Source organism: Panthera pardus, unplaced genomic scaffold (genome assembly GCF_024362965.1).
Source record: "Panthera pardus isolate Hobbes unplaced genomic scaffold, ASM2436296v1 HiC_scaffold_4, whole genome shotgun sequence".
NCBI classification, from domain to species: domain Eukaryota; kingdom Metazoa; phylum Chordata; class Mammalia; order Carnivora; family Felidae; genus Panthera; species Panthera pardus.
This window is the reverse complement of record NW_026526969.1, coordinates 11635769-11860960: the sequence shown is the minus strand read 5'-3', so window position 1 is coordinate 11860960 and position 225192 is coordinate 11635769. Positions and strand designations below refer to the sequence as shown.

The 225192-nt window shown below is 48.8% G+C and overlaps 9 protein-coding genes and 2 long non-coding RNA genes across 24 annotated transcripts; 2 read left to right on the top strand and 9 right to left on the bottom strand.

Moving 5' to 3' along the window:
* Positions 1 to 17839: 17839 nt before the first annotated feature.
* RBAK (RB associated KRAB zinc finger) lies at positions 17840 to 47194 on the bottom strand. Of its 3 annotated transcripts, none has more exons than XM_019422536.2 (5): positions 46848 to 47194; positions 36674 to 36732; positions 25194 to 25320; positions 24811 to 24906; positions 17840 to 21621 (listed from the first exon to the last, which is right to left on the bottom strand). In XM_019422536.2, the coding sequence occupies exons 2-5, from the start codon at positions 36686 to 36688 to the stop codon at positions 19706 to 19708; spliced, it is 2154 nt and encodes a 717-aa protein (XP_019278081.2). In that variant the 5' UTR covers positions 36689 to 36732; positions 46848 to 47194; the 3' UTR covers positions 17840 to 19705. The 3 variants fall into 3 exon arrangements, with proteins under 3 accessions (XP_019278081.2, XP_019278079.2, XP_019278082.2); XM_019422534.2 differs by lacking the exon at positions 46848 to 47194 and adding an exon at positions 37901 to 38328; XM_019422537.2 differs by lacking the exons at positions 36674 to 36732; positions 46848 to 47194 and adding an exon at positions 37901 to 38328.
* A 120-nt stretch (positions 47195 to 47314) lies between these two features.
* LOC109251178 (speedy protein E4-like) lies at positions 47315 to 54258 on the top strand. Its single transcript, XM_053893985.1, has 7 exons — positions 47315 to 47461; positions 47948 to 48145; positions 48786 to 48844; positions 49348 to 49433; positions 51841 to 52009; positions 52172 to 52276; positions 53911 to 54258. Exons 1-6 carry the CDS (start codon positions 47353 to 47355, stop codon positions 52229 to 52231), a joined length of 681 nt encoding a protein of 226 aa, XP_053749960.1. The 5' UTR covers positions 47315 to 47352; the 3' UTR covers positions 52232 to 52276; positions 53911 to 54258.
* On the bottom strand, positions 53865 to 57469 carry LOC109251179 (uncharacterized). Its single transcript, XR_002073397.2, has 3 exons — positions 57345 to 57469; positions 54739 to 54840; positions 53865 to 53967 (listed from the first exon to the last, which is right to left on the bottom strand). It is a non-coding gene; the product is annotated as an uncharacterized LOC109251179 (long non-coding RNA).
* A 35-nt stretch (positions 57470 to 57504) lies between these two features.
* ZNF12 (zinc finger protein 12) lies at positions 57505 to 72956 on the top strand. Of its 2 annotated transcripts, XM_019422538.2 has the most exons (5): positions 57505 to 57932; positions 58871 to 58935; positions 64548 to 64674; positions 64925 to 65020; positions 68812 to 72956. In XM_019422538.2, exons 2-5 carry the CDS (start codon positions 58897 to 58899, stop codon positions 70659 to 70661), a joined length of 2112 nt encoding a protein of 703 aa, XP_019278083.1. In that variant the 5' UTR covers positions 57505 to 57932; positions 58871 to 58896; the 3' UTR covers positions 70662 to 72956. The 2 variants fall into 2 exon arrangements, with proteins under 2 accessions (XP_019278083.1, XP_053749952.1); XM_053893977.1 differs by lacking the exons at positions 57505 to 57932; positions 64548 to 64674; positions 64925 to 65020.
* LOC109251177 (zinc finger protein 81-like) lies at positions 70845 to 103465 on the bottom strand. Of its 4 annotated transcripts, none has more exons than XM_053893982.1 (7): positions 103403 to 103465; positions 102553 to 102730; positions 101622 to 101680; positions 89949 to 90090; positions 89565 to 89660; positions 86087 to 86453; positions 85655 to 85816 (listed from the first exon to the last, which is right to left on the bottom strand). In XM_053893982.1, the coding sequence occupies exons 3-7, from the start codon at positions 101658 to 101660 to the stop codon at positions 85657 to 85659; spliced, it is 804 nt and encodes a 267-aa protein (XP_053749957.1). In that variant the 5' UTR covers positions 101661 to 101680; positions 102553 to 102730; positions 103403 to 103465; the 3' UTR covers positions 85655 to 85656. The 4 variants fall into 4 exon arrangements, with proteins under 4 accessions (XP_053749959.1, XP_053749957.1, XP_053749958.1 ...); XM_053893983.1 differs by having other exon boundaries at positions 103380 to 103444; XM_053893981.1 differs by lacking the exon at positions 103403 to 103465 and adding an exon at positions 103099 to 103320.
* Positions 82284 to 85436, bottom strand: LOC109251172 (zinc finger protein 268-like). Its single transcript, XM_019422541.2, has one exon. The coding sequence runs from the start codon at positions 85423 to 85425 to the stop codon at positions 83521 to 83523; it is 1905 nt and encodes a 634-aa protein (XP_019278086.2). The 5' UTR covers positions 85426 to 85436; the 3' UTR covers positions 82284 to 83520.
* A 2547-nt stretch (positions 103466 to 106012) lies between the features above and the next one.
* Positions 106013 to 107666, bottom strand: LOC109251079 (uncharacterized). Its single transcript, XR_002073334.2, has 3 exons — positions 107594 to 107666; positions 107172 to 107295; positions 106013 to 106621 (listed from the first exon to the last, which is right to left on the bottom strand). It is a non-coding gene; the product is annotated as an uncharacterized LOC109251079 (long non-coding RNA).
* A 10978-nt stretch (positions 107667 to 118644) lies between these two features.
* ZNF316 (zinc finger protein 316) lies at positions 118645 to 136572 on the bottom strand. 2 transcript variants are annotated; one of them, XM_053893787.1, is made up of 6 exons: positions 136441 to 136572; positions 131928 to 132307; positions 131591 to 131715; positions 130644 to 130770; positions 129975 to 130088; positions 118645 to 122911 (listed from the first exon to the last, which is right to left on the bottom strand). In XM_053893787.1, the coding sequence occupies exons 2-6, from the start codon at positions 132277 to 132279 to the stop codon at positions 120585 to 120587; spliced, it is 3045 nt and encodes a 1014-aa protein (XP_053749762.1). In that variant the 5' UTR covers positions 132280 to 132307; positions 136441 to 136572; the 3' UTR covers positions 118645 to 120584. The 2 variants fall into 2 exon arrangements, with proteins under 2 accessions (XP_053749762.1, XP_053749763.1); XM_053893788.1 differs by lacking the exon at positions 136441 to 136572 and adding an exon at positions 132751 to 133198.
* Positions 136573 to 151788: 15216 nt separating this feature from the next.
* On the bottom strand, positions 151789 to 158832 carry ZNF853 (zinc finger protein 853). Of its 3 annotated transcripts, XM_053893953.1 has the most exons (4): positions 158423 to 158832; positions 157564 to 157681; positions 154570 to 155099; positions 151789 to 154416 (listed from the first exon to the last, which is right to left on the bottom strand). In XM_053893953.1, the coding sequence occupies exons 1-4, from the start codon at positions 158432 to 158434 to the stop codon at positions 153175 to 153177; spliced, it is 1902 nt and encodes a 633-aa protein (XP_053749928.1). In that variant the 5' UTR covers positions 158435 to 158832; the 3' UTR covers positions 151789 to 153174. The 3 variants fall into 3 exon arrangements, with proteins under 3 accessions (XP_053749928.1, XP_019278104.2, XP_019278103.2); XM_019422559.2 differs by having other exon boundaries at positions 151789 to 155099; positions 157564 to 157686; positions 158423 to 158537; XM_019422558.2 differs by having other exon boundaries at positions 151789 to 155099; positions 158423 to 158536.
* A 14399-nt stretch (positions 158833 to 173231) lies between these two features.
* Positions 173232 to 187726, bottom strand: INTS15 (integrator complex subunit 15). 2 transcript variants are annotated; one of them, XM_019422561.2, is made up of 6 exons: positions 187291 to 187726; positions 186526 to 186747; positions 184020 to 184185; positions 178832 to 179356; positions 177793 to 177832; positions 173232 to 173980 (listed from the first exon to the last, which is right to left on the bottom strand). In XM_019422561.2, exons 1-6 carry the CDS (start codon positions 187450 to 187452, stop codon positions 173779 to 173781), a joined length of 1317 nt encoding a protein of 438 aa, XP_019278106.1. In that variant the 5' UTR covers positions 187453 to 187726; the 3' UTR covers positions 173232 to 173778. The 2 variants fall into 2 exon arrangements, with proteins under 2 accessions (XP_019278106.1, XP_019278105.1); XM_019422560.2 differs by having other exon boundaries at positions 187261 to 187725.
* A 1440-nt stretch (positions 187727 to 189166) lies between these two features.
* On the bottom strand, positions 189167 to 203944 carry ZDHHC4 (zinc finger DHHC-type palmitoyltransferase 4). 4 transcript variants are annotated; one of them, XM_019422562.2, is made up of 8 exons: positions 203572 to 203944; positions 203280 to 203465; positions 202590 to 202713; positions 201731 to 201804; positions 201085 to 201263; positions 198716 to 198841; positions 196682 to 196926; positions 189167 to 189505 (listed from the first exon to the last, which is right to left on the bottom strand). In XM_019422562.2, the coding sequence occupies exons 3-8, from the start codon at positions 202704 to 202706 to the stop codon at positions 189215 to 189217; spliced, it is 1032 nt and encodes a 343-aa protein (XP_019278107.1). In that variant the 5' UTR covers positions 202707 to 202713; positions 203280 to 203465; positions 203572 to 203944; the 3' UTR covers positions 189167 to 189214. The 4 variants fall into 4 exon arrangements, with proteins under 4 accessions (XP_019278107.1, XP_019278108.1, XP_019278109.1 ...); XM_019422563.2 differs by having other exon boundaries at positions 196709 to 196926; XM_053893815.1 differs by lacking the exon at positions 189167 to 189505 and adding an exon at positions 192818 to 195116.
* Between the last annotated feature and the right edge of the window lie 21248 nt (positions 203945 to 225192).

Genomic DNA, 225192 nt, shown 5'->3' with positions numbered 1-225192 from the left:
CGCATTTCCCCAAAGTTTGCAATAAGAGGGGGCCAACGGGCTGGAGATCTTGGAATGGGGTGACTGGTGTGGATGCGGGTGGGCATCTTCACCACCACCACCACCACCACCACCAGAAAGTACCCCAAGGTGCTGAGCAACAAAAGCCAACGACACAGACGTCTTCTGTTCTCGTTGCCCGTTTACAGGGAAACTTACAGCATTGCAAAACGTACGGTTTTGTATCCCACGATTCCCATTTAACATTGACTTACACACGTTTTCCATTTACTACATAGTCTTCTTAACTATTTTAAGCACTAATTTTATTTTTTATTCATTTTTTAAATGTATATATTTTTTGAGAGAAAGAGAGAGAGAGCAGGGTAGGGGCAGAGAGAGAGGGCGAGAGAGAGAATCCCAAGCAGGCTCTGTGCTGTAGAGCCCAATGGGGGGCTTGATGTCACAAACTGTAAGATGATGACCTGAGTCGAAGTCAAGAGTTGGACACTGAACCAACTGAGCCACCTAGGTGCCCCTAATTTTATTTTTTTTTTCAATAATTTTTTTTTTATTCACCCTTGAGAGACCAAGCACAAGCAGAGGAGGGGCGGGGGGGGGGGGGGGCGGACACAGAATCTGAAACAGGCTCCAGGCTCTGAGCGGTCAGCACAGAGCCCGACGCGGGGCTCGAACTCACGGACCACAAGATCATGACCTGAGCCGAAGTCAGACGCTTAACCAACTGAGCCACCCAGGCGCCTTTATCAGTGTATTTTTAGTGTGTTTAACAAACACTTATGTCGTACTTACTGGCTACCAGACACTGTTCTACGGTGACACAGAAATACTGATCCGTTCAGTCCTCACAAAACCCTACGGTGCGGGTGCCACCGTCACCCACTAAGGCCTAGAGAGGTGGAGGGACGTGCCCGCGGCCACATCTCCGGGGCAGGGAGGCAGCACGCGGACGTGGGTAGCGTTTCCGGCTACTCTGCTCTGCGATCTCCGACCATCCTGCGCCACTTCCGAACGATGAACAGCGCCCTCGCTCCCCACCGCGCCACTGCGTAGATGCCGTCATTCGTTTAACAAGACCCTGCTGACGGGTACTCGGGTGGTTGCTCGTTGTTGGCCGGTACAACCAAAACTGAGATACATATCCTGGTCCACGTGGTATGTGGCTTGTGTGCAAGTAATTAGATCGGTGGGTTTGCGCATCTTAAACCGTCTCGGCTGTCGCGCTGGTTACTGACACGGTCTCTCCATCGTTAGGACGGCGCTGAGCGCCTCCGTCTGGAATACGCACAAGCACCCGCCCCTCCACATCTGCACGACATGCTGTCAGATCGTTCGTCACTGATCATGCAGAAATGCGTGGTCTCCCTATCATTTTAATTTGTTCTCCATGAGTGAAGCTGACCCTCTTTTCCCATTTGTAAATGACGTTTGAATTGTTGGCACTCTTCATTCATATTCTTTCCCATTTTTTTCCTATTTGCACTATTTTTGGCACTCATATTCCTATTTCCCATGTTTTTCCTATTTGCTCGTGGCTCTTAGGTTCTTATTGGCTTACAGTCAATAAGAAATCAACTTTGTAGGAGGAAATGTAAATCGTTTTCCTGGTTTGCTGTGTCTTCTGATATTGTTTGTGATGGGTTCTGCCGTAGAGAATTGTTTTATTTCAGTGTAGTCAGATTTATCAATATTTTCTTTTTTAGCTTCTAGGTGGCACATCATGCTTGAAACACTTAGAAGAGAAATTATTTCTCAACTATTGGTGGTTTCTTTTTTTTTTTTTTAACAATTAAGCGCTTAATCGATACACAATTTACCCTGTAAGATGTCGGGTAGGAATCCGATGTTATTTTTACCAGATGTTAGTCATCATTAAAAAAAAAACAACATTATATGGGGCACCTGGGGGGCTCAGTCGGTTCAGCATCTGACTCTTGGTTGGCTCAGGTAATGGTCTCTCGATTCGTGGGATCAAGCCATGCGTTGGGCTCCCTGATGCCAGTCTGGAGCCTGCTTGCAATTCTCTCTCTCTCTCCCTCTGTCTCTGCCTCTCCCCTGCTCACGCTCTCCCTCTCTCAAAATAAGTGAGTAAACTTAAAAAACAAGCATTATAATAGACATATGATAGACTTACAGAAAACCACACAGAATAATGGTACAATTGAATTTTCACAGAGTGAAAGAATATTGCCAGAATTCCAGAAATCCTCCCTACCCCTACCCCACTGCTGTCCTCTTTCTTCCCTAAGGGAAAATAATATATTTTTTAGCACCTTATATTAGTTTTGCTTCTTTTTCAACCCGAAAGCACATATTCTTTTGTGTCTGGTGTCAAAGAAAAACGTGCAGACATAGAATTAACCATCAGCGTGCCGTTACTTGTATACAGTGAAGATCAAACCATGCACTGAGTCCTAAACAAGTAAAAAAAAAAAAAAAAAGGAGGGGGAAGAAAGAGGATTTAATTTTAAAAAGAGGAAAAGGAAAAAGCGAACACTGCAGAGAGTCTGGGAACAGTGAACCTTATTTGAACATTTTCGGGGGGCACACTGATTAGCTATGAACTAGCAAGGAGGTCAGAACAATCTGTCCTTACACAGGCTGATGAGTGGTATTGGGAAAAACGATTTCAGTTGTTCAAAGATTCACCAGGAAACCCTGAGATTAGCTATGGAGAATAAGTGACAAACTATCTTTCTGTAACGTCTGATCTGTGATTTAAAAAAAAAACACCAACCTGGAATACACAGAAGCAGGAAAACAGGACCCGCAATGACTGATACAGATGACAGATTTAGCAGACGAGGACACTGGGAGGGTTATTACAACTGTATTCCGTATGTTCCAGAAGCTAGAAGAAAGATCAGTCATGCCATGGAGAGACACAGAGTATATAAAAAAGGGCAACAGCCAAACTTCTGAAGGAGAAAACAGGCACGTCCAAATGAAAACTGCACTGGGTGGGGTTAACAGTGTGAGACAACGCAGGAGAGATCAGTGAACTTGAAGACACTGCAGTGGAAACTGTCCAAAGTTAAATACAGAGAGGAGGTGGGAGGGAACGACTAAATAGAAATGAATCAGCAAGATGTGGGACAGAGTGAAGCCACGTAACAAGCGTGTACTTGGAATCTGAAGGAGAGGAGGGGGAAGAAAAATATTTAAGGAAACTCCCAAATTTAATGAAAACCAAATCCACACATCCAAGAATCTCCACATATTCTGAGCCCGAGGAACATGAAGCAAACAATGAGAGAGCTTAAAATCGGTGACAGAAAATATAGAAAAGTATAAATTAAAGAAATACATTCTCTACAGAAGAATAAATGTAGGAGTGATCACTGACTTATCAGCAAGCCTGAAGTCCCCATCTTTAAAGGACTAAAAGGAAAAAAAGAAAAAAAGTCTGTACCCAGTGAAAATATCTTTCAAGAAAGTAGGCTCGTAAAAATTTCTGGCTGTACAAAAACTGAAAGAATTCATCAAGCAGTGAATCTTCTACAATGCATGGCTATCGACATTGGCAGAAATATCTGTAGAGCAGAAACAGACTTCGTTTGACAAGTGTACAAAGCTTTTGAAAATCTACGGTAGAGTCTACGGTTATTAACTGCCTTATTTACCAGCCGGTGCTTTTTGAAAGCCATTTCAACCTATCATGTGTTATGAATCAGGAGTATCAACTGTGAGCTTCATTTGCTCTCCTGAACTTGGACTTTGAAAATATTCTCACCCGTAGTTGTTCCTTCATATCCATGGGGGCTAATTCTTCAATCACTTCAAACTTGGCATTGGCTTCTCAAATGAATGCACAACCTGAACGGTATTCGTAAGAGCTGTCAACTCTCTGAGAGATGAGGAAAACCACTCAAAGTCACTTGCCTTGTTTTGAAATTGACTGTTGATGTTGCTCTCCATGTCCTTGACCCTTCTTCTCACCAAAAGGCTAAACGTCTCAGACTATGTTTGTCTTCTCTGTACACTTTTTTTTTTCAGCTGTCTCTGTCATGATTTAATCAACCTGCCATTAGGTGGGTGGCTCTCCTTGCTTGACTAGAAACTTAGTTTAGTTGCAGCCTCATTTTTGTTTTTATTTTTGTGAAGACATTCTGATGCAATGAGATCATCTCTTTTAAGCTTTCTCATGTTTCTGGCTGTTGCCCTTCTATGAACTTTGTCTAGCCTGGTGAAGTCAAAGTTTATTGTACTCTCTAGCAGAGCTATGGTTTGCTGTGGCAAACACAATGCTTGGCCATCTAAATCAGTAACAAAACAGTCTTTACTCCACTGGATCTTAAAAGTACAGTACTTGAAGTTCACTTTTCTTCTTTTATAGATATGTGGATGTACATGGTTTCTGTTGCAGCTGATTTTCGTTGAACCTGCCTGACTCTGCCAATGCAGCCACATGGGGGTGAGTGGTCGTGGTCACGTTCCAGTAACGATTTATGGACGCTGAAATTTGAACTTGGCATAATTTTCACGTGCCACAAAATATTTTTCTTTTGGTTTTTCTCAACCATTTAAAAACGTAAAGCCATTCTTATGTCGGGGCGGTAAAAACCGTGTGGTGGGCTGGATTTGTCAAGTGGGCCGAAGTTTGCCAACTGTTGGTTTAAACAGAACATTAGAGTGCTAAGTTCTTCATTAGAAAAAGACCCCAAATCACACTCAGCTTCCACCTTAAGAAATTAGAAAAGGAATGATAGGTTAAAAATAAAGTAAGCACAAGAAAGGAAAAAATAAAGATCAGAGCAGAAGTCACCAAAATGGGAAAACTAAAACAATAGAGAAAATGAATAAAACCAAGATTTTATTTTTTGCTAAGAGCAGTTAAGATTGATAAACCTCAGGGACACTGGGTGGCTGAGTCAGTTAAGTGTCCAACTCTTGATTTCAACTCAGATCATGATCTCACGGCTTGTGGGGACTGAGCCCCACGTCAGGCTCTGTCAGTGTGGGATGGATAGGCCACACTTTTCGGTTTCTTTGCATCTCTCTCTCTTTTTATGTGAAACTGGAAATATTTTCTAATTTTGTAAATGTTTATTTATTTTTGAGATGGTGGTGCAGAGAGAGAAAGACACAGAATCCAAAACAGGCTTCAGGCTCTGAGCTGTCAGCACAGAGCCCAACACGGGGCTCGAACCCACAAACTGTGAAATCATGATGGGAGCCGAAGACAGACACTTAACTGCCTGAGCCACACAGGCGCCCCTAAAACTGGATATTTTAAATAACATAATGTGGCAGTAAGATCCCCTTCCCCCTCCTCAGAAGGTTTAGCTCAGTTGTTCTGTTTATTTGGTGATTTTCTTTTCCTAATTCTGTTAAGTCTGTATTCTTTGTTGTGAGAAGCCTCTGCTCAGTTATCCCAGTTTTCTGGTAATGGCTGGGCAGTCCCTTAAAACAGTAAGCCTTTGCCAAGTGGCCCCTCATGTGTTGGGGCCCCCTCACTGCCCTGGCAATCAAGAACTCTGCCCTAGCCCTTACTTCCTGTTTGCTCAGTCTCCAGACCAAGCACATGGGAGAGAGAAACGCTGTCCATGGTATTTCCTGGGCGTGTGCACAGCCTCCTCGTTAAGGGGCAGTGAGTCACAGCTTCTCATTCTCAAAATGTTCCTTTTAAGTTCTCGACCAGCCTCTTGTTTGCCTCAGCTGATATCATCTCCCCAGACAGCTATGATGTGATTGAAATGCCACTGTTTTTGACAAATGTCCTGGGGATTGGGCTTTACTCCCACAGTGAGCTCTTAATCAGCAAAAATAAAGACCGTTCTTGTAGATGGGGCATTTCTGGGGAGCTGCCATCTGCGGATTTTTGACAGTTCCCTGGGGATGGGGCTTCTGGGGAGCTTCAAGCCCACTCGGTCCCTCCAATGGCTGATAGCTAGGCTGCTGCTGTTTCTCACTGCTGTGTTTCTGAGGCTGTTGGTTTTCGAGGATTCAGCCATTTTTCTGGAAGGAACTCTCCCCAAATTGCTGCAAGCCTTTGGTCACTTTCCAAAGTTCTGGGAAAGTTTCTTGTGACAATTTTTTTTTTTTTGTAAATGCTTTGATGGAACAGAAGATATTCAGATGTCCTTATTCTTCCATAATGGAAGTGCTCGTCTCCTCAGATTTACTCCTGATTCAGTAATAAGGGGGGGGGGGGGATGCACATGCGGAATTTTGCTTTTGCAAAAATATTGGCCAAAAAGTTTCTGAATCCAGGGCTGACAAAGATGAGAGGAAATAGGCTTTTTCTCACACAGAGTTGGTGGGAGTGTAGCTTTTCTGGAAGGGAGACGTGGTACTTGTCCTTATCAATTGGAATTTCAGAAAAACCTGTTTTTCTGCTGGAACTTCTTGGGCCAGAGACCCCAGCAGGTTGGAGAGGGGCCACCAGCCTCCACCGCCTGAGGGCAGAAGGCCATTTGCTGAGAGGAAGAGGGTGAACAGAGGCAGAACAGAGGCACGTCGTGCCATGCAGGGCTGGCCATACAAAGCCTCAACATGCGCAGGAACAGGCAGAGAGGGAGCGAGAACGGGGGCCAAGCCTCCCTTCCCAGTGTGGTGGGGAGATGGCAGGAGAGCTTTCTGACTGCAAGAAGGGAAATGCAGGTGTCGGGGCATGTGGATAGAGAGTCTGCAGCATGATTCTTGTGCACCTTCGAGAGCCAGACCATAGGCGAGATGTAAACACCTTAAAGCAGTAGTTTGGTCCTGTGATCAACAGAGGCCAAACTATCGATGACAAAAGTTGGTTAGACCATGCCTCCTTTTTCACAGGCCCAAACTCCACACCCCAGACGAAAAGGGGCAGCCTAAGAGGATGGGAACGCCCCCTCTCGTGGGAGGTGCCCCTTCTGTTTGCATTTACAGCTGGGGAAGTGGGGCTCCAGATTTTGAGGGGGCACAGTCACATCTCAGCAGACTCTCCTGGGTGAGGACAGAAGCTGGGTATCTGTGCCTGTCGGGTATCTCTGGTTCTGGGATTTCACACACCGCCCCCACGCTGGACCTTACCCTGATTCTCTAGAGTAGCTCCATGCTCTGGCGGGGAGGGGGAACAAGGTCAGTCTGCTTTACTCCTGAGCTGTGAATATTCTCCAGCTGGAGGGGCCTCCTTGGGCTCCCAATTCCTCCCCATGCTTCCCAGAGCCCTATTTGGGTACAGTGGGAGGCACCAGCCACTCCCCCTCAGTCCCTAGCTCAGTCTATGTTCCCCCTAGAGGCTTTGAAATTCTCTACAGGGCAGACTGACCTGGGGGTATCACAGGGGTCTCCCTGACAGTCCTGTGTCTGAAACTCTGTCTCCATCTCTGTCTTGGGGCTGGCCCATGGTGTCAGTGAGAAGGGGGTCCCCTCCTTTCCCCAAGACTCCCATCTCAGCTCCTGCTTTTCCCAGACCCAAGGATCCTGGGGGCAGATCCTGAAGAGGAAGAGCCCTTTGAGAGCTCTCCCTGTGTGGCTTCAGGGACCCCTCGCCCTTCACTACCCGTCGAATTTGCAGACATGGGTCTGGATGTGAATGGGAGTTGCCAACAGAAGAACTGGTTGTTGCAGCAAGTAGCCTACTGCCGCACAGAATGTGCTAGCTGTTCCCAGCACCCCTGCATTCTGGCCCCCAAGCTTCCATCTTTGGGTCACAGGGAACCTGAGCCCGGAGCCCACTCCCATCCCAGGTCAGAATGGAAGCATTCAACACTGAAAACTATAGAGAGCTAATGAAAGAAATTGAAGACACACAAAAAAGGAAAAATATTCCATGCTCCTGGATATGAAGAAGAAATATTGTTAAAATGTCAATACTACCCAAAGCAATCTAGATATTCAAAATAACACCAGCATTCTTCACAGAGCTAGAACAAACAATCCTGAAATTTGTATGGAACCAGAAAGACCCTGAATAGCCAAAGCAATCTTGAAAAAGAAAACCAAAACAGGAGGCCTCGCAATCCCAGACTTCAAGCTGTATTACAAAGCTGTAACCATTAAGACAGTATGGTACTGGCACACACACAAAAAAGACACTCAGATCAATGGAACAGAATAGAGAACCCAGAAATGGACCCACAAATGTATGGCAAACTAATCTTTGACAAAGCAGGAAAGAATATCCAGTGGAATAAAGACAGTCTCTTCAGCAAGTGGTGCTGGGAAAACTGGACAGCGACATGCAGAAGAATGAACCTGGACCACTTTCTTAAACCAGACACAAAAATAAACTCAAAATGGATGAAAGACCTCAATGTAAGACAGGAAGCCATCAGAATCCTCGAGGAGAAAGCAGGCAAAAACCTCTTTGACCTTGGCTGCAGCAACTTCTTACTCAACACGTCTCCGGAAGCAAGGGAAACAAAAGCAAAAATAAACTATTAGTACCTCATCAAAATAAAAAGCTTCTGCACAGCAAAGGAAACAATCAGCAAAACTAAAAGGCAACCGACGGAATGGGAGAAGATATTTGCAAACGACACATCCGATAAAGGGTTAGTATCCAAAATCTATAAAGAACTTATCAAACTCAACACCCAAAAAACAATCCAGTGAAGAAATGGCCAAAAGACAAGAATAGACACTTCTCCAAAGAAGACATCCAGATGGCCAACCGACACGTGAAAAAATGCTCCACATCACTCATCATCAGGGAAATACAAATCAAGACCACAATGAGATACCACCTCACACCTGTCAGAATGGCTCACATTAACAACTCAGGCAACAACAGATGTTAGTGAGGATGCAGAGAAAGAGGATCTCTTTTGCACTGTTGGTGGGAATGCAAACTGGTACAGCCACTCTGGAAAACAGTATGGAGGGTCCTCAAAAAACTAAAAATAGAACTACCCTATGACTCAGCAATTACACTACCAGGTATTTATCCAAGGGACACAGGTATGCTGTTTTGAAGGGGCACATGCACCCCAGTGTTTACAGAAGCACTATAGACAATAGCCAAAGCATGGAAAGAGCCTAAATGTCCATCGATGGATGAATGGATAAAGAAAATGTGGTATATACATATATATATATATATATATATATATATATATATATATATATGCACATATATACATACACACACACACACACACACACACACACACACACACAATGGAGTATTACTCCAAAAAGAATGAAATTTGCCATCTGCAACTACGTGGATGGAACTAGAGGGTATTATTTTAAGTGAAATTAGTCAGAGAAAGACATCATATGACTTCACTCATAGGAGGACTTTAACATACAAACAGATGAACATAGGGAAGGGAGGCAAAAATAACATGAAAACAGGGAGAGAGAGAAAACATAATGGACTCTTGAACAGGAGAACAAACAGAGGGTTGCTGGAGAGGTGAGAGGGGGGATGGGCTAAACGGGTAAGGGGCATTAAGGAATCTACTCCTGAAATAATTGTTGCATTATATGCTAACTTGGATGTAAATTAAACAAACAAACAAACAAACAAACAAACAAACAAACAGAATGGAAGTGCTCAGAGCCCAGGACTCTAAGGAGTGATGAACCCAGGCCATGGGCAGCAGCCAGCCCAGAGACCCTGATACCATGGGAGGGCCTGGGTACCTCCTCCCCTCAGAGAAAACCATTTCTCCACTTCTGACCAAACCCCAAACCTGCTTCTCCTCTCTCTTGAGAACACATGTGTGCACACACAGGCACAGACACAGACACAGACACGGACAACTCTTGGCCAGCAACTTATGGCAGAGCTTTTCTACCTAATTAAGTCACCATTCCCACACTTCTGTCTTAGGAGGGTGATTCATTCTGCTAATACCTTAGGATCTTTTTGCCTGTGTTTTTGAGAGATATTGAACTGAAATTGTTCCTTTCTCAAAATTTACTTTTCAGGAGCACCTGGGTGGCTCAGTCGGTTAAGCATCTGACTTTGGCTCAAGTCATGATCTCCCGGTTGGTGACTTAGAGCCCTGCATCAGGCTTGCTGCTGTCTGCACAGAGCCTGTTTCGGATCCTCTGTGCCCTTCTCTCTCTGCCCCTCCCCTGCTCATGCTCTCTCTCTCACAAACAAATAAACATTAATTTTTTTTTTACTTTTCAGGTTTTGCAACCAGGCTATTCTGCTTTCCTAACACATTTTCTATTCTCTGGAGGAGTTTATGTAAGATTGTCATTAATATTTTTCTAAAGTGTTTAGAAGGATTTGCTAATGAGGTGAGCTGAGCCTATAGATTTTTTGATGGGAAGATTTTAAACCATAGATTCTATTTCTTGTGTCAGTTTCAGTAAGTTGTGTTTTCTAAAAAGTTGTCCATTTTATCCAGATTTTCAAACTCACTGGCACAGAGTGTTCTTATCTATGGGCTCTGTAATGATGTCTCACTCTTTTCCATCCTAATGGCTGAGGTGGGGAGAACAAAGATGGACTTCCAGGCAATGGAACAGCATGAGCAAAACCCTAGCACAGTGATTCAATCAGCAGCTGGACCCCCACCCCCGTCTGTTTGTGGAGATTTGAGGCATGTGCCCCAAGGATATAGGGGGACCCAGTACCAGGTCCTGCTGATACTGGATAGGCATTTGTGGGCAGAAGCGGCTGCCATTTCATTGGATGGTTCCATCTGGGGTCCCAGAGACAGCCTGAAGAGCAACCTGAGTTATGCTGTGGCCTGAAAACAAGGCCACGGCAACCATCCTGCAGGCTCCCTCTGCACCACTAGGGTGCCATCTCTTGCTGGCCGGTATCTCCATCAGGTATGCTCACTTGGATGCCTGGTGCTGTTGCTCCTCTACCAGCAGGACCCCAGCACTGCTTGAGAGCCCAGTTTATAATTACCACCTGGCCCACCCATCCAACCTTATGCCAAGCTTGCTCTGTCAGCACAGTCCTGACCTCTCTGGCCTCCAGCTCAGACCCCTGCCCCTTTTCTCGATGCCCCCACATCCACCTGGTTCTGTGATATGCTAAAAGCAGATGTCATTGTGGGCCAGCTCCTCTGGCTTGGATCAAGCAAGGACCTATCCAGACAATGGCTGGGACTCTCCATAGGCTGAAGCATAGCTGGCCATGCTCATGCTGCCATAGGGCCCAGACACACCCACGGGCACCATAACACAGAACCAAAGAGGAATGTGTCATCGCTTTAAACTCAAAACTTAGGGGCACCTGGGTGGCCCACTCAGTTAATCATCTGACTTCAGCTCATGTCATGATCTCATGGTTCGTGGGTTCAAGCCCCACATCGGGCTCTGTGCTGACCGCCCAGAGCCTGGAGCCTGCTTCAGATTCTGCCTCTCTCTCTCCTTCTCTCTCTCTCTCTCTCTCTCTCTCTCTCTCTCTCTGCCCCTCCCCTGCTTGCACTTCATCTCTGCCTCTCAAAAATGAATAGACATTATAAAAAAATTTAAACTCGAAACTTAAATCAACAAATAGTGCTTCTTCACCTCTGAACAGAAGTAGGAGTTCCCCACTAGGAATGACTCATTTCTTTTCACTGACCCTTCTCTGTGTGTGTTATCTTCAATTTCAACTTTATGAAATAGGACTCTGGTGTTTTTTAAACTGTCCAATGTGACTGCCACTTTGGGCAATATTGAAATGGGAGCTTGGGGCTGGAGCCTCAGGGAGGGGGTCCCTCCGGACAGCACCCAGTGGACTCAATCATGTACGTCTATTCTTGACAACAAAATGTTTTTGAGAACTAAATGCAAGCACGCTCTGTGGTACTCATCATGCAACACGTTGCTGCTGCAGGAGCTCATAAATTAGGTACAAGAAATAATTTTTATCTGGCCAGGCATTGGGGACCAGCCCTGAACGGAAAACAGCACAGCTGGCTGTAAGACAGAACTTTATTTCTAAATGGAGCTGGGGATGGGTCTGGTAAGGGTACATGTCTGTCCCCTGAAGTGCTCTGGTGTCCACCCCCGGCCTCAACAGCTGCTGATGAGCCTGGGAAGGGACAAAAAGTGGGTCTTGGGGGTGGGCTGTTTGAAGTGAGGGAGGCCCCAGGTCTCCTTTCCAGGCAGGCCTCCTTTAAGAAGCTGGCTGCGGATGGCCCTGAGCCGTGGAGGCTTCTCACAGAGCCGCAGGCCAGCCGCCTGGGTTTTGGGGCTGCAGCACCACGGCAGCCACCTCATAACCCAGGAGGACAGTCAGAGTGAGGAACTCGATTTGGGAACACCCTTGGCCCTCTGTCTCCTCCAGCTTGAGCACCTGTTGGGCTCCAGGAAGGGGCTTTCTGGTGCTGGCTGGAAAGGGTGTTGCTCCCCGGCCAGGGACCCTGCTCCTCTGTGCGGTGGCAGTTCCTAGGGAGGCACTTAGAACACGGGGTAGAAGGGCAGCTGTCCCTGTCCCACAGCAAGGGCCCTCCAGGCTGGGTCCCTTGTTCCTCCCTCCCTTCCCTGTCCACCCTTGGACCCTTAGGGCAGAACCAGCCCAAGCCCACCCCCTTTTTGTCCCCTGTTTTTATCTCGGCCCCTGTCTCTATGCTGTCCCACTTCCTCCTTATTCCTGCCCTTCATCTGTCGTTTAACTCCGTCTGTCCTTCAGGCACCCTCATTTTATGTGTCTTTCCCTTTCTTTGTGTCCCTCCGACTTCTCTTGATGTCTGCCCCCACCCTCTTCCCTTTCCTCCTCCACCCTCCCCACAAACTCCAACAAGAGGCGGTTACAACCTTGGAGCATGCTCTCCAGGCTGTCCTGGCTCAAGCATTGGCATCCGGGATGGGAGCGGCAGTGGCTCTGGGGACGGGGACGACAGGGAGCAGCAGCAGCAGCAGGACCAGCGGGAGCCACATGGCTTGGCAGGTAGGACTGGCGAGGCAGTGAGGGCTGGGTGGTCCGAGCCCCTGCCCTTTGTCCAGGCACCGCCTCCCACTCCGCCCACCCCCCCCTCTCCCCGACCCCCCTCAACCCCGAGTCCTGGCCCTCAAGCCCAAGCCTCAATCACGCCTGACCTGCCCGCGGACCTGCCGGACTTCCCGCCACCCTCGTGTCCGCCCGCAGCCGGGTCAGTGGCCTCTGGGAGCTGCCCCTGGAACTACCTACCCCTTCTCCAGCCGGAGCCACGCCCCCTGCCGACCACGCCCAGAACCACTCCCCAGTTTTGACCACGCCCCACTCATTGTTACACACACCCAACGATTCGCAGTGACCACGCCCCCAGGACACAACCACGTCCACACCCCTAGAATCAAGGCAAACTTCCACCCGTTGGCCACCCTCTGATCACAGCAGGCCACGCCCCAGGCCAGAGCCACGCCTCTACTTGTAGAGCAAGGACCCTGGAGTGTGGCGGCCCTCCTGTGTTCCGCTCACAAAGCCCTGTGCCTTCTAGGTCCTTGGCCTTCCAGTTTGTCAGCTTGGGAAGCCCTTCCCCCACTGTGGCCTGGAAGGTCTGTCCAGGCAGCACGCTGGGCACCCACGGGGACCACTTCCTGTGCCCACTGTCCCCATGGCATGACTTTATTTTGTCCCCGTTTTCAGTTGAATCAGGAGAGTAAATCTGGTTCCTGCTTCCTCACAATGCCTTATACTGGAGGATGACAAATCATTACCATTTGAGGGACAGCCTCTTTATAGAAACTTAGAAAATTTTATCTTCAGTATTCTTACATTTCACTTTAATGAAGTGTGGATATTTCCATATCTTTCCTGTTTGGAGCACCAGATGTTCTTTTGAGGTCACTTTGGTTTCTTCCCCCGCCTCCGAATATATGAAATTAAGTAGCCCTCGCCCCAGGTAGTTCCTTCTCTGCATCTGTAGTTTCCACCACTTCGGAGATTCCTGTGATCTTGCCCATGCCTCCACGTTTGTACCCCTTTCCTGGCACACATTATTCTTGCTGAGGTCTCCTGCACACGGTCCTTGACACACAGTATCTCCCAGCTCATTAACCACCGGCTCATCGGAACCACTGAATACTGTTCGTACTCAACATTTCACTTCTTTACTTACTCCTACTTCATGTTACCAATACCCTCTAGTTTCCTTGAAGATGTTTATTTAGCATAGGTGCGTCAGTTTGCCTTTTTCTTTTCTTTTTTTTCATGTTTATTTACTTAGGGCACACATGCGAGCGGAGAAGGAGCAGAGAGAGGCAGAGAGAGAGAATTCCAAGTAGGCTCTGCCCTGTCAGCACAGAGCCCGACACGGGGCTCAATCCCATGAACCGTGAGATCATAACCTGAGCCAAAAACAAGAGTTAGATGCTTAACCGACTGAGCCACCCAGGCGCCCCCAGTCTGCTTTTTAGTGGCTTAAGTCTCAGATGTCTCTCTGCCAGAGCTCCTTTTCTCCCGGGAGCCCCTGCAATCCTGCCTGCAGGAAAAGCCACTCACTTCCGCTTCCCAGAGGTTTCTGGAGAACCCATACTTCACGAAGCTGGCAAAGCTGGTGTTGGCTTTCCCGTGTGTCCACCCCACCCAGACAACCATGATACAAAAGGATTCCCCTTCCTTACTTTTAAACTAAACTACCTCAAATTTCTTCTGTTGTCATGCAAGCTTAGCTGGGGGGGGGGGGGGGGGGGCTCCTGCCAGGCTGGAGGGCTGTCCTGTGGTCCTGAGCTCAGCGCTTGCTTTCTTGTCCCACTGCCATCATGTCAGGTGATCGTGTAGAGAAAAGAACACGGTTTTGAAGCTGGGCTCAGCAGGTGCCCCTTCACTGTGTTCCTTCACAGAGAGACCACAACTGCCCTGTCGTCCCTTGGAGGACTGACATTATTTTCTCCCCATACTCTGCTCACAAGTCCACGATTCAACTAGTTCACCAATTTTGACAGGAGTTCAGGAGTTACAGCAGTTTGATTGCTTTCACGTGACAGGGAATTTACTTTTTTGTCATGATTACCACTGTGGCAACTGAGGGGGCAGGGGGTTACCTACTAGTTGAATTTCTTCATGGCCTCTGTAGCATTTAATTTGGGGAATACTGTAACACTGTTGTGCAATGGGTCACACGTTTGCCCTCACATTAAAGGGCCTACCTGGGTGGACAACAAAACTGGGCATGATTTGGGACGGAGTAAGGGGCGGTGGCTGGAGTTTAGCCCTCAGGTGTAAGTGAGCTCGCGTTAATGTCTCTGGCATATTTAAGAGACTTTAGGGAAAAAATCTGAAAAGTTAACTGACCCCAAGCTGAGCAGCAGTAAATGTGGGGATGGTGCGGGGCGGGGGGGGGGGGGCAACCCCCTGATGAAAGAGGCAGGCTCTGGCTGGCATGGGAGGGGGGTCACGGCCTTGCCTGACCACATGCCCAGTGGCTAAGCCCGACAGACTGGAGAGAACCGGCAGCTCCATGGGGGACCGCACCGCCGAGCCCCAACTTTCTGATGACCGCACGTTACGCAAGGCGTTCATCTGTTTACACTGCAAGCTTTGCCTGGTAGGTTAAATGGGAAATGAAATCACGTGCACATAGTCTGCTCCATCCAATGTCATGACTCATCCCCTCGGTGCCACTGAGCTCAACCAGCCCTCTTCCCTCCCCACACCAAGTCCTCATCCTTTTTATGATGCAAAATTGGGCTGTTTCTTTCACATGCACTCATTTGTGCTGTTAACAACAGAGTATCTGTAAAAAAAAAAATTTTTTTTTTTTTTAACATTCATCTTTGAGAGACAAAGAGAGACAGAGCGTGAGTGGGAGAGGGGTAGAGAGAGAGAGGGAGACACAGAATCCGAAGCAGGCTCCAGGCTCTGAGCTGTCAGCACCGAGCCCGACCCGGGGCTCGAACTCAGAATGCGAGATCATGACCTGAGCTGAAGTCGGACGCTTACCCGACAGCCACCCAGGCGCCCCAACAATGGAGTATCTTACATTTGCTGAAAGGAAACCTTCTAAATACGATTTCCCATCAAGTCAAACTCACCGTTTTATGTATTTACCTCCAAGCAAGATCACCTCTATGACAGTAATGCAGAAGACGCATCCCGAATTCAGAACGTGAAAAACAACTTGAGAAAATAGGAAATGTTTACACACATTAGTTCTTTATTGGAAGAGGCGGTTCGGACCCATTTATATATGCAAAAGGGAAGGATGACAAAATATGTGATGGCTCTGTCACCTCTTCAAATAGTTTACTTAAAATATACTTTATATTAAGCTTTAAGGTCACAGTGTAGGAAATCTCTGTAGTTGCCATTAAAACTACTCTAAGGAGTCTTTCCTGCTCAAAATTATGCAGGACTTCAAGATAATATACATGCAGAAAAATACACATATCTTAAGTGCACAGAACACTCAAGATATTGAGCACCCAGATTTAGAAACAGTATTACCAGCACCAGATAAATACCATTTTCAGCCTTGCCTGAGGCTAACGGATATCCTGATTTCTAACTGCATAGAAAGTTTTTCTGTTCTTATACTTTATGTAGGTGGGGTCATACAGTATGTTTGCTCCTGTGTCTGGATATGTGCGTTTTCCTGATTACTAATAACGTAACTGTTAATGATTATCCTCTGGATATTCTCTTAACTGATGTCCCCAATCTTTTTGCCCATTTTCTATTTTTTTCTTGTTGATTTGTAAACGCTCCTTTTAAATTTTTTTAAGTTTTATTTATTTTGAGAGAATGTGGGAAGGACAAAGAGAGAGAATCTCAAGCACTCCCCGCACTATCAGCATGGTGCCCTATGCAGGGCTCGAACTCACCAAACATGAGATCATTACCTGAGCCAAAATTGAGACAAGAATGCTCAACCAACTGAGCCACCCAGGAGTCCCCGTAAACGCTCTTTTTAAGTTACAGATCCACAGCTAGAAACTATGGCCTGCAGGCCAAATCCGGGCTGTTGCACGTGCTTTTGAACAAAGTATTATTGGGACACAGACACGTTCACAGAGGCTGTCCAGCCCACAAAGCCCCAAGTACTTATTATCTGGCCGCTTCCAAAAACATTCACCAACCCCTCCCGTATGCTCAAGTCTGCTGTCGTATGTTGTATATATAAGTTATAAGTATCTTTTCCCTCTGTTTCTTGCCTATTTGCTTTCTTAGTGGGGTCCTTTTGATAAACAGAAGTTTCAAAAAATTAATATATCCAAATTAACTGATTTTATTTTATAGTTCAGTGACTTTGGGATCTTCTTTCTAAAAAAAGTTTTTTTAATGTTTATTTTTGAGAGAGAGCACAAGTAGGAGAGGGGCAGAGAGAGAGGGGGAGACACAGAATCAGAAGCAGGCTCCAGGCTCTGAGCTGTCAGCACAGAGCCGGACGTGGGGCTCGAACTCACGAGCCGTGAGATCATGACCTGAGCCAAAGTCAGACGTTTAACCAACTGAGCCATCCAGGTATCCCCAGTGACTTTGGGATCGTAAGAAAAATTTTGCTTGCTATAAGGTTACATATAGTCTACTAAGTTTTCTTCTTAGAGCTTTATTATTTTACATTTCATATTTAGATCTGCAATCCACATTTCTATTTTCTATTAAGTTATTAAACGCAATGGCAACACATTTATTAGAAAGAACATCTCTCCTATTACACTGGATTATCATTTTCATCAAAAACCAAGTGACTGTATTATGTATAGGTGTTTCTGGAGCCTTTATTGTCCCAATGGTCAATTTGTTTATGTATGTGCCAATACCACACAATTATAATATAATCTCTATGGCTTTGTGACAGGTCTTCTTTGATATCAAGCAATGTAAGTTCTTCTGTTCCATCTATTCCAGAAGATATCCTTGACTATTACTGGCCTTCTGAATTTTCATTTGAATTTGAGAATTAGTTTAATTTTGATAAAAAAATTTACTAGGACTTTTAAGATTGCATTGAACTTATGAATTAATTTGGGGATAATTGACATCTTTTTAAGACTGTCCTGGAATCCATGAATCATATAAGTCCCTCTCAAGTTTTGTTTTGTTTTTTTTTCCTGGATACAGTTTTTGAAAATATGGTGTTGGGTAATTTTCCCTCTAGGCACTTGAGGATTTTTGATGCTATTGTTGAGTGGTATTGCTTTTAAGTTTCTCACTTTTTATGTTCACTGCTGGTATATTAAAACATTTTTTGCATTATGACCTTGTATGCACGGACCTTGCTAAACTTACTCATGTGTTTCCTCAGAATTTTCCATGTACAGAATTACATCATCTGCAAATAAAAGTGTTAATTCTTTCTAATCCTTATGCTCTCTGATTACTTTTATTCCCTTACTCTCCTGGCTAGGTCTTTCTGCAGAATACTGAATACAATTAGTGACAGGAAATAACCTTGTCTTTTTTTTTTTTTTTTGAATCTTGGGAGAAAACTTCGCATATTTCAGCACTAGGCATGCTGCCGTTTTGTAGTTTTAGACACTCTTCATCCAAGGAAGGAAGTTCCTCTCAAATCCATAGTTTGTGAAGCACATAAACGACTGTTGACTTTACCACCACATGACTTTTCTGCATCCTAGATTACTTCTTTCCATGTGATGTAGTCCAGGAATTAATTTTTGATTATTAAATGACCCCCTTTGTGTTCCTGGAGTAGTAAAACCCATTGATCGATGTTTTATCCTTTTGCCAACATCCATCTATTCTGTTGGCCCAGAACTGGGTCATGTGACCACTATAAACAAGTTACTGGCGGTCCGAATAGAGTTCTTGTGACTGGTTTACACGAATCAGGATTCACACTCTATGTCATGAGAAGAAACGGCGGATACCCAAACTCTCCCAGCAAGGAATGAGGGGAGAAAGGACACTGAGTTCATCAACTAAAGCTGTCTGACAGAAACCTGCATTTGTCCCAAAATACTGGGAATAAGCAGTGCAGACAAGAATGGCATAGTATTCAAATCAAATCAAAGTAGAGATGAAATTTCTGAATCACGTGGTATCGGCACATGGCTCGCTCAAACCCACGCAGGATGGCATGAGGCTTGTGTGTATCTTACAGACTACACAGTGCAAGGCCCTCTTTCACTGACACAGACTTAACTCCAAATCATCTATGCATAGTTTACGAAAATAGTACTTTAAACTTTTTTTGCTCAAACGTAGTTGAAAACGTTATAAAAACCACGGGCTTACAATTTATTGATGGGCATTCATGAAAAACCCATTTGTAAATACCTTCAAACAAATAGAAAATTATGTATTTAACTATCTGGTACTTATCAAATGTTTCACCAACAATATACAATCCCGTGTTAGTACATTTTGCCACCTTAATACTCAAATTAGAATACTGCCTTTTCCCAAATAATTCAAATCCAAGTTTGCATAGAATTACTGATAGAACACATTTTTAAAACATGATAGAAACTGCCATATATGTACTGTCCTCATTATAAACTCCTGATGATTTTATACAATGGTTTATTCAGAGCTGATAGCTTCTGGTATCTTCCCTATAAACATGTGAATTTACATCAGAAATATGGCTTTCAGTATAACAATTTCCAAGACAACAGATTTTCCCACATTCATTACTTAGACAGATCTCGCCTTGGTGTGATTCCCTGATATGTAAATACAATTTGAATTCCAAAATAAATATTAAATAGTTATCAAGTTTCACGCCTGTATAAATTATCTAGTGTCCAATGAGTTGTAGGGTCTTGCTCTGAAGGCTCTGTTTCTTCTTGCATCCTTAGGGACTCTTCTCTGTGAAAAACATTAGGTGAAGATGAATCCAGTGCCTGAAGCATTTTCCCCATTCAGAAGCACGAACTCTCAGACACCGATCTTGGACTCCTTGTTGGATCTCGATACACTCAGAGGGCTCTGACTTCACAGGAGATCCCCCACAGCCAGTACGCTCACACTCCCTCTCCTGTGAATTCTCTGATGGCTATTGAAGGCTGACCTGTGGTGGAATTTTTTCCCACACTCGTTACATTCGTAGGGCTTCTCTCCGGAATGAGTCCTGTAGTGCACGGTGAGGTAGGACTTCTGAGAAAAGACTTTTCCACATTCGTTACATTCGTAGGGCTTCTCTCCCGAATGGCTTCTATAGTGTACAGTGAGGTTCGACATCCGAGAGAAGACTTTCCCACATTTACTACATTCATAGGGCTTCTCTCCCGAGTGGATCCGATGGTGGATAGTGAGATAGGACTTCTGGGAGAAGAACTTCCCACATTCATAACACTCATAGGGCTTCTCGCCCGTGTGCACTCTTTGATGTCTAAAGAGGGAGGAGTTATGGGAGAAGGTTTTCCCACATTCGCTACAACCATAGGGTTTCTCTTCCGAATGACTTCTATAATGTATAGTGTAGTAGGACAACTCAGAGAACAATTTCCCACATATGTTACATTCATAGGATTTCTCCCCTTTCGGAAGTGACTGGTGCCCACTGAAGGCTGAACCGTCAAGGAAGATTTTCCCACATTCGCTACATTCATAGGGTTTCTCTCCTAAAGGAGCCGGAGGATGCTCGGTGAGATAGGAGAACTGAGAGAACTTTCCGCATTCACTACATTCGTGGGGTTTCTCATCTGTGTGCACCTTCCGATGTCTAATGAAGGCGGAATTTAAATTGAAGGTTTTGCCACACTCATTACATTCATAGGGTTTCTCTTCTAAATGACTTCTGTAATGGATGGTGAGGTACGACACCCGAGAGAAGAACTTGCCACACTCACTGCACTGATAGGGTTTCTCTCCTGTGTGTGTCCTCTGATGGGTAATGAGTGTAGATTTTCGGTAGTAGGATTTCCCACACTCGTTACATTTGTAAAGTTTCTCTCCAGTATGCGTTCTCTGGTGGTCACTGAGGGCAGACTTGCGGGAGAAGGATTTCCCACATTCATTACAGGGGTAGGGTCTCTCTCCTGAATGATTCCTCTGGTGCAAGGTCAGATGGGTCTTTTGGCAGAAGGTTTTCCCACACTCATTACATTCATAGGGCTTCTCGCCTGAATGAGTCCTCAGGTGTTGGGTGAGATGTAGCTTCTGACAGAAGGTTTTCCCACACTCATTGCATTTATAGGGCTTCTCCTCCAAGTGGGATCTCCGATGGACAGTGAGGGTTCCCTTTTGGCTGAAGGACTTCCCACATACATTACATTCATAAGGTTTCTCTCCCGTGTGGGCCCTCTGATGTATGATTAACTTTGACTTTTTACAGAAGGATTTCCCACACTCGCTGCACTCAAAGGGCTTCAATTCCATCTGCGATCTCTGGTAAACATTAAAATTTGACATCTGGATGAAGTCTGACCCGGAGTCATTCCATTCGTAGGGCTTCTCCCCCATATAAGCTCTCTTATGAGTAAGGAAAACAGCTTCGTTGTCTAAGGCTTCCATGCATTCACTGTATTCAAAGGGTTTCTCCAAAAGATTAACGTTCTGAAGAATACTTTCTGCGTTTTGAGAATAGCCTTCCCCATTTTGGTTACACTCATAGGGTTTGTCTCCGTGGTCCATCTTTCCACACTCGCTACATTCACTGGGTTTCTTTCTCGCATAGCTGCCGTCACTGATGATTAATTCTGAAGTCGATTCTAAATTCTTTCCACATGAGACACAAGTGTGAGATAGGACGCTTGAAGGAACAAGGCTTGTTTCCACATTATGTGTTGTATCAAACGCATCCTCTCTCTCCTCATTTGGGGTTTTGCTGTTGGCAGAAACAGCCTGCCTTGAAATGTCATCTCCATTTTCTGGGATTCTCTCTATCAGGTCGTCAACTTTCCAGACTTCTAAAAAGGAATAAAATTAAACAAACCTTGTGAATCTGAACACAACAGGTACAGAACGGGCTGACTCTGGCTGTATGGCCAATCTCTGCAATAAAATAGTCACAAGTGTACAATCGTCTGTTCCCCTTTGTTTGTCCTACAAGACAGACAGACACACACACAAATACGCACACATATGGGGATGGGGTAGACACAGGAAAGGGACAAGTGGGATAGGACTGACAACTATAGACAAAAGGGAGAATAAATTCACACCGAATAAAGTACCTTTATTACTTCACAAACTATGTTCAGAACTTTGGTAGAAAAGGTGAAATAAACCTTTCACCGACATTTGATGAGCAGAGGGCAATGTCACTGAAAGAGCACTAGATTAGGGCGGACGTGGGGGGAATCTGGAGCACATCGGTCAGGCGGCAGAAGAAGAGTAACTGATGTACGAACACTCAAAGAAAATAATCAAGTATGGTCTACGTTTGGAAGCAAGAGATCACCATTTACGTTAAACTGTAACATACTGCTTCACACTTAGATTACCATGGTGACGTTCTCACTAGCCCAGACCCTTCCAAAATTTTTGCCTTTCTACTCTGTACATAAATCCAAATAATCATTCTAAAAATTCCAATCTCCTCATCTTTAGAGACAGTCCCCCACCCTGTCCCCCAGTCCCTCTCCCCTGGGAGTCTCCGACTCCCCAGCCCTGGTTCACCTTCACCTGGAAGGAGAGTTCCTTCCAGGCACATAACTGCCTGAAAGAAATGCAAGATGGACCCGATGGCAAGAGACCCGGCCGCTCAGATCGGCTCTCTGAAGTGTTCTGACGGGCTTACGTAAGCCTAACTGCACTTATTTGCACAACAGAGCGTGGCGGCTAAGAGGACAGAGATGAGGCCACCTTGATTCAAATCCACCACTACTGGCTGGGACTGGAGCAAGGTATTTAACTGTGATGCGGCTTCACACAGCTGAAATATGCCCAGACCACCGGGCTGGGAAAGGACCAACTTAGTGCATGCAAATCGCTCAGAATAGTATATGAAACAAATGCCCATCAATTTCCTTTCAACTTGCTGACCTCAATTTCCTAAAACCAGTCATGTCCCTGACGTAACACCAAATGAATCCGGAGAACAAAGAGTTTCCATACACGCAGGTTTCATTTTGTACAAAACCTTGAATGTCAGATTTCTAAAGTGGCCCCCACAGTATTAACTTTTATTTCTGCGTATCTTACAAGTTTTTGGAGCCTCTGAGCTATTATCATTAGCGGCTCTCATCCACAATCAGTGCAATGGCCGACAGTTCTGTGCTCAGAAATCTACACCATCCCTGGCCCCAAAGCCCCAAAGACCAATAGGAAAAAACAGAGAATTTATCATTCACCAGTAAGATTTTGCAATTACCTGGATTCACAAATATACTCAAAGTAGCAATTTGCTAGTCTTCCAAAAATACCTCCTGCTCCAGGAAGCCAGGCTATGCCCACTTATTCCCAACCACCAGCCTGTGCTCATGCCCTTATTCATTCAATGTGGCTTTCAGCGCTGGCTACGCTCAAAACCTATCTATGCTTCAGGGGAAGCTCTAAAATATTTATTAAATCTTGGGGCACCTGGTGGCTCAGTCAGTTTAAGTGTCTGACTTCAGCTCAGGTCGTATCTCACAGTTTGTGGGTTCAAGCCCCACGTCGGGCTCTGCGTGGACAGCGTGGAGCCTGCGTGGGTTTCTCTTTCTCTCTCTCTCTCTCTGCCCCTCCCTCACCCACGCTTTCTCTCTCTCTCTCAAAATAAATAGTAAGTATAAAGTTGAACAAAGATCAAAATGGCTGCAGTAATGCTTCCATGAAGCTCAATTTTTTTTTTTTTTTTTTTAGATTTTATTTTTAAGTGATCTCTATACCCAGTGTGGGGCTCAAACCCACAACCCTGAGATCAAGAGTTGTGTGCTCCTCTGACTGAGCCAGCCAGGTGCCCTGAAGCTTGATTTTAATTTTTTTTTTAATTTTATTTTTTAAACATGTATTTATTTTTGAGACAGAGAGAGACAGAGCATGAATGGGGGAGGGTCAGAGAGAGAGGGAGACACAGAATCCGAAACAGGCTCCAGGCCCTGAGCGGTCAGCACACAGCCCGACGCGGGGCTCGAACTCATGGACCACGAGATCATGACCTAAGCTGAAGTCGGACGCTTAACCGACTGAGCCACCCAGATGCCCCATTAATTTTTTTTTTTTAATGGTTACTTGTTTTTGAAGGAAAGACAGAGAGTGAGCAGGGGAGGAGCAGAGAGAGAGAGGGGGAGACAGAATCCGAAGGAGGCTCCAGGCTCTGAGCTGTCAGCACAGAGCCTGACGTGGGACTTGAACTCACAAACCGTGAGATCACGACCTGAGCCGAAGTCGGATGCTCAACCGACTGAGCCACCCCCCGAAGCTCAGTTTTAAAGTAACCTTCTTCCTGTCTTCCTCTCCTTTCTTCTCAGCCCATTCAGGAACCCGTCACCCCCCCCGAAGACTAGCGATGCTGGCGGCATGTACAGTTCTGTCGAGACCCGCTAGATCCTGTATTTCCCTATAAAACCGCCAGTGCCCTGCTCCCGGCGGGCTTGGAGTTTCGAAGGCCACAGCGCGCTGCAGCCTCCTTTGGCCGGCAAAGCGACGCAACTACTGTTCCTCTTTACCCCGAACTCTGCGTCTGTGTTGTATTTTGGCTGCAAAGCACAGAGGTCCGTTTTCAACAATTTAGGGCCTGCATTCAGCACCACCAAACAGAGCACAGGTGCACCCTCGGCGGAGCAGCTCAGGGAGGGGACAGGTTTTGGTGGCTGAGTGCACGGAGGAGGGAGTGAAATGGGCAGAAAACCAGCCCAAGGCATTTCATAGCAAGGAAGGAAAAACAGAAAGAATGAACGTGAGAGTCTCAAGCTAATTTTTCTCCTAGACTTCTGAACGCCAGAAAACAAAGGAATTCTGTGCTACTGGGGGGAGGCTAAGTTACTAGGGGGGAGACGGAGGTAGGAGGAAGGCACCGGATCCTTGGCACAGGCTCACGCGGAGGTTCCCCACAAGTGCAAATCAAATGCAAAAGGAAAGCAGCCTGCACGGGCGCCTGGGCTCAGAGCTGCCTTCAGTGACTCCCAGGGGTCTGGGGCCACCATGTTTAAAACCGTAACATGCTCCTGACGTACCTGGACGACGCCGACACGGCAGGTCACCTTCCACTACCCACGGCTCCTCTCCCTGCTCCAGCTTGAGGATCACTTTCGGTTTGGTGCTGTCGTACCCTGTGAGTGAGGAATGGAGGCAGGCTGGGACCGGCTGCACACCTTTCAGGTCTCTGAGTCCAAGATGCTGCCTCGGAGGCTGCCTGATCGAGTGCCCGGTTTTGCACCTTAGCAAAATCCAGACGTTTCGATGGAGGATTAAACAGACAAATAGCCTCCCGGGAGCCCAAAGAGAGTTAAATGGTCCTATCATTTATTTCTTCAAACTTGAGGGAAGAAAATCACTAAATTGGCAGGCCCCCGCCCCCGCCCCCCAAAGCAGCAACCGGACAGCAGGCTCTCCTCACCCACGGAGACAAGGTGGCTGTAGTTCTCCAGCATCACGTCCCGGTAGGTGGTCTTCTCCTCCGGCTCCAGCTGCTGCCACTCCTCCTGGGTGAAGTCCACGGCCACGTCCCTGAATGACACTGGTCCCTGTAATGAGACGGTGATCGAAACCGGTAACACGGAGGAGATGTGTGGGCACAGGAGCTGACCAAGTTCGCCAGTAAAATGAACTATGAACACTGAAAATCTGACTTTATGTCACGGATTGTACAATAAAACAAACCATACTGGAAATATACTGTCTTTGGGTCCTTTTTATTAAGTGTTTATTTATTTTTGAGAGTGAGAGAGAGAGAGGGAGAGAGAGAGAGAGAGAACAAGCGGGGGAGGGACAGAGAAGGAGACACAGAACCCGAAGCAGGGTCCAGGCTCCGAGCTGTCAGCACAGAGCCTAACTTGGGGCTTGAATCCACGGACCGTGAGATCATGACCTGAGCCGAAGTCAGACGCTTAGCCGACTGAGCCACCCAGGTGCCCCTGTCTTTGGTTCCTTTAACTGCCCCCCTAAAAACCAAACCCCCAAACCAGAAAACCAACGGAGTTCCCATTCTGCCAGTGGGCTGAGTTTTGGGGGACGTGAGGTGAGTAAAGCTACTGCCAGGGCAACACCACACAAATGGACAAGCATCGGATTCCCTGGCCTTCTCTCCGGCCACCTTTCCTAGCGGGGCCTCCGGCCCCCTCTTCACAGGGTGCGCATAGGGCCCGTCCACGGTCTCCTCCTTCCTGCCTGACGCACCTCCTGCTTCAGCTCTTTCATCTTGGACTCTGACACTCACGGGGGCTACCTGGGGCCACCCGTGTGGCTAAGTGTTCTACTTCCTCCCTGTGTTGGTCCAAACAGCGCATCTCAAATACCCCTCTCTTGCAGCGACACGGTTGGTTGTGCTGACGAACGCCCGAGACGTCAAGGTGAGGTCTATCGCAGGGAGAGTGCCTTAACAAACCTTGAATGTTGGGGCACCTGGGTGGCTCAGTCGGTTAAGCGGCCGACTTCCGCTCAGGTCATGATCTCGTGGCCCGTGAGTTCGAGCCCCACGTGGGGCTCTGTGCTGACAGCTCAGAGCCTGGAGCCTGCTTCGGATTCTGTGTCTCCCTCTCTCTCTGCCCCTCCCCTGTTCATGCTCTGTCTCTCTGTCTCAAAAATAAATAAATGTTAAAAAAAAAATTAAGACGACAACAACAACAACAAACTTTGAATGTTATGCTGCCAGGCTTGGCGTCACAGGGGTGGTGGGGTACTGCACGGGGTTCAGGGGGAAAGATGCGGACGTGAAAAAGGACCAATGCCTGAAAACAGACAGCATCAGTACTGAACAGGTTGCCAGGGAAGAACAGGGCAAATAGACCAAGACCCTTCTCCAGGACCACTTTTCCTTTTTTAATGTTCATTTATTTATTTTGAGAGAAAACGCAAGCAGGGGAGGCACACAGAGAGAGGGAGAGAGAGAGAATTCCAAGCAGGCTCCACACAGCACAAGGCCCGACATGGGGCTCGAACTCACGAGCCGTGAGGTCATGAACTGAGCCAAGATCAAAAGTCAGACACTTAACCGACTGAGCCACTCGGGTGCCCCAAGGACAGCTTTCTGACGATAAGAGTTGATTCCAATTCAGGAGAGGACGCCGAAGGTACACAGTCACTTTCCAGCCTCGAAAAGAAAACGAAATCCTCTCAAAGTCCAGTTCAAAGCGATATAAAAACAGAGACTGTTACCTAGAGCAGGCGTCTCTGAGGAGACTCCGGAGATGTGGGGTCGAGAAGAGGAGAACTGAGAGCTGCGGAACACAGAGCTGCACGCAGGGCACACGCTGGGCACCGCAAGAGAGGAGGGCGGACTCTGATGGAGCCCTGGAGCATCCCCAGGCCCATCGGGAGGGCCCGGGGTTCCCTGTCGGCAGCGGAAGTGAAGGGAAATTAACCACAGCCCTACCTGAGCAGCCTGGGTGGCTCCCGGTTTTCAGTGCACGCAGCAGCCAGATGAGGGTCGGATGGTAAGAACGCTCTGGCCGCGGGCACTGCGGCCACACACACTTCAGAGCCTCTGTAATTAGGGTGGCCACACGCTCACCGTCCAAACCAAAAACTTCCGTGTGGGGTAAATGTTAAACCAGAAGGAATACAGGTGCAACAAGACGGTCTCGGGCAAACCAGGACATACGTGAGCTCCATCCGTGTTGGACACGGATGATTTTCCTGAGGGCAGTGTCTGTCAGCACAGAGCCTGATGCAGGGAAGGCGCGGCCTGGAGCCTGCTTCTGATTCTGTGTTTCTCTCTTTCTCTGCCTCTCTCTCTCTCTCTCTCTCTCTCTCAAAAATGAATAAACATTAAAAAGAAAATTCTTTTCTAAATAGCATTCCCAGGGGCGCCTGGGTGGCTCAGTTGGTTGGCTAAGTATCCAACTCTTGATCTTGGCTCGGGTCATGATGTCATAGTTCGTGAATTCAAGCCCCATGTCGGGCTCTGAGCTGACAGTGTGGAGCCTGCTTGGGATTCTCTCTCTGCCCCTCCAACTCTCTCTCTCAAAATTAACTAAACAAATAGAATTACCATAGGATCCAGCAATTCTTTTGAGTGTACGCTTGTTAAGAACTGAAAGCAGGGCCTTCAAAGAGCTACTTTTATGTTCACAGCAGCATTACGTACCGTCGCTAAAACACACAAGTAACCCAAGCGTCCACCGACAGGCGAAGAGATAAGCAAGATGTGGTCCATATGTACAACGGAGTCATCCTCAGCCTTAAAAAGAAAGGAAATCCTGGCACCTGCTCCAACATGGACGAACTCTGAGGACACTATGCTCGTTGAAAATAAACCAGTTACAAAACGACGAACAGTGTGCGAATCTACTTAAATGAGCAATCACACTCAGAGACAGAAAGGAGAATGGCTGAAGGGGCTGGGAGAGAAGGGGAGTTATTATCTGATGCGGAACAGAGTTTCAGTTTTGCAAGATGAGAAGTATTCTTGAGATGGTTGATGGTGATGGTTGCCTAACAATGTGAATGTACTTAATGCCAACCAACTGGGTATCTTAAAATGGTTAAAACAGTGAATGAATTTCATGTCGTGTGGAATTTACCACAATAAAAACACTGGAAGAAAAAAATGAAGTGATATCTACCTAAAACACGTATCGCTAATCCACTAACTTCTAGAGCTCCGCAGACTTCCCCTCCACAAGGGAAAGCGCAAAATGGGGTCATTAGGTGAATATATTCACGTTAGCTATTAGGAATTTTTCTCTCAAAAATTGAAATTAAAAAAATCAAGAATTCTCACCAATTGAGGAAAAGCGAGTAAGTAAAAGCTAAGCATCAAGGTGAGCTGGTCAGCAATAATGGAATCAATTTCATAAAGGAAACGACTTACAATTTTTCCACTGATTTATATTTTTTAACAAATTAAGCAGGATATTGCTTCCATAACATGAGAACATTCTCCTAAAAACAGCCATCACAAAATGCTTAGAGATTAAAGACCAAATTGTTGAATTTTTTTAAATCCCCAAGGAACAGGCTTAAATAACAAATGGGACACAAAATAAATAATCTAGGAAATCTCTCAGATAACTAGAAATTGAAATGATGAGATAAAGCTTGCGATATGAAAGCCAAATCTGACAGATTTGACATTTTCACAACGAACGAGAAAAAAAAAAAAAAAAAAAAAACTGAAAACGATACCTGAGCTGAAGAATCAAGTAAGCCTTCGCATCAAAAGGGGCCATCCAATTCGCAAACAGGACTACTGGGAGGAAAATACAGATCTAGAAATTTCCTGACAAAATACCCAAAGCGGAAAAATTAAGGAAAAAAAATCCTAAAAAGTTACAAGGGTGGAAAAAATACCCTTAGGTACCCCTGGGAACTGCCATTCTACTTCTCACCTGAGAAAAACCCACAGAGAACTGCCCACTGCTTGCGAAGGAAAAAGGATTTCGAACCCAGAACCATATATGAAGCCAAGCTATCACTGAGGCGTGCAGACATTATAAGGGTATTTGCAGCGAAGCAGGACAACTGATTTATCAAAGGGAACACTTTCCTTCAAACACTCGAGATACCCTTCCACCCCAGCCCGAACAGGGGGTACAGAAGCCCCAGCGGAGGAGGGAAGAAGGTTTCCAGAGTTGCTGCCAGGAGTAGTTCGGGTGACCGCGAACACTGAACTCGTATTTCAGAAGAGAAGCGCTCAGCAAATGTGCCCCACGGCCCTGCTACTTACAAAGTCTTCATCAACAAGGGGTTTATATCACTTACAAAGTGTGCATCAACAAGGGTTCAAACCACACTGATCCGGATGCCACGGCTGAGACTGCCCAAGACTGCAGAGTTGAGCTGACTGGCCACCCAGAGCAGGGCGTCCCAGCTGGTCCAGGCCGAGGGAGCCTGTGAACTGCCATGGAGAGTAAGAACCTTCTGGGTCCTCAGTCCACACGGCAAGGAGTACCAGGATCAGAAGACCGATCGATCAATAAATAGGATAGATAAAATTACACGGTATCTCTTACATCAACACAAACATCCACAACGAAACATCAGCAAACAGAATCCAACACCAGACTGAAACGGTAACATATAATATCTAAGCGGCACTTACTCCAAAAATACAGACCTGTTTAATCTTTGAAAAGCCACTGACATAACATGCCATTATAATACAGCTAAGAAAAGACTGATCTCCACAAAGATGCTGCAAACACCTGACAATATCTGAACTACATACGTGATTAAAAAATTCCTCACGAAAACAGAAATGGATACTTCACTAGCACGGACTTGCATACACGCACACACTCTTATACCCTGATACGCAAAGTACGTGTGATGCGTGCATACACGTACCCATCTCAATCACACACAAGCACATGTATGCTTTTTAAGTTTACACAGATGAGGACACGCACGCACATGTGTATTTATGGAGACTTCTCAGTTCTAAAATCGGGGTTTTACTTAATGGACAAACACTAGACTCATTCTCAGTGAGATCGGGAACGGGGCAAAGTGCTACCTCCGATTGGAGAAAAACAATCAGAGGCATAACAATCAACAGAGAAAAAGTGAAACTATTATTCGCAGGTGATACACTACACCTAGAAAACTCAGAGAGTCAAAAACAAAACCAACTCAATGAAAGGATTGTGTTAGATGACAGGATACAAAATCAACACACAGAAAGCAACAGCCCTCAGGGTGCCTGGCTGGCTCGATGGGAGGAGCTGGCGACTCTTGATCTTGGGGTTGTGAGTTTGAGCCCCAGGCTGGGTGTAAGGATTACTTAAATAAACTTAAAAAAGAAAAAAAAAGAAAGAAAAAAGAAAATCTCAAAAAAACAAAACAAAGCCAAAAACCCTCGTTACGTAAAAAGAAGCGTACAGTTTACAGAGCAACAGAAAAGATAAAACTGTTAATAAGAAATGTATAGTGTTATGCTAAGTGAAATAAGTCATACAGAGAAAGACAGATACCATATGGTTTCACTCTTATGTGGATCCTGAGAAACTTAACAGAAGACCATGGGGGAAAAAAAAAGTTAGAGAGGGAGGGAGGTGAACTATAAGAGATTCTTAAAAACTGAGAATAAACTGAAGGTTGGCGGGGGGTGGGGGAAAGGGGAAAGTGGGTGATGGGCATGGAGGAGGGCACCTGTTGGGATGAGCGCTGGGTGTTGTATGGAAACCAATTTGACAATAAATTTCATGTATTAAAAAAAAAATGTGTAAAATCTATAGCAGGAAAACTTTAAAAACAGTCCCGAAGGACACAGAGGTACACTTGAACAAATGGCATGACGCTTTGTTCCTGCACAGGTCAACTCAGTAACACAAAGATGCAAGTTACCCCCAATTACTTTACAGATGTGTGATCCCAACAAAAAGATCAAAAAACTTTTTTCGTGTGGGGCCTGGGTGGCTCGGTCGGTTGAGTGTCTAACTTCTACTGAGGTCATGATCTTGCGGCTCGTGTTTTCGAGCCCTGAATTGGGCTCTATGCTGTCAGCACAGAGCCCACTTCTGATCCTCTGTCTGCCTCACTCTGAACTTCCCCAACTTGCACTCTCTCAAAAATAAACAAACATTTAAAAAAAAAAAAAAAAAAGCTTTTGCCTGGAACTAGGCAAGCTGGCACTAAAGTTCATATGAGGGGAAGAAATCAAGAACAATTAGAAAAATCTCCAAAGAAAGCAGCAGTTTAGGGGGCCTAACCCTACCAGTTTTAAAACACAACCTTCATGGGGCGCCTGGCTGGCTCAGTCAGAAGAGCATGAGACTCTTGATCTTGGGGTTGTGAGTCCAAGCCCCACGTTACTTAAATAAATATTAAAAAAAAAAAAAAAAAAGACCCCAACCTTTATGAATGAAATGGTTTGGTTCAGCACGAGAATGGAGACGTGTCTGTGACGTAGAGCACCAAGTCTAAAAACAGACTTTACAATAATCCACGGAACTGACTGCAATAAACAGTGTTGGAGTAACGGTAGTCATTTGGGCATGGACAAAACAGCATCCGTATCTTACACCATAAAAGAAAAAAGTCCAACTGATCAGTGATCTAAATGTAAAATATTCAGCAACACAGAAAACAAACAAACACAAACTATGGGTGAATTTCCCCATAACCAGTGCGGGGAAAGGTTTCTAACTATGACTCAAGATATTGGGACTGCTTTCAGCCAAGATGAAGAAGGACTGGATTTACCCTCCCTCCTGAAAGGACACCAAAAAACAGAATATACAAAGCTGTGGTCTCCAAGACGCTGATCTTGAAGCAACGATCATGGACAGTAATCAGAGACAGGAAATAAACAAGGTGAGGCCTGTGGTTACTGCCTTGAGAGTTTCCAGCCCTGCAGCAGGGAGGGAGAACCCAAACAGAGGTGAGGACGGTTGACACACTGGGGAAACAGGTAGGAAAGTATAGCCCGTACAGAAAATCATCAATCAACCAAAGTGGGCCCAGAGCGGACACGGATGTTATAAGCGCCAGAGCACAACACAACAGTTTATAACGGGATTCCTTATGTTCAAAATATCTGAGTGGGAACAGGGAGGATATAAACAAAAACTCAGACTGAACTTCTGCACATAAAAGCTACAGTGTCTGAGATGAAAAGTACAGCGGACTAGATGAACACACTGCCGGAAAAAAAGATCAGCCAACTCAAAGCACAGCAACAGAAGCTTATATAAGATGAAGCACCCAGAGAGAACAGAGTTTGAAGAGAATGAAGAGTGTGAGTGAGCTGTGGGACAACTTCAAGTGGCGGAACATACAGGTAAGAGGAATCCATGCAGGGCGGATGGACGGGGAGACGGGGGGCATAGCTGAAGAAATACGATCAAAAATTTCTCACAGTTGCCGAAAATCATGAACACACAGATCCAAGAAGTTCAAGGAGATCCCCAAGCACAGAGACACGAAGAAAACAATACCAAGACCTCTCACAATCAAACTGCTCAAAACCAGAAACAAAGAGAAAAGTTTAGGGGTGCCTGGGTGACTCAGTCAGTCAAGCGTCTGACTCTTGATCTCAGCTCAGGTCATGATCTCCCAGTTCGTGAGTTCGAGCCCCGCCTCGGGCTCTGTGCTGACAGTGTAGAGCCTGCTTGGGATCCTGTTTCTGCCTCTCTCTCTGCCCCTTCCACCCCCTTCTCTGAAAATAAGTAAATAAAACTTAAAAACTTAAACGCAGCAAGAGGAAGAAAAATAAAAACCAGGTTATATAAAGAGAAGGAAGGTGAGGAGGACATCATATTTCTCTTGGAAACAACGTAAGCCAGAAGACAGCAGAGGAACCGGTTTGAAGCACAGGAGAAAAACCAGCATAGCTCCCTTGACATAAAAGCCAACGCAAAAATAAAGGCGTTTTCAGACATACAAGGCCTGAAGGAATTCATCGTCAACTAGAAGAAGAGGTGACGGAAGTCCTTCAGGCAGAAGGAAAATGACAGAAAATAAGAATCTGGATTTTTTCAGAAAAAATAGTAACTATGCTATTCTCCCTTATTCTTCAAAAGAGAGCTGTTTACATAACAATCACAATGTACTGCGGGGTTGATCCTGCCTGTAAAAGCAAAATGCAACAACAGTTTAAGGACCCAGAAGGGACAAATGGAAGGGACCATAAGCTTCCTGCATGCTAAGCAAAAGAGAACATCACTTCAAGAGAAAGCACCCACTGAAATAAAAACCGTGCTATAGCTAACAACCCCACAAAGGATGTGAAATGGAATCATAAAAAAAATTCAATTAGTCGAAAGGAAGGGAGACAAGGAAGAAAGAGGAGACAAAGCTGATGGGACAACTAGAAATCAGAGACAATGGACTACAACCTAGCCAGTTATGCCAATAATTGTATTAGGTGTAAATGGCCGAAGCAGCCCAATTAATAGAAACTGTCAGACTGGATTAAAAAAAAAAAAAAAAAAAAAGCAAGACCCCACTACGTGCTGTCTACAGGAAATGCACTTATTAAAAAAATGTTTATTTATTTATTTTGAGAGAGGGAGTATGTGTGCATGAGCGGTGGAGGGACGGGGGGGGGGGGGGGGGGGGAGAATCCCAAGCAGGTTCCACAATGTCATCACAGAGCCAGACAGGGGGCTCGAATTCAGAAACTGCAAGATCACGACCTGAGCCAAAATCAAGAGCAGACGCTTAACTGGAAATAAAAAACTGCTATAAAGGAAATTACTGGGAAAACTTGTTAAATCAGAAGGTGAACTATAGATTCGATAAAAATATTATATCAAAGTTACATTTCCTGAATTCAGTATCTTTGATCTCAGGAGGTACAATCTGAAAAGGGACATGACAGATGACATCCGCTCTCAAACGGTTCAGAAAAAAAATACATATATACACAGAGATAATAAAGCAAATGTGGGAACATGTCAAAATCTGGACTCTCTGGGCAAAAGGAACACGGGAGTTCTTTGTACGATCCTTGCAAGTGTTGTGCAATTTGAAGTTTTTTCAAAATAAAATGCTGAATAAAAACAAAAGCTATCAAATATATAGGGGATGTTTCAAAAGACTCAGAAACCAATCTGAAGAGATTCCTCTGGTCAAAGACAGATCCAACTAGACACCAAATAGAGTGACAACTTCAGTGTACTGAAAAACTTAAAACGCGTCTAAACCCGTGAGCTAATGATAACAAAACGAAACACGCAAACAAAATTCCTGTTGCACAGGAGCCTACTCAATATTGTGGAAATTATCTTTTCTGTGTGAACCACAGAACGATTTGAGAGATGCTTTCCTTTAGAAAAGTATTCTAGCTAGTAAATGAAGAAGAAATGGTAAAGCGGCATGTATCACCTTGTCTCCCCTGAAGAATTGGCAATGAACATCAGCCAATGGGAGGTTAACATCACACACAAAAAAGACAGGCTTAGAACACGGCCTCCAGGAGAAAGTAGACAAGGGTCATGAGGAACAAAGTCTTGCCAAAGGAACTGAACGTAAGTGGGTAAACTTCCCAAGCTAACTACCAATTTTACAAGACTTACTGGGAATTAAAAAAAAAGAAAAAAAGTGTGAAAGTTAAAATGACAGCAATGTGATACAGACCATGGGAAACTAAGGATAAACCCGATTTCTTCAAAACATAAATTACAAAGTAACACAAGAGACACACAGGGGGAGCTACTATTGAAAGATTTAAAAGACAGGGCGCCTGGGTGGCTCTGTCAGTTGAACGTCTGACTCCTGGTCTTGGCTCAGGTCACCATCTCGATCGTGGGATCTCGTGAAATCGAGTCCCACGTGGGGCTCTACAATTGACAGCATGGAGCCTGCTTGGGATTCTCTCTCTCCCCCCACCCCTCTCTCTGACCCTTCCCCACTCGAGATCTCTCTCTTTCTCTCTCTCTCAAAAAAAAATGGATAAACATGAAAAAAAAAAATTTAGGGGCACCTGGTGGCTCAGTCAGTTAAGCATCCGACTTCGGCTCAGGCCATGATCTCACAGTTCATGAGTCTGAGCCCCATGTTGGGCTCTGCTGACAGCTCAGAGGATTCTGAGGCATTGACACAGAGGATTCTGTGTCTCCCTCTCTCTGCCCCTCCCCGCTCACACTCGTGTCTCTCTCCCTGTCAAAAATAAATACACGTTTAAAAAAAAATTTAAAAGACTTATCGGCCAGCCACAACATGTGGACTCTTACGCGTATCCTGATTGAAAAGAACAAACCCAAAACATTCAGAAAACTGTGAACCTCTGAACACCAGATATTACATATTAAAAAAGAGAGATAATGTGGGCTATCTCCACCCCCTCTTTCAAAGACTCCTCATCAGCTCAAGGTATTTACAGAAATACTTCAAGTGACTTGTTTTAGAGGCCAAGAACCAAGAGACACCAGGAGAAAGTATCCGTTTGTAAGTAACAGGTCAACAGCAAACACATCGTGATGTGAGGTAAGGGCTGGAAAACGCCCAACGGATTTGACTGTAATGAGGTCAATGGTAATCTTTACCACCACATTCAGGAGAGCGGTGAGGACAAAACCCAAACGCTGAGGATTGAAACAGAAACAGACGTGAGGACATATTTACTAGAGAATACCTTCCTGTACCATTTACGGCACAACCCGAATAAACAGTAACAGAAGCATCTGAAGGATGAACAGGCCATTTCCTCAGGACTTCGCTTTTACCCCTGGATTAAACAGTAGCAGGGAAAATATGTCTGGCTGGATCACAGCATTTTGGTGCATGTCATTTCTCCCTGGGCAGGCCCTCAGCTCAGATAAGCTACAAGTATAAGCCACGTGTTGCAATGACATTAAAGGTTGTTACCGGGAAAGCTATCCCTGGTTATTTCAATTTTAACAAGAAAATTTTTTTCAAGTCTTGGGAAATCTTTAAAACCCACAAGTAACAAACTGGGTTCTTCTTACAGTCAATACAAATCACGTAATGGGCAGTACTCTTCCTTTTCTGTAACTGTCAGGAACATCAGTTACACTTGTAGCTATAGGGGCATGAGGACGGTCCAGTCAGTTAAGCCTCTTCCGCTCAGGTCATCATCTTCCCGATCTTGCCGTTCGTGGGTTCGAGCGCCATGTCGGGCTCTATGCTGACAACATGGAGCCTGGGGCCTACTTTGGATTCTCTCTCTCCTTCTCTCTCTGCCCTTCCCCTGCTCAAGCTCTGTCTCTCTGTCTCTCAAAAGTAAACATTAAAAAAAAAATTAAAAAAAATATTTGTAGCTCTACCCCCACAGCCCTGAAGTAGCCCACCATCTACACTCATAAACTCAACAAGGACTCTGGGTGCCGATCCAAATCCTAACAATTTTATTTTACACGATGATGTCTTTTATTTATTTCTACATTCCCACTGTAAAATCTGGAACCATATAAACCTCCTAAAATGCATTAAAAAAACAAGTAAGAGAACATATACAGACATAGGAAAGCTCACCTGGGACTCATTCATTTTCTACTGCTCTTGGAAATGCGTACAGACTGTTAACAGTGGACCTAGGGAAGGAGAAAGAAATAACAGAAGTCATGGGTAATCTGGCCTGCCCAGGCAGGAACATCCTGCGTAGTAACTGCCAAAGAAAAGCTCGTAAAACGACACCCTGTGAACACTTACAAGGAGCTAAAGACGTGATAAAGGTGAAACACAAAGCATACCTGTTACTCCCACATATCAGGAGATGTTTGGTTTTAAGTTTTTTAATGTTTGTTTATTTTTCAGAGACAGAGCGTGAGCAGGGGAGGGGCAGAGAGAGAGGGAAACACAGAATCCAAAGCAGGCTCCAGGCTCCGAGCTGTCAGCACAGACCCTGATGCAGGGCTGGAATCACAGACCATGAGATCAAGATCTGAGTTGAAGTTGGACCCTTAACCAATGGAGCCACCCAGGCACCCCACAGGAGATGTTCAGATGGGTTACCCTCGTTGGTTAATATAAATATTCACTCCTTTTTCAAATAGTTTGCCTTCATTAATGTTGCCAAAAAAAAAAAAAAAATCTCCCCTTACACCGTTTACAAATTTTCTTACTGTGTCTTCAAACTGTTTAAAATCAAAGTATCCAGAGGGACAGAGATTAGCTCTCCAAAACGGGACAGATGGGCATGATCAAGGCATGATTTTGTTTTTAAATTATCTAACTTAACTAGGTTATCACTGCACGTAAGAAGAAAACTTTAACAGAGTGGAAGCACATTGGCGCAGGAGTTGAGTCGCATCCACAATCCCACCCATAGACTCGGTCACCCTGCAAGAGCCACCTCCCTTCTCAGGCCCAACCTCCTCCTCTGTCACCCCAGCGGCCGCGGCGGCAGCAGCAGCAAACCCTCGCAGGCTTGTCCTGCACTACACTGGCGGATGCCACAGGGCAGAGCCCAGCGCGGTCGGCACACACTTAGAGCACACAGCACAGGTGCTCAGGGACGCTTAGAGACCCGCTTGGAAGCCGGAGAGGGCGGCACGGGGAGCAAGGGGTATCGGGACTGGAGAACGGAGCGGACACAGAACGTCCGCAGCCCACGCGGGGACCCCCTGCGCTCCCAGGAAACCTGGGCCCCGCGAGTCCCGGGGAGAGCCCATCCCTCCCTGGCCGCCGCTCGCGCCCTCGGTTTGCGGCGCGGCCCACAAGATGCACAACCGCCTGGAGACCCGAAAGCCCACGACCTACCTCGTCGGGACCTGCCGAGCTGCCCCGAGGCTCCCGAGGGCTCCGGAGCTGGCGCGGCGCCTCCCGGGGCCGCCGTTCCCGAGGAGCCGGATCTGGGCCTCCGGGACAAGTTCACTTCGGGCCGACGACCGTCCCGGGGCCCGAATCGGCCGCCTGGGACCTCGCCGTCCCGCGAGCCTCGGCCGAACCGCCGCGGGTGCAAACGGGCCGGGCCCGGGCCCCGCCGCCCTGCGCCGCCGGTGCCGCCGCCCGGCCCCTCCGGCCCAGCCCGCGGGCTCCGGGGCTCGCGCTTGGGGGGTCTCCGCTCGAGACTCCGCCGGGCCCGCACAGCTCTGCGCCCGCTGGGTGCCGGCCCGGACGGACGGCGCGCAGCCCCGCAGGCCCCGGGGTCCTTGCCCGCCTGAGGCCGAAGCCTGGGAAGCACGGCCAGCGGTGACCTGGGCACGGACAGGAAGCGAGAGCGGCGCGGCGGCACTGCGCGTGCGCGAACACGCACACAGGGCGAGACGCACATGCGCAGGACGACGCCGGCGGTGCGCCTGACGGGAGTCCGGCTCGGGAACGGGACCAATACCCGGACTCTGTTTCCCATAAGTCTAAGCGCCCACATGTTAGGGGACGTCTCGAATGTCTCCACCCTACCTGGTGCTTAAGAGGGCGCTGTGTGGAGGGGATTGACCGCCTGGACCTGGGACCCAATTTTCCATTTGTCTTCGCTTCTGTTAGGGATTAAGGGAAGGTGTAGCCTAGAGTAGCGGGCTGTGTTTACGTCCTGGATCCCTGGTCCTTTGCTTGCCCTGAGATCTTTCGTGTTGGCACTGAGATTCCCCACGAACAGGAGGGGACAAGGAAAGGGTGTACCATGTGCACGTCACTGAAATATTAGAAGTTTCACTGAAACGCTGGGATACAATTAATACCCAGCCATGACATAAAGTAATAGTATCTATGGGCACATGGTTTTTCCAAGAGGGAGAAGGAAATAGAAGATGTAGCTTTTCCAGATTGCACAACTAATGCGTAAAGACTGTAAAACAATCAGGAAATACACACAAACCGAAAAAAGAAGAAGAAGAAGAAGAAGAAGAAGAAGAAGAAGAAGAAGACGACAGATACCTGAGATCTTACCTGTCAAAGAGAATTAAGTTTATGTTAGGTTAAAACGTCATTTTTCAAAAATTGGATAAGGACGATGATTTATCATTATTATTATTTTTTTTTTTTTTTGGTGAAATTATATAACCATGTTCTTGGCCAGTTGTTTCTTAATGCTTTCATAGTTCATCCTAAATTCACCTGGTGATCTGGGTGCCCATCCGTGCTAGTTGTCTCTGTTCAAAGGATAAAGCAAACTATTCACATTTCTCCAACAACAAGGTAGTTACAGCTCAAAGCAAGGTGCCTAGAGCCCATGCTTAACGACCTCCCTGCCCCCTGTGGTGACAGAGAGGGACAATATCTTCCTAGAGGTTTACATTTCAAAGAAATGTCTCCCAGGTCCTTAAGAAAAACCTTCCTGGGTTGTAATGCTGGCAAGATAATTATTTAGCTTCTAAAGATACTTAGATACATATGCAATCGACAGAGGTAAGTATTTATATTTCAAGTTTTCTCAAGGCAATGCTCTTTTAAATGGTAGTAATAGGTACTGATGCATGCAAATGAGTGGTCACATAACCCATTCCTGATTTCTCTAGCTGAGCTGTTGCATCAAACTAATCCCGCACAAAATGCGTGCTTCTCCCAAAGCTTCTCTTGGCAGTGACTACTTCGCCAGGGACAGTCTTTCCCAGCTCTTGTTGCTATTAAATGTGGCCTGTGCCTGAATTCTCACGAACTGAATGCTGGAATTTGAGTGAGGTGACCACACCTCACCTGGGCCTGAGCCAGGAGAACCTCCAGACACATTTCTTCCATGTTCTTTTCCACTTTCACCAGGTAAAGGATGGAAGCTTCGCTGAGCTTCTTGGAGAAGACAGGCAGAGTGCCCATCTGCCTGGCCCAGCCTCCAGCTCTTGCCTCCCCTACACGCACTGACTGGCTCAGTCTTCAGCCGAAGACTGGGATGCCCTCCTGCCTCTCTCCACTCTGGTTCTCTGCCTGTGAACCCTGGCTGCCATGGGCGCCCCAACACGCAACTCTGTCCCTGCAACTCAGAGACCCACTGGGCTCCCCCACTCCCCCTCCCCTGTACCTTGGCCTGGACACTCTCTGGGTGGCGAACTGGACACTCTCAAGGCTCACCCCTCTCTCCAAATGGCTAAAACCTGTCATTTCATATATCATATATTTCCGCCTTCTAAAAATGTATGTAAGCTGGGAGGGCAAATCTGGACCCTATGTTTCCACCTGGGCCAGAAGCAGCAGAGCCCTGCCTTTCAATGTGGCTTCACTTATTAGTGTTGACAATATAAAGCTTTCTATTTTGGGGTGGAGCCACCTGGGTGGCTCAGTTGGTTAAATGTCCGACTCTTGATTTCGGCTCAGGTCATGATCTCACAGTTCATGGGATCAAGCCCCACGTGGGGCTCTGTGCTGACAGTGCGCAGCCTGCTTGGGATTCGCTCTCTCTCCCTCTCTCTCTGCCCTTCATACATTCTCTCTCTCAAAATAAATAAACATTAAAAAAAATAAAGCCTTCTCTTTCTGTATTTGTATAAAATACAAATATTTTCCCAATTCATCATCAATCTTCCTAACTTAATCTTTTACTTTCATTTTCTATCACACGGACATTATTTTTTTGTGTTCAAATCATTCAGGCTCTCCTCACACTTCTCATGTGTTGACATTGTACTTGAAGAAGCCTTTCCCACCCTTAATTTTCTAAGTTGTGGCCTGTGTTTGCTCCTGTTTGTTTTCTTTTCTCTGTAATGTGTCAATTTTATTAAGATACCAGCACCCATCTTCAAGATTTCCAAACCATTCTTGAAGTCTTTCACCCACTTTTTCCCGAAACTAACATATTCACCGTGACCAGGAAATGTGAGAGGCTAAGAAAAAAGTTCAAGTTTCTCATTTGTTTGAAAGAACTGGTTCTTCTCTGGAGCCTTGGGACATGCCTTGCTTTAATGGAATGGTCGCCAGAAGTGTCAGGACAGTAACTGTCAAATCTGAATTCCCTCTTATTCAAAATACGGGTTGGATCAGTTTACAGGGAAGCTGTAATGAAGTAAGACCAACCAGGTGGCTTTAACCACAGAAGTGCATTGTCTCCAGTTCTGGAGGCTGGGAGTCTGAGATCCAGGCGTGGACAGGGCTGGTTCCCTCTGAGGGCGGTGGGGGCGGGTGTGCTCCATCTTCTTTCCTTGGCTTGTAGGTGACCATCTTCTCTCCATGTGTCATCACATTGTCTTACCTCTACTTCAGTGTCTCTGCGTCCAAATTTCCCCTTTTTATAAGGACGCCACCCATACTGAATTAGTGCCCATCCTAATGGCCTCATTTTTTTAGACTTGATTTCCTCCGTAAAGACCTAACCACCAAATAAGATCACATTCTGAAGTACTAGGGGGTTAGGACCTCAACACATGAACAGGGTGGTGGGGATAGGGGCACACAATTCACCCACAGCATTCGTGTACCCGGTCACATCAAATTCACTACAAGTGCTTTCTCACTGCTTTGCTTATGCTGTGGGAAAGGCCCTTAAAGATCATCTTATCTACACCTTTTATTTTATAGATGAAGAAATGGGGGCTTGGAAGGAGGAAGGATTTGCCCAAGGGCACATACTAGTTTATAATAGAACCACTACTTTCCCATTCCCCATCCCCACCTCCATCTTTCGATAGGCACATCATACTAACTGGCTTATGTCCTCCAGATTGTCTGGGCAGATGGAGAAGAGAATGGGATGAATGGGATATAGGACTTGAATCAGAGCAGTCGAGGTGAAACCTGGGATCCTGCTTCAGTCTTTTGAGTTTCACATCCTTTGTTTCTCAAAGACAAAACTCAGGGGCGCCTGGGTGGCTCAGCTGGTTAAGCACCTGACTCTTGATTTCAGCTCAGGTCATGATCTCATGGTTTGTGAGTTCGAGCCCTGTGTTGGGCTCTGTGCTGACAGCATGAAGCCTGCTGGGTATTCTCTTTCTCCTCTCTCTCTGCCCCTCCCCCAATGTCTGTCTGTCTCTTTCTCTCTCAAATAAATTAATTTTTAAAAAGGACAAATCCCAGAACCCTGTCTTCTCAACTCAACAAAGAAAATGAGACAATCCTCCTGAAAATGCCTTATAAAGGATAATTCTTTATCTCAAAACAAGATTTGAAACCATAAATGGGCACATTGGTGTGTAGATAACATTTTATAGCACTTAAGAGAGGCAATGATATCAGACTACAACTAACATGATTTTAGGACCCACTGAGAGCGTGTCAGACATGGTGGAGGGGAGCATAAAAGTTAAAGACCAAGGGGCGCCTGGGTGGCTCAGTCAGTTGAGTGTCTGACTTTGGCTCAGGTTATGATCTCCCGGTTCATGGGTTCGAGCCCTGCATCAGGCTCTGTGCTGACAGTTCAGCTTCAGATCTGTGTCTCCCTCTCTCTCTCTCTGACCCTCTCCCACTTGCACTCTGTCTCTCTCTCAAAAAGAAATAAACATTAAAAATCTGTAAATAAATTTAACACAGTGTTTAAAACTTGACATGTAATTGTTAAAAAAAAAAAAAGTTAAAGACTTTAATGATTAGCTTCTGACACCAGATCTTAGAGGTCAGTATCAAGAATCTCATCCCATCTCCCCATCCCAGACACTCTGTGTCATCTTCCTAGGGGTTTCTCTAGGTCTTACAGGTCACAGGAGGGAAGTACAGAGACCATCACTCACTAGAGAATGACAGGCCAGGGTGAGCAGCCCCTGGCGAGACAGGACTTCCTAGTGGAGAGAGCAGTTTTTCACCAATACATGCACAGTCACTCAGGATGAACTCTGCTCATGGGTCTATGTATCCAAATCGGCACCCAGGCTGCTGGACAGGTTGTCACCAATAAACTGGCCAGAGGATTGAAGGCTGGTTCCAAAGGACCCCTCAGCCTTGGACTCAAGGCCTGGCCGTGGTCTTGGCATGTCAGGTATAGATCATAGCTTATTTCATGCAAGTGTGGCTTTGCTTTCTTTAGGACCCCCATTGCCCTGGGGCGCCTGGGTGGCTCAGTCAAACATCTGACTCTGGATATTGTGATCTCACTGTCACGGGATCAAGCCCCATGTTGGGCTCTGTGCTGAGCGTGGAGTCTGCTTGAGATTCTCTCTTTGTCTGCCCCTCCCCCACTCACTCTCTCTCTCAAAATAAATAAACTTAAAAAAAAAAAAAAAAAGGATCCCTATTACCCTGACCTGGGTGGCATGTCCCACAGAGAGATTTCCAAATCTGAATGTGCATCAGTAAATAAGTTAGAGGCGCCTGGATGGCTGAGTCAGTTAAGTGACTGACTCTTGATTTCAGCTCAGGTCATGATCTCAAGGTTCGTGAGTTTGAGCCCTGTACTGGGCTCCGTACTGATGGTGTGGAGCCTGCTTGGGATCCTGTTTCTTCCTCCCTCTCTGCCCCTCCCCAGCTTGCTCCTTCTCTCTCAAAATAAATAAATAAACTTTAAAAAGTAAAATAAAGGGGCGCCTGGTTGGCTCAGTCGGTTAAGCGTCCGACTTCGGCTCAGGTCACGATCTCGCGGTCCGTGAGTTTGAGCCCCGCGTCGGGCTCTGGGCTGATGGCTCAGAGCCTGGAGCCTGCTTCTGATTCTGTGTCTCCCTCCCTCTCTGACCCTCCCCCGTTCATGCTCTGTCTCTCTCTGTCTCAAAAATAAATAAACTTAAAAAAAAAAAAAAGTAAAATAAAAAACAATAAGTTAAAGTGGGCCCTACCCCAGTTCTGTTGAACTAGAACCAATGAGGCTGGATCCGGTATCTGTATCTCAGTTACTTTCCCCATGTGGTCCTCACGCCAGAAGGACTGCATTTGCAAAGCACTTCTGTTTCATCCTGCCAGTATTTCTGCAGTAGCTACAGCCACTGTTATATTAAACTGCCTCCACGGGGGGGAAGAGACAGAGAAGAAGTAACAGTTTGCTCTTCCCCGTCTGAGCTGTTTAGCCCATTTTTGGGCAATGTACCAACAATGTATCTTAGGATGGGCCCTGCCTAACTGTGGAACATCCAGACAAGGTGGTGGGGGAGAAAGGAGTATGCAAACTGTCTTGAAGAATCCCCTTCTTCAAAGTAATCCAGGCTTTCATGGCACAGAAGAGAAACTTGAATAGGGACAGAGTATCTGCCTTCTAGTATTGGGAAGCTAGCTTCATCAGGAGGAAGAGTGGCCTTCCATTTTGTTATGGAAGGACCCAACCAGCTATGATGGCTGAAAGCATCATGAATGAAATTTAAGTGCAAACTGGCTTCCTAGGAGTTGAACTTCTCCAGGGATGAGTCATGTGTCCTTCACACAGCAGTGCCTCTTCCATCAGTGGGGAGCTGTGGGAGGGCCCCAGGCCCAAGGATACTGTGCAGGAACCCCAAGGCTGTCTGCATGCTCTCTGAGACCTCGTCCGAGTCTGAAAGTTGACGATTGCAAACAAAGGAGACGCTCAGTCCCTGTGCCTTGGATCAACTACTTTCTAACGATCTCGGCCTTATTCAGGTAAAACCGACAAAAAGTGGAAAGATATTTAAAGCGTGCATCCAGGCGATTTGATATATGTATCCACCATGAAAGGATTCTTCCCATCCAGTTAATTAACATGTCGATCACCTCACATGCTCACCTTTTTTGGGGTTAGAACACTTAAGTTCTTAGCAAATTTCACTTATACAACACAGCGTTATCAACTGTGGTTCCCATGTTTTATTTGAGATCCTTAGACCTCATTCATCTTATCACTGAAAGTCCGCACCCTGGCAAACCTCTCTTTTACCTTCTGTTTCTATGAGTTTGACCTTTTTTTTTTTTTAAGATTCCACACATAAAGGATACCACGCAGTATTTCTCTTTCTCTGTCTAGCTTATTTCACTCAGCACAATGCCCTCGAGGTCCATCCGTGTTGTCACAAATGGCAGGATATCCCTCAGGTCTCCATGCATGTACCTTACACCTTCTTTAGCCATGCATCCGTTGACGGACACAGGTTATCTTGGCTGTTGTGAGTAATGCTGCAGTGAACACAGGAGGGCAGACATCTCTTTAATATCCTGCTTTCATTTTCTCTCGGTATATACCCAGAAGTGGGGTTGTGGGATCATATGGTAGTTCTGTGTTGAGAACCCTCCACGTTGTTTTCTGGGTGAACTGATTTGACTTCACTTATGCCTGGGTGGGGCTAATTAGAAATACGTAAGTGATGAAAATACAAAATAAAACTCTAGGCCCATCCTGAATAACAGATGTGCTTCTCATCGAAGTTCAAACAGCGGATGGAAAGCAGGACTCAGAGCCAAGATGTGGAAACGACCCAGGTGTCCATCAACAGATGGATGAACTAAATGTGGTATGTAAATACATATGTGTATCATATTGTTATTATATTATTATGAAAGGAACATGCAAAACCATGTAGACACACGATGGCTGTTACGCATCCTTAAGAGGAAGGGAACTGTGACATGCTAGAACATGGATGAGGCTTGAGGACATTTTGCTGAATGAAATAAGTCAGAAACGAATGGACAAACACTGCACGCTTCCATGATGGGGGGTACCTGGAAGCGGCCGTGTCCATAGAGACAGAAAGTAGGACGGTGGTTGCCAGGGGCTGGGGCGGGGTGGGGGAAGGTGGGGAGGTGGTCCTTCCCGGGTGCAGAGTTGCAGCTTCAGGCAAGATAAAAAAGTTCTGGAGACGGATGGTGCTGAGGGCAGCGCAATAGCGCAATAATGTATGTGTGCCTCATGCCACTGAATTATACCGTTAAAAATGGTTAAAATGATGAATTTTATGTTATGGTATTTTACCGAAGAAAGAAAGAAAGAAAGAAAGAAAGAAAGAAAGAAAGAAAGAAAGAAAGAAAGAAAGAAAGAAAGAAAGAAAGAAAGAAAGAAAGAAAGAAAGAAAGAAAAAGGAAGGAAGGAAGGAAGGAAAGAAAGAAAGGAAGGAAGAAAGAAAAGAAAGAAGAAAGAAAAAGAAAAAAAGAAAGAAAGAAAGAAAAGGAAGGAAGGAAGGAAGGAAGGAAGGAAGGAAGAAAGGAAAAGGAAGGAAAGGGAAGGGAAGGGACAGGAGGGAAGGAGAGGGGAGAGAGGGTAGGTGAGAGAGGGGATGGGAGGGGAGGGGAGGGGAGGGGAGGGGAGGGAAGGGAAGGGAAAGGAAAGGAAAGGAAAGGAAAGGAAAGGAAAGGAAAGGAAAGGAAAGGAAAGGAAAGGAAAGGAAAGGAAGAAAGGGCAAGTCTCAGATGCCCGGGTGAGAAGCAGAGGTAGGAGGTAGGTAGGAGGAAGGAGGTTCAGACGACGCTTCCTCTGATACCACAGGGACAACCAGTTGGCCATCCGCATTACTACATCCATACTTTCATGTGTCTCCCCACCTCAATAAAACACATTCTGTCCTGGCGATTTTTCCATTTAGTCTTCTTGTGTGTGTGCCATTTTCTTCTTAGGATACACAAATGGTAGTGAAATTTCTGGGTCAGGAGTGATACACATGCTCACAAACTTTATCTGCAGACCGGAGCTGATTAATGGCAACTGACGGGCAGGTTTGGAGCGACCCATAGACTTCAGAAACTGTAGACACCATTTGAAGCGTGTGTGAGCACGCTTCCAACAGTCTCCCCAAAAAGTCTCTCGGGCTTGGTAGAGCATGAGTGTCCCTCCAGCCCAGAATCGCATCAGTAAACATAGTGTCAGTAAACATCGAGCACAGGAGCTCTGTCAAATTCGGCATTTTGAACTAGCTTTTAACCCAACAAATCAATGTCCCTGGGACCTTCTTTACATACTGATTTCACTCTCACAAGGTCTTACCTTCCTGCTAAATTTCCTTGTTGGCTTCCTCCCTCTCCCGCCAGACTGCGCCTTGAAATAGGAGTAGAGGGGTGGAGAGAGTCTGACATGGTTCAAGTTTAGCGTGGAGGGAGCCTGGCATCTGCTGGAGAGTGGTCCAGACTCTGGAGGACAGTTCTGGAGGACGGTCCAAGGCTGGGTTGGCGGCAGGAGATATCCTTTACCCCGATCTCCAAAGTGGACACCTGTCTGGCAGTTACGCGTGTTTTCCTTCAAACTGGTTGCCAGGCTGGAATGACCGATGACATCAGAGGCTTCTGACCTTCCTGATTGGAAGGATCAAACTCCATACTGCTTAGCAGCGGAGGTGGACAACAGCATCTTCTCAGAGCTTTTCTTCACTTCCAGCTTTTCCCCAGCTTAGAGAAGTGATAACGGGCTTGTGTTCAGCCAGAATCCAGAAGAGGAGTTTGAGCAGGACACAATCTAAGTTTTCTGGAAGGGAAGAAAGAGTTTGGGAGAAATCATGGCCGGTTGTCAACCGTGTTCCCGGTCTGAGGACCAGAGCCTACAGTCCAGCTCCTCAGGGTACCCCCTGGAGGCAGTAAGGGGTGAAGAAAGGCCAGGACCATCAGGTGAGGAAGCAGGAGGAAGAAGGGACTTGAGAGTGTTGACTAGGAAGGAGGAAGGGGTACAGAAGTCAGAAAGGAGCATGTGAGTAGGGTTTGTGTGACAGGAGAGATTCAGAGAGCCAGGACCTAAGGACAAGGATATCCCCATGGAAGGAAAACCTGGGGGGCAAGGAAGGAGGGTCAGAAGATGAGATCCTCAAATGAGATAAAGGAGGAGAGGAAATTATTCCACTATTCCATTATTCCAATGGGAGAAATTAACTATAATGAGGAAGAGTTTCGAGGACAGGGGATGGAACAGTGGCAAAGATGAATGGGGGCAGGTGGATATCAACAAGGCAGAAAGATGGAAAGATGGTTTGGGAGAGGCCAATAGTCTCCGAGGTCGGAGAGAATGAGGGGAGGTTTGGGTTGCGGAGGGACTTGGGTGACCAATGGCTGAATCCCAAAGACAGAAGCTTTATATTGGAGCCTGGTTTGTTCACTCAGCCCCCCGGGTAGACCCCCATCCCCCGCCTCCCTCCCGTGGCTGGAAGAGGAGAAGGGAGGAGTCAGAGGAGGAGACAGCCCCAGGGGCTGAGGACGTCTGGGTCGTGGAGACGCTGTGTGGACTCAAGATGAAGTTGAAGAGACAGCGGTTGTCTTCAGTGCTGCCTGAGCACCATGAAGTTTTCAACAGGCTGCTGGGTAGGCAGAGCACCCTCCAATCCTATCCTTTCTTTTTTTTCCTTAAAAAACAAGAAACTTCCAATGCCTACACTTTTCCAATGGAAAAGAATTCTCTGCTAGCTGCTGAGCTCTGTCTCCATCCTTGGAGGACCCCATATTGATCCTCATCAGGGACACTTAAAAACGACAGAGGATTAGGTGACACTTGGAGAAAGCTCTGTCTTTGGGACAAGAAACCTTGGTTTTTGGTCATGCCCCTGGGACATCTCAGTTCTTAGTGGCCTTTTGAAACTAAATGCCATCATCTGTGTGAAGGGGGATGACAGGCCATCTTTGTACCCTGAGGGCACTGTCAAATGAGGAAATGATGGTGAATGACTCTACGGTCTCTATGGTCCCTGCTGCAGTACGTGATAATGACAGAGCACCACTGTTTACTTAAGATCCGAATCCTACCTCTCTCTTGGCCACCCCGCAAGGATACCACCATATTTTCTTGGCCAGGGAGTGGTCTCCTCTCACCTCTGCCCATCAGCCTCACCCTTGGCCACATCCTACAAGCTCCCCCAGGGGAAGCATCATTCTCCTCTTCACTCTGGAATGTTCCCACACTAACCCAGTCCTGGTTCCCAACCTAACACATGCCTTCTTCTCACAGAAGATCCTGTCGTTAAAAGATTCCTGGCCTGGGACAAAAACCTGAGGGTATCTGACAAGGTATCGTCTGTCACTCTCCACTAAGATGTACTCCCGCTCGCTCCAACGTCTGTCCCGGGGCAGGCGGATGCCTTCTGAACCCTCAGCTCTCCTTCTCTCTCCAACCTGATGCTGCCTACACTTCCCTCCAGGCGCCTCATGGTTTCTTGCAGATCCTCTGGGATCTGAACCCTTGTTGTGGCTCTCTGGCTGTTGTCACCTTAAGTCCCCTCTCCTCTCAGCTCCTGGGGGCTCCCCTTTGCTCCAGCTTATCAAAGACCCTCCTGAGGCTGGCTATCCTAAAGACAAGCCCCCAAAACAGCAGAGCGAGCCACCCTGGGAGCACCAGAAACTCTCCCCTTGACTTCCTGGGTTTGCAGCCAACCTTCTGAAACCAAATAAGTAGGTTCAGCCGACATGTGGGAGCATGAGCACCTGCTGAGGCCTTCCACGTCCTGCCCCCACTCTTCTCCCTCCCCTAGGACGTGACCCCTGTCTTATGGCTTTTTTCCTCTCCCCATCAGTATCTCCTGTCTATGGTCATAGCTTACTTCAGCCGTGTTGGCCTCTTCTCCTGGCAGTTCCAGCGAATCCACTTCTTCCTAGCACTGTGAGTATTTTGCCTCGGCCGTCAGTGCTACTCAACACCCTGTGACGATGGAGGGGAGAAGTGGGACTCTGGCCTTCATCTGTTGTTTTCAAGCTTATTTATTTACTTTGAGGGGGGAGAGCCAGAGAGGGAGGGAGAGAGAGAGAATCCCAAGCAGGCTCCACGCTGTGGGCACAGAGCCCATCGCGGGGCACAAACTCACAAACCACGAGATCGCGACCTGAGCCAAAATCAAGAGTCAGATGCTTAACTGACTGAGCCACCCAGGCGCCCCTCATCTATTTTTTTAAACCTGTTTGTAACTGATTATTTTTTTAATCTGTTTTTTTTTTTAAACTGTTTAGTCTGTGTATGAAAACGATAGGATTATAGCGTAGCGTTTTTTATACTTTTCTTTCTAAACACAAATAACCCTAACATCAGTTAAGAGACTGAAGAATAGAAAACATAAAGCCATCCGAAGGGGAGAGAAGGAAGGAAGTGTACTGCCCTGCCCCAAGCCAAGAGCGAAGCCCAAGTGACATCCATCATTGTCTTCCTCTCCGCATTCCCTGCACAAATGCTTCAGTTCAGGCCCTCAGCACTCAGCACAGACCTACCGTAAACACTCCTGCTGGTGTCTTACAAGGCTGTCCCCAAGCCAGCGGGTGTTATGTGCCTCAAGTCCTTCCAAAGCACCCTTCTCTTGCTTCATCTTCCAACTTCGCCGGCCAGTGGCGCTCTTGGGCAAGGCCAGAGCTCCCAGTTTGGATCCAACCCTCTCCACCCAACCTGCCAAGTACCTTTCCCTCTGTTTCTATATTGCGGTTTCTGTCTAGCTGATTTTACACATGCACCTGAAGAAAATGACCTGTCCTCAAGGTTGATTCCAACTCCCAAATCTTCAGATGCTCCCCTGACCTCTCTGACTTTTGTACCTGAGTAGCGCTTCTGTTAAAATCTTAGCCTCATAGGGCACTGAGGTGACTCAGTCAGTTGAGCATTTGGCTCAGGTCATGATCTCATGGTTCAGGAGTTTGAGCCCCACATCCGGCTCTGTGCTGTCCCCACAGAGCCTGCTTGGGATCCTCTGTACCCCCATCTCTCTGCCCTTGCCCCACTCACATTTTCTTTCTCTCTCTCTCTCAGAAATAAATGAACATTAAAAAAACATTTTCAGGGAGCTTGCGTGGCTCAGTTGGTTAAGCGTCCGACTTCGGGTCACGTCATGATCTCGTAGTATGTGAGTCCAAGACCCATGTCATGCTCTGTGCTGACAGCTCAGAGCCTGGAGCCTGCAGCCTCCTTCAGATTCCATGTTTCCCTCTCCCTCTGCCCCTCCCCCACTCATTCTCTCTCTCACTCCCCGCCCCCTGTCTGTCTCTCTCTCTCTCAAAAATACACATTAAAAAACATTTTCAAAAAATAATCCTAGTCTTATGGATATTTTGGACTATAGTTATTTAAAAAATATATTTAATGTTTATTTTTGAGAGAGAGAGAGAGAGAGAGAGAGAGAGAGAGAGAGAGAGAGCATGAGCAGGGGAGGGGCAGAGAGAGACAGAGGCAGAATCTGAAACAGGTTCCAGGCTCTGAGCTGTCAGCACAGAGCCTGACGCGGGGCTCTATCTCACAAGGTGAGCTGTGAGATCGTGACCTGAGCCAAAGTCTGATGCTTAACTGACTGAGCCACCCAGGTGCCCCTGGACTATAGTTATTTCTTATCCAGCCCCCACACCCCCTTCCCCAGTCCCATTAGACTAGACACCTGTTGAAGGCAGGTCTTGTCAAAATACCTCCACGCTCTCCTCTCCAAACACTCAACACAATCCCTTCCATTCTGCAAATGTTTAAGTTATTTTAAACCAATGAGGTAATCAGTATTGCACTTGACCATGAGAGAAAGCATTCATTCATTCACTCATTCATTCACTGAACAAAAACTCCCCAAGTGTATCTTATGTGCCAAGGACCATGAGGCGATGAGAAGAAGGATGGGGAGAATGCATGTTGAACTAATGCATCCACATGAACCAAGTCCTACATTAGTCATTTGGTAGGAAAGCCACTTTCTGCAGAAATAGAGTGGACTCAGCTCCTGGCCGCAGGAACTGTGTGTGTCCCCAGTCCACACAGGGAGACAGGTGTGTGCACAGACACGGTGAAGGGCAAGGGGCGGGCATGGGGTTGGGAACACAGGGCAGGACGTGCCCACCGGCTTCCCTGCTGAGTTCTGTCTTGTCATCACGGTGGGAGACGTCTCTGCCCAGCAGTGCCTTCCTGGTGACTGGGTGGCATCTGGAGACATTGGGTAGTGAGCAGCCTGTGTCCTTTCTGGGAAGCTGAGCGTGTGTGTGTGTGTGTGTGTGTGTGGTGGGGGGGTCCTGCCTGTCCTGCTCCTGACCAGCAACCTGACATCTCTCTCCAGCTACCTGGCCAATGATATGGAAGAAGATAACCAGGCCCCCAAACAGGCCATCTTTTCATTCCTGTACGGGAAGGACCGCTCCCAGCGTCCCTTGTTTCACAAACTGCGGTTTCAATTCATCCAATCCATGGGCTGGAAGACCAGGGTGTCCCGGGAAGAGTGTGAGGAGGTGGGTGGGCTGTGGCGACTTGGGGGGGTGGTGCCCAGTGGGAGACAGAGGGGAATACGGAGGGACACGGGATTCGGGATGAGAAAGAATGAAAGCCTGGACGGTGGCAGGGAGGGGCGCCTACCTGGAGGTTGTCTGCTCAGGGGGCCGTCTGTCTTCCAGATCCAGGCTTTTGATCCAGAGCTGTGGGTGTGGGGGCGAGATCGCACCCTCATGCCCTAGAGTTCCCGGGACCACGGAGGCCTGAGGTCATCGGCCTGAGAGAAGGTAGGTCTGTGCCCTCAAGGGGACAGGCAGAATGATTTATTGTCCACTTAGGAACTCGGAGGAGTCTAATTGCTGGACGCATGCTCATTGCCCCCCATCCCACACATCAGCCTTCCACACACTGTGAAGTGGGGGCGGCCACACAGCCAGACGCTGACTCACGTCCCAGCCACGAGCTGACAACCACACACCAGGCATGACCTCAGGGAGATATGTGGGTGCCAGACCTCAGGAAAACCAGTTTGTCACAGAGGCATGGACTTGGCTGAAATAACTGCATCCAAAGCAATTGGGCCTGGATGACAGTTTTGACGACATGTTGATTTTTTGTGTGAAATAGGAAAGTTTCTAATTTTTCCGTATATTGTGTTTTGACTTTCTCGTTTTAACTCATTTTTGGCCTTTAATCCCTGAGAGACTATTAACTCTAGGGATTTACTTACAACAAAATAAATGTCTGACAATACGATATTTGATGGAAACAGCCTACCTGTCCAGTAATAAAAGATAAATTATGACTAGCTATGTCTTCATCCAAATTTGCTTTCGAGCGAGTTGCTTATGGCCAGACCACATATGTGTTCTTCACCTCACCTGGCCCACTTCCAGAACAGTCTCTTATCTTGTTCAATCACACGTTTCCCCTCAGGTTTATGGTCAAGGAAGTTTGTCAGAACGAGTGAAGGTTAAGGAATACCAGTTTCAGCATGGCTTATTGTGATCGACACATAGTGACAGATTTGGGCAGAGGATTAAGTAAAGATGTGGTCCGAATTGTGCGAACTGGCTCTCTTAGTCTGTTCAGGCTCCTATAACAAAGTACCACAGACTTACGAACAGCAGACACTTCTTTCTCACAGTTGGGAGACTGGGAGGCTGAGAGCAAGATGCCAGACCGTTTTCTGGGCTGCAGACTGCCACCTTCTCGCTGTGTCCTCACCACCTTCTCGCTGCGTCTTCACACAGCGGAAAGGGAGAGCTAGCTCCCTGGGGTCTCTTTTATCAGGGCACTAGTCGCATTTATGAGGCCTCCACTCATGACCTAATCATCTCCCAAAGGTGCCACGTTCTAACACCATCACCTTTTGGGTTAGGATCCCAACATGTTAATTTGGCGGGGGAGGGTGGACACAGGCACTCGGGCCATATAGCACTGACCAAATTTAGGACTAACTGCTTTGGTTAAACATTAGGATTCAGGGTTCAAATGGGAGGTTAGGCATCTGGTCTCATGGTTCATGATGTTGTTGTGTTGGTGATGTTTGTAGTATGGTTATTAGTTCAGACCGTAAGAAGCACAAAAGGACCAAGGTGAGCATTGAGTCTAAAGCAACATTCTCTCCTGTTTGTATTACTCCCTGAGAAGAATCACCTAGAGTCCTGGCTACAGCGCATGTAGATAACTGGGCCTGACCTTCACCATAGTAAGACATTTTTGGAGGCAGGGTCCCCAAAGACCAAGGATCAAAATTGAAAATGAACTGAGGTTTAGAATGAAGGATTAAAGATAAAAATGGATTTATAAATCAGCCTAAACTCTGATTACAATTGACTGGGAATGTGAATAATCTTTTCTAACTGGAGACTTGCCTCCTTGCAATCAATCGGACATCCTCTTTTTCTCTCAATTTCAGAGCCCAGGGGAGATGCAGGTTTTCAGCAGGAAGTCCATCCGGATGCTAATGACAGGCCTGAGGAAGGAAGAGAGGAGTCTCTTGTACAGATAATCTGGAAGAACCTAGAACCTTCTAGAATGAGCTGAATAGAGTTATCACACTGTACTCCTAGGAGTTGGGGGCACGTCTAGGAGTCCATGGAAGGACAATGAGAAACCGGGGTTTTGTTCAGGGTCTGTCCCTTCCCAGGGCACCACCAAATATTTCAGATTGTTTTAATTCAAATCTCCTCTGAGGTAGAAGTTGGAGGGCCCGTTTTTTATGCACTGGGACACAGATTAGGAGGGAAGTACTTCAAAAATGTAAAATTAGAGCCAAAGGATTGTTTGTGATAGATAGCCTAACAATATGCCATAAATTTCATTGGTTTATTTTGAAAGTCTTGCCCTTAGAATGATTATATTTATTTTTATACTCTATGTTTATGTATTTATTTTAAATAGTTCTGAAATAGTCATACTTTTCAAAACATGCTGTTCCTACAAAGTTTGTGATGAGATTACAGGTGTTACATATATGTAAATATAATTTTCTTTACATTTTCAGGATAGGTTTTGTGTTATTATATTTATATAATATATCAATTATAAGCAGATGGATAGTTCTCTCAAGTTCTTGTAACTACATTTTTAATTGACATTTACTCTTCATTATTCAACTGTGAGAATTCAGTTGTAATTTTTTAACTTGCCTTGATGACATATTTGTATGTTATTTTAGATTATTAAGGAGGATACCACAGTGTGTATCTTGGGGAAACATAATAAAGATAAAAAGTCTTCTTACCTTCATGATGTTCATAGTCATCCCAAGTCTGCCCTACCTGTTTGCTGTCAAATGATAATGTTGCTTAATGGGGTTGTGATCACTCAACCACATTTCGTAACTCTGAAAAATAATTCTGAGTTATTTTTCACACGGAAAAAAGCAATAGAAGACAAGGCAAATCCTGAACTAGAGTTCTAAAGCCGGAAAACAAGGAGAAGATACTGAGGGAGGAAATGGGGAAGAAAGAAGGAAGATAGTACTATGGGGACCTAGATCTGAAAGTCACAATGAAGGCAAGGTGACTCAGCAAGATATGCATTCCCAGAGATGGTCCATGGCAAACACACCCACAGGTGCAAGGGAACACACGCAGTGTTCATTATTTTAATCATAAGGGGAGTCCTTTTCACAACCTCCAATTCCAGTTTACTGTGGTAGAAGGAAGATCCTTTGTGATGAAAAAGGAACAACTGAAAAGAAGTGAAAGTTTTGGAGAACTTTCTGAGAAGCACGAGAAGGTAAGAGGGGCTAAAGCTGACAAATCAGATAGGCATGGAGAAGAAAGAGCTAATAACACGAATCCTGAATATTGGAGGAAACCATCTAGGGACGTGGTAGCACCAGAGAATACTGGGACTGTCCAAAATACCAAGCTTCAGTGTCCCCAGGGCACACCACCCTCCTGGCACATAGATGTATATCACCAGTCAGGAAGCTCACCTGAGCCTTGGTGACCAGAGTTTGTATTGGGGTTTCATTATGCAAAGTATGATTAATTCTATCACTGGCCATACATTGAACTCAATCTCCAGCCCCCTGCCTTCCCCCAGAGACTGAGCTGATATCATGTGGTTCAAAGCCCCAACCTTGTTGGTCTTCCTGGCATGGCTGGCTCCTATCCTGAGTCACCTTGTGAGCATAAACTCAGTTTTGGTCCAAGAGGCCCATGATGAGTAACAGACACTGCTAGCATTCAGGAAATTCCAAAGATTTAGAGGCTCTCTCCCAGGAACCAGGGACAGGGACAAGATAAATTCTTTTTTTTTATTTTTAATTTTTTAATTTACATCCATGTTATTAGCATATAGTGCAACAATGATTTCAGGAGCAGATTCCTTAATGCCCCTTGCCCATTTAGCCCATCCCCCCTCCCACAAGCCCTCCAGTAACCCTCTGTTTGTTCTCCATATGTAAGAGTCTCTTATGTTTTTTCCCCCTCCCTGTTTTTATATTATTTTTGCTTCCCTTCCCTTGTGTTCACCAGATAAGTTCTTTATACAACACGCTGGCCACGGTCAGGGGTCTGGCAGAACTCAGGTGGTCAGGGAAGGTAAACATTTTAGGACAGATATATCATGGGAGATATTTGAGACACTGAAGAAATAAGGATTGAAATAATGGGGTACTCACAGGGATTTGGGATATCTTAGGAGACATGAGAAATTAGGAGATGAATGTAGTTGTCTATATAGGAGCAGCTAATGACAGTGAGCAACTGAATAAAGAGAGGCCAAAGAAAAAATGTGTGGGGTGGGGGTGCAGTGCTGGTAAATGAGATCAGCTAATAAGCATGGAGCAATTTCAGAAAGTGAAACCACCAAGGCAAGAAGAGCCACAAGGACAACAGCATCAAATTACAGCAGCTCTAGGAGAGGGACAGCATTCAGACGTCGGATGCAGTTGATGGACTGAGGGCAGCAGAAAGACTAGATTCACCAGACATGGAAACAAAGAGGAGAAACAGTCTGACAGGAACAGCTTGGAAACAGATATAACTTATGAGACACCTAGGAATTAAAACATATATTTAAGAAGCTCTAGGTCTCTGCAGGATGGTAGGTGAGGGCAGATTAGGAAATCGCTAAAATGAAACAGCTGAATGAAGAGACACAAGAAACAGGACAATGGATTCAAACAATAAAGCAATAACAAACAGGCAAGAAAACAGATGGTCAGGTAACTGATGACAGGGTGAGATTCGGGAGTGTTTGGGAAACAGAGAGCATGGTGCAGAGCACCATGGTTTCAGCCAAGACACCTAAAGAACCTGGGATCAGGACTGATCCAGTTGAAGAGGGGTGGGGGGGGGGGTGGGGGGGGGTGGGAGGGGCAATGCCGCTGAGAAGGGGGTGAGGCTTAAGAAATTTGGAGGACAAAGAGGTGGACCAGCTGAGAAAGTGGGAGATGCTGGAGGCAACCGAAGGCTGAGAAGGACTAAGAATCTGGAAGCTGCTTCGGAAATGTGAGCTGATGTCACAAGAATGTGTGGCTCTCAATGGTGGGAAAGTCAGGAACAGGTAGAAAAAGAACGAAGAGTCAGAGCAGCTGGGCTACGGTGGCTGTGGCAAAAGGAACTGTCTCCGGGGTCTGAAAGGACTGACTCAGTGACAAACAAGGGGTGGTCGCTTTGTAAAGACAAAACACTGAGAAAACTATAAAAGAAAAAGGTAGGAGTGACACAGGGAGGGTCCAGCAGGCAACTCAAAGGCCCCTGTCTCTTCAGCTACTCCCATCCTCTCAGCTTTTCCGGTAACATGCAGCCACATATCCTTTACAGCGACTTACATGCTAGATGAGGTGGGGATTTCTGAGACGTCCCCTAACGTGTGGGCGCTTAGACTTACGGGAAAAAGAGTCCGGGTATTGGTCCCGCTCCCGAGGTGGGCTCTGTCAGGCGCACCGCCGGCGTCGTCCTGCGCATGTGCAGCTCGTCCAGTGTGCGTGTTCGCGCACGCGCCGTGCCGCCGCGCCGCTCTCGCTTCCTGTCCGTGCCCAGGTCACCGCTGGCCGTGCTTCCCAGGCTTCGGCCTCAGGCGGGCAAGGAACCCTGGGCCTGCGGGGCTGCACGCCGTCCGTCCGGGCCGGCACCCAGCGGGCGCAGAGCTGTGCGGGCCCGGCGGAGTCTCGAGCGGAGACCCCCAAGCGCGAGCCCCGGAGCCCGCGGGCTGGGCCGGAGTGGCCGGGCGGGCGGCGGCGGCGGCGCAGAGCGTTGGGATCGGGCCCGGCCCGTTTGCACCCGCGGCGGCCCGGCCGAGGCTCGCGGGACGGCGAGGCCCCAGGCGGCCGATTTGGGCCCCGAGAGGGTCTTCGGCCCGAAGTGAACTTGTCCCGGAGGCCCAGATCCGGCTCCTCGGGAACGGCGGCCCCGGGAGGCGCCGCGCCAGCTCCGGAGCCCTCGGGAGCCTCGGGGCAGCTCGGCAGGTCCCGACGAGGTAGGTCGTGGGCTTTCGGGTCTCCAGGCGGTTGTGCATCTTGTGGGCCGCGCCGCAAACCGAGGGCGCGAGCGGCGGCCAGGGAGGGATGGGCTCTCCCCGGGACTCGCGGGGCCCAGGTTTCCTGGGAGCGCAGGGGGTCCCCGCGTGGGCTGCGGACGTTCTGTGTCCGCTCCGTTCTCCAGTCCCAATACCCCTTGCTCCCCGTGCCTCCGTCTCCGGCTTCCAAGCGGGTCTCTAAGCGTCCCTGAGCACCTGTGCTGTGTGCTCTAAGTGTGTGCCGACCGCGCTGGGCTCTGCCCTGTGGCATCCGCCAGTGTAGTGCAGGACAAGCCTGCGAGGGTTTGCTGCTGCTGCCGCCGCGGCCGCTGGGGTGACAGAGGAGGAGGTTGGGCCTGAGAAGGGAGGTGGCTCTTGCAGGGTGACCGAGTCTATGGGTGGGATTGTGGATGCGACTCAACTCCTCGGCCAGTGTGCTGTCCACTCTGTTACATTTTAAGTCAAAGTAAGTTTCTTAACAAAAGATCCTTTTGAGTAGCACGTTCAAGTGTCTACAAATGATTTAAAGACAGCCATGCCGGTGCACATCTTTTTACTCAGACCATCCTGCATCCTGTTCTGATCTTAAGTAGTTAAAAGCATGGCTAGAAAATAGATGACTGTAACAGAATTTCTTTTTGTATCTTCTTTTGAATGATGGAGGTTTATCTCAATAGGATAGTGTTCATTCTCTAATGAGAAACACATCCACTCAGTGACCATATAGTCAGGTGCCAGTTGCAGACAGGTGGGTGCTCCCTCCTTATTCTTCCAGTTAACTTCTGAAGATTTAAAGGGACAGTTCCCCCACAGGTTTCTTCCATGGAACTTTCCAGGAGAGCACTTTCTTGGCAGTGGAGATCACATACACCTTCATCGCTTCTCTTTTCTTTCCCCAGGTCTGCCCCTACTTTCACTGTTGCCCATGTTTTTACAAGAGGAGCAGAAGATGAGTAGATCTGTGGTAAGTGATTCTGTTTAATGTATTTATTCCCCACTTCCTTTTGTAATATCCCCTAGGAAATGAATAGTTTAGACTTTAAAGGGGAAGGTAGAGATAGAGAAGAGATATGATTGGTCAGACACGGAGTACCAGAGTGGCAGCAAGCATTTCTGTCGTGTTCACATGTGTAGATAGCACGATCCTTCAGAGCCTTGAAAGCCAAAGTGCAGGGCCTCCTTGGTCTGCTTGACATTCATTGAAAAAAATGACAAATGCCATTCGTTACTGGACTGACACTGACCTGTTGAGAAACAGGTTTGTTTTCTCAAGGGTTTTGCAGTTTCTTTGACCATCTCACTTTGTGACCAGTCTCCCTAAATGGCAGCCCCTAAACCATGGCTGTTGGTGCCTTACTTGTGCCTCCTGTAAGCTGAGACATACTGGTCCAGGGATCACCTAGTGCATATAATTTTTCTGGAAACTACAACATCATTCCATAGATACATTGTTTTTACTGCTTGATCCAGGGGTAAATGAGGATACTCTGGAGGAATGGCCTTCTCACCCTCCAGTAAGTCTTGCTAAATATTTTTCTATGCTAGCCTATCTGGTGTGCATCTCAGACTGTGCTGTCATGTCTCTGTCAAAGATTGCTTAGTTCCTATTCATGTTTTCTCCTGCAGTCTTGGTTCTGTCCCTGCCTGTCCCCAGAACCTGCCCCAGTAAAGGTTACCCATGAGCTAACGTACAAAGCCAGCGATTTGCCAGTCCTTGCCTTGGACTGCTCTGCTGGCTTTCCATCTGCAGGGTCTGCTCTGTTGGTTCTATGACAAACCTCTTCTACTCTCTTCCTGACTGATCTGCCCTGTTCATGTGCTGTTTTTTCCATCCCTGGCTCACGACCTTCATACGTGTCTGACTTAACCCTCCTGTGCTCTGAACTGCCCACTCTGTCCATTCTTCCACATGGACCAGATGCCTCTGCCCAGCCACCTACCAGCGTTTCCATGGAGGTTGTCCAAAGGACACCTCAGGTTAATAGTAATTATTTGTAGCCCCCACCTATGCCTTCTGCTCTCGTCCCTGTTGGCTTTTTGTTCTACTGAGCAGCCTGTCACTGAATCCAGAAAAATGGGATTCTTTCTAATCTTTCTTCATTCTCTGTTACCACATTTGCTTGTTCATATTATTCTTGTTATATTATTTTTTTGTTTGTTTTAGAGAGAGAGAGAGAGCGAGCAAGGGAGCTCTAGCAGGGGAGAGGGGTAAAGAGAGAGAGAGAGAGAGAGAGAGAGAGAATCTCTAGCAGGCTCCACATTGAGCCCCGACATGGGGCTCAATCCCATGACCCTGGGGTCATGACCTGAGCTGAAATCAAGAGTCGGACGTTCAACCAAGTGAGCCACCAGGCGTCCCACAGTAGGTCATTTTTAGAGCAGTTTAGGTTCATCTGAAAATTAAGCAGACAGTACAGAGATCCCATCACTCCTCCATGTCTCAGATTCCCTTGTTATTAACATCTTACATTAGTGTGGTACACTGTTTCAGTGGATGGGCCAGTGTTGATACATTATTATCTGAAGTCCAGAGTTGATGTTAGTTTGCTCCTTGTATGGTTCAGGTTTTGACGTCTGTAAGATGGCGTATGTCCACTGTGACAATATCATACAGAACAGGTTTACTGCCCTGAAAGTTCCCTGGGCACCACATGTTCATTCTTTCCTCCCCCAGTCTCTGGCAATTACGAGCCTCTACGCTGTGTGTATGGTTTTGCCCTTCTCAGGATTTCACATACAGGTGACCTTTGCACAACACGGGTCTGAACTGTTTGGGTTTGCTTATCCATGGATATTTTTCAATAGATACAGCATGGGACCATAAAGGTATCTTCCTCATGATTTTCTTGATATTTTCTGTATTTTTTTGTTGTAAAAATGCAGTCTGGCATTCACATAATGTACAAAACACGTGTTAATCGACTATTGAGGTTATCAGTAAGGCTTCTGGTCAGCAGCATGCTATTAGTAGTTAGTTTGGCAGAAGTCCAAAGTTATATGTGGACTTTCAACTGTGGGGGGGGTGGTCAGTGTCCCTCACCCCCGCATCATTCAGTGGTGAGCTACTGTTGGGAGTCATACAGCCTGTAGCTTTTTCAGACTGGCCTGTTTCTGGTTTTATGTGAAATGCCAGTTCGCATCCACTGCTAGTCTCTCTGTCCCTATACTATCTTGTTTGTTGTGCTTTTCTTCTTGACTTACAAAGGAGTCTTAATTGTTTCACATTTTGTCTGTTTGGATCATGTTAGTAAACATTTTCTTCCGAGCTTATTTGTCTTTTTACTTTATTTTCCAGCCTTACTATATAGTCCTCTAATGTTTTCATTTTGATGAGTTGAATACTGTACATTTTTTAAATTTCTCAAAATTTGTGTGGGTAGGACTCCTAGTTCCAGAGCGCTCTCAGCAGTCAGCACTGGAGCTGCCACTTCATTAGTAGACGGTCCGCGGTGGTGAGTGGGGAGGACTTCATGGTGTTTCCCTCTTATTTCTGTGCGTTCTTGGTTTTCCCCTCCTGGCTCTGGATGACGGCCACAGTTGCTGTCCTTGGACGGGCCGCGGACTGGTATACTGACTTCCTGACTCTGCAGGCCTCACATGTCTGAGAATGTCTTTTTCCTGGATGTTCAAGAGGAGTCTGGCTCAGTGGGGACCCTTGGACTGCAGTCTTCCCACCCCAGTAGGCTCTCGCTGTTCTCTGTTGTTTGGGCCTCAGCAAGGCATGTGAGCTCTGTGACACACGGAGGTGGCTGTGACACACAAGGGCCCCTTGTAAAGTCATTTTGCACTTGCGTCTTTGTCTGCAATCCTCTGAGGGGGTCTCTTTCTCTGTCAGTCTTTACTGATGGAATGCCAGTGCTGTGCCCTTCTAGCCACTGCTGAAAGGAGTCTCAGAAAGGTAAAGAAAACCTGTTCTCGCTCCCCCACACCAGGGGAGAGAGCAGCGCTGTCTGCATCAGAAACCTTCTGACAACATAGCAGCTTGAGATGTTCACAGGGTGTTCTTACCCTCATGTCTGATGGTCTGGCTTGTGTGAAACTCTGTAGCCAGCCCTGCATTCTTGATTTACAAAGCCATCTCTGGAATATGAGCTGTACTGAGTGTTAAGACAGCAAAGGTTGTTCCCTTTTGAAACTGACCTAAAATCCCTAAATGCAGTTCTGACTGGTTTCTTAATTTGTTAACCAGGTTTTCTGAAACCCATTTTCCTTGAGTTTAAAATGCTTTTGTAAAGCTGCTTGCTTGAAGCTGGGGAAACAACAGTGTAGTTTTCTCCCTTTGCCTTTGCACATAAACGTGAACTTGGGCAAACTACTCAAACCCGTCACAAAGAAAAAATTCAGTTTGGAACATTCACGATAATGCTCTTTTTAAGGGGCATCACTGCAGTTATTTTACGTGCATTACAAACAACAAAAATTGTAATTTTTTTCTTAGTGTGCTTTCCCCCCCAATAAGACCAAAATGCAAGCATTAAAAAAGTCCGCGCAAATTGCACGTTTTGTGAAATTACGCATGCAAAGCCAGAAGTTAGAATAAGATGTACATTGTTCTATTTATTCATTGAAATGAAACTACGTCCTGTTTCAATCCCTTGCTCTTTTGCTTTTGGTAATAACTTTTGACACGTGAACTTCTGGATGCCGATCTTCATGAGGGCGGCTGCAGTTGTGGCTGGAGGTGTCTGAATGAAGGCCGGGCAGAGCTTCTGGAATACCTCCTTACTGTATCTCCAGGACTGTCTCCTCACAGACCGGGCCTGGGCAGTTCTGCACACAGATTAGTCTGGCCTGGGTGGGAACCACCTCTTACAGCACCCAGTGCCCTGTCAGCAGTTGGTGCTCGGACCTGAACACCTTTACCTGGTCCCTGGTGTCCCCGTACCTGGAGCCTGGGAGAATAACAGGTTCAGGTGACCAGGTGTCTCAGGGAATCTTGCCAACAGGATGCGTCCTGCACTCTTTGATCGTTACATGTTAAATATTTTAGATTTTCAGTCAATGTCAGGAGTTTGTCATTCTCTCAAGTGGCCCCTGAGCAGGACACAGCCTTCTCCTTCCACACCACTCCTTACATGCCTTGTCAGATCACTGGAGCCTTTTTGCTTTTAATGTACTGGCACTGTTTTATAATCCCTCCTTGGCAACTGCATAAATCTGACAGCCTCATTGGCTTTAGTTGTTTAAATGTATTTCTGTGTTTTCTGGTTAATTTTTGTCCTTATTTGGAAAGAGTGATAAGATACATAATGGATAATCAACAGTAACCTGAGGTGTCATTATGTCCAGAGAACTTAGTTCAGGGCTTTCCATGGATTAGCCCTTTTGATGCTGGTATTATGATACTTGACAGGTACCATTGTTACCTTTATTTCAGAATTAGTGATACTGAGGGATGGTTGTAATGACTGGTGTATTTGAGTGGGAACAGTTTATTCAGAAGATCCATATTTAAAGGTTTGGCTTGGGCAGTCTCTGGGTCTGTTTGCCCCTCCTTGGGACCAAGCTCCGGCTCCCCTGGAATGTGTAAATGGGCAGAAAGGGGATTCCTTCCGAGCTTCCCAGCTAGGAATTAGGGACAATTGAACAAGCTATCACTGACAGTTTACGTGGCAGCCATGGTCAGGCCTGCTAGACATACCTTGCGATAAAATACACAACTCACAGGGTGCCTGCGAGGCTCAGTTGGTTGAGCGTATGACTCTTGATTTCGGCTCAGGTCAAGATCTCACAGTTTGTGAGATTGAGTCCCATGTCGGGCTCTGCGCTGACAGCGTGGAGCCTGCTTGGGATTCTCTCTCCCTCTCCCCTTCCCCTGCTCACTTACTTTCTCTCTCTCTGAAAATAAATAAAAAACATTTTTAAAAATAAAAATTAAAAAAAAAAAAAAACCACACACACAACAAGGATGTGTGTTGCCTGGCTTCTTCCTTTGCCAGTTGTGGCAAATATCACAGATCAGCTCCTTCCATGCACAGGAGGATCAGGCTGACTGAGAACAGTAGTTGAATTTCAGGCTGTTGAGTTTGGATCTGGGACACGTGTCTGGAGTTTAGGAGAGAGGTCTGGCCTGGTGGTAAAGGTTTGCGAAACGCTGACATACTCACAGCAGGTTGCAGATAGCAAAGTGTGAAAGACCAAAAACGGAGCCCCAGGCCCTCCAACTTCAGGATGTCTTAGAGAACAGGGGAGCCAGCAAAGGAGACAGAAGGGAGTCAGCAGGGGAGGTCAAAGGAGAGCCAACATCAGTAATGTTCTGGAAGCAAAAAGGAGGAGCAAAGCGCACCCTGCATTTCTCTGAGTGCCTCTCAGGCCTGTGCCCCTTGGCACAGGGGCTGTGTCTGCTGGTCTTCGTGTCCCCAGCAGCCAGGACTGTCCATGGCTCACAGTGCAAGATGGTATTTTCTTTTTTTGGTGACTACCGAATGAGTTCATCCTAGTGTATTTCTGATTTATTTTCTTTCCATGATAAAGGAGATAACAGTGTTTGTAGTTCAGTTGACCAGTGAGTTTGGTAAGCTCTTATCCCGTATGCCTTCTCTACCTCATCTGGTTCCGATCACGGTACCATTACAGGGGCCAGTGTCATTCAGGGACGTGGCCGTGGACTTCACCCAGGAGGAGTGGCAGTATCTGGACCCTGAGCAGAAGACCACCTACCGGGATGTGATGCTGGAGAACTACAGCCACCTCGTCTCTGTGGGTGAGGAGAGCCCGCTCTCTCGATTGCTAAGATACATGGGATTTCCCTCAGATGTACCGACTGTAACTTTGAATTTGATGGGACAAATGTGAGTGGTCTGTTTTGGGCACCAGGCAGGGCCTTTGGTCTTCACCTCCCCAGTGCAAGGCTCTGATTGCGGTGCAGCTCATAAGGCAGCACCGTTCTCAGACGATGAGAGACCCGGCAGCCCAGCAGTGAGGCTCAAGTTCTCTCTCATTTCTATTAACAGGCTGTCACATTATCAAACCGGAAGTTATCATCAAGTTGGAACAAGGAGAAGAGCCATGGATAGTAGAAGGAGAATTCCTACCACACAGTTACCCAGGTGTGTTAGTGCAGGCAGTGCGGAGACTGGTAACTCGGAAGTGTTTTTCCCCAGGAATCTCTCAAGGTCCTGAGCCTGTAGAAGGGACTACAGACAGTTGTGTGTGTGCTCTAGCTACCCACACCTCACTCCCGGAGCCTTCCTCCTTCCCCGTGAGAACCTGTGTTTGCAGAGCTTTTCCGTGCTTTGCCTCTCCCCGGAGCCCAGACCCCGTGGCTCCCTTCTCCCTGCTGAGCCTCGGGTCTTGCTTGCTCCATGGCATTTGCAGTCGCCCGTTATCATGGCTTCTTTCAGGTTTTAGGCATTCGTGTCTGTCATGAAAAAGTAACCGACAGGACTTGTAGGTTTCTTGCCACCTTCCTTACTTCTTCCTCTTTTCTGTTGAGATGCCTCAGACAGGTCTGTCCCCAGTTTCGTGTCTCCCTTTACTGAGGTCAGATTCCAAACCCCTATCCTGTGCCTGAGCCAGTGACTTTGGTGCACCTGTGCCGTTGGTGCGCCTGTGTGCTGCTCATCTGTCCCGAGATCCAACCCTTCTTGAGCTGGGTGACAGCAGTGTCTGGGCCTCCCGTCTGCCCCAGACACGCATGTCCGTCTTGTCCCTTACTCACTGTGCTGTCCTGTCCTAGTGGGTGCTCAGTGAGTGTGGTGCACGGGAATGAGTTATGATTTCTTTCCCTCCATGCTCCAGAAATGTCTCTGAAGGCTCTGCTTCCCCCTTTGCTGGGTTCTGCTTCCTGAGTTCTTCAAAGGGCTTCTCCTCCTGCCATTAGGGTTGTTGTTTGCCTGTTTGTTTTATCCTTTACCATCCCTGTCCTCCTGTCCAATCTCCTGTGGTAGCAGCCCAGTGGTCCCTCGTGCTACGTGCACTTGCAAGATGCATTCCTGGAAATTTCCAGTTGATCTTATCACTGGTCTTCCAGGATGAGCCTTCAGGGGTTTCCCTGCTGCTACTGAAAGGAAGTGTAAATTCCTCGTCTTCCCTGTGGTGCCTGGAAAATTAATTTTCTGTCGTTTCCCAGAACTCTTGCTAAATCCACTGGGTCCTCCTAAATGTCTTCTGTTCGTGTGGTTATTGTCCCTTTTGCTTTAATTCAGAGGGGAGTGCTCTGATAACAGAGCACAGAGCCAGATAACAGCACATTTTTCCAGATAACTAAGCACAGGGCCCAGGTTTTCTGCCCCTCCTTGAAGCTTTTCCTTCCAGCTCTTATTATTATTTCGGTCTCTTCCTTGTCTCAAGGTGATTCTGCCTCAGGGCCATACCTTGAAAAAAGTTAGGTCTGATCAAGTAATCTTACTTGATATTATATATATTTTGCTTGACTTCTTTCTTTCCCAAATTATAATCCTATAAAGAAAAGGGCATGTTCTCCTTGCCAAAGTATGTAACATGTAGTCCACATTGAGTATGTGTGGAGTCCAGTAGGTGAAAGAACTTTCTTGTCCATCTATTGAGAAGTAATTGATAAGCGGTGCTAAATATTCATACCTGGGTCACATCCCCATTTATTCTGCAGGTGCTTGAAAGATACCCAGAGGTTTCAGATCAAAAGCAACAGCTCTGATTTCAGTTCAGGGGTTCAAAGGAAATAGTGAGTAGTCATACTTTCTAAGAGACAGGATTTGGTTAAGAAAAGAGAAGAGAGTTGCTTGGTATAATTTATAACTCAGCATTTCAGGGGCGCTTGGCTGACTCAGTCGGTAGAGCACACGACTCTTAATCTCAGGTTCATGAGTTCAAGCCCCACACTGGGCACAGAGCCTACTTAAAAGAAACAAAGAGACCCTCAGCATTTCACGTGGAATGTTGATGTTCCAGGCTGAACCACCGTGCTTAAGCCCTTCTATGGGGAGTAGTTATTTTCAACTTTAAGGGGAAATGGATCTAATTGAGGGGAGAAAGGACTTGAGAAGATTTTGTTTTATTAAAAAAAATTTTTTTTAGTGTTTATTCATTTTTGAGAGACAGAGACAGCCTGAGCGACAGAGGGTCAGAGAGAGGGAGACACAGAATCGGAAGCAGGCTCCAGGCTCTGAGCCGTCAGCACAGAGCCCGACGTGGGGCTCGAACCCACCAACCACGAGATCATGACCTGAGCTGAAGTCGGATGCTTAACCGACTGAGCCACCCAGGCGCCCCGTTGTTTGTTTTTTTAAAGCATGGAACTCTCTGAAAGACAGGTCTTGAGTAGATCAAGGCTGGAAGCCAAGCAGACTGAATAAAGCAATAGAAGCTGAGACTTGTGGTTGAAAGGAGCTGGGCACTGTTGGCACACCATAGCTGTCTCAGAAGCACATGGTGCCTGGGATGGAGGGTCAGGCCCCCTCCCCCACACCTAACCGCCCTGGGATGGGTCATCTGCCACCTCTTGTCTAGCAAATAGCTTGGTTTCCCTGGGGCAGAAATTCTTCTTCGTAGGCTGGTATAAACCCAGGGTGGAATCACACTGTGAATCCGGGCAAAAAGTATTCTCTGTCAGACTTTTTCCCTCGTTTTACCTGTTGATGTTTTGGCAGTGCACTCAGGGAATTGTAGGTTTTGGAGGACAAGGCTGGTACGGTTTCATCTGATGTAGATGACAGCAAGCACGGCCGTCAAGTTCATCCAAAAACTTGTTAAGATAAGTAAAAATAAAGGTCACTGTTTGAGAAACAGTTTGGGGAATCTGATTTTTAAGGTTTGTAAATGAAACCAAATGAAAGTCACGAGTGGCAAAGCCTATTCACATTCAGAATTAAGGGACAGTGTGGTATGTCAGAGGCAAGGCTAGTTTAAGGGAATCGCCAGGAGTCTGAAAATGGGAAAAATAGTTGCGAAACTCACAGAGCATGTGTTTTGTGCCAGATGCTGTTCTGAGCACTTTATGAGTTTATGTATGTAATCTCACGGCAGCCTGATAAAGTAGGTACCGTTGTCTCCGTCTCACCCCTGGATGATCCTGAATCATAGGTGACTTAAGTACTTGCTGGTCGCCCAGCCACAGTGCATGCTGCACCATCCAAATAAGAACAAATAGAGTTTCATGGTCAGAATCAGTTCAGTGTAAATCATAGTATCAATAGAGTGTTCACGAAATCTTAAACTTCTGAAGGGCTGGCATGCTCCGAGTTCCTGGGACTCACCTTTCAAGTGAAACAGAACCAGAGGGATGTTACTCTAAACACAAGGAGGTTTGGGCGCACGCTGATTTGGCCCCACTGTGCGGAAGCTGAAACGAAGGAAAGTAATGTGGAAGGATCTAGGCTGGTCAAAATGCTGTCACAGAAATCTCAGTAAAAAGCGATGGTGCCTGAGCCTGTGATCATCTCCCCCCAACTTGATGGGAAACGGTGTGGCACAAAGTGCTGGGCTCCTCCCCTCCCCCACTGCTTCCTGAGGCATCTGTGCACCCCAGCTTGCCTGGTAGCACTCCTCATTCATCCCCGTTTGCTGTGAGTCCTTTCATATCTGCCTGTCAGCTGCTCATCCACCATCCCTTGTCTTCCCATCCCTGCTCTGTGTTTACATTTCACCTTCTCTACCCAGTTTTGAACAAAACCTTATAAAGCAGCAAAGATCAAAGGTGCTTGAGCTTTTCCCCTTTCCTGACCTCAGAGGTATGTGTGTATGTGCGCATGCATGCGTTTACCCCAAACCATGAGGGTAGGGAAAAGAAGTACACTTAGAAATATTTACATCTGCCCATGGAGCTGGCATCTACACCACGATGAAATGCTTACATGTAAGTCACATTCCATGTCTTAATGTAGGAGATACACGAAATGTTGTTAATTTTGCCTCTTTTTAGAAGAAGTCTGGAAAGCCGATGACCTGGTTGAAAGGGTCCAGGAGAATGAAGGCAAACATTCAAGGCAAGCTGTGTCCGTCAACAAAACCCCGACTGAAGAGAGAGGTAATGTTCTCGGTAAGACTTTAAATGTGGAAACGAACCCCATTCCTTCAAGGAAAATGTCCTATAAGTGTGGCTCATGTGAAAAGAGTTTGAAGTCCATTTCAGAATATATCAGTAGTGATGGCAGCTATGCAAGAAGGAAGCCTGACGAATGTGGTGCGTGTGGGAAACCGTTTCCCCGTGTGAAGCTTGAGAAAACTCATCCAGGAGACCAATCTTACGAATTTAATCAAAGTGGGGGAGCTTATAGTCTAAACGAAGAAAGTATTTATCAGAACATTCATATTTTGGGGAAACCCTTCGAATATATTGAATGCCAGAAAGCCTTTCAGAAGGATCCAGGTTTTGCTAATCATATGGAGGAGAAGCCCTATAAGTGGAATGAATCCGAAATAGCCTTCCTTCAAATGTCCAACCTCAGTGTCCACCAGAGGTCTCACATGGAAATGAAGCCCTACGAGTGCAGTGCATGTGGGAAATCCTTCTGTAAAAAGTCAAAGTTTATCATACACCAGAGGACTCACACAGGAGAGAAACCTTATGAATGTAATCAGTGTGGGAAATCCTTCTGCCAGAAGGGAACCCTCACCGTCCATCAGCGCACACACACAGGGGAGAAGCCCTACGAATGTAACGAATGTGGGAAAACCTTCTACCAGAAGTTGCACCTCATTCAGCATCAGAGAACTCACTCAGGAGAGAAGCCCTACGAATGTAGTTACTGTGGGAAATCCTTCTGCCAGAAGACCCACCTCACACAGCACCAGAGAACGCATTCAGGAGAGAGACCCTATGTCTGTCACGACTGTGGGAAAACCTTCTCCCAGAAGTCAGCACTGAATGACCACCAGAAGATTCACACGGGCGTGAAACTCTATAAGTGTAACGAGTGCGGGAAGTGCTTCTGCCGCAAGTCTACTCTCACCACACACCAGCGCACGCACACCGGGGAGAAGCCCTACGAATGTAACGAGTGCGGGAAGTTCTTCTCTCGGCTGTCCTATCTCACCGTGCACTACAGGACTCACTCGGGAGAGAAGCCCTACGAATGTAATGAGTGCGGGAAGACCTTTTACCTGAACTCCGCCCTCATGCGGCATCAACGAGTGCACACCGGGGAGAAGCCCTACGAATGTAACGAGTGCGGGAAGCTCTTCTCTCAGCTGTCGTACCTCACCATCCACCACAGGACTCATTCAGGAGTGAAGCCCTACGAATGTAACGAGTGTGGGAAGACCTTCTACCAGAACTCGGCCCTTTGCAGGCACCGGAGAATCCATAAAGGAGAGAAGCCCTACGAGTGTTACATATGTGGGAAGTTCTTCTCTCAGATGTCGTACCTCACCATCCACCATCGGATCCATTCAGGAGAGAAACCGTATGAATGTAACGAGTGTGGGAAAACCTTCTGCCAGAATTCAGCCCTTAATAGACATCAGAGGACACACACGGGAGAGAAAGCCTATGAGTGTTACGAATGTGGGAAGTTCTTCTCCCAGATGTCCTATCTCACCATCCACCATCGCATCCACTCGGGAGAAAAGCCCTTTGAATGTAACGAATGTGGAAAAGCCTTCTCTCGGATGTCCTACCTCACCGTGCACTACAGGACTCATTCTGGAGAGAAGCCCTACGAATGTAACGAGTGTGGGAAAAAATTCTACCACAAGTCAGCCTTCAATAGCCATCAGAGAATTCACAGGAGAGGGAGTGTGAACGTACTGGATGTGGGAAGGCTTCTCTGAAGTCCAAGAACCCTCTCAGCGTGGTGAGCAGGCAGCTCCTGCCGTCGTCCCTCAGAGTTCACACGGGTGATGCACACGAATGAGCCTTTGTGTTAGTCAGACTTGAAATCTGAGAGTTCACAGGGTAGAGACCACAGTTGTAACAAGCCCACAGTTGTAACAAGGACTCGTCGGATACCAGACTGTACAGAAGTAAATGTTTATAAATATGTAGGATGTGTATGAACTTCACCGTGGACTCAAACTGTTTCACATATCAGGGAATTCATACCAAGGGAAAATCTCTCAATTTAACGAAGGTGGAAAACATACTCCTTTGGAAATTATTACTATTAAATGTTTGTGATGTAGTAACAAGCTTCTTGGAACTTGAATAACTGTTGTAGTAAAGATACTTGTGCAAACAGAAGCTGTCAAATCAGCAGGTAGTGATCAAGACTGTAGCATCGCAACTGACGCTCGTACGTGAGTGTTCCTGGGAATGTAGGACTTACGTTTTTGAGGAGTTTTTAAGTTTGTCCACTTGTTTTTAGGATGCTCCATTACAGGAATTGTATGTTCATTTGAATCATGTTTGAAAAGCCATTGTAACCTTAGTAGAATAATTTGTAAGACATGGTAAGATTATCCATTTGAAACTGCTCCACCACGTCAGTACCCTAATACTGTCACTGAACTCGTATCTGATCGTGTATGAAGTACACTGCTTCTCCCACTCTTCCCGGTCAATGAACTAAATCGTCTATAAAGAAGCTAATGTTTTTGTAATGTGTTCAACTTTATCTGAGTCAGCAAGAGATAGAAATCTATGCATAAAATAGAAAACCATATAGATAATTTTGTTAATGCCAGAAGTTTCCAGTAGTAAGTCTCCTATAGCACTCATTGCATTCTCTACAGTTAAACAGAAAGACTTAAAGTATTTCCATTTGTACTAATTTTTTTTTTTCGGTCTGTTTTCTTATTTTTTTAGTTCGGATGCCTACATATGTGTAAGTGTGCAGAGCACACATACTGTGTAACTTAGTAATTATCCGTATTTTTACTTGATATAATAATGTTTTTAAATATTGTGCTCTACTCCTTCCTGAACGAATGAAGAACTCTTCATACGGGTTTGTGGCAGACGTTGGTGAACGACCCTCACTCACTTCTTACTCACTTCTTACTGTTTGCTGGCGGAGTTTGGGTATCCATTCCTCCTCGTGGAATGAGGGATAGATCCTGACTAGTTTCAGTTAATAATGGTAATCCTCTTCTCATTGCCAGCCATTGGTTTAGAGTGGTCACAGGACCCAGTTCTGTGCAGATGAACAAAGGAGAGATCTGACAGGTTACCTCTGGAAAACATTCCTTCAAAGATTCGAGGGATGAATCATGCAGGGTGAAGTAGAGTCTTCTGTCGAACGTTGCCTTCTCTGCATGGGATGCCTGGTTGTGTCCTTCAAATACGGATTATAATTTAAGCATGGCCGAGCAGAAATATCGGGAGAACCTGGGACCTAGATGATGACGTTGAGCCACTGAACCAACCAGCCATGTAGCTGGGCCACCTCTGGACTGTCTCTTCTGTAGTAGACTAACTTTACTTTTATGCCAGTTGATTTTGGTTGCTCTGTTAGCCATAACTGAAGATACAAAGTTATACCTTTGTAGGAATTATGCAATTGAGAAGTGGACTTTAGGTAAATCATCTATTTAGAAGTAAGTACTGATAGAGAGCTTTATCTTAACTTTCTGTAAATCTGGATGTAAATAGTTTGAGCACTACAAATCAACTTGAAACAATTAAATGTATGTTTCCTTGAATTGTTACATCATTGACCTAAGAACCTTTAGAGCCCGATAAAGTGTCAGGTATACCTTCCTTTTTACAATGCATGACAAATTTTGTTTAGGTTAATTTATGTTATCCATGGATCATCGCTATAGTGTGAGTTGACAACATAGGTGTGGAGGGTAAGGACCTTTGCTTTCCAGTGATTAGCCGCATAGCCTCTATTTGAATAATTGACCCCTTACGGCTGAGATGAAATGCCATATTTTCTGTGTATTTCAGTCACTTGTGCCACCTGTTTTTGTTGCTTAGCACTTTCCCTCCACATTCTTCTAGATAATCGTGAGTATGCTACATAGCAGGAATGAAAAGTCTGGTAGGTTGTATAGTTTTGTGTAGGAAAATATACTCATGGTGTATTTGTGGAAATGATACCTACAAAGATTCCCACCGTAATCTGTCATTATAGCTTTAAACACACAGTATGCATTTTAAGTAAAATACTCAAAAAGTTTCAACGGTTCACCACATTCTTCTTACCAAGTGCCTGCGCATGAAAGAGCCTGGTACACATAAGTGGTCCCGGACTGCCTCTCTGATGAGGGAGCAGTGTGATCTGTTCAGTTTCAAACATGTCCGTGCTCTCATGTTATTACATCTCTGAAAGTAAGATCAGTGGCATGTTCTTTAATGCCACTGTTTTTCTTCTCTAGAGGCACGTAAAATAATGGTTTTAGACTTGATGGAATACAATATATGAAAAGTTTTTAACTGTCCCTGGCAAGTGTGTAAGGTAACACAGGCCCGGGTTCATAAAGAAAGCACTAGAGGGACTTGAGCCTCCCTGTCCTGCAGTAAGGACTGAAGGGGGGACTGAAGGACTTGGGGGTGAGTTGGGGGGCAGGAGCTCCTGGGTATTGTACCAGTGACCTCATAATTTGGGGTGTGAGCAGATCATGAACTCTGAGAGGGGCTTCCAGGGGCTGAGCAGAAGGCAGACCCTTCCTGGCCGTGGACACGCGAGATCCCCCAATATTCTGTATCCTCCTCGAGTTAGTGAAGCGATGGCTTACTGACTCCTTCTCACGTGGATCAAAATGAAGACGTAGTTTTAACACCAAGGCCCTATCCCCTCGGAGGCCCCCGAGTCACCCGCTTCTTTGTTCCATGTCAGTGAGCTTGGTGGCACTGTCCATCCAGGCTCTCCAGAGAAGACTGTACAGTCTTGTGCAGATGTGGCCCAGCTAACTGCCAGCTTTGCAGGCTGCCTGCAGTGAAACAAAACAAGGAAATTCCTTTTCCTTCTCACAGAGATGACATCACAAACCAACGGTGTTTCCCTTCCCTGAATTCAAAGTCCGTGATTCCTGCCAAACTGATGAAGTAGCATGGGCTGCCGACTTGTTTCCCAAGCCCAACTCTGGGGTGCCAGAGAACCCCAAGCAGTTCACACGTCCAGGGACTGCAGGGGTGCCCTGGGGGCAGATGTGGCTCTCGGCAGGGAGGTGTGAGCAGCCAGAGACAGTAGGGAGGCCGGTGCCAAGGGGAACTCGGGGACTACACGACATTGCTCTCCACTGTAGTGTCCCAAGCACATCGCTGCCCACCACGGTCCTTTGTGAGACCGAATGCAGGTGCATCAGCCCCATCCAGCTGAGATGAGGGGTGGACGTGACAGACACAGTGTGAGCTGCATCGTCCCCTCCTCATTCCACAGCCATGTCATTACCATAAGTAGGCACGTTTTTCCGGATGAAGGAGGACCTTCTGGTGATCATGTAATGTGCCAAGAAGGGGTTCCTCCTAGCTGGGGGTGGGCTTTCTCTTCTGTAACACATACGTCTGCTGAGGCCACCCTGAGGAACAGCAATAGGGGTTAGGCCTTTGCCCAGCTCCTTCCATTAGCCGAGATCTCCAGACACCTCAGCAAGAATAAATGCCGGGAGAAGACAAGGAGTTTACCAAGAGCACACCATATGTCTCCACCACTAGTGGGATGTAGAAATCCAGATTTCAAAATGGTCTTACTAGACATCCCTTGAGAAAAGTGTATTGGTTATATGAAGCAGGAACAGTTACCCCAAAAGAGGTGGGGAAAAGGGCATCAATAAATGGCATGAAGCAAATGCTTCACTAGATGAGTTTAACTGCAGAGTGGATGCAGCCAAAAAGCCAGTGAGTGGGCTGAAGGACAACGGCAAATGATTTCGCCCTCGACGCAAGAAGAAAGAGGTACAATGTGAAAAATAAAACAGAGGATGGTAGAACACCCATATCCTGGGGTTCTCAAAAAGACAAGATGGGAAGAAAACCCATGAATTAAAAGTTTCTCAGAATTAAAAAAAGAATGAAATTAAGAGAGGCTTTTGTGATGCCAGAGGGAAAGATCCAGAAAATCTCAGGTCTGTAAAGCAAAACACTGTCTTAACCGGTAACTAGAACAAATGAGATCCAGTAAAGTGGCAAGAAAAGGGCAGCACATCCACAAGAAGGGATACGACGGTGCTTGGAGTCATCAGTCATTAGAATGCACAAGTTAAAACAAGTTACACTGATCAGAATGGAAAAAATGACAGTGATGTACAATAAATACTGGTAAGGATGTGAATGGTGATTGGTAATATTTGTATACCGTGGGAGTGGGTAAACTGACCTGGAAATACCTTTTAAAATTCATGTGTGTGGGGCACTTGGGCAGCTCAGTCAGTTGAGCGTCCGACTCTTGGTTTCAGCTCAGCTCATGATCTCATGGTTCAGGAGTTCCAGCTCCGCATCGGGCTCTGCACTAACAGCACGGAATCTGCTCGGGATTCTCTCTCTCCCGCTCTCTCTCTGTCCCTCTCCCGCTTGCACACACACTCTCTGTGCAGCTAACAAAGTTATGGAACTTTCTCTGTCAAAATAAACATTTAATAAAAATAAAAAATCTTTAAAATTCATGGATGTGCCTTCTCATGCAGTGGCACTGCTAACACATTTATCCATCCCCAAGAAATTCTGTACACGCGTGGATGTGTACACAGGGAATTCTGTCAACAGGATGTTTGAGATGTCCGGGTCACCCGAAGAGGTAATAAAACGCTGATCAAGCAGTGGCGTGCATAACACATTTGATAAAACATGGATATGAACTTTAAAAATGAAAAGGGATTTCCGCAACTAAATATTTGTATCCGTTAACATCACACACACACACCCATATACGTTACAATGGAATGTGGTTAAGGTCATAAACCGACCAGCATGAATGGCTGTGAGAAGGGAACAGAATCAGAGTTTGAAATGAAGAGAAAAATCAGGCACAGAATGGCCTCCATGCAGAAACCAACATTGAATATAAATGTTTTGAACCCACTGGTATGATTAACACTGTTCCCCAGGACTCCTCCAGAAACATTAAAACAAAAATTAAAGGACCTGAGAAGTAAAACTCCTCATCGTTGTATGCTGTTTAGTTTTAGCCAGAGTTTCACGGCTCGGGTGCCTAAACGATGTCTGTGTCTTTTCTGGCAATTTCAACCCAACCCAGCTTCCAATAAAATTGTCGTGGCTGCTCCATTTGTTGGTTCCTCCATACTTTAACTTTTTTTTTTTTTTTAGGTAGACTCCATGCCCAACGTGGGGCTTGAACTCACAACCCTGAGATCAAGAGTTGCACACTTTACTGAGCAGCTGGTGTCCCTGTCACTCTGTACTTTTAAATGTTCTTGCTAGGATGAAGGAGCCCCCAGCTGGGAGTACCTGCACCGCGTTGCAGAGGTCATTTTGTGGGAGAGACTGCATTGCTCAGTGCACCACGGTGCCCCCTTGTACCGTTTCAGCTGTGCGCCTCCCTGCAGAGCTGAGTCCCCGGCTTCAGCCAGCAGTGGCCAGGTGACTAAGTTTAGGTCCACGGAATTCGAGCTGGGGGATATGTCATCTTCTGAGTCATATTCGAAGAGGGCTGTTGTTCCCCACTGCCTCCTCCTCCCTCCATGGGCTGTGACAGCACCATGGTGACAAGGGTAATACCTGAGGACAGGGCTTGGCCAACTGGGCCTGGGAAGGGCCGGGTGGAAACACTTCAGGCTTTGTGGGTACAGCCCCTCACAGCTGCTCAGCCCCGCCTCCACATGTGACAGCACCTACACAGCCAATGGGGATGGCCTGGCTGTGTCCCAGTAAACCTTTATGTATGGACACAAATTTCAATTTTGTAGAATTTCACATGCCATAAAATATTTGATTTTTTTTTAAAAACTGACAAATGTAAAACCCAATCTTGGCTTACGGGATGCACCAAAAGGCAGCAGGCCAAATGTGGCCCATGAACTGTACCTTGCTGACTCCCTTTTAGGGGATGGAAAAGTAACAAGATAAAGGGGACCCTTTCTCTAGAGAACATCCTGGACCGGAGCTATCCTATTTCCCTGGACCGCCCGCCTGGTAGTTTAGAATTGTACATGAGATCGCCATCTTCTCTCTTACCAACTAATCCAACACTGATACAGAATTAGCCAACAAAAAAATGAACCACAGTCATTTCTTCTAAACTGCAACATATATATTCTTCCCAAACCTAGTGGTATGCTAATGACTTAAGAGTAAGTCACAGGAAGAAAATAAAGGGCAGCCCATTCAAAACCTCTGTAATATAACAAGAGTTCTAGCACAATCAGTAGCAATCCTAATAAAAGATGTGGTTTTAAAATATTAAGTTCCGAATAAAATATGCAGTATTTCTATCTTTAGAAAAATGTGTGCTCACATCTTGATTTCTAAATATCACACTTTAGAGTAACAGTTTACTCCAAGGCTGATCAGGAAAAATAAGACCACGGAACATTTATCTGTACCAGTAAACAGGAAGTGCTCAGGAACTGATCAGAAGGTATGGCAGAGAGGAGGAAAATGGGGCTCTGCCCATGCCACCCCCCCCCGCCCCTGCCCCCCAAGTAGGAACAACTAATGAGCTGGCATCTTCTGCAGAACTCTAGAACCTGGTCCAAAATTTCTAAGTATCAGGCGAGGCTTGATGAGGCAGGGGCACAGCTGTGCAGCCAGATAGATGACTCTCCTGCCCGCCTACCACCTCCACCCCTGCCCCCACACCTCAGATCAGCTACCAAATGGGTGACAGCCTGCATTCCAGGCCAGTGGGTTGTTCTCAAACAGCTGCAGAGTGGGCTTCACCTGCTGGACAGAGGTCTGTAGGAGGGTTTCGAGGGGCATCCTCTTGTTTCCTGGACCCACATCAGTCATGGGCCTGGGCAGCCTCCCAGATGGCTCATGCCGAAAGCATTTAAAGGCACAAGTCCAGGGGCGCCTGGGTAGCTCAGTCGGTTGAGCATCGACTTCAGCTCAGGTCATGATCTCACAGTTCGTGAGTTCGAGCCCTGCATCGGGCTCTGTGCTGACAACTTAGAGCCTGAAGCCTACTTCGGATTCTGTGTCTCCCTCTCTCCCTGCCCTTCCCCTAGTGGCTCTTTCTCTGCCTCTCAAAAATAAAGAAACTTAATAAAAATAAATAAATAAAGGCAAGAGTCCTGGCTGTAGCCAGCTGGGGCAAGAAATGACAGTCAAGGTGAGCAGCAAACTGAGACACCTGGGAAAGAAGAGGTTGAGAAAGGAGAGATGTGTGGGAATGAGGGCTTCTAGAAGCTTCCGTGCATGCCAGGAAATGACGTGTGCCCTGGGTGGGTCACAGGCTTAGAAAAGGTCGAGAAGTCGCTAGGCTCTCACTATGGATGGGCCTGCAGGTTCAACAGAAACGAAGTGAAGGCTGAGGCAGAACCGGAACCAGCTTGGCTGAGCAGTGAAGGCATGCTTGATAAAGAGCCAGTCTGCAAAGACTGGGACAACATTGTTTTTCCTCTTTTTCTTTCTCCCCACCTCTTTTTTTCTGTTTGTTTTTTTTTTTTCTTTTTTCAGCTCCAGGTGTTTTAAGCAAAGTGAGAAAATACACCTAACTCTTAAGTTACTGGAACAGAGAACAGTGGCTGCACATGACAAGGAATACATACCTACTGATACGGAAAAGTCAATAAAAAGAGCACACAAGAAACAACACAAACTCTGGGGTGAGGGGAAAATTTGATTCCCAGAGCTGCTGATTATATTTAAAATGCCCAGTTTTGGGGTGCCTGGGTGGCTCAGTCAGTTAAGCATCTGACTTTGGCTCAGGTCATGATCTTGTGGTTCATGGGCTCGAGCCCCCACGTCTGGCTCTGTGCTGGAGCCTGCTTGGGATTCTGTGTCTCTCTCTGACCCTCCCATCTGCTCCTGCTCAAAAATGAACATTAAAAAATATGTCCAGTTTTCATCAAGTAATTGTAAAACGTGCAAAGAAACAAAGTATGGTCTACTCACAGGAACGAGTAATTAACAAGCTGTCACCATGAGTCCTACCTCTCTGGTCACTGGGGATGGATCAAGAGTGTGCCACGCTTGGTGGGCAGCTATTTGAGACTATATTTAAACACAAACTCCAGCAGAACCCCAAAGGCTTGGGAGAAGAGCCTGGTTAAGTCCACTCGGGAGGCTGTCTCTAAGAACTAATGCGGGAAAAGCCAAGAGAGATTTGAAAAACAGAATGAAGAGAGACGTGCTTTTCAATACGTGGCAAAACATCACAGAGACAGAGCAATGAAAACATGGTTTAGCTCATCACAATTCTAAAAGAGGTCTGTAAGACAGAATCAAACAAGCCAGATTCAGAGTACTTACAAGCTATGAGTTAGGACTGACTGCAAATAGGAGAAAACCCAAGATAACCAAGCGGCTAGCAGCTCCATCATCCAAACCAGCCAACCGCTGGCCTGCGATGTCTACCAAAGCCCAAGCAGGAGCCCCCGTCGAGTCTCGCTGGCCTTAGATTAGGCATCCATCCCAGGAACTAAACTGGGCTCACAGGGCGGGCGCTGTGACTGGCCTGCCAGGGAATGTGCTGGCTCTGGGGTATCAGCTTCCCTTTCTAAAAGGATGTGGGGAAGAGCACTGAGCACACAAAAAGGAAAACCACTGCAAATGATCATTTAATCCATGATAAAGACAGTATTTCGAGTCAGGGACAAAAAGATGAGTGGCGTAGACAACTAGCAGTTCATTAGGAAAATAAAAATCAGACACATCAAGCCACATCTTGTCAAGCAAAATGGAAAAGATCAACGAATGACAATTTTTTAAAGGTTGTTTCACATAAAGAGAAAGAATACTTGGTATGTAACTGGGTTGCAAAAAGAATTTTCCTGTGCTCCATTTCTTTCAGACAAGAAATAACAGTACTTCATCATTGCATGGAAATTTATAGGGCACAGGGCAGTCACTGAATCATTTTCTCAAAAGAAATCATTCTTGCTCCCAAATTCCTGTATCTAACATATGTGAATTACATAATAAAAATGAAAAAAAAAAAAAGTATACCTCCACAATATTAGGATGCTTTATAGCTCCAAGGAACAGAAAAGTCTCAAGTCCAACAGGTGTAAGGAATGTGAACGACCTTCACCTTCCGGGTACAGAGCGGCTTCCGAGCTGGCGAATTCACCATCCGTGTGCTCCCTGCCTGCGGTTCTGCCCTCCCTCAGCTCACCACCCTGACCTCCAGCCCTGAGTCACAAGACGCAATCAACAGGTATCCAGATGGACAATGCCATTCTGCCCTGATTCATCAATGAAGAATCGCCCCAAATACTTCCCTAAACATCCTGTTGGCCAGTGTTTGGTCAGACTCTCAGCCCCAAACAGCCTCTGGTGAGGGAGGAAAACCAGGCCACACCAAGGCACTGCCATGAGGAGGAAGGGCTCAGCACAGCTGCCGACCTGCTGTGTGGACACTGAGTGAGGAAGGAGACAAGGACAGGACACTGTCTCTGGCGTCCTGTTATGCACATGGCCCCTGGGTCCCTCACACAAGAACTCTGTCGCTGTACATCTGTAGGCACCCCAAATACTGTCAGGAGCAGGAAAGAGAAGGGTATTTTCTACACACGCCTGTCTTCAGTGTAACAAACACTCTGTTTTGTTAACAGAGCTGCACCCTGCCTTTGCACACTTAATGACTGTGTTTTTATTAAATCAGCTAAACCCAAGACAGGCAAACACTTTTAAGGTATTGTTTGCCTTCTTTATTAAAGAGCAGATCAGTAACGATGGGCATCACTATTTATAAATGCCAAAAAGAGAGTGAGAGAATAGATAAGTAGTGAGGTACTTCTCCAAAAGGTTTAACGAAATTTCTCAGAGCTCTGTTAAGAAAAGTAGAGTGGACACCCGTGTCCCGACCACTATGTTCAACACTAAGATCTTGCTACTTTCTGCTTCATCTACTTATGTACGCATAAGCTGCACTTACGTACTTCAAAGCTGCAGACATCATGACAGCTTACCTTTCTGTTCCGCATGGCATCCTAGAAAGATTCCCATCCATAACCACCATTATCACACTTCGGAAGAGTAACTAATTCTGTAATATTACCGAATACCATTCCACATTCAAATTCCTCTCAATGCCTCCCAAGTACATACGTGGATGTCTTCTTGAGTTGGATGTTTTGGGGATCCGATCAAGGATCACGCACTGCATCTGATTATGTCTCGTTAGTCTCTTTGTATTGAAAGAGTCCCCCTGACCCTTTCTCTCTTTTTAAAAATGACATTGGCTTTTAGAGATCAGGCCAGTTGCCTTGGTGAATGCCCCACAGATTTCGCTGATTGATTTCTCCACTGAAGCTGTTCCTCTCTTCTGTGTTTTCTGTAAAAGACTAAGCGCTTGATTAAAAACCATATTAAATATCCTGCCAAGACTATACCCCAGTGCAACGTACGTACGTACCTCACACTGCATCTCAACAAGAGGCACACAATGTCACCCCTGGTGAATGGGGGTGAACAATCATTCCATTGTAAAGGTTACCTTTTACAGGGTCAGTGAGGAAGATGTCTGTGGGAGATTCTCTGGCACTGCACAAACTCCCAGTTTCCTTTGTGTCAAATGATCCTGGCATCCACTGATCATCTTTGCCTAGATGCCCTAGGGGTTACAAATTAGCAATTTTTCAAATTCTATCATTCCTCCTACATTTATTAGTGGACACTTTTCTGTAATAATCAGCCTTTCCACAACTGTGCCCACTAAAAGGGCAGGGTGGAAATTCTTTCCTTCTAATTACAGAGTAAGGCGTTTGGGCAAGATTTGTCTCCAATGGTGGAAATGAGCTCAAGCCCCTTTCTCTTTTTCTGTATTGCTGTGGACAGACTTTTTTGTTTATTCGAATGTTGCCATCAGTCATAGTCAGTCTGTTTGATCATCAAATTACCTCAAATTTGGCCAAGGAGAAACCCTGCAGGCTAGCTTCTGGGACCTCTGACATCTCCCCATTAATCTTTGAGTATTTCCTTGTTTTCTGTCACAAGAGGTCCCAGTCTCATCCTGGACACTTCAGGGCCCAGGTCTAGAACCAGCTGTCTCTCCGGGGAGTCCTGGTTCCTTGTGTGGGAAATGCTGGCACCATATCTGCTCATCTGTGGGGGGGTGCCATGGCTTCTGGACCCTCAGTGGACACAGCTAAGAGATATACAACTTCTAAAAAATAATGAGCAATACTTTCAGTTCATATTTCTCATTATGGCAAGGTTTACACAGATTCTTGTTTTTATGGTCACCTCTTCTCTTAAACTGGGGGTTTGGGCTCTGGTATCTCCAATGGTTTCTTTTTGCCTTATCTTACAATATACAAAAACTGGATCCAAAATAACACCAGGATTACTAATAAAATTAATGAGCCATGTTTATAATTTTTTGCAGGTCTTTGTCCTTAAACATATCCCACTGAAAACATACAGTCATAATTCTGCATTCACAAGTTTCTTGTAAAAATTATTTTCTCTGTGCGGTTACCAATTCGATATAAAGATGATTTCTGTTTTCAATTTCAGAATGCTTTTATTTTCTATTTTTGAATATGTAAATAATTTTACATTTATTCAAAAGTCAAAATTTCATAAAAAGGTGTAACGAAAGAAATGTTGCTTCCATCCCTGACTCTAGCATGTTCACTCTTGCCTCCAATTCATTTTATTAGTTTACGGTTTATCCTTCTAGTACTTCCCTTTGCAAAAATACGCGAGTGTGTGTGTGTGTGTGTGTGTGTGTGTGTGTGTGCATGTTACTTCCCGACTCTTACACTGAATGTAGCGTGATATATGGTGTTGTGCACTTCCCTTTCCTTAACAGTCTGTTGGGGTATAGTACTTCAAATTTGTCACACGTATCACTTATAATGCATACTGTACTATAAAAATACAAAAACACACTGGGGGCATTTAGTGTGAGAAATCTGTCCTGATAATTACTAAACCATGGGGAGATACTTCCTACCGACACCAATTTCAACATCTGCTACGTAAACCAAACATACATCATGTGTGTACAAAGCCGTCCTTACTTGGGCACCTCAAGTGTCTCATGCTGTCAGCTGCTGCCATGTGCTTTTCCAAAGGCCTCATACTCCCACAATGAGCATCTTCAAAATCTGGTACCACGTCAGAATTATGACTTCTAGTGCTACATTATCTCTAGAAAAAACAATGTATTCACCTATTCCAAATTGATAGAATCCCCCTCAACATTAATTCCTTTCTTCCACAGAGTTTGATTTTTCTCTTTGAACGCTTTCATGTATGTAAAACATTTATATAGTTCCACTCCAGCATCAATTACCTGGTGATCAGTAAGCTGTGACTCTGTAAATGCTTTTATACTTTTGTTGCACTCTGTGATTTTAGCGCCGTGACTGATTTCTCTGAGACACAGGTTAGATTCATAGGTAGATGCTAATATACGGGACATTGTTGGGGCTGTCTCTCCACATGAGTTCTTTGATATTTAGTACTGTATGACATGGATACCCCCCGACATTCATTCCAGAGAGAGCCCACAAACCCCCGCCCCCTTGTCTTCTGATGCCAATTAAACACTGAATTTCCACAGGAGGGGGTCTCCACATTATTACAGTCATAAGGTTTCTCCTGGGTTCTCTTGGTTCTTTTGTCTCGTGACAAAATTTGACTTCGCTCAGGAGGGTTTTCCATATCTGCTGCATCTTAGGGTATCTCTCTTGTGTGAATTACCTGATGCTTTGTGAGAGTCGATTTCTTGCAGAAGGACTTCCCACATTTGCTACATTCATAGGGCTTCTCCCCCGTGTGTGCGCGCTGGTGAACCGTGAGCGTCGACTTCATACAGAAGGACTTCCCACATCGCTTACACTCATAGGGCTTTTCCCCTGTGTGAGTTCTCTCATGATTAATGAGGTTTGACTTCACATAAAAAGTTTTCCCACATTCCTTACATTCAAAGGGGCTCTTCCCTGTGTGAGTTCTCTGATGGACAGTGAGGTGTGATTTCATACAGAAAGATTCCTCACATTCATTGCATTTATAAGGTTTCTCTTCTGTGTGAGTTCTCTGATGTATGGTTAAGGCTGACTTATAACAGAAAGATTTCCCACATTTGTCACATTCGTGGGGCTTCTCCCCAGTGTGTGTTCTCTGGTGTTCAATGAGGTGTGACTTCTGGAAGAAGGTTTTTTTACATTCCTTACACTCATAGGGTTTCTCCCCTGTGTGTGTTCGCTGATGTTTAGTGAGGTGGGACTTCTGGAAGAAGGTTTTCCCACATTCCTTACATTCATAAGGTTTCTCCCCCGTGTGTATTCTCTGGTGTTGACTGAGGGCTGACTTCATATAGAAGGATTTCCCACATTCATTACATTTATAGGGTTTCTCCCCCGTGTGAGTCCTCTGGTGTACAGTTAAAGTTGACTTATGGCGAAAGGTCTTCTGACATTCGTTACATTCATAGGGTTTGTCTTCCGAATGTGTCCTCTGATGATCGATGAGATTGGACTTCATGGAAAAGGCTTTCCCACATTCACTACATACGTGGGGTTTCTTTCCCGTGTGATTTCTCTGATGAATATTAAGAAGTGACTTCACATAGAATGACTTCTCACATTCATTACACTTAAAGGGCTTCTCTCCAGTGTGAGTTCTCTGGTGTATGATGAGGGTTGACTTCATATGGAAGGCCTTCCCACATTTGTCATACTCATGTGGTTTCTCCCCTGTGTGCGTTTTCTGATGTTTAGTGAGGGCTGATTTTTTATAGAAGGACTTCTCGCATTCATTGCATCCATAGGGTTTCTCCCCCGTGTGGGTTCTTTGATGTACTATTAGGATGGAATTCATGGAGAAGGCTTTGCCACACTCGTTACATTCATAAGGTTTCAAACCGGTGTGAATTTTCTGATGTTTAGTGAGGTTTGATTTCACACAGAAGGTTTTCCCACATTCCTTACACTCATAGGGTTTCTTCCCTGTATGAGATACTTGATGGATAATCAGGGCTGATTTATAGCAGAAGGACTTCCCACAATCTGCACATTTATAGGGTTTCTCTTCTGTATGCTTCCCCTGGTGTACGTGCAGGGCTGACTTACAGTAGAAGGATTTCCCACATTCATTACATCCATAGGGTCTCTCCCCTGTGTGTGTCCTCTGATGGTCAGCAAACTGTGACCTCTGTAAGAAAGTTTTCCCACACTCACTGCATTTGAAAGGTTTCTCCCCCGTATGTGTTTTCTGATGTTTAGTTAAGTTCGATTTCACACAGAAGGATCTCCCACATTCCTTACACTCATAGGGTTTCTCCCCCGTGTGAGTCCTCTGATGATGACTGAAGTTTGATTTTGCGTAGAAGGATTTCCCACACTCGGTACACTGATAGGGCTTCTCTCCTGTGTGAATCCTCTGATGGACTTTGAGGGCGGAGTTACGACGAAAAGACTTGTTGTACTCACTGCACACATACAGCCTCCTTTCTGACTGTGTCCTCTGCTGACCAGGAGGGGCCAACTGAACGGGGGCTGTGTCACACTCACTAGGCTTCTCTCCTGGGTGAGATCCCGGATGGTCTGTGGTTGTGATTTCTGAAAAGTTTTCCCACATTTATTACTTTCACATGGTTTCTCTCCTGTGTGTATCTTCTGGTGCTGAGTCAGGTGAGACTCCTGGTAAAAACACTTCCCACAGTGACTACATTCAAAGGTTTTCTCTCCCGTGTGAGTTGCAGGAGGTTGAGTGAGATGGGACTTCTTGCTGAAGTTAGTCTCATTTTCATTAGATTCTTGGGTTTTCTCCTCCACGTTAACTTTCTGATGTTTTGAGAGGGCTGACTTCTCACAGTGTGACCTCAGTGTGACTCTTCCTTGTGTGAGTTTCCTGAAGGACTTGGCGGGCTGACTCATCACTGATATTTCCCCCATGTTCTGTACAATCAGGGGATTTCTCTTCTGTTTGAGCCCTTGTAGGTGGAATGATGGCTGACTTATTAAGGAAGGTTTCTCCAGGGGTGCCTGGGTGGCTCAGTCGGTTAAGCATCCGACTTCAGCCAGGTCACGATCTCGCGGTCCGAGAGTTCGAGCCCCGCGTCAGGCTCTGGGCTGATGGCTCGGAGCCTGGAGCCTGTTTCCGATTCTGTGTCTCCCTCTCTCTCTGACCCTCCCCCGTTCATGCTCTGTCTCTCTCTGTCCCAAAAATAAATAAAAAACGTTGAAAAAAAAATTTAAAAAAAATAAAAAAAAATAAAAAATAAAAAAAAAAAAGGAAGGTTTCTCCACATTCATCATCTTCAAAAAGTAGTCCCAAAGTTTGAATTTTGTGTTGCTCAGTAAGGTCCTGAGTCTGACCGAGGGATTTCCCGTCTTGGCTATGTGCATCAGATTTCTTCCCAGTAGGAATATTTTCTTGATTATTAGCAAAAAGAAATTTCTCACATGCAGTAATTTCATCAGAGTTCTTACTTGAATGACTTTTATCACTAATAATGGATTCTGAAACATTTTTCAAACTCTTTCTACATGAGTCATACTCACAGGGTGTTTTTCTGCAAACATTATCTCTCTTCTTAGTCAGAGATTTTTTGTTAATGAGTGAAACTCGCCACAAACATTTATTTTGGTTTTCCTGGCTTCTGTCTATAAGGTCATAAATAAGAAAAATTAAGTCCACTTTAAAGATGTTAACACATTTCCTCTGATTACCAAGATCAAGATAATTAACACATCCATCACCTTACGTAGTTAACAAAAGTAGATTGTGCGTGTGGTGAGAATGGTCAACATCTACTCTCAACAACTTTCCACTGTTCTTACCGTCTTAGTCCCCGTGCTGTGCATCACACCCCCAGAACTTGAATAAGTCATTTGTGAGGGAAAAAAAAATCAAGCTGATCTAAGACAACCATAATAGCATTTAGTGCTAAAAGCAATGGAGAAAGAATGACAAATCCTTCAAGACTAAAAGTAAATCCCAATAGTTTCATATGTAGACAAAATGGTACTCAGGTGAAGTAACGCCAGTGAGTCTGAACATGCAAGAATGCAGGTAAATATTGTTTTCATGAATTCTTAAAGAACCTACTAGAAAATGAACTTCAATCAAGAAATGGTAGGAGTGCCTGGGTGGCTCAGTTAAGCGTCCAACTTCGGCTCAGGTCATGATCTCACGGTTTGTGAGACTGAGCCCCATGTCAGGCTCTGTGCTGACAGTGCAAAGTGTGCTTGGGATTCTCCCTCTGCCTCTCTCTCTGCCCCTCCCCAGCTCGCTCTTTCTCTCTCTCTCTCTCTCAAAGGAAGGAAGGGAAGAAGGAAAGGAAAGGAAACAAGAAACAGTAAAATGTAATACAGCAGGAGATTGCTTCTGAGCACTGATTGGTTGAACTGGGAATCAAGCCTGGAAGCGGGGCCTGCCTATGAGAATACAATGAAAACATAAAGGACTTCAGATCTTAGAATTATTCGATGTTAAATTATAAACGTCCCCAAACCGATCCTCCCCAACTCCCCAGCGCAGTAACACCTCCCACCACCATCATCATGTTGCTCAGATGGAACGCTTGCCTCCCCCCATCACATGCCACATCTGACTCAGCAGCCAATCCTCCTCTCTAAACACGCAGCCCCACCTCCCCATGTGCACCAGCTCCTTATGCTAAGCCGCCATCACTTCTCATCTGAAGCAATGCAAGCATGTCTCCCCCACTGAAACCCAACAGCCCACACAGCTCACCATCTAGGCTAACCTGACTAGTGCTCTGCTGTCTTTGTGACAGGACTTTACTCCTGCAGGAAACTCCTGCCCAGGAAGCTACAGATTGCAAGTAATTTTAATATTCAGTTCAGAAGCTTCCCCAAAACCCTTTTTTTTTTAAATTTTTCAAATTATTATTTTAGAGAGAGAGTGCTAGCAGGAAAGACGGGCAGAGGGAGGGAGAGAATCTGAAGCTGGCTCCACACTCGGTGCAGGGCTCGATCCCACAACCCACAATGATTGTGACTTGAGCCTAAATCAAGAGTTAGATGCTCGGGGGCGCCTGGGTGGCTTGGTCGGTTAAGCGTCTGACTTCGGCTCAGGTCATGATCTCACGGTCCGTGAGTTCGAGCCCCGCGTCGGGCTCTGTGCTGACAGCTCAGAGCCTGGAGCCTGCTTCCGATTCTGTGTCTCCCTCTCTCTCTGACCCTCCCCCATTCATGCTCTGTCTCTCTCTGTCTCAAAAATAAATAAACGTTAAAAAAAAAAAAATTAAAAAAAAAAAAAAAAAAAAAAAAAAAAAAAGAGTTAGATGCTCAGCTGACTGACCACCTAAACACCCTTTCCCAGAAAGCTTTCAAATAAACTGCTTAACTTTCCAATAAATAATAAACTTTTTCTCCAGGACTCTTCAATCCTTGTTGTGTTCACACATCCTGAACTATTACACTAGTGTCCTTACCCAATGGTTATCAAGATCCTGTCTGAAACCATACCCTCAAATCCCACAAATAACCTGATTTTGTTCACCCGCCTACAAGGCACTACTGAAACTGTCAGGGTGAGCAATAAATTCAAATGTGCCATATTGGCAGGCGATTCTGGCAGCGTGCTCGTGGGGCCAGCCCTGCATACGGTCTCTGTTTCTACTTTTAATCACCACAATCGCACCCATCTCTGATTTTCTTGGACAGTAGTGGCCACAGAAATTCTTCTAAAATAGTCTTTTGCAGAAATCTGTTAACAGCTGCCCATTTCACCAAAAACAGAGTCAAAGCCCTTACCATGCCCTGTAAAACATCATCTGGGCTCTGGCTGACTCTCTGAAGTCATCCCCTACCAGTGTTCCTCTCAAATGCATCCTTGCAGCCACAGTGGCCCCCAGAGCACTTCCAACAAACACCTGCCACAAGAGCACGGCCCAGGTATTCACTGTGCCTGGAACCCCTAGAATCCACATAACATTCAATTATCTGCTCTAAGGTGGACCTCATCAAAAAGGTATTCTCTGACCACCTTTTTTTTTTAATTTTTATTTTTTTAATGTTTATTTATTTTTGAGAGAGAGAGAGATAGAGTGTGAATAGGGGAGGGGCAGAGAGGGAGACACAGAATCTGAAGTAGCTCCAGGCTCCAAGCTGTCAGCACAGAGCCTGACATGGGGCTCAAACTCACAAACCATGAGATCATGACCTGAGCTGAGCCACCCAGGTGCCCAGGTGGGGTGTCAGAGAGCACACCCCACTCCATCTGCTTTTAGCCTGCTTTAATTGTCTTCACGGGTCTTGTCACCACTTGATAAGTAAATTTTTTAGTTATATCTATCTTCTCCTGCTAGCTTGTAAGCTCCAAGAGCTCAGGAAGATTGTTACATTTACTGGCTTATCTCCAACACAAAGAACATGAGTGGCACATAGTAGAAATATCTGCAGCAGAATGAATGAATGAATGAATGAATGCACACATGGGGGGGAACATAAAAAGAAAATACACCATGAAAATGGAGGAAGATGCACCCTAGAGAAAGAAACAGAAGATGCTAAGATGACGCAAGCAAGGGTTCAATACTGGGTGTCAGGCAGAAAAGGACAGCACTGGTATTTACAAGTGATGAAGTAGGGCGATTTGGGTGATTGGAGGTCTGCTAGCTCACTGTTCAGCTACTTCCGAAGGCCTCAGGGCCCAAAATAGAACTACTGAGACACACACCAACCTCAGAACCAGCCCATCCGGGACCTGATTTCTGTGGGCTTCATTCTCCATAATGACTAACTCACCTTGATCACCCTGATCTGGGGATTCTCCCCTTGATGGCCACAGCTCTTCTCCTTGCTCCAACTTGAAGATCACCTCCGGTTTGGTGAGGCGACACCCTGTGAGTGGGATACAGGGTAAAACTCCTCACGGGCTGCTTGGGTATCAGGGCCCGTGGAGGACGAGGAAGGTGCAGCTTCAGGAGCCACATGATAAAGGTGCCCATTTGAACCTTTCATTAGGGAGGCAGGAACACATCCTTTCTATGCCCAATGCGAACATCTTTGACCCATGAGATGTACACACATTATCACTAAACACTCCTTCAAGGGCCCACAAACTCTGGCAGCTAAGAACGAAGAAAAGAAACGCATGCTATGAGACATTACACAGGGAACACCCCTCACCCACTGAGACCAGGTGGCTGTAGTTCTCCAGCATCACGTCCTGGTACAGCGTCCTCTGTGTGCCTGTCAGTTGTAGCCACTCATCCCGGGTAAAGTCCACAGTCACGTCCTTGAACGACATGGATCCCAGACCAGCGCATTTCTGTTCAAGCCAAAGAGATCAGTATTAGGTGACATGAAACAGATATGTGAGGACTCTTAACATGCTTACTCTGAGAGTTTACAACAAATATTATACATGTTGCCTACTCTGTATCTTGTTTTGTTTTTATTTTGTGGGGTAAACTGATATGACAGGAAAACCCAGTGTATTAACTTATTAATTCAAATAAAAAAACTACACTTCCTACTGTGTTTCTGAAACTGTCCCACCCTGCCAAGAATATTAAGCTAAATCAGTCCTCTTTTCTTCCCCCTGCCCTTAAGGAGCTTAAGCCTTAGTAAGGAGACAAATCACATTTACAAACACTTATCCTGTAATACGGTATTATGAGAGGTGCATGGGAATCATGTACAGTTAGTGTTAAATAAGGGTAGACAATATGGTTCTATTGTGTATTGTCAGGTTGTGCTTCATCTAGCAGGGGATCTTTGTTAATGTGGCACCATTACACAAGCAGAGCCAAGGAGGCATGACAAACACCCAGAAGTGTGACAGGAGAACGCGGTGTAGGACTCTAAGAAGATAAAGTTCTGCAAAGGTGTTCAGGGATACATTACAGAGTGAGTCCGGGTCTTAGTCCTATAGCTGAGTGTCTCTAAAATACTGCACCCTCACCCTAGCAATAAATTTTTGAGCACCTCCAATTAATTTATTAATAAATAATATATACACCCTGTCAACCCATGCAATAATGATAGGCTTAATTTAACTTTTTTTTCTTCCCCCTGGCTAAAAGTTTAATGTAGACAATTGACTGTTTCCTTCCTACTGGAGCATCCTGGGCCCTCTATAGGCGGGAGGTAGGACACTCAAGATAACGAGGAGCCAGTAAGGATTGAAAGCAATCACTGTCACAGCTGCAATGTTTACACTGAAACACAAGACAGATCTCAAATCAAAAACTTCCAAAAACCCGACTTTAAAACTTAAGGTACCAGGAAAAGAAGAAATTAAACCAAAACCCAGCTGAAAGAAATAATAAAATCAGAACAGAAATAAACAAAATAGAAAAACAACAGATAAAATGAAAATAAAAGCCGGTTTTTCAAAGAGATAAACAAAATGGATAAACTTTTACCTAGATGGACTAAGAAAAAACAGCAAAGTCTCAAATTACTAAAATCGGAAAAGAGTAAGGACATTACTACCAATTTAGCAGAAATAAAAAGGCTTATAAGACATTACTATGAACTACAGTGTGCCAAAACACTGGAAAACCAAGAGGAAATGGATAGATTACCAGAAACACAAAACCTAGCAAGACTAAATCAGGAGGAAAATAGATGATCTGAACAGAACTGTAACTAGGAAGGAGACTGAGTCAGAAATGAGGAATATAGGGACAAATACAAGTCCAGGACCTCATGGCTTCACTGTTTCATTCTATCAAAAATTCAAAGAAGAGCTAAATTACAATCCTTCTCAAACTTTTCCAGAAAACTGAAGAGGACTTCCTAACTCACTTCCTAACTCATTCTGTGAGACCAGCATCACCATGATACCAAAGCCAGAAAAAGACACTGCAAGAAAACTACAGACCATTATCCTTTACGTACAGATGCAAAATCCTCAACAAAATTCTAGCAAACCAAATTCAGTAGTATATTAAAAGTACTACATACCATAACCAAGTAGTTTATTCCTGGAATGTGAAGATAGTTCAAAATATGAAAACCAATCAACATCATATACTACACATTGACTGAAGGAAAAAAAAAAAACATACGATAATCTCAACTGATGGAGAAGCATCTGACAAAATCCAGTACCCCTTCTTCATGAAAAAACACTCAATAAGGGGCGCCTGGGTGGCTTGGTCGGTTAAGCATCCGACTTCGGCTCAGGTCATGATCTCACAGTCCGTGAGTTCGAGCCCCGCATCGGGCTCTGTGCTGACAGCTCGGAGCCTGGAGCCTGTTTCAGATTCTATGTCTCCCTCTCTCTCTGCCCCTCCCCTGTTCATGCTCTGTCTCTCTCTGTCTCAAAAATAAATAAACGTTAAAACAAACAAAAAAAAATTAAAAAAAAACAAAAACAAAAAAAACACTCAATAAACTGTGAATAGTAAGAACCTACCTCAACATAATAAAAGTAATACATGGAAAACCCAGAGAAAACATCACATTCAGTGGTGAAAGAAAGTTTTTCCTCTAAGACCAGGAACAAGACAAGGATGCCCAATTTGCGCCACTTCTATTCAATATAGTACTGGAAATTCTAACCAGAGCGATTGTGCAAAAAAAAAAAAAAAAAAAAAAAAAAAAAGAGAGAGAGAGAAGATATTCAAATCAGAAAGGAAGAAGTAACACTACATCTATTTGCAAATAGTATGATCTTGTATGCAGAAAACCCTAAAGAGTCCACAAAAAAACTGAGCTAATAAAAGAATTCAGCAAAGTAGCAGGAAGGATACAAAGTCAACACACAAAAAACAGTTCCATTTCTATACACTAACAACAATTTGAAATGGAAGTTATAAAAACAATCCCATTTACAATAACATCAAAAAGAATAAAATACTAGGAATTAACAAAGGAGGTGAAAATTTGTACAATAAAAGCTACACAACACTGCTTAAAGAAATTAAAGACATAACTAGATAGAAACACACCCCACATTCATGGATTGGAGGACATAACATTGCAAAGATGTCAAGATGCTACCTAAAGCGATCTACAGAATCAACGCAATTCCTATCAAAATCCCAATGATTTTTTTTTAACTTTTTTTTAACATTTATTTATTTTTGAGACAGAGAGAGACAGAGCATGAACGGGGGAGGGTCAGAGAGAGGGAGACACAGAATCTGAAACAGGCTCCAGGTTCTGAGACGTCAGCACAGAGCCTGACGCGGGGCTTGAACTCACAGACCGCGAGATCATGACCTGAGCCGAAGTCGGCAGCTTAACTGACTGAGCCACCCAGGCGCCCCTAGAAAAACTCTTCTTAAAATTCCCATGGAATCTCAAGGGACCCCAAATAACCCAAAACAATCTTGAAAAAGAAGAGCTGGAGGACTCATTATTTCCTGACTGCAAAACTCACTACAAAGCTACAGAAATCAGAACAGTGTGGCACAGGCAATAGACAGACATATAGACAAATGGAATAGAGAGCCCAGAAATAAAACCTCACATACAAGGTCAGATAGTTTTTTGTAAAAGTGCCAAGACCATGAAATGGGTAAAAGACAGTTTTTTCAACAAATGGCACTGGGAATACTGGGTATCCACATGCAAAAGAATGAAGTTGGAACCCTATTTAACACCACAGACAAAAATTAAAGTGGATCAAAGACCTAAATGTAAGATTTAAAAGTATAAAACTCTTAGAAAAAAACTTAAGGCAAAATCTTTATGACACTATACCTGGCTATAATTTTCTGGATAGGACATCACAACAAAAGGGCAGGCAACAAAAGAAAAAACAGATAAATTGAACTTCCTGAAAATTACAAAGTCTGTGCATCAAAAGACACTCTCAACAGAGTAAAATGCAACCCACAGAATGGGCCAAAATATTTGTAAGTAATATATTTGATAAGGTGTTGATACCCAGAATACACAGAGAACTCCTAAAGCAAAACAACAACAAATCACAAACAGCCAGTTCAAAAATGGGCAAAGGACTTCAGCATTTTCCAAAGAAGATACACAAATGGCCAATAAACACATGAGAAGATGCTCAACATCACTGATCATTACAGAAATGCAAATTAAAACTACAATAAAATACCACCTTGCACCCATTAGGTTATGATAATACATACACACACACACACACACACACACACACACACACACACACCCAAATGCTGGAGAGGATGTAGAGATAGGGGATCCCCTGTGCACAGTTGGTGGGGATGTGAAATAGTACAGCCATTATGGAAGGGTGTGGCAGTTCTGCAAAAAAAGTTAAAAAACAGAATTACCGCATGACCCAGAAATTCTGCTTCTGGATATAAACCCAAAAGAATTGAAAGCGGGGTTGTGAAGAAATGTTTGTACACCTGTATTTATAGCAGCATTATTCACAATAGCTGTAATGTGGAAACAACCCAGGTATTCCTCAACAGATGAAAAGATAAGCAAATGTGTTATATACACAAAATAGAATATTATTTATCCTTAAAAAGGAAGGATATTCTGACACATGCTATAATATAGATGAACCTTTAAGACATTATGTTAAGTGAAATAAGCCAGCCACAAAAAGACCGATACTGTATGACATCATTTACATGAGCTAAATATATAGGAATATCAGACATAGATATAAATATATCAGATATCAGAATAGTCAATATCATAGAGAATAGTGGTTGCCAGAGACAAGAGGAAGGGAGGAATACAGTTACTGTTCAATGGGCACAGAATTTCAGTTTTATAAGATTAAAAGAGTTACGGGGATGGATGGTGGAGATGGCTGCACAACATTATGAATGTATTTATTTAATACCACTTAAAAATAATTAGAATGGTAAATTTTATATGCCACAATAAAAAAATTGGGGAAAATTGCATTGAAGAGTGAACCCCCATCAAATGTACATGGCTGGAGAAAGATACACTATGCTAATACTAATCAAAAGAAAGCAGGTGGGCCTGTATTATTTTCAGGCTCAGCAGACTTTAATAAAAGTTCTCAAGGATAAAGAGAGGCTTTCATCATGATAAAAGGGTCAATTCTCCAAGAAAAGATAATAATCCTCAATATGTATGTGCCTAACAACAAAATGTCAAATATGTTAAAACTGACAGAACTCCAAGGAGAAAGAGGTGAATCCACTGTTACATAGCTGGAGACTTCAACATTATTCTACCAGAAATGGACAGATCCAGCAGGCAAAAAGCCAGTAAGAGTTGAACTCAACAACACCATCGGTCAAGTGGATCTAACATCTATAGACTACTCCATCCAACAGAAGCAGAATACATTCTTCTCCAGTTCACCTGGAACATTCACCAAGACGGACCACATTCTGGGCCATAAAACACACCTTAATTAATTAAGAGGAAATAGAAGTCATACACTTTCTGCCCTCAGACCACAGTGGAATTAAACTACACAGCAATAACAGAAAGATAACTGAAAAACTCCAAAATACATGAAGATCAAACAACACACTTGTAAATAACACACGGGTGAAAGAAGAAATCTCAAAAGAAATTTAAAATAGTTTGTACTAAATGAAAAATAAAACACAATTTATCAAATATTTGTGCAATGCAGCCAGAGCAATACAGCAAAATGTATAGCATTTAGTGCATATGTTAGAAAAGAAGAAAGATCTAAAATCAATCACCTAAGATTCCACCTTAGGAAACCGGAAAAAGAGCCACAAACCAAAAGTGAATAGAAGAAAAAGAAATAATAAAAATTAGAGTAGAAATCAAATGGAAATTTCAAAAGAAATTGAAAAATTGAAATCAATAGGAAAAAAAAAGTCAATGAAACCCAAAGCTGACTCTTTGAAAAGATCCAAGAAAAAAAAAAAAAAATCAATAAACCTCTATCTAGGCTTTCTATGAAAAAAAGAGAGGACACAAAGTACTAAGATGTGAAATCAAAGAGAGGATATAGTGATATCCTAGGGATATTAAAAGATCCTAGGGATGTTAAAATAATAAGAGGAATACAATGAATAACTCTGTCCACAAATTTGATAACTGCATGAAGTTATTCAAAGACACAGTCTGGCAAACACACAAGAACAAATACACCAATCTAAATAAGTCTATATCTGTAAAAGAAATTGAGTCAGTAATTAATAATCTCCCAAAACAGAAAGCACCAAGCTTAGATGCGTTTACTGGTGAATTCTACCAAACACTTAAGGAAGAAATTATACTACTTCTCTACAATCTCCTTTACAAGATAGAAACAGAGAGGGTGCCTGGGTGGCTCAGTCAGTTAAGTGTCTGACTCTTGATTGCGGCTCAGGTCGTGGTCTCAGGTTGTTAAGATTGAGCCCGGCGTCAGGCTCCATGCTAGTTGGGGAAGTCTGCTTAAGATTCTCTCTCTCCCTCTCCCTCTACACCTCCCTGGTTCATCATGCATGTGCACTCTTTCTCTCTCTCTCTAAAAAAGAAAAAAGAAACAGAGTGGAATAGTTCCTATTTCATTCTATGTGGCCATCACTACCCTAATATTAAAATAAGACAGACATTCCAAGAAAACTACACACCAATATCTCTCATCAATGTAGAAGCAAAATCCTCAATAAAATATTAGCAAAACAAGTCCAACAATGTATAAAAAGAGTTATATATCACAACCAAGTAGTATTTTTCCCAGATACACAAGGCTGGTTAAATATTTAAAATCAATTAAGGTAAACCCATTTCATCAACAGGCTAAAGAAGAAAAATCACATGACCACATCCATAGATGCAGACAAAGCATTTGAAAAACGATAAAAACTCTCAATAAACTAGGAATACAGAGAAAGGTCCTCAACTTGATAAAGAATACCTACCAAAACCTACAGCTAACATCATACTTAATGGTGAGGAACTAGAAGCTTGAGAACTGATTGGGAAGGAAGAAATAAGGTGTCTCTGTTCACAGATGACATGTTCATCTATGTAGAAAATCCAAAAGAATTAACAAAAAAAGTCCTGAAGCTATTAAGTGATTATAGCAAGTTTGCAGAATACAAGGTTAATATACAGCAGTCAACTGTTCTCCCTTATAACGGCAATGAATAAGTGGAATTTGAAATTAAAAACATAATTTCATGTACATTTTCACCGAGAAAAAAATGATACTTGGGGGGCACCTGGGTGGCTCAGTCGGTTAAGGGTCCGACTTTGGCTCAGGTCATGATCTCACAGTTCGTGGGTTTGAGCCCCACGTCAGGCTCTGTGCTGACAGCTCAGAGCCTGGAGCCTGCTTCCAATTCTGTGTCTCCCTCTCTCTCTCTCTCTCTGCCCCTCCCCTGCTCATGTTCTGTCTCTCTCAAAAAGAAAAGAAACTTAAAAAAATTTTTTTTAAATGGTACTTGGGTATAAACCTAACAAAATATATACAAAATGTATATGAGAAAAATCATAAATCTCTGATGAAACAAATACAAAACTAAATAAGTGGAGAGTTAGCCCATGTTTGTGGACAGGAGGACTCAATGTTGTCAAGATAACAGTTCTTCCCAACTTGATCTATAGCTTCAATCAATCCTAATCAAAATCCCAGCAAGTTATTTTGTGGATATCAACAGATTCTAAAGTTTATACATAAAGGCAAAAACCTACAGTGGCCAATATAATATTGAAAGCAATATTGGAAGCAAGTTGGAAGACCAACACTACCTCACCCCAAGTCTTATATAAAGCTGTAGTAATCAAGGCACCTGCTACTGGTAAAAGAATCAATGGAACAAAACAGAGATCCCAGAAATAGACCTCCATAAATACAGTCAGCTGATCTTTGACAAAGGAGCAAAGACAGTCTTTTCAACAAATAGCACTGCAATAATTGGAAATCCACGTGCCAAAAAATTAATCTACATTCAGATCTTACATCCTTCCCAAAAATTAACCCAGAATGGGTCACAGACCTAAATGTAAAATACAAAGCCATACGACTCCTAGAAGACAAAACAGAAGAAAATCTAGACTTTGGGTTTGGAGATGACTTTTTATATACAACTTCAAAGGCATAATCCACAAAAGAAAGAACTGATGAACCAGACTTCATTAAAATTAAAACTTCCACTCTGTGAAAGACATTGTCAAGAGAGTAAGAAGACAAGCCACAGACTAAAAGAAAATATTTGCAATAAAAATATCTGATAAGGGACTGTTACCCAAAATATACGAAGAACTCTTAAAACTTAACAATAAGCGGGGCACCTGGCTGGCTCACTCAGAAGAGCATGTGACTCTTAATCTTAGGGTCATGAGTTCAAGCCCCACGTCAGGTATAGAGATTATTAAAATAAAATAAATAAACCTAAAAAATAAAAACTCCACACTAAGAAAACAAACAACCGGAGACCTTCAGGGACACCTCACCAAAGACATACAGATAGCAAATAAGCATATAAAAAGGTGCTCCTGGGGCACCTGGGTGGCTCAGTCGGTTGAGCGTCTGACTTCGGCTCAGGTCATGATCTCACAGTCTGTGGGTTCAAGCCCCACGTCAGGCTCTGTGCTAACAGCTCAGAGCCTGGAGCCTGTTTCCAGTCCTGTGTCTCCCTCTCTCTCTGCCCCTCCCCCAGTCTCACTTTGTCTCACTTTGTCTCACTCTGTCTCTCAAAAATAAATAAATATAAAAAAAAATTTTTTTAAAGTGCTCCATATATCATTAGAGAAATGAAAATTAAAATACCACCACACACCTATTAGTATGACCCAGATCCAGAACATTGATAACACCACATGCTGGTCAGGATGGAAAACAACAGGAATTTTCATTCAGTTCTGGTGGGAACGCAAAATGGTACAGCTAGCGTGGACAAGTTTGATGGGTTTCTTAGGAAACTAAACATACTCTTACCATATGATCCAGCAATCACATTCCTTGGTATTCACTCAATGAAGTTAAAAGTTGTGTCCACACAAAAACCTGCACGTGGACATTTATTCCGGCTTTGTTCACTATTGCCAATACTTGGAAGCAACCCAAATGTCTTTCAGTAGGTGATGGATAACTACACTGTGGCCCATCCAGACAGCAGAAATATTATTCAGAGCTGAAATGAAATGAGCTATCAAGCTATGAAAAGACAGACAGGAATCTTTTTTTTTTTTAATGTTTATTTATTTATTTTCGAGAGAGAAAGACAAGGTGTGAGCAGGGGAGAGGCAGAGAAGAGGGAGACACAGAATCCAAAGCAGGCTCTAGGCTCTGAGCTGTCCGCACAGAGCCCTACGTGGGGCTCGAACCCACAGACCGTGAGATCATGATCTGAGCTGAAGTCAGACGCTTAACTGACTGAGCCACCCAGGTGCCCCTTCAGGAATCTTAAATGCATACCACTAAGTGAAAAAAAGCCTGTCTGAAAAGGCTACATACTGTACAATCCCAACTATATGACATTCTGGAAAAGGCAAAACTATGAGGACAATGAAAATATCAGTGGTTGCCAGGGGGAGGGAGAAGGGAGGGATGAATAGCACAGAGGACTTCTAAGCACAGTGAAAATGCAGTTGGCCTCTGAACATAGGTTTAAACTGCATGGGTCCACTTATATTCAGATTTTTTTTTCTTTAAATTTTTATTTACTTTGAGAGAGAGAACATGAGCTGGGGAGAGACAGAGAGAGGTAGAGAGAGAGAGAATCCCAAGCAGGCTTCATGCTGTCAGTGCAGAGCCCAATACAGGGCTCAACCTCTTGAAGCGGGAGATCATGACCTCAGCCAAAATCAACAGTCAGATGAAAAACTGATGTTTTTCAATAAATTCAGTACTACAAATATGTTTTCTCTTCCTTATGAGTTTTTAATGAGTTTCTTTTTCTCTAGCTTATTTATATTGTAAGAATATAGCATATAATACATGTAACATAAAAATATGTGTTAATCAACTGTTTATGTTACTAGTAAAGCTTCCAGTCTATTAAGAGTTGAGTTTGTGGGGGGAGAGAGTTAAAAGCTATGTGTAAATCTCTGACTGAACGAGGTATTGGTGCACCTAATCCCCAAGTCGCTCAAGGGTCAACTGTACGCTGTATGATATTGTAATTGGGGATACATGTTACACATTTGTCAAAAACCCACAGTGTGAACACCAAGAGTGAACCCTAAGGTAATCTATGGACTTTGGATGATTATGATGTATTAATGTAGGTTCATCAATTACAACAAATGCACCTCTCTGGGAGGGGAGGATATTGATAATGGGGAAGGCTGGGGTGGGGGGTAGGAGTACATGAAAAATCTCTGTACCTTCCACTCAATTTTGGTGGAAACCTAACGCTGCTCTAACAAAAACCAAATCCTTAAAGCAACAACAACAAAACTCCACCTTGTATGATCCGAGACAGCATTCAGGGAAGGGAAAGGACACCCTAGTTCTCCCGGATGGCCCTGCTGGGTTCCCAGGTAGGATGGTTACCAAGTAAGAGCAGAGTATGGGGGGGCGCCTGGGTGGCTTGGTCGGTTAAGCGTCCGACTTCGGCTCAGGTCATGATCTCACGGTCCGTGAGTTCGAGCCCCGTGTCGGGCTCTGTGCTGACAGCTCAGAGCCTGGAGTCTGTTTCAGATTCTGTGTCTCCCTCTCTCTCTGCCCCTCCCCTGTTCATACTCTGTCTCTCTCTGTCTCAAAAATAAACAAACGTTAAAAAAAAAAAAAAAATTTAAAAAGAGCAGAGTATGGGGCACCTGGGTGGCTCAGTCGGTTAAGTGTTCGACTTCAGCTCAGGTCATGATCTGGCACGGTTCATGAGTTCGAGCCCCATGGCCAGCTCTGTGCTGACAGCTCAGAACCTGGAGCCTGCTTCGGATTCTGTGTCTCCCTCTCTCTCTGCAACTCCCTCCCCCACTCATGCTGTGTCTCTCTCTCAAAAATAAACATTAAAAAAAATTTTTTTAAAAGGAAGTTCTGATATAGGCTATAGCATGCACGAACCCTGAAAACATTTTAAGTGAAAGAAGCCAGACACAAAAGAATAAAGACTGTGTGATTGCACTTAAATAAAATATCTAGAATAGGGAAATTCATAGAAACAGAAAGCAGTTTTGGGTACCACTAGCTGGGGGGTGGGGGGATATCGGGGGTTACTGCTTAAGGATTACAGAGATCTGTCTGGGGAGATGAAAAAGTTTTGAAAATCATGGTGATGGCTGCACAACACTGTGAGTGTAATTAATGCCACTGAACTGTATGCTTATGGTTAAATGGTTAAAATGGAGAATTTTGTTATATACACTTTACCAAAATAAAAGACACGTGAACGGATAGTGCACAAGCATTTGCCAAAGACTGTGAGTCTGAACAATCTGCTGTCCAACTGTGCAACTTAACAAGTTAAAAAAGAACCAGTCGTCCGTTTCTTTCATTCCTCCAGAGAGCCTTCGGGTTTTGTCCCCAGATCAGAGCGGACGTTCGGACAGCTCTCCAGACTCCGACACCACTGTAGTCCCTGATAAGACCTCAGTTCTGACCTCCACTTCCAATGAGAAATGATTACAGGCAACCAGGGGCTCAAGGCAAGGTTCTTCACTACCTGAAGAACTTCAAAGACATTTTTTCCAGACTCCAGAGTCACTAAGTCTCTCTGTCCCAGGAAAAAACTGGCTGGTCTCTCTTTGTGGTCACTGAAAATCCTGCGTAGATCAGGAAGCTCAAAGATAAACGTGTGGGTCACCTTTGATGACTGTAGGGTCGGTCCCGTGACCTGCAGCCAACTGCTCGCTGCCTGCTAGACAGATGCCACCCACTCATTCTTCATTGGCCCTGAAGTACTTTTCCTCTATTTCCACTCTTCTACAATAATGTGTGAACACATTTACAAAAACCACAAAACCTGCGGGAAAAAGAAATCAAGGATAAAGAAAAGAACTCACCTGGGATTTGTTCATTTTCCGTTGTACTCCCAAGAGCATCGAAACCTGGGAAGGCGTACCTGTAAGAGAAGGACAGAGGAACAGGAGAATGAGAGCCGGCTGGCCCCGCAGCATCTGGATTCTTGTACAAACTTCTGCACACAGGCTGGGTAACCTCTGATGGTGGAGAAGAGAAGGAAGGTGACATCCGTCCCTCTGTGACTCCTGCAATGTTTCCTACTGCTTTACGCTGCCCCCCCAACACAGAAACGTTAAAAACAGAACTATTATTAAGCAAATTCTGGCACGTCAAAAAAATGAAATACAAGGTCTTCATTAAACCGGACGTTGCAGGGGAGAACAAATCCTAAAGGATGTTTTGTGTATCTGATTTACTAGATAACGTTCACCCCCTGGGTAGGAGAATCCTCAAAGCTTTAGAAAAAGGGACAGGTGCCTTGAATGCAGGTCTTCTAAAAACGTGTTTCTTATAATTGGACTGATGCTTCTCAAAAGGATCTTTTAGGAGTAAACTTGCTTTGATGGGACTGTGAGGACAGCACCAAGCTTGGAGTCAGGGACTCTGGCTTCTATTCCCTCTTGTTAATCTTAAATAAGCCGTTTCCTCTGTCAGGATCTTTCCCCCACTTCTGCCAGATGAGACAAAAATAGAAAGAAAGGAAAAATCCTGGCAAACCTTCCCTGAACTACTACTCTTGAGCCTGTAAGATCGGGACACGAGAGCGCACCTCCACAGGCCCGACGCGGTGAAAGCTGCCCAGCTTCTGGAAAGAATCGGTGGAGAACGAAGGGAGGCAAGAGAGCGTTTGGGGTGCGGTTGAAAAAAGCTGCCCGCCTGTAGAACTCCTAGCGTCCCGCCAACCAGGCGACACTTCTCCCACGGTCTGTCCCTCGCCACCACCTGGCCCCAGCTGCCGGCAAAGTGACTCACAGCATCTGAATGCGGTGAAATCCCTGGAGCCCTGCCCCCCCTTCGCTTCTTTTCCGCGTTTCTTCCGTCTTTCTCTTCTGAGGCTCCGACGGGCTCTGATGCGTTCTTCCCGGCGGGATTCCTGCGCCTGCGGCCCGGTCCTTCCTGCCTCCGTGAAGCTGCTTTGTTCCAGGAGAGCCTAGGGGACAGACACCCGCTGGCTGGCACCTTCACCAGGGGCCCCGGACCCGCCTCCCCGAGAACACACAGCGCCTGTCAGGGAGCGCAAAGCAGGGGGCTGAGGACAAAGGCAGGAGGGCCGTCGCGAAGCGCCCTCAGTACCCGGACAGCGCAGATTTGGGGAGCACCCCCGGCTCCCGGCGGGCAGGACCCCCGCGGCTCCCCGGGGACCCATATTCCACGGACCCAGGGAGACACGAAAGGAGCCCCGGGATGCACACCGCCGCGGGGCGCGCGCGCGTGTGCGCGTGTGTGTGTGTGACCACAACACATGTGGGTCCGACGGGTGCACGGCGGGCAGCGTGCGACACCCGGTCCCCGTCCTACCTCCGAGAAGCGGTCGAGCCGCCTCGGCGCCTACGAGGACGGAGACCCCGCGGCGAGCGCGGCTTCCCCCCAAAACGCCGCACTTCCTGCGCGTTCGCTCGGGGCCCTCCAGAGGCGCCCCCATTCGGTGTCGACTCGGCCCCCGCCGGGGTGGCGGGGGAGGAGGGGCGGCCTGAGCGGGCCCCGAGCGAACCCGAAGCCTCCCTCCCCACGCCCCACGCCGCAGCCTCAGGCCGTCCGCGCGGACCACGGTCCGGACCTCCCGGACCTCCCGGACCAACGGCCCGCCTTCGCGCCGCCGCACCCGAGTAGGGCCCGGGACCGCCGGCACGCTCCGCTGAGGAGAAACGCGCGCCTGCGCACTAAGCACGACGCCGACCCGGCCACGCGCACCGCCCACCCCGCGGGACACTCCGCCCATGTGTGGGGGCGTGGCCTGCGCGGGCCCGCCCTTTTCCCCGCCCCCAACACCTGGACTCCCTCCCACCCCGCTCCTACATCACCCTGACTCCCGCTCTGCCCCTCCCCCACGTCACCCAACTCCCACCCCATCCTTCCCTTCCCCCACATCGCCCCACTCCCATTCCGCCCCCATGTCACCCCCAGTTCCCCATGTTTCCCCCCCAACCCCAGCTCCGCGACTTCTCCTGCCAGGAGGTGAGGGGCCTCAAAGCCGCCAAACAAGGGAGAGATTCGGGAATACAGATGAAAATCTTAACGAAATTAGTCCTTGCAATCAATTGCCCAGCCAAGCAATTGGATAATAATGAAATAACCTCCAATGATGTATATATACGAATCTTGTTCAATTTAGTTGCACTAGAAAAATAATGGAAGCAATATAAATTTAGACAATTTAAGTGTCTAATCAATGAATATGTAAAATACATTGGGGAAGGTGGTAGCCATTCAAAACTATAATGTAAGGTAAATAACTCACGTGTAACAATGTTCGTGATCCATTTTGGAATCAAAATATACTTGAAGATACAGGGCGCCTGGGTGGCTCAGTGGGTTGAGTGTTCAACTTTTGATTTCAGCTCAGGTCAGGATCCCAGAGTCGTGGGATCTGCGCTGAGTGTGAAGCCTGCTTGAGATTCTCTCTCTCTCCCTCTGCCCCTCTGCCCCTCTCCCCTGTGCACGTACATTCTCTCTCTGATAGATACATGGATAGATAGATAGACAGATAGATAGATTCCAAGATAGAAGATAGGGTCCTTTTTTTATGTGCCTATGTGCTGTAAAGAATATAAACAAATATGTGGGTTTTTTTTTTTAATGTTTATTTACTTTTGAGACAGAGCAAGATAGTGCAGGGGAGGGGCAGATAGAGCGAGGACAGAAGATCTGAAGCAGGCTCTGTGCTGACAGCAGAGAGCCCGATGTAGGGCTTGAACTCACAAACCAGGAGACCATCACCTGGGCCAAAGTCAGCTGCTTAACCAACTGAGCCACCCAGGTGCCCCTGTGTTTTTTTAAATAAACAAAGACGAACCCACAAACAGTACAGAACAGTGTAGACATTCTGGACATTGTTCATTCACAGGAGTCTAAGAATGGAATTAACATCTGAATATTAATTTAAGGGACACTGCCCTGAAATGCTGGCAAAGCATGTCAGCTTTACCATTCTACAATTCCTGTAAACGTTCAATTTACAATTTAACAAATCTGTATTATTTTAAAATTTGGGCTTACTATGAGATTCTTAGTACTTGATTACCATTACCTCAAATCTGCACGATTAAAAGACCTATAGGAATATGACAGTACTCTACTATGTGTCCTCTATATTTGTATATAAAGTCATAGAGAAGGTCAGGATGTCTGCACAATTAATTGATAACAGTGATGTCTCTGGAGGAGTGGACCTAAGATCCACTTAGTATATATGACTTCAGATTTCTCTACATTTTTCTCCCCCCACAAGGAAAAGAAAATGACTTATCTGTGGGATTGTAAGGCACGAGGCAGCACTGCACAGTAGTCCTGCCCAAAAAGGGGGTCAGCTCACATTTGCAAAGATGACGTCAAGCAGGGACAGCCTGGTCCTAGCTGTGGATAACTTTGATCGAGATCCTTCAAATGCCCAGACTTCAGTGCTTCCACCCATAAAGAGCAATGGGATGGGTCATGCAGTGAGTTTCCAGCTATGAGATTTCACAAGCCAATGATTTGACCATTCCAGCTGTGCATAAATCCCCAAACTCTTGGAAATCTGGGATCTGCAATTTCCTAACACAATGAGATAAAAGAAAGACACCACCTTGCTGTTTAGGAATAGAGTTGGCTTGGGGCGCCTGGGTGGCGCAGTCGGTTAAGGGTCCGACTTCGGCCAGGTCACGATCTCGCGGTCCGCGAGTTCGAGCCCCGCGTCGGGCTCTGGGCTGATGGCTCAGAGCCTGGAGCCTGCTTCCGATTCTGTGTCTCCCTCTCTCTCTGCCCCTCCCCCGTTCATGCTCTGTCTCTCTCTGTCCCAAAAATAAATAAACGTTGAAAAAAAAAATTTAAAAAAAAAAAAAAAAAAAGGAATAGAGTTGGCTATATGACGTCGTGTCGGTGGGACTATGACTGCAGATAAAAACATGGTTGTGTGTATGTGCACGAATGTGTTCTAAGAGTGTGTCTGAGAAGCAGTTATGCAGAGGGATGGAGCTAGGTCTACAAAATCTCAGTGCCTGGGCCCAAACCGCGATTCTCCAGCCTACCAGACCTTGAGACCTTAGGGTGGCTCTCTGTGCCTCACTTTCCTCACCTGTAAAATGGGGATGATCATTCTTACCAGAGGCTTGTAAGGACCAAGGGAGTTGATTCAGCAGTGGCTGGCAGAGCTCTCACCCAGTAAGCCGGTGATCAGGGTACATGCACAGGGCGCTGTTCTAGGCATTGGTAGCTTTTAGGTGTTTCTAAGGAATCCATCTGAATGTATACTGTCATCTTGTGTGAGTGTAGTTACATGCACCGTGGTGGTGGGGGGGCACCCCAGTTTCTTTGAAATAAGGAAGGTTATAGACAAACCAAAGAGTAAGAAAACAATAACTTTATTATGTTCTGTGTGTGTTCCTCCCAAATTCACATGTTGAAAACCCAATCCCAATGATGGCATTTGGAGGTGGGGCCTTTGAGAGGTAATTAGGTTGTGAGGGCGGAGCCCTCATGAATGGGATTGGTGCCCTTATAAGAAGAGATCAGAGGGGCGCCTGGGTGGCTCAGTCGGTTGAGTGGCCGACTTCGGCTCAGGTCATGATCTCACAGTCCGTGAGTTCAAGCCCCGCGTCAGGCTCTGTGCTGACAGCTCAGAGCCTGGAGCCTGTTTCAGATTCTGTGTCTCCCTCTCTCTGACCCTCCCCTGTTCATGCTCTGTCTCTCTCTGTCTCAAAAATAAATAAAAGTTAAAAAAAAATTTAAAAGAAGAGTTCAGAGAGCTAGTTGTGACAATAGCAGAAGTCAGTTTGCAACCCAAAAGAGGGCTCTCACCAGAATCCAAACGAGCTGGCACATGTCAGGCTTCCAGCCTCCAGAACTGTGGGAAATAAACGTTTGATGTTTAAGCCATCCAGTCTACGGTAATTTGTTACAACAGCCTGAACTAACGCAGACCCCGTGATACTTCGCACTCTCTCCATCCAGGTTCTGCAGGAACCTGTCAGGCTATGTGTTCCAGATGGCACAGGTTCAAGAAGGCAGAGCCTCCTGACCGGTCTGCCTGGTGTCTGCTGTTCCCCGCTTCCCACACACATCACAGGTCTTATGAAGAACAGAAATGGATACCTGTCATGTGCCGCTATGCAGAATCTAGGGCCCGTCATTTGTCACCGAATCAAAGTCTAAGACATTGTACCAAGCTCTCCCCACCTATAATTCAACAGCAACCCTACCACGTAGCTATGCAGCCCTCTACATGTGGAAAAACTGAAATTTTTCGAGGTTAAGTCACCTGTAGAGGTCATAAAATCAGTACATGTTGGAGTTGAGATCTGAACCATAACCATTTTCTCAGACTTAGCTCTTAACCATAAGGCCAGATTAACACCACTCGCAAAAGTATTTGTTCCCCCGTGCTGCCACCAAACCTTATGGGAGAGCCATCCAAGAGGCCATGAGGAAAGGCAGCCATCCAGAATGGACACACCAACTGAGTCAGGCAAGGAAACAGCCCATCAGTGGTGACGTCTTCTTTCTTTCCTCCTCTTCCACCTAAGCCATGAGAACAGAAACTGTTAGAGACAGTTGCATTTGCATCCCTCGCCCTCTCTCATCTTCAAGGAGGAGAGGAAAATGCGGGCACTCCAGGAGGAAATCCACTGGGATCACTCCCAGGGACCCCTCTCTCCCTCCATCCTGATAAAGCTGCTTCTCCACATTCATGGAATAAGCTGGGTCTCGGCCCAAAGGTTCGGTAATTGTGAGGGGCCCTTCCCAGGGGAGTCCTGAGGACCCTATAAAGGGCAGAAATTCAGAACCAGAAGAAAAGCATCCACCCCACCCCACACACCCCCAGGGGCTGCATCGTGAGCACAAAGAGGAAGGAAACAGGAGGGCAGCCGGGTGAAGGCGGGAAGAATGTCACTGACCTAGCCCATCCCAAGGGAGCATCATGAGACGCGGAAAGCGAGTTTCAGCCAATCGCGAGAGAGTAGGGAGCGTGGAAAGCCAGCCTTAGCCAATCCTGAGGGAGCAGCCCCCTGCGCCAGCCAATTCCCGAAGCACCGGGGGGCGTAGCGGGTGAAAGCTTCAACCAATTAGAGAACGTCATTCATCCCACCAAAGTCCCTATGAGAAAACCGTATTAGTCCGCGGGAAGTTTTCTTTGGGGTTGCAGAAATTTGGTTTACGGAGCTCGGCTTAGGAAATGTAAGTTCTCAATTATTAATGTGAAACAGTAATATCGTCTCCACCAGAAGGACGCTTGGTTCTTTCTCACACACACACCTGGGAACTCTCCCAGGATTCTCCAAAAGATCTAAACCATCACAAAATAAGAATTTTAGAGAATTTAGAAAATTATGCAAGCATCAGTAGTCAACACCTGAAATTAGAATTGGTTTGGCTATCAAGTGGATTTTTTGACTACTTGCATTTTTTAAGGTAAACATTTCTTTTATTAGATTTTTTTTTTTTTAATATCCAGGAAAACTAAGTAACAAAATTTACTTTTAATTGCAAGGCATTTGATTCCTGTACTGTTTTCCTACCCCACGAAGGAGGTAACATTTCCCGCTTATAGGAAATAAATAGCTTTCTTGGAACTCTCTTCTGAGCCAGTGTGTTTGTTACAACCGCAAGAAACGATGCTTCGTGAGAACTTACCGTAAAGGGTCAGCAGCTGTTTTAAGGGTTTCCACTCATCTAATTCTCAGGACAAAAGCCAGGAGGTAGCCCTTGTGTTGAGATAACAGAGGCACAGTTTTATTGGGGTAATAAGCGACGTAGAGTGAATTGAACATGTATGAAGTTTACAATTGGATAAGTTTTGGTGTGTGAATATACCCATAACTCCATCACCACAATCAAGATAATTAACATATTGTGCCCCCCAAAGTTTTCGCATGCTCCTTTATAATCCCTGTCTCTCACTTCTCCCTGCCACCCCCCACCCCGCCCCGCAACTTCCAGGCAATCACTGATATGCTTTCTGTCACTGTAGACGAGTTTGCATGTTCTAGAATTTTAGACTTTTATATAAAGCGAATTTTGTTCCTTTTTGAATGGCTTCTTTAGGCCAACATAACTATTTTGAGAACCATCACTGTTGTTGACTGCATCAATACTCTATTCCTTTTTATTGCCAAGGGGTCCATTGCATGAACAAACCATTATTTGTTTACCCATTCAACTATTACTGGACATTTGGGTAGGTTCATTCCTCTTAGGTAAATACCTAGGAGTTGAATAGCTGAGTCTAGGGTAGATATATATGTAACATTTTAAGAAACTTCCAAACTGGTTGACCATTTTCCATTCCCACCATTAGTAAATGGGAGTTTAAGCAGTTTCCTATGCTTGCCAACACTTGGTATGGTTTAGATATTTACAGTCATTTAAAATAGGTGTGTATTGTGTAATAGTATCCTATCATGGCTTTAATTTGTATTTTCTTAAGATTGATGGTGCTGAGTTTCTTTTCTTGAGCTCAATTCCCACTCATATATCTACTTTAGTGATGTGTCCAAATATTTTGCCCATTCAGAAACACAAACAAAAAAAACAACAACGGGGTTCTTTGTTTTCTTACTATTGAACTTTCAGAGTTTTTAATGTATTTCTCGATACAACCCCTTTATCAGGTATGTGATTTGTATTATTTTCTTTCAGTCTTTTCCTTGTCTTTACAATGTCTTTTGAAATTCTTGATTTTAATAAAGTCTATTTATAGGGGTTTCTTTTCTTTTATGGTTCTTGTTGTATCTCAAAAAATTCTTTGCCTGACGAAACATTTATAAAATTTCCCCTGTGTTTTCTCAAAAGCTTCATGGTTTTACATTTGGGTCTGTTATCTCCTTTGAGCTAATTCTGGTATGTTGAGAGAGGTGTGGATCAAAATACAGTTTTAGTCCAGTAGTCAAATAGGAATTTGGAAGAAGAAAATAGAGAGACTGATAGAAAGGCAATATTAGAAATTGCTAAGAATTTCCAGACTTAGGAAATATGTTCATACACGAATTCACAAAATAGGTTCTGAGCAGGATAAACTTAAAAGTTCCCACTTTCCCATTAAGTTGCTTTTTTTTTTTTTTTTTGTAGGAGTTCATCAAGTATTTTAGATGATAGTCCCTTGTCAATTTTAGACATTTCAAATATTTTCCTCCTCTGATATCTATTTATATTTATCTCTGGAGTCCTGCATAGTGCAAAATTTATAAATTTTGAAGTGATCAAATTCATCAATTATTTGCCTCATGGCTATGATATTGGAGCTTTGTTGAGTCCTTTCCTACCCTGAGGTCCCAAAGATTTCACCTAAATTTCCTTCTGCTAATATTGTGGTTTTACCTTTGTCTTTAGGTCTTCAATGCATCAGGTATCCACCTCTTTATCTGATGTGATCCAGTATTATCCAGTATTATCACCCAGCTTCTCTAACCTCATCTACCAAACAATTTGTGCTTTCTTGTCATTGGTAGGGTAAGTGAACCTCTCTTTACTCTTCTTCTTCCACAGAAATTTATCAAGGCCCTCAAAAAGCCCAACTGAAATTTTTATGGAAATTGCATTATTTATGGATTAATTTGGAGGAGAAAATCTTTGTAGTATTAAGTCGTCCCCTCCAAAAGCATGATACAACCATTTATTTAGATTGCTGGTAGAGAAACACCGTTGATATTTGGAGGTTGATCTTATATGAACTTTTCTGTAAGTTCTAGTCTGTGAGCAATGGATTCTGATGTTTTTCTAGGTATATGGTCATGTTATCTGAGAATTAGAACATTTTTAATTTATCCCATTGTAATTCTTACACCCCCTCTTTCCTTGCATGGAAACTCCAGTATTATCCTAAATGGTAGAAGGATAGTAAGCACATATGTTTCTAATTTTAAAAGAAATCTATCTAATGTTTTTTCCATTAAATATAATGTTTGTATAGATTTTTGCTATATAACCCTTACAAGGTTAAGACAGCCCCCTTCTGATTCTAGTTGAACTTTATCTAATGTTCTTTCTGTCTCAATTGCAATATATAAATTTGATGAATACTGTACACAGTTTAATTATATATGACTATAATACATAATACTCATAGGGCTATATTATGTATAGTGATATATACAATTTAAACACAGTTATGTATGCACAGAATTTGATGACTAATAGATACAGCTTTAAAACATTCAAAAATATTGTTTTTGAGACGTAAATATGCAGCATAACTCTAACGCATGGGAGCAGTGAACATCAAATTAATGACAGTCACTTCCACGGGGGGAAGAAAGAGAATGAAAGTAGACAGGAATACATAGATGAGCTCTACTGCACCTGTAACATTTATTTCTAACAAAATGAAAATTCTCGAAGCGATAAAGAAAAACACCAAGTCTGGATATGGATGAAAGATTCATGATTGTTCATTTTATAGTATATTCTCTGCGCGGGTTCTTTGAAAATTTTTAGTTAAGACAAGGGCATTCTGTTTTACCCTTCGGGTTGCCAAAGATCAAGAGGTTTGATTAACACATACTGTTGACGATTGTGTTGGGAAAAAGGGGCCCGTGTTGTTGACCAGAGGTCCGATGTTATAAGGACTTCTGCAAAACTCAAAACCAATGTACCCTTTGACAGAGAAATTCCATTCTAGGAATTTATCATACTAATCATACTAGCAGGCGTGTGCAAAGGGCATATATGCCTTCCTGCATTGGTTGTAGTAGCAAAAAAGAGGGAGCATCTAAAATGTCCATTCAAAGGGAGCTGAGTGAATAAATGTAACATTCATACAATGCAACTATGTGGCATTAAAATGAAGAGGTAGATCTCCTTGTACTGATTAGAAAGTGACTTCAGGATACAAGGTTAAGAGGGTAAAAGCATCCTGTTTGTTATTCCAGCATTTGTTTAAAAAGAAGGTAGGGATATATATGCATTTGAATATGTATATAGTTTCTCTGGGACACAAGAGATTAGTAACAGCAGGTGCCTTTCACGGAGGGAACAGCAAGTGGGTGTGACTCCTAGTAGGTGTGAGAAAAAGAATCAACCTTTCCCCCTCCCCCCCTCTAATCTAAAGCCTTGTGATATGTTTGAATTTGTATAATATGTATTAAGTTTTCAAACAGATAAAAGCATTTGTATCAACGGTATTTTAGTATCCTCCTCACCCTTTTGTTTTGCCTTTTCTCAGCAGCTGTTTCCAAAAAGGCAGTCTGTAATTGCTTCTTTGGGGCTGAGGAGGTACCAGGCTTTGGAAGATAAGGGGGGCAGAGGGGCTCCCCAACTGAATAGCGAATCGTCACTAGCTAGGGACCACTCCAGACCTGGTGTCTTTATGTCTAGATGTCGCCTTTCCCCCCTTCGCTTCCCCCCAGGCACGTTTATTGCACGAATTCTTTTTACAGGCACTGTGCTAGTCAGAGGAAGAGAACAAAATAAGCTGTCCCCACCTTGTTGGATGGTACTGGCCCACGGAGGAGACCGTCGTTAAACCAGGAACACAAGTAATCCTGTAATTTGTGCTAAGAACCTTGAAAGTGAGAACTGGGCGTTGCCTTAAGAGGGTGGAACAGGGAAATCTACATTAGGTAAGGGGAGCAGAAGACCTGTCTGACAAGCAGATGGTTATGCTGGAGCTTTGCCATTTTAGGACTCTTTCTGGTACAAGTGCAGAAATCCAATCCAAGAGAGCTTAAGCCAAAAACGGAAAACTGCTGTGTATAAGTAACTGAAGAGCCTTGGATGGGGCTCAGGGGAGAGAGCATCAGGAGTGACTGTGGAGACACAAAAATGTTTGGGAACTAGACAGAGGTGCTGGTTGTACAATACTGAAATGTACTAAGTGCCACTGATCTGTACACTTCAAAATGGTTACTTTTATGTGACATACATTTCACCTCAATTTAAAAAAAAAAAAAAAAGTGCCTGTGATTCTACGGCGAGGATCCCAGATCATTAGGAACGGCCTCTGTGGGTGAAGTAGTTAGTAACATCCAGCGGGAGAAGGACAGATGTGTTCTGACCCCGTTCACCAAGGTTCCTTAATGCTCCGATGGCACTCTAAGTCAGATACGGGAATGATGCACCCGCAGTCTCCTGACATGACCCGCAAAAACCGTCCAGAACCATCTAGTTACCACCTTCTGTGTATGGAAGTCACGGTGTTTGCTGATCTTTGGTGGGTAGCTTCATCTGTGATCTGTGCCTGGCTGACACATTACAACCTTGGGACCAGGCGGTGACAACCCACAAATCTTGATGTGTGCAAGTAGCTTCCTGTGGGGTTCCCTGTTGATGGCAGGGGTTAAGGATATGGTGAGTGGGCATGGGTACCCGTTCTCATTTCCTTCTAAGTGTGCCTGCTGGGGCTGGAACGCTGACTACTGCATTTCCCAGGCTTCCTTGCTTCTAGGGTTCTGGAATCAAATTAGGCCCTCCAGTTAGATGCACTTGGGTAAGATTCAGCAGACGGAGGAGAAGAGGGCACATCTTCCTGATGCTTTGCATATTGTGCCAGCAAAAGTACTGTGTGTCTCTTTTGTTTGGTTTTGTTTTTTGTTTTTTGGGTTTTGTTGTGGGCCGTCCAATGCCCAGCACCAGATCCATAAATGAGCATAACACTTGGAAATAGAGGCACCTGGGTGGCTCAGTCGGTTAAGCTTCCAACTCTTGATTTCGGCTCGGGTCGTGATCTCAGTTTGTGGGATCCAGCCCCATGTTGGGCTCTGTGGTGACAGCTCAGAGTCTGCTTGGCATCCTCTCTCTCCTCTCTCTGCTCCTCCCCAGCTTATGCTCTCTCTGTCTCTCAAAATAAATAAACATTAAAAAAAAAGTGGAAATAAAGCAAATTCACATTTTTGTCACCTGTCCTTCATGTTGCCATCTCCACCTGGAAAGAACCTAAAGGGGACAGGACACGAGGATCAGCATCTTGGCACAGTGATTCAGGAAGGCATGGCTGCTGCTAGGTTGTCACCTAAGTGGGTGACACCTGGCCCAGACCTTCTAAGAATGGGCTGACCATTTGGAAAGGAAGTCCTTGAATGAACACCATGGTCGGGCCTGTGTGCACTGGCTATTGTAAAGGGCTAGGTTTGGGATGGGAGCTAGGGACAGATGGCAAGATGAGATGGAGATAAAGCCCAGAGTGCCGTGAGCCAGGATCCAAGAAAAGAGCTTCCCCAGGATTTGCACAAGAGAGACCAGACAACGGAGAATGAAGAAAAGCCTGGAAAGGCAGGATGCCTGCCAAGACGGGAGCCCATCCCTGTGTTCTCATTTGCATCCACCCTGGTAGTGAGTAGAAAAGAGCCACAGCTCACCTGGTCAAGGGGAGGGATCCTGGCCAAAGACGTCCTGGTGTATCAGTTACTGCAGGGGCACAGCGGATGTTACCCATCGTTTTTGGACTCTCCGGGGAGGAATCCTTTGTGTGGGTCTCAGTAGGAGGTAGTGCCTATGTCCCACTATAGATGCCAAAGGGGCCAGGGATTCTCAACCTCCTGGCAGCTGGAAAACGCCCCTGACCCAATCTCAGCCAATCACATGCTTCCTCCCACCTGGAACTTTGAATCTTCAGGGAATAATGCGAATACAGAGGGTCTATTGAGAAATTACTCTGGCAGCTGCAGCTGCTGGTCATCCCAACTGGAAAGTTCCTGGGGCAGAACCTTGGCTATGTCTCCACTGCTGAGCCCACCTTGATCTTGCTCTTGGAGACCCCAGGTACTTGCTGCTTTTCTGCTCAGCCATTCTCAGCATGTAGCTGCCACCCTCAAAGTCACTTCATTGTCTCAAGATGACAGCTGAGCTCTACCCATCACATCGGCATTTCAGGTACAAGAAAAGGAGAATCAAAGGGCAAAAAGGTACGCCTTCCAGCTGAGTCAGGCCCTTTTATTTTTTTTAATTTATTTTTGGGACAGAGAGAGACAGAGCATGAACGGGGGAGGGGCAGAGAGAGAGGGAGACACAGAATCGGAAGCAGGCTCCAGGCTCTGAGCCATCAGCCCAGAGCCTGACGCGGGGCTCGAACTCACGGACCGCGAGATCGTGACCTGGCTGAAGTCAGACGCTTAACCGACTGCGCCACCCAGGCGCCCCTGAGTCAGGCCCTTTTAAAGAACTTTCCTGGAAGCCCCACGTAATTATCTTTTCCTTACCTTTTAACTGGCCACTTCTGTATACAAAGGAGGCTGGGAGGTGTCACTGGGGCACGTTGGCTCGCCCAGCAGTGTAGAGGTTCTTTTAGAGCAAAGGAAGGAAAGAATGGATACAGAGTGGACAACAAGGGAGGATGAAGGGAATAAAGTTAAGGGGAAGTAATAAAAGTGATATCGATCTGGGTGAGACAGCACAGCACATTCGCATTCACCACACTCCTTGTTTTGGTCACATAACGACGAAAGATAAAATTTGTCAACAGGTAATGAGAAAGACAGAGCCAGGCTCAGAAAGCAGGGCAGACATCTCTTTGAACCAAAAAATGAGCAGAAACAGTGTGCGTGGTGAGAGAATAGGCCTCATGGACTCATGGGTTTGGGAGTGAGCAGGAGGCATTGGAGGCTCAGCTCTGGGGGAAAGCCCTTATGAGAAAGGGACCCCAGGCAGGTTCACTGGGTGAAACAGAGCTGGGAACCAGGGCTGCCCACCTGCTGCTGGGGACTGTGGGTTACAGGGAGCTGAGGGCCTAGGGAGGTGGGCGAAGAGGACTGAGAGCCAGCTTCCTGACCGGGAGTCCAGCCCAGCTGCGTGTGCCTCCTTTCCTGGGTCTGCGGCATGCCTGGTATCATCATGGAGCGGTAGCTCAGGGCACTGTTAGCACATTTCTTGGTTACCATGGAGGTAACCAACAAATGGTAGACTCCTGGACAAGGAGAGAGAGAGAGAGAGACTGGAACTCAAACACCGGTCAAAGAAACCAACAAATAAAAGCCCTCCTCCTCAAGATGAGACTGCCTGCAAAGTAAGTTACCAAAATATGAAGAAATCTAATGCCAAGAAAAAGTAGACAAATTTACCAATCAAATTTGGCATGACACAAATTAAGCTTATGGAACAATATGACAAGAACCTAAATACTTATGTCCGGGGTAGTCGGGTATAAATAAAGACATAACTTCAAAACTGAGAAACAAATTACAAAGCAAAAATTGCACGGAGCCTCACAGTGGCCTCTGCGGCTGCCAGTTATGGGAAGATGTAGCATCAGCATTCAGCGTGTGTCTCCAGGTGGAAACAAGACCCTGGTTCCTCCCCGCCGCAAATCTTGCCTGAAGAGTTTACTTCATGGCCTGTGATGCTCCATGCTGGCTTTTCCAGCCGAGGACCCTTCTTCCCTTCTGGCCTGATTTTCATCCACAGCTGTGCTCTTGCATGTGCAACTTCTCGGGCATATTTCCGACTCCGCTGGTCTCCCCCATTTCACAGAGACCTACTTCCTGAAGCCGTCCATCCTCATGCTCAAATTGGACCGATGCATAGCTGTTGTTCCTGACAGCTCCTTCTCCTGGACTGGCTCCACTATTTCCTGCATCCCAAACCTTCCTCTTTCTTGGTTGACTCTTTCATTCTGTGACACGCCTCCTAAGAGCGGTCAGAAGATGGTCGGTTTTCTGAATTCTTGCATATCTAAAAATATCATTTGTCCTCATCACTAGAATACCATGGCTGGATATAGAATTCTAAGCTGGAAATTTTTTTTTCCTTAGAGGAAAAAAATCAGCCTAGTAGCATTGAGCACCCCAGCACCAAATTGTGGTCCCTAAATATCATTTCGCAGTAAAGGAATCCTGGCTCCTTGGAGAAGTGGTTGATTACAGGGTTGGGACAGGAAAATTTGAAGGCAAACCTGAGATATCTTGTCATACCAGAAAATAGGGAGGCTGTGAACTTGGGGTGAGTGGGGATAGTTTATAGCCACAGGCCCAGAAATACCTTAGCAAAGGCCATGAGTTGTTTCTTTTAATAACCTATTCACATGCTTAAAAGAAATAGAAAGATGCAAGCCACTCACCTCTGTAAAATTTAGAAAAAGATGAAAATGATTGTGGATGCCCCGTGTTGGCGAGGCCACGGACCAGCAGCACTTTCTCACTGCACCGGGAGAAGAATATACCATGGGACTGCTTAGCCTTTCTTGGTGGCAATTTAGCTATATCCAGAATTTTAAACATACATGCCTTTTGACCTAGCAACATCACCTCTAGTCCTTTTTCTCATTTAAACAGACAATTAAACATCTACAGAACTGCACAGAAATATGTACGGAACCTACATTGCAGCATTGTTTGTAATCAGGAGAAGCTGGAAACAACCAAATACCCATTGTTGGAGATACAGGTACATAAACTATGGTACACCCACTAAGTGAAATGTTATGATGGAGCAGTTAAAATGAGTGAGGTAGGTCTGTCCAGTAGGAAAGAGATGTCCTGGTACATTGTTAAATGAAAAGAGAAAGTTGCAAGGGGCACATAAAGCAATCCCCAGCTGTGAAACATCTCTGTGTACGTGGAAGAAATGTGCCCCCACGCCCTCCTGCATCAACTGTGGTGCCTGATGGCTGGATGCAGTGTGACGCTTTAGGAGATGAGAAGTATGCACATAACACTTTTCTACTGTTGGAGTTTTGACAACTAGCATGTGCTTTATCATCAGGAAAAAAATTAAATAATGAACAAGGATCATAAAGCTTTATTTAATAAATATAACCAAAAATCTCAAAATACTTTATTCCATATGTAGCCAATTAGAGAAAGAAAAAAGTTAGAAGGAAGTGTCTGAAGAGATCAAGTGTAAGGGTCAGGAGACAGGGAGGAGGTTGGGGAAATACAAGCAGTAGACAAAACAGGAAAATGACAAAGGTGGGTGGAGGCCAGAGGGATGCTCAGAGCCTCAAAACTCTGAGTACCTCCTTTCATGGGTCACATCTCACGGGGGCTTCCACTCCTTGGCAATGATCGAAGCTGATAAACTGATACTTGGGAAATTGATTAGGGACTCCAGAAATTCAGAAGTCCTCTCAACACCAGAAGGGCTTTTTTTTTTCTAGGACCATCGGGATTGCCCCCCCCCCATCCCCCAAATAAAAAAGAATTTGGCTGGACGTCTGTAAGCCCTATCAGGGAATAATTTACCTTCTCTGAATAGAAAGATCCTCAAGGCTATCAATTTTTAACTAGGTCTTAACATCCATTTGCCTCTCAAAGCCTGTCTTTTTTTTTTTTTTTTTTTTTTTTTAACTGAAATATTGGGCTCGGTTCTGATGCTTTGAAATCACATTTGAAAGAGAATTTACTTCATAGTTTGTATTTTCCAAATGCTTGGGGAAAGGGTGGGAGGTCAGATCTGGTTGGGGGGACATCATGTGGTGAGCAGATAGTCAGTAAATCAGCTCAAAGGAAGGTGTTTGGGGTCCTGGGATGTGCGCTTCTCCCCGGCACAGAGCAGGTAAGCCTGGATAAGCCCCCGAAGCGCTGGGGCCTCTGAGGAAATGTCTGGGACTCGGCAGGTGTCTGGACCCCCAGGAAGGGGACCTGGCCCCTCTCCTTTGACCACGGGAAAGCTGGAGCAAACAATCCCAAACACAGTAAGGTTCCAGGATGGGTGTATTACAAAGAGCATGTGGCAGTGTGGCTGGGGACCCCCAGAGAGACGCGGTGGACACAGGCAGCAGGCCAAAGCTCATCGTGGGCTGACTCCTCACAGGCCAGTTTTAGTTTCTGAAAGGAGAAACTCCTTAAAAAACAAACAAACAAACAAACAAACAAACAAACAAACAAAAAAACCCTTTTTTCTTCTTGTTCTTTTTTGCAAAAACAAGGCCTGAGCCCTGACAGAGAGCCTCCCTGAGGGCACGGAGGAGCCGAGCGGCAACAACACGGAATGCAGTCAGAAAGCTCATTTCTCCACTCTTTATTAAAGCTAGGTCCTCCTGCCGATGGCTCCGCGGCCAGGCAGCAGCAGCTGGGGCCCAGGAGGGGCACCGAAGGTCAGGTCGTACTCTGAGGGGTGTGCACGGAGGGAGGAGCACGGAGCCGGACCCCGGCCGTGCAGGGCTAGTCCGCCTTGCCCTTGGCCCCCGACGTTCCCGGCCCACAGGGAGAGGAAAGAAACTGAGGGCACGAAGGCATCGCCCAGCACCGCGGACGCCTCCCGGGACCCCTGTCCTCCTCGTCGCCCACCCCACCCCGTCACCTCATCCAGCCGGGCGAACTCTTACCACCACCGTCCACGCCCCCGCCCCACCCACCAACTACTGCGCTTCCTACCCCGCCCCCAGCGCTGGAGAGCCCGGCTGCTGGCTCTCAGGCCCCAAGGCCATGCCTACACTAAAACAGAAGGAACTAGGTCTAAAAGGGAATGCAGTTGTTTCAAAGTCTGTTTTCTGGCCCCACTCACATTGGCCCAAAAGGCATGAGGGAAGAGAGAGCTCTCACATGAGCCACACTTCAGCTGCCTGCCCAGTGGCTCCCAATGGCCCAACCCGGAGGGTGGGGTGCCCACCAGGTGCGGGCCTTGCATAGCTGGGTGCCTGGCTTGTCACTGAGCCACAGGCTCAAGTCGGCACCCCCAGAGGTGGACTGCCACTGTGCAGACTGTCCATCCTGTGAAACGGGATTCTAAACAGAAACACTACTTGCTTCTAGTACAGAATAGTGACAGAAGCAGAGTTAAAGGGCCCTGCAGACATCACAGGGCCCCAAGCCCGTAGGGTTGTGAGAAACGATCCTGCTGCCGACCTGTTGCTTTACAGTGGGTTATTAAATCTAAAGAAGCATTGGGCTCAGAGGGCAGGGCCTTGTGTGTCCACCTGCCCCAGGGGAGGGGACAGCCCAGGCAGCTGAAGGCTGGGGCCTTGGCTCAGCAGCGGGCAAGAGGCCCCCAAGGATCTCTGAGTGTGCCGCCTCTGGCTGTCGGGGGTGAGAGTACCGAAGGGCTCGAAGAGGAGGCTGAGACCGAAACCCACCCGGCAACACGAGTGCCTGGCTGATCCGGGTGCTCCAGTGGGGTGGGGAGAGTGGGTGACTCTCCCCAGAATAAGGCTTCAAACTCCCTCAGGACCCTGCAAACACCTGCAACCCACCAGCCTGGGGCCACAAATTTGGTTTCTGCCGTTTTCTCCTCCCAGATTCTTCAGGCCACACAAGAGATGGAAATAAATATCCACAGTAGACAGAATAAAAGCTCTCCTAGCTGCATGTCTGTCCCCCCGGGTAGGGAGGAACATCGTCCTCTGGAAACCCTAAGGCTTCCCCTTAGCCACGCGCAGTCCCTAAAACTTCCCGGACACACTCAAATGACCAGAAGGTCCCTGAAGTCTCTCACTGAGGAATGGAAGAAGTCGTCAGCCGAACCCACGGGAGGAGGAGCGGGATGCTCTGCCCTCGACCACCCTCCCCTCCCCTTGACACAAGGGCATCCCCGCCCTCGCTGTACAACCCACTCACAAACTCGCCGGCCGCCGGTACCCCAGGCCACCCAAATTGGAATCCGAGTGAAATAAATAACACCGCCCGCCATCCCTACCGCTTGGCTTCACAGCACAGACCCAGGGATGCCGCAGTCTTGGTCGGGGTGGCCGCCCCCTGCCCTCGCCTCCTCCGCGCGCGCGGCTCTCCTCTCCCCGCGCGCCCCCTGCACGGCCGGACGGGCTTGGCGGCCCGGTTTCCCCGGGGCCGGGCAGGAGGGGCGCCCGAGGCCGGGCGGGGGCGGGCGGGGCGGTGCGCCGGGGGCTGAGGGGAAGGCACCGCACCAGGACTGGGGCCCTCAGCGCCCCAAGGACAGAGGAGCAAGGGGCCGGCGGCCCAGCGGGCTGCGCCTCCGTCAGCCTCGGGCCATCACAGGATGCTCTCCTCGTAGGCGCCCGAGGGCCCCGCGAAGGCGGCCGCGGGCTCGGAGCCGAAGCTCGTTCCGCCCGCGAACTCCAGCAGGGTGCTGCCGCGCTCCCCGGGTCCGCTGCCCGCGCCCGGCGGCCCCTTGGCGGGCGCCTCGGCCTTGGACGCGGGGGCCGCGGCCGCCGAGCCGGCCGCGCCGGCCGCGCCGCGGTGCGTCTTCATGTGGGTGAGCAGGTGCGAGCTCTGCGAGAAGCGGCGGCCGCAGTTGGCGCAGGCGTACGGCCGCTCGCCCGTGTGCGTGCGCTGGTGCGTGACGAGCACCGAGCGCTGCGAGAAGCGCTTGCCGCACTCGGGGCACGGGAAGGGCCGCTCGCCCGTGTGGCCGCGCCGGTGCTTGGCCAGGTTGGAGCGCTGCGCGAAGCCGCGGCCGCAGTCGGTGCAGCGGAAGGGCTTCTCGCCCGTGTGCGTGCGCCGGTGCCGCTTGAAGTCCGAGCTGTGGCCGAAGCCCTTGCCGCAGTCGGGGCAGCGGTGCGGCTTCTCCTCGGCGTGCGCCCACTGGTGCCGCGTCAGCGCCGCGCTCTGCCCGAAGCGGCGGCCGCACTCGCCGCACGCGTAGGGCCGCTCGCCCGTGTGCGCGCGCCCGTGCGCCGTCAGGTGCGCGCGCCGGCTGAAGCCCGCGCCGCACACGCCGCACACGAAAGGCTTCTCGCCCGTGTGGCCGCGCACGTGCGCCGCCAGGTGCGAGCCGCGGGCGAAGCGCGCGCCGCACTCGGGGCACGGGAAGGGCCGCTCGCCCGTGTGCGTGCGGCGGTGGCGCGCCAGGTGCGAGCCGTACACGAAGCTCTTGCCGCAGTCCGCGCAGCGGTGCGGCCGCTCGCCCGCGTGGTAGCGCTGGTGCTTGGCCAGCGCCGCCCGGCGCCCGAACGTCTTGCCGCAGTCGGAGCAGATCCACGGGCTCTCCTCCTCGGCCAGCGCGGCGGGCGCCGGCTCGGCCAGCAGCCCCCCGACGGCCGGCGCGAACGCGCGGAGCCCGCCGCCGCCGCCGCCGCCGCCGCCCCCCGGTCCGCCGCCGCCGAAGGGGTCGCAGGCCAGCCCCGCGCCCTCCACCAGGGCGAGCCGGCCCCCCAGGGGTCCCGGCAGGGGGCGCCCGTCGGCCGGCAGCCGGTCCCCGAAGTCCGGGAGGCCCAGGATCGGGAAGCCGTCCGGGTGGAGCCAGGACTTAGGGTGCACGGGAAAGTGGAAGCCGAGGGGGTGCGAGGAAGGGCCTTCGCCCTCCCCCAGGCCGTTGCCCACCTCGAGGAACCGCCTGTCCGGCTCGGGGTCCTCCTTGCTCCCGGGGGTGGGCCCCGCCGCCGCCGCCTCCTCTCTCGCCTCCACCTCGGCCTCTCCGTCCGCTTCGCCGGCCTCGGCCTCCTCCGGCCCCTCAGGCCCGGCCTCGGCCTCCTCGGGCCCCGCCGCAGGGACCGCGTTGCAGGCCTCCCGCCGAGGGCCTTCGCCGCCGGGCTCCGTGCAACCGCCGCCGCGCCGGTGGCGCTGGAAGTCGGCGCGCAGGCGGAAGGCCTGGCCGCAGTCGGGGCAGCAGTGCGGCCGGTCGGCCGTGTGCACCGCCTGGTGCCGCGCAAGCGCCGAGCTCTGGCTGAAGCTGCGGCCGCAGTGCGGGCACGGGTAGGGCCGCTCTCCGGTGTGCGTGCGCTGGTGCGTGACCAGGTAGGAGCGGCGCCCGAAGCCCGCACCGCAGAAGGCGCAGCGGTAGGGCCGCTCGCCCGTGTGGATGCGCCGGTGCGTGACCAGGTGCGACTTGTAGACGAAGCGCTTGCCGCAGTCCGGGCACGGGAAGGGCTTCTCTCCGGTGTGCGTGCGCTGGTGGATGGCCAGGTGCGAGCGGTACACGAAGCCCTTGCCGCACTCGTCGCAGCCGAAGGGCTTGACGGCCGCGTGGTAGCGCTGGTGCTTGGCCAGCCGGGACCGGTGCGGGAACACTTTGCCGCACACGTCGCACGTGGTCTCGGGCCGCCCTGCCGGAGCAGCCACGGTGGCAGGGAACGCCCAGGGTGCCAGCAGGTTCGCGCCAGGCTCCCGGCCCGGCAGGAAAGGCTTCGCCTCGGACCCCTCGGCCAGAACCCCGAGGCCCCCGGGGTCGGGACCCCAACCCTCCGGAGTCTGCGCCGAATCCGAGTCATCGGGGCCCCATGTCCCAGGCACGTCCCCCACGCCATAAGCTGCTGACCAGAGCCCCGGGGGCTCGTTCTCCTCCTCGGCCACCTCCGCCAGGAAGTCCTCGTCCTCCTCCTCCTCGTGGTCCTCTATATCGTCGGTCCAGAACCAGGCCCCTGAAGGTGACAAAGGCAGGCCAGAAGAAAGAGGTGAGAGGCAGCTCCTTGCAGGCTCCTCCCCCTGAGAAATCGCAGCTTGGGCGGGACCATCCCCTGTCTGGGACAGGGCACCTCCGTTTCAGTGAAGCCACCGCCTCCCCCGTGGGTGTCCCTCCTAGGGAAGCCGAGATTCCTTCACTTCTTGGACTGTTCTCAAACGGCATCAACTAATTAATGCCACCTGCTGAGGAACAGGGATGCTCTACAAAGTTGGTGACCTTGCCTGCAGGCTCCTGTGAGAATATTACAGGGGACAGGGGTCTTGTGCTCAGAAAAAGATTCCCAAGCTGTTTTCCTCAAAGCCCCTTGTGTTCCAGAGAATTCCACCCCCCACCCCTGCTTGGCCCAAGGCAAGCAAAACTGTGGTGCCAGCACAGCCCCGGCCCCTGCCGCTGAGGACCTGCCCTCCTAAGCACCTAAGCGTTGCTGGGCAGCCCTTCACCTCTGAATTCTTCACCAGCCTCAGGCTGGCCAGCAGCCATGGGTCTCCCTCCCATACTCAAGAGCAGAACCAGAAAAGCTACCTTAAGTGGAGGGGACCCAGAGGGGCCACTGGGCCCCAGCTCTCTGCACTCATCCTAACAGCCACCAGCAACTATTCAGGTATAGCCCACGCTCCCCGGCTAAGCCACCCCAAAGCTGGGCTTTTTCTGAGTGTGCATTTGGGAAACAGTCCCCAGGTGGCTAAGACTGGGGGAACTGCAAGCACCTTATCACAGAAGGCCAAAGACAGCCCCCTCTCCAAGGTCCTGCAGTTCTGTACCTCCCCCAGCAAACCGCACCCCGACCTCTCCCTTCAGTGCAGGTCATGGATATGGACTCGGGCCTGCAGGGTTTTCTACTTTATATAATGGAGTCCGGATATACCAGCCATTATGATACACCCAGGAGGGAACTACTATCTACGGAGCAGGCACTGAATCCCAAGGAACAGAAGGGAAAAGCCTGACCCACGGTGGCCCCAGGTGTTCCAAAGTACCCGTGTGCCTACTTTCTCATGAATACTTTGCCCCACGTGTGTCCACAGTGGGCGCACACCATTGCTGTAGCCCACTTCAGAACCCTGACGTCTGGAAGGCTCAGGCTCCGAGGGTGGGAATCCCTTCTACCCCACCTGGGTCCACCACCAAAACTGTGGCCAGTGCCAGGCATCACCTGGCTGGATGAGTCTGATTGCTGAGTCCTGCCCCCAAGGGAAGGTCCGGGCCGGCAGGGCTGCCCACCCCCGGCTCAGCCCTCGTCCTGTATTTCTGTACGGCACTCTACATGTATGGTGATATGGTCACATGGGCAAACCCAGCACAGCGCAGAGTGAAATAAAGCCAGACACAGGCACGATTTCAGCTGTGAAAAAAAACCACACATCATGTAAAGGGATACAGAGATGGGTTATTTTATTTTTTCATAATTGCAATCCTTTAAATTTTCTACAGTTAATAATATACCGTTGTAGTAAAAAGAAGCTTTAAGCAAGAGACAGAAGTTCCCTGAACTAAGCTCAGTTTGCCTGCAGGTGCCACCCAGGGCATGAGTGGGTGCTGTGGAGTGGCAGCGACCTCAACAGCACAGGGGGCACGCTCCTCACTGCAGTGCCCTCACGAGATGGGATTGTCGGTGGGAGGGTCAGGCAGTTGAGCGGATAGATCCACTGGAATTCTTTCTGTGAGTCTCAAAAATAATTTTAACTCAAGACTGGTGAGGATCGTGAGTAGTTTGAATGAGACTCCCTAAGGCAGGGGGAATTCAAGCTGAAGAACAAGTGCAATGTCTTAGTGGGGTGACTGTGCACCCCAGGACCTAGCCTAGGGGCAGCACTTGCTGGCTCCAAAACAGCCACTCAGGCCAAATGAGGGCTCACCAACAGGCGACCTCGGCCACTCAGTACTGGAAGGGGTGGGTCAGGTCCCAGTGACTCACCCACCACACCTCCTCCTTGGGGTCCAGGAGCAGCAGAAAGTTTCCCCCATGCACCCCGGGGCGGGGGGTGAACCCTTGCCCTGCCCCTACCTCGAGCCTCTGAACAAGGCTCTACAGAGAGAGTGATCTTAAGAGGGACCTGGGGGACCGGGTCACTAGCCCTGGAACGAGCACAGCCACTTATCCGAGAACAAGACGACACTTAACACACAGCCAGGTCATGGAGAGCACCACTAACACCAAGGGAAGGACGGTAAGGGCAGCCACGTCCCTAGCAGTCAGAGCTGGCTGCACCGCAAGACAGGACCTCTGGAAGGTACGGGGCCACGGGACAAAGAGCAGAGGAAGAGCAGCCTGCCCTAGGCTGGGCTCTGCTCCCTTGCCTCCTCTCACCAAAGTGGACCAAGGTCTGGAGGTTGGGCCCTGGAGTGGGGGTGTCCCATGTAAGGGTCACTCCGGGCTGCAACGGGGACAGGGTTTCCAGGGGGGGACCTGGGATCCAAGTGAGCACTTACCAGGTCTACTTGTGACATGAGAGCCAGGACAGAGAGGTTTTGCTCTGACAAAGAGGGTGACGGGACATTTTGCAACAGTGGCCTATGGGGTCAAACACAGTTGCTTCTTCCAGAATCCACAGGGAGAGGGTAGAGGGGAGGACCCTGAGTGGGAGCTGGTGTTCCATCCCCAGAGACATTGCTCCTAAGGAGTGTGACCCTGGGTGATTAGCTAGGCTGGAACCAGCCCTCAGAGGCCCAGTGACAATCCCAGGGGCTGACCAGTGGCAGCCTCAGCACAGCCCCCGAGGTACTTCTAGTAAGTGCCCTACCCAGGTGCTCATCAGAGGGCCTTGGGGAAGGGCAGGGCCCCTGGGCCACACACCTGGTGCACCTGTACCCCTGAGCTGCTCCGCATGACCGACACACAATGCCCGGAGAAGGGTGCCACCGTTTACTAGGACTCCCACCCTCAGGCAGCCTCTGCCCCTGTCCAGGGACCCAGAGGCCTGCCCTCAGGCCCAACAGTGAGTCAGCCGTGGGTCTGCTCTGACTAAACGCCTCTCTGCTGCAACCCCTAAGTAAAGTCCACACCTGCTCCTGCCTCTTCCTCCAGACCCGGAGCCTCGAGGTGGCCTTGGGGAGAGGCCCCCACCTGGGGACAGTTACCAAAGGAGGACACGGACAGGGGCTGGTGTGCTCAAAGCTGCGTATGCCTCCTTCCTCCAGGGCTGCTGGCCAGCTGCCTTTCCTCCCCACTGAGCAGGGATTTGGTAATCAGGGCTGGACTCCAGTGTGACAGCTCCCGACAGGGCCAGGTTTCTGTGCTTCGAACTGTCCTCCCGTGAGGGCAGAGCCCGCCCCCCATCGCTGGCCTCAGCCTCCTCATTTGTACCATGAACTGTAATACCAAGGACCAGTTATTAGCAGGAGCTTGAGGCCGGGCCCCTCCTCACTTGGAATGTTTTCTGGCTCCTTCCCCTTCTGCCGACACCGAACCCCGGGGTCTGAGGCAAGACAGCACCTCCGTGCCTTCTCCCTGGCTCAGACCACAAAGGGGGATTCAGTGATATCCCAGGCCCCCTCGGGGGTGTGACAAAGGGAAAGCCCGTGCTGAGGTCTGACACCCCCCCCACCCCCGTTCTCCCAAGGGCAGACAGGCGCTCACGGGCTGTGTGACGTAGACACCACCTGCAGGCTGGCGCCCAGCCTGTGCCTCCGCTCCACAGCCGCTCTGAGTTCCGCCTCTCCAGAACCACTCCCCGTGCTCACCCACCGTGGGATTCGCCCACCTTAGTGTTTTACCTCTTACTGCCTTTAAATGTTCTCTCTATCCTCTCCTGCATCATCTGCAGGCAGGTTTAACCCTGCATTCTGTACTCCTCGTCTGTCCTTCACTTTCACGTGAGGGGCAGGACCAGCAGCCAGCCCCACCGGGTGCCAGGCCCGCGCCAGGTACGGTGGAGACAGCACAGGGGTGGACGATACACGGTGCCGGCTCTTACGGAGTCTGCCGGAGGCGGCAGGCAGGAAATGAGGAAGCAAACATCCAGCCAGGACCGTTTCAGACAGCACGGTCTGCTGTACATGCAGGAAACATCCTGGAGGAAGGCAGGAGGGAGTGCTCCTGAAGTCTATGTGGTCAGAGAACACGCGACCTAGTAGGGACCTAAGAGCCGAGCCAGCCACACAAAGGGCACTCTGGGCAGGGGAAACAGTAGGCACAAAGGCCCTGAGGCAGGCGAGAGCCTGAAGAGAAAGGCTCTGGAGCTGAGCCTGAAGACCCAAGGGTGTGTGAAGTGAGCCTGGCAGGGCGGCAGGTCTCAAGGCCACAGCAGAGAGCCCAGATGCTATTCCAAGCACATGGGGAAACTTCCAGAAAGTAAGGCAGACGGCTAGCTCAGGAACACCTGTGCCTGATGGCCTCACAGAAGCGTGGGATGGGGTAGCGCAAGGAAGGCAGAGACACAAGGACCACTCAGGCAGGCAGCCAGGCCCACTCAGGTGCCCAGGACGCTGCAAGGGGGGCCTGCGGGGGACAAGCGGGGCCACTTCACGCTGGGGGCTGGGGGGATTCACTGCGGGACGCCCATCAGATAACTGAGTGGAGATGTCAAGCAGACAAGGTCAGGGCTGGAGAAAGAAACTGAGAATGGGCAGCAGAGATAGAAATGGTACCGGAGGCTCTGGTCCCAGTCACCAGTCACCTGGAGAGGACAGAAGAGGACGCAGGACCGTCCTGGTCTCATAAATAAGTGAGGGCAGGCGGAGAAGCAGCCGGGAAAGCAGCTGAGAAATCGAGGCACGTGGAGTCCTGAGGCCAAGAGGGTCTGTATCTCAGAGAGCAGAGAAGCCAGCCTAGCAAGGACACAAGGCCAGCCCAGCAGGCCAAGGTGGTGGCAGCGTCCTCAGGAGGCCTGTGGTCAGCCCACAGGTATGCTGTATTCCAGCCACGATCCCTGCTCCAGTGCACGTGTGGGCAGGGAACGGGCTGCTGCCAGGGGCAGGGGTCTGGCAGGCGACTACAAAGGGCAATCACGAAGGAAGGAGAGGTGCTGCTATCTAAGCCGGGTGAGGAGACAGGTGCAGGAAAGGGGTGGGGTCAGAAGAGGCGAGGACAGCGAGCACCCGGGAGCTGGAGGTGGTGGCCACGGGGTGGGGAGCCAGAGCAGGACGCGCCAAGTCAGCACTGGACAGGTCTTGGGGTGCCTGAGTCGGGGGAGGCGGACAATGTGCCAGACCTCTTGGCCCAATTTTTCAAGCAGCACAAGAGAGGAATACACTTGTGTTTTGCCAGACTCCAATCTAGAAATCCAGAAACTCTGCTGGGCTCAGAACAGTTGGCATCTGTCCTGCCCAGACCCAGCAATCCTCAATTCTCAACGGACTCAGGTACTCAGAAATGAGTACAGGGAGAAAAGGGAAGGAGACCGTCTAGCAAACAGACTACAGTTCTAGTTAAGAAGGACCTTAGGTGGATTTAGTGCACCCAAGCTGACCCCAGCCCTGGCTACCTTATCCCCTCCCGGGCACAAGGCCACGTCTAAGACTATGCCCGGTCCTGCCCCTACCTCGGGCTCCCCAGACAGGAGGGGTGGGATAGGGGAGCACTCTGGGCTCACCGGCCCTACCTGGCACAACAACCAGCCACTGGGGAGGACAGAGGGGCAGTGGCCTGGCTAGCCGTCCTCCTCAGGGAGCTGCCAAACTCACCCAGGGTCACAGGTCACATTGTGGGGACCACCCAGGCTGAAACCTGCAAAAGTCTGCACCCCAGGACCCTCCAAGAAGCGTAGACAATGGGGCCACATCTAGACCACATGATAAGAGACAGGCCAACGGAGGCCTGTGGCCCCTTTAATTGCAGGTGACTATTCTGAATAGGGCCGACCCCCCACTAAGGCCCCCTGAGAAACATCACCCACATCCAAGCCTCATCCTGTAAGCAGCTGCCATGGTCTCACCAACTAAAGCCCTCCCCAGTCTGCAGCCCAGGAATGGCTCCCAGACAGGGTCCCGGAGAGGGTGGACAGCTGGGGCAGGAAGGCCATTCTGCAACACCATGGACAGCGGGGCCCAGGCTCTTAACCACCACTTTAGAAGCCGATTTCCTCATCCGCAAGGGAGGCTGCTCTCCTCTGCCCTGCCATGTCACGGGGGTGCCGTGAGGATACAAAGTAAATGGGAAAATGCTTTGAAGAGTACACGTGTAGGCGTAGCATTGTCTGTGTTTTTCTGTTTTTATTTGAAAACACGTTTAGGAGAGGCTCTGAGTCTATCCAGGCACGTGACCGGCATGAACCATCCAGCGCCCCTCACTAAGGTGACGTCACTCCAACCCAAGGCCGGTACACCCGCCATGCAAGGGCCCCCAGGGAGCCCTGAAACACCGAGCCTAACACACACCTCCTGAAGCACCCCCACAGAACCGACAGTCCCGCGCCCTCAGCCTGGAAATTATGGATTCGGTTCGAATTTCTTTATTCCCCGTGTGAGTAAAGCAAGCAAAGCTCAGGGGGTTAGAGGAACAGAGCCAGAGTCACCTCAGTCCCCGGAGAAATTTGCCACCCTGAACACTTTCCGTACACATCCCTCCCAAACCTCCTCCCGGGAAGGTGCGCGGCTGCCCGCCCAGGCCTGTGGCCGGCCCCCCAGACCCTTCGTTCAGAGATGGCCAAGTGGGTGCAGAAGGCAAAGAGCCGGCTCCAGTCTGGGACCCAGAAGGGCTCTGGCACGGCCAGGACCGAGCATGCCCACTCCCGTCCCTCTGCGCCAAAGACTTAACGACTGGCCCTCGCTTACCAAAACAACTCCAAAACCCAAAGAGACGCTCCAAGGCAGGGACAGGGACAGTGTGAAGGGCTCCTAAGAGGAAGCTCGAGGTTCTGTAAGGACTCCCCAGCCTTGGACGACCATGGGCTGGAATCAAGAGAAGCCAACCCACAAAGGCAGAGACTGGCGCACGACGGCCTCCCTGTCTCCACGCGCCCGTCCACGGCCCAGACCGCCAGCACCAGGGCTGCAGCAGAGAGCTAAGGTGAAGGCCAAAGTCCGGCAGGGCTCTGAGGAGCTACAGAGGCAGAAACCGCACGAGTGCATCTCATACTCACCTGTGTAGACGCCAGTGACAATGTCTCCTTCCTCAGGACGGGGGCTATCTGGGACCCAGGGCTCCTCCCCTTGTTCCAGCCGGAAGATCAGATCCGGCTTGGGGATTGGGTATCCTGGCCAGGAGAAGGACAGCCAGCAGCTGCAGGGCCGCTCTGGCCAGGCCCGCCCGCACCCCACGTGGTGCCATCCCAACACCCCAAGCCCTCCTCACTCTCTCGCCGCTCTTCTCCCTCCTTCCCAGGACCAGCTCTCCCGCCTCCCAGCCTCCACTCTGGGAAAGCCCACCTTCACTTCTCTAGAACTTTGCCTTGATACCCCCCAGCTCTTCTGCAGAGCCCTGCCCGCACCTTCCTCACCCCTCTCCTCTATTAGCTGACTCCTCCCCCCTGGAGGCCTCTGGGGAGTATACAGAACAGAGACCACAGCTGGACTGGTGGCTCCCAGAACAATCCACCTGGCTCACGGCACTGCTGGACCACAGTGAAGACCCCAGAACACAGCCCCACCCAGAAGCCAGAGTGGTCCCTAAGAACCCCCAAGAGGTGGGCTGGATCCAGGACCCCCTTCTCCTAGACCCTGGGGTTTCAGAAGCCACTCTCTCAAACAGCTAAGCTGCTAGCAGTCATCACGTAGGAATGCCTCTTGGGGACGGAAGGCCCCCTGCTTACCCAAGGACACCAGGATCCCATAGTTCTCCTGCATGACATCCTTGTAAAGGTCCCGCTCGCCTGCGTCCAGCCTCTCCCACTCCTCCAATGAGAAATACACAGCCACGTCTTCAAAGGTGACCAGCCCCTGGAAAACAAAGAGCCCTGGCCACTGCCCTAAACTGCCCTAGGAGAGAGGCAGGGGAGCCCCTAGAAAGAGAGCGACAGAAAATTACTTCAGGAAGAGCTGCCCGTGGACCTGCAACATGGAGCTCACGGGGACACAGCCCAACAGCCCAAAGCCCCAGTGGCACCGAGGGCTTCTGAGCCTGGCTGCACCCTGAAAGGCAAGGACCCCACGTCCGTTCAGAGGTGAGGAACCCAGGCTCAGACGGGGCGAGCACTCAGCTCGTGTGGGGCAGAGCCAAGACTCTCACACTGAGGCCAGGAGACAATGCAGCTCAAGTCCACGGCCGTGCTAAGAGGCGGTGTCCTCCCCTCCTATGTCATCGTCCAACCTAAGCCAGCGGTCGCATTGGCAACGAGAGGGCCCACGCCCGGGTGAGTATGTGGCATCGACTAACCTGCCTGGGCTCGGCAGGAAGCCAGAGCCCGGCCAGGTGAGCGGCACTCCAGGTGAGGGACCACAGCCCGATCCTGGGACAGAGCCAGTCCCCTGAAATAACTGCGCATAGAGCAGCTGAGTAAGTGGCAGTCAACACACTCAGGACATCCCAATGGCCTGGGAAGTCTCGGGCCCCAGGGAAGTGGAACCATATCCCATGGCTTTGCGGGTAGAGACCCCCAGCCGCGTCCTGCTGCCCCGTCCCTGCTCACAGCCTGAGCTCGCCCTGATGACCACAGCGCCCCTGCCTCGCCAACAGGGCTCTCCAGGACAGCAGGTGCCAGGCTTCCCCCTCAGGAAAGCCTGCCTGGTTAACTGAGCTCCAAGTGAGAGAGCGGCTCACCTGAGACCCAGCTGTCAGGGAATCGTCATCATCTTCCTCCTCCAAGTCCTCCTCGTCCTCGTCCTCCTCGTCCTCGTCCAGGTCCTCATCCCTAGGTGTGGCTGGAGCCCGGCTGGCCTGCAAGGCTGAGGGGAGGATCTCTTAGGGACCCGCCCTCGCCAACAGGCCTCACGGCCACCCCTGCCCAGACAGCAAGTAGGTCAGGAGCCCCCGCTCCTCCGTCCCAAAGCCTGGGTCCTGACGCTCCAGCTCCACCCTATTGGGCCAAAGAGCTCTCCCGACCCGCCCTCCCAAGCTCCCTCACCTCCTCCCCCCAGAGCCAGCTCCTTTTCCTTACCCTTTTCCCGAAGAACTGGGGACCTGGCATCACCGGCACGGCGAAGGCGTCCCTGGGTCCCCAACGTGGGACTCTGCTCCTCGGCCACCACCTCGTTCTCGTCCGCCTCCACCTCCACCTCCACCTGCTCCACGTGCCCGGCCTGCCCCCCCTCCTCCTCTTCCTCCTCCACCACCGCCGGGTCCTCCCCGTCCTCCGCTAGGAGCTCCTCCTCCTCCTCCTCCTCCAGCTCCACCTCTTCCCCCTTTTCTTCTTCCTCTTCTTCCTCCTGAGCAGGACCACATCCCAACCCATCCTCCGCCTTCGCCAGCTGCGTGGCTGGTGAGTCCGGGGTCGTACGAAGAGCCGCCATCTTCTCCGGAGGAAAGCCTCAGCTCGGCCTGAAACACAGACGGGCAGCGGGGATGAGCCGCCCCCACCCCCCGCTTGCTCCCACACGCTGCTCCTCGGGCCTCCCTCCGTCCCCCGGGAGGCAGGACTCATCTCCCCCACTACACAGTGACGCACCAGAGGAGGAGGGACCGAGGCTCTTCCCGTGCTCTCGTGAGGCACAACTGGGACGCTCTGTGCCCAGAAAGACTAACCACAGAGCCCCTCTCTGTGACCCCATTATGCAGCCTCAGCTCCTTCTTGCCAGCAGTTCCGTGCAGGGCACGAACTGCTGTGCCGTCTAGGAGTAAATCAGGGATTTAGCCTAGGTCTTCATCCTCAGGGCCCGTGAGAAGCAGGGGGTCCAGGCCACACGGCCGAGGGTGGCCCACGTCTGGCTGCAAGGGGCGAGTGCGGCCTGGGAGCAACAGCCCACCTCCATCCGGGGACCCACCTCTGCACACCGACACTGTGCCAGCAGGGGTGCGGGAGGAGAGGCCCGGGCTCGGGCAGGGGTGACAGGTAAGACAGGCGGGCTCATTCGCCACCGCCTGGAAGGCCAGCCGGTCGGGCTCCTATTTGCCAGAGGCAGCACACAGACGTCGTGGGTCTGCGCTCCCCCCTGCGTCTCCCTGGCCCCTCACTCCATCCAGGGCATTCGGGAAAAGTTCAGCAGCTCGTGGAGATTTGCTTCATCGCCGGACCAGCAGATACAACCTAAAATGCCCTTTAACGGCTCTTCAAGTTTAAGGATCAGAGAATCCCAGGAGGGAACCGTCAAAGGCCCAGTGGCTTCCAGGGTGCCACTCACACCAGCGTCACAGCTGCCTCAGCCCAGGTGCTCCGGAGATAGAGCCACGCGGCGGCACGGCCCAGACCCGAGGGCTTGGGGGGGGCCGCGCCTCCCTCCCAGGTGCACGCCCTCCACCAGCCTGTGGAGACCCAAGGGCAGGACAGAGTCACAGTTCTGACAGGTCGGTTTCTGGGGCTCCTTCTTGAGTGAAAACTTGAGGAGCCTACCCCCCAGCCCCAGCCCCATCAGCGTTTCAGACCTAAAGTGGGCCGCTCCCGAAATGATCTGAGCCCACTGCAAACACAGCAACCCCAGCACCCTGGGATGACGGCACGACCGCCAGAAGGATCCTGCAACATCGGGCCACGTGGGGCAGGTGGGCCCAGCGCAGCTCGTCGGGCTCCAGCAGCGGGCAGCATCTGCCGCGGAACCCCTCCAATGGGACAGGGGCGCCCCACGTGGAGACGTGCAGGGTCACGAGAGCGGCTCGGAACACCAGGTATCCACAGGGAAACCGCTCAGTGACGAGCTCTCATTCCACAACCCCTCGCTTTTCTACTAACGAGGCGGCACGCACCGGTTCTCGGCACCACTCTGAGCTGCCGCGGCTTTACACGGCTTTTCAGAGCAAGTGCCTCGGTGCACCCATGAGAGCCTTCCAGAGACCAAGGCCCGGGTCCAGGGGCTGGGATGTGTGGGCATGCAGAGGCCACCTGTGTCCTGCCCCTCATGCTCCCCTCCAGCTGACTAGATTGCGGATTCACAGGCACCGAATCCAAGGTCACAGGTGAAGAGCTATGCCTCTACAGGCCACCCCAGCCTCCAGACGCTCCCCCAAACCAACCTCCTCGGTCTCCATGGTTCTTTGGGCACGTGAGGGTGCCCAGGTGTAGAAACGTGTGCCGTGGGTAACGCCAGCCACTTCCAGGAGGGCACAGCCCTCCCTGGCACTCAGGGCACTGAGAGTGTGCTCAGCAAAGGTTTCCCAACCACCACCCACCTCAGGCCCACAGGAGGGCTTTTCTCACCCAGGCCTCGGGCTACAAATCCACACTGAACTCAGACACCGCACCAAGCCCAGCAGAGCTGCCTCCTGCCTGGCCACCATCCAGAGCAGACTCCCACAGGCCAGTCTGCTGTACCCGAGGACCCACTCACAAAAGAAGAAAACTCCAAGGCTTTGGAATACAGTGGCCCTAAGCTGGTCCCACCTCCAGACCTTTGCACATGCCATTCCCTTTCCCCGGCTCTCACTTCCCCTCTTCTTCACTGATCCTCTGGAAGTAGCCTCCTGGGTCCCCTATTTCACACAGTTCTCTGAACTCTGCCCTCACGGCGCCTCACTTTTATATATTTACAGAACTGTCTGCTCAGTGCCTGTCTCCCCAAGCACACAGTCCACTGCAGGAAGGCGAAGTTCCCTCTGCTCATCTCTGAACACTCCCCCCACCCCACCTCGTGCCAGGCACAGAGCGATCACTCAAATATTTATTAAGGAAACGACTCTAAAGTCTGTAATCAACACGATAACATGAGATTTTAAAAACTCAGGGGCACCTGGCTGGCTCAGTCAGTAGAGCATGCGACTCTCGATCTCGGGGTTGTGAGTGCAAGCCCTACGTTGCGCACAGAGCTCACTAAAAACAAAAACAAAAAACAAAACCCTCAGTAGTCTGACCCCACTGCCACGTTCCACAACAGACTGACCACTCTTTGGGGTCCTTCAAAATGAAACCCATCCCAGAAGCACTATGGAGTCTCTGCCTTCAAAGAGGCTGTCACCTGACGTCCCTTTTCCTCCAAAATGCACCTGCTGATGACCAGAGAAGGGAAAGGCTCAGCAGCACTGGAGGTCAGCAGTCATTCTGCAGATGGAATCACAGCCTAGCACAAACAGACACCCCACATACCCCAACACAGAATCCAGAACAGAATCATTCCGGAAAACAGACTTCAGTCACTCAGGCACCAGGCTCCTTCTGCCTCGCCAGGCAGCTAGGTGCTGGGCACACTCCCCCAGACCCACACGCTCTCCTCTCTCCTCTTCTCAGCCTGCCAGCCCACTGAAACTCACTCCGCCCGCTTCCTGGCATCCGATCCCAGGTCAGAAGCCACAGAGGGTCAGGTAAGCAGCCTCATCGACATAAGCCCCCAGGGCATCCCAGACCCTTACTTCCCTTGGGGCCCTGCACCCTAGGACACAGCACTGCCGACACTCAGAACTGAGGATGACAAAACACCCTCTATGAGAACAGAAAGCAGCAGCAAAGTTTGGAAACTGTTAGAACTCTCCACAAAAGTCCCAAATCCAAGAAGCCTACCTAGAAAGGAAGAAACGTGTGGGTACATAAATATCTAGGCCCCTTCCTTCCCTCTAGGTGGCCTTACTGACTACACTCCTGTTATTCAAGGCCTTCCAGGTTTTTGCCTCCTTCAAGAAGCCTTCCTTCCTTGACAACTAGGATCCTCACTGTGTGTCCATGGCTCGGGCTCCCTTACTCTCCAGGATTTGCTCCTGGTGCAGGTGTATCCATGGGGCTACTCCCCCAGCTCCCCCAGGCCAACACTTCGCTATGCTGGCCAGCTCCCCAGACCTGCCAACACTTGTTGAACCAAACCAAGTACCAAGATCTCTCCGCACAGGTGCAGCTAGGGGCCTAATCCCTCTGCACACCTCCCCTTCTCCCTACCCACCTAGTCCTCTACCAAAGGCCAGCCCCTCTCCCACCTCTGCCGCCACATGGGGCGGCCCAGACCCTGTCCAACCCCAGGGATGAGTTCCCCTACCGGACGACCAGCAGTAGAAGACGACATAGCAGCCCACCGGAGCCTCCATTTGCAGAGAGGGAGGACCCAGACGAGGCCCCCAAGGTCACTAAGCAAGCTCCCGGGGCGCCTGGCCAAGCCACTTCCATCCCTCCAGGGGGCTTATCGGGCTCGGGTCTCCCGCAGAGGCCCTGGCGGTGACAGCCCCTCCTGGATGGGTGTGTCCCCGGGGGCGGCCACGGCCCAACCCCCGCCCCTCGGGCCTAGCCGGCGGCGGGCACCTCCCGAGGAGTCCGCGCGTGTCCTCCCCAGCCCCGCCTGCTCCGCGCCGCCGGCCTCTGCCCGCCCCGGGGGTCGGAGCCCGCCCCCATCGCGCGGGGCCGGGCGGGGGTCGGCGGGCGGCGCCGGGCGTGGGCGCGGCCGCCGAGAGCCCGGCCGGCGCGCCGCTCCGGCCCCGCCAGGCCCAGGCCAGGCCCCGTCGGCCCCGCGGCCTCCCAGCGCCGGCGTGGAGGGGCGGCCCGACCCCCCGGCCCGGCCCTCGCGCCCGGCCGCCCGCACCTGCCGCCCGCGCCGCCGCCCACTCACCGCGCGCGCGCCGGGCCGGCCGAGCCGCCGCCGGACGCCGGGGCCGGGCCGGGCCTGCGCGCCCAGCGCTACACAAAGTGACGGCCCCGGAGCTGCGCGGCGGCGGCGCGTGGGCACCGGAAGTGCTGCCGCCGGGCCCCGCCCCGCCCGCGCCCACGGGGGGCCACTTCCGGTCACGCGGGGTCGAGCGCGGCTCCCGGAGGGGGCGTGCGTGGAGGGAGAGGAGGTGCCGCTCGTGCGCGGGAGGGCGCTCTGGGCCCTGGAGCCCGGCCCCACCCCTGGGGATCCCGGTGCCCTCATCCCGCGACCCCGACCCAACCCCTGGAGACCCCAGCCCCACCCCTGAGAACTCCAGCGACTCCTGCCCGGAGACCCCATCCCACTCCTAGACACCCCAGCGCCCTTTGCCCCGACCGGAGATAGGGCCCCCAGTCCTGGGAACCTCAGCGCCCCCTGCCCAGATCCGAGGCCCAGACCCCACCCCCAGACACCCCATGAGCCCCAACTCTGAGACCTCGACCCCAGCCCCTGGACACCCCAACCCCGCCCTCTCCCTGGAGTCACCGGTGACATCCTTCTCACCTGCGAGCCTACTCCCTCCCCAAGCCCAGTAGGGATTCCTAATTCAACCAAGATTCGGGAATGACTACTGAGTGCCAGACCGGAGTTCATCCCACCCCAACCTTGGGACCCTCTCTAGGTCCGGAGCCCGTGGAGACAGGCCATGACCTATGGAGGAGCCTCGCGGAGGCCATCCATCCAGCTGGCGTGCCATGACACCAGACGATGGTAGGGGCGCTCCCTTGCAGGTGATGGACAAGAGGGACTGTAGCAGGTGGGCCGGGTGTCCACTGCTCACGGGCACTGCTTTGTGGGACCACTAGTGCCTGTAGGACCAGTGCTGCTAAAGGCAGGGGTTTTATCCAGAATGGATGACGATGAGGACTGAAGGTGCGGGGGGGGCCAGGGCAGCTGAATGAATGCATTGCAATCCTTGCATTGGAGCCCTTGCGTGGAAGGACTTGAAATCAGTACCACGAAGAGGGCCAGCCTCTGAGCACGGAAGGGTCTACCAAGCAGAGGGAGGTACAAACAATAGGTGGCCGTAGGAACTGTGAGAAGGTGAGGCCGCTGGACTCAGGGTCCACCTGCAGTCCTCCCCCAAAACCTGTCTGCATCCACCCCCAGGGGCGAGGCTGGGGTCGGAGCTCTTGTGCCCACAGAGGTCCAGGCCCTTTTCAGCCTGGCTCCACACCCCCAGTCAGGAATGGTGTGGCCCGGCTCCTTCCCTACCTCCCACCCCACAGGTACCATTATTCTTATATTTTCTGTAGCGGTCCCTCAGCCTGGGACCCACCAGACAGAGCAGCAACCTAACTGGGCTTCAGGCAGGTTCAAACCTGTCTGAAACACCAGCTTCTCCCCTCCAAAACCTCAGCCCCTGGCTGGTGAGCTTGTCAGGCTTACAGAGGACTCAAACCTGTGTCCTGAAGAGGGGAGGGGTGCAGCCCCCCAACCCCAACTCTTGCCTTCTGGAGCCCAGAGCACCAGCTGCCCACCCTAACTCCTCATCATGACTGGCTTTAGCTCCTGGTGGCTTAAAAATGTTTTCAAATTAATATAACACTTAAAAACGGGAAGTCTCTTGTAAGAAGATGGAAAAAATCAGAAGTTCTCCCAATGCACAGGCCGTGGCTTACAGGGCACCTGTTAGGGGGCCCTGAGAAGTGACAGCAGCCCCTGCTTCTACACGGCACCTCCCGTCTGGTCCTTTGGAGCCCTGGACCCCCAGCGTAGACTCTCCCCCCCTCCCCAGGTGGTCCCAATGAGAGGCTCTGAATGTAGGTTAAGGAGCAGGAGCAGTGGAGGCCGGGGAAAGAGAAGCAGCGGGAATGGAGGCCCAGAGACTGGCACCTGGACCTACATGGGGGGGGGGGGGGGAGGTGGCAGGGAGGGATGGTGTCTCCCCGGCCCGTGGAGAGCTGGAGAAAGTGCAAATGAGGCCACCCAGTGGGAGCAGCACCTGTGACGAGGCGGGAGAATACTCCACCCTTCCCACCAGCACTGCCCATTGGCCAAATCCACTTGTACTGTGGGGGTGCAAGGGGGGCCCTGGGACCGCAGCCACAGTTCGATGCCCAAAGCTGGGCAGAAAGCATGTGGGGGTAGAGTGGGGGGGCTAAAACAGACCAAACAGCTCCATCCCTGCCTTAGGACCCCCCCCCCCCCCGCCCTCCTTGTCAGGCAGGGACGGGTATCACCTCAGCATCTGCTCAGAACTTTTCTTGGCCTGTCCCCTCACCTGAGGCCTAAACCAAGACCTGATTTCTTCCCCTCCCTTCTCTGAAGAGATTTTCAAAGGCATGGAGTCCACCAGACTCTCCCCACTCAGCAGGCTCTGCCTGAGTCTCTTCTGCTGCCCCCCCCCACCCCCCGGGACCTCTCTGTTCCCTCCCCTCTCTGAGGCTCTGTCTCCCCCCACCCCCAGGAGCCTCTCCTTCCTCCTGCCCTGTGATGGGCAGAGTCCCCCAAAGCTTGTCCGGCCCAGGACACCAAGTGGTGCAGCCACACAAAGGCCCCACAGTCCACCACCCAGCCGGCGCGTCTGAGGTCAAAGTTGGGCTTGGGACGCTCCCCCCAGGGTATTCCCCCTCTGCCCCACACCTGTGGCTTCAGAAGCAAGGTGTGCTCAGGCAGACCGCCCGCTATTCTGTGAGACTAAAAGCTAAGCTCCTTGATGGGAGCCTTACTTTATAGTCAGATAAATAGAACCCCCTGCTCTTACGACCCCGCCTGATCTGGTTGCTTCCAGCTCAGCTCTCCACTGGATCAAGACTGGGTGCTCGGGGGCCTTGCCAGCCGCCTCAGACTGGCCACGCCTCTGCAGATGACCCTCCTCTGGGCCCCGCGTCATCTTTGTGCCTACTCAGGAGCAGTGCTAGGCTGTCCCAAACAGGTCACGCTTGGGCCTCTTCATGTCCTGAAGTCACCTGGCCTTGACCCTTCCAGCCACCTAAGCCCAGAGCTGCCGGGGTTTGGAGCTGGCTGCCCCAGGGCCTGTAGGCACGGAACCTGGGCACGACCTAGGGCGGGGCCCCTGCCAGGCAGGCCTCTCCCCACAGGGGTGCTGGAGAGCCAGACCCCCAGGCTCCAGTCTTGATTCCCTGCCTCCTCTCCCCTTTACTCCATCGCACAGTGATGTTTGAAAGCCGCTTGGGTTTTATGAACTCACAGTCCTGGTCAAGTCCTGGCCCCTGCCCTTCTCTGGCCGCCTCTTCCTGTGGGTTCTCGGGTCCTCCATGGCACCACCGCTCTGAGGCCAACGGTTTTTCCACCCCTGCTTTTCTGTTATTCTCAGCGGGGATTCCTGATGGGGTGTTCCCTCACACACCCGCACACGGCTGAGTGCAGGGCCCAGTGCTCATGCCTGTTCTCTGAAGCACTCAGGCCCAGCCGTCTAGGTGGTGGGGAGGGCAAGGAGACGGAGCCTTCACTCGGGCCCCTGGTTCAACAGGCCCCAAGAGTTAGGGCCTCGGATTGAGCCGTGAAAGCTGACGGGAGGTGCCAGGGCTGAGTGGGGAGAGATGAGCAGGGGTGGGGGCCAGCAAGAGCTTAAAGCGTGCCCGGACTCCGCTAAGGGGCTGTCCCCACCCACGCGGAGATGCCAGTTAGGTCCATTTGCATTTACTGCTGGGGTTCTCAAAACTCGGAATTGCAATCCTGCCTGGGAGCGACAGAGAACCCTCACGAACAAGTATAAATGTAAACAAGGCGTCACTATTCCATACCAGAGGTAATTGGGAACCGAGAGAGACTTGGTGTCATTTTTGACAAGATGGGCTGGGGTCTACACGTGCCCAAGTCCTGCGAGTTGTCTGCGAGGGGCAGCTGACGGGAAATAGAAGGAACCTCCGAGGAAGGAACCCAGTTCCGCTAAAGGCCTCTGCCAGCGTGAGTCAGCCTGCAGAGGTACGGGGATCGGGAGAGCAAGCAGGCCTGCATCAGGGGCCGGTCCACCCTCCGCCCAGCTGCTTATAAAGCCGGAAGGAAAGAGGGGAGAGGTGGCTGGCAGTACGTCCCGGGGTAAGGCCTGCCTAGGCCTGTGCACCTGCACCCTGGAAGAGTAGGAAGCAGCAAGAACAGAGTAGCAGAGACCCAAATGGGACGTTCCCACTCAGCCCAACCAGCGGCTGACCTACTGTCACTGGGAAGGGGCTGGTGGAGGTGAGCTGGGCACAGGGAAGCAGCAGCCCCTCCCAGACACGTCGGGCTACCCTCGGCTTGAGCTTCTCCGGAACCATGCCACCTGCACTGGTCTCCGGGACAGAAGTAAGGGACACAGAGTCTCCAGGCGCAAGAGGAGAGCAAGTCACAACTATGAGGTGCAGCCTGCGAGCCACGGGCCAGGTGCTGGGGGAAGTGGAGGTGGGACAGGTGGCATTTCAGCCAAGCTTGGAAGGCGGCCAGAAGCCGGGAGGCAGTGGGACAGGCGAGACCTGACCCGAGCAAGAGGAGGTGGGGAGTTTGGGGCCAGTGGGGGGATGGGGGCCGTCCTGAGGCTGGAGACTCATACCTCGGTAGGGCCTGCATGGAGGCGCGCAGCCACCGAAGGCAGCAGGCGGGGGTGGGTCATGACTTACCAGGATGGATGCGGGGCCACGGCAGGGGTCCACACAGTGTCTTAGTCTACTTGAGCTCTTATAACAAAGATACGACAGACCAGGGGGCTGAAACAACATTTATTTCTCACAGTTCTGGGAGCTGGAAGTTCAAGATCAAGGCGTTGGCAGAGTCAGTGTCTGGTGAGAACCTGCTTCCTGGTTCATGGCTGGTACCCTGGCTGTGTCCTTCTTCAGTGGAAGGGGCAAGGAAGGTCTCTGAGGACCCTTTTATAAGGGCACTAATCCAGGGGCGCCTGGGTGGCACAGTCAGTTAAGCATCTGACTTTGGCTCAGGTCATGACCTCAAGGTTCGTGGGTTCAAGCCCCGCATCGGGCTCTGTGCTGACATCTCAGAGCCTGGAGCCTGTTTTGGATTCTGTGTCTCCCTCTCTCTCCGCCCCTCCTCCACTTGTGCTCTGTCCCTCTCTCTCTCAAAATAAATATTTTTTTAAGTTTATTTATTTATTCTGAGAGAGAGGAGGAGAGAGAGAGTTCCAAGCAGGCTCCACACTGTCAGTGCAGAGCTCAGTGCGGGGCTTGAACTCACAAACCGAGCGATCATGACCTGAGCCAAAATCAAGAGTCAGATGCTTAACCAACTGAGCCACCCAGGCACCCTTCAAAAATAAATAAACATTAAAAAAATTTTTTTTAAATAAGGGCACTAATCACTAATCCTGTTAGGGCCCCACCCGTAAGACCTAGTTACCGCCCAAAGGCCCTGCCTCCTAATGTCATCACATTGGGCATTAGGTTTCAACATATGAGTCGAGGTGGGGGTGGGGGGGGTGTGTTGAGGTGGGGGACACAAATGTTTATTTAGTTCATAGCACAAGGTGATAGAGTCCAGCCGTGGAAATAGGGATTTCTGCTGTGTGGGAGGAAGCCCATCAGTCTGGGAACATTCCCTGGTTCTTTAATGATCCTTGACACCAACTATAAAGGACTCTGCCCATCATCCTTCCAGAGGGAGCCCCTCCCCACCCCAGCTCCAACCCCCACCCCAGATGCCACTCCTGCCCAGTCGGTCCTCTGAGTCTCTTCTAGCCTCCCACCTAGAGAGTGCTGAGGCCAGCCGGGAGGGCAGAAAGGGGGAGCAGGCAGAGAAGACAAGAGTGTCCACTTAACAGGGGCAGAGGGTTGAATCCAGGCCCCTGCAACACAGCAGAAAGGAACAGGCAAGGGTGGGGTCTAGACCACAGACAGGGCAGAGGGGGGTGACAGATGCTTTCCTTGACCAAACTTTTAGTGGGAGTTCAGCTCAGGCCCTGACTTCCAGCTTCCGTGTCTGTCTGTGTCACCCAGTTTTAGAAAAATCCGGTCACGTCAGTTTAGCCAGAATCCTCACCCTTGATGTTTCTTCCGTCTTCATAAATTTCCACCCACCAGCTTCCCCCTAGCCCCTCCTTGGCTGTGAAGTCTTCCCTCCTCCTTGCTAAAACCAGATTCTGGTCCAGTGCTATTCTGAGGTCTCTTTTCCCCTATTGCATTGGGCCCTGAATAAAAGCTGGTTTTACTGCTTTAACTGTCGTCCAGCTCTGGTTCTTTTTAGTGGTGGCACTTGTGCTCTCTCCCCACACTGGGCATGTGGGGGTTGGGTGGGAACTTTGGTCAGCACCCCTCTGTTCCAGGCTCCTTGCCAGGAGGAACCCAGGAGGGCTTCCCGCAGGGGGAGACACTTGGGCATGTCCTGAGAGCCCAGTGGGAGTGAACTCTGCCCAGACAAGTCCCTGAAGGCAGTGGCATGCATATAGGTGGGTCTGTTCAGAGGTGGCACCTGCCCCAAGCACCTGTGGACCTCACAGAATTCCAAATGCACCCGCATGCCTGTGCCCCTGCTGGTGAGCCACAGGAAGGCTGACACACAGAACGAGTCTCATGACAATCACAGGGGGTGCTGACAGCCTCCTCAAGGCCATCGTCCCCTTGGAGGGCCGCTGGCAAACTGGATTTCATGACTACATCTTTCCAGGCACCCAAACTGTCACAGATGCGTAACAGTGACACGGAAGCTGTTTTAATGCCAAAGTCTATATGATTTGAGGGACACCACTTGATTTCTTGCATTTATTATGTGTTTTTAAGGGAGTGACTTCTGGGGCGCCTGGGTGGCGTCCAACTTCGGCTCAGGTCATGATCTCACAGTCTGTGAATTCGAGCCCTGCGTCAGGCTCTGTGCTGACAGCTTGGAGCCTGGAGCCTGCTTCGGATTCTGTCTCCCTCTCTCTGCCCCTCCCCCACTCATGCTCTGTCTGTCTGTCTGTCTCTCTCTCTCTTTTTAAACAAATTAGTTACTTCTCCAGGGGGATTGGGGAAATCTGTCCCAGATTGAGTTCAGCCATGAGTAACAGGAAAGGCCGCCAAAGCAACAGTGTATGCAAACCAAGGTGTTACTGTCCTCGGGTCCAGGGCTCCTCCAGCAGCTCCCCAAGGCCGTGGACAACCTCCCCTCACCACGCCCACACCCACCCGTTCCTCCCCTCCCCTGCCCTGACCGAGCCACTCAGCAGCCTCTGAAGCCACGCTGCTGGGGCAAGAGGCAGAAACCATCAGTGCACAGGTTACACGGCGTTGTTCAAATTTGATTTGTCTTTACATATTTATTTATTGCACCACTGATCGTTTACGTATTCCTAAAACACGAAGATAAGTTGAGAGTAAATTGGGAAGGTAAGTTAACTTTCAGGGCCTGGCCGAATGTGGTAGAAAGAAGCCTCAAAGATTTTTTTAAAAGGCCAAAGAGAATGTGAAAAGCCTTTTGCTCTGAGGTAAGGGATTCACATGGCTCCTGTAGGTCACGCGGGACAGAGGTGGTTTAAGGGGGTGCTGGGGAAGGACCTCCCGTAACTGCGCATCCGTTCTGGGCAGTTCTTACCTGATGGCTCTTCCCACGGCTTCGGCTTCTCCGCGTCCTCTGATGGCATTGAGAAGTTCTCTCTGCGGGCTGCAGGCCTCCAACACGGATCCCGCACTTGCTCGCCGCCCTTTCAACAAGGACAGAGCAGGCCTCGCGTTCAGAGCTTCCGCCGGGCACCGGGGTCTCCCCTGAAGGTGACAGCACTGTTTATGTTGACGGCTGCTTTCCACTGGTGTCAAATTGACGCGGCTTTCAGCCTGCGGTGTTCATCTTTTTAAAATACACTACCCGCAAAAAAAAAAAAAAAAAAAAGGGGCGCCTGGGTGGCTCGGTCGGTTAAACGTCCGACTTCGGCTCAGGTCATGATCTCACGGTCCGTGAGTTTGAGCCCCGCGTCGGGCTCTGTGCTGACAGCTCAGAGCCTGGAGCCTGTTTCAGATTCTGTGTCTCCCTCTCTCTGACCCTCCCCTGTTCATGCTCTGTCTCTCTCTGTCTCAAAAATAAATAAACGTTAAAAAAAAAATTAAAAAAAAAAAATAATAAAATACACTACCCGCACTTCCGGGTTCCGGGCCAGCCTGTAAGGGGCTTGCAGGCCACTGCTCTGTCCTCACAACAAGAAAAAAAGTGGAAATCAACGACCCATCTCAGATCCTTCAGAGAATCAAGGTCAAAGCTCAAACTGCTGCCCCTAAAATCAGAGAGACAGACGGCAGACACAGAAAATCACAGATTCCAGGAGTAGAAACGGCCCTGGAGCCAGCGTCTGGACAGGGAGACTTAAACTCTTCGTGATCAATGGTTAGAAGCTCAAGAGGGCTCAGCTGATGCTTAAAACCTCCGCCCGGGGGATGGGGGTGGAAGGGGGGGGGGTGGTGGTCCTCTTAGAAGATAAGCTTTGGGGCGCCTGGGTAGCTCAGTCGGTTAAGCGTCCGACTTCAGCTCAAGTCATGATCTCACGGTCCGGGAGGGCTTACTTATTCTCATTTTATTTAGTCTTACTTTTTTTCTTTCAGAGAGAGAGAGAGAGTGGGGGAGAGGGGCAGGAGACAGAGAATCTCAAGCAGGCTCCAGGCTCAGCAAGGAACCCGAGGCAGGGCTGGATCCCACGACCCTGGGATCATGACCTGAGCCGAAATCAAGAGTTGGACTCTCAATGAGCTGACCCACCTGGAGCTGTGGAGGTGTTTTTAAATACATCCAGAGCGCCGTGTTTTGTTGTTGTTGTTGTTTGTTTGTTTTGGGTTTTTTGGGGCATTTCTGACAGAGAGAGAGAGAGAGCACAGAAGAGACAGAGAGAGAGGGAAGGAGAGAGAATCCCAAGCAGGTTCTGTACCATCAGCGCGGAGCCTAATGCGGGGCTTGAACTCACAGACTGTGAGATCATGGCCTGAGCCGAAGTCAGGTGCCTAACTGACAGAGCCATGCAGGTGCCTTGCACTCTGTTCTTCTTAACAGAGTCTGCTCTTGAGGGAAACTATTTTACTAGAGCCTAAGCAAACAAATGGAAGAGGAAAATACCCAACTCCAGCCTCCTCTAGCCTTTGTATTCCAGGAGAGGGAACCTGAGAGAGGTTTGTCAAGTTCACAGCCTGCAGGCACAGGTTCACTATAAGCCTGCAACCTAATGGTCAGGATATAGAACACTTCCTCTCCCTGACACCGCACCTTCACATCAGTAGAGATTCTCTATGATAACTTGGGAACACAACGGAGAACCCACATGTCTCAGACCTTATTCTAGAAGAAGTCTCTAGGGGGCACCTGGGTGGCTCAGTCGGCTGAGTGTCCGACTTAGGCTCAGGTCATGATCTCATGGTTTGTGAGTTCAAGCCCCGTGTCAGGCTCTGTGCTGACAGCTCAGAGCCTGGAGCCTGCTTTGGATTCTGTGTCTCCCTGTCTCTCTGCCCCTCCCCTGCTCACGCTCTGTCTCTCCCTCTCTCTCAAAAATAAATGAACATTAAAAAAAATTAAAAGAAGTTTCTAGGGGGTGCCTGGGTGGCTCAATCAGTTGAGCATCAGGTTCAGGTCATGATCTCACAGTTTGGTTCCTTGGATTCCAGTCCCACATCGGGCTCTGTGCTAACAGCTCAGAGCCTGGAGCCTGCTTCAGATTCTGTGTCTCCATCTCTTTCTGCCCCTCCCCTGCTCACGATCTGTCTCTCTATCTCTCAAAAATGAATAAATGTTCAAAAAAAATTTTTAGTAAGTAAGTAAATAAATAAATGAATGAAGTCTCCAGAAAAATCCAAAGACAACAGGGGAGACAAAACAAGGAGACCAGAGGAAATTTTCTCCTCTAACCCCTACAGCAATGGCAACAGTAAAAAAAAGCCTGGCTCCTAGCCAGCTAAGCATAAAGCCTCACACCAAAGACCTACTTAACTCAGTTCCTTTTACCTAGGACATCATGTTCACTTCTCAACAACAACAGCACAATTACAAGGCATACTACAAAACAAAAGCACAGTTTGAAGAAGCAGATCCAAATACAGTAGAGAGGTTAGAATAATCAGGATAGAAATTTAAGACAACTATGGTGAATATGTTAAGGACAATAATGGAAAAAGTAGCCAACATTAAAAAACAGATGAGTAATGTCAGCAGACAGGTGGAAACTAAGAAAGTATCAAAAGGAGGGACACCTGAATGGCTCAATCAGTTAAGCATCCGATTCCAGCTCAGTTCATGATCTTACCGTTTGTGAGTTCAAGCCCTGCACTGGGCTGTGCTGACAGCTTGGAGCCTGGCACCTGCTTCAGATTCTGTGTCTCCCTGTCTCTCTGCCCCATCCCATGGCTTGTGCTCTGCCTCTCTCTCACTAAAATAAATAAACATTAAAAAATATGTTAAAAAAGAAAATAGACCTGGATGGGCCTATATTGTAAAGTCAGGGCACCCATTAAAATTTTTTTAAGTATATCTGATATACCAAAAGAGGAGAAATAATGAAATAACACAAAATGCTTAAGTAACACCAGTGAGTGCAGAAAAAGAGTGGAAAACAAAAAAGATTCAAAGAACAAAGGCAAAACATAGAAAACAGTAGTGAATGTAGTAGCTATTAATCCAACGATATCAATAGTCACTTTAAAATAAATTTATTTTGGGGCACCTGGGTGGCTCAGTCAGTTATGCCTTCGACTCTTGGTTTCTGCTCAGGTCATGATCTCACAGTTCGTGAGTTCAAGCCCCACATCAGGCTCTGTGCTGACAGTGTGGAGCCTACTTGGGATTCTCTCTCTCCTTCTCTCTGCCTCTCCTAAATAAATAAACAAACAAACAAACTTTAAAATAAAATAAAATAAATTTATTTCAGCTAAAAAGTGACCAGATTTGGGATTCCTAGCTGGCTCAGTTGGTAGAGAATGCAACTCTTGATCTTGGGGTTGTGAGTTCAAGCCCCACATTGGGTGTATAGATTACTTAAAAATAAAATCTTTAAATACGTAGTGATCAGATTTAAAGAAAACTGCTAAGTAATTGGTAGTACATGTTGTAGGTCCATATGGCAAACATGTGTCACAAAGCATTGGTCCAGGGGCCACAGACTGGGCTTAACCAGAGGGGGAAACATTGGATTAGCATTTTAGGACCATCGTCACAACAATGTTTGAGAAGATGGATTGGAAGGAGCCAGAAGCTGAAGGCAGGTATGTCCGATTGAACACAGGGAACTGACGTCATGCATTTATAACATTTCCCTCCCAGAATGCCCCTGAAGAGGGGGAAAGGATAAACATCCACAAGGACAAAGACAACCAGAAGGAACCATCAGTGGATGAGCAGTTCCAGCACATGGGTGGCAGACAGAGGTGAGAAGGGTGGCCTGACCCACCGGAGCGGCCGTGGGACAAGGACCCCAGATACCCACAGAGAAGCAGAGGCCTGTGGTTATTGCTTTTAGCACAACTATCAATGATTCTTGAATACTGAAGAAGCCAGGAGGGAGTTGGGATGAAAATTGGGGCCTTAATTTCAAAGCAAAACTTGGTGCACAATTAAACGAGTGTATGGGAGATAAAAGATGGCTGGAAATTGTTTGCAGCCCTTCCCATGGTGAGGCAGGACCTATTTCCTTCCCCTTGACCTGGGCGGGGATTGAGACTTGGTCTGATGAGTGGTATCTGCAATAAATAACATTGCACAACTTCTAAGCTCCATAATAAGAAGCCTAGTAGATCCCAAGCTCTGGTCTCTTGGGACCCAGACCCTCTGCTGAGAGACACCAGGTCACATGGAGAGGTTATGTGTAGGTGCTCCAGGGGACAGCCCCACTGAGCTCCCAGCTGATCACCAGTATCAACCACCAGCCTCATGATGAACCTGTGCCTCAGCCCCACTGGGCCATCAGATGTCATCATACAGAACAGAAGAGCCACCCAGCTGAGCCCAGGCAACCTGCGAACTGTGAGAAATAACAAAGCATCTTTTGTTTTTAGCCACTGTTTCGGGGTGGAATATTGCACAATAGTTAACTGAAGCAGAGGGCATTAGGAAAAGCAGGGGACATCCAGAAGGGCTCCTGGGTTTGTGTCTCAATGCCTCCAGGTAGTTGGTGCTCCAAATCTCGGAGACCAATGGGTTCTCAGGTCTGAGAGAGATGCCCACATGGGGACTAATGTTATAGGCTGCGATGGAGTTGGCTGGGACCCTACCACATCCCACCTGCAGGGAAGGATCCTAAGGGCATAACTAGGCCCTTCTACCATCTGGGGGCCTCACAATCTTTATTTCTACAATGTCTAAATTTTTTAACATTGAAATATTAGAAAGCCTTATCTCACAGAACGTCCAACCAGAGAAGAGCTTGCATTCAAATCTTCCTTGCTTTATTTAAAAAAAAATTTAATATTTATTTATTTTTGAGAGACAGAGACAGAGACAGTGAGCGAGCAGGGGAGGGGAAGAGAGAGAGAGAACGACACAGAATCCAAAACAGACTCTGTCTAGCAATAGTCCCTAAAGTACAGGAGACAGGGAGCCCTCTACTGACTCCCTCACAGAAACAACCTGATCCCTACCTTTTGCAAACCCTTGCAGATAAGGTCATTATATGAAAAATTAAAACTAGTCGTATTCTTGATAATCTTGTGAGGTTTTATTTTATTTATTTATTTATTTTTAAATTCACATTGTGTTTTTTCACTTGATATGCCAGCCTTGAGTCTGGACCCCTTTACAAGATTCCCATGCATTAAGAAATTTCTTTTTGTTTTTAAGTTTATTTATTTTGAGAGAGAGAGAGAGAGGGAGACAGCACAATGGGGAGGGGCAAAGAGAGAGAGAGAGGGAGAGAGAGAATCCCAAGCAGGCTCCATGCTGTCAGCGCAGAGCCTAACTCTGGGCTCGATTTCACAAACCGTGAGATCATGACCTGAGGTGAAATCAAGAATCAGAGGCTTAACCGACGGAGCCACCCAGGTGTCCCAAGAAATTTCTTTTCTTAACGGTCATGTCTCTGCATTTTCCCTTCATGTCTCTCAACACAAGTGACTTAGGCCTACCTGGTTGCCAGCACAGAAGGGAAGAAGAGTGATCTCAATACTGAAAAGCAGCCTCCCACAATGAGTGAGGGCACAGCTAAAGTGAATATGGCGACCACTGACTCAAGTCAAAGAACCAATGGACATGGCAGAAATAACAGGTAGCAGGTGGAGGGGAGCCCTTGCCAGGGCTGAGGAGATGAGCCTCCCTCCCTGCTACATACAGCCCTGGGCCCTGGCGTATCACGTGTCTCTGCAACTGGGACCCCCCCACTCCTGACACAGGAATCCAACTGTGCGACGCAGCCCTGGGAGCTGTGAATGGGGATGAGCTGAGGGTGGCTTCCTAGCTCCACAGACAGGGGCTCAGGATGTGGGGACGCTGGAGTGGGCATGGCAGCCAGGGGCCCTAGGAATTCTGGGTAGGGCGGGTGGGCGGACAGCGCAGCTTCCGGACCAGGCCAGCCCATGGCCCCCACCGAGGATCTGCGCATGACATTTGTTTTAGGTAAAAGTACAGGGGTGAGAGATGGCTCAGGCGCCATGGCTCCTGTCTCCCTGGGGCGTCGAGGAGGGTGTCTATTCCTTTCGCTGCTGCTCAGACTGCTGGTAGGAGTGGAGGCGGGCGGTAGCAAGGAGTGGGGAGTGGGCTGGCTTGTGGTTAGGTGGCAAAAGCAAGGTGGGGGAGAGCCGGGTGATGAGGGCAGGGATTGGGGTGGGCAGGCCTCCCGGGGGACAGGGCCTGACTCATGGGGCTTTCCAGGAGTATATTTGGCTGGGCTTAGATGCCTGTTGGAATGGACAAGTCAGGTAGAGGTGACAGAGATGCTGGAAAGTTCTGGGGAGAAGTCAAGGCTGTACCCAGGAAGAATCTGGGAGTCTGGGGCCAATGGATTCCACAAAATCCAGTCCCTAAGCTCTCTCTCTCATTCCACCACCTGTCTCCCGTAGCACCTACCTCCCAGCGATTCCGAGACTCACTGTTCCTAATCACACCAGGTCCCCTCTGGCTCTGATCTATCGCGCAGTGTGACTTCCATCCTGACCACCTTCCCCTCTGGTGTCTCCAGGCCTCACCTCCAGGCAAATGCCTGCTGACTCAGCAAGACTTCTGGGAGGCCACTTGGCTCCCCATGTTGGAGTCCCTTGCTCTGTCCCCTCACCCCCCACGTGTGACCATTTAGGTGTGTGTCCCTCTCCTACTAGGCTGTGAGCTCTTCAGCAATGCCTCTCAACACCTGGGGCCTGCCTGTCCTGCACTCCGACCAGGCCCCTCCCAAGACATGGCCTCCGCCTACCAACAGGCTTGGCCTGTCTTCCCACGCGGGCCCCGGTCTTCCGTTCCCCAGAGGCGACTGCAGAAGAGCAGGTATGTGCCAGTGGTCACTCAAGGAGAGGGCCGGGGGAGGCCGGTGGCGGGCGAGCAGCACAGGAGGGGGGTGGAAGGAGAGGTCTCAGGCAAAGCCCCACAGAGGCGAGGAAGCTTCCACCTTCCCCTGGGGCTCCAGCGTTGTCCAAATGTGAGGAAGGGAGCGGGGCTTCCACAAGTCTTCTGAGTCGGCTTAGGGGACACTTCACCTTCTCTGAGACAGTGGATGATGGGAGAGCCACTGGCGCTTGTGGGGGAAGCCAGCCAGCCAGGATGGCGAGAGCCCACACGTCTGTAGATCCATCCGCCCAAGGACAGGTGGGCAGAGAATCAACATCCGCCCAGGCCTCTCCCTGCCTCACACAGATCCGCTCACCCCCCACGTGGATTCTACTCGCCAAAGAACACGGTTGACAGAGACCTGGGGGTGTCACCTATCGCCCCTGATGCCGCGGTTGGGTTTGAGGCCCTAGCTTATGCCTCTTACCCGCAGATCCCTTGCCTTCAGCATCTCTGCTGGTCGAGGGGGCCCGTCTGACAGGATGAGTCAGACCTTCACCCCGGAGGGGTCAGAGCCCCAGTTGAAAGATCTAATGCCCCATCCCCTCAGCGAATGGTTACTCGGGGAAATGGGCCTGTCGGTGTAAAGACAGAGGAAATCACTCACTGTAAACAGAGGCGGAGGGAGGGGAGACGGGCCACTTCTGAATTGATTTAAAGCTTGTCCTTAGGAGATGCCAAAACTGGCCTCCCCGAGCGTCTGTCCTCTGGCTCCCATCCCTCCCAGCAAGGTTATACGGAATCAGCTCCTCCGAGGCCAAGGGGTTCAGGTTGGAAAGAAGAGTCTGGGGTGAGGGCGCTGAGCATGGGACTTAATAAGCCGTCCCTTGCTCTAGAGCAACCAGGAAAATGCTTTGTAGAGATGAAACCGGGGGCCAGACGCAAAATCCGGCAGGGAAAACAGAGACGAGACAATGCATTTCTTCATTTTAATTTATTTTTCAATTTTTGTTTCTCACTTACCAACACATTCGTAAAATGTAGCAGGCTGTGTTAGTAAAGGAGAAGCAGGGAGGAAAGAGAGGTGCGGGATCTAAGCAGCTGCACACGGGGAGCGGGGGGAGGTGGTGGTCAAGAGCAGGAAGCACTTGGGGGCAGGAGGGGCCGGGCGCCTCCACCGTCCGCCTTCCCGCAGGCGTGGGCATCGCCGATGCTCTATACAGACCCCCAGATGGTTTTGTAAACGTTGTAGAGAGCACTTCTGTTGCTTCCAAACTTCGTCCCCCAACTTCTCCCTCTGACTCCCCCTGCCCCCCACCCCCCGCAGCCATCCCCACCACTGCAGCCACGAGGCAGGGTCTTCTCGAGCCAGCCCCCTGCATAGCCGGGCCCAGGAAAACCCTGCCCCTGGGTCTCAGGGCCCCAAGCCCATAGCCTCAGTCCCTGGGCCAGCATCTGAGAAGCCTAAAGCGGCTGGATCCCAGGGAGGTCAGGGTGGGGCTCCCTTGGAGCTCTTTCCCCAAGGGGAACACTCCCCTGGACCTTGGAGAGCATTCCCAGAATGCCCTCTGCTTCAGCCGCGGGCTCCTATTCAAGAGGTCACTGACAGGCCACCGTGGGCATGGGGACTTGGCAGCAGGGAGGGCTACCGCTTGCTGGAACCCTGGGTTAACCTGGAGGGAGGTTTTACCTTCCGCCCAGAGAAGGGCTTCCTGGCATTTGTGCACTAACCCAGTGGACACTCTGACCCTGTGCTTATGAACACAAACATTTTAATCAGGATTACATCCACCCTGATGAATTTTCATTCTAGAAAGTACTTTCAAGGCAAACGCCATTGAGGACAATCTAATGCCTTGATGGTTTTCTACAAAGTGCAGATAACTTTCCTTTCTCCCCCATTTCTTTTCCTCGAAGTCATTTTCACCAGGATCAAATCCTATTCGTGTGCGTTTCGCCACAGGTATCCGACTCCCGGGTTAGTGTTCGATGCGTGTCAAATGTCACCAACTGTCACACGTGTCACTGGCAGGTTTGTTTTTTTTTTTTTTTTCCTGTGGCCGTCACTTCAAGAAAGTCCAGTTTTCTGGGGGAAGGGCTCTAGCGGACTCCTCACGGACCGGTACCCAACAACGAATTTGTGCGGCTGTCCTGGTGTGCCACACCTGTGCCCTTTGGCCCCAGAGGCTTTTCTCGAGGAGCCGTTCCGAGGGTCCGCGCGTAACCGTAGCCTACCCTCAGCTAACCAGGGACAGAGCCGGGAGCCCTTCCGCAGCCGGCTTCCAGGAGGTGCGCGCACACCACGGGACAGGGCGGGAGGAACCTGCGCCCTCACCGACCCCGGCTCCCCGCCCCCCACGGTCACGGCGCCTTGTCCGCGGCCCCCGCCGCCTGCTCGGGGCGCGCGGGGCCGCCGGTGGCCGCGCGCGTGCTGCGGAGCAGGCCCAGGCCCCGCGATCGGCCGGCGCCGTGCAGCTGGCGCTCGTGGCGGCGGATCTGCACCTTGTGCCGGAAGCGCTCGCCGCAGTCCTCGCAGACGTAGGGCCGCTCGCCCGAGTGCGTGCGCCGGTGGCGCAGCAGGTTGGACGAGACGCTGAAGCGCTTGCCGCAGTCGCCGCAGGCGTAGGGCCGCTCGCCCGTGTGCGTGCGCTGGTGCTGCACGAGCGCCGAGCTCTCGCTGAAGCGCTTGGCGCAGTATGAGCAGGCGTAGGGCTTCTCGCCCGTGTGGATGCGCTGGTGCGTCACCAGGTTGGAGTGCTGCGAGAAGCCCTTCCCGCACTCGCCGCAGCGGTGCGGCCGCTCGCCCGTGTGCGTGGCCTGGTGCCGCACCAGGTCCGTGCTGCGGCTGAAGCCCTTGCCGCACTCCCCGCAGATGGTCGGCCGGTCCCGGGCGCGCCGCCGCCGCCGCTGCCTGGCCGGGGTCAGGGCGGCGCTGCCCGCGGGGCCCGGGATGGCCACCACCGCCGGCGCGGCCACGGCCGGCAGCACCATGAGCTCCTGCAGCACCACGTAGCCCGGGGGGGCCACCACGACGGCGGCTGGCGCCCCCGGGGCCGAAGCCCCGCCGCCCCCCGCGGCGGGCACCAGCTCCAGCTGCAGCTCGGGCTGCACGGGGGTCAGCTCCAGCCGCACCTCCTGCCGCTGGGCTCCCAGCTCCACCGGGGTCAGCTCCAGCCGCACCTCCTGCCGCTGCTCCTCCAGCTGCTGCTGCTGCTGCTCCAGCTGCTGCTCCAGCTGCTGCAGCTGCTCCTGCAGTTTGAGCTGCAGCTGCCGCTGCTCCTGTTGTCTCTCCAGCTCCTGCCGCTGCCTCTCCAGTTCCTGATCCGACCCCAGGTCAACCGGCATGAGCTCCAGCTCCACCTCTTCCTCCTCGTCTGGCTCCAGCAGAGGGGGCTGCTGCTGCTGCTGTTGAAGCTGTTCCCGTTGCTGCAGCCGTTGCGGCGGCTGCTGCTGCTGCTGCTGCTGCTGCTGCTGTAACTGTTGCTGCTGCAACAGCTGCTGCTGTAACAGTTCCTGCTGCTGCTGCTGTAACTGTTGCTGCTGCAGGTGCTGCTGTTGTAACAGTTCCTGCTGCTGCTGCTGCTGTAACTGTTGCTGCTGCAGGTGCTGCTGTTGTAACAGTTCCTGCTGCAGCTGCTGCTGCTGTAACTGTTCCTGCTGCTGTAACTGTTGCTCCTGCAGGTGCTGCTGCTGTAACTGTTCCGCCTTCTGCTGCTGCTGTAACTGTTGCTGCTGCAGGTGCTGCTGTTTTAACAGTTCCTGCTGCTGCTGCTGCTGCTGGAATTGTTCCTCCTCCTGCTGCTGCCCTGACTGTCCCTGCTGCTGCTGCTCCTGCTGCCACAACTGCTTCTGTGGCTGCTGCTTCTGTAACTGTTGGTGCTGGGGTAACGGTTTCTGCTGTGGCTGCAACAGGTGTTGCTCTGGCACTTGCTGCTCCTCTGATTGTTCCTGCGGCGGCATCGGCGGCAGCTGTGGTTTCAGCTGCTGAGGTGGCACAGGTTGGGGGTTTTCCTGCAGGTGCTTCTCTTGTCGAGGCAGCCATTCTCGGCCAGCTTGCCGCTGTTGCTGCGGACCTGGGGATCGGCTTTGTGGTCGCCGCTCCTGCCGTGGCTGTTGTGGCAGCGCTGGTTGCTGTTCTGACTGTTGTGGCTGCAACTCCGGCTGCCCCTGCTGTGCTTCCTCAGCCATTTCACTGGCCCCCGTCGGGGCTGAGCTTGTTGGCCGCGGTGGGCTGCCGTTCTCCTGAGCCTCTTCTTCCTCCTGACTCTCACTCCCACCGCTGCCACCTGTAGTGGAAATGGCAGGAAGCCAGGAGAGAAAAATCTACGGGCAGCTCTCAGGTGCAGACCCCCTGGACCTCCCCGCTCACCCGGCCCCATGGACAGCCACGCTAGGACACACTGTGAGCTCCCATCAGGGACCCAAAAGCACCGGCTCGGTTGACAATGGCAGCGTGGCAGGAACTGAATTGCCCAGAGGTGTGGGGTTGGCTTAGAAATGCGCCCGCAGGACTGCTGGTCACGTCACTCTGCACCCTGGCTGTTCCACCTCTCCCCCGCGCCTCCCTCCACACAGGCTCCACGCTTAGATCTTGGCAGTGACAAGAGCCTGGGTGCCTGGGGCTCCCCAGCACCGTTCCCTGAGAAGTCTCTCGTGCTTCACCACCATCCAGTGGGAATCCGCGTACAAGCCGTTCGGACAGCTAAGCCACAAGCCCGTGCTGAACTCTGACCTCAGTTAGGGTCACACCTCACAGAAGTAAAACTTGCCTTCTCCGTAAATAATAACGCCTGGAAGTATCACCACTAGCGGTCCTAAAAGTCACCGAAGGTCAGAGACAGCACAAAGTTTCCAGCGGGAAGTCCTCCGTTCAGGCCCTAACTCTACCGCTTACCAGCGTCGACCTCCCGCAGCCACGGAGCCCTCCTTGTCAGTGACAGCTTCGGGATACCCACACTTCCGGCTTCACGGGCAAAGCCAGAAGGGCCCCGGCATCGCCTCTAGAACCTGGTGGGTGCTTGAAAAATCCCTCTCCCTGTGAGTTAGAAAATGAGTTTGCAAACTAACAAACACTTTAGCAATACCAAAGATACAACTAGCTCCGTTTGAAACAGCCTGAAGACTGGAAGTGTCTGAGACTATTACTCAGGAATGGAAAGGACTAATTCCATAGCCCCAAGTCAACATGGTGACTGGCCAGTTATGTCACCTCTGGGAACCTGAATTTCCCTGTCTGGAAAAAGGAGATAAACCCTTCCCAGGGACATAGCGAGAATGCCAGGGGGGAAACGTCTGGCCCGGGGTTGTGCAGGTGTAGAGGAAGCCCCACTACGTAAGAGTCGCTCCATTGTCACATTTCACTTTCCTGCACAATATCCACGTGTCTGTCTCTCATTTTGAGCATTCAGGCTGTGTTCACAGAAAATCCGAAGAGGCTCTCTCCATTTCCGAGTCTGATTTCCACGTCTGTTCTTCCTACAGCTTCGTATTTTCAGTTTTGTAACAGAAAGCAGAGGTTCGATGTTATAAAATTTTGCTTTCCGGCCACTTTGCCAGGATTGTATTGATTTCATAAAACCAAGGGATATCTATATGAAAATAACTTCCTTTCAGAAAACCAGTCCTAATAACCTTTGCTTAGGCTAATGGACAAGTGAATGCATTTCGCATAAACACACACCAGTCGGGAGTATGCGTGTGGTGAGCGAAGACAGCCATGAAAACCTGTTCCCCCAGCAATGTCAAGGTCTGAGACACTCCAGCCTCCTGCCAAGCCTCGAGGCAGCAAGGAGCACCGTGCTTCTGTGTGAGTCCTCACATTTCTAGCACAGCACTTGGCTGTGTGGCCAGTCCTGGCTTCTTACAGCAACACCAGCATTTTAAACAATGATGTTTTTAGTAAACATATTATTAAGTGTCACCTGATGTGCGTGCCCTTGCAAGACTTTTTCCAGTTAAATATTTGAGCCAGGAGAGTCGTTTAGCCACACATCCCAACACAGCCCCTCTAATTGCCTTGGTCCTTTTCATGCTGTTCAACCCTGGCCCGGCCCTCAGTCAGTGCCCTCAAAGCACAGAGAAGGAAAGTGGCCCCCAGGAGCATGACCACCATAGAAAGTTTCCCCAGACCGTGTCCCGGAGGGAGAAGGCATCTTGAAAGGTTCTGCAGGGCCATATTTGCCTCTGGGCAAAAGGGGAGGAAGATGGATTGAAGCAGAGGTCAGGAAAAGTGGACAAGGCCAGAGAAGGCCACAGAGAAAAGAGAAGCAAGGGGTCCAATGCCTGAGGTACAAAGGGCAGTGGGAGAGAGCCCCTGAATTCAATCTTGAGAACTTGAGTCTGGAGCCAGGGACAGGTCGGGGGACAGTGGAGGCCACCTGGCCACTGGGGAAATAGCAGTAGCTCCCAGCCAGCACATACCCAGGGTCCAGGCATGGCCTGAGAATATCTGCATCGTCGGGGAGCCCGTCACAGGCACAACCACAGCCTGATACAGCCGCCTCGGAAAACCCTGAGGGGAACCCGCCAGTGTCACTCCAGGCAGCTGAACTCGGCCGCGGTGAGCGGCTGCAGCCTGCCCCAGCCCCGCACCCCGAAACCACAGGTGAGCACCCTTGCGGACAGCAGGCTGCCCGCCACCCTGCAGCCCCCTCTCGCCCGCAGCAGGCCGGGCTCTGTCAGAAGGTCCTCCGCGGGGCCTGAGGACCGTCTCCCGCTTTGGGTCAGAGCCACCTCCCTCTAGTCCCTCACCTGAGAGGGTGCCGGGCCCCGGGCCCCCATCTTCGAGACACCGAAGCTCCAGCACGAAGGTCTCAGTCGCTGGCCCCAGCTCCATCCTAGTGCTCAGACCAAGACCCCGGGGAGCCAGCTGTGCTGAGAGGAAGGAAGGAAGCTGTTCAGGTGGGCAGGAGTGCTGTGAGCCCCCAGCCCCGTGGCACTGACTGCCAGAGAGCCCTCCACCTCAGCCTCGGGCCTCCAGAGCCAGGGGCCCTACCCTGGCTGGAAAGAAGGACAGTTGGAGCCACAGCTGGGGAAGGGAGGCGCAGGGCAGCCCGGAGCTCTGCTCCCCAAGGCCCGTTCAGCCCCCTGCAGGGAGGCAGTCCCTCCATTCCCGAATTCTGGGATTCTGCGGGGCCCACACTCAGCCCCAGCCTTAGGGGGCAGCCGGTGCAACTGCTCCACTAGGATGGGGAGCTGGAGACCCAGCAGGGACAGTTGAGGAAGTTGGCAGAGAAGACGGAGAAACCTCACGTTCCACTGCCCCCCCCCCCCACAAAGCCCCGCCAAGCCTGTTCACCTCCCTGGTCTCTGGCCTCCTAGGCTGCTCTTGGGGTTCGGCCAGCATTCCTAGGCCAGAGCACCAGCAACCCACAGAACCAGCCCTGGCCCAGGGGCTCCTGAAGTCGGGAGGGTTCCCCACCTCTCTCCTGCATCCCCCCTCCACTGGCCTTCCCGCCCCACGCCCCACCCCCGGCCCCTGCAGAGGTGTCCCCACATCCAGCCGGCCTCCCCTCCTAACAGGACAGCTCCAGGTCTCTGTGGGGGTCCGGTCGAAAAGACTGGAAGCGCCCCGAAGGTTCGCCGAGCCGTCCCGCCCAACGGGCCTCACCTGGCGCAGCATTTCCTGCCCCTCACCGCGGCCTCTGCACTAGGGGAGGTGTGTTCATGGTCAGCAGGGGCTGGGCAGCCAAGGCCGAAGCGTCAGCCGGCTCCTTCCTGAGGCGCCTCCATCCAGAAAGAGCCGGGGAGGCGCCGGGCCACCCGGGGGCCTTTCTGGGCACTGCGGCGGCGGGCCTGTCGCTGTCAGGGCTGCCGAGGTCGCCCTGGGCCAAGAAAGGGGCAGAACGGAGTTCGCGAGCAGAAGTTGGTGTCGGGCACCCGTCCCGGGGGAAGGGGGCGGGGAGGAGGCTGGGCGCCGGGGGTCCGGTCCGAGGTCGGCGGGGGCCGGGCGACACCGGCCTCGGGTGGGCCGGGGGCAGCCCGGGTCCGGCCGGGTTCGGCCGGCGGCCACAGGTGCCCGGCGCCGGGGGGCGGGGGGGGCAGGGGGGCGGCCCGCGCGGGGGTCCGGTTCGCTCGCCCGCCACCCCCCCGAGCGTGCGTCCGGCCGGCAGCGGGCGGCGGGCGGCGGGCCGGACCGGGGGCGGGGGCGGCGGGGCCGGCACAGGAAGTCCCCCCGGCATCCGCATCCTGTCCCCCGCCCGCCACCCGCGCGCCCCGCGCCCCGGCCCCCGCGCCGCCGCCGCCGCCGCCGCTCTAGGCCGCGGCGAGCTCGGTGGGCTTAACCCTTCCGGGCCCGGCCGCGCACCCGCGGGGGTGGCGAGACTGTCGCTGCCCCGAGGGGGGCGGGGCGGCTCCAGGCTCCTGCTCACCCCCCCCACCCCCCCCACCCCCGCGCCACCGTGGGGACGCGTGCGGTCTCAGGGCGCCCCTGGCCGGGCTACTAGTTGTGGTTCATTAGCGCTCAATTAGATGACACTCACCTGATGGGGAGGCCCCATTCCGCCCCCCAGCGGACCCCAAAGAGGCCTCCCCCTCCGCACCTTGAACCCCTCCTCCTGGAGCCCCGGATGGCGAAGGCAGGCCTGCGGGGGGCGTGGTGTTTGTGCCCGCTTGGACAGTGGGTCGGGACCCCGAAGGACCAGACCTTGTTAACTGAAGGGTAAGCCCGGCTCGCTCCCTCTGTGCGCAAGGCAGGTGATCAAGCCCCCCTCCGCCGCCCCCAACCTCTGTCCTCCCCAGGCCCCCACCCCAGTAGCGCGGTGCAGAGGCCTCCCTGGACGCGCCAAGCTGACCCCTGCCTGGGGAGGCCTTACCTGACCATCTCCATATCCTATCAGCTTTGCCGCACTGTCCTAACCTGGAAAGTTCACATGAGAATCGGGAGACTCCAATCCTCTTGAAAAACCCAAAGACCTGGCCTCGGAGAGCTGTTCCTGGGGTAGAGTCTGGGAATAGCCTCCCTGGAGGGGGACACAGATGTCTTCCCTCCCTACCGTCTCCATGCTCACCTGGCCCCCCCCCCCCCCCTTGTTCCATTTGGACACTTTCTGGCCCCACGGGCAGTGGAGTTTGGGGCTTCTCCTCCAGCCCTCTGAAAAGCTCCTCTCTCTGGCAGCTTGCCCCCAGACTGGGTGCTCCAGAGGACAGAGGGCCACCTCTGCCTCTTCGGGGGAACAAGTGCATTGGGAGCCCATCTTTGGAGGCAGAAAATTCTGGATTCACCATGGCCTCTTCCAGTTGGGTAACGAGGCAAATTATTACCTAGCATGTGTGGAACAGGGACCGCACGCTGCGTGTCAGGAGTTGAAGGGTAAGTGAGCATCCCCCCTCTGGCCCGGCAGGTGTGCACCTTCACCTCCCCTGGGAGGGCTGAGCTGTCTCTGCCTCCTCCTTCCCCCCGGGAGACCTCACACCCAGACCACCCAGATGATCCACTCACTCCTTAAATCTTGAACCTCTCTCTCCGCTGGCTTCTTGCCAAGAGCGTTTGTTCATCCTTACGGCTGTCCCGTCTTAAAAACCAGGCAGCCCCTTCTCTCTCCTGCCCCCATGGCGGAACTTCCTGGAAAGATGCCCCATTGCAATCTGTCCATATCTCCGTCTACCTATCCCTCCTTCCCCCTCTCCAGCTTGGCCTGGGCCCCATCACTCCACCTGGACAGCTCCCTCTCATGTCACCAGTGAAGTGACCTCCCTGTCACTAAATCTCTCATGCCATCCCACCTCTGGGAGGCTTTGGACACTTCTCCGGTGGCTGCTGAGAGGGACCACCCTTGGTTCCCACTTCCTCTGGGTCTGCCTCCTCTCTGATTCCTCCACAGACTCTGCTTCCTTTATAGAATCAAAACCTGCATAAGTCGTCTTCCCATATCAACAGCTCCATCCGGAAGAGTCTTTCTCCTGTCCATGACTGAGCACCTCACAAACAGTGGCCACCCTTTTTCTTCCTCTTCGTCCCTTTAACTTTGATCCAGGTAATACACAAAGCGAATTGAGTCAGTCAAATTGTTCTAGGAGGGATTAGCAACAACAAAAATCTTTTCATTTCCAAGTCCACTTTCTTCTGATATTTTTTTGCCATTTTTTTTTTTTTTAAGTTTAAAAACGTTTATTTATAGGGGAACCTGGGTGGCTCAGTTGGTTGAGCGTCCAACTTCAGCTCAGGTCATGATCTCATGGCTTATGAGTTCAAGCCCCGCATCCGGCTCTGTGCTGACAGCTCAGAGCCTGGAGCCTGCTTTGGATTCTGTGTCTCCCTCTTTCTCTGCCCCTAACTCACTCACATTCTTTCTCTTTCTCTCTCAAAAATTATTTCTCTGCCCCTAACTCACTCACATTCTGTCTCTTTCTCTCTCAAAAAATTATTTATTTTTGAGAGGGAGAGAGAGCGAGAGAGGGGCAGAGAGAGAAGGAGACACAGAATTGGAAGCAGGCTCCAGGCTCTGAGCTGTCAGCACAGAGCCTGACACGGGGCTCGAACTCACGAACTGCGAGATCATGACCTGAGCTGAAGTCAGATGCTTAACCAACCGAGCCACCCAGGCGCCCTTTGCCATATTTCTAAATACCATGCTCATAGTGCTATTACTTGGTTTTTCCATTTTAGGTAGTATCTATGGACAGCCTACTTTGGAGGATGCAGATTTAACTCTTTAAGCCACACATACATATGTCCATGTCCTGCCCACAATAATTTGCCTGGTCTTTATCCAGTTTTCTGGGAGAGAACTTCCACACTCTTGGAGTTTCTCCAGTGACAGGAATGTCTTTGTTATTTGGGGGTTGGGGGCGGGATTAGCTTCAGGTTGGGGTCTGCTCATACCAAAAAGACCAACCATATGATTACAGGGTTGGGGCTCTGAGCTGGTGATGTCAACCCAACCTCTGGGGCTAGAGATTGAGGTCAGTCACATGGCCAATGATTCGATCAACGTATGGATGTAATGAAACACCAATAAAAACTATGGACACCAAGACTCAGGTGAGCCTCCTGGTTGGTGACGGGCGCTCTATTTCCAGAAAGAGGACACAGAAGCTCCACCTTCAGGACTCTCCCAGACTGGATCTCTTCAGGAACCAGTGCTGGTCTGTCTTTCTATCCTTTGTAGTAAAACTGCAATTGTAAGTATAGCATTTACTGGAATTCTTTGAGTTGATCTAGTTAATTATTGTCCAACCTGAGTAGGTCAAAGGAATCCCTGAATTTGTAGCCAGTTGGTCAGAAGTGCTGGGGGCCTGGGGACCCCTGAACTTGCAGCTGACCTCTACAGTGGGGGCAGTCCTGCTGGGAGTGATGCTCTTAACTTGTGGAGTCTGGAGGGACCCTGGTGGTCAGCTGTGGAACTGCAGGGCAAGACTGCACCTGTCCATATGGTTTTATGACAGTTTGGGGGTAAATCCACATTGACTGTTTCCCTAAGTACATCTCGGTAAATATCTTTCACTGCTGAGCCCAGTGATACTATTTGTATCAGTTTCCTTCTTGTACAACCCTTAGTTCTTCCTGGACTTAATCTCTCATCTTTTTTTTTTTTTTTTCTTTTTAAATTTTGCTTTGATTCACTTTTAGAATCTCCTGAAAAGTCTTTTCACATGCTCTTATGGCTCAGTAAATGCCTGTGAAACCAACTTTACACCTGGTCAAATTAGTCAGAAAATCTGTTTGTTTCATTTCATTTGTCTGTTTCCAGACATCCCTCTGGAGCCTCCTTCCACTGGATCCAAATTGGGCGGTTTGCCCTGCAGAGTGCTGGTGTCAGCTCGGAGTCCAGTGTCACCATCTGGGACTTTGTCTCTCTTTCTCTCTCTCTCTCTCTCTCTCTCTCTCTCTCTCTCTCTCTCTCTCCCCCCTACATCAATCTCTGTGACCTGTTTCTCCTTGTTGATTAGGTCATAACAGAGACCCTTAGCGCTCACCAAATATCCCAAGTGCTCCCCGACATTTCCAAGTCTTACATGCAGTTCAACCGGGGTTAAATAATTACTCTGGCCAGGGGACTGTGAAAGGAAGTGGCCCGTGCTATGGCTAAGCCAAAGCACTTAAGAGCTGGCGTGACATCTCCATCTCACGCCTCCCCTGCCGTGTGGCCTTGGAAGAGATGTGTTCCCCGTGGTGCAAGCACATGATGGTAGAGCCTTAGTCGGCCTGAGCTGTCAGTCCAGTCAGGAAAACCTCAGAACTCTTAAGTAATTAAGCAGAACATTTAATGCAGGAAAATGGTCACAAACATGTTCAAAAGGGCTGCAGTATTACGCAGGGGACAATGGGACGACCCAGAGATTAGTAGTACCTCCAGGGCTAGAGGAGCAGGAGGGGAAAATGATAGTATAGAGAGACACAACTGCTGTATCGGGGAGGCTATGGTAGCCACTCTTGGAAACTGGGGTGTGTAAGCAAGAAACGACCAGCCCAGACTCACCAGCCAGTGAAGGCTCCACCAGAAACAGGAAATGTCTTCTCTTCCATCCTGACTTCGGATCCCTCCTTGGTGCTTCCCATGAGCAGAATCTAGCCAGAGGCCAGCTGGCAAGGGAGCCTGGGAAATGGAGTTTTCCGTCTCCGGGCCTCCGGCAATGGAGCATATGGCGGGATGGAGACTGGGTCCAGAGGCAACAGGCAAAGAGCTGGCACATTTGGTGACTCTGTAGAGCAGGGCCCCCTGCCAACCCATGCCGGAAGGGCACACATTTATGAGCTAAGGGAGTGATTGGAATGTTGCAGCTTGAATGGATTATCCTGACCTTCATTCTGGGGGAGCACATTCTTGAGTGGTCTTCCTGAGAATAAGTATATGGCAAGTAAAATTTGGGGAGCCCTCATGTCTAAAAAGCTTTTTCTCTTTCATGTAACTGGGTATGGATTATAGAAGGGCAATGGCTTCTCCACAGATTTTGTTTTATTATTATTTTTTTAACTTTTTTTGTTTATTTTAGTTTTGAGAGATAGAGACAGAGCATGAATGGGGGAGAAGCAGAGAGAGAGACACACACACACAGAATCCAAAGCAGGCTTCATGCTCCCAGCTGTCGGCACTGAGCCTGATGCAGGGCTCCAACCCATGAACCATGAGATCATGACCTGAGCCAAAGTCAGACGCTCAACCGACTGAGCCACCCAGGCTCCCCTATCATCATCATTATTATTATTATTATTATTATTATTATTATTATTATTATTTTCAAGTAGGCTTCACACCCAGCATGGAACCCAACACGGGGCTTGAACTCATGACCTTGAGATCAAGACCTGAGATCAGAGACCTGAGACCAAGACCTGAGTGGAGATCAAGAGTCGAACACTTAACCAACTGAGCCACCCAGGCGCCCCTGCTTCTCCCCAGACTCTAAAGACACTGTTTCCTTGTCCAGTGTTGCTGTTGAGGATGTCCTGTGCCATTCTGGTCCCTGATCATCTCATGTTGTCATTTCTCTCCCATTTTTTCATCATTTCACCTCTTGGTTACACTTTCTAGAAGATTTTCTCATCACTACCCTCCACTCTTTGTGCATTTATTTCTGCAACCCTCTCTTTAATTTCAGAGCTTTCTTATTCTCGGACTGGGTTTTTTCCTTACGCGTGTTCTTGCTTCACAATTGCAATGTTGGCTCCCATCTCTCTGAAGACAGCTAACTTTGTTCCTGCTTCCTTCATCATCCTTGTTTGCCCCAATTCATTTCAACAACAACAAGAACAACAAAGTATTTGTTTCATTTCTCTTGTTGGAGGATTTCCTAAGCTGCCAGGTGATGCTGGGCTGTGGTGTGGAGTCAATCGATCGGCATGCAAGAGAGGGGTGTGGACAGTTGGGGAGCCCGCCACGGGGAGGGGTGTCCTCCAGCTTCTCTTAGTGTTTTGTCTCGGGCCGCTCAGTTTGTCTAGAAAGGACTCGTTTGATCACCTGCCTGGGCAAGTAACTTGGCCATGAGCGTTCTAGGAGCCAAATGGGGAAAGAGAAGACTCAGATTTGAGAAAGCAGATTTCACTAAATCCCCATGGTTTCAAGAACTCTTCCTGCCTTTGGCTCTGCCCAGCGTCCCCAGAGTCAGAGCCTGGTTGGTACCAGGCTTTTGCCAGAGCAGATGTGAAGGGGGAGGGGAGGTCTGGAGACCCACCTGGCAGCAATCTTTCCGTTTCCAGTCCTACTGGGAACCTCAGGTTCTGAAGGCTTTCTGGGCAGTGGGGAGGGGGACGGGGATCAGGTTGTTCTTTTTGGCTTCCCCCTCTGATAGCTTAGTCTTCTGCTAAGTAGGTCCTTCCAGGTCCATCTGAGTTCCAGTTTCTAAAATCTGAAGCTTTTGATTTATTTTTTTTCCTTACTGAGAGAGACACAGCAGAGACAGCAAAAGGGACAGAGAGAAGAAGAGACAGAGAAGACCAGACCATGGGCCAGGAGCGGGTCCCTCAGTAGGGGGCAGAATGTGACAGACTTGCACCCAGCTGACGGCTTGGGGCTTCAGGAAGTTTTCTCTCCCACTGGGGAGGGTGGAGGAGGTTTGGAATATGATCCTGGGAAGAATGACAGGCTGGGGAGCAGCGCTGATGGCTTGGAATGCATCTAAAGCACTCATGGTGGTGGCCCAGGGAGCAAAGGTCGGGCGTGGCTTCCTCAGGTCAATCCCCTCCCTCCTCCCCGCAGTGTTCCCTCTCAGAGCACCAGGAACCCATGGCGTTCGCCTGATTCTGCTTTTACAATCTGATTGGGGTCTTGCCGCTGCAAGGGCAAAGAGTTCGTCTGGGTTGGTCACCCTTGTCTTCCCAATACTTCCTTCAGTTGACACGCAACACGTATTTGTCAAATGAATCAATAAAATAACCAAACGAATCAATAAAATAACCAAACACTTGCTAGCAGAGCGAAAACCATTCGGTATAATAATCCAAACTTCAGTGGGGGGCATGTGACCCAACGCGGGCAGATAATCCTCTGCCTCTGCCGGGGAGGTGGAGCGGAGGCACACGGGAACCAGAGGTGGCTGGGTTGAACGCACCAGTGCAGGAGCTGCAGGGTCCCACCCTGGCTGTGACGAGCGCTTGTGTGCTTCCATGGAACCCCTTTTCCTTGCCTAACTCACTCGGGGTTGGTTTCTGCAAACAGAGAACCCTCACAAATGCAGAAATTGGTAGTAGGAGTGGCACTGAGGCCCAGACGCCCCAGGAAAATGTGGGATTCGAAACTGGCTATTGGGCCAAGATGAGGACAAAGCACAGAGATTCCCACACGTGTTCCGGGATGGGGGCGGGGGAGGGGAGGTGTTCTGTTGAAACAACTGATCCTGGTACCAGCTAGGGCCACCTGAGACCGTGAGTCCTCTGATGTTGAGGTGCTCGAGGATCACTGGAAGGGGACAGGGATGCCAGGCCCACACTATAGGATGGTTCCATCTGATGGCATTCATTCCCGTCCAGGAAGACCTCAGCATTCCTTTGCTGAGGCCCAGGTGGAACCGGGGCTTTCGTGGGGCTGCTCTCAGAGCATGTCAGAGCACAGGTAGCCACAGGCCAACACCTGGGTCTCAGGTTGATTCCTGGGTCACCGGAAGGGAGCTCCACTTGGACTCTTCTTTGAGTTTCCTGAGGTTGCCATGACGAAATACTACACAACGGGCAGACGCCACAGAGATGAATGTGGGACAGCTCTGGAGGCCAGAAGTCTGCGATCAAGGTGTTGGGAAGGGCGGTTCCTTCTGAGGCTGTGAGGGTGGGTCTGTTCCATGCCCCTCTTCCGGCTTCCGGTGTTGTTGTCGATCTGTGGCGTTCCTTGGCTTGTAGAAGCATCACCCCTTTATCTTCACATGGTGTTCCCCCTGTGTGTGTGGTGTCCAAATTTCCCCTTTTTATAAGGACACCTGTTACACTGGACAAGGGCCCAGCCTGATGACTTCATTTTAACCAACGACATCTGCAATTACCCCATTTCCAGATAAGGTCGTAGAGGGGCTGGAACTTCAGTAATATGAATTGGGGGGGGGGGGAGCAGGGAGTAGGGGTGAAAGAGACCGTGAGAAAAGTTACGCACAGGAAGCACAGTGTGGCTTCTTGGGTCAGGCTGAACGGGAGGCTTCAGTGCAGATGGGAGTCTGTGTTTTTGTGCCAGCTTGCCCACAGGGTGTGGTGGAGCAGTTTCCAGGGGAGCCAATGCCAACCCGAACCAAACATAGCTCTGTGCCTGGGGGCACTGCCCTTGGCCTGGATTGAGGAAGGAATACAGAGACGTTGGGGCTGGAGCCCTGGGCTGCACCGAACAGGGGCATTCTGCCCCTGCCCCAGGTTCCGTTCCCCCTTCTACTGTCTCTCCCAAAGGGGCTCAGAGGACTTCACCCTTGATTTGAGAGATGGGTGAGTGAAGAGACACCAGGATCGTTAGAAAGCACTTTATCAGCCCGGTGGTGCCACCAGGCCACTGAAGTGAGCCTCCTAGTCTTCAGCAGGGATAGAAGGACAGTCTCCTGGCTGAAGCCAGAAGGCAGCAGTAAGCCTCCAAGAAGCAAAGCGGGGAAGCTTTGCAATTTAGGTATCGTATGGGTGGCGCGGAAATCAGTTTTCAAGCGGTGGGTGGATACTCCAATCAGTGGCTACAGCTAAGGAAACCAGTGGGCAGCCCAGAAAGAAGACACGTGATGCATGTAAGCTGACCCCTCTGGGTCTGTAGAACAGCAGGCTGAGCCACGGCTCCATGCTGGCCGCTATGGCCTGCCACCCAGTGCCTGTACCTGAACCTTGCCTTTAGCACAGAGGACACAGCCTAGGCCTGGCGGCAGAGGGGGCTCCGTGACAGGTTTGGTTTCCTAGGACGCTGACTCTGGGATGGAGACGAACCTGCCTCACTACAGAGAGCAGGGAACTGGAATGGAGAAGGGGAAAGGCAGGACCACGCCGAGGAAGGCTTTGAAGTGTGGCGTGGTCTCAGTGAAGCCCCCAGGCAACCCGATGGAGACCTCTGAAGCCAAGAGGGTCTTCAGACTGGTCACGAGCTGGGGCAAGAGGGCCCGGACTTCGTAAACTGGCATCAATCATTACATAAGGGGAGGGGCCGTGACCCCCAAGGGAGGTGTTGCTCTTCAGAGGATGCAAGTCTGAGAATGGCCAGCAGGTAGGCGCTGTCTTGGCAGCCCAGGAGGGCACATCCTTCAACCCTAAGGCGGGAGGAGGATCTGGATTGTGGATCTTGGCATCCACTACGGGCTTCTGCTGTCCTACCCCCGCCTGGGGTTCCCTATCCAGGCCCTGGGTCAAGGCCACTAGAGGGAGGACTCGGGACTCAGCAGTTAATCCACACCAAGCTGGGTCATCAATGCAACATGCGGTCAAAGTGCTGTTGGGGGCTCAAGAGTGGCCGGGCCGGGGATACCTGGGTGGCTCAGTCGGTTAAGCATCCGACTTCAGCTCTGGTCATGATCTCGCGGTTCGTGGGTTCGAGCCACACGTCAGGCTCTGTGCTGACAGCTCAGAGCCTGGAGCCTGCTTCAGATTCTGTCTCTCTCACTCCCTCTCTCTCTCTCTCTCTGTCTCTCTGCCCCTCCCCCACTCATGCTCTGTCTCTTAGAAATAAACATTAAAAAAAAAGAAAGAGTGGCACAACCTTCGGAAACCACTGGCCATGGCCAATGTATAATTATGCCCCCAGAAATGAAATTAATTGGCAATCAACCTAGGTTTTCTAAGACTGTATTACCAGAAAGCCCCCAAGCCTGGTGCATAAGGGTCTGGAATTAGTTCTCTGCCTCTTGAATAGTAATCCCCAGGCCTAAGGAAAGAGCAAACGGCATCTGTGGGAAGGGTTTCTAAGGAGATAAAAGGGGACTCATCTCCCTCATCGGCTGATTACAACTGAAAACTGGAAAACCCCAAAAAGCAATGACCTGAAGGCTGTGAAAAGTAAGTACTAGCAGGCAGGTTGGGAAGGAAAGTCAAAACATGAAGAGAAACCAGTATGGCAGAGGAGGTTTCCTGTTTGTTTTTTTAATCTCCTTTATCTACTGGCCTTGGGCTGAGGGCCAGCTGAAGCGGGGCCTTGCGTAACAGGTGGGGACAGTAAAACCTTCAAGAAACACTAGTGTTTATGGCCAGAAGACCAGGACAGTGGCCCCTATGAGCAGGAGTGTGGGAGAAGAATCACCACATGTTTCTTCCTTTTCTCCCTAGTCCTACCCTGAGGCCAGAGCCATTGAGGAACCTCATTGCCATGGTGGGGGAGGGGGCGTGGACACCTAACATCCCGAGAGAAGACCCACTTTCTGGATGGAGGAACGTGGACAAAGGGTCCCTGCTGTGTGAAGAATGATTTGTTTCCCTCTGTCTTTTCTCTCTTCACTCCGGAGGAGGCCCAGTCATAAAGAAATGTGCCTGCAGCGGGTTTGGGGGCGGGACAGACATTCTTAGAGAATCTCATCTTGCGGAAGAATCTGGAAAAGGGGACCTGGGGAGTGTGGAGGAAATTCTGGAGAGGAGGGAGCTTGGGAATGGGTTCCCCTAATTCTGCGTATCAACGAATACATGTCCCAACGGTGCCTCCATGGGCCGCACTCAGATATGTAGCAAAGTCTTTGAAAACTGAACTGTCATTGGAACCGCTGAACACAGGAGGAAGGGATGTGTGATTCAACCGGGCTGACCACCTGCTTTCAGCAAACAAAAAAGCACCATTCCGATGTTCTCCAGAGAAAGTAACAGGACCCAGTGTCTCAAAAACAAAAACAAACAAAAAGCAGTATTGCAAATGTACAGCCTATGATCCAAAATTACTCAACACACCAAGAACCGGGAAAATGGGACCGATTCACAAGGGAAGAGACAATCCCCATTTACCAGCCCTGAGATGACCCAGATGTTGAAATTATCAAAGAGCCTAAGGCAGCTATATTGTAACTATCCTCCACGAGGGAAAGGTAAATATGCTTGAAATGAATGGAGCATGTTTTCAGCAGATGGACATAAACTGTATAAAAAAGACGACTTTAGAACTTCAAAATAAAAGAACCCAGTATCTGAAATATAAAAACCAAATCACTGAATGGGTTCAGTAACAGAATAGATGACAAATGAAAGAGTCAGTAAGATTGAGGACAGGTAAATATAAATTACAGGGTGAAAAGGATTGAGAAAATAAGGAGCATCAGTGACGTACAGAGCAGTATCAGAATCAGAAGGTTGGACATTCGTGTCATGAGACCCTGATGGAGAGGAGAAACAGATGATGCAGAGAAAATACCTGAAGAGATAATGACTGGAGACATCCTGAATTTGGTTAAAGACTTACACTTCCGGATTCGAGGGGTGCCTGGGTGGCTCTGTTAGTTGAGCGTCCGACTTCAGCTCAGGCCATGATCTTGCGGTTCGTGGGTTCGAGCCCCGTGTCGGGCTCTGTGCTGACAGCTCAGAGCCTGGAACCTGCTTTGGATTCTGTCTCCTCCTCTCTGCCCCTTCCCTGCTCGCGCTTTGTCTCTCAAAAAATAAAATAAAACATTAAAAAAAAAAAAATTATGGAGGCCAGAAAACAGTGGAATATTTTAAGATTTTATTTATTTTTTTAATGTTTATTTATTTTTGAGGAGGAGGGGAAGAGAATGAGCAGGGGAGGGTCAGAGAGAGGGGGACAGAGGATTTGAAGTGGGTTCTACGCTGACAGCAGCAAGCCTGATGTGGGGCTCAAACTCACGAACCATAAGATCATGATCTGAGCTGAAATCAGACGCTTAACCAACTGAGCCACCCAAGCGTCCCAAGGTTTTTTTTACTTTTTTATTAAAAAAAATTTTTTTTTAATGTTTATTTATTTTTTGAGAGAGAGTGAGTGAGTGAGCAGGGGAGGGGCAGAGAGGGAGAGAGGGAGACCCAGAATCTGAAGCAGGCTCCAGGCTCTGAAGTGTCAGCACAGAGCCCGACGTGGGGCTCGGACCCACAAGCTGTGAGATCATGACCTGAGCCAAAGTCAGACGCTTAACTGACTGAGCCACCCAGGCACCTCCCCACAAAATTTTATGTTTAAGTAGTCTCTACACCCAACATGGGCTGGAACCCACAATTCTTTTTTTTTTTTTACTTAAAAAATTTTTTTAATGTTTATTTATTTTTGAGAGGGACAGAGTGTGAGCAGGGGAGGAGTAGAGGGAGGGAGACACAGAATCTGAAGCAGGCTCCAGCCCCTGAGCCGTCAGCACAGAGCCCGACGCAGGGCCCGAATCCACGAACCATGAGATCATGACCTGAGCCGAAGTTGGACGCCCAACGAACTGAGCCACCCAGGTGCCCCTGGAACCCATAATTCTGAGATCAAGAGTCACATGCTCACTGACTGAGCCAGGTGCCCCATCAGTGGAATAACATTTTTAAAGTGCTTAAATAGAAGAAATAATCAAGCCAGGATTCTATGTGGGGCAAAAATACCTTTTAGGGAGGAAGGTGAAGAAAGACGTTCTCAGATCAAAGAAGATTAAGAGAATTAATCACTAGCAGACCTGCTCTCAAAGAAATGCTAAAGGGAGGTGTTCAGGCAGAAGAGAAATGATACCAGAGGGAAGCTTAGAACTTAAGGAACCAAGAAAGAGCAACAAAATGATAAATATACAAATAAATGTAATAGACGAATTTTCTCAAGTTCTTTAAAATACGTATAATGTTGCGGTAAAGTTGTAAGGTTTGTACACTTTGCTCTAAGTGTTAAAATACTATCTTTAAAATACGTATAATGTTGCGGTAAAGTTGTAAGGTTTGTACACTTTGCTCTAAGTGTTAAAATACTAACTCCTAGTAGACCACAGTCTAGTTAGGCACCCGTAATTACAATCCCTAGAGAACCCCCCCCCAAAAAAAATTAACTAAACTAAAATCCTGAGATATAGCTAAAATATCAACATATAAATTCAAAATGGAATGCTAAGGAATTGAAGTCAATGAAAATCGTGGAGTAAGGGATTCCGAAAGCCAGCCCCTTCATAACAGCAATACAAAATCAACCTTTTTGAATGACTAGCATTGAGCTAAAAGCTTGCAGCATCCCAAGAAGTACCTGTTTAAAAAAATGGCTGATGTTGGTAAGAGCAGTAAACTTTGTGACATCTGACCTTACTCTGCCCTGGGACCAGGCTCTGAAGTAGCCTTGAAAATGGCAGCTGAATTCCTGGGACCAGTGATGAAGTTTTTGGGTTGATGGCGGGGTGGTCCGGAGCCAATGGCCAAGAAAGGATTCTTGAAGACGTCTTTTGTACAAAAAGGTGATTTTATTAAAGCAAGGGGACAGGACTTGTGGGCAGGAAGAGCTGCACTGGGAATGTGACAGGTAACTCATTATATGCCCTCAGGTTGGGAGGGGGTCAGGGATAGAGTAAGTCTCTAAGGAATTTTGGAAGTTCGAGCCCCGCGTCGGGCTCTGTGCTGACAGCTCGGAGCCTGGAGCCTGCTGCTTCGGATTCTGTGTCTCCCTCTCTCTGCCCCTCTCTCGCTCATGCTCTGTCTCTCTCTGCCTCAAAAATAAAATAAAAACATTTTTTTAAATTATAAAAAAAAAAACCAAAAAAGCAAAAAACAAAGAAAGAAAAACAGATTCCTGCAGGGGCTTCACTTGCAGGCTGATTCTTACCCACTGGCTGAGCATGGCGGGGAACCCCCGAAAGCCACAGGCTCCTGTGGCTGAGAAAGCGCTTGCGGTTGGGGTCCTTTCCAACCAAGGATGGCCCTTAACACGCAGCTGCCTCTGGCTCATTGCTCCTTATCTTGCGGGATGCCCCGAACTCCAGACTTGAAAAAACACACACAGGAATTTATTAGGCAATCTGGTTTGGTCTGCTCTCTTGTCATGGCCTCTGGCCAGGAACACAAGGGCAGACAAACCGCAGGGTTACATTTCATCCCACAGGTTAATCTCGGCCCTTTACTGCTCGCTGTTCACTGTGACCCTCTGTCATTCCTCACTTTTAGCCCAGGGCAGTGCAACCTCGTAGTTACCGGGACCTTTCCTTCCCCAAACTAGTAAATGAGAAATCAAAGCTCATACCTTCCATCGCATGCTAGGAAAAAACCAAGGGAAGCAGACAGCCCTGGGGCGCCCCTGCACAGTGGAGGGGACACTATCCTCTGGGTTTCTGTCAAAAGAAGTGCCTAAAATTGTATCCCGTCTTCTCTCCCTGATGACTGTGGACAGGGCATTGCTGCCGTTCACGTTTACTAAGTTTGTTGTTTTTTTTTTTTAATTTTTTAAATGTTTATTTACTTTAGAGAGAAAGAGAGAGAGAGACAGAGTATAAGCAGGGGAGGTGCAGGGAGAGGGAGACACAGAATCTGAGGCAGGCTCCAGGCTTTCAGCACAGAGCCCACGAACCCTGAGATCATGACCTGAGCTGAAGTCGGACGCTTGATCAACTGAGCCACCCAGGCGCCCCTCACGTTTCCTAAGTTTTAAGAATACATTCCATAAACTCTATAAAACAGTTTAGAAAAAATTTATTTGAACATATGAAAGGAAAATTTAGACCCCAATAAAACAGAGAAGCTCCTCGGCGGTGAGGGCGGCCCTGGCCGGGTCCCCCACCCAGCGTCGAGCTCTCGGAGCTACTGGAGACCCTGGGGACAGGGACCCGCCACCTTCACAAGCAGAGAAGCCAAACGGACCTGCAAAGGCTGCTCGTGACACCCGTGCCCGGCCGCTCGGGCTCCCGGCGCATCTGAAATGCCACACAGGCCCTCGGGCTGGCGGAATCGGCACTGGGGACGCCCATCCCACTCGGCACGCCTTCTTCCTTCCATCCATCCGGTCTGGACTCCTGCGACCGTCACCCGGGCGGGAGGCACCCGGACTTCCCCACGCCGCGCAGCTTCCGCACCAAGACAGTCCTGCCGCTGAGGGGCGGGGAGGGGGGCCGCCGGCTGCCCCCCAAAGGTCCTCTTCTATGGGGTGGCTCCCCCTTTCTCTGGAAGGCTTCCTCCGGCCCCGGCGGAAGGCACACTGCCACTTGGCGGCACGCGGGGCCGGCCTAGCGGATGGGCCTGAACGGGAACGTCATGCCCGAGATGAAGGTGTGGCCCGGGTGCGTGGGCAGCGCGGGGTGGGCGGCGGGGTGGGCCGGCACAGCCCCGTAGCCCAGCGGGGGCGTGTGGATGTGAGGGTAGAAGCCTGGGGGGAGCGCCGCGTGGGGCGCCTGCTGCACCGGGCCCGAGATCACCAGCTGGAGCAGGCTGCAAATACAAGGACAAGGGTTAGGTGTGCGGCGGCTGGGCGGGCCCGTCCACTCGTGGATGTGCTGCGGCCGGGAAGGACAGAAGGCCTGGATCGGCGGTGGCCTCGCGCGAGCGCCAGGAGGGGCACCAGCTGCAGGTCCAGAGCCTGCACGTTTCTGGGCATGGAGATCTGTGAAAACGCGTTGCATGGGGGCGGCTTGTGGCTGGGGAACAGCGGCAGAAGTGACCTGGAGGTGGCAGGATTGAGACGGTGACCCCCCCCCCCCCCCCCAGGAGAGGATCCTGTGGCATCGCATCGGAGAAACCACAAAGTGGGTGCCGGAGGTGGGACGGCGAGAAGACTGCGGAGGGAGGGTCTGCACGAGGCTTACAGTCCCCAGGAGCTCTGGGCACAGCCTCAGTGTCTGTGGCCTGGGGACTCCCACATCCGGTTCAGCCCCAAGTGTACACTTAGGAGGATCGTGACCAAGGCCCGATGGCACGAAGGACGGCGGGCCACAGAGTCATGCGTAGTGACTGAGTCTCCGCTGAATTCCAAGCACAGCCACTAGAAAGCAGGTCTTTCATAGACTCCGCCCTAAATAGGGTAGGCCCCGCCCCCACGATGGCCCTGCCCCTGGGATGGCCCAGGCCGGGACCCAGCCCTTTCCCACCTTCAGGGGCCACCTCCCCCACCCCCACCAGGAGGCTCCAACCCTCCTGCTCACTTGCTCCTTCACTCCGGGGTGACAGCCACACTCCAGCCCTACTCTTCATACCCCATCACTCCTTCCCCAACACCCTCCCGCCCACCACCGCCCCAAGCCCCAGGTGCCCCGCACCTTCTCCGCCCTGTGCTCTCCTCTCTGTGGTTCGGGACATCCATGGCCTGGGTCTCCCTCCTGGAATCCCCTTCAGTTTCCAGTGTTGGTCCCTTCTGGATCTCCCTGAAGAGTTCCCTCTGATCAGTCCTATCTTCGCCACCCCACATTCCCTCCCAGAGAGACCAGCAAAGATTGCTAACTTTCCCACATCAGGAGCTTCCAGGCCTTAGCCCGCCCACACCCTGCAGTTAGCACCAAATACCCAATCACCCACCCAGTTAACGCCGGAATCAGAGAAGCTTCTCTGGCCCTCTCCTCTTCAGGACGGAGGCCTCCTTCCCCAGCCTGGCCTCTCCCCTCTCTCCCCTGGCCTCTGCGTGGGACAGACTGGCTCTGCTCTCGCTTTCCTAGCTACACCCCAAGGCCATGCCTCAACTGGGTTCTGTGTCTGCAGTCCACATCATCAACCATTCACACTCAGGACTTCCTTGTCTCTCCCTCACACTGCCCTGCTGGGTCCAGGAGCAACCCCAGGCCACCCTGCCCTGGCTACTGTCAGCCAGCTACCTGGAGCTCTGACAGGTGGGGGCTAAGTCGTCTGCAGACTGACCGTCACTGCCGCTCCCCCTGTCCACCCCCCCGCCCCTGGTATAAAGTCTGGTGCCCAGAGCCCACGGGAGGAGCTCAGAAAGTAAGCCGAGGTCAGGAAAAAAGCTGGTGCCTGGCCTGAAGCTCTTCTGAGCCCCTTTTCATTTATGTTACTATTTTTTTCTAACTCGGGGTGAGGAATTCAATCAAAATAAGCAAACAAATAAATCTAAGGAGGGTGTTACAGGGGCAAAATTTAGGTCATACATTCATTTGAACCTGCATACTATGCCAGAGATAAAATGGGTTTCAAGAAGTTTCCAGTCTATTCAGAAAGACAACAGAAAAAACACTATCACAAGTCAAAGAAAGTTTCCAAGTGACTACAAGTCCTCTGCGTGCATCGGTGCCAGGCTGCCCGTCCGGTATGTGCCAGGAGGGCAGGGCCTAGCGCCGGCTGTTAAGTTCCACCGGGGTTCCAATGGGGACCTCTAGCGATAATGCTGAGGTGATAAGGGATTTAAACCCTGTCATCATTTTAATGCCCTAAAAACATTAGATATGAAATAAGAGCTGTGCACAAAGAAGAGAAATACTACAACGGGATTATTGGAAGAGGGGCAGGAAGATACCTATTTATACAAACAACGTCTTCAGATGCCAGGGAATTTTCCTACACCCAGGGGTGGGGGTGGGGGCAAGAAAGGAACAGTATGGGCTCTTGAGGGAAAGGTGGCCCTCTGGACAGCTGTCCATGCTGTTGACAGAGTATCTCAAGCAGGACGGTTCTACTTCACCAGGAGCCATCGCACTCAGATACTCAGATACTCAGATATACTCAGATACTCAGATACTCAGATATACTCGGTTTTCGGATCTACCCAGACACCTGACGGAAGCCGCCCCTCGCTGCAGGGTCTGACACGGAGTCCCCAACCACACACGGGGACGCAGACCTCAGGCTGCAACCACTCTCGCCATCAGCCCACGAGCTGGCCTTTGGCCGATCCCGGTTACTGGTCTGCCACATGTGCCCAGGCGCACCGGCCCTGGCGGCGATGGCGGGCCAGGCCCTGGGCAGCCGTGAGCACAGGCGGCGGGTTCGCGCACCCTCCATCCACACTGCCTGCCAACGCCAGCCCTGGAGCCCCGGCCCCTGACGATCTAAAGAAAGAAGAGTGTTAGTAATCCTACCGGCTTCACTGACTCTTTTCTGTCCCTGTGCACACTGCCGCGGTGGCGGGAGTTCTGCCTTCAACTGTAACATTTCCTCACCAGGACGCCAGAATTACTCTTTTCAGTGGATACATGATTTCTGCCCTTCTGATGTATCACTACTAATTTACTAGGGATCCCTGTGCTTTGGGACTGTTAGATTGCTTCTAGCTTTTTGCTACTAGTGATGCTGTATTTGCATGAAACATTTTTGCACCCTTGGCTTCTGCTTCTTAGAGTCAGTGAAACTAATCACATCAAGCGACATGCCTGAGTATAACAGTAAGAGCAACAGCAGCTAATACTTCTTAGATACTTGGTACACACCAAGGCCTGTTCCAAGCACTGAGTTTTTACTCTAATCTTCGCAAAAATCCTACCTCAGGGGCGGGGCAGGAGAGGTGAGGGGAGCAGACAAGAGGCAGGTATTGTTATTTTTTTGATTTTACATCAAAACAAGGCAGTGGGAGATAAGGAACTTGCCGAAGGTCATTCAGACAGCAAGCAGCAGCCTGGACTCTCCCCCAGAAGCTGTGACCACACAGCTCCCGCTCCTCACCTCTGTCATCGCCACCACCCCCAAATCATGACAATAGCCACCATTTACGGGCAGATTCCCACGAGCCAGGGACTCGGCCTGGAAGTTTACAAGCACCAACACATTTGATCCTTCCTCCAACCCCGGGCACAGGCGAATTACCCGCCCCCTCCCCAGGCCAACTTTACAGAGGAGGAAACGGAGGCTCAGAAACAGGTGAAGGGAATGCCCGAGCAGCACAGAAAACCAGTTAGACCCATGCTCAGAACCCAGTCAGTGCCATCCATCGACAAGGCCTAACTGCCACGCTGTGCCCTAGGCCAGGGCTCTGAAGTGTTTCCCGGAGGGCCGCGCAACCCACAATACCACCAACAACACACGCATGGACGCCGGGAGTCACCACAAAACACGTGCGCTAATTTAAGCGAGCGGTAAATGGCTCCGAGCTTGCTCAGGTTTCTTTCCTGGACTCCCAGGCAAGGTGGCCGCATCTCCTCGAGTTGCTCTCTCACGTGGGTCATGCTATCTCACTCCCCACTTATCATCGGGTCCTTTGGCAGCTCCCTACACACGGAAGCCAGGAAGCTGGCTGTCCTATCCAGGAAGCCAGGACAAGATGTCCAGCCCGCCCCCGCCCAGCTAGAATTATTTGAGAGGGCACTTACTTATTATGGGGCAGCCTGGAGCACAGGGTTCTCAGGTCATCTGAAATCAAGGAGACGCATGATCAGGAACAGACTGGAGACAACAAGGTGAAATGTTCACTGAGTTCTTTTCAAGGACACCGGTAAGAGAGCAATAGTGCCTGTACTGCCTTTTCCCATCACCACTCAGAAACTGCAGTCTCTCGGGGCGCCTGAGCGGCTCAGTTGATTAAGTGGCCAACTCATGGTTTCAGCTCAGGTCAATCTCACGGCCTCGTGGGTTTGAGCCCTGCATCAGGCTCTGCGCTGGCAGCACAGAACCTACTTGGGATTCTCTCTCTCTCCACTCTCTCTGCCCCTCCCCAACTCATGTGGTCTCTGTCTCTCTCAAAACAGACTTAAAAAAACAAAACAAAACAAAAAAAACCCTGCGTTCTCTCTTCCTTCAGTTCTTGCTTTAACAATGAGGCCCCCAAAAGAGTACATGCCTCAGGAGAAGGGGCAGGTCTACTGGCAATCTGGCAGGTGGCTGGGAAAGGCTCCAGTGGCAAGGCTCTCACTGAGCAGAGCAGATGGCCCAGGTGTCCCAAGAGTGCCGAGTGGGAAACGTATCACATGAGCGCCAGCTGGGGCCACAGGCCACTTCTGTAAGCCCACAGTCACTAAACAAGCACAAGTTCTACGAGACACTGGGAGAGGCCAGCACCGCAGTGGAGAATCAGGGACCTGGATGCAGGTGAAGGGAATGTTTTGCGCACTTGAACCTGTGCACCGTGGTAGGTAATGTACGCCTCAATAAAAAAAGGACGCAGGAAAAGAAAGGGTTCTCTGTGAGCAGAGACGGTGAGGGATCATCCTCACTCCCAAAGGGTCCCTGCTCCTGGGCAAAGCGGCCAGGAGACACTCAGACATCACAGTCAGTGTTCTACCTGGGGAAGCTGTGCAACTTTGCCCTCGTCCCTCACGCTACGAGGAGAGAAGCTGTGAAGGGGCAGAGAGCAGCACTGGTCCAGGAGTCCCTATTTTCCTTCCAGGAGGGTCCGGGCGAGGGAGTCCTCACCTCTCGTGCACAGCAGGGCCCCGGAGGCCATGGCCACCTGCAGGGCCTGCGCCAGCCGGTCCAGAGAGAGCTCGATCTCCTGGGAGGCGTTTAGGGGGTTCAGTTCATCCGCCAACCTGTTGATCTCCTCCACCAGTGGGACCATGTGGTCAAACAGGACGAGCCCCAGGCGCCCATAAAGATTCTTCTCGGTTAAGTGCACCTGCAGCATCATGAGGACCTGGAGGACGTTGAGGTGGAGTTTCGAGTACAGGAGGTGGGGGTCTCTGTCCATCCCTCCCGAGTCCTTTGTAACTTTGGTGGCGACGTGCCCGTTGGACAAGGAGGGCTTCTTCTTCCGTTTATAAGCCAGAGGGGCCTTCACACACCAGCGGATCAATCCAGTGAGCGGCGTGAGCTCTAAAAATCCTATTGGGAGGTTGGCGGCAATCGGGGTATTTAAAAAAGTGATGAGAATCAACCTCGGGTCCTCAAAAAGCCAGCTGACAATCATCTCGAGCAAGTCCAACGGTGGGATGAGGTCATCTGCCAACAAAGAAGCCGTAAGTCAGGTGGGTGTGCGGCCCCAGTGACGTAAGCGGATAGCGGGAGACGGACCCCGAAGTGCACACAGCTCAGCAGCACCTGACGTTCACGCTACGTGCTCCGCCTACCTATTTTCCGTCCCCCTTCCCAGAATGTCCCCTCCGTGAGGGCTGAGACCCTGGTCCCGGCCAATGTGTAGCCCCGGAGCCAGGACTGTCTGGCCACAGTGAGGTTCAAAAAAATGTCTGTTAAATCGACACTTCCCTAGAACTCCTCCAATGCCCTGAAGTTCATCCCATGGGTCAATGTAAATACATCTGCACACTCTTTATGTCCCAAACTACCGCCAGACCCCCATCCCTTCCCGGAGAGTAGCTTTTGTCTCCTGTGACGGCTACAGTGGCCTTCACAGAACAGTTCAGAGTGCGGTCTGTGGTCAGTCAGCTACCAAGAGCCATCCCAGCCCCAAATCTGGAATCTTTGTCTAAGCAAAGCCTGACCTGCCATGACCCTGGAGACCCTGCACGTTCCATAGCCTGGACAGAGAAGAGCAATAAAAATAAATGTTGACATTCCTTCTGGTTTTGCGATGGGCCAGGCACTGTTCTAAATCCTTTACACAGATTAACTCACTCCTCAAACAAGCCACCTATTATAGAACGGATGAGGAAACTGAGGCACGACGATGTTAAGTCACTTCCCCAGGACTCACTAAAAGTATGAGGTCAGGGGCGCCTGGGTGGCTCAGTTGGTTTAAGTGTCCGACTCTGGCTCAGGACATGATCTTGTAGTTCATGAGTTGGAGCACTATGTCAGGCTCTGTGCTGACAGCTCGAAGCCTAGACCCTGCTTCGGGTTCTGTGTCTCCCTCTCTCTCTGCCCATCTCTGGCTCACACACTGTCTCTTTCTCTCAAAAATAAATAAACCTTAAAAAGTTAAAAAAAAAAAATGAGTATGGGGTGCCTGGGTGGCTCAGTCGGTTGAGCATCCGACTTTGGTTCAGGTCATGCTCTCACGGTTCGTGAGTTCGAGCCCCATGTCGGGCTCTGTGCTGACAGCTCAGAGCCTGGAGCCTACTTTGGATTCCGTGTCTCCCTCTCTCTCTGCCCCTAACCCACTTGCATTCTGTCTCTGTCTCTCCCAAAAATAAATAAACATTAAAAAAAAATTAAGTATCACAGACCAAGGATGATGAATAATCAAATTCTGTGTACCTGAGGTCCATTAAAAAAAAAAAAAAAAAGCTTTGGGGAGCCTGGGTGGCTCAGTCAGTCAAGCGTCTGACTTCAGCTCAGGTCATGATCTCACGGTTTGTGAGTTCGAGCCCCGCATCAGGCTCTGTGCTGACAGCTCAGAGCCTGGAGTCTGCTTCAGATTCTGTGTCTCCCTCTCTCTCTCTGCCCCTCCCCCACTCGCACACTCTGTCTTTCTCTCTCTCTCAAAAATAAATAAATATTTTTTAAAAAGTTTTTAAGTATGAGGCCAGCCCAGATCCGGCTTCAGGTGGCCTGGCTCTTAACCAGCTGGCCGCACTGCCATCCTGGGGCTGGTGCACAAAGCCCTGGGGTCGTCTGCGAGCACGGGAGTGGGTGTCCGGCCTCCTGTCTCTGGGGCTGTCGAGCCCTCAGCTGGAGGAGCGCTAAAGATGACAGAAGCCCGTCCAGGACGCTGAGGCCGGAGCCGAGCACGAGACAGGAGAGCGTGAGGCGAGCGAGACACGTGTGCGTGGAGTCTCCAGCTGCTCTTTCTCAAGGGACCAGGGCTTTCTTCCCTGAGATCATGCCTTCTGCTCTGCAGTTAAAACTGTGCCCTGCCCTTCTGTCATGAAATGTCGTCCGCAGCCTTTACTTGGCAAAATGTGTGTGTGTGGGGGGGGGGGGGAGGGGGACCCTGTGTGTGGCCCCTTTATCACCCCTGAGAGGGAACGCCAATTTCACACCTTCTTGTCCGGCACGCCACCCCTCCTGCCCGACACACACACACACACACACACACACACACACACACACACACACACACGCTGAGGCACCTCTGAGAGCCTGAGGGAGGTGTGTGTGCCCCGCGTGTGCAGTGTGTGTGTGGACTCGAGCGAACCGTCCTACTCAGAGACCCAGCTTGTCTGCACCATCCGGGCAAGACAAGGTTCTGTCTCCTTAGGGGAGTTTCTTCCATCCTGTGGGCTGGAAGGCACAGACTCCCCAGGAAGGCTCCCAAGAGCGACAGCGGTCACCATTCTGACCGTGGACTCCAGGTCCACCCGCCAGGGCCACCGCGCCACTGCTGGGTGCCCGGCGACCTCCCTATGTCCAGACTCACCAGGGGGTATACGTTAGAAATGTACAGCTTTTTGTACGTCAATCATACCCCCATAAGGCAGTTGTAAAAAAAACCAAAAATCGCTGACATATCAGACTGGCAAACTGGCTTAAGAGAAAAATACCATGTCTCACGTCCATTCTAGAACACTGGCGGTATTCTCTGAACGTTGCCTCCTTTTCCACGCTAATCTGTTCCCAGTGTTAAGGTCAATTTCCGTCCTTGATGGCGTGGAATCACTGATCAACCGGGAAGCTACACAAAGGGTTGAATTAAATCATTCCTATGGGAAAACTAAGGGCCCGACTACTGTTCCCAGCTATCCAACGCTCTGAGGAAGCCTCTGCAGGAGAGCGCCAGGGAGAATCCCACTCCAGCCGCAGGGCACCGCTCACAAGACCTGCCCTAGTCCCAGGGGCACGCTGCCGTGACAGAAAAGGCAGAAAGCGCATGTGACCATGATACACATGTCAACGTCCACACTACGTCCACGCGAGCTTTCTCAAGAGAACGGAAAAGCTGAGCAGCAAGGGGGGCGGAAATAAAGGTCCAAGTATATACTGAGGGTGCTGCTGGGCTGTACAGAAGCAGAAATGTCGTTGAAGGCTCTCCAGCTGCTGGTTTAGGCTTCAGACCAGAATAGGAGACTGTTGGTCGGCCCTCTGAGCAGCAAGAGCGGAGGGCAAAGGAGGAGGAACCTGAAGCAGAAAAGCAGGCTTTTCTGCAGAAAAACTGCTCACCAGGATGAGGTCCAAAACTTTCCCATGTGGAAACCCAGGGCCGCAGCCCCTGTCCAGGGGCTCACATGAGCCATAGGGGTCACGCAAGGACAGAGCCCTGTTTGCTCCACAAAGCCCTGTTTGTCAACCCGTGTTCCCCGGAAGTCACCCCTGGGGAGGAAAGAAGGCAGCAGAGCCCAGTGAGTGTGGGTCTGAGACTCCCACTCCAGCTCAACCGGAGAGGTTGATACTGGTTTTCTTGATTTGGAGTCTGCAGAAAATGACTGGACCAGAGGGCTCTGACGCTGGGGGGGGACGGGGCACACGGGCTCCTCCCAGTTGAAGTCAAATGCCATCTACTGGCTGCCCGGAGAACTTCACCCGACATCTCCCTGAGGAGGCCTCAGGAACCTCACAACAGAAGCGGCACTCGAGCCTCCTCATGCAACAGGCTGAGAACACGTCACCACCTCGGTGGGACTGTTGCCAAAAATGTTGAAGTCGAATCTTGCACAAGGAAACGACCAGATAAATCTAAATTGAGGGATATTCTGCAGAACAACAGGTCTGAGCTCTAACAAAACATCAGTGTCAGGGGGCACCTGGGTGGCTCGGTCGGTTAAGCGTCCGACTTTGGCTCAGGTCATGATCTCGCGGTTTGTGAGTTCGAGCCCCACGTCGGGCTGCGTGCTGACAGCTCAGAGCCTGGAGCCTGCTTCGGATTCTGTGCCTCCCTCTCTCTCTACCCCTCCCCTGCTTGTACTCTGTCTCTCAAAAATGAATAAATGTTAAAAAAAAAAAAAAAGCCAATGTCAAAGAGACTTTTTAAAATGCTTCATCTGTTCAAGATTTGAAAGGGCCAAAATGACGTAACAGCCATGTATAATGTATGATCCCTGATGGAATCCTGAATTCTCCGGACCTCTGGGGGGATGGGGGAGAGGTTATTATTGAGATGACCAAGGAAATCTGAACATAGGCTATATAAGAGAAAATACTGTTCCCTCAATATTTAGTTTCTTAGGCGTGATAACAGTATCTTGGTTAAGTAAGGGAACGTTCTTGTTCCTGGGAGAAAGATACATATTTAAGGACTTAGTACAAGACGTTAGTAACAAACCCTCAAAAGTTCAGGAAAAACCAGTACTTGTGAGTGAGTGTGAGAGAGGGGCAGAGAAAGAGAGGAAGAAAGGAGGAGAGAAACATGGCAAATGTTAACAGGTGGTGAACCCAGGCGGGAGTCTTACAACTTACAATAATCTTGTAACTTTCCCGAAGTTTTGTTATGTTTCAAAATAACAGTGAGGGATAACGAAGCAAATCCTGCCTGGGGAGAAAGCCATGACTTCCCCAGACATCTGACCCTAGCGTTTTTTAGGCCGTCTGCCCCTCGGACCACTCCGAACCAGGCAAGAGGGAATGACTACGGAAAGCTCCCTGCTAGCAAGTTCCAGAAGTCAGGGTGGCCCACTTCCTTCACTTTCAGCCAAAAATAAAACACACATTTCAGAAGGAAACAAACAAAAACGCCAAAGCATTCACTAGACATTTTACCTGGGTGTTTGAGGGGACACGAAAGTGGCCAAGAACTGAACTTGTTGAGAGCAACAAGCTGTTTAAGGTTTACCTGACGACAGGTCATAGAGCGCAGTGACAGACGTGATGAACTGGCAGCAGAAGCGAGGGCTGGCACTGAATATCTGCTTCAGCGTCTGCACGGATCCGGGCACCAGACAGCAGTAGTCGTCCACCAGGGCCCTGGCTAACCTCACGCAGTAGACCACCGGCGTCCGCTGGAAAGAAGCCACAGTCCACGTGACTACAGGTGTCGTGAGCTGGGAGGCTACAACCACGTACACACGGGGAAGACCCCCCCAGAACGGGCACATCCACTTCCCAGAGGAGATAAAGATGTTCACAGCTAACTGCGAAGCAGGGCTTGGCAAGCAAAAGCCCACGGACCAAATCCATCCTGTCCCCGGTTTTTGTAAGTCAGAGACGTGTATCTGCTCATCTGCTTGCCTGTTGTGTAAGGCAGCTCCTATGCTACCAGGACAGAGTTGAGTGGTTGTGAAACACTCTGTGTGATCGCAGAGCCTCAACTATTTCCTGTCTTGCCCTTTACACAAAAGGCCTGCTGACCCCTGCTTTGAAGTGCAGTTAGTGAAGATCACCTCGGACTTCAGAGGAGGAAATGACAACTTTTGGGACCTGACAGGTAAGACTCCAAAGGCAGAAATGAACGGTGGCTACCACTTTGAAGAGCTTGAGGAGAGTTTGTGAGCTATCATGTGATTTAGAGCAGTGCTGTCTCACTTTCTCTTACAATCCTATCCTTATGGGTTCCCGTGATTCTTTCAAATCCTGTATCACCAGCCTCTCCTGCCTTTTTCCTTCCCACTCAGAGGCCGATGTGTAGCTAGGGCCACATTCAACAGCTGCTCAGGATGTTCTAGTTCCAAGGGCCAACTGTGGCCTAGAGGGGAAACTGCAAGGAGAGAGCGTGCCAGATTGTTCCCTCAGGCTGAAATTTGCCCCCACAACCTCAAACCGGCCAACGCTACCTTCCCTAGCAGGGAGTGGTAGCCACTCACCCCTGGGGGTGGAGGGTTGGTGGTGGTGACGATCCCTGACTCAAGCCACCAAGACCCTGCCATTGACATCTGCTTTTATTTTGCCAAAAAGCCAGCACAATAGCATCAGGAGAGATAAATGGGAAATTATGTAATGAATTACAGGGGGCTAAGCCTGACTTCACTAAGTTACCAAGGGATAGAGGTAATTGTGAGATTAAATACAGCACACACCATCAGTTCACATTCCCCAGAAGTCAGACTGGTGAGAATGAACATATAGATTCCACTGAAGCTTACCTGTGTGCTACAGAGACCACTATATATGTTTCTAACCAAATTCTGAGGATAAACAGAATTCAAGCAAAACATCTACATAAACTGGGGAGGGGGAAACAACCCCAAATGATTTCAAATACTTGAGAATTAAGCAGGTCTGTGAAACTGAACGTGGTAAATTCTGTTAGCTTAATAGAGAATCATGTTAAGCAAAGTTCTGATTAATAATTACTCTAGGGGCACCTGGGTGGCTTAGTCAGTTAAGTGTCCAACTTTGGCTCAGGTCATGATCTCACGGTTCATGGGCTCAAGCCCCACATCAGGCTCTGTGCTGACAGCTCAGAGCCTGGAGCCTGGTTTGGATTCTGTGTCTCCCTCTCTCCCTGCCCCTGCCCAGCTTGTGCTCTGTCTCTGCCTCTCAGAAACAAATAAATGTTAAAAATTTTTTTAAAGAATTACTCTAAGTAGATTATCAGTTTCTGAAAGACTCTTTTTTTTTTTTTTTTAATTTTTTTTTTTTAACATTTTATTTATTTTTGAGACAGGGAGAGACAGAGCATGAACGGGGGAGGGTCAGAGAGAGAGGGAGACACAGAATCCGAAACAGGCTCCAGGCTCCGAGCTGTCAGCACAGAGCCCGACGCGGGGCTCGAACCCACGGACCGCGAGATCATGACCTGAGCTGAAGTCGGCCGCTCAACTGACTGAGCCACCCAGGTGCCCCTGAAAGACTCTTGAGTAACAAAACGCAAAACAAAATGAATCTTTCAAAGTACCAGCTAACACAAAATCTATTGTAAATATACATCTTTTCCTTTGATATTTAAAAACGGCTCTTCTGTCCATATCCATTGGGAGAGCCATCATCTTTGCAATGTCACCCTGGAACAATGCAAAACAAGTTACGTGCTTACTGACCCAAGTGTATAATTTAACTTATAATGACCTTTAAACAAACAAAAAATCCTATCTTGGAGGCTACATGTGTAGCTGTTTTCAGAATACTAACTTACCATATTCAACTAAGGAAAATGATTTTTCACTTGTTCTGAAGATGGAACTTTTTTTTCTTCTCAAATCCATTTACCACTCCAAACTATTATTTTCTCAAGAAGGGATACTACCTGTCTATAAACATAGGAGGAGGCTATCAGCGTGCCGGGTAGCAACACGGAGGAGATAACATATAGAAAAGGCCTCTCCTGAAATCCAAACAAGGGAAAATTCCTGACACTAAACTCCTCTTCAGAGGCTCTCAGAAGGCTCTTTCTAGAGAAGTACCTGGAGCCAGGAGGCTGCACACTCCAACACTGGGATCCGACAAACAGCCACCGCCATGGACACCAGTTTTCCCAACAAGCTCATCCGGCTGTCATCAGCCTTGTTCCCTTGGGGGCTGAAAAGGGATGAGAAAATAATCTGCCGGACAGAGTCCTTGGTTTGCTCCTGGAAATAATTGCACATGATTTCAAGAAGTTGGAGCTCCTGAAGTGAATTCAACCTCTGTAAAACAAATCCAAGAAAAAAGATAAAAAATTTAGCTTCAACAGATGCGTTAATTCGTAGAGTAAGAAAACAGGAAAAATACTATTCCCCACCCCACCCCCCCCCCCTGCCCAGGGAACTGTTCACCCCTCTAAAGGCCGGGTCCCAGGGGGCAGAACTCTGTTAATCTCGGGAAACGTCACTATACAGAATCGTACATCATCCTGGGTGGACTCAGGATGACCTACAGCGGTTTAAGACTCTCGGTTACGGGCCTTTAACGTCTCTCCCTGTAGCACTACTGACACCTGGCTGTCGCACGCCCCGCAAAACAGGCACACGGCTGAGCAATGCTCAGGACGCCAGAGAAGGTGGATCTGGGCTGCTGTAAAGGAGCACGGCCAAGGGCGAGAACGGAGCCTGAGACAGCAAGCGGGTCTGTGGTTTGGCAAATGCTTGCCACCTCGAGAGGCGGAAAAGGAGCGGGAGTTTCCTCGTCGCGGACGCGGGCATCCCGGCCGCCCGCCGCACCTTGGGCTGCGCGCCGCGCTCCTTGGGCACCTGGAACACGAACTCCTCGAGCAGCTCCACGGGGCCCTTGTCCACGATGGGCAGCGGCGCGCTCTGCAGCTGGCTGCTGAAGTAGATGTCCAGGTGGTACAGCACCTCCTTGGCGGCGCTCAGCGCGTCGCGGCGCAGCAGCGAGTGGCGGATGTCGCTCATGGTGCGGCCGCTGCGGCCCGGGGCGTCCAGAGCGCGTCCGCACTTCCGCCCCGGGCCCCGCGGGCGCGCCCGCCGCCGCCGAGACAAAGAGGCCGCGACACGACCTCTGCCCGCCGACCCCGGCGCCCGCCCGTCCGCCGCTCCCGCTCCGTCCTGCTCAGGGGGCCATCGCCGCCGCCGGCCAGCGGGCGCCCGGCTGTGCGACTGCGGCGCCACCGAGGGCAGCGGGAGCCCGACGCCGCGGGGCCGAACGGCGGCGGAATGCCGAGCGCGGCGACGGCGGCCCGCAGGGGCCAAGCGCGGGCCGCGGCGAGGCCCGGGCTCTCGGGAGGGCGCCACCTGGCGGCTCGGCCGGCCCGCGCGGAGGTACGCCCCGCCCCTCAGGCCCCGCCCCCGGGCCCCGCGACCGCCCGTGGGTCCTGCAGGGGCTCGCTGGGCCGCCGCACCCGCCACTGAACGCTCATTGGACTTTGCGCTTCGCTCGCCCGCGCGCAAGACGAGAAGTTCCCCTTGCTTCCTCTGCGCGGCGCTCAAAGCCTATTGGATTGGATTTGACCGCGCTTTCCCACCTGTAAGGTAGGCCGGTGTGCTGAGCCGTAGCTCAGGCCTTGGCAGTTCATTGTAAAGATTACGTCTACTCCGGAACTCTTGGCGCCGCAGTGACAAATGATGCCCCCTTACCCCTGGCCTCCAGCTTCTAGTCCCAAGTCCTCTTCCCCAGTCCCCTCTTCCCAATCCCCAATCCTGAGCAGCCTGGCCATGGGAATCTTACGTATTCTGCTCCTGAAAACCCTCCCCTCCAAAACCCCCTCAGCACTTTCTATGAAACTCTTGCGCATTCATCTCTTTGCACTGAATTAACGGGACAGTGGAGGGGTGGGGGGTGATAGTTTGGAATTTTAAAAATAGGGCAGAGGTGGCTCAGTCGGTTAAGCGTGGAACTTCGGCTCAGGTCATGATCTCACCGCTGGTCGCTTCATGCCCCGCCTCTGGCTCTGTGTTGACAGCTCAGGGCCTGGAGCCTGCTTAGAATTGTGTCTCCCTCGCTCTCTGCCCCTCCCCCACTTGCACGCGCTCTCCTTCTGTCTCTTTCTCAAAAATAAACATTAAAAAAAAATTTGTTTTAATAGGTCAGAAAAGACTTGAACGTGGGCCACAAGAGGCCAGTGAAGGGCAGGGGACCACCAGCACAGGAATGGGCCTTGTGTAAAAGGCCCATGCTGACCCAAGGGAGGGCCTGGGTGAGGGGTGCTGGATATGGTTAAGGAGATAAAAAGCCAAGGCCTTTCCCTAGGAGGGATGGGAAGGGTGCAGCCTGGCACAACCCCAGGTCACTGGAACTCTCCCGCACATGTGGGGACACAGCCAAGGCCCCTCCTGTCAGAAGTCTGAGGTCTAGAGTCTAGAGCGGGAGACCAAGGTTAGCTGGGTCCTCTGAGAAGGCATCTCTGGTCCCCTTGACACCAGGACTTCAGATATACTCTGTTCCAACAGGCTGAGTGAACAGAGGACGGGCAAGGGGGTTTCTACCACAGGGTCCAGCACAGCACCTGTAAGGATTAGGCACCCAATAAACACGAGTTTTCTCGTCCCTTCCTTAACTACTTGAAGCCAATTTATAAACATGCAGCAGAAGCCAAAAGAGAAAAAAACAAAAAAACAAAACACCCCAAAACGAAGAAACACCACACCGATGCTTAAAAGTATCTAGACGTACAAATAAATGTATACTATATTTAAACAGCAGTAACACTTCTCATTCTTAGTTCATTTTCTCGGCACAATGTGCAGCGGCAGGTAGGAAGATCTCTCCAAGGTTGCTCCAAAGCCCATGGGAGTGAATGTTCCGGTAGACCTGGGGCTCTGCTGATGGGGGCCGGGCCACGTGGGGACAATGGTGGCACCAGGCCCGGTCACCTCTGTACCACTCATTAGTGGTCTGGTTGGTGGCAGCCAGGTACAAAGTGAAGCACAGGTAGCCCCCCAGGAGGAAGCTCAGCATCACAACAAAACCCAGCATGAAGACGATCCTTGGCAAGGTCAGGAACAGGTACTGGGGGCAGAGAAGGAACAGCACGTTAGGCAGCCACGCTGTGACACGAGTAAGGGCCACCAGCACCCACCAGCCCTGGCCTCGTCTGCAGGCACGTGAGAGCTGCCGCCCCAGCTCACCCACCTGTACACACACCTGACCCACTGAACACAAAACAGAACCATAAATGGCGCTGACAAAGAGCCCCGGAAGCGGTCCTAGCATGCAGGAGTTTACTATGGGATAAATGAAATGTGCACACCGAAGGAAAAGGAAAAGGATACTAGGAGATGTGACTATGCCAGTCAGCTACTTGTAAAACAAAGAAATAAATACAGATCTTTCATGCATCACAATATAAATCCAGACGGACACAGGAGACCGATCTCTCTCTCAACACAATATGGCCAAAGAAACACACGTACAAGAGTATTCACTGTAGTGATTTTCACAGCCCCTCTTCCGAAAAGAGGAAGTCCAGTCGTGAGAAAGAGTAAAATCTTGGGGTAATGATACTATGGTATAATAAGGAGCCGGTACAAAGGAGGCCAAGTTTTACATACTGATTTGGAAAAGACGTTGGCAAAATATTGCCAGATAAGAGAGACAAGAGGCAAGGATCCACATGGGATCATATTCTTATAAGAAACAAAAACACACTCCATGAAGGTGGGTAATATCGATAACCACAGGAAAAAAGCCTGAATGTACACACCAAGCTACAAAAGTTGTGGCCTCTAGGCAGTGAGCTGTTGGGAAGGGCAGGGTATAACCCCCAGTTTTCACTTTTTTTTAAAGATGCTTTAAATTTCATGTGTTTCCCCCCAGCTTTATTGAGACAGAATTGACATGACATTGTGAAAGTTTAAGGTGCACAACGTGACGTATAGCAAATGATCACAACAAGGTTAGTTGGTTTCAACTACAGGTTTGTGCCTTTGAGCCCTTTCCCCGTCTTCTCCCCCTTTTCATTTTAAGCACTTCTGGACTGCTTGAATTTTTAGAAGTTATTTTTTAGAATAAAGAAAATGAATTTTGACAGTGTTCAGTATCTTTGAAAGGCAAGAGTAAGAGAGGCAGGCGCATCAAAACTCTTCACAGGAGGGACCTTCTAACTGAAGTCACAAAGAAAAGAGGCAGATTCGATGAGAAAGGATGTCTAAATTTTTTTATAGGATTTTTTTTTATACAAAAGAGGATACACAAACAGAAAACAAATACAAGAATGAACTATCATTATTATATGATCTCAAATCTAAAGTAATTCTAGTATAATAAAGGACATAATTCACAAAAAAAGATATACAAATGACTGCCAAACAAGGAAAGTAATCAAAAGTAATAAAGAAGTATAATTCTTTAAAAGGGTACAACATGTATTCCTACTAACATAGAAGCACCTGCCAATGCAGGTTCGTTGTAAAGATTACGTCTACTCCGGAACTCTTGGCGCCGCAGTGACAAATGATGCCCCCTTACCCCTGGCCTCCAGCTTCTAGTCCCAAGTCCTCTTCCCCAGTCCCCTCTTCCCAATCCCCAATCCTGAGCAGCCTGGCCATGGGAATCTTACGTATTCTGCTCCTGAAAACCCTCCCCTCCAAAACCCCTCAATGTCCACCCTGACACAACAAAGTGAATACTTGCCAATCACTCTAAGCACAAGGTTTTATTTTATTAATGTTATTTATTTTGACAGAGAGAGCGAGAGAGAGAGAGAGAGAGCAGGTGGAAGAGGGGCAGAGAGAGACAGGGAGAGAGAGAATCCCAGGCAGGCTCTGTGCTAGAAGCCCCACCTAACCACAATGTTCTAAAAAACAATTTGACGATATATATTAAAATCAAAAGATTTATTTATAAATGTTAATCATCTTTGACTCAGGGGCACCTGGGTGACTCAGTCAGTTAAGTGTCTGACTTCGGCTCAGGTCATGACCTCGCGGCTCCTGGGTTTGAGCCTCGCGTTGGGCTCTGTGCTGACAGCTCAGAACCTGGAGCCTGTTTCGGATTCTGTGTCTCCCTCTCTCTCTCTCTCCCCTCCTCCCCCGCTTATGCTCTCTCTCTTTCAAAAATAAGTAAATGTTAAAAAAAAAAAAATAATCTTTGACTCAGTACATATACTTTTTGGAAGCGATCCTACAGAAAGTCCTAAATACAAAAACAAAACCATATACACTGATTACCTACCTAAAGGGGAAAATGCACTTCACCAATGGAGAGAGCTGGTGGCACCACCTTAAGCAACAGATCGAGCTAAGTGTCACTGACCCTGTGTTCCACCTGATGGGATGCAACATGAAATACACACTCCTGCCTAGAAAGCATTTTTGCCAAAAACATTTAACCTGAATCTGATCAGGTCTCTAGAACTAACTTCCAGTTCACATTAATATTAAGGAACAGAGAAAAATTAGTTGACACAAGTAGGAAAAAGACAAATTTAGACCAAGGGACATTCTAAAAGACTACTAAACTACTAAATGTCAACTTCATGAAAAAAAGGAAGGGCATTATTTTAGACTATGAGACTAAAAAGATATGACATTCAAATGCAATGTGTTAACTACAAGGTAGATTCTGCTTCAAGGAGGCAAAAGAGCTTTATAAAAGACACATTTGAAACAATGGGGAAATTTCAATATGGACTAGATTATATATTACATATTTACTATATATTCTATACTTATTACATATATTTATTATTACTTTTCCTTGGTGAGGTAACAGAATTGTAGTTATGTTGGAGGTTGACATTCTATAAAAATGCATGTTCCAGAGGCGTCTAGGCGGCTCAGTCAGTTGAGTGTCTCTTGATTTCAGCTCAGGTCACGATCCCAGGGTCGTGGGATCAAGCTCTGCACTGAGTGTGGAGCCTGCTTAGAATTCTTTCTCTCTGTCTGTCTGTCTGTCTCTCTCTCCCTCTGCTCCTCTCCCCTGCTCCTGCTCTCTAAAATTAAAAAAAAAAAAAAAAAAAAAAAAGAAAAATTAAAAAGAATAACATTTTTTTTTAAATGCATGTTCAAGTACTTAGGGGTGAAGCAACATAATGTCTCCAATTTATGTCTAATAATACAGAAAAATACAAGGGGCACCCAGGTGGCTCAGTCAGTTGGGCGCTGACTTTGACCCTGGTCATGATCTCGCAGTTCATGGGTTCGAGCCCTGCATCGGGCTCTGTGCTGACAGCTCAGAGCCTGGAGCCTGCTTTGGATTCTCTGTCTCCCTCTCTCTCTGCCTATCCCCCCCTCACACTACGTCCTCTCTCTCTCTCTCTCAAAATAAATAAATAAACATTAAAAATTGTTAAAAAAAGAAAGAAAGAAAAATACACAAAGAACAGATTAAAATGTTAATTTTTAAATCTAGGTGGAAAGTATACAGGTAACTTTTCAGTATGTTTGGACACTTACATAAATGAAAAAAACTGAAACAAAAACTACTCAAGGATAAAACAACAAATCACTACACACCTATCAGAATGGCTAAAATGAAACACAGTGATAACATTAAATGCTGGAAAGAATGCAGAGAAACCAGTCATTCCTCCATCACTGGTGAGAATGTAAAACGGTATATTTTACTCTGGTACATTACTCTGGAAAAGAGTATGGTGGTCCTTTTCAAAACCTAAAATGGACTTATCAACCCGACAATCACAGTGAAGAGGTATCATGCAGGAACTTGTAAATGGGAATGTTCAATGCAACCTTATAAGTTAATAGCTAAAACCCAGAAACTACAGAGATGTCCTTCAAAGGCTAAATGGTTAAGCAAAGCGTGGTCCACCCATACTGTGGAATACTATACAGCAGCAAAAAGGAAGGAACCCTAAATACATGCAACCATTTGCATGGATCTCAAGGAAACTGCACTGAGTGAAAAAACCAATCTCTAAAAGATATGATGTGATTCCATTTATGTAGCAATCATGAAATAACATACTAATAGAGATGGAGAACAGAGTAGCAGTGGCAGGTATGCAGGATGAGGCTGTGGCTTAAGGAGTAACACGAGGGAGTCTGTGGTGATGGACACAACATGCTGACTATAGTGGTGGTTATGCAGGCACACACATGCGACAGATTACACAGATCCACACAGACACACACACACAGACACACACACACACACACACAACACCAATGAACACATATGTAACTGGTGAAATCTGAATCAGCTCTGCGGATTGTGCCAATGTCAACTGCTTGGTTTTGGCATTGGGCTGTGGTTGCCTAGGGATGCTGGCATGGGGGGAGGGGCTGGCAGTGGAGAGCAGGCTTAAGAGCGCATAGGCTTCCTGTAGGTTTCTTTGTAACCTCCTGTAAATCACAGTTATTTCAAAATAAATTTTAAAAAATACTAGTTTTACTGTGCATTTTATCATATTAAGACAGTCTCCTTCCACTTCTATTTTCTGAGTGCTTTTATTAGAATGGGTGTTGAATTCTGTGAAACACTTTTCAGTATCAAGAGAAATAACCATGTGGGGCATCTAGGTGGCTCAGCTGGTTAAGTGTCTGACTTCAGCTCAGGTCATGATCTCATGGTTCATGAGTTTGAGCCCTACATCAGGCTCTGTGCTGATAGCTCGGAGCCTGGAGCCTGCTTCGGATTCTGTGTCTCCCTCTCTCTCTGCCCCTCCCCAACTCACGCTGTGTGTCTCTCCCTCTCAACTATAAATAAACATTTAAAAAAGAGAGAGAGAGACAGGGAAATGACCATGCTATTGTTCTTTATATTTAATAATGCCGAATAAAATACTAATCAATTTCCTAACATTGAACCAACCTTGCATTTATGGAATACATTCCACTTGTTCATTTTCTTTGAACAAAAGGAAAAAAAACCAAGAAGAATTAACCAGTTACCTAAAACAGTGACTGCTCACAAGCTACTTCCCATAAATGCAGTAGAAATCTTTTAGCCATCAAATGAGTTTTATAAGAACCCTACATTATTGTAAATTAATTTTTGACAAAGTGCCAAAACAATTCAATGAGCAAAAAACAGTCTTCTCAAAAAAAGGATGCTGGGACAACTGGATACCCACATACTAAAAGTATGAAGTTGGAACCCTACCCTACGGCATGTGCGAAATTTAACTCAAAATGACCAGAGGCCTAACCTGTAAGAGCCAAAACTACAAAAAACACTTAGAAGAATACGTAAGTGTAAATAAATCTTCATGACCTTGGATTAGGTGATGGATTCCTACATATGACACCAAAAAGCACAAGCAATAAAAGAAAAAAATCAACTTAAAATCAAAATGTAAAACTTTTGTATTTCAGAGAAAACTATCAAAAACACGAAAAGACAACCCACAGAATCGGAGAAATCATTGCAAATCGTGTATCTGATAAGGGTCAAGTGTACAGAATACAGAAAGGATTCTTACAACACAAGAATGAAAGACAACTCAATTTAAAGATGAGCCTCTCAGGGCGCCTGGGTGGCTCAGTTAATTGGGCATCAGACTTCAGCTCAGGTCATGGTCCCGCTGCTTGTGAGTTTGGGCCCCGCATCGGGTTCTGTGCTGACAGCTTGCAGCTTGGAGCCTGGAGCCTGCTTTGGATTCTGTCTCCGTCTCTCTGCCCCTCCCCAACTCAAGCTCCGTCTCTCTGTCTCTCTCTCTCTAATACGAAAAAGAAAATTAAAAAAAAAAGATGAGCCTCCCCTCTAAATCTTCTTGTCCAAAGAAGATATACAAATGGCCAATAAGCACACACAAAGTTGCTCAACATCGTGAAGTCATCAGGGAAATGCAAATCAAACTGCAGTAAGGTATCGCTTCGTGCCTGTGACCAGGGCTATGATCAAAAAGACAGTAACAAGTGTAGGCGAGGATGTATGAAGGTGGAACCCTCACACGTTGCTGGTGGAAATGGAAAATGGTCAAGATACTTTGAAAACAGGCTGGCAGTTCCTCAAATGATTACAAACAGAGCTACCGTACGATCCCGCAATTCTACTCCTGGGTGGAACTCAAGAGACATGAAAACACAAAAACTTGTACACAGATGTTCAAAGCAGCAGCATTCAAAAATAACCAAAAAGTGAAAACACTCAAATGTCCATAACTGATACGTGAATAAAATGTGGTATGTCCACACAATGGAGTATTAATAAGCCATTAAAAGGAGTGAAATACTGATTCATGCAACAACATGGATGAACCATGGACACACCATGCTAAACAAAGAAGCCAGCCCAAAAGACAGACTGTGTGTTATGTGAAATGTCCAGAAAAGACAACTCCCTTGCCAGGGGCCAGGGAAGAGGACAAAAAGGAATGACTGCTAATAGGTAAGAGTTTCTTTTTGGGGTGATGCAACGTTCTGAAATTAGATGGTGGTGGTCGTTACACAACTCTGAACCACTGCACTATATAGTTTAAAAGGATGAATTTTGGGGCACCTGGTGGTTCAGCTGATGGTGCGTCTGGCTCTTGATTTCAGCTCAGGTCACGATCTCACTGTTCATGAGATCGAGCCCCATGTTGGGCTCTGTGCTGACAGCACTGAGCCTGCTTGGGATTCTCTCTCTCCCTCTCTCTTTGCCCCTCCACTGCTTGTGCTCACTCTCTCTCTCTCTCTCTCTTAAAATAAATAAACATGAAAAATAAGATAAAATTAAAATAAAAAAATAAAATAAAATAAAATAAAACAAAACAAAATAATGAATTTTAGGGGCACCTGGCTGGCTCCATTGGAAGAGCAAGCAACTCTTGATATCAGGGTTGTGAGTTCAAGCCCCACACTGGGCATAGAGATTACTTAAAAAAACAAACAAAAAAAAACCCTTAAAACAAAAAGGATAAATTTTACAGTATATGTACTGTTATCAACTAAAAAAATTATATATTCTTTTTTTTTTTTTAATTTTTTAAGTTTATTATTTTGAGAAAGAGACAGAGCAGGGGAGGAAGAGGGGGGGCGGGGAGAGGGAGAATTCCAAGCAGGCTCCACGACAGTGCAGAGCCTGATGCTGGACTTGAACTCACAAATTGTGAGATTATGACCTGAGTGGAAACCAAGAGTCAGACGCTTAACCAACTGAGCTACCTGGGCACCCCATGTTCATTTTTTAAAAAGGAATGGCTTCGTCTCTTGACTGGGAAAATAAATATCCTTTTTCCAATGTTGAATCCTAAAGTCAGAAACGTACATCCCACAACATAACTCCGTGAATATTAATTACCTGAATAAGAAAGACAATGTCAATAACCTGCAAGTGTCCAAGGTCATCAACGTAAGTCTCCAGATACAAGTCCGACACCACCACCAACTGGACCAGAAACACGGTGCTCACAACGGCCATGGTGGCAGCTGAGGCCGTCAACGTCAAGAGGTAGATGAGGAAGTACCTGGCGTTCCAGGCCCCGATACAGTTGTTCACCCAAACACAGTGATGGTCAAAACGGTGCACACACCTGTTACACACACCTGCACGGAAAAGGGAAAGTCACAGCCCCGAGTTAGTCCTTGAAGAAACAGGAGACCATGCACACCTCTGAAATTTTTACAAACTGACTCCTGGCAGTAGATGTTGGAGGAAATGGCAACTGCCATCACCAGGCTATTAGAAGTGCAGGGTCTAGTACGGTAGCCGCGAGCCACAGAGGGGTACTGAGCACTTAAAATGTGGCCATGAGGAAAACCTGAAAGAATACTGTTTATTTTGCTAAATTTAGAGTTGTTTTTCCATTTATGCAATGCTCCTTTAAGTTCAATGTCAGCAACGCTGAGATGACATAAGGGTTAGTGAATTTACTTAACTTGCACAGACTTAACTTTGAAACTGATGCTTTTTTTTTTTTAATGTTTATTTTATTTTTGAGACAGAGAGAGACAGAATGTGAGTGGAGGAGGGTCAGAGAGAGAGGGAGACACAGAATCCGAAGCAGGCTCCAGGCTCTGAGCTGTCAGCACAGAGCCCAACGTGGGGCTTGAACCCATGGACTGCGAGATCATGACCTGAGCCGAAGTCAGACACTTAACCGACTGAGCCATCCAGGTGCCCCAAACCAATGCCTTGAAGTCAAATTAATTCTTCTTATAGAGATGAATCATTACGTGACTATTAAAGGAAAATGATTATGTTATGGGAAAAACTTGTAAGAATTTCTAGAGTAACTTGGGTACGTGAATCTGCTCTTCCAACTGCGAATTTTATGAAATCTAAATAAAGCTCAAGAATTTCCTATGAAAATTTATTGTCTCAATTGAGATGTGCTGTAAATGGAAAATAAATACCAAATTTCAAAGACAGTATGAAAAGGAGAATATAAACTAACCCATGAATGATTTTTACAACTGACTACACGTTAAAATGGTGTTTTAGGGGCTCGTGGGTGGCTCAGTGAGTTGAGCGTCTGACTCCTGATTTCATCTCAGGTCATGATCTCACAGTTCGTGAGTTCAAGCTCCACAGTGGGCTCTGTGCTGCCAATGTGAAGCCTGCTTGGGATTCTCTCTCTCCCTCTCTGCTCCTCCCCCGTTCACTCTCTTGCTCAAAATAAATAAACTTTAAAAAAAAAGCTCTTACATTAACCATGATATTTTAAATAGGTTACGTTAAATAAATACATTTACGTTAAATAAATTTTTTTTCAACGTTTTTTTTTTATTTTTATTTTTGCGACAGAGAGAGACAGAGCATGAACGGGGGAGGGGCAGAGAGAGAGGGAGACACAGAATCGGAAACAGGCTCCAGGCTCCGAGCCATCAGCCCAGAGCCTGACGCGGGGCTCGAACTCACGGACCGCGAGATCGTGACCTGGCTGAAGTCGGACGCTTTACGTTAAATAAATTTAATGTTGCCTCATCTTACTTTTGTAATGTGGCTACTAGGAAATTTAAATCACACATGTAGCTCACATTATATTTTTTGGGCAGCACTAGTCTAGAATCTTGGCTACCCCCCAGAAGAGTAGGCTCTGCCAGCACTGAAATCTGCAAACACAGCATCCCACAGAAGTCCTGTTGGGCAACACACCCCGCCGCGCAGCAAAGGATGGGCTGTTATGCCTGGGGCTGAGTTGCCCACTATGTAAGAATATCGAGACCTCACCTCCAGTCATCTGAAGGAGTCGCTATCTGGCCTCTACAAGCAGAGGCTGCCCATGCCTGGGAGACAAATGGCCTTGCTTTAGATTTCTGGAACCTTCCCTTACTGACAAAGCCCACGTCTGTTGTACAAAGGTAGAGAGGGAGCGACCAAAGCCAAACTTACGGCAGTGCTTGGATCGTGCTGGTTTCCTCACATTGCAAGTGAAGCACTTCATATTCTTTGGGAACATCACTTCATCGAATTCATAAACTTGAAGTAACGAGAACTCGTTTGCTTTTGTTATAGTGCCTGAAAAAAGGACAAATGTCAGTTTTGAGCAATACGGTAGACTGGACATTCACAAAATCTGTCCTGACAAAGTGCAACTAAAACTTACATATTTAATATTCTAAATAACTCACTTTAAATAAAGTTTTGGGGCACCTGAGTGGCTCAGTCGGTTAAGCACCCGACTTTTGATTTCAGCTCAGGTCATGATCTCCCAGTTCGTGGGTTGTGGACAGTGGGATCGTGGATCCCACTGTGGAGCTCTGCATTGACAGGGTGGAGCCTGCTTGGGATTCTCTTTCTCCCTCTCTCTCTCTGCCCCTCCTCTGCTCGCTCTCTCTCACGATAAATAAACTTAAAATTTTTTTTAAATAAATGGCTTAATTGAGATACAACTCACAAGCCCAATTCGCCAATTTAAAGTGCACAATTCGGGGCGCCTGGGTGGCGCAGTCGGTTAAGCCTCCGACTTCAGCCAGGTCACGATCTCGCGGTCCGTGAGTTCGAGCCCCGCGTCAGGCTCTGGGCTGATGGCTCGGAGCCTGGAGCCTGTTTCCGATTCTGTGTCTCCCTCTCTCTCTGCCCCTCCCCCGTTCATGCTCTGTCTCTCTCTGTCCCAAAAATAAATAAAAAACGTTGAAAAAAAAAATTTAAAGTGCACAATTCAACATATTTTAGTACATTCACAGAGTTATGCAACCATCACCACAACCAATTTTAGAATGTTTTTATCACTTCAAAAAGAAACCCGTTAGCAGCCACTCCACAGTTCTCTCTAATCCCAGCCCCTGGCAATCACTAATCTACTTTCTGTCTCTATGCATTTGCCTTTTTTGGATATTTCATATGAATGGAATCATACAATTTTTGGTCTTTTGTATCTGGCTTTTTTTTTTTTTTTTAAGTTATATTTTATTTATCTTGCAACAGAGAGTGCGTGCTCACACATATGCAGGGGAGGGGCAGAGACAGAGAGAGGGAGAGAGAGAATCCTAGGCAGGCTCCACACTGTCAGCGCAGAGTGCCACATAGGGCTCGAACTCACGAACTGTGAGATCATGACCTGAGCTGAAATCAAGAGTCAGACGCTTAACCGACTGAGCCACCCTGGCACCCCTCTGGCTTCTTTCATTTAGCACAGTTTTTCAAGGTTCATCTATGTTCTAACACATGTCACTCCCTCATTCCTTCCTGTTGCTGAATACTGTGCCATCGAATAGGCACACCGCAGTTTACCTGTCATCAGCTGTCGGACCCTTGGTGCTTCAAGGATAGAAAGGCTTAAAAGGAATGGCATGGAGGGGCGCTTGGGAGGCTCAGTTAGTTAAACATCCAATTTCAGCTCAGGTCATGATCTCCCAGTCCGTGAGTTCGAGCCCCGCCTTGGGCTCTGTGCTGACAGCTCAGAGGCTGGAGCCTGCTTTGGACTCTGTGTCTCCCTCTCTCTCTGCCCCTCCCCCGCTCATGCTCTGTCTCTGTCTCTCTCAAAAATAACTAAACATTAAAAAAAAAAAGTAAAGACATGGAAAAAAGATACCAAGCAAATATCAATCCAAAAAAGTGTAATAATATTAACATCACACGAAAGAGAACTGAAAGCAAAGAGCGTTACTAGTGACAAAGAGGCTAATTATATTTTGAAAAAAGATTCAATGGAATGAGAATACCAATTCTTAACTTGAATGCATATAATACAAATATACACATAACCACGATATATGTATACACACACACTATAAGTAAATAAGTAAAGCAAAAATTGCAAGGAGAAATCTCAAATCTACCATCAGAATGAGATAACATGCCTCTCTTGATAATTGACCACACAAAAATATTAGTATGAATATAAAAGACTTGAACATAATTTAAAAACTTGATCTAATGGACTTATATGCTGTCTGTGCCTAAGAACAAGAAAACATACTCTTTCAAGCACACAGATCGTTTACAAAAACAACACGTGACCGCCATAATGCAAATTATCAATGTTTAAAAGAAACTGTGTCATAAGGATCACAAACTCTCTATATAACACAATTATTAGTGAAGAGATCAAAAAATAAACTAAAAGAGTATATGGAAAATTTTAAGCAGTTCTGAATAACCCACAGGTCAAAGAAGAAATAACTTACAAAACAATCACAACCGAAAGATCATGAGACCACTACGTATCAACTCTTTTGCAGAGTCCTCAGAGGGATCACTGGTCTGTAGCATGGTAAGACCGATGGCTGCCGGTCTCTGTAGTGAGAGCCTCGACTTACCAGGGTTGCTTACGCAGCTGAGCGTGAAAAACACCAGGTTTATAACCAGCAGCAGGTAGGGCAGGAGAAGGTAATGCAGGGAGAACCCCAGCTCCTGACAGTAGCCAAATACTTCCCAGGTGTATTCAGCATAGACCAGCCCTTGCAAGAGGAGGTGCAGCATAATGAAGGTGTGGTTTCTGAAAGGAAGAAGACACGTGGCTAGTTTTACAGGGCCCTGTCCATGAAGAAACCATGTGATACTAAAGTTAACCCGGGGCCAACCGCTTCCTTTGGGCTTGGGATAACAGCAAGAATTACATAATGCGACACAGTTCTCACAGTGCCTAGCAATAGCAAGCATTCAGTATTTGTTATCTATTATGATTATCATCTTTGCTGGGAAGTGAGGTATCAGGATAGATTTCTTTTTACAGAAATGCATGTCAATATATCCCCACTCTTTAAATATTTCTGTCAAAACTCCAGAAATAAAAGGCAGGTTATTTATGAGCAGAGGTCCTGAACCAGGACTCTTGATCCTTCCAGCCTCCTTCCCCATACCACACCTGGAAACCAACAAGAAACTTCCTGAAGCTACAGGGCAGCAACAGTTAGCAGTCAAAACAGAAGAGAAGATAGTATGTAATCTGTGAAATATAAATACCGTGTGTGGAAGAGGTAATGAAGCACTTTTCGCATAGCTCTCTGAAGGCATTCTGGAATTATGTGGGAAATTACCTAAAATAAAAGAGAAGGATTCAGTTTCATTTCTCATCCCCCCCACTCCCAAATTAGATGCTTCCCGGTCAGCCGTCAATACTAGTGATCTTGTGTTTCTGCACACGGGTAGAGAAGAGATTTAAGAGAGAATAAGAAGGAGGGCTTCACTCAGCTGGTCTGCCTTTGATGCCAGCTCCTCCTTTTTCACCCTAGCACCAAAGAAAGCACCATGTCGGGGTCTTCAGGCAAAGGGAGGTGAGCAGAGGGACTGGATTAGGTAATGCCAATGTGAATTCCACTCCTTTCCCTGCCTTGGGTTCAATCTCAGATTCCAGAGTCCACACCTGCAGTCACTGGGCATTAGCCCAGGTCCCTCCCAAGTGAACCCCCTTGCCAAAGGCCACTGACCCCAACTTTGCTCACTTGGATTCCTGAAGGAGTGTGGGCAGCTGATGCTCAGCTCTCTCCTCATACAGCCCCCAGTTCCACTCATCAGGCCCCTCCAGGCAGACATTGCTCACATCCACGCCCAGTCACAGGCATCAAATCCAGAGAAAAATAGCCAACCTCGAGAATGTGATCTTCTCTCAAAGCAACATCACAAGGTTACTTCAAAAGTAACAAAAAACAAAACCCACAAAAAAAAAACAAACCCAGAGACTTTTGGATATACCATAACTGCCATAAATGAAAGAAGTGAACAAATGAATAAAAATGACATCTGTGTTTTGTTCCATTAGGGAACCGGTGAGCCTTTTAGATGTGGTAGTCACAATCCAGTGGTCTCCAAGCATCGTGGTTACCTGGGCTCCTCCTCTGACCAGGCCTCTCAGGTAATGGGTTTTTGAGCAGATGCATATCGTAACAACACCAATCAGCACCAGAGCCAGGTAGAACAAGAAGAGAACCAGGAAGTCCATCCTGGAGCTACAAAGAAACAGAAAAAGTGTGACTACAACTGCGGGATAAAATCTATGGTGCACATTCTCAGACACCAACTCCCTAAACAGAATTCATCAGCCCTTGAGCTCACACTGCCTCGCACTAGGGCCTCCCAGATGGTCCTGTGTTCTTCTGCTTAGGGAGTTTTCTAATCAAACCACTGTGATGTCTTTAGGGCACCTCCCGCTTGCAAATTCCAAAATAAAACGGGGGGAGATATGCCAAATGCATACACCTTCCCTCCCACCAGCAACAAATCATCTTTGTACTTACTTAAACACTCACATAGACATTGATACAGAACGTACCCAAAATAAGCTGCTGACAACGTTACCGGAACAAACAAACCCCGGAGGCAGTCAGGGACCCACTCCCACAGCAATCAGGGATCACCCACAGGGGCCAGAGTCAACACACAGGTCTGTATTAACTGGAAATGGTTACTTTGGGTCTTAGCAAGTATGATTTGGAGCTGGACTTCCAAATGAGATAAGCAAACTACAAACTATTCACGAGGTAAGACAGAGGAAACAAAGAGCAGCAATTCTCACGTGATTCAGGGTCCCCAGCCTACATATTTCTGGTTTGGATAATTTTCAATCGGCAGCTCGGGCATTCCTCCTCCCAACATTCACGGAGAATCCAAACGGCATCCCGTCCTGTGCAGCGGCGTGCGCCCGGTGCAACAGGTGGCACCCAGAGCTGCCGGGGGCATGGTTCTAGAAGGCTGGACCTGGCTACAGAGACATCGATAAAAGACTCACATAATAAAACAGGGTGGGAGTCAGGAGCGGCAGAAATTGTGGAAAATAATTTGCAAGTCGGGGATATTGTGTTACCTACCACAGGGTGAAAGGGGTTATACGACTTCAGGAGGAAAAGCTTAATTGGGAAGAATAAGGCAGGAGCCTTGGATCCCCGTTCCTATCCCTAATCCCTGAGGTGCCCACGCTGCCCACCGAACAGAAAGGCTTTCCCAGGCTACGGTCCCGGCGGGTGGACGAGGCCAGGGCTTTCCCCGGGGGCCGGAACCCTGGGTGGGGGGCGGGGTGCAGAAGGCTCGGCGGGCATACGGTGGGTGCCTGAGCACCCGGCGGGGTGGAAAGGCGGGTCAGCCTGGGTGTCAAAAAAACCCGGAGAGGCGGCCTTACCGCCCGGATCGGCCAACCGCCAGCCGTACCAAGCCGGCGCCGTCAGGACGCCTCTCTACACTACACTTCCGTCGGACCTATGACGTTAGCACGCGGCGCTCGCCTCCAGGCCGACTTCCGGCGGAAGTCCGTGCGGACGGCAGCTGGAGGCGGGGCTTGCCGCTCGCGAAAGAGCTGTCCTGGGTGTCCCTAGCTGCGCGCCTGGGCTCCTCCAGAAGGTGGTCGTGTCTTGGGGCCGGAAGGCCGAACTTTGGGACGCTGTTGCCAGAAATCTTCCTAAACGACGGTCCTAAGCTAGCGCGGGCGAGAACGCCGGTGCTGTGAAGCGGCCCGAGCCGCCTGGCGACTTCGGTAGAACCTAGCCAAGCACGGGCTCCGGCTGGCCCGTGGCAGGCACCCTTAGGGGCTCCTGTACTGAGTCTTCGTGAAGGGCAGGATTTGCTTTTTTGCTTTCTGCCAGCCACGCCGTTGGGCTCTGTCCGAACCGTTCCAGTGTCTTTGCGCCTGCTGTCTCAGAACAGCTCTGAACATGCTGCCCCTGGGAACAATGACAATTGCTTGACTCCAAACCTGGAGGATAAGAACTAAGGCTGTTTAATGACAGTTGAACCTGGGGTGAGAAGAGCTGCTTCCAAACATAGCATGGAGAAGTCTCCCGTGGAGCGTTCCTTTGCTCCGAACGCCTCTGAATCCGCTGGGACCAGTCTATTCTTGATGCCTCTGAAAAATCAGTCAGGCCTGTCTTCCCTTTGAAGGGAAATGTCTGATCTCCAAACACTGGCTTTAAAGCTCTTCTCTTTTTCTGTCTTTGCTACCTACCCCAGCTTCTTGATTCCTTTTCTTCTTCCTTTTTAAAAAACTTACAAGCTGGGCACCTTCTGGTACATGATGTGCAAGGCCATCATGAACTTGTGGACACAGTATTGAAAAACAAATTCCCCAAATCAGAAGATGTGATGCCCCCCCCCCCCCGCCTCGGGGGCGGGGGGACTGTATATTATGGATGGAACGTCATCACTTATCCGGAGTGGGCTGGATTGCATCAGTGTCTCCAGCTGACTCACCTTGCTGCTTAATTCTGAGCTTGTGGTTAAGTATTTTGAGTTAATTTTTCTTTTTTTTTTTTTTTGCTCATAAATGCAAGTTTACTTTTATCCCCATTCATTTTTCTCCAGATGACACTTAACTTTTAAATCTTGATCACCTATGTATTTTGCGTTGTCTTTAATTTAAAAAAATTTTTCACAATACTGTGTTCTTGTAAAAGAAACTATACAAAACAAAAACAAAACCCTTCCTTGAACATCACCCTGAAATCCCAATCCCTTGAAAAAATTAACCACTTATTTAGTATATCCTCCCCAAATTCTTTTGTACATTTATTCATAGGGGTACCTGGGTACAGCCAGTTGACCTGGCTCAGTCAATTAAACAACTCTTGGTAGCTCAGGTCTTGATCTCAGGGTTGTGAGTTCAAGCCCCATGTTGGGCTCCATGCTGGGCATGAAGCCTACTTAAAAAATAATAATCTTATACATTTATTCATAAGTATTCAACACATATATATTGAGCACCCAATATATGCCAGGCACTTTTCTAGGCACTGGGAATATAGCAATAAAACAAATGTTCCTGTATTTTATAGTTTGCATCCTAGTGTATATACACAAATATATAATTTGTTGTTTACAGAAATGGCATCATACATAATGGTACTCTATCCTCCTTTTTGGTTTTTTTTTTTTTTTTTTTTCCGTCTTGGTGATCTTTCCACATAAATATCTATTATATTGATTTACCTCATTATATGCATTTCATTACATAGCTGAGCTATAACTCGTTTTCCAGGGTCCCAAATTCCAGTGCCTACAGGGACTATGCAAGTAATGAGTGACAAAGTAGAGCAAGTTTATTTTTTTCTAAGCAGAAATAGCTGTTTATGCAGACCAAAAGGATTGACAACTTAAATTACAGTGTTTCAAGAGTACTTGAAAATCTGGGTTTTTAGAACATAAATCTGATTTTTTAAATAAATTAATAATTTATTTTTGAGAGAGAGAGCATGCATGCACAAGCAGGGTAGGGATAGAGAGAGAGAGAGAGAGAGGGAAACACCGAATCCGAAGCAGGCTCCAGGCTCTGAGCTGTCAGCACAGAGCCCCATGCGGGGCTTGAACTCTCAGACTGAAATCGTGACCTGAGCTGAAGTCAGACACCTAATCAACTGAGCCACTCAGGTGCCCCCATAAATCTGATTTTTTTAGTGTTGGCAACTAACCTAGGCTTTTAAAACACCATTCAGGCTAAGCAGAACATACCTGCAGGACAAATTTAGCCCAAGGGCCACTAGTTTGCAATATACTGTTCTATTACTAAACATGGAGATTCATGTCAGTTTTTGCTATTACAAACAATGCTACCTGTGTGAGCTTCATTGCACGCAACTAGGTGTGTTTTTCTAGGGCAGCTATGTGAAGCTATGTGAAGTAGAATTTCTGGGCCAAAGAATATATAAGCATTTTAATTTTAATAGATGCTGTTAAATTGCTGTTCCACCACAAATGTCTGAATCTGTCTCTCCAGACCCTTGCCAGCATTTAATAGATCAGTTCCTTTAATATTTATCATTCTAATGGATAAAATGACATTTTATTTATTTGCTCAACAAACATTTATAAAGTGATTCCTGGGTTCCAGTTACTGTTGTAAGCACTTAAAATTTTTTTAAATATCATTTAATCTTTATAGTAATTCAGTGAGATAATAATAAATTATTATTAATTATTAATTTATTATTAATTATTATTTATTATTATTATTAAACTATAGATGAAAAAACAGGCACAGAGAAGTTAAATTTCCTAGGGATATAGAGCTAGAAAGCATTAGAGATTCAAACTCAGACCTTTGGACTCAAGAGTCAGTATTCTCAATTACTGTGCTGTGCTGTCTTGATCACCACTAGCCAGTTTCTAGTGATGAATGTCTTATGTGCTTATTGGCCAATTACGTTTCCTCTGTTGTGGGTTGTTTACAGTTATCCATTTTTATTTGAGTTGTTTACCATTTTCCTGTTGCTTTGCAGTACTTATTTACATATATTATGTATTTGTTAAGGTACCGACTAGCTGCTTCTCTTGGTTTAGCCCCCTCCGCCCTCAAAAAGCAAACCCCAAAACAAGGATTTGGTAAAGGCAGCTTGTTTTTGTTTCTTTTTTTTTTTTAAGTTTATTTATTTATTTTGAGAGAGAGAGAGCACAAGCAAGGGAGGGGCAGAAAGAAGGAGAGAGAATCCCAAGCAGGCTCTGCACCATCAGCACACAGCCCAGTGCGGGGCTCGAACTCGTGAACCTGTGAGATCATGACCTGAGATCAAGAGTCAGACGATTAACCGACCACGCCCCCCAGGTGCCCCCAAGTAGCTTGTTTTTGGAGATAATCCCAGGAAACATGGCGAGGGATTGGGAAAGTGAGAGAAGACTGGAAAGCCAAGAAAGCAGATGTTGATGAGTACAGGTGGGCACGCGGACCTCAGTCCCACCGGGGACCCTCTGAGAGGCTGCAAAGACTATGCCTCCGAATCGTTCCACTGAGGGACAGCGCAGCAGCGGTATTCACCCAGCCATTGCTGAGGCGGTACCTCCCTAGTCCTTCTGGCCTGCCCACACAGAGCCCAGCCCAGCCCCAAGGAGAGAACCCCCTGAAGCAGAGACTCCATCAGCATGTGCAGGAACCACTGCAGGTGACCTCTCCAGTGGGCTGCGGGGATATAGGCAGGACACCTACAATGTCTGCTTTGCTGTTAGGACCGAGAGATCCCCAAACACAATGGCTGCAATAGGAAAGAAGTCTATTTCTTTCACACACTATTGTCCTGAGGCAGGTGGCAGTCCACAGCAGTCGGCGGTTCTGTCCCAGGAGATCCCCAAGCTCACACAAAGACCCAGATTCTTCCTATCTCGTTCTCCGCCACCAGGCAAAAATTCCCAAACTTTCTCTGTACAGGGCACCCTTAAGTGCCTTAGAGATTCTTTCACAGAGCTCCTAAGCCCAAAGAAATATCTAACAATCTCCACTCTTAAATAATGAGCTCCAAACAACTTCATAAATATTTATGTCCTAACAACTTAGTGTCCGTTGCACAGTTTATCAAACTTTAAAACCAGATTGGGAACCACTGTTCTCGTTATTTGCTCCACATGGATATTCCCATAGCAATTGCTTCCTAAATCCGTCTTCTCAAAGACGCAATATCAGGAACTTAGTGACCTAATGTTGAAAATGTGAACTAGTTCAAGCTGTCATGTCATGCACGACACAGAAATAGCTTTGTTTCCTCAAAATGTTAAGATGCCCCACAGCACCCCTAGAAGCTTGTTCTGGCACCCCACGGCACTTTGTGCACAGTTTGGAGACACAGCACTAGGGTGGTGTCCTTACCCCCAGGTCACCACCTTCGAGCCCCTGAGAAAGGGAAAAGAAGGAAAGGAAAGGCCGTTTACCCTTAAGGATGGAACTTGTAGGGGGAGCCTGGGTGACTTGGTTGGTTGAGTGTCACAATGTCATAGTTCGTGAGTTCAATCCCCGTGTTGGGCTCTGCTTGGGATTCTCTCTCTCCCTCTCTCCTGCCCCTCCCCCCTTCTCTCTCAAAAGTAAATAAACAAACTTAAAAAAAATTAAAAGCAAACAAAAAAGAACGGAACTTGTAAACTGCACTTAGCTCTTCCTGCTGAGATCCCATTGGCCAGAAGTTAGTCACATGGCCAAAGGGGAGCTGGGAAATGTATCTCTGGCTGTGCTGCCAGGTGTTCAGCTAGCACTTGATAGGTTATTACTAAAAGGAAGAAGTAGATATTCTCTATTGCATTCTGAATATTAACCCTTTATCTCTGACATAAACTCCAAATATTTTCTTCTATATATCACACATGTGTTCACTTGGTATTAACTTGGTTAATAGTGTTTTCGTCACACAGAGCTTTTAAATTCCAGAATACGTTTATCAGCCTTTCCTTTGTGACTTTAAAAAAAAAAAATCTTATTTAGGGGCGCCTGGGTGACTCAGTCGGTTAAGCATCCGACTTCAGCTCAGGTCATGATCTCACAGTTTGTGGGTTTGAGCCCCACATTAGGCTCTGTGCTGACAGCTAGCTCAGAGCCTGGAGCCAGCTTAGGATTCTGTGTCTCCCTCTCTCTCTGCCCCTCCCCTGCTCGCGCTGTCTCTCTCTCTCTCTCTCTCTCTCTCTCTCTCTCTCTCTCTGTCTCTCTCTCTCTCTCTCTCAAAAATAAATAAAACATAAAAGAAATTTTAAATCTTATTTAAAAGGTATTTTGGGGGCACCTGGGTGGCTCAGTTGGTTAAGCATCCAACTTCAGCTCAGGTCATAATCTCGAGGTTTGTAGGCTTGAGCCCCGTGCCAGACTCTCCTGACAGCTTGGAGTCTGGAGCCTGCTTCAGATTCTGTGTCTCCCTCTCTCTCTCTGCCCCTCCCCCCTCGCGATCTGTCTGTCTGTCTCTCTCAAAAGTAAATAAACATTAAAAACAATTTTTAAGGTATTCTTTACTCCAAAATTACACACACACGCACACACACACACACACACACATACACACAAATACACACACAAATATATTCTCCAGTATTTTCTTCTAGTTGATTCATACTTTGATCTGTAATTCATCTGGAATTTCTTCCTGTGATGGCTGAGATAATTTCAGAAGGGAAGGAAGACACTTAAAGTGTGTAGCCAAGGAACTAGGTATTTATCAAATTCTCAGCTGCCTTCCAATTCACATCTGTGATTTTCATGACACTCTTCTGCACAGACATTATACAGTGGACACTGAGATTCCCTACTCCCCAGGTAAGCCACACACCTCCCTATGTGCTCTTTGGGTCGGATTGAACTACCTCAGCTCAGGGGGTGGGGGACTTCATTGGTATCAGTCAGTCAAGGCAATCCTATACTCCTTATCACAGTAATTTTTCAAAACAAAAGCCAGCCTCTGGAATACCAGAGACCCAATCAGAATGAAGCTAGGATCCCCGTGCCATGGTGCCTCTTCTCCCCAAGATTGAATAAAGATATTAAAGAAGAAGCCTGTAGCTTCACTTCCTTTACCTTGGGACTATGAAGAAAGTCAGTCCAAGAAAGAAGTCTACACACTGGGGAGGGCAGACCTGAGAGAGGCACAGAGAAATGAAGTCTGAGCCCTGAGCAAACCGTACCTGAAGATTACACCACCTCTGGACTTCCCTGTTAGGTGAGCCAAAAGCCCCCTTTATTTTTTAAAACCATGTGGAATTACCTCTTCTGTAACTTGCAACTTAAAACCTCCAAATCTTGAGAGAAACACATAGTCACTGAGCTCTTTTTTCCCCACCTCGTATTTTTCTTTTTAAAATCATTTTACACTTTATAGAAATACATACATAACAACATAGAAAAAGGCTATATTTTACTGTCTTAACTGCTTGTGTATTTCTTAACTTGTGTATTTCTATAAACATGTAAAACATGAATTTTATATATTCATTTAAATGGTTTACATAGCTACAATCATAGCATGCAGACAATTTTCGAATTTTGCTTCTTTTAGTTTATCATCGGTGTTATTCCTCTATCTAGACAGTTTTAATTATTAATGAGGGATGCAACATAATGACCTCAATATCATCTTATTAGATATTTGTATTATTTCCCACTTTTTAATTTTATAGTTTTGCAAGTAAGCTATTCAGAACTTTTATTTTATTTTTTTCAGTTGAATTACTTTCCTGGGATAAATCTCTCAGTGGTTTGTCGGTTCCTGAAACTCATGCGTTTCCCACATTTTACTTTTTCCCTCTGTTCTTCAAAACCTCCAAGCATGAACCTTGATGCTTGTGTTCTATAAATAGCACAGGAGAAAACACTATTTAAGCCTAAAATCAAAAACCGAATTCAAATGTGATAGGAAGGACTGTAGCACCTGTGAAACATACAGCAAAGAATTTCTCCTGGGAGCATTCCTAATCCCTCCTGTCAGCCCCTGAAACTAGACCTGTGGTATCAGTTTTTTACCTGCTGCAAGATCGGTTGACAGGATCAACCACCGTTTATACCATGATCTCTTGTCCCCCAGGGAATGACTGAGGCAATACTTTGGAAACGGGATACAGGACTTCATAGCTACCCTCGCAACAGACAAATATAGCACACGAGGCTCGTTTACAGTCAGTGATTTATTGGTCAGGAGGAATTTTACAATGGAGGAAAACAGGAAAAATTTTAAAAGGGACATAGCGCAAATATTTTTGTTGGAAGGCAAGGATGGGTCTGTATCCGCTTCTTATTGTATCAGGGGCAGCGATCTGAATGCCTAGCTCATAACAGATGTTCAATAAAAATACATTGCATGAATGCAAGAAAAAAGATGACATCCACCCAAAGGAAATCGATATCCTGGATATCACTGAACCACAGAGTCCTCCGGCCAGTCCCTGGGGCCATGTCTTGTACATTAGCCAGCTTGGAACGCAATGTAGCTTATACTTTCGAATTTCCACTTGGCCTTTGCTACCTTGATTATGCCCCTTAGAGCAGCTGTGTTCGGCTACGACGTCCAACGGGACTGTCAGGGCAGAACCTCCATTTCCTGATGGCTTCTGAATCGGTCTTGACCTGGTACACTGCTCAGCTCTCCTTACCCAAATGTTCTGTTACTCTGGTCACCAACACTGCAAATTCAAATTTCACTGGGCATCTTCTATTTTTATTGGCTAAATCTTGGAGATCCTATCTCCAGCCGCCATCGGGATGCCTCTCCATAGAGCTTCTAGTTTTCTACCTTGGTTGGGACCAAGAGGTAGTCTCACAGTTGGAATCTGGTTACCCCTTAGCTAGTAGTGCTGAGCAAAAGGAGCGTCCAGCCCTGGACATTGAGTTGGGACTGAGTCGTCTCAGGACAACCACTGGGACATCTTCAGAAAAGAGAAGCTGTCTGACAACCTGGAGAAAAGAGGAACAAGAAATTACAGGCGGGCTGGTGGAGGACGGTGCCTCCATATAAACTATACAGTTTGTGCTCTGCCTGTTTGATGTGTGTGTCACACAGAAAGAGGGTAGAGAAGGATGAGGGACAGTCTTGTGAATGCTCTCTCAGAGCCGGGAGGAAGAAATGAATGGCACTTCATGGCCATGAGACAGACAACCTGAAGGCATCCCGTGAAAAAACCCTGCTTCTTTGCTCCTTTTCCTGCTCTGTCCTTGCTAGGACCTGCACCCCCGCCCTCCACATGGCTTGTAACACCGACAATGTATGTCCTCCTTATAAAGGTCAAGGAGATAATGATCTCTTTGGAGTCTCCCAGCACAGTAGAAAACACCTAAGGAGTGACGGGGCGAGGTGGCATCATGTATGTTTTCCAAGACCAGTAAGTCCAGATCCCCTGATATGAAGACCCCTGGCTCCAGGGTGTAAGTGACTTATGGAGGACACCTGAGCACTCGTCTTTGTTTTGACAGGTTCCTGGATGCCTGGGAGGACACGTATGCCAGACCACATCCTCCCTAAAAACCCCAGTCCCCAAATAAAGATGAGACTCACGCCCCTTTTCCTTTCCGAGTGTCCCAGACGCCCTGTCTGTATGTGCTCTCTCTACATCTTCAATAAACACTGCTCCCACTTCCTCCTGGCTCGCGTTTGATTTCTGCCCTGCACAAAGCCAAGGACCATCTTGGCTGGCCCTGCGGAACCCCTTCTGGATGCTCGGACCTAGCCTGCCTATATCAGTTAGTTCCTGAGTCATGATTTCCTTATTAACATTCTGGACACCCAAGCACATCGGGGCTGACGCTAGACTCTGTGAAGCACAGACATGAATGTCATCCCAGGAAGAAATTCAGAATGAGTGTGGGGTGGGAAGTCACGTAGGGGTTAAGAGTGTGAGCTCAGGAATCAGGCTTCCTGAGTTCCGGTCCAGGATCCATCTCTCGTGGTTGTGTGGTTTTAGGCTGGTTACTTAATCTCTCTGAGTCTCAATTTCCTCCTCTATAAAGTAAGGATAAGAGAATCTACCTCAGAGAGTTGTTGGGAGGTTAAATGAGATAATGCAGGCATGTAAAACACATCCAATGAATTTGGGCCACTAGTCTCATGGTTACCAAACACGACCAATACAGAAGAACAAAAGTGGGAGGTGTTACCAGGGTTCTTTATGTTTCGAGTAATTGCCCAACTCAAACTGGATTAAATAACAAAGAACACTTCATGGCCTCTGCCACTGTAAATGTTCAGAGATGGGGCACGCTTCAGGTTTGAATCAGCAGCTCAATGGCATCATCAAGGACAGAGGTTGTTTTTGTCCCTCACTCTGTCACCCGAGTAACAGCTTCCTTCCCCAACCAGCTTTTCTCCCGGTGGTGGGATGGCTGCCAGTCACCCAGTGGAGTTTCATGCTTCCGCATTCACTTCCAAAGAGAGGCCAATGGGGAGGTTTGCCCTGGGATTCCAAGTAGCGGTGCTGAAATTCACTCTGACTTGAGTCATGGGCTCACCCCTGAACCAGTGACAGGACCTGGAGAATGGAACGCATCACTTGGTGAGTTAAATGAGGGCCCCTGCCGAAACTTCAGGGGGGATCAATTTCTCCCAAAGGCGAGAGGAAGATTCCAGATGGAGAGCTGGTAATACTAGAAAGGGACATGGATGCTGGGTAGGCACTCAGTAAGTGGGTATCTAGTAAGTTCTTTGTGGAATGATAGAAATATGTCAGAAGTGTCCCCCCAAGTTAGGTGAAGCCCAGGATGAATGAAATGTGCAACTATGAAAACATGGGCTGCTCGGGACACGGCAGGAGCGTGTGGTAGATGTCCTTCATTTCCCAGACGCAAAGGCAAATCTATTAATAAAATTCCTTCCTGGCAGCTGTCTCCTGGTGTAGACTCAAGGAAATGTATATTCAAAGGAAGGGGGAGGAAATTTTAGCCACAAAGCCGCAGTCACTAGTGCCGCAAGGTCACCTGGAACGGATGCAGTTCCTCAGGACGAGCACAAAGGTGTAAAGGGAGACGGGGCAGAGGCTCTCCAACGTCCCGGCCGGAAGGAAAGGAGGAGCTGGCAAAGAAGGCCAAGAGAGGATGGGCAACCTAACTTGAGGATGAGAAGAGAGGGCCGTTACGGAAGGCAAATCAGGAAGTGCTCGCTAATCTCTCCAGGGAGGCTGGAACAGGGGAGGCGCATCGAGAGGCCTGGAATGAGCATCCCACAGGCCCCGTGAAATGTCCCTGGAGAACCCCTTATCCTGCCTTCAGCACTGACCGTGAACTAGCCCACCAGGTTCTGATGGCCCCCCTGGGCCAGCGAGCCACCGGGGCAACTCCTCTTCAGAGCCTGATACAGCTGGTGCCTCACTGACTAGGAGCTCCAGAAGCAGCAGGATGGACCGCTTACAAAGCCTGCAGCCTGGGGCAGAGGGACCCCTGAGCCTGCGGTGTCAGAGCGGTTCGGAACACTAGTCCGAAGCAAGAGAACCAGAGGGAGAGGCGTCTGGGACACTGTTCGTCGTCACACATACAGATAGGTGGTTTGTTACAGCAGCTGGTACTCATCACCCTGATTATCTCACTCCGATGGTGCTCCCAAGAGTGGGGAGGGGCCCCAAGAGGGGAGCTTGTGCAGCTGATAGGAGTTCACACAGCTGCAAAGTCAACCGTCCCGAACGCCACCTTCTTTGTTTTCCCATAGCTGGACCTAGCTTGGCTCCCATGACCCAGGTTCCAACAGAGCAACGAGTCTGCTCCTCTGAGCCTCCCTCTTGAGTCTCCCCTCCTTGCCCTCCTCTCAAGCCCTTTTTTCTTTTGGGTGTGAAAGAGGCTCTTAGTTCCCCCTGCAAGCAGCCCCACTCTGTGGTTTATAGGGTAAACCGTAAGTTTTGCAATAATCTTTTTTCCTTTCCATAATCCCCAACCTGACACCAAAAAAAATTAGTTTGACTTTGAGACATCTGTCTTTTCAAAAGACATCTGTCTGCAGTCTACTTAGGGGGTTGAAAAACAGAAAGGTGGCTCTTTCAGGGTTCAGTCTCCCTCTGCCCACCCCCGCCTGCCCTTTCACAAGCCCCTTCCCCCACCAAATACCCTGATGACTGGGGGAAGAGCTATGGACACAAGGAATGAGAAGGCAACTTCTCAGTGCCCCAGACTCTCTTCTCCACCACATTTGTGTATATCCCCCTGTTTCATTCCGGGCAGGACTGGAGATGGTTTACACAGACACACAAAACAAGCTGCGATAACTTTAATGTGGGCAGAGGGGAGAGAAGACAAAAGGGAAATGGGCATAAGACAGATGAGGTGCTCCCGTGGGCTGATCTCATTTCTGTTGTGGAAGCAGGTGCCGGCAGAGGCTCCCGCTGGCTCTTGGCTCACAGACCAGTTCCACGTGCAACTTCAGGCCTATGACCTGTGACGAGGGCTGCACAGAGTCAGGCCTGCCTGGCCGCAGACACGGCAGCTACTTTGTTCATCGCTGTTGTCTCACTAACACTTCGAGTAGAACGCCAGTGGGATTTACTGTCCCAAACGCTGCTCATCACAACACCTTCTTCTTCCAGGAGCACTCCCGACAAGCTCCCTCCTTAATTCACACCAGACCCGTGGTCAAGAAAGCCCCCAACTCTTGGCCTGTTTATCGCTAAGCCAACTCTCCTCCTGACTTGCTAGATGGAAATGGCTGTCACAACCATCATCGCTGGCTGTGGAGACTGAGTCCCTACCCACCATCTTCTCCAGCATCCCAACAGTTGCAGGCTGGGTAGGAAAATCTGTGTCTTTAGCCGTGGTAGAGACAACACCAAGTGTTTGCCACACTGCTTCCTCTCCCCGGGCACGGGAAGACTACGTCTTTCAGGCTCCTTGGAAGTTTGTTCTGGGTATTGAAAAAGTGGACAGAAGAAATGTAGGTCGCTTCTAGACTGGGCCTCTAAAACATTCTCGCGCAATCCTCTGGCTACCTCTTCCCCTTCTGCAGTGACCTCTGGAGAAGCAACCACACGTTTATATGTCTGCACAAGATGGAAGGCTCAAGAACCCAGAGGACATTCTGCCCCCAACCCAGGAGAGCCATCCAACCCATGCTGGACTGTGATGTAGGTGATACATGAAATTTCATTATGTTAAGCCACGGAGATTGGAGATTGTTTGTTACAGCAGCTGTAATTACTCATCTTGACCAGTACACTATCCAAGTTGCCGATGAAAGCCATAGCATGGCCCCATGGCAACCATCAAAATGTCCTCAAAATTCCATTATGCCATTGGTCAACTTCAGCCCTCATGTCATGGGTATGGGCGATCATGTGGACCAACCCCTCGATCCCCCCAGCGGGCAGTCACCTACTCCCCTGCCTTTGTCACCTGAGGTCTCAAGGACACCGTGAAGATATACTCAGAGGATTTGGGTAGCAGTACATGACAAGACTGTAAGATATCAATTTCCAGTTTGGACTCGGTCTGCTCTGTCCAGAGTCGCTGGACGTGTCAGGTCGACTTGGCACGGAGAAAGGACACCAGCCAATTTTAATCTTAGGTCTGGGTTTTCCCAATCAATCCCTTTCTGCCCACCCTTGCTCTCCTTGGCCAAGGCCACATACCCAGCTCTCGGCCCATAGAGAGTCTTGGCGCCATACTCTGATAAAACTTCATTGTGACAGTGCATTCGTTTGCTAGCGCTGCCGTAGTAAAATACCACGGACTGGGAGGCTTAAATGATAGAGATTTATTTTCTCTCAGTTCTGGAGGCTAGAAGTCTGAGATCAAGGTGTCGGCCGAGTTGGTTTCTCCTGAAGCTGGTAGATGGCCACCTTCTCACGTAGTCTTTCCTGAGTCAGTGCACATTCCTGGTGTCTCTGTGGCCACATTCCCTCTTCCCATAGGGAGAGCAGTCATGTTGGATTAAGCCCCACCCTAACAGTCTTATCTTAACTCGATCACCTCTTGAAAGGCCTTATCTGCAGAAACAGTCACATTTTGAGGTTCTGGAAGTTAAGAATTCAACATATGGACTTGAAGGGACAAATTCAGCCCATACCGATCAGTATCCATATTTCTGTGAATTATTTCTGTGGATTATTTAAGGTGGGGGGAGCCTGTTCTCATGGAGGAGCCAGATCATCTACAACATAGACTTAACAGGGCACCAGGGTTGGGCTGCATGTTTTCTAGAATTTTCTAGAACAAAAAAAATTAGGAGAAAATACATACCGCCTTGGGTTTGGTGATGAGTTTCTAGATACAACACCAAAAGCATAATCCCCCCCACTCAAATTTAATAAACTGGACTTTATCAAATTTAAAAACTTTGCTCTGTGAATAGCACTGCCAAGAGAACGAAGGTACAGGTTACCTACTGGGAGAAAATATTTGTCAATCACACATCAGGTAAAGGGCTTGGACCCAAAACACATACATAAAAAAAAACTCTTGGGACACCTAGGTGGCTCAGTCGGTTAAGTATCAGCTTCGGCTCAGGTCATGATCTCACAGTCTGTGAGTTCAAGCCCCGCATCAGGCTTTGTGCTGACAGCTCAAAGCCTGGAGCCTGCTTTGGATTCTGTGTCCCCCTCTCTCTCTGCCCCTCCCCCACTCACGCTCTGTCTCTCTTTCTCAAAAACAAACATTAAAATTTTTTTTTTAATTCTTAAAACTCAATAATTACTGTGTGGCTCAGTCAGTTAAGCCTCTGACTCTTGATTTTGGTTCAGGTCATGCTCTCACGCTTCATGGGTTCGGAGCCCGCCATCAGGCTCTGCACTGACAGCACAGAGCCTGCTTGGGATTTTCTCTCTCCTCTCTCTCTCCCCTTCCTCCTGTTTGTGCCCTCTCTCTCTCTCTCTCTCTCTCAAAATAAATAAATAAACAAAAAGAAAAACACAACAATTACGAACAAAAATTTTAATGGACAAGATATCTGAACAGATACCTCATCAAAGAAGATCGACAAATGGCAAATAAGCATATGGAAAGATGCTCAACATCATTTAACATTAGGGAAAAAACCAAAACATCAGTGAGATACCACTACATACCCATTAGGACTAAAACCCAAAATAATCTTTACAACACCAATTGCTTGCAAGGATGTGAAGCAACAGAAGTCTCATTCTTTGCTGGCAGGATGCAAATGGTGCAACCACTTTGGAGACAGTTTGAGAATTCTAACTTTTGTCTTAGGGTAATGATGCAACACTCGTACCATGCATTCACCCAACTGATTGGAAGGTAGTTATGTCTGCCCTAAAACATATGTTTTATCTCTTTCAAATCCGTGATTTATTCGTAATTACCAAAAACAAGATGTCCTTTTTTTAAAAATATAATTTATTGTCAAGCTGGCTAACATACAGAGTATACAGTGTGCTCTTGGCTTCGGAAGTAGATTCCCATGATTCATCGCTTACATACAACACCCAGTGCTCATCCCAACAAGCGCCCTCCTCAATGCCCATCGTCCATTTACCCTTCTCCCCCACCCCAATCAACCCTCAGTTTGTTCTCTGTATTTAAGAATGTCTTGTGGGGGCTCCTGGGTGGCTCAGTCGGTTGAGCGTCCGACTTCGGCTCAGGTCACGATCTCGCGGTCTGTGAGTTCGAGCCCCGCGTCGGGCTCTGGGCTGATGGCTCAGAGCCTGGAGCCTGCTTCCGATTCTGTGTCTCCCTCTCTCTCTGCCCCTCCCCCGTTCATGCTTTGTCTCTCTCTGTCTCAAAAATAAATAAACGTTAAAAAAAAAATTAAAAAAAAAAAGAATGTCTTGTGGTTTGACTCCCTCTCAGTTTGTAACTATTCTTTTTTCTTCCCCCCAAGACGTCCTTTATTTTTTATTTTCATTTTTTTACGTTTATTTATTTTTTGAGAGACATAGAGGGACAGAGCACAAGTTGGGGAGGGGCAGAGAGAGAAGGGGACATAGAATCCGAAGCAGGCTCCAGGCTCCGAGCCGTCAGCACAGAGCCCGACGCGGGGCTCGAACTCACAAACCGTGAGATCACGACCTGAGCCAAAGTCGGACACCCAACCGACTGAGCCACCCAGGTGCCCCTAAGATGTCCTTTAATAGGTAAATAGATAAAGAAATTGTGGTATATCCATACAATGGGATGACACACACACACAAAAAAGGAATGGGCTATCAAGACACAAAAACATGGATGAATATTGCTAAGTGAAAAAAAGGCAGTCTACAAGTCTAAATTTGTTATAATTCCATTTATGTGACAATCTGGAAAAGGCAAAACTATAGAGATAGTAACTGGGGGACTGGGGAAGCAGAGAGGTTCAGTAGATGAGGCACAGGAGATATTCTAGGGCAGTGATACTGTAATGATGGACACATGCCACCACGCACTTTTCAAAATCCATGAGTACTTATAGCACAAAGATGGACCCTCCATGTATGCGATTTTTAAAATGTCTTAGGAGGGGAGCCTGGGTGGCTCAGTCAGTTAAGCAACCGACTTCGACTCAGGTCATGATCTCACGATTCGTGAATTCAAGCCCCGTGTCGAGCTCTGTACTAACAGTACGGAGCCTGCTTGTGATTTTCTCTCTCTATCTCCGTCTCTGTCTCTGTCTCTCTCTGCCCCTACCCTGCTCATGCTCCTTCTCTCAAAATAAATACATAAACTTTGTTTTATGTTTATTTATTTTTGAGAGAGAGAGAGCGTGAGTGGGGGAGGAGCAGAGAGAGAGGGAGACACAGAATTCCAAAGCAGGCTTCAGGCTCTGAGCTGTCAGTACAGGGCCTGACCCAGAGTTCAAACTCACGAACTGTGAGATCATGACCTGAGCCGAAGTTGATGCTTAACAGACTGAGCCGCCCAGGTGCCCCAATAAATAAACTTTACAAAAATTAAAAACAAACAAACAAACCATAGTACTAGATTATAACCCAAAGTGTAAACCATGCAAGAGTCTGTACTGATATAAATGATTGAATAAATAGCAGAAAAGAGACATATCTCCCATGCAGAAGGATCCCAAATAACATATGTAAAGCATAACTCTCCCTCCTTAAGTGTGGACTTCACACAGTGACTTCTTTCCAATGAGGACAGTATGAAGGGGTGGGGGGCAGAGTACTTTACAGTGGGCAAACTGACAGGACTTCAGGCAGGTGATGAAGTTTGAAAGCATGTAAATCAAGGTGATAGCATGTACCACTCATATGGTGTGACAAGAATGTCACTTTGCCTCTGTGGTCTTCCTCCCCAAAACTATAACCAGTCTAACTATGAGAAAAATATCAGGCACGCCCAATGGAGAACATTCTATGAAATGCTAACCAATACTCCTCAATTGAGGGGCGCCTGGGTGGCTCAGTCGGTTAAGCGTCCGACTCTTGGTTTTGGCTCAGGTCATGGTCTCACGGTTTCGTGGGTTCGGGCCCCACATCTGGCTCCGTGCTGACAGTGTGGAGCCTGCCTGGGATTCTCTCTTTCCCTTTCTCTCTGCCCCTCCTCTGCTTGCACTGTCTCTCTCTCAAAAATAAATAAATAAACTTAAAAAAAAAAACTGTCAATTGAAAATATGAGAAGGGTGGGACGCTTGGGTGGCTCAGTCGGTTAAGCATCCGACTTCAGCTCAGGTCATAATCCCGTGGTTCATGAGTTCGAGCCCCACGTTGGGCTCTGTGCCGACAGCACAGAGTCTGCTCGGGATTCTCTCTCTCCCTCTCTTTCTCTGCCCCTCCCCTGCACTCTTTCTCTCAAAAATAAATAAATAAGCATTAAAAAAAAAAAAAGAAAAAAAGAGAGAAAGAGAGAAGGGGAGGAGAGAGGGAAGAATAAGAGTGGACAGAGAAAGGACATTAGGTAAAAACTACGAAACTCTGAGTTAAGTAATAATAATGGATCAGTATTCGTTCATTAATGGTAAGGAGGTGCCATAGTAATGTAAGATGTCAGCAATCAGGGACACTGGATGCAGAATATATGAAAACTCTGTACTGTCTTTGAAATCTTTCTGTGCACCTACAACTACTCTAAAATAAAAGTTTACTTTGAAGCTCCTGGGTGGCTCAGTCAGTGGAGTGTCCGACTCCTGATTTCGGCTCATCATCTCACAGTTTCATCAGTTCAAAGCCCACGATATCGATGCAGAAACTGCTTGAGGTTCTCCCCCCTCTCTGCCCCTCCCCCGCTCGCACTCTCTATGTCCCTCTCAAAATAACTAATTAAACTTTTTAAAAAATTGTAAAATAAGGGGCTCCTGGGTGGCTCAGTCGGTTAAATGCCTGACTTCGGCTCATTTTGGGGGAACGCAACTGAATGGTCAGAAGGACATAATAATTGTGACTATAACAATAATCACATAATAATGCTTACCATGTGCCACACTGGGGGCCTTCCTTGAGATTCCCTTAAGATCACTTAGGGCGGCCATGGGAGGTAAATGTACTTCCTTCTGATAGAGGGATGAGACCTCAGGGTAGGGTTTATTAATGTACTCACTCCTTTTACAAATACTGAGACCCACTATGTGCCAAGCACTGTTCTAGGTGCCACAGGTACAGCAATGATCAAAACGGAAATCTCTGCTTTCCTGGGGCTTGCATTATAATGGGTGGGGACAGACATTAAACAACACAAACCAGGGGGCGCCTCGATGGCTCAGTCGGTTGAGAGTCCAACTCTTGATTTCAGCTCAGGTCACGATCCCGGGATGGTGGAATCTAACCCCACATCAGGCTCTGTGCTGAGCAGCTCGGAGCCTGGAGCCTGCTTCAGATTCCGTGTCTTCCTCTCTCTCTGCCCCTCCCCTGGTCATGTTCTGTCTCTCTGTCTGTCAATAATAAACATTAAAAAAATTTTTTTTAATAAAAAGAAAAAAACAGATAAATCAGCGAGGTCCATGGCACAGTGGACGGTGAGAAGTGCTCTGGAGAAGCAGAAAGCAGGGAAGGGGAAAGAAGGGAAGGGCTCATGGAACAGGAGACAAATGAAGAGATTTGGGGGTGGGTACGTGCCGGCACGTGGAAGAAACAGTCTAGGCGGAGGGAAGAGCCAGTGCAAAGGCCCAGGGGTGGGAACATGCCTGGTCTGTGCAAGAAATCAGAGAGGTGCAGGGGGCCTGGCTGGGCAGGGTCCTGCTGGCCATGGAGAAGACGTAAGCGATGGGCTGGGTTTGGAGCAGAGGAGTGGCAGGATCTGACTTTGGCTTTAAAGGATCGTTCTGGCTTCTATGTTGGCTGCAGGGGGCAAGGGAAGACCAATGAGGAGGCTGAGGAGCCAGTCTGGGAGAGGGATGACGGCAGCTCGGACCAGGATGGTGACAGTGAAGTGGAGACAGCAGGTGGGTTCTGGTTCTAATTTGAAAGTAGAAGGTAGAGTCCATAGCCTGTGCTGGTGTTTGAGTTTGGCACATAAAATAGAGGAATCAAGGACACCAGTCCTCCTCAGCTGCACCCGCCCAAGGGTCTCCTGGAGTCCCTTTTTCCAAACCCGCGGACACCCCTCCCACCGCCGGGAAACCCACAACTTGGCTCGACCGCCTGAGACTGGAGTGGGAAATGCCAGAGCACATCCTGAGCCTTTTGGTTCATCCTGGGCAAAGCCTTAAAGAAGGTAGAACGTGGGGCACGGAGCCAGGCTTGGACCGCATCTTCCTTCCGTGGTTGATTCCAGAGTCCGGGACCTCCAAGTCTTCCCCAGGGCTGGCCGGGAGTGGAGGCTGGGGAGGGTCAAACCCTCCCTCAGCCGCTGGAAGCTGGTGTGACCTGGGACAAGTCCCTTCGTCTCTCTGGAGCTCCATTCTCTCCTCTCTACACTGGAGGCAGCCATTCTGACTTTGTTGGGGAGCCGTGACAAGCAAACGAGATTTTTAAAAAATATATGAAAATTGCTGGCCTGTGATTGGGTCTGGCTCGGTATATGTGTCACTTTCCCCATCCCCTTTAAATGACAGGATTTAGGAGTATACCCCTCAAGTAATTCAAGTTTTAAAAGTCAACTTTGTTGAGGGGCATACAGCACACTGCGTACATATGAAGTGGACAAGTTTTCTCGAGGTCCTTTGCAATTCATCCTTGCCTGTACCTCGGCCCCAGAAATCACTGATCTGCTTTCCGATGTAATAGATCACTTTGCACCTTACAGAATTTAACAACAATGGAATCATAGAGCCTTTTGTTACCAGCTTCTTTCACTTAGCATGATGTTTTCGAGTTTCACCCGTGGTATATGCATCAGTGATTCATTTCATATTATTACCGAATCGCATTCCATTGCATGGATGGACCACAGTCTGTTTATCCATTTTCCAATAGACAGATGCGTAAATTGTCTCCAATTCTGAGTTATTGTGCATAGTGCTGCTATAAACACTCACATCCAGGTCTTTACATGGACATATGCTGTCATTTCTCTTGCACATAATATACCCAGGAGTGGGATGGAGGGGTTGTAAGATTAAGTGTATGTTTAGCTTTTAAGAAACCATCAGGGCGCCTGGGTGGCTCAGTCGGTTAAGCCCCCAAGTCTTGATTTCAGCTCAGGTCATGATCTCACAGTTTGTGAGATTGAGCCCTGGGTCAGGCTCTGTGCAGACAGTGCAAAGGGTTCTCTCTCCCACTCTCTCTCTGCCCCTCCCCTGCTCTCTCTAGCATGCTCTCTCTCTCTCTCTCTCAAAAATAAATAAACATTTTTTTTAAAAAAGAAAAAAGAAAGAAGCCATCAAGCAGTGTTCCATAATGGTTGTACCCTTTTACATTTCCATCAGACTCCATTTTTTTACCATCTAGAGAAACATCACTTGGTTAATCAAGAAGACAAAAGAGCATGCCGAGGAAAGTCGCCCATGTGACTGTCACGGTTTGTGTGTAATTACCGTGCAACCCAACAATTAGGCAGCCTGTTAAGCATTTGGAGCTGTGCTCAAAGATGTGTTCTGTTACATCATCAGTCATTCTTCTACCCTGCTCTGGGGACACTGCTTCACCCAGAGCTTTTGGTTTTTGGTTTTTCCAGTGAGGATATACTGCAATCTCCTTAGCACAGTTTGTAATGTAAATGAGACCAGACGACGCATACGGACACATCTATCTCCCTCCCCCCGCCATCCCACCAACACACACGCATGCTCACATGCACACACACGGTAACTTGGAACACCTTTGGGTAAACAAACTCGGGAAGACATCCAGCTCCACCATGATGACCTATTAAGAGTATCGTCCGCTCTGTCTGATCCCCATCCCCCACATCCTGAGAAAAGGTTTTGATTATAAGAACTTAATTTTAGAATACTGTTAGATGTGCAGAAAAGCGTGAAGGTAGTACAAGGCTCCCTGCTGCCCCACACCCAATGTCTCCTATTGCTGGCATCTTACGTTACTATGGTACCTTTGTCACAACTACTGTACTAATACTGATCCATTGTCATTAGTTAGTTCTGATTCCTTAGTTTTTGCCTAAAGTCCTTTCTCTGTCCCAGGATCCCGCATTACATCCAGTCATCAGCTCTCCTTAGACCCCTCCAGTTTTTTAAAAAAACTTTAATGTTTATTTATTTTTGAGAGAGAGAAAGACAGAGTGTGAGTGGGGGAGGGGAGAGAGAGAGAGAGAGAGAGAGACAGAATCCAAAGCAGGTTCCAAGCTCTGAGCTGCCAGGACAGAGCCCGATGCGGGGCTCGAACCCACAAACCCTGAGATCATGACCCGAGCCGAAATCGGACGCTTAATTGACTGAGCCACCCAGGCGCCCCGACCCCTCCAGTTTTTGACAGTTTCTCCGACTTTCCAGGCCTAGAATCAGTCATTTCTCCAAACATCCTGCCTCCTTTTATTGGAGAATGATATTAGAAACCAAGATCTGGCGCTAGATGTGCTCAATGCTGCCAGGATGCCTGGCTTCTCAGCCCTCTTGCTGACAGAGCAGGCAGACATATGTTCCTATACTAATCTATGTATATGCACATATCTGTAATGATTTCTTTTTTAAAAAAATTTTTTAATGTTTATTTATTTTTGAGAGAGAGACAGAGACAGAGCATGAGCCGGGGAGGAGCAGAGAGAAAGGGAGACACAGAATCCAAAGCAGGCTCCAGGCTCTGAGCTGTCAGCACAGAGCCCAACGCGAGGCTCGAACCCACGGGCCATGAGATTGTGACCTGAGCCAAAGTCAGACGCTTAACCGACTAAGCCCCCCAGGAGCCCCAGTAAATATTTCTGTACGTGCCCATCTGCAGCTATAGTAAGCCAAACTTGAGTTCACGCTGATGGCCCCAACTCTAACCCAGTGCCACGTGGATCATTCTAGCTCTCCCTTTTGCTTATC

What these genes read in the sequence shown, in the direction of transcription:
- RBAK (XM_019422536.2), bottom strand. An exon ending in CAGCCACCTTGTCTCCGTGG is followed by an intron (nt 24,907 to 25,193) that starts GTGAGGAGAGCC and finishes CCTCACTCACAG; the next exon opens with GGTACGACAGCACCAAACCG. An exon ending in GCCGTGTCGGCGTCGTCCAG is followed by an intron (nt 21,622 to 24,810) that starts GTACGTCAGGAG and finishes ATTCCTTTTTAG; the next exon opens with AAGTCTGGAAAGTTGACGAC.
- LOC109251178 (XM_053893985.1), top strand. Translation starts at nt 47,353, where the DNA reads ATGGCCGGTTGTCAACCGTGTTCCCGGTCTGAGGACCAGAGCCTACAG. An exon ending in AGAAAGGCCAGGACCATCAG is followed by an intron (nt 47,462 to 47,947) that starts GTGAGGAAGCAG and finishes TTGTTCACTCAG; the next exon opens with CCCCCCGGGTAGACCCCCAT. An exon ending in CCCGGGAAGAGTGTGAGGAG is followed by an intron (nt 52,010 to 52,171) that starts GTGGGTGGGCTG and finishes TCTGTCTTCCAG; the next exon opens with ATCCAGGCTTTTGATCCAGA.
- ZNF12 (XM_019422538.2), top strand. Translation starts at nt 58,897, where the DNA reads ATGTTTTTACAAGAGGAGCAGAAGATGAGTAGATCTGTG. An exon ending in CAGCCACCTCGTCTCTGTGG is followed by an intron (nt 64,675 to 64,924) that starts GTGAGGAGAGCC and finishes TTCTATTAACAG; the next exon opens with GCTGTCACATTATCAAACCG. An exon ending in CCTACCACACAGTTACCCAG is followed by an intron (nt 65,021 to 68,811) that starts GTGTGTTAGTGC and finishes GCCTCTTTTTAG; the next exon opens with AAGAAGTCTGGAAAGCCGAT.
- LOC109251172 (XM_019422541.2), bottom strand. Translation starts at nt 85,425, where the DNA reads ATGTGGGAAAACTTTTCAGAAATCACAACCACAGACCATCCGGGATCT.
- LOC109251177 (XM_053893982.1), bottom strand. Translation starts at nt 101,660, where the DNA reads ATGCTCTTGGGAGTACAACGGAAAATGAACAAATCCCAG. An exon ending in GGAAAATGAACAAATCCCAG is followed by an intron (nt 90,091 to 101,621) that starts GTGAGTTCTTTT and finishes TGGCTTGAACAG; the next exon opens with AAATGCGCTGGTCTGGGATC. An exon ending in CAGCCACCTGGTCTCAGTGG is followed by an intron (nt 89,661 to 89,948) that starts GTGAGGGGTGTT and finishes TCCCACTCACAG; the next exon opens with GGTGTCGCCTCACCAAACCG.
- ZNF316 (XM_053893787.1), bottom strand. Translation starts at nt 132,279, where the DNA reads ATGGCGGCTCTTCGTACGACCCCGGACTCACCAGCCACGCAGCTGGCG. An exon ending in TGGGATCCTGGTGTCCTTGG is followed by an intron (nt 130,089 to 130,643) that starts GTAAGCAGGGGG and finishes TCTCCTGGCCAG; the next exon opens with GATACCCAATCCCCAAGCCG. An exon ending in TGTCACTGGCGTCTACACAG is followed by an intron (nt 122,912 to 129,974) that starts GTGAGTATGAGA and finishes TGTCACCTTCAG; the next exon opens with GGGCCTGGTTCTGGACCGAC.
- ZNF853 (XM_019422558.2), bottom strand. An exon ending in GGGGCCCGGCACCCTCTCAG is followed by an intron (nt 155,100 to 157,563) that starts GTGAGGGACTAG and finishes TTTCCACTACAG; the next exon opens with GTGGCAGCGGTGGGAGTGAG.
- INTS15 (XM_019422560.2), bottom strand. Translation starts at nt 187,452, where the DNA reads ATGAGCGACATCCGCCACTCGCTGCTGCGCCGCGACGCGCTGAGCGCC. An exon ending in AGCGCGGCGCGCAGCCCAAG is followed by an intron (nt 186,748 to 187,260) that starts GTGCGGCGGGCG and finishes TTTGTTTTACAG; the next exon opens with AGGTTGAATTCACTTCAGGA. An exon ending in GTGCAGCCTCCTGGCTCCAG is followed by an intron (nt 184,186 to 186,525) that starts GTACTTCTCTAG and finishes GCTTCTTTCCAG; the next exon opens with CGGACGCCGGTGGTCTACTG.
- ZDHHC4 (XM_019422562.2), bottom strand. Translation starts at nt 202,706, where the DNA reads ATGGACTTCCTGGTTCTCTTCTTGTTCTACCTGGCTCTGGTGCTGATT. An exon ending in CATTACCTCTTCCACACACG is followed by an intron (nt 201,264 to 201,730) that starts GTATTTATATTT and finishes TCTTCCTTTCAG; the next exon opens with AAACCACACCTTCATTATGC. An exon ending in CAGCTGCGTAAGCAACCCTG is followed by an intron (nt 198,842 to 201,084) that starts GTAAGTCGAGGC and finishes TCCTTTTTTCAG; the next exon opens with GCACTATAACAAAAGCAAAC.